The sequence below is a fragment of the Mirounga angustirostris genome, unplaced genomic scaffold, assembly GCF_029215605.1.
Source record: "Mirounga angustirostris isolate CCGP_5_RB_7025 unplaced genomic scaffold, mMirAng1.0.hap1 SCAF_13, whole genome shotgun sequence".
Lineage (NCBI taxonomy): Eukaryota > Metazoa > Chordata > Mammalia > Carnivora > Phocidae > Mirounga > Mirounga angustirostris.
Genome location: NW_026991721.1, coordinates 72696399 through 72970866, shown reverse-complemented (window position 1 = coordinate 72970866; position 274468 = coordinate 72696399). Strand labels below are relative to the sequence as shown.

At 46.4% G+C, this 274468-nt stretch overlaps 1 protein-coding gene and 1 long non-coding RNA gene across 10 annotated transcripts; both read right to left on the bottom strand.

Moving 5' to 3' along the window:
• Positions 1 to 8922: 8922 nt before the first annotated feature.
• Positions 8923 to 25345, bottom strand: LOC123857622 (uncharacterized). Of its 3 annotated transcripts, none has more exons than XR_006793921.3 (4): positions 25311 to 25345; positions 23523 to 23562; positions 9879 to 10032; positions 8923 to 9438 (listed from the first exon to the last, which is right to left on the bottom strand). It is a non-coding gene; the product is annotated as an uncharacterized LOC123857622 (long non-coding RNA). The 3 variants fall into 3 exon arrangements; XR_006793922.3 differs by lacking the exon at positions 25311 to 25345 and adding an exon at positions 25194 to 25295; XR_006793923.3 differs by lacking the exon at positions 25311 to 25345 and having other exon boundaries at positions 23523 to 23622.
• Positions 25346 to 73453: 48108 nt separating this feature from the next.
• AMOTL1 (angiomotin like 1) lies at positions 73454 to 216076 on the bottom strand. Of its 7 annotated transcripts, XM_064577165.1 has the most exons (17): positions 215943 to 216076; positions 212010 to 212507; positions 196696 to 196831; positions 193561 to 193652; positions 185036 to 185086; positions 137824 to 137976; positions 132347 to 133259; positions 118654 to 118945; positions 112626 to 112770; positions 111028 to 111117; positions 91868 to 92013; positions 88336 to 88485; positions 84342 to 84532; positions 79215 to 79340; positions 78311 to 78537; positions 75276 to 75536; positions 73454 to 73939 (listed from the first exon to the last, which is right to left on the bottom strand). In XM_064577165.1, the coding sequence occupies exons 3-17, from the start codon at positions 196761 to 196763 to the stop codon at positions 73833 to 73835; spliced, it is 3012 nt and encodes a 1003-aa protein (XP_064433235.1). In that variant the 5' UTR covers positions 196764 to 196831; positions 212010 to 212507; positions 215943 to 216076; the 3' UTR covers positions 73454 to 73832. The 7 variants fall into 7 exon arrangements, with proteins under 7 accessions (XP_064433235.1, XP_064433237.1, XP_064433234.1 ...); XM_064577167.1 differs by lacking the exon at positions 193561 to 193652; XM_064577164.1 differs by lacking the exon at positions 212010 to 212507.
• Between the last annotated feature and the right edge of the window lie 58392 nt (positions 216077 to 274468).

Sequence of the window (274468 nt, the reverse complement as noted above, 5' to 3'; positions counted from 1 at the left end):
AATACACCCTGCAGTAAATTTCCTAGGGAAGGATGAATGAGAGGTAACACAGGTGAGTCCTTGTATGTCTACATCTAGCTTTAGTTTACCCAGCCCCACACTGACCCAACCCTCCCATCCCCACCTACTGACCCAAACCCACCCCCACCCCACTCACTGACCCAGCCCCACCCCCACCCACTGACCCAACCCTCCCATCCCCACCTACTGACCCAAACCCACCCCAACCCCACTCACTGACCCAGCCCCACCCTCACCCACTGACCCAACCACACCCCACCCCCCCACTGACCCAACCCTCCCACCCCCACCCACTGACCCAACCCTCCCATCCCCACCTACTGACCCAAACCCACCCCCACCCCACTCACTGACCCAGCCCCACCCCCACCCACTGACCCAACCCTCCCATCCCCACCTACTGACCCAAACCCACCCCAACCCCACTCACTGACCCAGCCCCACCCCCACCCACTGACCCAACCACCCCCCACCCCCCCACTGACCCAACCCTCCCACCCCCACCCACTGACCCAACCCTCCCATCCCCACCCACTGATCCAAACCCACCCAACCCCACCCACTGACCCAACCCCGCTCCACCCCCACCTGCCCCCTCCACACACTCTGCCCCTACTGCCAACCCCCCAACACCACTGATGGTTTTCCTGAGTATGGGTTTATTATTTTTTTTAAGATTTTATTTATTTGTTTGACAGAGAGAGAGGGAGAGAGAGAGCACGACCAGGGGGAGCGGCAGGCAGAGGAAGAGGGAGAAGCAGGCTCCCTGAGGAAGGAGCCCGATGCGGGGCTTGATCCCAGGACCCTGGGATCCTGACCTGAGCTGAAGGCAGACCCTTAACCGACTGAGCCACCCAGGTGCCCTGTGAGTATGGGTTTAAAATAAATTTCTCTTAGAATCTAAAAGCTTTGGTCCATTTTTTTCTAAATTTAGTATTGCTCCTGAAAACTCTGATGCCAATCTCCTTTATATTCCTTTATATATATCCTAGTATTTTGTTTTTAATGTCTGAGATCTTTTGGGATGTTTTCTCTCACTCACTCTGGCTGTCTTAAAATTTCATAATGATACACGTAGCTATGAGTCTATTACCATTTTATTTTGTTTGATTCTCAGTGAGTCTTTGGTGATTCACGGCCCTCAGTTCTGGTAAAAATTTCTCCCCTCTATTTCTTCTGTTCTCTCTGTTCAGAACTCCAACTGGTTGGTAGATTACCCTTCCATCTTTTATTTTTCTTCTTCATGTTTTGGTCTCTTTTTGTTCTACTTTCTAGGGCATTATTTATCCCCTTTCGTTTCAATTATTTTGCCGATTTTTTGTTTAATTTTGACTATCATACTTAAAATTTTCAAAATCTCTCTTTTATTCTCATAACCTCTCTCCTGCTCTCGTGATTTTCAACCTTGACTGCACATTAGAACTACCTGGAAACTTTTAAAGACCTTGACACCCAGGTCATACCCCAACCAGTTAAATCAGAATCTTTGGGACATCCATATTTTCTCAAGCTCTCTAATTGATACCAATCTTTATCCTAGTTTGAGAACCACTGCATTATCCTGTCTCTGTTTTAGACCCACAGTATTCTTTTCTTCAATATTATACTAATATTGAATATTCTTCATTATATTAATATCTAATATTATGTATATATTATACATACACACATATAAGATATTATATAAAATACCTAATATTATGTAGATATTACACACACACACACACACACATATATATATACACTAGTTGGCTAGATAGGTAGATAGACTATCTCCTTAAACTTAACTCCTGCCATATATATAGAAAGTATAATTCTCAGGCTACAGACTCAGATATATATAAATGTATATATTTTTGTCTTACCATATCTCAATTTAATTTCTGTTTCCAGCCCCTATTCTCACAGATAGGAGAAACAATCTTAGTCGATGCAATTTTATTTCAGTTCTGGGTTTATATATGCAATACCCTTTGAATCTCTCTTAGGCTACTTATTAAGGAGAGGAGAGAAATGTGCTTGGTCATTATTTTTAAATCGAGGCACCTCTTAATAAATTACTGGGTGTCAAAATGAAATGGGGTCCCCACCATCTTGTTTTTCCTCTTAGCTTTCTTTATGCTTAGAAGTGAGATGTCACTGGCTCAGATACGACATGTATATTAACACATGTATTCTGTCTTTTATAAAAGTTGATTTGTGCCTCTGTCTCATCCCTGCAGTAGGCTGCATTTTCCCCTCTGGAAAGAACTGCATGGTAGGCATTCCGAGTTCCCAGCATGGTACGTTACACAGCCCTTTTTTTCCAAACAGAATTCTGTATGTTTGTGTCTAGGTATCAGAGCTGGTGTTAATGGGCAAAGTGGTTATAATAAAATGTTGTACAGTCCAGCACACACACACACACGCTCTCTCTCTCACACACACACACCTGTGTGTACGCCCACCCACATACGCGTGTCTGCGCACGCAGGTCCACATCATCTTTTTTCCTCAACCTATTCCACGTTGCCACCGTGCGTGCAGCTTTTACCACCCCAGCTGCTTCTTTGTGATCCGGGCGGGGGGTGGGGGGCGGCACGCGTCCCGACTGCACTAACTGCTCCCTAAGAAAGGACAGTGAGAGGGCGCCTGGGTGGCTCAGCTGGTTAGGCGACTGCCTTCGGCTCAGGTCATGATCCTGGAGTCCCGGGATCGAGTCCCGCATCGGGCTCCCTGCTCAGCGGGGGGTCTGCTTCTCCCTCTGATCCCCTTCCCTCTCGTGCTCTCTGTCTCTCATTCTCTCTCTCTCAAAGAAATAAAAAAAAAAAAGAAAGAAAGAAAGGACAGTGAGCAGGGGCTTCCCAGATCCCGGGGCAGACGATGAGGTCGCCCTTGGCCCGGCTGAAGCCAAACTCAGCTCCCGGCCCTTCCTTCCTGCAATTCAGGCGGCTCCAGCATTTGCAGCCCATTTTCAGAACGGTGAGGATGAGATGCCCTATCACGTTAGGAAACTCTATAGGCTCCGAAGGAATTTTTAAGCCATACCGAGGCATCCTTCAAGCTGATTTATGGCCTAAACCCCTGTGTAAGTTGGCCAGAGCTAGACCTATTACATCTGGTATGGAATTCTAGATCCACAGAGAAGCCCATAGGTGTTGGGAATTCTATGCTTTTGACCTTGGGAGAATGTTCTAATATCAGGGGAAAATTCTTGCTGCTGCCTTCTCTCATTCAGACTGTAATTAAGAGATTTAAATTCCAAGTTCGGCTCTTGAACTTAGTGATTCTCTGACTATGTGGATTGATTTTTCATATCCCCAAATGTATGTTTAAATAATGTGATAGCCCATTTAAAAGTGTTGTAAAAATTATTTCCTGGTAAGTTGGCTAGCCTGGGTGGTAGGACTCCACCTCTCTGTCCCAGGGTTGACTCTTTGGCCACACTTGGGGCAGAGAAAGTCAGCGTTTTTCTTACTGTTTCTCCAGGACAGCAACCATCTGTATGCGTATCCCCTTTCTGCCTGGTGGTCCACTGTGAACCCAAGGTCAACATCCATCAGATGACAGGGTTACCCCCTCCATACTTCCCTGCTTACTTTCCCTTTATTTCCCAAACAGAACACACATTTTTGCCTAATGAGAAAAAAATTAATTTAATGTACTATTTTATTAATGCATTATTTATTTATTCTTCCTTTTTAATAATTATCATGTAAAAGTTTCAGCATATGTCAGTTAATACATATTGTTCACCACTGGCCACGTTTACATTCCTTTTGCTTCACTTTGACTCTGTTTTTTTTTTTTTTTTTAATTTTGACATATATATGTACTTCATGTAAAATGAATTTAATTGTATTTCATATATTATGTGTGCTTTTTAAAAACTAAGATAAAAAAGACCCAGTATTTTTCTACTTTGTTTCTTGCTTTCCCTTTTCCCTCCTTTCCCACTCCTTCCACATTAGCTCCCACAAGATAACCCATGTCAACAGCCTAATGTGTATCATCCATGTTTTCCTCCTTGCTCGTATGATCACACAGTTGCTTGCCCATGTCCACACACACTTGCTTTACAAATACGGGATCACATGACATAATTCCCTACCTTTCTTATTCTTATTCAACAAAATTTTATAGAAATATTTCCAAGTTTACTAGCATAGTTCTAACTCATTCTTCATGGCAATGTGCAAGATTCAGTGGTATTCTGGAACCATCTAGTATTTAGTACTCACCTCTTGCAAGAGCAAGTTAGTCAATATTCAAGAATTTTGTGAGCTAGTTATGAATCACAAGTAGCTTCAAATAGTCCACGGTGGGAGAATTTACACCCTGGAAACTGGCAAACACTACAGTTCGGGGCCTTCTGGTGAAAGTTTACAATAATTTATTCCAGCAATCACCTTTTGACTGGCTGTTCATTTTATTTCCCTCTTCTGTTTATTTTCTGTTTCCTCTCCACTATGAGCAATGCTATAATCAACTCGCAGGATGTGAGCAGAGCTGAACAGGCTTGGGCAACTGCCCCACAGTAGTTCTGAGTCCGGCCTGGGCAGGGGCACAGGGGAGGGCCGGGCCTCAGACCCCGACTGCAGCTGCCGTACTCTTCCCTTGCTGCCTCAGTTTTCCAGACGTTCTATGTGGACACTTCTTGGGAGGGTCTTCCATGGTGTTGACCTCTCATCCTTCCTTCCATGTCCGTGTCTCCTCTACTTAAGCCCTCCCTGTCTGTTGTCCTTACTGCCTCCTCTACCCTCTACATTCTGACGGAGACCCACATAGAATAACCAAGGCACAGTCCCTTGGGTTTTGAAAATTCTGCAATTTTGGAGTCTCATTGACCAAGCCTTAAGTGGGAAAGAGATGAGATGGGTGCTGAGCAGGGGGCAGCCTGGGCTCAGCATCGCTTTCCTGGCATGAGCCACAAAGGGGCTCTAGTCCTGAGACTTAGACGCCGTAGGACCCTGGCTGGGCTGAGGCAGAGGGCATGATTTAGCGGAGGGCATCCAAGTCAGAGAAAAAAAAAAAATGTTTCTCTTGAGTCTGTTTCCCTTCTACTTGAAAATTGCCCAAGGCAGGCCATCCATCAGCCCTGGACCAACACTGCTACATCCATCCTCCTGTTATCTCCTGAGTGGGTCCTTGGAAAAGGCTCATAAAACATGTGAAGACAGACATCATTATTTAATAGGCTGTCAGAAGCCTGAGCACTACGGCCCAGCAGCATATCAGGAAAAATGAAAGATCTCTCATGTGGAAAAGTTTGTGGTTTTGAAGCCAGAAAAGAAATTGGAGGAAATACAGCTAGAATGTGTTTTGCTTATAACAGTAAGTCAGTGCTTTCAGAGGGTGGGTATAAACATGTGCTTAACATTGAGCACCTACTGTATGCAAGACACTGTTCTAAATGTGGAGGTTCAGGGGTGCCTGGGTGGCTCAGTCAGTCGTCTGCCTTCAGCTCAGGTCATGATATCAGGGTCCTGGGATGGAGCCTGCGTTGGGCTCTCTGCCCATCGGGAGTCTGCTTCACCCTCTGTGATCTCTCTTGCTCTCACTCTCTCTCAAATAAATAAAATCTTTAAATATGGAGCTCAAAGATGCTCAAGACACAGTGCTAGTCTTGTGACATATCAGTCTGCCTGTCTGGGGTCACACAGAGAGGGGTGCAAATCACAGCTCCACCACTTACTTGACTTTGCTTGACTCCTTTCAGCTCCCTGAGCCTCATTTTGCTGATCTGCAAAATGGGGATAATGATCCCAGTTTATAAGAAATAGCCATAACATGTGTAAAGCTTTTGGCATAATGCCTAGTGTATAGTGAATAATAAACCTTAGTTCTCCCCTGCCCCCACCCCTACCTTCTCCCACCTCTCATATGGACGAGCTGTTTTCTTCGCTGCTGTGTTCCCAGTCCCCAGCGGAGTGCACACGGGCACATGGTGGTGGGAGGGGCGGGGGGCTGCCAGAATTCAGAGAGCAAACCTGCCCTTGAGGAGAAATAAATACACGTGTTCAGAGCAGAACAAGTAAACCCAAAATGATGAATGGGAACTGCTGAAAGCACCCCACATTTAGTCCAGTTAAGAGAAGATTTGGTGTTTGGCTAGGAAGGGTGGGAAGTCTGTGTTCATCTGTGTGGAAGGTTCTTGTGTGGATGGGGAATGAGCCTCGGTGAGTCTGGACCGAGACGGATTCCAGCTGGGTGGGAGGGAGCGTCTTCTGCTGGCAGAGCCGTCCAGGGCGGTGGGGGCGGAGGGGAGGCGGACCCTGAGTGGTTGCAGAGGGAGTTCCGAGAAGGGACCTCAAGGGCCACACGCTGGCAAGCGGGAGAGACAGGCTCTCCTGGCTTCCAACCCTGAAGGCTCTGATTCTGAGAACTCTGCTCTATTAGGAACCGTCACTGAAGGAGGCCAGTGGCTGTCACTTGGGGCCATTCCAAACCTCCGTTGCAGTCTTCCCTCCCTAAGTAATGGTGCAAACTTAGTTGTTCAAGATCATAATAAACACCACCAACCTTGGCCCCTGTGCTTGGTCCGCCTGTAGTTTCTCAAATGTCCCTGCTTCTCCCTCACTCACACTGTCCCTTTACCCTCGAGGGCCATCTGCCCTTCCAAGTGATGCCCATCCCTCGTGGTCTAGCTTCAGTCTGTCAGGAGCCTTCCCGGATCCTCACAGGTGCAGTCGCCGCCTCCTCTTCATCTTCTCACCGTGTCTTCTTTCGAGGGGTGCGAGAGATCTCACGGGATTAACGCCCCCGCAAGAGATGGGAGCTTCTGGCCTCTCACAGAGGCTTCACGTTATTCATTTGCACTTCCTCCCAACCTCAGAAAAAATAATGGGTGCTTAGTATTTGATTTTTAATTGCTTGACTAGGGCAGGTTACTACATATTATCCTCTCCCCCACAAGAACAAACAAGCGAAAACAGAAGAAAACAAGCAAGCAAATCCCAAGTTCAACTGGTATCCATTTCCGTTTGTCTACCAAGGCCTCTGCATACTCTGGGCCCACGGGAAAAGAGCCCTGCCAGCGTCACTGTGTCACGACTGACCGTGGCCACGCTGAATCACAGTCTGAGCGCCCCAAATCTCTCTCCTGCTCATTTGTTCGCTCTGGCCCCCAAACATCTCCAGTAGTGAGGAACACGATTCTGCGTATTTGGACTCAAATTCTGGACCCAACACACACTAACACGGCGACCTTCAGCAAGATGAGAGGCCACGGGTACCGGGCTCAGTCTCCTCAGCTGTCACAGGGGGTGGATGACGACTCGCTCTCAGGATGGTGTGCGAATCCAATAAAATGCAAAGTACTTCACAAGCATGGTGGCTGATAGTGGCATTTGGTGCCCTAACATCTTCCCCGTGAAGCGCTCGGTGCCCAGCATGAGCTCTGAGACGGGCAGGAGTCCACCTGGCCCACTGCCCCGGGTCCACCTACGTGGGACCCAGGAAGGACACCGGGGATGCTGGCCACTCAGCCCCCGGTGCCTGCCATTTCTACAAAGCACATTTCCTCTCCTGAGCCTCTGGCTCAGAGAAAGAGAGAAAAGCATGGGTCCCGCAAAGCCAGGGCATCATTTCAACTCGCCTTTCATCTGTCAGTGTCCCATTGCTAACACATGAAAAGGGAGTAATGGCAGTCCCAGTCCATGTAGAGATAATGTTCCCTGAGAAACACCTTCCATTCGAATTCTCTCAGTTCAGAGAAAAGGGGGCCTCAGAGGTGGTAGAATGGATCTGATGAGGAGTCACAGGTTTCAGGAGATACAGCAATAGCTCAGTTACCCCGGGACATCACTGCTTCCCTTACCTGCGTTCTCCACTAAACACAATATGCTCTTCTCAAGTCAAGCCACATTTTTAGTGGTGACTTTAGCTGGGCTTGAGATGTGAGCCCACAGCATAACCAGAAGTGGTCCGTGCCCGAGCCGATCATTCAGGTTAAAGCGGTGGGAAGCGCACTGGCCCCTGTGTGTCTGGGTGACCCAGCCAGCGACCTTCGCTGTGCCATCCCGAGAACAGTGGCGTAAGCCTGAGACCAAGGTGGTCGGAGGCAGTGCCCGTGGGTGACGTGGGGGGTTCAGGTTTTCTTTCTTCCCATTTTCTTTTTTTCACATTCCCCATAATCGTAAATTTCATGCTTCTTTGGAGATCATCTCCCTTGCACCACTTCCAGCCCTTGTCTTGATTCAGCCCTTTAATTTGCCAAGGAGAAGTTGAACCCTGTCTCTGAGAGATCGTGATTATGGATGGATGAAGGAAGAACACCTCATTCCTTCCTCCATGTGCATGTTCCGAGTTTTATGGCCAGATCAGGCAGATGGTGCAAGGGCTGTGCACTGATGAGGTTGAGCCCCAGGGACTCGCTGTCACAGAACAGCTGCTCTGAATGGGCCATTCCCCAGGCAGAGCTGCCAGGAGAAACAGCCCTGGGCAACATCTGATCGTAGCTTTTAGGGGTGTTGTTTGGGACCACCATCCGAGTGTCATTACAATGAGCCGCCCTGACCAGGAACCCCAGGAGCATTCCTCAAGGCACCAGGTCTTGGCAACTAGAAAAGCAGGGCATGTTTGGAGGAACTGCATTGGTTTTATGTCATTCTTGGTAAGTCCTGTGGATACCAGGAGCTCCTCTGTGCTGGGCCACTGGGGAGTTCTGAGGTAGATCTGTGCATGCGTCTTGCATGTCCCCGTCTCCACATTTCCTTCACTAGTCACTCTCCAGACCTGTTTTCCCTTTGCCTGGATCCCCTCCACCCTTTCTTTTTAGCTTTTGGGTCCTGTGTATTTATGTAAGCACTCTGTGACGTTTCTCGAAAAAAAGAGGGAATTATAAATTCAAAACATTTCAGAAATTGTAGGATGCCTTGAATTTTTCCTTTTTTTTTTAAGATTTTATTTATTTATTTGAGAGAGAGAGAGAGCATGAGAGAGAGAAAGAGATCACAAGTACGAGTGAGGGGTAGAGGGAGAAGAAGACTCTCTGCTGAGCAGGGAGCCCACCGTGGGGCTCAATGCCAGGACCCTAAGATCATGACCTGAGCCGAAGGCAGACGCTTACCCAACTGAGCCACCCAGGCGCCCACCTTGAATGGTTTCTTAGCCATTTCTTGTCTGTAAATTTAATCTTCTTAAGTAGATTATAGTCAAAACAGGAGAAGGGTGGTGTGGCTGGATGTTCACATGCCTCCAAAGAACAAATGTCTGTCATGCCAGTCTCTGGGTATTTTGTTATAGCAGCCCAGGCAGACTAAGGGTCATTTTTTCTCACTTCTTCTCTCAGTGAGTCAGTTCGGGTCCTCTGAGAAGCAAACGCCAAGACGGTATTAGACACGCCAGAGATGTACTGGGGAAGCACCTGTGAAGGATCAAGGGGCAAGGGAGCAGCTGAGAGGCGGAAGGCCCCACTCCCTGCTTCGGGTCGGACCCCTGTGAGAGGAGAGAGGGAAGGAAGGACCCTGGGTAAGAGGAGCCTCTGATGGCAGTGAGCTCCCAGGAAGTCTCAACCAGGCCAACGGGGAGCCCCAAGGCAAACATTCCCCTCCCACCAGAGGAGCCTGCCCTGGACAGAGCCGACCAGGCTGTCCTACTCCTGCCGAGCCTCGTCATGGGCTGGGAAGAGGCCGGGAGGCCATGGCCTCAGCAAGCATGAATGGGGAGATCTAAATCTGGAGCAGCTTGAGGCGGTTCCCTGGCTCCCCTCCTCACCGCACGCCCTCCTGGAGGGAGACGGGGACGGCACACCTGAGTCCGCACCCACAGCGCCAGCTAACCACGCACTGGGTACCCCATACACTGCAGTTCAGAGGTCTCTTTAAGCAGTACGCCTGTCTCACACCTTCTAGTTTTTCCTCATGGCCAAAACTTACCCGTTGTGCCTGCTATTCTCTTAAGATACCGTGTCCCATTTTCTTAGGACCTCGATCCCCGATCCGGGAAATGACAGCAACAGGAGATTGGTTAGGAGCTCAGGTGCTGAGGCCAGACTGCCTGGGTCCAGAGCCTGAATCCACCAGTTACTAGCTGTGGGAACAGGGAAACAAACCGCTTTATGGCTCTGTTTCTTCATTTATGAAAGTATGATCATGAGACCTAGCTCATGGGGTTGTTGTAAAAATGGTCCAAGCAAAGCACCGAGAAGAGAGCTTTGGCAATACTAAGTTCTTAGGCAATATTCTTTAGCAATCGCTTTGGTCTGAATGTGTTCCCTCCAGAACTCCTGTGTTGAAATCTGCCCCTCGAGGTGCTGGTATTAGGAGGTGTGGGCCTTTGGGAGGTGATTAGGTCATGAAGGTGAAGCCCTCCTAAGGAGAATTAGAGCCCTTACACAAGAGACCCCAGAGAGCTCCCTCACTCCTTTCTGCCTTGTTCCACAAGGCCAAGTTTGCAACCCCCGCAGAGCGTGCTCACCTGGCCACCCTGGCACCCTGGTCTTGGACTTTTAGTCTCTAGGAGTATTAAGAAATAAACTGCTGGTGTTTATAAGCTACCCAGCCTATCGTACTTTGTTCTAGCAGCCCAAATGAACTAAGACAACAATTAAGTAATTAATTAAAAATTAGTAAGTTCTCAGTCAAAATTAACATATTAATACTAAGATGCTGTGTCTCCCGTCACCACTTCCATCTTTGAAATTTTGCCCTTCAATTGATCCTATGCAAAGATGTCTTGTAGGCATTTCAAACAGACAGGCTGGAGGCTTCAGGGAATGCTTCATACCATTCCCTGTGGGGTGGTATCTATTCTGTCTGGCGCTGGAATCAGACACAGAGTTGTGTCTCAACCTTCATTCAGCATCTGTGGGTGTCAGGCACTGTGGAGAACGCCAGAGAATCAAAGATGAATGAGCCTTAGCTCGTGCCCTCTACAAGACCAAACTCTAAGAGCCTCCACAAGACCAAACTCTAAGAGCCTCCACAAGACCAAACTCTAAAAGGAACGCATGTACAGACACATGAAGTAACTATCATGAAGAGTAGAAGATCATGAGAACTTTCTTTTATTTTTTTTAAGCAGGCTTCACACCCAGCGCAAGCCCAACTGGGGACCTGAACTCACGACCCTAACATGGAGACCTGAACCAAGATCAGGAATCAGAGCCCTAACCGACTGAGCCACCCAGGCACCCCAATCACGAGAACTGTAGTAGAGGGCTGGATAAAGTGTGAAGAGAGCTGAGAAGAGGGAGAACTTCCTTCCAGCCGGGCGTGAGAGAAGACATTCAGGAAAGATAGAACTTTCACCTGGTTCCTAAATGCCAAGATCTAGAGCCACCGGGGTTGAGGCCACCCAGAAGCAGCTCTTTGGAACAGGAAGGATGTCAGGCATCATGTCGATCATCTGCCACAGCCCAGCCTGGAGGATAATCTGTGTGTCTCCAGGGAGGTATTGCTGCCTCTTGAATTGTATTATAAATATGCATGGCAGAACTACAGAGCAAATCAGAAACAATAATAGCTTCTAGCCTGTCATCTGGTCCTTTGAAGCATTTTATAAACAATGTTCATCTCAGTGTTTTGCTGGGACTCAGGGAGAAGCACGTCAGGGCCTTTTTCTTTGGTGGCCGTTCATTATCAGAATAATCGCATGAGGGGCCAGTGCCCCATTAAAGAGCTGACTCCATCCCTCGGGGGAACTGCCTTCTGTCTCCCATTCAGCCTTAATTTGCTTCAAATTGTGTTGCTCCTTTGATTTGTTCATATTCTACCTTCAAAACCTCCACTTCGTGCATGCTCCACCCGCCCCCCAAATAGGCTTCCCCTTAAAAAAAAAAAATGCAACCTGAAGGCTCACATCCCCTGTGTTTCTGTTCCTCAAAGCCTCCTCTGCAAGGCTGCCATGATTGAGGTTTCCATTAAGATGGGCTGGTCCTTGGCCACATGTCAATTGGGGTCCATTTTGTGGAAGAGCAGGAAACTCTGGGGGTTTCTGTCTACCTCGAATACCCATGGGAGGTGCTGGCTGGACTGGCTTGGCGATCTCCATTAGGCTTCCTGATTTGATCGTGGCTGTCCTGATTCTAAAGTAGGAAAAATTCAGGGCAGCATGTGGTGCTGAGAGGTAAGAGAGGGCTCTCCTCCAGAGGTCCTTGGGGTCCCATTCGCTGAGGGAGGAATTGGTTGGGGGAGGGCGAGGGCAGGGGAAAGACAGAAGAGTTAAGTCTTGGAAAGTTTAAGACTCCTTTTAAATCATCCAAGTGGAAACGTAAAATAGGCAGTTAAATATCTAAGTATGGAGTTCTGAAAAAAAGGTGAAGGTCAGTTGTATTATAAAGAGAGATAAATTTGGAAACCTTCAGGATATAGATGTTGTTTAAATCCATGGGACTAGACAATATCACCAAGGAAGTCAATGTCTATGGAGGAGTCCTAGGACCTTCCAAAGTTTAGAAGTCAGGGCGAAGATGAGGACCCAGCAAAGGGGATTTAGAGGGAGTAGCCAATGAGGCAGGGAAAAACCTAGGGAAAGTTGGAGTTCTGGAGGCCAAATGAAGGAAGTGTTTCAAGGAGGAGGAATGTTCATTCGGGGTAAGTGGCTTGTAGATCAAGTGAGGTGGGGGCTTAGAACTGACCACTGGATTCGGCAACACGGAAGTTATTGGTGACCTTAACAAGAGCAGTTTCAGGGAGGTTTGCTCTGACTTCTGGGCTCACATTGGCACTGTGCCGACCCCTTGCCAAGTCTGGCCTCTGGTCTCTTCCTGGGCATCCCTCCCAGCTTTCCCCTGCAACAAATGCCCTTGAAATCTCGTTGTCACCACCCTGATTTTCTGTATCTGGAAGTTCTGGAAGACATTACAGAAATTTTTAACTTTTTGGGGTCAAGGACTGTTGAAAAAACCTGTATAAATATATATTCATTCTCACATGCATAACACATGCACAGAATTATAAGTTATAATTTCAGGGGATCACAGAATCCCTCAGCCTTGATCCTAGGTGAATGAAGCCCTTACTCTAGGCTCATCTAATGAGTTTCCTTCACCTCTGGCAACACAGAGGTCCTGATACCCCAGTTGTTTACCCCAGACCCAAAGCCCTCCTTAGATATTTGTTCAAATCAAAGACAATTAGGGCTAAGAACAAATAATGTTTTCATTACAATCTCTTAGGCAAACTTAGGACAAACACAAGCAGACATAGTAACCAATTAAAATGTACACTGAATGGAATGATTTCACTTATATTTCTATCTTCTTAGCTCAAGTGGAGATCTGATCTCTTCGCTAATTACCATTAGGTGGTTAGACGAGGGGCAGCCAAATCCTCTATGCTAAGGATCAGAAACTCAGTATCTGTGGGGGCCAGGCACTTAACGAAATAGGCTGAAATTCATGGAAAACACCCAAGTGATAAGGTCTCGAGTGAACAGGTCAAGTGGAGAGTATATACTTGGTTTAGAGAGAGCAGCTGATACTCTGCTCTGGCAAATGTTGGCATGCAAGAATTTCAGCTCATATTGGTAGAATTTCTAATTTTTGAAGATAATCTGCAATCTTGATTCTCATGCAGCCTAAATAAAATACGTAAGCAGGAGTCAGAATATATATATATATGTATATATACACACACACACATATATATATGTTGTCTATAGGATACCAAGTCATGACCCCACAGCGAGGCTGAGTCAGAGAGAAGACTAAAGTATGTTTATAGATTAATATTGGTGTAGAGTCTACTTGTTTTGTTCATTGTGACAGATTGCATTTTCCAAAAGTCACCAAAGCAATATTTCCAGTCCCACATATTTTCCAGAATCTGACCATTTGCACCAAGTAAACTTGGAACTTGAGCTGGCCTTTGTGTTTGACAGATACACATGATGCCAAGGGACTTCCAAGACCAAATCATACAAAGCAATATGATTTCTACTCGGTGCTCTCTCTTAGAAAGTTCACCCTCAGAACCCAGCCCCTAGCTGTGAGGAGGTCCAAACTAGTGCTGAGGGGGCCCCATGGACACACACATATGGAGAGGAACTGAGGCCCCCAAGCCAGCATCCACCACCCAACACATATAAGGAAGAACCTTCAAGGGATGGTAAGCCCTGAGCCTTGGAGTCATCCAGCTGAGGCCATCAGGAAGCACAGCCAAGCTGTCTCTGTCATGCCTTGTCCAAATTCCTGACCCACAGACTCTGTGAGCATAATAAATAGTTGTTTGATGTCACTAGGTTGGAGCAACTCCTTAGGTGGCCATAGTCACAGGAGTTCCATTTGCAAATATGAAAGGGCTTCAGCAAATCCATCTGTGGAATCCACCTTTTAGAAACAGCTTCTCTCTCTGGAGTCTTTTCAAATTATGATCTTCTTTGGCTGATGCCCCACCGACTCTCCTATGACTCTGAATTCCGGCCTTTTCCAAGACTGCAGCGTGTATGTTGATGGATGCTCTGGTTGTTCTTCATGTGAGCACAGCTGGCCTCTGGCCAACTTCGTGCTCCTCACCACTTCCCCAGGAACTCCCTTGTCATGAGCTGAAGCCGACTCCCGGCCGGCTCTGGAAAGAAGTCTGTCCTGCATAGCCAAGCCACCTTTGCATTCCTTAACCTTCTTGCTCTCTAAAAAGAGCAGTTTTCATCCTGTGGACTCAAGTCTCAAACTCGAAATGCTGCTTTTTTTGTTGGAGGGCCTTCCTCAACCTTCTCCGTCATGGCTGTGGCTCAAGCGAAAGTCCATCCTCTGGGAGACTGGACCTAAGCGCGAAGTTTCCCCGAGACAGAATCCGAGGTCCTGCACCCGGGGCAAGCGTCTGTCATGGCACAGAGGCTGTGGCCGAGTCAGGAGGGTAAAGGGCTAGGAGTTTGCAGTCAGACAGAGCTGGGTGTGAATTTTGCTTTGCTCCTTAGTTGTGAGCTGAGGACTGTGGACAAGTTGGGCTCTCCATCTATAAAATAGGCATAATCATACCTGTCTCCTAGTGTTGTTGGGGAGTAAATAAGAGAAGTTTGGAAAGTGCTTATGCCTATGGCTGGAACACATGTAGATCCTGGTAGACAGACCACCCCACCACCACCACTGAAAACAATGCCGCTTACACCGCAGACATCACCACCCCCCCACCCCACCCCCATACCGCCCTGTACAAGTTCATTCATCTTGCTCGCCTACTACTAAGCACAACTGAAAGGCAGGGAAGGCAAGCCTGTGTCTTTGTATCCACAGTGTCCCCATCAGGTGCTCTGGAACTAGTAGACACAGATATATTTTTTCAAGATTTTCTTTATTTATTTACTTGAGAGAGAGGGAGTGAGAACGAGCGGGAGCAGGGGGAGAAGCAGAGGGAGAGGGACAAGCAGACCCTGCGCTGAGCACAGAGCCCAGTGCGGGGCTCAATCCCCCTGAGATCATGACCTGAGCCTAAATCAAGAGTCGGATGCTCAACCAATGGCGCCCTGGCAGACACAAATATTTTATGGGATGAGTGAATGCATGAACATACATGATAATATTTTAACACCACCTTTAGTGCTAAATAGCTTTCTGACGAGGATGTGAGACCTAACACAATTTGAGTTCCTACAGTGTGAAAAGTACCAAGCAGGCACTCTCTCTGTGATGTCACATGTAATCTTTACCCACGCCTCCCACCCCAACAGTCCTTACCTCTATTGACCCCCTCTTCTTACTCAACCACTTACTTTTTAAAGCCCACCTCCAGCTGAGCAAAGTTACTATCCACTGGTCAGTGTCACTTTTTCCTTGTGTTCTTAAGTTCATCTGTGTTTTCAATACCTCAGGAATGATTTGTGTTTGGAATATGATCCACCAATGAGAATAAACCATTTATGGCTTCACGCAACAGCATGAGTGAATCTCATAGTCATTCTGCTGAAAAAAGAGGTAAGATACCAAAGTATGCCGGCTATATGAGTCCATTTATATAAAGTTCAAGAACAGGTCAGGTGATCTATGCTGGGAGAAGTCAGGGTGCTGCTGATCCTTGTTAAGGAGAGCGGGGAGGTTTGGAAGAGGGCAGGAAGGGAGTTTCTGGGTACATGGAAGTTTCCATTGCTTGCTCAGGTGATGGGTCAGTTGAAAAATAGTTGAGCAGAATACTTGGATATGTGTACTTTGCTGCATGTATGTGCACTTTAATAAAGTTTTAATTAAAAAAGAATGATTTGTGCTAATTTTAGATTGTATCCCTATAAACTAGTGGGTCTCCACGTGTGGTTCCCTGGACCAGCAGCAGCAGAATCAGCTGGGAACGTGATAGAAATGAAAATTCTTGAGCCGCCACCTTGGACCCAGTGAGTCAGGAATTCCAGGGGCGGGGCCCAGCAATCTGTGTTGTAACAAGCCTTCCAGATGATCCCGATGCTCACTCAAGAGACCCACTGATATAAACCACACAGACGTAGGTATGAAATAGTAACAGGGAAATGGTGAAATGGTGAAGGGACAGTTTTCCACCTTAGCCATTGTCGTGAGGCTGAGAGGCTATGTGGTATTCCTAAAATAAAGTGTTGGCAGATAATAAGGAATTGGCAGGGGTGAGGACAGCACGAGCAGGGGGGTGAACAGGAAAGGGCCAGCAGGACGGGAGTGGAGATGAGAGTGAATCTTCCAGACAGCCGTCAGCTCAGAAGTGCTTATTCCTCTGGCTAGCATCAGGGAGGCTGGTAAAATCCTTCTAGCTCCACAGCAGAACTGTGACCTTCCAATGACATCGTCCGTGGAGTCATGTACCACAGAAAAGACCGAGCAGTTGTGGCTGAGGGGGCCGGGCGCCCAGGGCCTCCTGCTCAGACCTGTGGTAGCCCCTCAGTTACTTGGAGAAACCATACACTTGGCTTCCTTGTGGTTCTCTAGAGCCATGAACAGAGCCACTGGTCCTCAGTAACATGGGGACAGTGTTGACAAACAGCAGGGCAGCCCAGGGGGCATGGGCCCTGCCCCGTGTGCCTGCAGGGGGCGCCATCACACAGGGTACAGGAGGAAGCCAGGGCCACGACCAAGTTCCAGGCTGACCCTGTCTCACTAGGATGCCCAGGCCAGCCTGGCAAGTGGGAGCACAGAGACTGGGGGCGAGTGCAGCCCCCAGGAGGCAGGAGCTGACGAGGAGACCAACAGGATGACTGTGGGCACTCGGTCAGCTCAGATGATCGCTCCTGGACAGCCTTCCATTAGGGAGGGCACTGGGGGAACATTTCTTAGTCTGCGGTTATGTCCACACACACATTGTACAGAAAACTAGCTGTGGTTCTTGTTCCTCAGGCTCAGTGGCTCTCAACAAGTCATTTTGTTGTATTTAAAAGATGCACCGCAGTTACACACCGCGATGTTATTTACCCCCTCCCTTAGCTCTTTCTGGAAATCCCTCCCTGAAGACAACTATCAGGCATTGCCTCCTCCCGGAAGTCTTCTTAGGCTGCTTGCTCCTTGCTTCCCTTTGCTCCTGCTGCGTCTATCTCTGCACTGTGTTAAATTGCTTATGGATGTGCCGCCCTCTCTAGACTACGAGCCCTTGATGACAGGCTCTGTGCATTCAGCTAATGCCAGCCCGGTGCCCCCGCATAACAAATGTTCAAGAAATCCTTACAGAATGACCACATCCATCACGGTGGCAGGAGAGCATCTCCCCCGGGGGAAGCCCGGCTGACAGTGGCAGTCAGTCCGGTTCCTTGGGCTCAGCACAGCAGCTCCCTGGGACATCACACCTGCTGGAGGTGGGGGTGCCCTTCGCAGTCCTGGCGAGCCCCTGGTTTTCCCTCCCTCCTGCTCTGAGAGAGGAGCCGCAGAGGCCACGGAGGCCAGATCGCAGAGCCCAGGAAGGTGCAGCCTCCTGCGGGTGATGAATCTCACCGCTAACACCCCCGGCAGAATGGGACTGAGGTAGGTCTCACTGGCCCCCAGACTCAGAATATCAAATCTCTTTGGCTAAAAGTTTGCCACTGATTCTGGAGTTTCCTGCCCTCTGCCCAGTTGCTTCCCGCCCCCCCCGCCCCCACTGTGGCTAATTTAAGCTGCCTCCCACCACCAGGACTCTTAGAAGGAAGGAGGTCGAGGTGAAAATCAGCTGCATTCAATTAATCTGACCAGGTGGGCTGCTTCCCTCTTTCCCTTCATATCCTGTGAGAGTTTCCTTCCGTAGGGAGGATGTGCATCTGACCTAAGTGAGAATACTTTCTCTTTCATCCGGATTCATATCAAGGGCTTTGCTATGCATTTAAAAACAAATCAATGACTACAATCAGGTTTTATTTTTAAAGCCGGCATTTTTAACATTTACTAAAATGTTCTCAAAGAAGTCTAAGTCTAACTTGTAAAGTTGGGATGATAGAAGATGAGTCTCCCCACCCACATTGCACCCCTTAACCTGGAAGGACTAGGGCAGTCAAGGGCTGTTACAGGCTGAATGTTGTGTCCCCTGAAATGCACATGCTGGATTTCTTTCTCTGTATTCCCAAGCACATTCACAGAGGAAAGACCACCTGAGGACACAGTGAGGCCTTTTACAAGCCAGGACGATGGTCCGCACCAGGAACTGAATTGGCCAGCACCATGGTCTTCCCAGCCTCCAGAACTGTGGGGAAAGAAATTTCTGTTTAAGCCACGCCGCTTGTTACAGCAGCCTGAGCTGACTGAGACAGAGACAAAGTTCAGAGTGAAACAGAGAAGGTTGGAGCCAGGGCCCTGCTCTGAAGCTGCCATCCTTCTGGCCTGCGTAGAAGCAGGCCTGGGTTTTCCTAGCAGCGTAGGGACTGGTGTGGCAGTTGGCCATGCAGGCCCCTGCTGAGGCCTGGGCAGACTCCCCCATCCCGGCCACAGGACTGACCGCTAGCCAGGAGTGTCATGGAGCAGCCAGACCACGGCATTCAGGCTGGAACCGATCTCAGGTGTCCCCGCAGCCCTCCACCAACCTACGTCAGTCCCTCACTATAGAACAACCTGAAGCCGGGCTTTTTGAGCCAAAAAGCAAATGCTGGGTGTGTATTTGGGAGAAGCAGGAGACTGAAGAGGTTGCACATGCCACCAGCAACCTCAGTTCCTCCCTTTCCTTCCCACAGTCTGACTAGTGGGTTGTAAGGAGGAACCTTGAATGTGGCTTTGGTCTGTTGCTGGATGCCAACATCTGTTCCAAAGAAAAGAGAGCGTCCCTCTCTGTCACCACCAGGCCAAAACCCACCCCCAGCCCCGCCACCCAGCCAGATCCCCACATCAAGGCAGGGATGAGGGCAGGCCAGAAGGATAATTACTAAATTTTCTTGAGGAGAAAATGATTGTGGAAGCCCAGTAAAAACAGGTTCCTATCCATAGTAGATGTTGAGTTCACACAGAAATATCAGAGAGGGACCCTTGCAAAACAGCCAGAAGCTTCTCGTTTAGCCCCATCTCCCGTGGTTGGCCCAACCCATCCTAAGCTCTCCAGGGAGCCAAGGGCCATGGGGTCAGGGGAGCAGATGGTGACCCAGACGCCAGGAGCAGGGAAGGAATTTCGTATTTTCTTGTCCCAAGGGCTTCTTCTCCTCAATGGAGACCTGAACCAGAGAAAATTAGGTCACATAGCAGCAAGAGACATGATTTCCTGCAGAGAAAATGGAATTTCAGATAAGAACGTAGGCTTTCTGGACCTCAAGTCACCTGGTTTGGAGGAGCTTTTGTGTCCATTTTAGGAAAAGCCATTGGTGTGTTTGAAGGCGCACTGGACCAGAAGTCAGGACAAGTGGGTTATAGCGCTGGTAGGACGGCTTACTGGCTGGGCCACCTCAGATCGGACAAGTCTCTTAGCCTTCCAAGGACTCCATGTCTCACCTCTCAATCAGAGAACACACGTCCTGTGACAGAATCGTCAAGCACTCTGAATCCCTCGAGAACGTGTTGTGAAAAGCAGATGGTAGCACCTTGGGTGGCAGGAAGCAAATGCCGCCCCGAGCAGGCCGCAGTCCGATCGCCCCGGACGCACATGATCTGGCCTTGCTGTTCCACTCGGGCTGGTTACCGTGTCTGCAGTCACACCTCTGGCTTGCAACCCTGCGGAGAACGCGAGCCAGTCTATCCGCCCAACCAGTTTATCTCACCAGGTCAGGCCGACAGCTCTCCGCTCTGTGGACAGATTCGGGCAGCTGCGTGTAGGCAGAATTGCACGTGACGCCGAGCATCAGCCAGGAAGCCTGGTCTGCCACAGCCCCAGGGGTAGAGAAGACCCTGGGGGCTGAAGCCACAGATTTAAAGGGGGGCCGTTCCAAGCACACCGTGTGGAAGAGCCCACTGGCCACCACAGGCCTCAGAATAATAGCTGCTTGTCGTTATTATTATTTCTTGGGCCTGATACTTTACCGAGCTCTTCACAAATATTTCCTCTTTCAGTTCTCTGAAAACTTAAGAAGCACTTGCCATTCTACCTACGGGAAAGCCAGAGCTCAGAGAATTTAGGTAACGTGTCCAGAGTCACGCAGGTGAGAGAGCTGAAATTCGAATCCAGGCATATGCGATCTGTGAGACTGAGCTCCACAGCACCGTTCAGTGAGTCCCACTCTGTAGCCGGCATCAGATTCACCTATGAGGCTTGTTGAGACAAGGACTTCTGGGCCACAGCCTCAGAGAGTCTGACTGGGGAGGGCCTGAGAATCTGTATTTCTCACAGGTTCCCGGGTCCCACTGCCAGCCCTGGGGAGCAGCACGGAGAGCCCATGCGCTGTGCCTCGCGCCTCTCCCACCACAGAGGAGCCCAGCAGCAGGGCCGTGCTGGCCAGCAAAGGAGACCCACTGGCTGCTGAAAGGTCCTGCCTGTCCTCAATGTCTTTCCCAGAAGTGATTTCCTTCTTCGGAAGCCTCAGCTACTCGAGACACGGCAAGCACAGGGGCTGTCATCTTTCCGGAGAATGGTTTGCCGGCTTTCTCTCAGCTCCTCATTCACCCGATGCGTGATGCGTGCGGTCATTAGCCATAGAAGAGCCAGACTCTGGAAGGACGCTCTTGCAGAATCTCAGAACGCAAGGGACCTCAGGGACTCTCCTGCTGCAGCCTCTGTAGGGCTGTCGACAGAGCCTGCAGGGTAGGTTGTCAGTGATTCCCGGGGTAAGGTGTGCGTCCTGTGATAGGAGACAGTCTTGCTAGCCTGGCCCAAGGGTCTTCAAAGGCTCTGTCCCCACCTTGTTCTGTAGACTAGCTCGCTGCTCTCTGGCTGTTCACATCAAGTTCAGCCCTCCCCACTCGCAAATGCTTGCATTTCTGTCTTAGCCTCCTGTAGCGGGTTCAATGTAGTGAAATAAAAAAGATGTCCACATTCTAACTTCTGTGTAAAGGTCTCAGATACAGGACTATAGCCAAAATGCAGTCTGCACAGGGAACAGCAGACTGTTCCAAAGACAAGCTTTTCCTACTTGGCACTGTTCTGAAATACCAGCTGACATTAAGTAACAGAAGTTTGTCAGGAGAAGGACAAGAAACACCTTCAATATTTTTATGGACTTCAGACAGACAGACAGACACAGAGTCACTGAGGACTCCGCACCTGAGCCCACGTGTCCTCATCATTCCCATCAGGCCACCACCAGAGAGGCTCAGTGTCACTGCCGGGGCAGGGGCAGACCCCCACTCATACCCCTAACAGGGTCATCTCCGCTCACCTCCACCCCACGTGAGCCCTTTCCTCCACGGCCACGCCTGGACCTTGTCATGACCTGGAGCTCTTTGAGCAGAAGGACATGGCCACTCCTAGCTCTTAGAGACCAACCGTAACCTCGTATCTCAATCTTCCTCCTTCCTGAACGTTCACTTTCATGCGTGCACCTCACCTGTTCAGCACCTCCTCCAAGGCTCCCACTTCCTGTGTTCTCCCCACCTCCCACCTTGGAGCTTGCCTTCACATCCTCCCCGCCGCAATGTGGATCCCATGGACCACCACTAGCTTTCTGGTTATGCTTCCAACTCTTATCCTGTTGCCATTATTTTGGCCCTCGCCTGGCAGAACCCCGACTCTGGATGATTTCGGTCCATCTGATTTCTCCCTTCTTATTCTTGAACTTCAAAACATGGCAAGAGACCATCATTACTCAAAGGCAGACTGAGGTCACTGCAAATGAATACAAGGTCTCCCAATTCAGAAGGGCGTCCGTGCTATCCCGCAAGCCTTTTACAGGCCCCTAGTGAGCAGCTCAGTCCCAGGCCATGGCTATCACACTCAGAACATTGGTGCCAGTGACAAGGTCGTCCCTTCTTCTGAGCTAGGCAGAACGCAGAGCTGGGAGTGGGGCTGGCACTGTCTTTGCCAAATTCGAAACTGCTCACCTGTATTTGTTCTGCCTTTTCTCTTCCCTCCAGTAGCAGTTTGAGAACTTTCTTCTGGTCACCGTTTTCACTGACAACCTTGCCTTTACTTGATAGAGAGGGTAGAGACCACCGAGGGGCTCTCCATCAACTTCCCTTCCCCATTCTTAACAGACGTTCATCCATCTCCTCTTTCTTCTATTCTCAAAAGAAGTGTCCCTCCTGCTCCTTAAGACAAATCCCGTCCCCCCTTCCTCTTCCCTTAATCACCCTTCTAGTCCTTTCTCTACCCATCCCACCACCTCACCAAGATTTAAATATGTTTAAGCCTCTCTCATTAAAACAAGCCTTCTGCGCAACCTTACACAGAACCCAGCCCCTGCCCTATTGCTCTTCTTTCCTTCGGCCAATACAACAACATTAGTATTATAAATCTTTTCAAATAAGAATAGAATAGCTCATGTACCATATTATTACCAGCCAGATTTCTGGAAAGAGCGATGGGTCTTACTTCCCCCTCCATCCATAACCCCGGACATCCGGGGTTCCCTTCACTACTCCAGTGAAATTTCTCCCTTGAGTGTTTCCATCGACCTGATAGCCAAATCTAGCCAACACATTTCAGTTTGCAGCTCCCTACTGACTCCTTCCCCCTTCAATTCTCTCCTTCCTTGCTTATATGTCCTAGTTGCTCCTGGTTTTACTGCTACCACTCAGGTTCCTCTGTGGCTCCTCTTAGTTCTGTTTGTCCCTTAAATGTTCTAGCGGATCATATCTTTACCTTCTTCCCTCCCACTCTTCACCCAAGCATATCCTGAACTCCTTCCCTGCAAATTGAGTAAAACACCTCTCTCATGTTTCTAGAACCCGTAACCCACCAAATTATACTTGCCTGGCTAATTATTGGCCTTCTGGAACAAACTATGAATTCCTTAAGGTCAGGGACCCTATTTTTACTGAACCAGAGCCCTACCTAGTTTTTAGCTCACAGTAAGGCCTGATAAATAAGTGTTGAATGAATGTTCTCCAGTCCTCCAATACTAAGGTCAAGAGAACAGGCCCATTATCCCCCCACACACACAAAATCACATCACTGGAGCTTGTTAATGGCTGCCTCCAGCTTGGCTCTGAGGAGGAGCAAAGAGAAACAACTCTTGATTGTCCCTGCTAATTGGGGCATGAATAGGGAAAAGTCTAGAGAGTTCCCAAGCCTCATTTAAGCACAGAATTTAAGAGCCTCCCCAAATGGCAAAAGCCATTCATGGCAGAGGGATAGATTTGTGTCTCAGATACTCACCCTGATCCTGCTTCCCAAGTCACAGAGGCCACAATAAGACCTGTAGAAGGGAAAGAAGACGAAGAACTGAGCACAGAGATTTTTCATAAATCCCAAGGCACGGACTGATGTTATTTCACCATATGAATTCCCTCTGAGTCCAGTTGACCCGGTCTCAGGTCAGCTAGTTTCTTTATAAGGTCTGGGTGTGGATCGCTACTCCACTGGCCTGGTTAATTTATCAATTTTTCTGTGGAGTTCAGCCGTGAGATCCAGGCCAAGCTGTCCTCCAACTGACGCTAGGGCATCCTGGATCAGTTCTGGGGGCCATAAAACTGGAGGCCAACTGGGAAGTGACTAAGCTGCCGCACAGAATGAAAGTAACTGCCACCAACAGAGGGCCTACTATGTGCCAGGCACCGACCCAGGCTCCCTGCATAATCTCAGTCTTCCAGCGAGCCAGCGAAGCAGCTTATTATTGATAATAAGGGCACCCAGGACACCCATACCATCCTCATCCCTCCATATGGCTGCTTGAACGTATGCAGAAAGCGCTCTCATCAGCCTCATCTTTGGTTTGTATAAAATTCCATGAGCTAGGCTCAGGGTGTCATTCCCACTTTACAAAGAGAAAACAGCCGCAGAGAGCATCTGTCTAGGATCACACAGGTGATGGGGGCAGATGTGGGCCTGCCTGCATTGTGTGCCTCCCGGGTCAGGGCTCCCTTTGCACCGAAGCTGTCCAGAGAGTGTTTGGCCCCCACTCCCCATGGCTGCAGGGGCCAGGTCCTGCCCAAACGGAGGGCAAGAGCCCCGAAATGATCTCATTTCTGCCACTGATAATCTCTGTAAGACACAAACTCTCCAAGCTGTGGTTTCTTCATTGGGAAGCTGGCCTTGGTAATACCAGCCCCAGCTTCTCTGTGGAGTTTTCGAGAATCAGATGTGATTAGGTCAGTGAAGACATTTTGAAAAGTACAACCTGGAGACAAGTGTTATTATTATTGTCCCCACAAGTGTTATTATTAGGGGCATGGTGTTCAGAGGAAAGCTGAATTTCTTTGCTTGTAAGCATTTTAAGGTGACCTTTTAAACAAGGAGCCAGCTGGGTTCTTAGTTCACAGTAGTTTAGAATGTTTTAATGCAGAGGTTTTGAAAGCATAGATGAATCCAGAGAGAAATATTTGCAGGCACTGTTCCCAGAAACAGCCAGAGGAGAAACCGGAGCTCCCGTGGGGAGCGGGGTTGGGGTCAGGAAGCTGGCCCAGATTTCTGCTGCCACCAGCTTCTCATCCCCAGAGGCAGGAAATCCTTGCAGCTCCTGGCCCTTTCCCACACTGACTTCCTGCTTCCCCCTGCCGGAGCGCACGCTCTCCGCAGGCCTTTGGATCTTGAACTAGGGGGTGGGGAGGAAGAGGGAGGAGGGTCTGTGTGCGGAAATGCTCCGCCCAGGGGGAGAAGGAGCCGGTGTGGGAGAGGGCTGCGGGGCTCTTCGGCTAGAGTGGGCGGGGCGTCTTGTATGTTTCCTATCCCGCGCTGTATACAAGGGACTGCCAGGGAGCCCTACCTGTGTCTGTTTCAGAATGAGGGCACCCGGGCTCAGGGCTGGGCAGGGTGTCACGGCGGGACTATGGCACAGCTCCTAAGTGGTGGTGCTAGATTTAGGACGCGTCTAGTCAGCTCTATACTCACGGCAAACCTCTTCTTCCTGAGGATCTCTGGGTGTTTGGTGAAGGATAGGCAGACCCAACACGGTGCGTGGTGCTTGACACCCCCTCCCCTGGCAATATTCTGAACACGAATGCTTACTCTCCATGCCCCAAGCTCTGGATTTGCCTCTTCCCTCTGGCCTTCTGTCTTGCTCTTCTTGAACATTCAGCACAGTTACACAATTCCCAAACATACCAAACATGTCTCCCTGCCCTGGTTCCCACCCAGCCTCCCTCCCAGTGCTCACCACTCTGCCCCGCCCCCACACCCCAGTGGGCTGGCAACTATCTACCGTTAAATCATAAACTGAGGCATATAAAAAATTTTGAGTTTATTTGAGCAGTATTGATTTGAATAGGATAGTGCCAAACTAGACGTGGTTACGAGTGCTCCAATGACAGGAGTTCAGGGAAAGACTTTTCTAGAGAAAAGGCAGACACGAAGCAAGGAGATTATTGATCGGCTCTAGCTTAAAGCCCAGTTGGCTGTTTGTGATTGCTGGCCCTTGGGTTTTGATTCCGTAACCTTGAGGCCTTGACGGGCTTCGATTTTGGTTTGTTTATGCGGGTACCACACCAGTCTAATGGCCTCCTAATGGCCTCCTGGTTTGATTAACTTAACACGACTCATCTTTTAAGGCTCAGACGAAGGGTTGTTACTTCTGTGATGCCCTTCCTCATTCCACCATCCGCGCAAAGGTAGAATTGCTTCTTTCTTCCTTTAAGCTCCCACCGTGATAGGTACAATTGTCCACCATAATATGTATAATATTTTATTGTTCTTGTATTTACAGGTCTACCTCTCCCAAGAGATTATAAACCCTTTAGGACAGGAACCATAGATTATAGATTTTGGAATTTCCACAACTTGTCACAGGGGACTTACTAAGTGTTATTTTAATTTGAAAACGTGTTAGTGCACAGATGCTATATTACCACATTTTCACTGTAAACATTTCAAGCAATAAAGGTAGTAAGAAATTCCTTCTTGCCCCCAATTCAATCTCATTACCCTTCCCAGAGTAATCAATATGGCATACATCTTTCCAGACCTTTCTTTATGCCTTTACATACCTCATCTACAAACACAGAGAAATATATAAGGTAGTTAAGTAAAAATAGAATTATACTATTAATTGTTTTACAATTAATTACAATGCCTTTTTTCACTTAAAAATACCTTCCAGACATCTTAGCGAGTCAACATGTTTAAGCCTGCTCAATTCACTTTATTTATTTATTTTTTTAATTTTTAAGTCGATTCCACGCCCAACATGGAGCTTGAACTCAAAACCCTGAGATCAAAAGTCACATGCTCTGCCAACTGAGCCAGCTAGGTGCCCCTTCCCAATCCTTTTTAAATGCCAGTATTCCACAGTATGAGGAGACCATAGTTTGATTTAGCTAGTTCTCTACTAATGGACATTTATGTGGTTTCTAATATTTTGCTATTATAAACAATACTGCAGTGAATATCCCAGGACATGCCTCTCAGAACACAAGGCTGAGTATTTCTCTCTGTCAGCATCTCTCAACCAAACTGTATACTGGACTCACCAGGGGAGCCTTTAAAAAAATGAACATACATGCAAAAATCCTCAACAGAGGATTAATAAATCAAATCCAACAATATATAAAGGGAATTATACACTACAACCCAGTAGATGCAAAGCTGGTTCAACATTCCAAATCAATTAGTAGAACACATCACATCAACAAGCTAAAGAAGAAAAATCATAGGAGCATAGCAATTGATACAGAAAAGTGTTTGACAAAATCCAACACCCAATCATGATAAGAAGTCTCAGAAAACTAAGTATAGAGGGAAGCTTCCTTGGCTTGATAAAGAATATCTAAAAACACATAGCTGCAGCTAACATCAGACTTAACAGTGAGAAACTAGATGCTTTTCCCCTACAGTCAAGAGTAGGCAAGGATGTCTTCAATCACCCCTCCTTTCAACATCACACTGCAAGTCTGAGCTAATGTCATAAAGCAGGAAAATGAAATAAAAGGAATACAGAAAGAAATAAAGAAATAAAACTTTCTTTGTTTGCAGATGACATGATTGTCTGTGTAAAATCCCAAAGACTCCCCCAAAAAACTCCTGAAACTAATAAATGACTCTAGTAAACTTGTGAGATACAAAGTCAACTGCTTCTGTATATACCAACAATCAATGATTGGAATTTATGTAAAGGAACACTATTTACATTAGCACCAAAAAAAAAAAGAAAGAAAGAAAAAAGAAAATACTTAGCTGTAAAATCTAACCAAGTTTATAAAAGGTATATACGAGGAAAACCACCAAATGCTGATGATAAAGATGTAAGAAGAACTATATAAATAGAGAAATACTCTGTGTTTACGGGTAAGAAGCCTTAATAATGTTAAAATGTCAGTTCTTCCTGGCTTGATCTATAGATTCGATGCAATCTCAATCAAAATCCCAGCAACTTATTTGTGCATATCAAGAAACTGGTTCTAAACTTTATATGGGAAGGGAAAACACAGAAGAGCTCACACAATACTGAGAAAGAACAAAGTGGGTGAACGAACTCTACCCAACCTGAAGCCTCACTGTAAAACTACAGCCATCAAGACAGTGTGGTGTTGGTAAAAGAACAGATGAATAGATCAATGGGACAGAATAGAGAGGCCAAAAATAGACCCAGGCAAATACAGTCCACTGATCTTTGACAAAGGAGCCAGGCAATTCAATGGAGAAAGGAAAGTCCTGGAATAAATGGTGCTGAACGACAGGACATCCACATGCAAAAAATAAATAAATAAATAAAATTAAAAAAAAAAAAAAAAAAGAATCCAAACCTAGGCTTTACATCTTTCACAAAAATGAGCTCAAAATATGTCATAGACCTCAACGTAAAGTGCAAAACTATAAAATTTCTAGAAGATAGCATGGGAGAAAATCTGGGTGAGCTTGGATACAACTCCGAAAGTACAATTGTGTAAATACAACACCAAAAGCACAATTCCAGAAAGGAAATGTTGACAAGCTGGGTGTCATTAAAATAAAAAACTTCGGCTCCTCGAGAGACACCGTTAATAGAATGAAAAGAGAAGCACAGATGGGGAGGTAACTCTCTGCAAAACACGTATCCGTTACCTGAAATACACAAAGAACTCCTAAAACTCAACAATAAGAAAACAATCTGATATTTAAGTGGCCAAAAATCTACACAGGCACCTCACTGCGGAGGACATACAGATGAGAAATAAACAGATGAAAACACACCCGACATCAAATGTCATTGGGGAACTGCAAATCAAAACAAGGGAGCACTACAGACCTATTAGGATGGCTGAAATCCAAAACACTGACAGCAGCAGATGCCTGCGAGGATGTGGCACAACAGAAACTCTCGTTTATTGCTGTTGGGAATGCAAAATGGCACAGCCACTCTCAAAGACAATTTGGCAGTTTCTTGCAAAGCTCAACATAAGCTTGCCATATGATCCAGCAATCATCCTGCTTCTAGATATTTACCCAAAGGAGTTGAAAACCTATGTCCACACAAAACCTGCACATGAATGTTTATAGCAGCTTTAAACTTGGAAGCAACAAAGATGTCCTTCAATAGGTGAAGGAGTAGATGAAATCCACCCAAATGGAATATAACTCAGCCAGAAAGAGAAATGAGCTATCAAGCAGTGAAAAGACATGGAGGAGGGACACCTGGGTGGCTCAGTCCGTTAAACAGTTGCCTTGGGCTCAGGTCATGATGCCAGGGTCCTGGGATCGAGCCCCGTGTCGGGCTCCCTGTTTAGCGTGGAGTCTGCTTCTCCCTCTCTCTCTGCCCCTCGCCCTGCTTATGTTCTGTCTCTCTCTCTCTCAAATAAATAAAATCTTAAAAAAACAAAAACAAAAAACATGGAGGGACCTTGAGAGCTAAGTGGCAGAAATCAGTCTGAAAAGGCTACATACTGTATGATTCCAGTTTTATGACATCATTATCATCATCATCATCATCATCATCATCATCATCATGTTTGCAGTCCCAAACCGAGTTCAGAAAGCACCATCACAGCAGTGATCTGATCTGATCCTCACAAGAATCCCACAGATCAGGCAGGGCAGAGATCTGGATCCCAGTAACAGATGGGGAAGCTGTGATTGGGAGACTGCCCTGCCCGCCATCCCATAGCCCTCTTTCCATCCCAGATCTTAATTATACCTCACTGCCTCCAGTCTGGCCTCCAAGGCCTTGACTGGACCGCAGACAATGGTGGGGCTGACCATGGGACTTGATGTGTCATCCTGGAGAGGAGTGCAGAACACAGTGTCTAACAGTTGGATTCAGTCGTTCCCGTTCTCTCTGGGCTCTGGATCAGCGCAGCTCTCCCTCGATCCCTCCCTGTGGCAGGCATTAACACTCACCGCACGCAGAGACAAGGCAGCAGGACGCTTATTATTTATGCACTGAGAGCACATCAGCAGACTTCTTCTTCTCCATCTGCCTGGAAGAGTCGGGTCAAGATATGCCAACCTCTGCCCCATCAGCCCTGGGGGCTGATTCACTGACCACACACATGCCTGCTTGCAGAAAGCAGAAAGCAGATTTTCTGTAGGTAGGAGAGTTCCCCTGAGGTATCCATAGATGCACACAATGGAGATCTGCTAAAGAAATGTACAGACGGGCAGGAAATGGGAAAGAGGAGAGAGAGTCTCTTTCGCTAGCCTCTGGTCGCCATGGCAACAATGTCATCTTAAAAGAAGCACAAATGATCATTTTAAGTCAGAGGGGTTTTGTTTGTATGTTTGTTGCTTTTTTAAATAACTATGAACACATACTGGATTCCAGCCTCTTCCATAGATGGAATTTAGGAATAGATGAGCGGAAGGATGAGTCTGCACCCCAGCTCCACACCCAGGCATAGAGTCTTGGGGACAAATATGTCTCTGAGACTGGAAGCCCCTAATTTAGTCCCCTGGCTCAGAACATACTTTTGAAAATAGTTGAGCATGTTGGTGGGAATGGAAAGAGCCATATCTTGAAAGCCCATACAGGGAATGACTGTGGAGGGTGGGATTGGCCTTTGCAGAAGGGCTCACCCCCCTCAGTGATGGGGGCTGTCCTCACGGCAATGAACAAGGATGCAAGGATACAGCAGCTGTGTGGGACCTGTGGTAGGCTGAACAGTGCCCCCACCCCGAGATGTCCACATCCTAAACCCTGAATTTATGAATACGTTACCTTGGTCAAAGGCACTTTGCAATTGTGATTCAGGATCTTGCAATGGGGAGCTCATCCTAGATGATCTTGGGGCCCAATGCAATCACAAGAGTCCTTCTGAGAGGGAGGCAGGAGGATCAGGGTCAGAGAAGATTATGTGACAACAGAAGCAGAGGAAAATTGAGACATGGGAGAGGGGAAGCCGGAGCTGAATGCCGAGCAAAACAAGCATCCTCTCGTGGCTGCAAAAGGCACGAAAACAGTCTTCCCCAGAGCCCGCGAAGGAATGCAGCCCTGTCAGTACCTCGACTGTGGGCTTCTGACCCCCAGCACTCTAAGAGGGCAAACGTGTGCCGTTCGGAGCCACCAAGTTTGCGGTGATTTGCTACAGCAGCATTAGGAGACCCACAAAGAACCAATTTTCAGGAGTAGCACAAGCCATCGTCACAGAAGCCAAGGGACCAGGACGCAAGGGCCCATCAGTGAATGATGAGATCTGACAGCAAGACGGGCCCCTTGGAACGAGCGGGGCCGTGTTGGCCCAGGGGAAGGATACTGGCTACCGCCTTCCGGTGAAGCACGCAGTGTTCAAGAGCACTGTCCCATGGAGTCCTCTCTTCCTTTCCACAGATTGGCAGCGGGGAGGGCCGGGAGGAAAGGGGAACCTGACCTTCAGGTGTTTTAGAATGTCCACCATGGTCAGAAGTCTCCAGTAGCTTTCCTCATCCATGCAAACCATTGGGGAAGACACTAGAACTGTGGTCAGCCCTCCCCAACGAAACCGATCAGCTATCTACTTTGCACATTCAGGGTGGCCATGAAGTTTGGACAGAGTTCTAGTCTTGTAGTTTAAGGTCGTTTGAAGCCAGTTGTTATGCCCATGCCTTTATGTGTATATACCTCATATCTCTGGAATCTTTCCTCCACATACAGGCATCTCTCGTCGTTCAGGTCACCTTCATTTGTCACCTCGATTATGGCAACAACCTCTGACTGGTCCTCCTGCTTCCACTCCTTCCTCAAATCCGACCCCTGCATGCTTTCCAGAATGCTCATCCTCTGTCACCTCCTGGATGAAAACCTTCCCCCCACTTCCTACTGCCCTTAGGATAAAAGTCAGAATCCTTCACTTCTCCAGACTAGAAGCTCATCAAGGGCAGCAGTATTCGTTGGTTCTGCTAGAACTCGCCAGCACAAGAACAGGGCAAGGCGCTGGGAGATCCCTACTGCCTGTTACTGGGATGTCTTGCGGGAACCTTCATGCCTCACCTTTTGTGACTTCACTTTCAGACCACTCCAGCCATATTAACTACCTCTCGATCCTTCCTCAGAGCTGTTTCTCCTCCCTGCCTTTGTACCCCTTCTCCCTCAGCTTCTGTCCTGCCAGGGACTTTTCCTGAATACTGCCTGAAAGGGCTCTTTTAATTCAGGATGGCATAAGAACTGCAAACGGGCCCATGGGGCAGGAACAAGCCCATATTGTAGAGTCAGTATGGCCCGGCTCATGGAATCTGGGTTGGCGATCGCAGGGCGGCTCAGAGCACAGGCCTGGGCGTCAGGGGGGCTGGGCCGAGCATCCTTAGGCCCCGCTCTGCCATCACAGCTCCTTAGGGAGATGACCCATCTGCCGAGGTCACAGTCTCCTGTTCTCTGAAATGGGAATACTGCGGGGACCCACTTCAGAGGGTTTCTGTGAGCAGGAAATGTGATGGTGTTCTCGAACTTCTTAGCAGGGTCGACATCGTCGGTCACTGTTGGGATGCACGGCCATCAGCATGCACGGTGCACAAGCAGCAGGCCACGTTCGAAGCCTTCGAAACCAGCCTCCCCCGGTGGGACAAGTGGCTCGGGTAGAGCACGTCCAGCTCCGCACTCTGTCCTTCCATTACCCTGTGTCTGCATCCCTCACCGGTCCAGATCCTGTTCTGGAACGTATCCATCCACAGCGGAGAGGACTCCCTTGGGTCACGGTGGATAAGCCGCCACGGACAGTTTGAGTGTCCACACCCTCAAAGATTTGCTGCCCCGGCTGTGCTGAGGCTTTCCATTGCAGACACTGGATTGCTCTGGCTCCTTCAGCTCCGTTTGCAACGGCGGAGTCAGGCATTACGAGGGAATGTTGGAGATGCCTTTAATCACCCTAGTGCCTTGACCAGCGCCTGGAACCAAAGAGAGCCTCCATAAATACTTACTGAACGAATGAATAACACCTCTGAAGGCTACTCCTACAAAATGCTTACAAATGCCCTCACCAAGGGTCCACTGGACAGTGGAAGAAGTTTCCCGCCCTTCTTGGTACTGCCCCGTCTCGGGAGACTTTCTCTTTCCTTGGCATCGAATGTACTTACACGCAGCAGCTGGAGCTAAAAAGAACTTGTTCCCTTTCAATAACACGTAGCTTTGTCCTCATTGTTTCAGCTTAACTGTTTCCTCTTCAGTAGGAGTGGATTTCAAATGTACTTGGAAAACTGGGCGGACCTATAAAAGCATAATTGCTACGGTTTCATGCAACAAACTATCAGAGGTTTAAAGCAAAAGGAGCCTGGGTCCCTCTCTAGCCCTGATTTTCCAGAGATAGAGCGATTTTTACATGGGTTTGGTGGAGAAAAGTTGCATTTGAAAGAAGCGAGGAGAGAGACACACAAGATCAAGAATTCTTTTGAGTGATTCACTAACCAGTAGTTTGATTGCTGAGAGTCTGTCACTCCTGCAGGTGGCAGACCTCAGTTACATCAGTGAAACCGTGAACCAGAAGGGCTCCCTGGGCTGGGGCTACTTATTTGCTGTGCCTGAAGTCAGTATTTAGAATATACAAAGCACACTTCCCCCATCTCCCTGCCTCTAATCACCCACCATACACTGGCCACATGGATCCTTCTACAACAGATCCAATAGTGACTCCTGGGATACCACTCTTCTGGTTTCCTTCTACCATTTTGATTTTCCCTTCTCTGTCTCCACGGAAGGCTCGCCTTTGCCATCAGTCCTTCCCATGGAGTTCATCGGGGCTTTGGCCTAAGCTCTCCCTGTGCTCTCCTCCAGCAGTGTCAGGCATACCTAGAGACTTTATTTCCACCTCCAAACAGATGATCCATATATTTCTATCTCCAGCCCAGATATCTCCTCTGACCTCTATTTATTTATTTATTTATTTTTAAGATTTTATTCATTTATTTGTTAGAGAGAGAGAGAGCACAAGCAGGGGGAGCGGCAGGCAGAGGGAGAAGCAGGCTCTCCGCCAAGCAAGGAGCCCGACGTGAGACTCGATCCCAGGACCCTGGGATCATGACCGGAGCCGAAGGCAGACACCCAACCAACTGAGCCACCCAGGCGTCCCTCCTCTGACCTCTAGATACATTCATTCAGTCACTTGCTTGAAGTCTTCACTTAAATATTTCAGTGGCATCTGGGTGCCTGGGTGGTGCAGTCGGTTGAGCATCCGCTTTGGGTTTTGGCTCAGGTGCCGATCTCACGGTAGTGAGATCAGCCCTGCGTGGGGCTCCGCACTCAGCGCTGAGTCTGCTTGAGATTCTTTCTCCCTCTGCCCTTCCCGCTCCTGCTCTCTCTCTCTCTCTCTAAAATAAATAAATAAATTCTTAAAAAAAATATTTTGGTGGCATCTCAAACTCCACTTATTCAAAATTTTTGCAGTGTTGCCTGTTTTAGCCAATGACCCTGCCAACAGTCCAGCTGCGCGAGCCAGACCAAACTGTCCTCTCCAGCACAGTCCTCTCCAGCCCCATGTCTGTCGATCGCCAAGCCTCCTCTCCAGCTCCATCACTACTACTCTGGAGCAAGCGTCCACCGTCTGTCATTTGGGCTATTACAACAAGCTTTCAGCAGACTTCCATGGACCCTCTGGATCTTCTACCAAATCCATTGTCCCCCCTGAATTGCAGATCGGATCAGGTCACCCACTCCCAACAGTTATTAAAAAAAAAATTGATAGCTCTCCTCAGGATTTCCAAACTCTTCTGAAGATAAAGATCACCTGGAAAATCTTTTAAAACAGTTTCTAGGGGCCCAATACAGATCTATGGAATGAGAATTTCAGGATGGATGTCCATCAATCTGTTAACTAAATAAGCACTCCAATAATTCTCACTATGAGGCAAGTAGGAGGCTCGAAAGTCCCCCACGTGACCTGCAGTGTGTCCACAGCCCTGTGTCCTGCCTTCCTTTTGGGTCTCACCTCCCCTGCACAAGCTTTATCCCTGAGCTCCAGCCTTCCTCGCCTTCTTTCATTTATCAAATGCAACATGCTGTCTTGTACCCCCATGGCCTTTGAGAACAGAATATTTTACTCTTGCCTGAAGAGTCTGAGCTCTGACACAGAAATCCCACAGCTTAGATTTCTTGCTAAGTCTGTTTGGGCTGCAATAACAAAATACTATGGCCTGGGTGATTTATAAACAACACAAATTTATTTCTCACCGTTCTGGCGGCTGGTGGGGCCTAAATTTCTGGTCCACAGATGGCACCTTCTTGCTGTGTCCTCACATGGTGGAACAGGCAAACAAACTTTTATAAAGTCTCTTTTATAAGAGGCACTAAATCTCACTCATGAGGCCTCCACCTTCATGACCTAATCACCTCCCAAAGGCCCCACATCTTAATACCAGCACATCAGGCATTAGGTTTCAACATATAATTCTGAGGGAAGCACAAACATTCAGACCATAGCACCTCCCAGTCTTTTGTCAGATCAGGTACCCCCAGGGCCTGTAAGCTCCCTGTTAGAGGGCCATGGAAAGGGTTTCACTAACAACCAGCAAATACGACATCCCACATTTACCTTAACTCTGTTTTTTCCAAGAAAACAAAACCCCAAAGTCATTTTCTTGTTGATCAATCTCTTAAAGAAAATTCACTCTGCACCAGTCAAAATGCTGCTTTATTTAAATGTAGCCTGAACACCACACTTCTACCAAACCAATAGCATCCTGCTCCTTTCTTTGTTTGGAGAGAGATTACATTAATGCCTTTAGTTCCCCCTTGCTTCAGCAAAAAGTAAATTCAGTATTGTTTTCCAAATTTTAACAGTTGGACTAGGCTTCCCACCTTCCCTTCCTCCCCTTCAGAGTCTCCCCCTGTGGCCTCGCCTAGTCGCTCCCTACTTACCCTTGACCTCAGCTTGCTGTCATTTCTCCCGAGAAGGATCCCAGAGCCTCTGCAATGCCCCCTCTTTCCCAGTGCCCTTCAAGGTGGGAGTTTTACAGTCCTTTGTCAGTTTGTTTAGAAGTTGCCCCTCACTAGACTGTAAGCTCCAGGAGGGCAGAATCCTGCTCGTTCTCACTCCCTGCTGCTGGTTCAGCACCAGGCCAGGTGGGATCCCCCTACACAGTTGAGAAGACTCCATATTCCTTGAACGAACGAAAGAATGAATGAATGAAGTTCTTCTTTTGTTTTAAAATATCCGGTTGATTCACACTATTGCCTGGGGATAAAGGATGAACCCCTTCCTACTCCAGAATGGACATAAAGACATCCTGGATGCTGCTTCCATCGACCTCCAGCAGGGTTGCCTCCTCCATGCATGCCCCAGCACGCCCACCACTACTCTCCTCTCCTTCCCTTCTCGAATGCCACCCTCCATCTTCTCATATTCAAGAACTCCTCATTCCTGACTTAGAGAAAATACAGAGGAATATGTGAGAACACACACTCTGGGGATGCAGTCAGTGAAATCCGGACTCCGAGGAAATCCCATAGAACGAATGACTTCGTTTCTTCAAAAAATAAGTTGCAGGAGTGGGGGTGGCTGGCAGGTGGGGTGAGAAGTGATGGGGAGGGAACATGGCGATTAAGAGACAAGAATACATCAGTTGGGGCACCTGGGTGGCTCAGTCTGTTAAACGACCGAGTCTTGGTTCGGCTCAGGTCATGATCTCTGGATCATGGGATCGAGCTCTGTGGCTGGCTCTGTGCTGAGCATGGAGCTTGCTTGGGATTCGCTCTCTCTCTCTGCCCCTCCCACGCCTGCCCCCAAAACAAAAACAGAAACAAAAACAAAACATACCAGCCAATCACAGTGAGTGCACCTTGTTTAGATTCTGATTCAAACCCAACTGTAAAAAATAAACATTTATTACATTTCTGAGACAAGTGGTATCAAGAAACCACGAAGTATCTTTAGGTGATATTGGTATTGTGGTCTTATTTTTTAAAAAGTATCCTTATCTTTTAGGGAGACATCATGAAATATTTATGGATCAAATGACCTAATGTCTGGGAGTTGCTTCAAAATGACAGGAGAAGGGGGAAGTTGATGGGATGCGGATGAAGCGCCATGGGCCATGAGTCGACGAACGCGGAGCAGCAGGCCTTGGTCCAGGGCTGCAAGGGCGGACACGGCCAGGCCTTCCTTCCCCGGGGTCCCGGGGTCCCGGGCCTCTGCCTCCTCCCTCACGGGGAGCCCCCGGGGCCAGCCCGCCCTCCAAGTGGAGGGGAGGCGCCCTGGAGACCCAGCTCGCCAAAGGGCCCCTGCCAGCCTCCCTCGGAGCCCCGCCCGGACTCAGCTCCCAAGCCTGCCCTCGGGCAGAGAGAGGGGCAAAAGCAGACGGTCTCCAGCTCCTCTCTAAGTGCACCTTCACGGCTTCAGGAGGAAGGCCAGACCCATGAGTGTGGCCCACAAAGCCCCGTCCTACTTTCCCCATCTCCTCTCTCCCACTGCACCCCCAGCCCTCACTTGGCTCCACCCGCTTCTGTCCCTGGAACTTGTCTGGTCGCTCCAGGCTTTCCTGAGGGCTCTTTCCCCCTCCAGTCCCCGCCCCCACCCATCCCGCCATTTCTCCTGGCGCTTTGCCCTTCAAATCTTGCTTTAGGTGTTACCTCTTCTAGGAGGCTCCCTCCCAGGCAGACTTGTTGCTGCGTGAGCCAGATCCCCCTTCGGGGAAGGCCTGGCCGCCCGTGCGGGGACGCACTAGCAGGCACCAGGGGCTGTCAGCTCTTCCCAGCCTCCATATCCAGTGGCTGAGCAAGATGGTGGCGGGGCCGGCCCAGCAGTGTCAGCTGATGGGGGCCTGGGGCAGGCAGTCTCCTCTCTGCAGCCCGGGCCTCCTTGGCCGAGGCTTCGCTGGGATTGCATCGCCTCGGCCCCATCTAGCCTCTCCTGCCTCCCTTACACACGTGTGAGCCCACTAAACGTCTTGCACCCCAAACTCCACCTCAGCATCTTCGGGACCAAGAACCCAACCCGCAATCCTGTCTTAATGAAACTGCCTGAAAGCATGAAGTTGAACAAAAATCAAAATGGCTACATTAATGCTTCCTGAAGCTCGATTTTAAACTAAGTAACCTTTTCCTCTCTTCCCCAAACCTCCCCTCCTCCCTTCTTAGCTTTTTGTTTCAGGAACCCGGCACCACGTGGAAAACGACTAACTAAGGAGGTTGGCAGCAGGTACCCAACTCCTGCTGAAACCTGCTAGATCCTGCATTTCTCTGTAAAAACCCCCCAGGCCCTTCTTCTGGGCGGGCTTGCAGTTTTTGAAGACCTTAGCCTGCTGCAGCCTCCTTTGCCCGGCAAAGCAATAAAGCTATTGTTCCTCTTTATCCCAAACTCTGTCTTCCGGTTATATTTTGGCTCCAAAGGACAGAGGTCAGTTTTCGACAATATCCTACACTTCCTTCTGCCCCCCCCCCCCCCAGTAAATGAACCCAAAGTCCATCCGGCAGGCTCCCCTTGGCATGCTCAGGACCCAGCACAAGTCCAGTGAGCAGGAAACTGGAAATCAGTATCAGAAGCCCACTGTTTATGGTATTCATAAGTGATTTTGAAATCTTCCAATTGTTGGCCTATGATGTCATCGTTAATGAGATGAAAGTGTCAACACTTCTTGTTTTTTTTTAATTTTTTTTTTTTTTTTTTAGAGAAAGAGAGAGAGAGAGAGTGAGCAGGGAGAGGAGCAGAGGGAGAGAGAGAATCTCAAGCAGGCTCCATGCTAAGTGTGGAGCTGGACATGGGGCACGATCTTGCAACCTTGAGATCACGACCCGAGCCGAATCAAGAGTTGGATGCTTAACTGACTGAGGCACCCAAGTGCCCCTGAAAGCATCAACATTTCAAAGACCCAAGGGATTTTGGAGAGGAAGCACCCTTTTTTCCCAAGAGGGGTGTCATTCAGAGAACCTTGCTAAAATGAGGTCTGCAGTGGGTATAGCCAATCTTTGGGTCTATTAATAAATACGTTTGGCCCCTGGAACAGACATCTAGGGACACCATCCTACAGATATGTTCAAAGAAAAGTTTTAAAATCCTCATACAAGCTGAACACAGACTGGAAACAGGCATTCCCTGGGGAAGGGGAGGCCTGGAGAGCAGTATATATATATATATATAGTAAGCTTTCCAGCACTTACTTCCTTTAATAGCCAAGGGACTCTCTGGGGCCATTTTAGGCCCATTTCCCCTGAGTAATCTGCAGGCAGAAAGAGGCGGCCTGGATCCTCTTCCTTAGTAGCTGCAGGGGAATCGGGGCAGAGAGAGAAAAGGCCTCTCTTTCCTATGCCACGCCTCCCCCACAAGCGGTTCTGCCAGATCTCTCCAGCACCAAATCAGTAATAATAACCCCTGACATAGACTCAGCACTCAGTGGCTGCCAGGCTTGTCCTGGGAACTTCTTGTGGGTCGTCTGGGGGAACAGGCTGCAGGTTACTGGCAGCAGCCCTGGGAGACAAACGTCACCCCCACACAGAAACAGGAGCTGAAACTCAAGAGGTTGAGTTGCCCAGAGCATGTAGGAACATCAAAATCAAGGTTTGAATGCAGGTATCTGTGACCGCACAGCCCATCCTCTGGAGCCACAGATAAAATCATCTTGCAAAGATGGCGCCTGTCTTCTCTGCTGAGGCTGCTCTCTGGAGGCCATGAGGCAGCCGCTGCCCTGGGCCTGTGCTCTGCTGTGTCAGCAGAGACCCCGTGAATAGAGGTCCTGGACGCCTGTCTCCTGTGATGCTCTGAAATATGCTAAATGCATTAAAAGTTCTGGGACCGATTCCAATGTGTGTGGGGAGAGGTTTCCACGTTCTCAGGACACAGCTGGGTGTCCTACAATGTAGCCCCATTCTGATGCTCTCTCCCCAGAGATAGCCCCAGATTCCAGTTGGCTCCATCCCACCGGACTGCCCCCAGCCCCACACTTCAGATGCCAATCACAAACCCAGCTTATCACGTGTGGTTCTGGCCACCCAGCTACAGATCAGGGGTTCTAACGAGCCCCTCGTAGGATTCGGTTAATTTCCTAGAGTGACTTCGGATGCCAGTCACAAGTCCAGGTGCCTATCTGTGCTTTTGACCAACTGGCTATAAATCGGAAGTTCTCATGACTTTCTCCGTTGGGGTTGAGTAATTTGCTAGAACATCTCACAGAACTCAGGAACCTTTTACTCATTAGATTACCGATTTACTACAAAGGATATTAGAGGATTCTAATCAGTAGCCAGATGAAGAGATACTTAAGGCAAGATCCTGAGCAAAGGAGCTCTGTCCTCATGGAGTTTGGGACCCAGCATGGGAGCACTTGGAGATGTTCTGGTTCCCAATATGGAAGCTCTCCGAACCTCCTCCTCTGGGGTTTTTATGGAGGCTTGATTAAATCTGGGCCATTGAATCTCTAGCCCCTCATCCCTCCCCAGAGGTCAAAGGGGTGGGACTGAAAGTTCCAACCTTGTATTCATGGCTGGTTCTCCTGGCTACCAGCCCCCATCCTTAGGTGCTTATCGAAAGTCACTTCATTAACATAAACCCAGTTGTGGTGAAAAGGAGCTAGTTATGAATAACAAGACACCCTTTAACCTTTTTTTTTTTTTTTTAAAAGATTTTATTTATTGAGAGTGCATGAGAGAGTGCACAAGGGGGCTGAGGGGCAGGGGGAGAGGGAAAAGCAGACTCCCTGCTGAGCAGGGAGCCTGATGCAGGGCTCGATCCCAGGACCCTGAGATCATGACCTGAGCCAAAGGCAGACGCTTAACCAACTGAGCCATCCAGGCATCCCTGACACCCATTTTTTTTTATGACTCTGTTTCCATGAACCGAGGACAAGAGATCAAATGTTGAAACCAAAAATGCTTCCATCGCTCTTATCACTTAGGAAATTCCAAGGATTTGGGAAGCTGTGAGCCAAGAACAGTGGATGAGGACCAAATTGTATGAGAAATACATTTTGATCATCTGAGGGACCAGGTACATATGTCCTATAAATCGCAATATCGCACGCATCTTCCGGGAGTTAGAGCAGCTGGGCGAGAGCCACAGAGACCTGGCACGGTGCGCAGCAAGACAGCATGGACTCTGGCATCACACCTGGTTCAAATCCCAGGGTGGCTAGTCGCTGGCCGTGTGCCCTGGCACAGGGGACCAAAGTGCTCTGGCCTTGCCTCATTTCCTCATCTGCAAATGGAGGGTGGTTTCTAACCTAAGAAGTTTAAATTAATTAGTAACGCGTGTAAAGTGCACCGTAAATGTTGGTTCTCTTCTCATCAGCATATGCTCTCTCCACAGCCCCAGCGGAAATTCCCAGTGAGTGACCAGTAAAGACTTGAACGGACTTCAGGGCCTCTGGGAGAGGTATTACCATGTTCACCTCCATTTTGCCCTTCAGACATCAGAGGATGACAGCGAGCCCTAAATAATGTGTCCCCTGGCTGCTCTGACTGTATAAAATGTTGGGCAGGTGCCAGGAGGGAGCATTGGCTCAAAGAATTTCCAAGCTCCCATCCTGGGGAGAATGGTGGCCGATCCCATGGTGGGCCACTAGAGGGCGCAGTGCCGGGGCAGCCAGCCTTGTTGCCAGGTCCCTTCCCTCAGTTCTGTGCCTTTTTTTTCCTTTTTTTTTATTATTATGTTATGTTAATCACCATATATTACATCATTAGTTTTTGATGTAGTGTTCCATGATTCATTGTTTGCGTATAACACCCAGTGCTCCATGCAGAATGTGCCTTTAATAACCATCACCAGGCTAACCCATCCCCCACCTCCCTCCCCTCTAGAACCCTCAGTTTCTTTCTCAGAGTCCATAGTCTCTCATGGTTCGTCTCCCCCTCTGATTCCCCCCCCCTTCATTTTTCCCTTCCTACTATCTTCTTTTTTTTTTTTTAACATATAATGTATTATTTGTTTCAGAGGTACAGGTTTGTGATTCAACAGTCTTACACAGTTCACAGCGCTCACCATAGCACATACCCTCCCCAATGTCTATCACCCAGCCACCCCATCCCTCCCACCCCCCACCACTCCAGCGACCCTCAGTTTGTTTCCTGAGATTAAGAATTCCTCATATCAGTGAGATCATATGATACATGTCTTTCTCTGATTGACTTATTTCGCTCAACGTAACACCCTCTAGTTCTATCCACGTTGTTGCAATGGCAAGATCTCATTCCTTTTGATGGCTGCATAATATTCCATTGTCTATATATACCACATCTTCTTTATCCATTCATCTGTCGATGCACATCTTGGCTCTTTCCACAGTTTGGCTATTGTGGACATTGCTGCTATAAACATTGGGATGCATGTACCTCTTCGGATCACTACATTTGTATCTTTGGGGTAAATACCCAGTAATGCCATTGCTGGGTCATATGATAGCTCTATTTTCAACTTTTTGAGGAACCTCCATATTGTTTTCCAGACTGCCTACACCAGCTTGCATTCCCACCAACAGTGGAGGAGGGTTCCCCTTTCTCCTCATCCCTGCCAACATCTGTCGTTTCCTGACTTGTTCATTTTAGCCATTCTGACTGGTATGAGGTGGTATCTCATTGAGATTTTGATTTGGATTTCCCTGATGGTGAGTGATGTTGAGCACTTTTTTGTGTGTCTGTTGGCCATTTGGATGTCTTCTTTGGAAAAACGTCTGTTCATGTCTTCTGCCCATTTCTTGATTGGATTCTTTTTTCTTTGGGTGTTGAGTCTGGTAAGTTCTTTATAGATTTTGGATACTAGCCCTTTATCTGACATGTCATTTGCAAATATCTTCTCCCATTCTGTCGGTTGTCTTTTGGTTTTGTTGACTGTTTCCTTTGCTGTGCAAAAGCTTTTTATCTTGATGAAGTCCCAATAGTTCATTTTTGCCCTTGCTTCCCTTGCCTTTGGCGATGTTTCTAGGAAGAAGTTGTTGTGGCTGAGGTTGAAGAGGTTGCTGCCTGTGTTCTCCTTTAGGATTTGATGGACTCCTGTCTCACAATGAGGTCTTTCAACCATTTTGAGTCTATTTTTGTGTGTGGTGTAAGGAAATGGTCCAGTTTCATTCTTCTGCATGTGGCTGTCCAATTTTCCCAACACCATTTGTTGAAGAGACTGTCTTTTTTCCACTGGACATTCTTTCCTGCTTTGTCGAAGATGAGTTGACCATAGAGTTGAGGGTCCATTTCTGGGCTCTCTATTCTGTTCCATTGATCTATGTGTCTGTTTTTGTGCCAGTACCATGCTGTCTTGATGATGACAGCTTTGTAATGGAGCTGGAAGTCCGGAATTGTGATGCCACCAGCTTTGCTTTTCTTTTTCAACATTCCTCTGGCTATTCGGGGTCTTTTCTGGTTCCACACAAATTTTAGGATTATTTGTTCCATTTCTTTGAAAAAAGTGGATGGTATTTTGATAGGGATTGCACTGAATGTGTAGATTCCTCTAGGTAGCATTGACATCTTCACAATATTTGTTCTTCCAATCCATGAGCATGGAACGTTTTTCCATTTCTTTGTGTCTTCCTCAATTTCTTTCATGAGTATTTTATAGTTTTCTGAGTACAGATCCTTTGTCTCTTTGGTTAGATTTATTCCTAGGTATCTTATGGTTTTGGGTGCAATTGTAAATGGGATCGACTCCTTAATTTCTCTTTCTTCTGTCTTGTTGTTGGTGTATAGGAATGCCACTGACTTCTGTGCATTGATTTTATATCCTGCCACTTTACTGAATTCCTGTATGAGTTCTAGCAGTTTTGGGGTGGAGTCTTTGGGTTTTCCACATAAAGTATCATATCATCTGCAAAGAGTGAGAGTTTGACTTCTTCTTTGCCAGTTCGGATGCCTTTTATTTCTTTTTGTTGTCTGATTGCTGTGGCCAGGACTTCTAGTACTATGTTGAGGAGCAGTGGTGATAGTGGACATTCCTGCCATGTTCCTGACCTTAGGGGAAAGCTCTCAGTTTTTCCCCATTGAGAATGATATTTGCTGTGGGTTTTTCATAGATGGCTTTTATGATATTGAGGTATGTACCCTCGATCCGTATACTCTGAAGAGTTTTGATCAAGAAAGGATGCTGTACTTTGTCAAGTGCTTTTTCTGCATCTATTGTGAGGGTCATATGGTTCTTGTTCTTTCTTTTATTAATGTATTGTATCACATTGATTGATTTGTGGATGTTGAACCAATCTTGCAGCCCAGGGATAAATCCCACTTAGTCGTGGTGAATAATCCTTTTAATGTACTGTTGGATCCTATTGGCTAGTATTTTGGTGAGAATTTTTGCATCCATGTCCATCAAGGATATTGGTCTGTAATTCTCCTTTTTGATGGGGTCTTTGTCTGGTTTGGGGATCAAGGTAATGGTGGTCTCATAAAACGAGTTTGGAAGTTTTCCTTCCATTTCTATTTTTTTGGAACAATTTCAGAAGAATAGGTATTAATTCTTCTTTAAATGATTGGTAGAATTCCCCTGGAAAGCCATCTGGCCCTGGGCTTCTGTTTTTTTAGGAGATTTTTGATTACTACTTCAATTTCCTTAGTGGTTATAGGTCTGTTCAGGTTTTCTATTTCTTCCTGGTTCAGTTTTGGTAGTTGATACATCTCTAGGAATGCATCCATTTCTTCCAGATTATCTAATTTGCTGGCATAGAGTTGCTCATAATATGTTCTTATAATTGTTTGTATTTCTTTGGTGTTGGTTGTGATCTCTCCTCTTTCATTCATGATTTTATTTATTTGGGTCATTTCTCTTTTCTTTTTGATAAATCTGGCCAGGGGTTTATCAGTCTTGTTAAATCTTTCCGAGAACCAGCTCCTAGTTTCGTTGATCTGTTCTACTGTTCTTTTGGTTTCTATTTCATTGATTTCTGCTCTGATCTTTATTATTTCTCTTCTCCTGCTGGGTTTAGGCTTTATTTGCTGTTCTTTCTCCAGCTCCTTTAGGCGTAGGGTTAGGTTGTGTATTTGAGACCTTTCTTGTTTCTTGAGAGAGGCTTCTATTGCTATATACTTCCCTCTTAGGACTGCCTTTGCTGCATCCCAAAGATTTTGAGCAGTTGTGTTTCATTTTCATTGGTTTCCATGATTTTTTTTTAATTCTTCTTTAATTTCCTGGTTGACCCATTCATTCTTTAGAAGGATGCTCTTTAGCCTCCTTGTATTTGAGTTCTTTCTGACTTTCCTCTTGTGATTGAGTTCTAGTTTCAAAGCATTGTGGTCTGAAAATAGGCAGGGAATGATCCCAATCTTTTGGTACTGGTTGAGACCTGATTTGTGACCTAGGATGTGATCTATTCTGGAGAATGTTCCATGGGCACAAGAGAAGAATGTGTATTCTGTTTCTTTGGGATGGAATGTTCTGAATATATCTGTGAAGTCCATTTGGTCCAGTATGTCATTTAAAGTCTTTATTTCCTTGTTGATCTTTTGCTTAGATGATTTGTCCATTTCAGTGAGGGGGGTTTTAAAGTCCCCCACTATTATTGTATTGTTGTTGATGTGTTTCTTTGCTTTTGTTACTAATTGGCTTATATAATTGGCTGCTCCCATGTTAGGGGCATAGATATTTACAATTGTTAGACCTTCTTGTTGGATAGACCCTTTAAGTATGATATAGTGTCCTTCCTCATCTCTTATTATAGTCTTTGGTTTAAAATCTAACTTGTCTGATAGAAGGATTGCCACCCCAGCTTTCTTTTGGTGTCCATTAGCATGGTAAATGGTTTTCCACCCCCTCACTGTCAATCTGGGGTTGTCTTTGAGTCTAAAATGAGTCTCTTGCAGACAGCATATCGGTGGGTCTTGTTTTTTTTTTTTTTTAATTTTTTTTTAAATTTTTTTATTCTTATGTTAATCCCCTTACATTACAACATTAGTTTTAGATGAAGTGTTCCATGATTCATTGTTTGTGCTCAACACCCAGTGCTCCATGCAGAATGTGCCCTCCTAAATACCCACCACCAGGCTAACCCATCCTCCCACCCCCCTCCCCTCTAGAACCCTGTTTGTTTTTCAGAGTCCATCGTCTCTCATGGTTCGTCTACCCCTCCGATCTCCCCCGCTTCATTCTTCCCCTCCCGCTACCTTCTTCTTCTTCTTCTTTTTTTTTTTCTTAACATATATTGCATTATTTGTTTCAGAGGTACAGATCTGAGATTCAACAGTCTTGCACAATTCACAGCGCTTACCAGAGCACATACACTCCCCAGTGTCTATCACCCAGTCCCCCCATCCCTCCGACCCCACCCCCCACTCCAACAACACTCAGTTTGTTTCCTGCGATTAAGAATTCCTCATATCAGTGAGATCATATGATACATGTCTTTCTCTGTTTGACTTATTTCACTCAACATAATACCCTCCAGTTCCATCCACGTCATTGCAAATGGCAAGATCTCATTCCTTTTGATGGCTGCATAATATTCCATTGTATATATATACCACATCTTCTTTATCCATTCATCTATCGATGGACATCTTGGCTCTTTCCACAGTTTGGCTATTGTGGACATTGCTGCTATAAACATCGGGGTGCACGTACCCCTTCGGATCCCTACTTTTGTATCTTTGGGGTAAATACCCAGTAGTGCAATTGCTGGATCATATGGTAGCTCTATTTTCAACTTTTTGAGGAACCTCCATACAGTTTTCCAGAGTGGCTGCACCAGTTTGCATTCCCACCAACAGTGTAGGAGGGTTCCCCTTTCTCCGCATCCCCGCCAACATCTGTCGTTTCCTGACTTGTTAATTTTAGCCATTCTGACTGGTGTGAGGTGATATCTCATTGAGGTTTGATTTGGATTTCCCTGATGCCGAGCGATATTGAGCACTTTTTCATGTGTCTGTTGGCCATTTGGATGTCTTCTTTGGAAAAATGTCTGTTCATGTCTTCTGCCCACTTCTTAACTGGATTCTTTGTTCTTTGGGTGTTGAGTTTGATGAGTTCTTTATAGATTTTGGATACTAGCCCTTTATCTGATATGTCATTTGCAAATATCTTCTCCCATTCTGTCGGTTGTCTTTTGGTTTTGTTGACTGTTTCCTTTGCTTTGCAAAAGCTTTTTATCTTGATGAAGTCCCAATAGTTCATTTTTGCCCTTGCTTCCCTTGCCTTTGGCGATGTTTCTAGGAAGAAGTTGCTTCGGCTGAGGTCAAAGAGGTTGTTGACTGTGTTCTCCTTTAGGATTTTGATGGACTCCTGTCTCACATTGAGGTCTTTCAGCCATTTGGAGTCTATTTTTGTGTGTGGTGTAAGGAAGTTGTCCAGTTTCATTCTTCTGCATGTGTCTATCCAATTTTCCCAACACCATTTGTTGAAGAGACTGTCTTTGTTCCACTGGACATTCTTTCCTGCTTTGTCGAAGATTAGTTGACCGTAGAGTTGAGGGTCCATTTCTGGGCTCTCTATTCTGTTCCATTGATCTATGTGTCTGTTTTTGTGCCAGTACCATGCTGTCTTGATGATGACAGCTTTGTAATAGAGCTTGAAGTCCGGAATTGTGATGCCACCGGCTTTGCTTTTCTTTTTCAATATTCCTCTGGCTATGCGGGGTCTTTTCTGGTTCCATACAAATTTTAGGATTATTTGTTCCATTTCTTTGAAAAAAGTGGATGGTATTTTGATAGGGATTGCACTGAATGTGTAGATTCCTCTAGGTAGCATTGACATCTTCACAATATTTGTTCTTCCAATCCATGAGCATGGAACGTTTTTCCATTTCTTTGTGTCTTCCTCAATTTCTTTCATGAGTATTTTATAGTTTTCTGAGTACAGATCCTTTGTCTCTTTGGTTAGATTTATTCCTAGGTATCTTATGGTTTTGGGTGCAATTGTAAATGGGATCGACTCCTTAATTTCTCTTTCTTCTGTCTTGTTGTTGGTGTATAGGAATGCCACTGACTTCTGTGCATTGATTTTATATCCTGCCACTTTACTGAATTCCTGTATGAGTTCTAGCAGTTTTGGGGTGGAGTCTTTTGGGTTTTCCACATAAAGTATCATATCATCTGCAAAGAGTGAGAGTTTGACTTCTTCTTTGCCAATTTGGATGCCTTTGATTTCTTTTTGTTGTCTGATTGCTGTGGCTAGGACTTCCAATACTATGTTGAATAGCAGTGGTGATAGTGGACATCCCTGCCGCGTTCCTGACCTTAGGGGGAAAGCTCTCAGTTTTTCCCATTGAGAATAATATTTGCTGTAGGTTTTTCATAGATGGCTTTTATGATATTGAGGTAGGTACCCTCTATCCCTATACTCTGAAGAGTTTTGATCAAGAAAGGATGCTGTACTTTATCAAAAGCTTTTTCTGCATCTATTGAGAGGATCATATGATTCTTGTTCTTTCCTTTGTTAATGTACTGTATCACATTGATTGATTTGCGGATGTTGAACCAACCTTGCAGCCCAGGGATAAATCCCACTTGGTCATGGTGAATAATCCTTTTAATGGACTGTTGGATCCTATTGGCTAGTATTTTGGTGAGAATTTTTGCATCCATGTTCATCAGGGATATTGGTCTGTAATTCTCCTTTTTGATGGGGTCTTTGTCTGGTTTGGGGATCAAGGTAATGCTGGCCTCATAAAATGAGTTTGGAAGTTTTCCTTCCGTTTCTATTTTTTGGAACAGTTTCAGAAGAATAGGTATTAATTCTTCTTGAAATGTTTGGTAGAATTCCCCTGGGAAGCCATCTGGCCCTGGGCTTTTGTTTTTTGGGAGATTTTTGATGACTGCTTCAATTTCCTTAGTGGTTATAGGTCTGTTCAGGTTTTCTATTTCATCCTGGTTCAGTTTTGGTAGTTGATACATCTCTAGGAATGCATCCATCTCTTCCAGGTTATCTAATTTGCTGGCATAGAGTTGCTCATAATATGTTCTTATAATTGTTTGTATTTCTTTGGTGTTGGTTGTGATCTCTCCTCTTTCATTCATGATTTTGTTGATTTGGGTCATTTCTCTTCTCTTTTTGATAAGTCTGGCCAGGGGTTTATCAATCTTGTTAATTCTTTCAAAGAACCAGCTCCTAGTTTCGTTGATCTGTTCTACTGTTCTTTTAGTTTCTATTTCATTGATTTCTGCTCTGATCTTTATGATTTCTCTTCTCCTGCTGGGTTTAGGCTTTATTTGCTGTTCTTTCTCCAGCTCCTTTAGGTGTAGGGTTAGGTTGTGTACTTGAGACCTTTCTTGTTTCTTGAGAAAGGCTTGTATTGCTATATACTTTCCTCTTAGGACTGCCTTTGCTGCATCCCAAAGATTTTGAACAGTTGTGTTTTCATTTTCATTGGTTTCCATGTATTTTTTTAATTCTTCTTTAATTTCCTGGTTGACCCATTCATTCTTCAGTAGGATGCTCTTTAGCCTCCATGTATTTGAATTCTTTCCGACTTTCCTCTTGGGATTGAGTTCTAGTTTCAAAGCATTGTGGTCTGAAAATAGGCAGGGAATGATCCCAATCTTTTGGTACCGGTTGAGACCTGATTTGTGACCTAGGATGTGATCGATTCTGGAGAATGTTCCATGGGCACTAGAGAAGAATGTGTATTCCGTTGCTTTGGGGTGGAATGTTCTGAATATGTCTGTGAAGTCCATTTGGTCCAGTGTGTCATTTAAAGTCTTTATTTCCTTGTTGATCTTTTGCTTAGATGATCTGTCCATTTCAGTGAGGGGGATGTTAAAGTCCCCCACTATTATTGTATTGTTGTTGATGTGTTTCTTTGCTTTTGTTATTAATTGCCTTATATAATTGGCTGCTCCCATGTTAGGGGCATAGATATTTACAATTGTTAGATCTTCTTGTTGGATAGATCCTTTAAGTATGATATAGTGTCCTTCCTCATCTCTTATTACAGTCTTTGGTTTAAAATCTAATTTGTCTGATATAAGGATTGCCACCCCAGCTTTCTTTTGGTGTCCATTAGCATGGTAAATGGTTTTCCACCCCCTCACTTTCAATCTGGGGGTGTTTTTGGTTCTAAAATGAGTCTCTTGCAGACAGCATATCGATGGCTCTTGTTTTTTAATCCAGTCTGTTAGCCTGTGTCTTTTGATTGGGGCATTTAGCCCATTTACATTCAAGGTAACTATTGAAAGATAGGAATTTAGTGCCATTGTATTGCCTGTAAGGTGACTGTTACCGTATATTGTCTGTGTTCCTTTCTGGTCTATGTTGCTTTTAGGGTCTCTCTTTGCTTAGAGGACCCCTTTCAAGATTTCCTGTAGGGCTGGTTTTGTGTTTGCAAATTCCTTTAGTTTTTGTTTGTCCTGGAAGCTTTTTATCTCTCCTTCAATTTTCAATGACAGCCTAGCTGGATAGAGTATTCTTGGCTGCATATTTTTCTCATTTAGTGCTCTGAATATATCCTGCCAGGTCTCTGTGGATAGGTCTGTTGCCAATCTAATGTTTCTACCATTGTAGGTTACATATCTCTTCTCCCGAGCTGCTTTCAGGATTTTCTCTTTGTCTCTGAGACTCGTAAGTTTTACTATTAGATGTCGGGGAGTTGACCTATTTTTATTGATTTTGAGAGGGGTTCTCTGTGCTTCCTGGATTTTCATGCCTGTTTCTTTCCCCAAATTAGGGAAGTTCTCTGCTATAATTTGCTCCAGTATACCTTCTGCCCCTCTCTCTCTTTCTTCTTCTTCTGGGATCCCAATTATTCTAATGTTGTTTCGTCTTATGGTATCGCTTATCTCTCGAATTCTGCCCTCATGATCCAGTAGTTGTTTATCTCTCTTTTTCTCAGCTTCTTTATTTTCCAGCATTTCATCTTCTATATTACTGATTCTCTCTTCTGCCTCATTTATTCTAGCAGTTAGCGCCCCCATTTTTGATTGCACCTCATTAATAGCCTTTTTGATTTCTACTTGGTTGGATTTTAGCTCTTTTACTTCTCCAGAAAGAGTTTCTCTAATAACTTCCATATTTTTTTCAAGCCCAGCTAGTATCTTTAAAGTGATGATTCTGAACTCTAGATCTGACATCGTACTAATGTCCGTATTGAGTAGGTCCCTGGCAGTCGGTACTGCCTCTTGTTCTTTTTGTTGAGGTGATTTTTTCCGTCTCGTCATTTTGTGCAGAGGAGAATAGATTAATGAGAGAACAAAATGCTAGCAGAGTAACCACGTCCCCAGAAAATATACTCTAAACAAATCAGAAAAGACCTGAAGCAGAGGGATAAGAAGGGGAAAGAGAGAAAAAAGAAAAAGAAAAAAAAAGAAAAAGATAAAGATAAAAACAAAAACAAAAACAAACAAAACAAAACAACAACAACAAAAGAAAAACCAGAATGTGATCAAATATGATCTATATGGTATATAGATCAGTGCCACACACTAGATTTGGGGTGTGTTTTGGTCTTTTAGGAGAAAGTGTCTCCCAAAATTTTAAAGAAAGAAAAACATATATGTACAAAAATAAGGGTTGATATGATGAAGGGATGGAAAATGACTGTAAAAATGGAAATTATAAAAAATTTTATAAAAGCAATTGATAAGAAGTTGTTTGAAAAAAGAAAGAGGATTTAAAAAAAGAAAAAAGAAAAAGAAAAAAAAAGGGAGAGGATGTGATCAGGCAGGGGAATAGAAAACACCATATACTAGAGATTTAGGGTATATTTTAATCTGTTAGAAGAAACTATCTCAAAATTTTAAAGAGAGAACAACTTATATATATAAGCCAAAAATATGGGTAACTACTATGAAGGGATAGAATATGACTCTAAAAATGAAAAATAAAAATGTTTTTTTTAAAAAAAGGGATTGATAAGATGTTGTTTGAAAAAGGGAAAAAGAAAAATTCAAAAAGAAATAAAAAGACAAAAAGACAGTTAAAAAAAAAATTAACTTTAAAAGACTAAGGAATCATGGTAAAAAAGCCATGAATTCTATGTGCAGTAGTCCCTTAGCGCTGGAGTTCTGCCGTTCTCATTGATCGGTAAACTTGGTCTTGGCTGGCTGTTCTCGCCGATCTTCTGGGGAGGGGCCTGTTGCCGTGGTTTCCAAAAGTCTCTGCCGGAGGCGGAATTGCTCCGCCCTTGCCCCTCCCGGCTAAGTAATCTGCTCGGGTTTGCTCTCTGGGGCTTTTGTTCCCTGCGAGCTTTCCGTACAGCTTTGGAGGCGGAGAGTGAAAATGGCGGCCTCCCAATCTCCGCCCCGGAGGAGCCGAGAACTCGGGGCCCCGCTCCTCAGTGAGCCCCCAGAGAAAAGCCGTCAGTCACTCCCGTCTCCCCGGTCTCCGGCTGCACTCCGTGCTCAACCGGCCTGTGACCGCGCGCCTCTGTCTCTGGCACCCGAACCCGGGTGGAGTCTCCAAACCCAGCAGATCCCTGCGGTGCACTCCTGCGCGGCTCCTCCCGGGGGAGGAAGGTGAGTCTCCCCGGATCTGCCGCTTGTTGGGTCCCTGCTGGAGGAGCCGCGGATCACGGTTTATGGCCACCCCGAGCTGAGAGCCCGCGCCTGGGCTCCGCCTCTGCAGCCGGCTTCCCTGCTCCGATACCTGGGAGCTCTGCCGCACTCAGGCACCCCCGGTCTTTCTGTGACCCCGAGGGTCCTGAGACCACACTGTCCCGGAGGGTTCCACCCCCCGCTTAGCCACCAGAGTGACGTCCCTCAGCGGAGCAGACTTTTAAAAGTTCCGATTTTGTGCTCCGCGCCTCTATCACTTGCCAGAAGCGGCCGACGGAGGCCCCTCCCCCGCCGTCTATCCTCCCGAATATCGCCTCGGATTCACTTCTCCGCACGTCCTACCTTCCAGAAAGTGGTCGCTTTTCTGTTCAGAGAGTTGTTGCTCTTCTTTTCTTTGATCTCCTGTTGGGTTTGTAGGTGTTCAGAATGGTTTGATCCCTATCCAGCTGAATTCCTGAGAGGAGACGAAATCCAGGTCTCCTACTCCTCCGCCATCTTGCTCCGCCCCCGGGTCTTGTTTTTTTATCCACTCTGATAGCCTATGTCTTTTGATTGGGGCATTTAGCCCATTTACATTCAGGGTAACTATTGAAAGATATGAATTTAGTGCCATTGTATTGCCTGTAAGGTGACTGTTACCGTATATTGTCTATGTTCCTTTCTGGTCTATGTTACTTTTAGGCTCTCTCTTTGCTTAGAGGACCCCTTTCAATATTTTTTTTAGGGCTGGTTTTGTGTTTGCAAATTCCTTTAGTTTTTGTTTGTCCTGGAAGCTTTTTATCTCTCCTTCTATTTTCAATGATAGCCAGCTGGATATAGTATTCTTGGCTGCATATTTTTCTTTTTGTGCCTGAATATATCATGCCAGTCCTTTCTGGCCTGCCAGTTCTCTTTGGATAGGTCTGTTACCAATCTAATGTTTCTACCATTGTAGGTTACAGATCTCTTCTCCCGAGCTGCTTTCAGGATTTTCTCTTTGTCTCTGAGACTCATAAGTTTTACTATTAGATGTCGGTGTGTTGACCTATTTTTATTGATTTTGAGAGGGGCTCTCTGTGCCTCCTGGATTTTGATGCCTGTTTCCTTCCCCAAATTAGGGAAGTTCTCTGCTATAATTTGCTCCAATATACCTTCTGCCCCTCTCTCTCTTTCTTCTTCTTCTGGAATCCCAATTATTCTGATATTGTTTTGTCTTATGGTATCACTTATCTCTCGAATTCTGCCCTCGTGATCCAGTAGTTGTTTAGCTCTTTTTCTCAGCTTCTTTATTTTCCATCATTTGGTCTTCTATTTCACTAATTCTCTCTTCTGCCTCATTTATCCTAGCAGTTAGAGCCTCCATTTTTTATTACACCTCATTAATAGCCTTTTTGATTTTGACTTGGCTAGATTTTAGTTCTTTTATTTCTCCAGAAAGGGTTTCTCTAATATCTTCCATGCTTTTTTCAAGCCCAGCTAGTATCTTTAAAATCATCATTCTGAACTGTAGTTCCGACATCTTACTATTGTCCATATTGATTAGGTCCCTGGCAGTTGGTACTGCCTCTTGTTCTTTTTTTTGAGGTGATTTTTTCCATCTTGTCATTTTGTCCAGAGGAGAATGGATGAATGAGAGAACAAAATGCTAACAGGGTAACAATGACCCCAGAAAAATATACACTAAAAAAATCAGAAGAGACCTGAAACCAGGGGAAAAGAAAGGGAAAGAAAGAAAAAAGAAAAAGAAAGAAAAAGATAAAAACAAACAAACAAAAAAAAACCAAAATATGATCAAATATGATCAGGCTGGTGCATAGATCATGCCACACTAGATTTTGGGCGTGTTTTGGTCTGTTAGAAGAAAGGGCCTCCCAAAATTTTGAAGAAAGAAAAACATATATGTACAAAAATAAGGGTAAATACAATGAAGGGATGGAATATGACTGTAAAGATGAAAATTATAAAAGATTTTATAAAGGGAATTGATATAAGAAGTTGGGTGAAAAAAGAAAGAAGAGGATTAAAAAAAAAAAGGAGAGAATGTGATCAAGCAGGAACCCAGAACAAAGCCATACACTAAAGATTTAGGGTATATTTTGGTCTGTTAGAAGAAACTGTATCCCAAAATTTTAAAGAGAGAACAACTTATATATATATACCCAAAATAAGGTTAACTACTATGAAGAGATAGAATATGACTCTAAAAATGAAAAATAAAGAAGATTTTTTTTAAAAAGGGATTGATAAGATGTTGGTTGAAAAAAGGAAAAAGAAAAATTCAAAAAAAAAAAAATAACTTTGAAAGACTAAAGAATCATGTAAAAAAGCCATGAATTCTATGTGCAGTATTCCTCTAGCGCTGGAGTTCTGCCGTTCTCATTGATAGGTAAACTTGGTCTTGGCTGGCTGTTCTCGCTGATCTTCTGGGGGAGGGGCCTGTTGCCGTGGTTCCCAAATGTCTTTGCCGGAGGCAGAATTGCTCCGCCCTTGCCCGGTCCGGGCTAAGTAATCTGCTCGGGTTTGCTCTCGGGAGCTTTTGTTCCCTGCAAGCTTTCTGTACAGCTTTGGAGGCTGAGAGTGAGATGGTGGCCTCCCAATCTCCGCCCCGGAGGAGCCGAGACCTCGGGGCCCCGCTCCTCAGTCAGCCTCCAGAGAAAAGCAGTCAATCACTCCTGTCTCCCCGGTCTCCAGCTGCACTCCGTGCTCACCCGGCCTGTGACTGAGCGTTTTTATCTCTGGCACCCGACCCCGTGTGGAGTCTCCAAACCCAGCAGATCCCTGCGGTGCGCTCCCACACCACTCCTCCCGGGGGAGGAAGGGGAATCTCCCCGGATCTGCCGCTTGTTGGGTCCCTGCTGGAGGAGCAGTGGCCCGACTGTGCCGCGGGTCACAGTTGATGACAACCCCAAGCTCAGAGCCTGCGCCTGGGCTCTGCCTCTGCAGCGGGCTTCCCTGCTCTGTTACCTGGGAGCTCTGCTGCACTCAGGCACCCCTGGTTTTTCTGTGACCCCGAGGGTCCTGAGACCATACTGTCCCACGAGGTTTCCATCCCCCGCTTAGCCACCGGAGTGACGTCCCTCAGCAGAACCGACTTCTAAAAGTTCCAATTTTGTCCTCCGCGGCTCTATCACTTGCCAGAAGCTGCGATGGAGATCCCTCCCCTGCCGTCTATCCTCCCGAATAATGCCTCGGATTCACTTTTCCGCACGTCCTACCTTCCAGAAAGAGGTCGCTTTTCTGTTCAGAGAGTTGTTGCTATTCTTTTCTTCGATCTCCTGTTGAGTTCGTAGGTGTTCAGAATGGTTTGATCCCTATCCAGCTGAATTCCTGGGACCAGATGAAATCTAGGTCTCCTACTCCTCCACCATCTTGCTCTTCCCTCTCCCCCCCAGTTCTGTGCTTTTTAAAGGTGGAACGGATGGCCAACTTCATGGTGACATTTCCATGTCATATGCAGGCAGAATACCTTTCCAAAATATCTTTCCCCTAGGTCCGAAGGCACTGATTAGTTTCCATTTTTTGACCTAGTTGTTTAGAGGCAAATTTCCAAAGTATCATTAAAGCTTATCAACCATTCTCTGATTGGAAGAGAAGAGGAAGGACTAGGAGAGTGATGGGAAGAGGAGCAGGGTGGGGGAGGGGTAAGATTCACTGAGGAATGGGTCACTGGAAAGGGAAGAGCAGATGGAACTGAAGACAAGCCTCAGTACTAGTCCAACTCTTCCTCCGCAGTGATAAGAAAACCACAGAGGACTTCAAAGGAGTCCCATTATCCCACCTGTGGCTGGGCGGGGCATGTCCTTCCAGGACAAGGTCCCAGTCTCTGATTTTTAATATCTCCATCTTATCCCAAGAAGAAAAGCCCTCCCCCTGGGTCTTAAGCAAGAGTTCTTTCCTATTTCTCTGTTCAAACCTGTGAGGTCCATGGAAACGGAGCTTCAGAGAGCCCAGTGACCTCCTCAAGATCACTCAGCTAGTAAATGACGGAATCGGTATAGACCCAGGTCTGTGTGACTCAGCCTAGGCAGTATGGTTGCACAGGTTATGCGCTATTCAGTTGCAGGAAGGGATATGCACTTAGGCGTCTCCCTAGATGTGTATATGTATAGTCATAATTTTCCAGAAAGTGGCAATCAAGTATCTTGAGGGAAGGTGCCCTTTTTCTAATTCATAAAAGGTACCATTTGAGCCCTCAGCAGCCTTCCAGTCACTCCTCTATCTACATAGAAATGGAGTCAATAGGCTGTTTCAGAAACTCAGAGATCGCCTTGAGGACTGTCCCTGCTCAGCTGGCCTCCTCATGCACTTTTTTTTTAAAGATTTTATTTATTTATTTGACAGAGAGAGAGAGAGAGTGCACGAGTACAAACGGGGGTGGGCAGAGAAAGAGGGAGAAGCAGACTCCCCGCTGAGCAGGGAGTCTGACGTGGGGTTCAATCCCAAGACCCCAGGATCATGACCTGAGCTGAAGGCAGATGCTCAACCGACTCAGCCACCCAGGTGCACCTGCTCATGCACTTTTCTCAGGCTAGTTCCAAAGTCTACTGAGAATCTTCTGAATCCCAGCCAGGACTTTGGGTAGGGATAGAGACAGGAGGTCAGAGGAAGATGCCTTCAGTGAAGAAGAATTTGCTAATAATAATAATAATAATAATAATAATAATAATAATAATAATAGAAAAAGAATCCATTCTCTGTTGACCAAGAAAGGAGTCCATCTTTATTATGGGGTATGGGCACCAGTGGGGTAATAAGGAACGTGGATTCTGGAGCCAGCTTGTGGACCACATCTGGGCTCCACCACTTACTAGCCAGCTGAGCCTCAGTTTCCTCCTGTGCAGATTGGGGTATAAAGAGGGGCTGCATGAAATGAAATAATGCACAAGGAGGGCGTGGCATGGTGTCAGGCAAAGTCGGGGCCCCGCAGATGTCAGCCAGCATCATTGCTATGGGATGTCAGATCAGCAGTCAGAGATGTGGACCCACAGAGGGGGCCGGGAATGCGGAAGTCACCGAGCTAGCACTGAGAAACCCTCTGCAGCCCTGGCTGCAGCCCAACTCATTCCACCAAGGCCCATCCAGACATCCTGCCCCTGATCAGAATGGGGAAAGGTGTTGAGAGAGACGAGCCATCCTGGGTGCCGAGCACCCCTGCCCGGTCTTACTAAGTATGGCAAGAATGCCAGGACCTGACTGCTCTTTGCCCAGACCATTTTTCAGGGCTGTATTTGCAACAAGCAGCAATCACCCTAGAGGAACGAGGTGATGTCTTCCTCTGGGCGGAGAGCAGGCATGCTTACTGCTCTCTGTAAGAGCAGGGCTTCCTTGAGTTTAGTCGTCCTCGGCTTTGACACAAACCCGCTTCGAGGACAGCATCAATCTAAGGGGCATGCGAAACTGATGCTCATGCTGCTTTCTGTGCCATGAAGAACCAAGTTCTCTGTCTCTGACCCATGACCGTCCTGTCTCCGGCGTCCATGAAACAGTACCAGGCTAGCTTATTACCTCGGAAGTCGGGGAAAATCCCAAACCCAGAAGGGGCTTTGGGAGCCTTCTGGTTGGGAGGAGGGGCTAGGGGATTTATCATTTAGATACTGTTTTTATTTTTGAAGCTGCATCTAACTCTCAAACACAGTCAGGGCAGGGTAAGAGGAGGAGAACACATTGAAATCCACCCACGCATCTGCCCCGCCCCACAGAGGTCCCCTTTGGCACCAGCACACCGTGGACGGGGCTTTCCGAGGCAGGCGGGCAGGTGCATTCTGTGGTGAGGCCTGGCAGCCCTGGCCACGCCGCTGGCTGTGTCCCAGAGGGTAGCCTCGCCTCGGGGAAGCGGCGGGGAGGGACGCCGGCCCTGCTGATCGGCAGTGTGCAGCCTCTCTTGCCTCCCAGGAAAGGGGCTGAGGCTGCGTGGCTTGAATTTCAAGGGATTGAAAAATTATCCTATGTCACGGATCTTCAGCATTATTAAAGAATAGATGAAGGTAGGGATTTGAAATCACAAATATCAAGGGTCTCCTGTTTTTCTTTTATTAACCATTCTGTGTGTGTGTGTGTGTGTGTGTGCTTTGCTGTTAGCCACCTGGAATCCTTGTGGGAAAGACGAAAGATAAAAAACAAGCTGACCAGCAAATGTCAGAAAGACAAAAACCCCACCTTCAGATCTCCTGAGTGATGCTGGTGAAGTTCAAAGGAGGAGAGAAAAGGGATTGACACAGATTTTCAGAACATGAAATTGACCTGCTCTTCGTGAGCTCCGTGTAAACAGAAGTTCTGTAGAGCTCCCACTTGAGATGCACGCGGGAAGTAAGGGATCGGTCCTCATCGTGGGACTCCAGGGAGGGGACATGGCCTCCCATTAGGAAGCCAGGCATACCTGTAGCCTTTCATGTTGATTTTTGTTTTTCAAAAAGGAAAGGACCAAAAACCAAATTTTGCTCCAAGAAAGCTGGTGGAGTTGATAACATAGGAAGAGGGGAGGGGTGTTCTCACACTTGGAACCACTGTCGCCTCCGCAGGTCTTCAGCGATGGGGGTCCACAGTGACGACACACAATCGTCTGGTTTTGAAGTGTTTGGAAGGAAGGTTCTACAGAAGCCTGAGGGGTGAGGCTGTGATTGTATTCTCTAAACATCCTTATTGTGAGGCGTGGGCGGCAAGCTGCCGAGGCTGGGCCAGGAGCCCTGCGGCGCGTACGTCACTCAGGCTCTGAGTGATCCGTTACTCTGGTGACCAGACCAGCTTGCCAGCTTGGGCAGGAGGAGAGATGTTTTGGCTCACATAGCCAAATCACCAAAACACCAGAAAGACGGGAATGCGCCTGGGTGGGGGACCATGAGCAGGAACTCTGCTGGGGTGCTCCCAGGGGCTCATCCCTCTCGATTCTCTCTCAGTTCCTGCTCCGTGATGCTGGGCACCCACCCCCCAGAGCCCAGCTCCACCTCCAGAGGAGGGTCTTGCTAACCTAAATCCAGAGCCTCCCAGCCTCCCTGGGACCCAGCTGTGTGAGCTCTGAGTCAGGGCATCGATGACACTCCTGGGTACGGGGGCCAGTGTCCATGAAGCTGCCCAGTGTCTGCAAATTCCTCCCTCTACACCCTCACCTCACTCCCCATTTCATTAGTTCCTTTATCCCTTGCGAGTGGCTGGACAGATTAACCCACCTCCACCCCGTCCCAAGGGGAGCATAAACAAGCCGCTTCCTGGCCCTCTGCAGAAAGCAATGCTGACCCCCGGACCATGAGAACCCCCGATGCCTGAGTCAGCCCCACAGAGCTGCTGGCCCCCAGCCTCCGGCCACTAACTGTAGCTGACATCTACCCATCGGGCGCTTCTTCTGTGCCGAGGTCTGCCCTGAAACTGCCGTTTGTCTTACGCTCCTGCTGAGGAGCTCGTGTTACAGATGGGGACACTGAGGCATTGCAAGCTTCAGTGACGGGCTTAAGCCCACACAGCTGGTAGATAGTGGGGCTGGCTCCCAGCTCGGCCAGTGTGACTCGAGGGGGCCTTCATAAGCGCCGGGTGGCCAGCCAGTGTTTCCCCCGAGTGTGGGGGCCATCAATTCCTCGATTCCTGTTATCATGGTGGATGGGGAGCGGATGCACGGCAGGGAGGCGGGGGCCCCAGGGTGACGTCCCCTCTGCGACATTATTTCGCTCCTTGAAGCTTGACAGCAATGATAATAATACCTGTCCCACAGGGCTATTGTGAAATGCAATTAGATAGTGCACAGGACCTGCTTCGCACAGGGCCTGGCGCTCGGCAAGTGGCACCTGGGAGTTCCGACTCCCTGGTATTCGCGTGGCCGCCACGGGAAATGCTTGTCACGTGCCACCCATGATGCAGATACAGTAAGAATTCAACTGGTCTTCAAGATCTGTTGAACAGCCTCCTGTTGAGCTCAGAAATCGCCCTCCCTCTTTAGTGGTGACAACATTGTGGGGCAGAACACTGACCTTTGAATTAGTCCCTGCTTTCCTTCCCCCGAGGGAGGCAGGAGCAGGGAGAGGGATGGGGCCTGGGGCCATTGGCCTTGCACATGGAATCCAGCCCCATCTCTTGGGGTGTGATTTTAGGCAGACCTCTCCAAGCCTCCTGTGATTTCCTATATATAAAATGGGCAGAATACCCACCTCTTATGTAGAGGGGGAGAATCCACTTAGATCATGTATTTAAAACTTTGGATGGCAGACTTTATCTTCCAAAGTGATTACACAATAGCAAGATTTCTGATCCCTCATGCTTTTCTAGAACCTGCCGTTTCCACCGGAAGGGATTAAAGCTGCCCTGCCCTGCCCCCTCCCGCTTGAACCCCACCCGGCAGGTCCTTGTAACTGCCTCGAAGACCTGTGGTGGAAGAGGCTCTTTGTGACTTCCAAGCCCAGGTCATAAAAGGCAATCCATCTTCTGCCTGGCTCACTACCCGCCCAACATGGGTCTTTGACCCGCTGGGCCACCACGTCCGAAGTCCAGCCACCCTGCAGCTGCCCCGCTGGAGACACCACAAAAAGGGAGACGTCCCAGGACTCCCCACTGCTGTCACCCCGCCTTTGAGCCCCAACTAGGCCAAGCAGAGATGAACTGCTCCCACCAAGCCCTGCCCAAATTGCACTTTTGAGCACACTAAATGGTGGGTTTTACCCTGCTAAATTTGGGGGTGATTGTTACGTCCATAGAGACTGCAACACCCAGTACCATTCATTCTGTCCCTTCCTACTAGCGTGGACTCTGCAATCCTCCTTCTCTTTCTGTAAAACAGCATTGATTGGATCACATTCCTGCCTAAGTATACCTTTGCTGGCTCCCAAAATCCTGCGGCCGCAGGACAAAGGCCAGATTCCTGGACATAGCAGCTCAGGGACTGAGAAGACCACCCGGCCTCATCTCCACCTGCCGCTGCGGAACAGAGCCTTATGTCATGAGCGTGCCCGGCCTCTGCACCTGCTGTTCCCTTTGCCCCAGCCTCAGGCCTCCGTCTCTCAGCCATCCAAGTTCAATTCACAACTCTTCTGCTTTCCTATTTCCCTCTCCTTCAGACCCCAGAACAGCCTGTACGACCCATGGGGTTGACACTGTACTGTGGTCCCTCCTGTTCTTCTCACCCAGACTGTGAGCTGGGGGTGGGGCTGGCAGGTGTAGCACCTTATTCATCTTTGCTGCTTTCCTTTAATGCAATAAGAGTGTGCCGAACTGATGTGTGTGTGTGTGTCACATTCCAGCATGTTGCTCAGTGTGAGTTACTTATATCACGAGTTATTTGTGATGCTGTGGATGTTCTTCACATGCTGAGAAGGCTGAAAAACCAGCTGCTCTGTGTGGTCTCCACCACACCGTGATGGGTGGCATCTCTCCAACCCTGGATCTCAGAGGCAGAAGGGAGCCAAATTCGCCATCCGCTCCGTTATCCCTGGGGAGGTGTCCCTGCTTATTGCCATCCGCCGTCTTGCGGCCATGGCCGTTCTCCTCTCAACCCTGCTATAAGGTCATAGGTTTGGAAGCTGGCAGAGAAGTCTCCACGCATTTCCCACTGTGATCTCAGCCCTGGCTCCAGCCCTCCTGGCTCTGCCCCTGGGATAAATGCCAGCTCCCGAGTCTGGGGTAACGCCTTGGCTCTTTAGCACACACGTCAGACATGGAGCTCTGCTTGGGTGACCGCCGGGCTGACCCACACCAAGCCCATCGCTTCTCAGTTTCCTGATACCCAGGCGGGGAAGGGGGCAGAGCTCTGAAAGGACCCGATGCCCACACAGCATCACAGATGGTCCGCTCTGCCCAACACGAGCCGAGAGGGCTTCAGGGGAGCCTGGCTCTAAGCTGGCTCCATTGGCATTTCCCCACGACCTTGGGAAAGTGCCCCCTCTTTTCTGCCCGGTTTCTCCCCGCTGTGTAAAAAGAATGCCAGGACCTGACTGCTCTTTGCCCAGACCATTTTTCAGGGCTGTATTTGCAACAAGCAGCAATCACCCTAGAGGAACGAGGTGATGTCTTCCTCTGGGCGGAGAGCAGGCATGCTTACTGCTCTCTGTAAGAGCAGGGCTTCCTTGAGTTTAGTCGTCCTCGGCTTTGACACAAACCCGCTTCGAGGACAGCATCAATCTAAGGGGCATGCGAAACTGATGCTCATGCTGCTTTCTGTGCCATGAAGAACCAAGTTCTCTGTCTCTGACCCATGCTAGCTGTCCCTAGGCAGTGTTACTGGCATAAAAGACATACTTAGGCTCTTTAGAAGGAGGGCATCATGCACAGGGGGCGGGATGCTATTCCGTAGAGACTTCACATTTATCGGCTGCTCACTGAATGCTCAGCATTACTGTACAGAAAACAAATGTAGGTGGTGGTGGGCTTTGTTTGGTCATTTCCAGAAACCCTGACACCGTGCGTGGGCTTTCATCTTCCCCTCCAGAACACTATGCTGGTCTCCACCGAGAGGCACAGAGGCCTTGAGAAGTGGCTGGCTTGGCATTTCTGTGTGTTACTTGTTTGTTCCTGACAGACGCTAGTTGCACATGCTTGGCAAGCTGTCACATATGCCCGAGCCTGAGGCCCCGGACGCAGAGGGGCAGCGATGTGACAGAGGGAAGAAATGGGAAAGGGGGTTCGGTTTGTCCAGATATAAACTGTTGACATCTAATTAAAACAACTTTTTAAAAAATAAGTAAAGCTACTTGGAGTTACTGCCTCCAACAACTTCCCTTCCAAGTAAAATTAGATGGAGAAGATAGATAAATGGGAGAGAAAGGGGGGCAGAGACCAGCACGGGCTCTTGTGGGACCCCTCTCGGGGGCTCCCAGCGGGACAGGACAGCAGGTGGCCCTCTGGTGCTGGCGGGGCTCTCAGAGCTCATACGAGGGGGCTAGGTTTGGTCTGGGCTCTCTGAATGTGTCCCAACCATGAGACTACGGCACGCAAACTTTGGTGGTGCCTCAGACTGCTCCCATCTTGGGGCTGGGGGCTCCAGCCAAATTCTCTCCAAATGTCAAGGGTGGCGGGGTCTTAATAGGGCTGTCCAGGGACTCTGGTGTCCATGCCCTGACACAGATGGGCCAGGAGCACATTGTTTCCTGTACTTGTCTTCCGATCTTAGACCTAAACAGGGGGGCTGCATGATGTAGTGGGAAAATCATGACTTGTCATCGCCCGAACCTCAGCTCAGATGCCATGCTGGTACTTACATGGGTTAAGTGTGGACCATGGGTCATTTGCTCACTTGTCCTGATCTGCCTGCACACCCTGTCCTGAGCAAGAGGGTAGCGAAGGCTGTAAAATGCTTGGCACACCGTAGGTGGCCCGTTCTCCTCAGGGCAGGGATCTCCAGAGCAATTTGGACCCTCTGGCGTCCCCTCCCCAGGCTCTGAAATGTGCCAGGTACATTATGAATTTTCCGTAGTAAACTGACAAGTGAGTCATGAATCGGGGTTCTGTTTACAGGCTGTCCAAAAGCTAAATATTTGTAAAAATCTGATCGACACTGTGCAAAATGAAAGTGCCAGGGACAAGGGAGGAATCAATACCATCAACGTCACTGAACAAAGTCAGACCGGGGCCAGCTCTGCGCTGATGGTGCCAGGAAAATGTGCTCTTCTCCAGGTCAGAAGGTAGGACATTGGGTGGAAAATCAGCCCCTCAGTTAGAGCCCGAGGATTTCTGGATAGAAAACAGGGTAGGCCAGGCCAGGCTGGGGCCTGGGCCATCAGCTGGGGCCATGGCACGGTCAAGTCCTTGTGATCCCAACGTCATCATGACATTACTCACCAATTTGTGCTTGGACAGGCAAGTGGAAAGGCTTTGAAGCCCTGGGTGGGGGTGGGGGGTGGATCAGAGACAGCCTTTGGTCAAGCCTGACATATAGTGCAAGTTTTGGCCTCTTTCTTAGAAGAAAATCTGGACCTCTCCCTAGTGTCCCCACATTCTCTGCTCTCCCTTAACTGCTGGGGGAATGCCGTGGGGAAGCCGGGGGGCGGCAAAGGAGCACAACCCAGATTTCAATCAATCTCTCCTCTTCCACACAAAGACATAGCCACCAAAGATAACAAGAAAGATCTATACAAGTTGGTAGAGAAATCTCCTATGATCGCTTATTGAGTGAGAAAAGCAAGTGGGATAAAATAGAATGATCTTCTTTTTAAAATTAATATTCATACAGATCTATAAACCTCTCTCTATAGCTGTATACAGCTGTTAACAATGGTTACTCACGGGGGGTTAGAAGAGGGAGTGATTTCTATTTCGTACACTTCGGTATCATTTGTTTTTATAACAAATGTGCATTACTTGCATAATTTTTAAGTAAAATCTTACTTTAGTTTCCTCTTCCAGTTTCCCTGAAAATAGTCACTGAACACATGCAATAAGCAGCTTGGGATAACTCACATTTGGCTCCAATTTTAATGAGCATCTGCTCTGGATCCCAGACAGAGGAGCTGATAGACACCCACGCCGGAGGCCGGGGCTGGACCAGAGGCCAGGATGCTCGGCACTCTCCTCTGTGGAGAGCCTCCTGTGTGCAGACACATTACAACTCTTCTCTCACTAAATCTGTAGCATTGACTCAGTCAGTCAGCAAATACCCGAGCACCTACTATGTGTCACGGCACATGCTAGGACCCTGATTCACATGAGTGAAGAAACAGACATGGTACGTGCTCCAAGTCATCTTACAAACAGGAGGTTTGGAGAACTTAAGCAACTTTCCTAAGATGACTCAGCTAATAATGGAAGAGGGGCGATTATTTTTGACCCTGGTGATCTGGAACGCCTCCCCTAGGAAACACAGCATTTGAGCCCCACCTGAAAGAAGGAGGAAGACTTGGGCAGACAAGATGGTACTCCGAGCCAAAGGACCTGAGGGGCAGGGGCCAAACGGAAATGCAGAGCACAGATTTGGGCCACAGTGATGATTCCAGAGTGACTGGAGACCAGGATGGAAGGAGACGTGGAGAGAGACCAGCCTGGGGAGCGGGCCAAGGTCATGGTGTAGGGCGTGAATGCCCTATCAGCAGCTTCAACTTTATCCTGGAGGTCACAGGGAGTTAAGAATTTTGTTGTTTCCCTCGCGGGGGTGATGCGATCAGACAAGCTTTAGGAAGCTGGAAGGAACAGTGTGGCCCAGAGTCTCTGGAGCCCGTCTGCATGGCTTTGGACCCCAGCCCTACCACTCACAAGTTCTAGAATTTGGGGCAAGAGACTTGGGTTCTCCCACAGTACCATGGGGATGTGCTAAGGGTGCCGGCCTCAGAGTGACTGGAAGAATTCGATGTCCTAATTTAGGCGAGGTTCACAGGCGTGCCAGGTGCATGGTGACGGTAAGCCGATGTCAGCCATTAACTCTCATTTCTCCAGTGTCTGTGCCAAGGATGGAGTGGGTGAGACGGGAGGCAGGCGTCACTGCAACCGTCTGAGTGAGAGGTGAGGTCTCGCACAAAGCCTGTGAGGACGGAGAAGCGAAGTGTGGAGACAAGATTGGAGGCGAGTGGACAGGACAGGTGAATGACTGGCCAAGGGGGAGGGGTGGGGGGGGAGCCCAGGGTGACTTGGGCTCCTAGCGGAGGGGACAGACGGGATGGGGCTGCCAGGAGGGCAGAGACTGTGGCAGGGAAAGCCCCAGGTGGGGGCTGCGGCCATGTTTCAGGTGACTGGGAAGCCACACATGGAGGTCATTCAGTACAGTCAAGGACTTTATTTGACCAGAAAACCAAGGCCCTGTTGTTGACACTCAGCATCTCTGGACCATGAATTCTGAGGCCTCGGGACGTGGCTGAGGAGGAACAAGTTGGGGGCCCCGGCCCCAGAGCAGGCCACGTGACGGCGTGCACCTCAGGGTGTCCACCCCGGCCCTGTGTGGCCCGCCGGGCGCCCCCCGTGTGAACCGGGACACGTCGCTCTAGCTGAAGTCTGTGTCTCACAAACAGACCAGAGGCTTTGATCCAGCCTCTCTGTCGGCCACAGGCCTTCGGCTGGAAATACCACATTGCCAAAAAGAGCCTCAAAAATGTTTTATTTTCAATGAGCCATTTGCCTACCAATTCTCCTCAGAACTATGAAAAACAAAAATAAGCAAACAAACCATTAAAAACAAAAACGCCCGGAAGTCGAAGGCCACAGGGCGGTGGGTGGAGAGAACGGGGAGCAGGGACGAGCAGGCCCGTTTCCTCGTCTGAAACTCGGGTGGCGACGTCGGTTCCCATCCACCCTGACGGTTGTGAAGGCCACGGCGTTCAAAAGCCTGCTCGGGAATGTTCGGTCCGCTGTCCCTCACACAGTCAGGGGGGCGAGACCAGTCGGGATGGGAGGTTATGTGCTCTGATTTCCCCACAGTGGGATGAGGATTCACATTCTTTTACTCCAAACTACCCGACACCGCTGTCTGGGAGCTTATATCTTCTGTTTGCACATTGACACCTTGGAAGTCACCCCTGGACAGATGGGGAGGGCCTGGTCTGGACGCCACAAGGGAAGAGTTAGGAGGGCGACAGGCTGGTCAAGAGAGCTCAGCTGAGCCACCTGGACACCGTGTCGGATGTCTGCCTCCTGGGAGACACGGCCATGCTCCGTAAAAGGGTGACAGAAACAATCAAACAGTAGCATCATTTGGGGATAGAAAGCTCTTTTTATTCCATCATCACAGACCTTTTTTAAGAAAGGGATTTCAGGGCTCCTGATTCATCTCTCATGTCTAGAAATCTAAAAGGCATTGTTACCCCTGTCATGGGTGGAGGCCCCCCCAGCTCAGGATCTCGGGAGAGAGGAGGCATTCCTTCAGGGTACCACAATGCCAGGGGCAGCCACACAGAACTGGGGGTGCAGGGGCTTCTCTCCTGTGGTGTCTAAGAGCCCGAGAAAGGTCAGAGCTCGGGGGCGCCTCACACAAGCTCCAAGCACCAGGTCAGGGCAGGGAGATGGCCGAGCTGGATCCCGGCTCGAGAGGGTCCCCATCTGAGCCCCAGATCAAGTGCAGTCCTCAGGCTGTCTTCCCAGAGTGGTCCTGACAGGCGAGGCTGGGGAGCTGCAGTGTGTCCTTTAGGCTGCACGACTTACATCCACGTGGGCAGAGATGTGGGGTCCCTGCAGAGAGCCCCATTCGAGTGGAAGGCAGGACAGGTAAGAACCCAAGCAGGTGGGAGCTTGGGCTCTCCCGCCAGCCAGCCCCTACCCCTTTTACTGCAAGTGCAGGGGCTCTGGGTCAGGGAGACCTGGGTTCACATCCTGCCCTGCCACCTTCTGCACGTTACTTGCTCGAGGTTGTTTCTGTCTGTTTCCTTGCCTGTAAAGCGGGGATGATTAGGTTGTGGTGAGGACTGAGGAGGTGATGCGTGTAAATCACACCAGCCATTCCTGGGGGACTAGAGGCACGTCCCTTGGCCTCCCCGAGCTCGCTTCGGGGCAGCTCCCCCCATGCTAGGACCCACCAGGGGTGGGTGAGAAGTGAGGCGTCCCTTTGAGAGGCACGAGCAGAGGATGAGCAGAGGGCACCTCCTCCTCCCCCACAGTGTCCCCCGGGTCGCTGTCTCCTTGGGAGGGGACTGCCGGTGGGGACTCTCGGCATTTCTTCTGTTTTCCTGTTTAGCGGCTGAGGCTCCCATATAGTTTTCACCAGCTCATCACGTGACTCTTTTCTCCCACAGCGCCTCGCTTTTCCTGCGACCCCAAGACACGAACAAGGCAGATCCATCTCCCATGTCCACCGTGGGGTGCAGAGATACATCTGACTCCAGCCCAGACTCAGATGTTTGGCTTAATTCCCCCGAGGCACAGTGGTCTCTGGCAGGCCCTGAAGCCAGGAACCCCAGCAGAGGACACTCAGATGTGACCAAAGTAACACTGTCCCCCCAGGCCCGGACCCCCTGCATTTCCCCTTTCCTTATTTGTCTGTAGGAGCTGGGAGTGGGTGGATGGCAAGCTCCAGTGGCCTGGATGACTCATTTCCTTCTGAGAATCAAGAGTGGGTATTGGTGGAAGCTCGAGGCCCACGAAGGGGGGCACTGGATGCTTCTGGAAGCAGAACGGTGAGCGAGGCTGCCTCCAAGCAGTGAGAGGACATTAAACTCAACGAGTATGTAAATTTGGGGGGATAGAAAAGAGCAAGCATGAGAGAAAGAAGAGCCGTTTTATCCCTTTATTATATACAATATTAAGGCACAAGTTTAAGCAGCAAAGAATAGGAAAATCTTTGGCTGACCAACAGGATCAACATTTGCCATGGGGGGCTCCCCCCGACTGGCACACACACCCACCTGGCTGTGCAGCTCTGCAGACACCCCTTCGATACGGACCAGCAGGACGAAGATGCCGAAAGGGCACACCAGAGTCCACTGGAGGGAACAGAGCATGCTGCCACCAAGCATGGTGACGACACATGGCAGGCGGAGAGAGCGGGTGCCCGAGGGCTGTCCGAGTGTTGGCTGAGGTGGTTGCACGCACCTGCCCGTGGTTCACAGACTTTCACACAGATTCTGTAGGTGCCCCGTGAAGAAGGAGGCTCCACGGTCCCTCCACAGAACCGGGAAAACACCTCTGTTCCAAGAAAACCACTGTGGATAAACTTGCTTACATTCTGTTTTGTAATAAATACTTGCAGGTGTCTCCACGCGACCAGAATCCGAGGCAAAATCACATGTAAACACACCACTGGGCATCGTCGACGCTTTGAGAGCTGATACGAGAAAATGTGGTGTATGTACCTCATTATATTGAGAAGAGTATTTTAATTCTGTGAAGAAGCAGAGTTTTATGACAAAGAAACACTTCAGTCATCGCATTACACGACAATAACATGCACTTAAGTATTACAGGGCTTTCCGGAGCACCTACTGGAGGTCTCTACTAAGGAATACGCACCTCCATCTGCGTATGCAGAGAGGAGAACACATACAAGGCATGGCAAGGGAAGAGATTTTTAAAAGCGAACCCACTAGAAGTTACATGTACTGATGACTATAGTCCTCCTTGGAAGGGGTCACTTTGAGAGGCTCCAGGAGTCCAAAGACCCATTCCAAGGAACATTTTCGGGATTTTTCTTTTTTGAAACGTAAAATGGTATGACCTTCATCACCCATCGTTATTTATTCAACTGGGATGATTTCCAAACTTAAATCCATCCTCAAAGGATGAAGATTTCTCATCTGTGAGGATAATCAAAGGAACGGGCCAGGTCCCAGAGGCCATTCTAACAGAGGCGTTTGCAAACTGTTTCTCCTGGGGACAGCAATCAGCACAGAGTCTCCCAAAGGGTCACCGTTTAAGGAAGGGGTGAGATGAAATACTTGGATCTTCCGGATATTAGCAAGACAACCCGACACACAACCTTGTAGTCATACCTCATACATATGCAGACATAGACACACATCTTTATATATCATTAAATTACTAAACAAGAAAAGGATATACTACTTAAAAGGAAGAGAGAAAAATCGACTCCTTAGTTCCAGAAGAAATCCATTTACTGAAATGCTGACCTTTACGTGCTCCCAGTTGGTCAACTTCTGGAAGCTCCTTAATTACTCTGCCCATCTTCTTAATTACTCTGCCCAACTGAGCCATACATCAGAGGCAAGCTGATTAAACCGTCCTCACATTGGAGGAAGACATTTTAAACACATCCATTAATTAGCAAGAAAGAAGAGAAGAGAAGCCACATTAATAAAGCATCTACCCTGCCGCGGGCCTGGGGATGTGAAGAAGCCAGCCGTGGGCTGGATACCCTCTGGCTACCTGAGGGCTTTATCGGTTAAGAATATCCGCGGGCTCCCACTCACCATGGCCTCAGGACCCTTTTGCTCAGGAGGCCAAGTTCACTCACAGCTCAGAGCACACTCCCCCGACTCCAGCGCCGACTGGAGCAGGACTTTGGTTTTGGAAAACGGGTGGAGCTCCACGCAGTCACGCATGAGCTCCCTGCCCCGACACCTTTTAAAAGCCCGATCTATTCTTCACTGCCTCCTGGGACCGCAGCCTCCCCTGACGTCTGCGCTCGCAGCGGTCTCTGCAACTCGCGAGGCTGCAGGGGAGCCGGCTCGTCTTCCCATCAGGGGAACCCAGGCATCAGGAGGTCACAGGGGGCTGAGGGCGACCGCCGGGGAGAACGGGAGTGATGGCCAGCTCCTCCGCAGCGGCCATTCCAACAGCCTCTCCCCTGAGGTCTCTGTTCCAAGATCAGAATTTGTTAAGGAGCCGCTATCTGGCTATCGGACCCCAACCCCGGGCAGTCAAATGCACGACGCGTTCCCAAGAGCTAGCCCCGCGGGACGGAGGAGGGAAGGGCCCCGCTGCTCTGTGCGCTCCAGCCAAAGCCCTGCGACGGACGCGGCAGCCCTGGCCTGCAGGCCTGCCTGGAAGGGGCCCAATTCCACACCGGCACTGGCCACCGGCCTCCGGCAGGTAGCACAGAAGCCAAGAGAAGGTTCTGCGCATGCTCTGGAAGGGGTTGCTGGAACCCAGCGGCATCTATTCCGTAGGATACCCCGGCCAGCGTGCAGACACTGCCAGGCGACCCATTCCGGGAGGAGGCCCGAATTACCCCGGCAGGTCTTCACGCGAAGCCAAAGCCTTTACCCTTCACCCCGAGACGGGACTCGCGAGGGCCACAGTCCGACTCCACGGAGTCCCGCCGTCCAGGCCTCCGGACAGCGCACGAGGGTGTTTTAGATGGGTTTTGTGGCCCTGCGTATGATGGAACGTGGAGCCTTCCGTCTGTACCTCGTGTTTAGGGCCAGTTGTAGGAGTCCTGGGCTCTGGTCCTCTTCCTTAGTCCCCGAGCGGTGCGGCAGCTATGCGTGTGCGTGCGCGTGTGCGTACCTGTGCACACGCACACATCACAGACGGGCCGAAGGCGGCCAAGACGTGGCCTGAAAGATGGCTGTGACCCATGCTGGTGGCAGTCCAGCCTGTGACGGGGGCACAGCTACCCTCTTCTCAGGCCCTTGGTTCAGATGCCACTGCTGTGAGCCTTTGGGGAGGGACTGAACCTCCCTGAGCCCGTGTTCTCCTCTCTGAAATAAGGCTAAAACTAGCCCTTGCTCTCCAGGTGGCTCGAGGACTCATTAAAAGGTGCTCACCGCCCTGCTTGCCCACAGCCAGCACCAAAAAACAGAGCTGGTATTTCTTTTTCTGAACATCAAATGAGATCAAGGATTGTAAATGGCCCAGAACGCAGAGCAGGTGCTCAGTGTTTGTGATCTCTTGCTCTGCCCATCTTCTTAATTACTCTGCCCAACTGAGCCATACATCAGAAGCAAGCTGATTAAACCGTCCTCACATTGGAGGGAGACATTTACTTTAATCTTGAAAGTAAGGTTCTTCTTAAAAAATTAAAAAAACAAAAACAAATGTGCAAGCAAGGCTTCCAGAAAGCTGTGAACATGAAAAGCACTGGGGCGGTGGGGTGGGGGTGGGGGGTGGTGGGGGGGGGGGGCAGGGCTGGCATAGCAGGAAATCTCCCAGAAAAGAATGCATCTGAAAGCTAGAGATCCCTTTTCTTATAGCAGAGTCTTAGCAAGTTAGAAGAAAAGAGACTGCCAAAGATCACAGCACAACTGAAAAACGGTGATGTTTGTGTTTGCATTCTGACAATACCCTGGCGGTCTGGGTGACCAAGGGCAGCACCCGAGCCTGGCACCTTGTGCCGAAGGGTGTGCTGGAGCAGAGAGACGAGGCTTGGGGGACACTGGGCTGTGGCTCCCACTTTCCCCCACTTCTAGGAGAGACAGCTCAAGTTTGAGGTGGCCCAGATGTGGGTTGCGGGGACTGGCAGAGGAGATTGCCCTCCTATCTCCAGACACTTGCATTCATTCATTCCTGGTCCATTCCCAACATTAATTAAGGGGTCAAAACATCCTTATGAGAAAGAGTCGCCATCGCCTAAACTTCACCACCTGTAAAACGTGATGGGGAACCGAGACTGGGGCGGGCCCTCCTGCCCCATCCCCACCCGCATCCACACTCGCACGGCCCCGGCACGAGGCAGGCTGCCTGGCCCCCAGAACCGCTCTGGCTTCCTGGGCCTGAGGGGACCAGAGAAGGCCAAGAGCGTGCGGCACAGAGGTCAGTGCCCACTGCAGAGCAGGGCTGGGGAAGAGGTGATTCCTGCTCACTGTCACACTGGCTACGTCCGCTCTGGCCGAGGCCACTGTCATCCTCCTTCCTCCTCTGCAGTTTACACTGCAGTCTTCCCTCCACCACTACTATCTGGGGAGGCTACAACTCCACCCACCTTACACCCCAAAGACCAACTCTAAAAGAAGCCACCCAAGCAAAATTCCAGGAGGAGTCTTGTGTTCAGGGCTCTATGTAGGTGGCACTTGAGAACGTCTCAGACGGAGGCCGTTTTTCTTCCTTCCCTAAGTAAGCACGAGAAAAGGGCCCTGGGCTCAGAAGCGTCCAGGTGACCTGGACGGAGGAAAGTATCAGGACCCCGCAAGAACATCTGCCAGCCTGATTAGCTTCTCCTCTTCCCTGATCCAGCACCTCTCAGATTCGTAAAGAAAGCCAGTGTCTGAGGAGTTAGAGGCCCACGACCCCACTCACTCCTGGCTCTTCGACATGGTGCCTCTGGCTTACTTTGGTCAACTTGTCCCACAGCGAAACCTCGACACACGTGACCGCACTGTATATATACTGGCCCGTTAGGTCACAGAGCAAATTCATGACAAACACTGATGTGCTAACATGGAAACCTGTGTGCTTGTCCACAGCGACCAGAGGAGTGCGAGGGGGTGGGGAGACGAATATGCTCATGAGCCACAGACTCTAGAAAGTGGTACAAGCTGTCGGGTGAATCTCTGGATGCCACCAAGTCAAGTGTCATTCATTTGCTGGAGGGCAGTCCTGAAAGTCTTACTAACCCAACAGAGGGTAGAAACCAGGCTCTGTGCAAGAGAGCAGCTGTGAGACAGAAGAGCCAGGGCCAGTGACCGTGGAATCTTCCGCCTCATCAGAACTTCCCTAGTTCCCAGTCACAATGAGCCTAATGACTCCAAGGTCGGGGAGGCAGCCAGGCAGCCAGCATATGGCTCCGTCCCACTGGTCACTACTAAACAGAGATCAGACTCTGCTCTAATAAATCCCAGACCTGAGGAATTCCGCCATGTTGTAGTAACAAGGAAAAGAAGTGAAAGAAAAGAAGAGTAAAATGAAAGAGAATAAAGCAGAGGAAGAGATGAAACTCAGAGCAGTTAGGGAGTTTGAGCACCAAGATCATAATGCTCCCTTCCTGTTCTGTATTTTTATGGCTGAACCCAGAAGCTAAGAAGCCCCGCCATCTCCTGAAAATCCAAACCAAGCAGGGAGTTTGGTGAGAACCGCCTGCTAAATTCCCATCACCCGCAGACACATCTTCTCACTGCCAACCCCACACACATTCACAGGAAACCCCGATGGCACAGGTGACATTACATGACGCCGAGATGGGCTCTCGGAGATTTCTAGAAGGTTCTTCTTAAAAAATAAAAAAACCAAAAACAAACATGCTAAGAGGCAAGGAGAATGGGGATATTTCAAGGAAGATCCATGTTCAGGTTTATGTGTTTATAGCCAGAGAGTGGGTATACACAGACCCTCCCCAAGAGATACACTTTCTATACAGTGAAAATCCCACTTCCTGTGACCGTCTTGGTTTCCAAACCTACATGTGTCTTCTCTCTTCCACCATATGAGGTACGAATCCATAGCATTCTCCTCATCTTCAGTCATGTAGGTCTCCGGATTATTTTTTTAAACGTTTATAAAAAGTGTTCTTACTAATTTAAGATCTTATCAGTTCACATCGTTCCTGATTTCCCATCCACAACTTTCTCGATCTTTCTTCTCCCTCTCGGCCACGCTCCTCGTTTGTCAAGATCCCCTCACAGAAAGCAGCAGGGACACCAGTGTTAGATGAGAACTTCCATCATCTCTCCATCAGGGAACTCGGGCTTGTGGAGCAAGCTGCTGACGCGGCCTTTGTGGTCAGGGGACTTCCCGTGGCCCGGAGGGTTCTCTGCCAAACAGAAGGGGACATCAGCAGCCTGTCCCGCAGAGGGGCGCGGGCCTGACTGGCTCTCTCTAAAATGGAACCATTTCTAGTCCCAGCGCTCAGCACCAGCGTCTGTGGGGGAGGCCGCAGAACCCAGCCCCCAGTGCAGAAGAGCGAAAATGATAGGACCTGGGATTCAGACACAAATAACAGAACCAGGGTGGTGCTGGGAAAGGTTAAGTGGGTGAAGAGGGCCTTGGGGATGTGTGTGAGGACCCCCTCGAGGCCACTGTCCCTCTCCCCAAAACCATGCACTGTTGGGCCTACAAGCCACATCCTTTTCACATGTTCCCTGCATTGGAAAAGTGTGTCTCAAGAATTCAATATTCAAGGGACACCTGGGTGGTTCAGTGGGTTAAATGTCTGCCTTCAGCTCAGGTCATGATCCCAGGGTCCTGGGATCTAGCCCCACATCGGGCTCCTTGCTCAGTGGGGAGCCTGCTTCTCCCTTTGCCTGCCGCTCCCCCTGCTTGTGCTCTCTCTCTCTCTCTGACAAATAAATAAATAAAATCTTAAAAAAAAAAGAATTAAATGTTGAAAAAATGACAGACAATGCTGTGTTTCCTTGTCTGTTTTGGGAGGATGAAACTAAAGCAGCCCCTTGGAGGAAATGGTTAATTTATGCCCCCGAGAGCCCCACCTCCTCCAAAGAACTCAAGAGGGCTATCCCCATGACTCAGATTGATCCAAAGGCACGTCTGGTCTTTCCCTAGACGCTTCTGGACTCATGGCAAGCCCACCCCGCCCAGGCTGTCCTCTCTTAGATATTTTAAAGCACCTCATTCTTACTGGCCTGAGGGATGCGCCCGAAGTCTACCTGCCCTGCAGTGAAATCTGCCTTCCCCTTCACTCAGGAGGGTACCCCAACCTTGAATCCCCGAAGGGCGAACCCCTCCAAGGCAATATCTACATACCTGGTGCCTCTGATGTGTATGGTATCTGGCACTAGCTCCCAAGACACTGGGGGTGCAGGGGGAACCTAATTCCCTAACACCCCGCAGGGGGTCGATTCTCACCCCCTGGGAAAGGGCTGATTACAAAAGCATTCATTAAAAGGGTACCTTCAAGTTATGTACTCTTTAAATGGCAGTCAATTAGAAGTGTCTACACGTATTTCATTCCCATAAGAATAAAGTGCATTAGGGTAAGCATAATTATAAAGAACCCCATGAAGTGGGAGCTGATTGGGGCCCCTGGTACCCACCTCCCCTTACCCCACCCCCAGGTCCCAAGCAAAGGCTCCCTCCCTGGCCAGAGTTCTGTGGTTTTCTCTGGGTAAAGGGAGGGAAGAAGCTCATACCCGGTTTCTCTGCAGCCCCTTTGGCCACTGGGTGTTTCAGGACGGGGCTGTTGGAAGGGGTCATGCTCAGCCGGCCGCGGCTGGGCAGGGAGGCCATGCTGGGCCAGAAGAGCTCAGCGCTCTTGTCCGTCTGGGTGCTGTTGTCCTTGCTGCCCGTCTTAGCGTGGGCGCTGCCGGCCAAGGTGGTGGAGGCGCTGGGGGACAGCGCGGCGGCCAGGGTGGTCGAAGCGTGCTCGTGGTGCTCCTTCCCCAGCAGCAACCCTGAGGGCACAAGGACAGCGGCTTCAATGCCATTCTTTGAACAAAAACAAACCAAAAAAACCCCCCGAGTCTTGGAGATCATTTCCTTCTCGACGGAGGACTGCTTTATTCATTCATTGGCTCATTTACCACGTGCATTTATAAGCGCTTATCATGTGCCTGATAGGAGAATAACCACTGAGGGACCTAACAAAAAAAAAGAAAGGCCTAGTCCCCTCTCTAAAACTATGTGGGTTTTTTTTCTTCTGTGGAGGAGAAAAGTTGTTACGTAAACTGGTGATGATGAGTTATGATGAACAGCGGGATAAAATCATGCCCAGGGTAGTGAGAGATGCCTAACAGCCCGTGTCGAGGGGAGGGGGCATTCCTGCCAGGCTTTCTAGAGACGATGCCATCCTACGGCCCAGGGGGGCTAGCCTTGAGCAGCGCGTGTGTGCTTACGCACAGAAGGCTTCGTGGATCTGCGACACAGAGCCAGTGGCCTGCAGCTCTTCTGAGCAGCCCACAAGACCGCCCCACTCTTGGTCATGGAGAGGCTCCCGCAGGCCCAGGTTCCAAACCAAACACGCTTCCCGGTCAAGGCAACCCCGAGTTGTGCACATTATTCCCCAAAGCGGATCCCTTGCAGCGGAGAGCCATAGCCCCCAGGAAGCAGGGAGCCAGCCGGGTCATTTAGCCCTGCTCCCCCCTGCTGCCCCAAGCGGAGGTTGCCGTGGAAAGGGGGTGTGCCGGCCAGGAGAACAGCGTCTGTATTTCTAAACAGTGACACAGGGCATGCCCGCCGGAAAGCGCCAGCGCCCCAGAACACTAGCCCACAGAAAAGGTGGTAGTAAGCACAATCAAGTATCCGTTCACCTAAGCAGCCAGCAATCCACAGAGGATCCTGGCCAGGGCTATTTCAAGGTGCCCATTCATAAACCACCACAGAGCGGTTCAGTCTGTCCACAGTAGTACTTCTCCACGTGTAACGTGTGTGTCCATTACTTGGATATATTGTGAAAATGACGGTTTGGCTCAGTGGGCGGGCCGGGGGTTCTGCTTCTCTAAGGAGCTCCACTTCTCTAAGGATGCTGGGGTCCTCCCACTGCACTGTGAGGAACAAGGGTCTCAGGCGAGGTGCTTCACTCACACCAGCTCACTTTCTACTTTACAACACTCCTCTGACACAGGGCCTGTCCTGTGTCTTGTTTTACAGCAAAGGAAAGGGGAGCTCAGAGAAATGAACCTCTCGCAGCTAAGAAGTCGCAGAAATGGGATTCAAAGGCGTCTGTACCCGACTCTGAGGCCAGCCTGTGTTCCGGCCCCCTTATCACCCTGCCTGTCGAACCTCCACGGTCTGACAAGGATGCTCTGGTGGAATGAAGTCACCAGCCGATCATCCCACCGGGGAGCCCTGGGCCATCAGGGATGTATACTCGGCCACCTCTACCTCCTTCCAGAGCCCATGAAGCAAGAGATGGTGGGAACTGTTTGGGAATTGTGAATGTGTGCCTCTGCTCAGGCCCCCAGAGAGTCAGTCCCCTTTGGTTTTTTGTGACGTGTGGACAGTCGCAATCATGAGGAGGAACACCAGTGCAGAGAACACAGCAACTCGTCCTGCGATCCGGGTCCCCGGGCTCCCAGGCCTGGTTCCGACACGCCAAATGCTACGGGGGACAGACCCAGACCCAGGGGGATTGCCTGCCTGGCTGGACGTCACAAGCCGCCTCTGCCAGGGAGCGATCCGTCCCGGCCGGGCACATTCCCCACCCCCTCACCAGACCTGCCTGAGCACTGCCCGTGAGGCTCTCTGACCCAGGGAGGGAGCTACGGGTCCTTGGGAGGGTCTCAGATGATCCCAGCTGCTCTCCACACACGTCCTCTTTGAAGTACATTCCCTTGGTGGGCAGGCGCTGCTGAAGGGACTGGCTGCGCGCCTTTGATCCCCCAGCTCTGTCAGGGCCACTCTGGAAGCCCTTCTCCCCTTTGACACAAAGCAGCCAGGCTCCTCTGGGGTTCTGTGCTGAGGCAGACTGGCTCTCAGCTCCACAGATAAACAAAACACACTCTGACCCGAGGAGAGGCATCAAAGAAGGGCCAGACCCTTCGAGCTATCGGAGTGCAGGGGAAGAGCGAAGATGGGTGTCTGGGAGGCCCACCTGCTTCCGCTCGGGACTCAGCCAGCCCTCCAAGGGGGCCGCCCGCACCCTAGGAAACCCACCACGGCAAAGGAGGACCACATTGGCAGAATTCGCCTCAAAATTCTGCCCATGCAACAACCACCCAACAAAAACCACCACCCACCAACCCCTTATGCTCGAGAGCACTGCTTCTGAAGTACTTTCTCCCCATTCTCTCGTTCTGCCTTCACCTCAGCTGCACGGCAGAAAGCAGGGCAGACATGGCCTTGCTTTTCTAGACACAGAAGTGGAAGTGGAGCCAAGTTCAGAGGCCTGATGGCTCTGGGCTTTTCCCATGAGCACATTTTATGTTGTGAGGGTCACTTTAACTTTCAGCAATAATGACAATAATTATGATGTGAATCAACCCATGGCCAGTAGCTACTCTTGTAATCTAGCTTGGCTTCTACATATCTCATCTAATTTCCGCGACTGAAGCATGACTGATTATCCTCCCCATTTTACAGATGGATAAACAGACTCGGAGATGTTCAGCGACATTTCTGCATCTCATGAGTGGCAGAGCCAGAACCCTTTCCACCAGGTGAGGTCGCCTCTCCACGTTTGTGTAGCTCTTGCTTTTCAGATCCTGGCCCAAGGAGGCCTGGGGCTCACCTATGCTCCCCTTCCAGGTCTTCTCCTCCTTCTTCTCCTCGGCTAACTGGCTGCTGGTAAGCGAGGTCTGGCGGGAGTGGGTCCCAGTGGCCGCAGCAATGGACGGGACGGAGCGGGCGGGACGCAGGCTCGAGGAGTCCGTCTTCCCGGCGTCTTTACGGGACCGCTGCTGAAGGACCTTAATCATGGCGTCCTTCTCTATGATTTTGGCATGGAGATTCTTAATACTGTGTAACAAAATAAAACCAAATAGTCACAATCAAAAACTATTTGGCTAAAAAAACTCGAACCATTTCTCTCGGGCTGCCCCAGGGACTTGAAATATAACTCAGGGATGATGAGTTGAGTGCAGCCTAAGTCTAATAATCTGCAAATTAGACTGCAAATTGTAATCTGCAAATTGTACAAAATGGAACTTTTGTAGCAGATCAGAAGGGCACGCTTTCTCTGGCCTCTCCAGAGACTCTGGGACCTCCTGGGACCCCAAGGACATAAAGACAGAATGGCTGTGGCCTCCCAGCAGGGACCTCCTGGACCAAGGTGTGCTCAGGGACCAATTCAGAGGGTCTCGGGTCCCTGGGGGCGGGGGCGGGAGGGGCAGTAGGGAAACTCGAAAACTCTGAAGCCTCACACAGGGTTGGCTTTCCACTAAAGTCAATGTCCCCATTTTCTGAGAAAAGAAAAATAAAAGATGGACAGGTTTTCTGGGAAAAAAGGATTTTATCCCCCTGATGGCCCAAAATGAGAATCAGAAAGCACTTAGTTTCTCTTCTTGACTTGGGTATAACTGGCTGAGACCGTCAGCTGTTCAGAGCAGGAAGGGACTGGCGGGTCCCGTGGGGGAGTTGAGGAGAGTGGCCACAGCGGAGCCCGGTGGTGCGGCCACAACATGGCAGTCCCTTACGTGTACTCCATGTCCTGACACCTCCTGGTGGCCTGCACCACCTCCTCCTCCTCCTGCCAGATGTGGGCCTCCAGTGAGCTCTCGCCGTAGCTGCCATTCCTCGAGTGGTTGATGATCGTGGTGTCCCTGGGAACACAGGACACACAGACAATGATGTGGATGCTCCTGGGGAGGCGTCCATGGGCACCACGTGACAGTATCTTTCCACAAACTCCTTCCCCCCTCCCCCTCTCCTAAATCCTGGCCAAATCTCCCCCTAAACTTGACAGAATGAAGATAGTGTCTAGGGAAAACAGAATAAAATCCAGAGATCAAAATTCCCTGCCCCTGCTGCTAAGGACATCGGGTATTAAGCTGTGGACCCCTCCTGTACCCCTACTGATAGAGAGGTGCTGTTGTTATTGTATCTGTGTTTCCATGCTTATACTCCTTCATACTTACTCTTTCTCAATCACAAAGTTCTATTTCCATTTCTCACCCACCTAGCAGCGATTTCAGTATTTTGCAGTAAAATGGAGACTCAGCAAATACTTGGAAACACACACTGGTCCTCTCGGACGGTGAGGCTCAGCCGAAATCTTCCTTTGTGCCTGCACATTAGCTCACTTCTAGCTTTATGAGCCCCTGTGTGACAGCCACGCTGGGCGGCAGGGCAGAAAGATGAAGACACACCCTGTCCTTGAAAAGTCCAGTCAAGGAGGTGAAGTGAAGGGAGGGACAGACATGGTGGACTAAAATGCAGGGTAGCTGGAAGCAGGTGTCTGGTCAAAGTCAACTACTCCTCCATTGTTTTTGGTAATTTAATTACTCCTAATTAAGGACGACTGGGAAAAGGAAGATAACGGAGGCATCTAAGTGATCTAAGTATATCTCAGACTGCAAGGCACACTAGCGTCTCAGACCAGTGAACGCCAAATTGATAAAAGGCCTAGCCAAATATCTCACATCTCTTTAACTTCATATTCCAATGTCGCAATCATATTTAAAATCTTAATAGCTCTTTTCTGGAACACTCAAGAATAGCAAAGAGAACCCCTTCTTTCATCTCTCTACTGACAGCTATCAATGAATGAGCTTTTCCTTTATGCCGGGGACGGGGTAAAGCCCGCTACACAGGGCATCTCACACAGTCCTCACAGCAACCTGGGTAGCTGGTGTTATTATCCTCATTTTACAGGTGAACAAACAGGCTAGGTGGCTTTGTGACAACACTCAGTGAAGGTGGAGACAAATTCAAATCCAGATATTTCTTTTTTTTTTTTTTTTAAGATTTTATTTATTTATTTGACAGAGAGAGACATAGCGAGAGAGGGAACACAAGCAGGGGGAGTGGGAGAGGGAGAAGCAGGCTTCCCGCCGAGCAGGGAGCCCGATGAGGGGCTCGATCCCAGGACCCTAGGATCACGACCTGAGCCGAAAGCAGACGCTTAACCACTGAGCCACCCAGGCGCCCCAAATCCAGATATTTTTGTCCATGCCCTGAGCCATCACTCTACACTGCTGAAGCTTCCTGTGTCTTTTTAAAAAATATTTTATTTATTTGAGAGAGAGAGAGAGAGAGCACGAGCAGGGCGAGGGGCAGAGGGAGACGCAGACCCCTCACTAAGCAGGGAGCCCGATGTGGGGTTCAATTCTAGGACCCTGGGATCATGACCTGAGCTGAAGGCAGGCGCCCCACTTCCTGTGTCTTTATGAAGAAGGCCTCAGCAAAAGGCATGAAGATAAAATAAACCAACAAAGTGGGCGCATGTGAGAGTGTGGTATTTGTGTGAAATGCAACTGAAAATAAACTACAAGGCCAACTAACATAGAAAACAAGCAAAAGCTTTAAATGTCCGGACAGCCAAAAAAGCATTTTGGAAGAAGTGCTCTTGAGCATCAGGGGCTGTTGGTGGTGGTTTTTGTTGTATTGTTGTGCAGGCAGAATTTTGAGGAAAATTCTGCCGATTATGAATTCACCTTATAGTGCACAAAAATCATCACCACAGAAATTAGTGGCTAGAGAAAACATTTTCAACCAATTTACTTTTGGAAAATTCACACAAGGCCAGACACCAATTAAAAAATTCATGTTTATGCTGCCAAGTAAGGATAGCAGGAAGAATTAGATGAAAACATCTCACAAGGTAAACACACATAAGACTCTAAAACATTAGCTACATTGCATTGAAATTTGTAAAAAGGTTCAAAACCATAAAAAAGGCCCAACCCCTCAAAATTCTGATCAATGGTTCCGAAATACACCAAGATGGCGAAAGCACTTGGTAAACAAAAATCATTTCTTTAAAAATCATTGCTTATAAATGCGAAGCATGGGTCAGTGGCTGGAAAGTTACAAGACGAATGGCTGGTCATTTTTACCAGTTCATATGTGGCCACGTAGCATCTAGACAAGAGCTCAGAATTTTGACCTTTCTCAAAAATTCATTTCCCCTTTCTCCCTTTCTATCAAAAGAAAAGCAGTGCAAAATCACAGAGGTTTTCTTTGAAAGGAACATGAAGATTGGAGCTAACCACCTGACCTCCTCTGAACTGACTTTCCCCCCGATGACGGTGGGAAGGAGTGGTCAGGAAGGGGAAGGTAGCTTCCCACAGAATTATTAGATGCCCAATAAACACATGTGGAAGCAAAGAAGGGGGGGCAGGGGGACTGGTGGAAGGGCCTTGATCCACCTGTGCATCTGAGACTCCAAACGGGGCAGAGGAGAGCTGCTGGCCGGACTCCCATTCTTTGCGGGCAATAGACCAGTGTCCCTTGCCTGGAGGGTGACGAGCAAGGCAGGGCCTAGCACAAGTGAGTGGCCGAAGGTGGGGTCTGTCCGGTGCCCACCACAGGGGTCTTATGCTTCAGACCTGTTCATCCCCTGACTTCTGATCTGACATCCCAGTCCCATTTGTCCTCTCGGGGCCCAGGCTCCCAAACATGCATCTAACCTGATAAAGCACGGGGAGCGGAGACGACAATGATACACAAAGGCCCCCGTGTCACGCTTCCAAAGTAGCACATTTACACAGCTACTGGGGCTCTACTGTCCTCAGCCAGTGGACTCCGGTGGTTCTCTGCTCCTAACCAGCCAAGAATTACCATTTCTGTTTCAGAAATTAGGTAATTTGTGAAGGAAGTCAGTGACGCTCGGAAAGGCTTATGCGTAATCACATGCCCACAGCCGGCAGCAGAGGAAGAAGCCCTGAATGGGGGTGCCCCGCCTGCCCGGACAGTGTTCCCGCCATTAAAAACCCCACAGAGCGAGACAACTCCCAGGGCCATCGTCAACAGCTGGGCGTTAGACCCAATCTGGCAAAGAAGGCCAAATTCCTCAGTAACGGTCTGGGCAGTTATTGCCTTAGAGAACAAAAAGATGAAAAGAAACATCTCTCAGCTCTGTAAAACTCCAGGCTTCGCTGTTCTCACCCTGGGCAGGAGGACTGATCAGAGGTTGCAATTCCCTCCAGCTCTCCCACCATCACTCTGAGGTTCCGCCACACAACACACCTCTCGAAGGTCTGCTCCGGCTCCCAGGTCTCGCTCAGAGGGGCTACCGTGGGCTGTTTTCCCTCACGCAGACATATGTAACCAAGCGCTAGAAATCGATCCCCGGTGGTCATTTTCCGCACGAGTCTGGTGCGAGCACCTGTGGCCTCGTGGATCGCACCGCTCTCTCTCCAAGTTTCCGGGGGGGAACCACTGGAGGTACCATTCCTGGGGGTTCTTTTCTACATGAGTAATGAATGTGAGAGCCACGAGACCTTATAGAGTACCCCCACGCCCTCCAGCCCAACAGGCCTTCTCTTCCTCATTGAAGAAAAAAATAACAGGGCCCCCAAAACGTGGGACTGACTATATGATGGGGCTGCATCCAGTGTTTACTCCTCACCTGGTTCAGGTCCCACACTCCCAAAGGGTTCAACACGGCCTGTATTTTTTTTTTTTAAAGATTTTATTTATTTATTTGAGAGAGAGAGAATGAGAGACAGAGAGCATGAGAGGGAGGAGGGTCAGAGGGAGAAGCAGACTCCCTGCAGAGCAGGGAGCCCGATGCGGAACTCGATCCCGGGACTCCAGGATCATGACCTGAGCCGAAGGCAGTCGCTTAACCAACTGAGCCACCCAGGCGCCCCAACACGGCCCGTATTAAGTCCAGTTTCGTGGATGTTCCTCTGAGATTTGAGGATCTCCTCTACCTATATTGACCCCGAACTTTGATAAATCTCAAACAACTGTGAATGAAATGCCCAGGGCATCTATGGGCCCACAGCCAAGTGGTAGGGCAGGGAGGCAGCGGGAGCCCTGACTGTGAGATGCACGGCCCCTCAAGTCGGGGGTGGGGGTCGGGGGGACAAGACTGTGTGCAGGTGAGCCCCAGCAGTCAGGGAAAAGCACCTGCTCATTTAGACAAGAGGATGCTTTAACAGAATTCCTTTGTCAATTATCAAGCATTCTGAGCTCATTTTTATTTTTTTTTTTAAAGATTTTATTTATTGGAGAGAGGGAGATTGTGAGAGAAAGATCACGAGCAGGGGGTAGGGGCAGAGGGAGAAGCAGACTCCGTGTGGAGCAGGGAGCCCGGCGTAGGACTCAATCCCAGACCCCGGGATCATGGCCTGAGCCAAAGGCAGATGCTCAACCAATTGAGCCACCCAGGCGCCCTAAGCTCATTTTTAAAGGGAGGATAAGGCTGTGTGCCCACAAAAAGGAAGTAAAGCAGCAGAGGTAATAACTGACAACAGCAACAACTTCAAACCTAAAGAAACCAGGCTTCGGGTCACATACAGCTCCAGGGAACACGAGGCCCCAGCGATCACGGCCAGCATGACTGGGAATACACCAGCACACTGCTCTGAGCCTCATTTCTTCACCTGCAAAACGAGGCTACTAACAGTTCGTGTTGGGCCCTTTGGGAAGGTGGGACCTGAACCAGGTGAGGAGCGGACGCAGCCCCACCTTCTGGTCAGGCCCACGTTTAACGAGGATTAAATCTCATCTGGCCCATGACACATACATGCTGTTAAGAGAGAGCGTGACATACTTGCACGATGTAACTCTTGAGGACCACGTAGTATCCCACTGCGTGGGGGTGCTCTCAGCGACTGAACGCATCCTCTGGATGCACCGCAGGCGGGCCTCACCTCTCAGCAGCTGCCGTGGCCGCAGCGTTCATGGCAAAGTGTCGGATGGTACTCTCCTCCAGGTACTTCTGCTCCCACTTGGTCATGTCGGCCTCCAGGGCCAGGATCCGCTCCTCCTTCTCCCTCACAAGTTCCATGAGGGCTGGGGCATTATACTCTGGCATGCCGGTTGGCTGGCCGTTTCCATGTTTCTGAGAAGCAAGAGAAATATGCATCTTGAGGTGGGAAAGGGGCAGACCGTAGAAACAGGGTGTGCGGACCCCACAGCCCACTCCCACACTGTCTTCATGTCCCTGCTCCCTCTCCTATGGGCACGATGCAAACCCTTCAGGTCCTACCGCCAAGGGTCACCGTCCAAATTCCTCCACCCCGAATTCTCATGCAACTCTGTAAGACGACCTTATCCCGATGTTAGAGGTGAGAAAACTCAGCTTCTGGGAGGCAGAATGAGCTGTTCACTCCCTCAGCTACTCAGTGGTAGCATCGGACCAGGGTCCATCCGGCCACACAGCCCTGCAGGACTAGAAGCAGCTTGTCCCGTCCTGCGCTTCACTTAGACCAAAATCAACAGCAGGAATGAAGTCTTGGCCTGCTGGAATAGGGCATTTTCTGCAGAGCTCAAGGAGTTGATTCCCACTGTTTGTTGCCCCTGAGCCTGGGAAATTAGAATGGAAAGGCAAAGGAAGGGGAGCGAGATGCCCCGAAGTACATGCTCCCCTGGGTGCAAGGCTGTCATCTGGGACACAGGGGAAGGACTGTCTGCCCCACTGAGGGGCCTCAGGAGCAAATTAGCTACTGCCTATGAAAGCCTTTAATTAACTTTAAAGGGCTAACCAAAATAAAGTGCTACCGGAAATCCGCGAATGCAAGTCAAGCTAATTTTTCAGCCCTTTCTTTTCGTCTGGGTCTGGGAGATAGGAAATAAAGCGGTTGTGTTATTCGGACCGCTCGCAAGTGAGGATATTGACGTTTCAGGTTTCTTTCCTCCTTTTAACTCAGGTATGTTATCTCCTCTAAACTGCATGACTTGCAGGACGGCGGGGTTTTGAGGAGGTTCTGCCTTCAGAAAAGAATGACTTCTCCCCGTTATTCCTTGTGTTTTCTGGTGATCACAAACTGTAAACGCAGGGCTGGGTGCAAGGTGAGGGGTCCCTGAACACTTAACCGGGAACCACACTCATTACCCAGAGCAACAGCTTGGCGAGTGAGCTGCACGCACAGAATCTAATCCTACCAGGGAGACCAGAGCAAATGGGCCCAGGGGCTTTCTATAACCCACATGTTTCTATTCAGTTTTTTAAAGCTATAATTACCAATATTCTAGAATCTGGTGGTTGCTTGCCAGTAACCAACATTTAGGCAAGAATAGAGCAGAAAGCTCGTAACTGTCCTCATCAACCTGTACAAAAAGCCACTGACCCCGTCTGGCCAGGCACTGACCTCAGGCAGGGGGACAAATGAACCAGTCCATTGAGATGAGAAGCTCCCTTGCTGTCAGAAACCGTCCAAGAAAAAGACCCCACAGCTTGGCTAAGCTGTCATCTATGCCTGTCATTTTCTGTCTCACTCCCTTGTGATGGCATCTCAGCTGGCTGATTTCTGCAAAATCCTCTTGGCCTCACATGAGGTCATGGCACCTCTTCACAGGGCCCCCGATGCAGGTCATTAAGAGTTATTTAAATAGGGCGCCTGGGTGGCTCAGTTGGTTAAGCGACTGCCTTCGGCTCAGGTCATGATCCTGGAGTCCCGGGATCGAGTCCCGCATCGGGCTCCCTGCTCAGCAGGGAGTCTGCTTCTCCCTCTCCCGCTCCCCCCTCTTGTGCTCTTTCCCTCTCTCTCTCAAATAAATAAATAAAATCTTAAAAAAAAAAAAGAGTTATTTAAATAAAAGCATGAATTTCAACATTCAAGAACACGAACACAGCATGGTCGAATGGATAAGCATGCCGGCCAGAAAAACGGGCTGAGGGTCAGGCAGGCCGGCTTTTGCTGCGCACTCAGCTAGTGCACAGATATTCACTGAACACGTACCTGGTGCTAGGGATAGCACAGGGAGCGATACAGATACGATCTCTGTCCCTCAGGTTTTCACCTTGGAGGAATGTCCTAATTAGCTAATGACCTTGGGCTGGTCTCTCAACTGCCTTGTGCCTCATTTCCCTCTTCGAGAACATTCTCCCCCTTCTCTCTTCCACCTCATGGGGCTACCATGGTAGTGAGATGTGACAATTATCTTGAGCTCTTTGCAAGAAAGAGAAGATGGTGAATTCTTAAACGTGTTCATTTCCCTTCCACTTACCTTCATCTTTCTTCTACCTCCTCTCAGCTTCTAATGATGCTAAGTACGATTTCGCTTCCTACGGTGGAGGGAGATTCCTTATAATAACAAGGATGATGGAGTTGAGTCTGGTTTCGCAGCACCCAAAATAGAAGATCCAAGGAGAAGTAATCTGATTGTAGGGTGTGGGTGGCACATTAACTGGAAAAGAATATTCCCTTTTGCTCTAAGTATTGAGATGTGCTCTTTTTGTCAGCCACAGACTCGTAAGTATCCCTCAGATGCCAGCATGGTACCAGGCACCAGAGAAGCCTACCTTCAAGTTGGGGAGGTCAAGATCTCAGTAACTGAGAAGAACTCAAGGGTGGGCCTTAAATACCAGGGCATATGGCACAGGCCAGATGGATCGGAAGTCCAGAGACAGACTCACCCTTCCTACGAGCTAGCAACTAAGCCAAGATGGTGGGAGGCCGGGTGGGATCCTTAATTTTCTGGGCAATCTCACTAACACCTCCTTCCCTAGCCAAGTACACACACCCAGAGCAAAATGTGTGTGCCTGCCATGAGAAAGAGCTGAGTTGGCCTGACCAGATGCTTTCAAGTGTTTTCAAGTATTCCAACCACAACCACTATGCTCTATCCAGTAGATAATTCCGTGAAGCCCTGCCTTGCATTTCCCTGGTTCCCAGCTTAGAGCACAGCCTCCAGCAGCTGCACAGAGGGCTTTGCCCACTGCACTGGCTGATGACACACAAGCCCCAGGCTCTCTCTGGAGCCAGGAGCCTTTGACCAGTGGATAATGGAGCCCAGCCCAGCTGCAGAGCTTTCCTTGCTGAGGCACACATGGACCCGGGCTGGGGTGTGTAGCTCTAAGCTTTTAGCAGCTAGGTTATATCGACAGCTGTTACTGACAGAAAGAAGGAAAGGCGTAAGAGCTAGGAGCTTATGGCCAGTATTATATCCTAGGGATAGTCCTGAACTCCTTCCTCTCCTCTATCTCTGAAAACTCACTCATGATCACACCTGACTCATTTCACCCTCTTACTAGCTCCCACATGGAATCCCACTTCATGACACCCTCGATGGCACCAAGAGCCTTCAGGCTGGCCCCCCGGACTTCCACATTCACCCCTCCAGGTCCTCCTGACACCATGAGATGGCTCTTTCTCTGATCCACTGTACCATGTTCCTCTCCAGCTTAAAGAGCTCCCAGTCATTGGCTCTCTGCTGACCACAGAAACAAGAACAATCTCTCAACTTGACCACATGCCTTCCACCAGCTGGCCTCTGCCTCCTCAGCAGCGACCTCGCTGTGCATTCCTCACCAGCTAGCGGCAGCCGGAACACCTGGAACGTGCCATGCTGTTCCATGCCATGCTGTTCCGCACCTCTCTCCCCTACGCAAAATCCTCTGCTACCTCTGATGTTCGTCCCCCAGAATGTCCAACAAACTCATCTTTCAAAGTCTGACTCAAATGTCCTCCCTTGTGAAGTTGTCTACAGTCGCATTCCCCTGTGCCAAGCCCCCGGCAGTCAGCACTTTCTTTCTTTAGGACCTTTGTCACTGCAATGAGTGGACTGCCTGGTTCCTCCACTGGCCGCAATGTTGGTTCGCTGGGGACAGGGAGAGTTCTCATCCCCCTCTGAGTCTGCAATGCGCAGTACACAGCCTGAACCACAGCAGGGTGCTGGAGGAATGTGTGGCCCTGGCCTCACCTGCTGGGTCCTCAGCGCATCCAGCTCTCTCTCCAGCCAGGTCCGCAGTCTCCGCTCCATCTGCTCTCGCTTCTCACACGCAGACTGCAGCTGGCTCAGGGCCTGCTGGAGCTTCTCCACCTTCTCCACATAGGCTTGCTTCTCTCGTAACTGAGCAGGGGACAGTGAAGACGAGCAGAGAACTTAGACTGGCAATTCCCAAAGCTGAGGTGGAGGTGGGTGGGTCGGGGGTCAGATTACCTGGGGATCCTGTTTGAACTACGAGTGCATGGACCTTCCCTAATGCCATCCCTCTGCTGTGCTGGGACAGAAAGGATTGACACAAAGGCCACCAGTTACACCTAGAACGTATGGGATGCTTGGAATGAGAGACCCCTACCAGGGCACCTGCTTTCGGCCACGGGTCCAGCTCTGAGCTCCATCCTCGGTGACTGCTTAATCATGACAGCATTTGCAGACATTGGAAATGAAGTTAGTAAAGAGTTTTTAAGGCCACAAGGAAAAGCTTATTCTGTAATGTTAAGTAAAAAACCCAGAATCAAAAATTCTATACATGCTCACAGCTCCGCCTGCCTGCCTATCATCAACGCACGGAAAAAGACTGGAAGGAAAGACTTAAAAGCATCCCCCATGCTTATCTGTATGGCACAACAGGAATTTCTCATCTTCCTTATTCTCTTCTGAAGTTTTCAAATCTTCTATAATAACTGTAACTTTCTATCACAAAGAAATTGTAGGTGTATGTACACATTTGTGTGTGAATAAAGATAAAATGTCCTATTGTAGATATTTGCGGAGTAACTTTCTTCTAAAGAGCTCTGAGCCCTTTATAGAGGGGTAGTGGACAGCCCTGGAGAGACAGGAAGGGCACAATGAACCCTCAACCACCACCATAACCGAGGAGATGGAAATTGAGGTAAAAAGGATTTATGGAAATGTCACATCAGGCACGGAATTTAGAATCAAGATTGACAACTTCAACTCTCACTCCCGGACTTTGTTTTCCTCCAATTAGGAGCCTGGCTCATGCCCATAAATCCCAGGCCCCTTTCTAACTTTCTGGGAATCAGCTCATGCCAAACGCCAGGCTGAGGCGTTGACTTGATCCGGTCATGGGTGAGAAGATACCAGATGGTAGCTCCTGTCTGCACCTGGGTGTGCTGATGCCGTGCCGGTGATTCAGATCCTGAGCTCGGCCCGCGATTGCACTGGCAAGTGGGAACATGCTAGTGGTTGAAGAGCCTGCTGCAAACAGCCGTTTGTTACTTCGCAGGCAGCACCGTGGGGAGCTCTGCCTATACCCTGGCCACAGTCACTGGATAAGATGGAGGTGCTTCTGACCTTTGGGGGGCGGGTGGGCAGCAACCCCACGGCCTTTTCTAAACCTGCTCGTGGCATCATTTTCCATTGGGCCCTTTCATTCACTGTGCTTTTGATGACTTGATTCAGTTGGATAGACATTTGAGGACTTACTAACTGCAGGCTTCTGTGCTAGAAGCTGATTCAGCTGAGAAAACATTTTGAGTCCTGTTCATACACTACTTACCCTACACAGTACATGCAGTTTTCTGGGCATGCGTGCAGCCACTAGAACAGAAGGGCCATGAGATCTGTGCATTTCGGTCCCTGCTGGGCCGAGGTACACGGTGTGTCCCCAGGGCCTGCAACAGTACCTGCCATCCAGTACGTACTCAAGAAATATTTGTTGAATGGAGAGCTCTTATTCCTAATCAACTACAAGATCCTTGAAGGCATGGATCTGTCTCATTCACCTTTGTCTCAGCCTTTAGTTTAGCAAGGAGTATATTAGAATGGGGATGATTAAGAATAAGAGTTCACATCAACCAATGTTGTTGAAGTTTCTCCATGCCAAGCATTGTGTTTTATATGCAATGATCTCATCAAATCCTCCCGATATCAGTAAAGGGACAGCTCCTCTGTTATCTCCATCTAAGAGAGAGAACTGAAGAGCTTACATGACTTAAAGTCACACACTGACACATGCCAGGATCAGGATTCTAATTCACTGGAGTCTGGCCCTGGAGTCAGCGTAAGCACTCGGTATGAGCTATCTGAACTGAATTAAGACCCCTCAAAAGAAACTTTAATAAGAACGGGGAGTGATACTAGAAAGCAGACAAAAGAGAGATTCTGGAGAAGCTACACACAATCAAAGATCTTCTAGAATGACAAGAACATCCACAGTAGTGATTAAAAAAAAAACACCTATCTTTAAGGAGTTCGCAATTAACTTGTACTTTGTTAGAAATAATAAAATTAAAAGATTTTTATAAAATTATGATTTTTCCTTGGCTCCACACGTGGAGATGGCACCTGACTAATTTCATGATGAGGAATCCTGGCCTCCCGTCCTCAAAGCAGACCTTGTGTCCTTTAGGGATTAAGGTCGCTTTCTCTGCCAAACGTACGTCCTAGCTGATGAGTTCCACAGCGGTAAACGAGAATCCTCTGGGGCTGCTGCTTGGGTCCTCGCGCTAGTCTTAAAACTGCAGTTCCTCTATAGGGCTTGTGGGTTTCAAAGGCTTCTAGCAAACAAGTCCTTTGTTGACTTAACAACCTTCCCGTTAAGCTGCTTGAACGGCGATGCTGAATTTGCTGGGACACTTGAGTTACCCAGCGTCAGGAGAGGTCTTCTGAAGGGGTCGCTTTTCATTCTCGACAACAGTTGGATTAGTAACAACCCTGTTTGCTGTGAGCCAACCACCAAAGTCAGTACTTTGTGTGGAATATCTTACTTAGGCCTCTTTCAGACTTTGAGTCTCCACTTTCGGCAGTGGCTCTGCGCAGGTCAGGCCCCATGACCTGGGGGGCTTGCTGCCATGGGGGGCTGGCAGATGCGGGGCAGCAGGCTCCTGTCCTCCTGCCTAGGCCACTCCTCCTTCTGTGTCTGTAGTCTGAATCCCCTAGCCCAAACCTCAGAAATGGTCGATCCACGTCCACAGTCAGGCTTCATGGCATAGTCTGCCTCACAAAATGCCATCTAAATGGTTGATTTAATCAGAAACCACTAAATCCATAATGCTTGAGAGGGATCAAACTTTCCTGGACGAGGGGAGTCATTGTCCAGCTGAGCCAACTTCTGGAAACTGGAGACCGGTTTGCTGAATGCATGCCAACCGCACCCTATCAGAAGACTTTTGCCTTTTTTTTTTTTTAAAGCAATCAAGAGCCCAAAGACAGAGCAGATAAATTATTTAAAAAACAAAAAACTGTTAGCCTCTTTTCTCTACAGGCACCAGTGGTTTCCAGTCCTTCCGTTTGTTTCCAGCCCTGGACATTTGCCAACCAATGGGCTGCAGGCTGGGTTTCGGGCAGAACGTGAGCTCTTTCACGGCTGCGTTTCAGACTTTGCCTGGCTCTGGGCTGGATAAACTCTGTCGGTATTCATTTTTATCTGGGAGGCCTCCTGTCCTTCCCCCTGACTCAAAGCTTTGGAGCTGGCTCCAGTGAGGGGTGCTGGTTGGGAAAAGGAAGTGGAGGCCCTTTGGGCTCTGCCCCCACACCGTCTCACCTCCTCCTCCAGCTTGATGACTCTGGCCTGGGCGTTGCTCAGAGCCTGGTCCAGGATCTCAATGTGTCTCCGGTGGTCCTCGCTCGCGGTCCGCATGGCTGCTAACTCCATTTCCAACTTCTCCTTCTCCTTCAAGAACTCTTTGTCTAGAAGGGAGACAAGAACAAAACTACCTCTATCAGAAAGCACTCCCCTCTGGGCTCATGGCCAGTCTACATCTGGCAAGGATTAGAAATAAAAAAGCATGCAGAGAGTGGAGAGTTGAATTACTGCTTTGCTCCCTCTTAATAGCAGTGATGTGTGAGGTAAGGATTTGCTCAAAAACCACTGTTAACTCTAGACACATTCCAGGTCACAGTACCAGAGACAAACAGGACACCAAGAACTAGTGACCCCGTATTCTCCATAACTCACTGCTGTACAACATTTACTTTCGTGCTTCTTGTTAACCTTGTACCTATGATTTCATTTTATGCTCATGCTCACAACCTCCCCTGCTTCTGTCTTCCGAACCCATGATGAAAGGGCAGGCAGGACTAACAATACTAATATTCTCATTCACAGAAAAATAAACCAAGGTCTAGAGGGTTCAGCTCTTTGCTGAGGCCAGACAGCAGAGGGGACTCCAACCCAGGCCTCCAATCCTGTGCTGGATCCTCTTCCCATGACCTGGCCCCCCACATCTTCTCCAAGTTCTGTTCAAGAGGGGAAAGGGTTATGGCTTTGGATTTAGGGACATTGCTCTGGGTTTAGGAAATGGCTTTCCTCTCATTCAATGACAGTGTAACTGATGGTGATCACAGGGTGTGGAGTTTAACAGCTGCCCTGCATTCAGTAGCCTCCACACGGCCTTCCTGGAGACTAACTACCACCTTAGCTTAAGCAGGGACGGCCAATGGCGTCAAGGCGTCAGTACTGTTTATCGAAGATATTTTTCCTGTTAACAGAAGCAACACATTTTATTTTAAATATAAATTAGAATATTTAGTCATGTTGTTCATAACACGGAAAAACTTGAATGGATGCAAGGTGCAAGACTACACTCTACAAGAGACTGCGTTGCAGCCATTAAATTAAATAAGAGAATAGGGGCGCCTGAGTGGCTCAGTCGGCTAAGGGTCTGACCCTTGGTTTCGGCTCAGGTCACGATCTCAGGGTCATGGGATCGAGCCCTGCGTTGGGCTCCGGCCTCGGCACAGGGTCTACTTGAACTTCTTTCTCTCCCTCTCCATCTGCCCCTCCCAAATAAGTAAATAAAATCTTAAAAATAAATAAATAAAGACAATTAGTGACATGGAAAAAAAATACTTTGTTACCGAAAAAAATTGGTTACGTAAACCGTGCGCACACTATTCCACAGTTGTCAAAAAGAAGGTGTATAATTACAGCGGCAGCAGCAAGAGCTGGAGGTTGATTTCTACGGACCCACACCACCCGAGCGCCTCCGATGGGTTATGTGGATCCTTCTGTGACCCACACTGCAACACAGAGAACTACCATCCAGAAGCTCCACCAGTGCGTGCCAGTGGTTTCATTCATTCATATTTCCTCGTACAGTCACCCATGAACTTCACAAAGAGTTATCAAACTTTAAGGACCAGCCCCATGGGCACTGAGGCAATGGAAAGAATGCTGTGTTTTAGGAGCAGGAAACGTGCTTTTGAATACAGGGCCTGAGAATAAAAAAGGCCTTCAAGCCTTCAAATAGACGCACTAACAAACTCACAATTTTCCAGCCGGAAGGGATCATAGGAAATGTCCCCCTCCAGACCCAGCCCTGGTGCTTTATGAGTGAGAAGCGGAAAGCCCAGGGGCGACGGCACCAGTCCACGATCCCCCTGCCGTCTGGTGCAGAGCCGGGGCCAGAATCCGGGTCCCTGATGTCCCGCTATGATGTCCTTCCCCCTGGACAGCACTGCCCCTGCACTGAGGTCACGTGCACGGGATGGTTCAGAACTGGCAAACTCAGGAGCAGATGTAAGGCCTGGAAGCAATGGCCTCCCCTGGAAACAAAATGAAGCCACCAAGATCCTGACCCTGAGCACGGAATTACTTTTGGGCTATTCGTGTGCCTCACTGCAATCACCTACTGTCCTCCTACTTCTCCCTTTCAGTGGCATTTGAGACGCTGCCTCTGAAATTTCTTTCCTAATCCATGGAGAATGGCCACATGAAAGACCTCATCAAACGGGTCAGGAGCAGCTCATGGCTCTGTGCCCCACCATCCACAGCCCTGAGTGACCCAGAGCATTTCACAGTGCAGAGTCAATGACATCTGGACACTAGCCCCATGGGTTTGGACAACATCTCAACAGGCCTGGTGCCCAGGGGCCTTGTCCGGGCTCTGGAGGGCACCCAGGAGTTACTCAGCATGCTCGGGAATGAACCACTGGGCTTCAGAGCTTCTGCCTGCTTATCAAACTAAGCGTAAAAGTAATTCTCTTTGTTGAGGGCAGCCAAGGCCACACTGATTTTGACCAGAAAGAGTAAAATGATAGACCAAGCTCAAGACCAGAGGCACAGTCAGGACTTCTTGAGTTTTGCAAATTGATGATTGCAATTCTTTCTGTGTCACAACGACAGCTATTTAGATTTTTGAATTAAATATCCCTCCCCTCCAACATGCGCCTGCCGTGCGTGCACACACACACCCACACCCTGGATTCCGGCGTTTGCTATTTCCTTAATATCATACTGTGGCTAAAGCATGCACCTCAACATCAGAAAGAACTGGATTCAAATCCCAAGTTCACCACTTTCCAGCTATGAGGTCTCGGGCATGGTTCACCTCTCTGAGACTCAGCTCCCTCATCTAATCAAATCTCATCTAATCTCACTACCAAATTAGAAAGAGAACATCTACATCACAGTGCTCTTTGATGACTCTGTTGATGGAGAGGAGACATATAAAGCACAAAGACCTGAATATCCTAGATATCTGTTTTGGTCATTATTGATTCCCTGAGCCTAGCTCAATACTGTTGAACCAATGCATGACTCTCTACTGTGCCAAGTTCATTGCCAACTGTACAACACATGGTAGTTCTTGTTAGCTGCTAGCTATTTCCTGACATCCTCTGTTACACAGCTGTCCCCTCTGCCCCTGAAGCCACCACTCATCAGATGGCTGGGACTGACCACGGATGCCCCCGGTTCCCTCCTCTGCTCAGGCTCCCTGGACCTCACAGGTGTACACCATGGGGCAAAGACATGGATGCCATCCTCTGAAATTCATGGGTGGAAATATCTCTGTTATGAGTTTGGAAATGACCTTGGACTTCAGGCTGCAGCAACATCACTTAGTATCACTCGCATTGGCTCAGAACTTCGCGTCCACTGACAGGAAGTAGTGTTCTCCATGGCAAAGTTGTAAAGATAATGTTCACGACAGTAGCAACAGTAACAAAACCTGCTTATGTTTGTCGAGCGAGTACCATGTTCCAAGAATGGTGTCTTTATTCCTTTTAATTACTCCCTTTCTTCTGTTTACTGGGTGAGGTAGGCACACTATTATTTCCACTTTCCCGCCGAGGAAAATGACCCTGGGGTTAAGTCACACACGCACAGAAGTGGGAGGGCTCAATCAGTGCAGAGCCAGAATGTGCCTCTGGGCCTCTCTGACTCACGTTCCTGAGTGCGGCACTCTGTGCTTCCCCTGTGCAAGCAGGCGGGGTGCAGAACCGCAGAATGAGAGAAGCAGAAAGTGAACGAGAGCTCGGGCATGCTCATTATTGCAGAGGTTTAAGCATGCCACAAGCCATATCATGTTTCTCCAGACACAGCAATCACATCCACATGTGTATCCATGTACGAATATTAATTAACGAAGCATCTACTACATGGAGGCATTAGACAGTATTGTGAAAAGCGCGGTTCTAGAAGCAAACTGCCTGGCTTCATGTCCAGCGCCACCTCTTACAGTTCTGGGACTCTGGAAGCAAACGAGCCTCTTCGTGCTTCAGCTTCCTTGCCTTTAAAGTGAGGATCACAACAGTCCCTACTTGAAAGATGCATGTGGGAAGTGCCCAGGTAATGTCAACTATGATAATGCGGTGGTTCTTGTTGGCGTTCCTAAAAGCATGATCAATTCTGGGGCTGCAAGATGAGTAGGTCGTGGCGTTCGGCTCTCAGTCGGGCAGGAAGAGAGCAAGGACACACGCAGAGGCAGTGTGACAAGTCGCTCCACCATGCTTGTGCAGGTGCTGTGAGAACAGAGAGAGGACATCGAATTGAGGCCAGCGTGTGAGGGGGGCGGCCGTCAGGGCGGTGAGCCTGTGGACAGGGGGCTGTGGCCCCAGAGACACAGGATCGAGGTATGTCAGAGCCATTCTTAAAGGGCATCTCTTGGGAGTTGCCCAGGGAGAGTCGCAGGGGTAAAATCACGGCATAAGAAGGTCCCTTCAGCTTATTATTAGCTAAGCCCCTTGGCACAGCTCAAGAGAGACCAGCCTCATGCTGAATTTTTGGTTGGGCTCCAACATATATACTGAGAATTCCTAGAACAGGCAAGTTGACACAAGAGAACTCTTGCCCAGAATGGTCTGTTTACTCAGTGGATATGAATTACCCTGAACTGCGTGGAGCAGGGGGTGGTGTAGCCGATGGCTCCAGTCCCATTTACACAGAGGACGTCTGCTCATACACTGTTGACTCTGGAAACCACAGCAGCAGCATGGTTTTGTAGCCAGGCCGACCTGGCTTGCTTCTGGCACCTTCGTACAGCGGTTCACCGTGGGCACGTGAGATGTGCCGGACTCCATCTCCTCAGACGGAGCTCACGAGATCTGCTCTGCATGACTGATGGGAGGTTTAGAGTGACCAGCAGTAAAATACCTCAACAGAGAACAGCAAGAGCGGACATATTACTGGGGGCCTACCTTGTCTCGGGCATCGTGTCTTGAGCCTTATAACAGAACCTCATAATGACTCCGTGTGACTACTGAGAAAACCGAAATGAAGTGAGCTCTGACCCTCGTGCAGGTCAGACAGTAGTCTGCTTCCTGAGGAAAGAGCAAGAGTGGGTGGAAAGAGAACTGGCCCAGTAATTCAAGGATGCTCCCTTTCCATCTTACCTTCTCGGAGGGTCCAGAGTGGCCAGTCTGTGGAAACGGTTTTTGCACGTATGCTCTGAGCACCAAGCCTGACTGCTGGCTGAACCACGGGATGGTGGGCCCTAGCCACCTCTGTTGAGGAATCCCCGGGACGGAGGCTGTGTGGGGGGTCACGCCAGGGGGTGACGGGGCCCCATACTGCTAGTTTTTAATGCAGTGCTCCAACTTACGGCTGGAGTTCTTGAGGGAGCAAAGTTGTGACCGGGCTCTTCTCAAGTTAAGTATCAATTTCTAGGTTGTTCCTGAGATAATGGGTTTTTGAGGAGTTTTTCCCTGAGCCCCATGTAACTGAAGGGATGGGGAGTCCAGCTGCCAGCTTGACCAAGGGCTGACGAATTTACTGGAATGCATGGAAGGTAAAAGATAGGTCTTCTTTTCCCTCTTCTCTCCTTTCAGCCAGAACCAAGGTTTAACCCATTAACTGGCTGGTTCTTTGGGGATTTAGATCTCTCCCGGATTGTGGCTCTACATATGTGTGTAGACATAAACACAGACCAGGCAAACTCTGTTCAAGTTCCGAATCCCATATGCTCACATAGCAATGCCCAGCTAGCCCATTTTGGCACCTGGTTCTGCACGGTTATTTCCTCGGCACTTCTCAAGGAATGTTCTCGCTGCCTTGGATGTGGCAAGAGGGAGTGAGGGTGACAGAGTTAAGGGAAGAGGAGGCAGGCACAATCCAACACACCTCCTCTGAAACGCCAGTGGCTAGAAGTCTCGTTCTGACCGCTGAGACTGATTTTAGGAGTCCAGTCTCTGGGCCGCTCTGAGCAAAGAGAATGTAAAGGACGTTACCAGAGAACAGGCCGTAGACTGTGGGAGTCAGAGGAGATGGACTGACAGTGGCCAGGCCCTCCATGTACCCCAGCAGAGGCCCCACGTCCAGCACCGGTGGGAGACGGCCTGCGTGAGGCAAGTGCTTCCTGACTGGATCTCCACGGAGCAGACAACTTCCACGGAGTTGGCTAACACTCAATTTAGAAGAGCCATTACTGGGCGCCTGGGTGGCTCAGCCGTTAAGCGTCTGCCTTCGGCTCAGGTCATGATCTCAGGGTCCTGGGATCGAGCCCCGCATCGGGCTCCCTGCTCGGCGGGAAGCCTGCTTCTCCCTCCCCCACTCCCCCTGCTTGTGTTCCCTCTCTTGCTGTGTCTCTCTCTGTCAAATAAATGAATAAAATCTTAAAAAAAAAAAAAAAAAAAAGAGCCATTACTACAGTCCTCCATCCACGGGGCTAATGTGACAAGTAGCCATGAGTGTACTACAAAGTCCCCCTCATCTGCCCCTGCCCAGCACTTCCCATTTGAGGGGGTCCAACCTGAGGGGCCATGTGCCCAAGCGAGGCCAGTCAGAGTCTCTCGTCTGGGAACGTGCAAGTGGGAGCCAGGGAGAGGTGTGATGCTGACACGGACAGGTAACCTAGCTCCTCGGCTAGCAGCCGTATTCTAGCATGTGCTTTGGAGAAGCAGAGAAAGCCATACTGTAGACAATGAAGAATCAAGCAGGTGGACGTAGAAGGGTGGATGAGAGTCCATGTTGTATTACAAGGAGGGAGGAAAACAGCCATCCAGACAGACACAGACCCCTAAACACAAACCACGAGTTGATTCTCATAGACATGCTAGCCCGGGCCCCTAGACCTCTCGAGGCCTGCCTGCACTCCCAGCCTAGGACTCCCTCACACCCTTATGTTCTCACGAAACAGTCCTCTTCTCTGGGCTTAAGCTAGCTCAGGCAGATTTTTCTTCTCATAATGAAAGATCACTAAGACACTCTTCTTTCTTTATATGTCTACTCCCTTCTCCACCAAGAAAGGGCTTGGCAGTTTGGTAACACCTCAGGAGGACGCTGACCAACACTTACACTATCAGTTCTGGTAACCAGAACCTTCTCTGCGCTGCTAATGAAATAGACTCCCTCTTGTGAAAAGTTGTCCAAATAATTATCTGCCCTCTTCTCTCCCTAAATTCTTCTCCTGTCTCTTTTCCCTCAGGGATGCTTCGGCTCTGAGCTCCCTGGCACCGTATCTTATAACACTGGACGGATGTTGGGCAGGACTCTGTTCCAAGGGCCAGCCACAAGCTATGAGGTAAGTGAAGAGTCAGATCCTTTTGGAAGTCCCGTTGACACTAAGAGAAATTCCTTTTCTTTCTGAGCTTGTGCGACTACAGAGACAATAGAAGGGATCTCATGTAGTTCATTATCTGCAAGTTATTCAGGTTCATCCTGCCTCAAAGATATTCTTACGCTGGAGCACGTTATTGAAAATTGCCCTCACCCGCTCACCGATGAACCCAGAAAGAGACCCACCCCCCCAAATATAATCCAAACAGGGCATTGTTTACATTAGAGAAGAGTGAGCTACTGACATGAGGCTTATTTGATGTAAAAGAGGAAAGATGATCTACCTTTAAAAGCCACACTAATTAATTCAGACACGAAAAAGTAATATACTACAACGCCGACCCCATACACCACTTGTTTGGCTTTTCGCTGTCTTTTAAAAACTGGCTGCTCCGGTTTCTCAGGTAAGGCAACTTGTGATTTCAGGAAAGGGTCGAGGATGCAAGAGCAGGTTGCCATGGTTTCACCAGGCGACTGGAGACAGAGGTTGTGCGGGGGCGGCTAAGCAGGCCTATTCACAAACACGGGAACACTCCAGTGGGGGCTTGTTCCACACGGCTCAGAGAGTGAACTGCTGTAAATGAATTCTCAGTGAGGGAAATTAAGAACAGGAGTTCAAACCCAACTGTTCTGCAGAGCCTTGGCAGAGCGAGAAGGGGAGGGGAAAGAAGGGATGTGAGGGGGCGGTTGAGCAGGAAGGAGGGGTTCAGAAGAAAGCACACCACCACCCCCCTGCCCGGTCTCAACCAGAAATCTTTTCAGCTTAAATTTAGAATTTCCTTTCAATTTAAAAGGAAAATAGAGTGTCCCTTTTACACAGTACTATGACAGCAAGATGACTCTAAAATAGGAATCAGTTTTCAAGGCCCACCCTGAAGGTGACTCGCTGCGTGAAGCTTTTCTGATTCCTTCGATAAAACAGATTTCTCCTGCACGGGAGAGCCTGAACTCACACACTTTGTTGAGGCGGCGGCAGGTGGGGGAAGTCGTCCAGTGAGTCCTTACCATCTTCTGCCTTGTAATATGCCACGTAATATGCCCATGTCCGCCTGTCTGAATCTTCCTACTGAGCGTACTTCATACTACCTTTGTAGGATGTTAAGAATCTAAGACAACAGAAGTGTTTCACAGGGGAAGAGCTATGGCAGGTTTAGGCAACAGCTTATTGAGGAAGATAAGTAGCAACTGACACATGATCAAATTCTAACCCGGTCTTTAAAATAAAACTTGAAAATGATAGTTTCAGGGGCGCCTGGGTGGCTTAGTCGGTTAAGTGTCTGCCTTCGGCTAGGTCATGATCCCGGAGTCCTGGGATCGAGCCCCGCGTCGGGCTCCCCGCTCATCGGGGAGTCTGCTTCTCCCTCTGCCCTTCACCCCGCTCGTGCTCTCTCTCTCAAATAAATAAATAAAAATCTTTTAAAAAAATTTTAAAAAGCGATAGCTTCAGGTCCTTATCATTAGAAAGCTAAAAAACCTAACCAGAAAATATTCTATTCATCTAATGAATGAAAATAATACATTTTGGTCTTAACATACTTATATTTTTGTTATATAACAAAACATATAACTTATATTTTATATAAGTTATCGATTGTAGCACCAAAAGTAAGCTGCCTTAGCTATGATGTGGTAGAAATATTTGAATACCAGTAGTTCTCCTCAATATAATTTTCCATAAATATAGTTCCCTTGAATATAATATAATCTCTTAAAATATAATTTTCTCTAATTTGGTCTTCATGTTGCATTTTAGTGTTGGAAACTGTACTTACACATTCAGGTATAATTCACAGGGGTTGGGTTTTTTTTAGCCTACCTCAATTTATTACCTCCACAGCTTGCTAACTTGCTTGACTGAGTAGACACCCATGCATCCACTTAGCCTCCAAAGGTACGGCTCAACCTTCCACTTTATTATTATTTTTTTACTTGAAATAAAAATGTACTGCTACTTCTCTCTCACTGCTGACAGCAAACTAACAAATTAGGCAATGAATAGTGCCACATAAATATATGAGGTAGAGGGCATTTGGTTTTGACTGCACACATATTCGTGAATCGATTCTGAACTGAATTTTCTATAACCATCGGAGAACGGCTCACCGTTTTTCTATTTTTGTCTTTTCTTTTTTTTTTTTAAAGATTTTATTTATTTATTTGAGACAGAATGAGAGAGAGAGAGAGAGTACATGAGAGGGGGGAGGGTCAGAGGGAGAAGCGGGCTCCCTGCTCGATGCGGGACTCGATCCAGGGACTCCAGGATCATGACCTGAGCCGAAGGCAGTCGCTTAACCAACTGAGCCACCCAGGCGCCCCTATTTTTGTCTTTTCTTAACATAAAAAGATGAACCACAGACGCTTCCATTTCCAGGTATGACCTAGCAGACAGTGTGGTTCCCAGTGTAGAAAACCACCATAAGACCCAGGCATGATACAGAGAGCAGGGATGTGAAGACGTGGAGAGTGATGTTGCTACATTGCTTCACACCATACACCTGAAATGCCTAACTTTTATTATATATCTATATAGGTACACACTATATAAAACAAACAAACAAAAAAAGAATATGTATATAGAGAAAGCTGTGACTTTCAAATGGGCTCTTTGGATGGCGGATAAGGTTTAACACCAGCACCTGGCCCAGACCAACGTTTACGCTGGGGAAGCTGTTTGACCTGGGGAAGCAAGTGGTTCCTTCTAGGACTGATCGAGGACAAAGAAATGTGTGGCCTGCAGTTACATTTTCTGTCTCCTTCAACTTCTGCAACACCTCCCTCCCATTGTCATTTTTGTAACTTGCTTTGAACTGATCCTTTTCTTTCTCTTCTTTCTACCAAACCACAGTCCTTGTAAGCAAAAAGAAAATTAGTAACAGATGCAAGCTTATTTTTAATGGTCTAAGACCAAATTTTCTGGACTTAAAACAAACACTTTGTCCCCTCAAAGTTCTCTGATTCCAGTAAGATCCAGCTGTATGCTCTCACTACAATTCGTGAACCAAAAACAGTTTCAAAAATGAATTGTAAAGGAACCGCACACAGAATTACTCATTGTATTCTGCTTATTTTTTATTTTTCATCATCTCAAGAACAAAAAGTTTAATTCCATAGATATTTTGAGAAAACATTTTTTTTTAGATTCTGAGCTCTATTCTGGTCTCAACAATTTTTTGTTTTTGTATTTGAAGAGATACTGGATTATCCAACAAGGCCTTCTGTTACAACTGGCCAGGGTTCAAAGATAGATGTAGAAGTCGGAAGCACAGAATATTAATTCCAGTAGTTAGAAGTCACTTGAGAAGACCCAAAGACATTATTATTATTAAGTCAAATAATTTGCAACCAAATAACACTTCTAGGAAGGAATTATTTACACCCACCCTACTATCCCGGATTCTTCTTGAGATAAAAATGTGAAATCTTTCATCAAAAGAGATGACCTTTGGACAAGGGGAAGGAAAAAAAGTAAGAAAAAGGAAGTTCAAATTCTGGTCATGGTTTAGCCATTAAACACCTATGGGGCCTTGGGGAAACCACTGGATCATTCTTGGCTGCGGTTTTGCTTCCATTATAACCTCTCTCCACCCCCGGGGTACATAAGAAGAGCCTCCCCACACCAGCTCAGTACAAGTTTGGGCTCCAGACTCAGAATGACCTGGGCTCAAAACCTGTCTGCTCCACTCGCCACCTTGTATGACCATGGACAAGTTACTTGGCCTTCCTGTGCCTCAGGGTCCTTGTCTGTAAAATACCTGTAATACCGACCTCATAGGTTGTCTGAAGGACTAAAAGACACCATGTATCTAGAGAGGCTAGCAGAGTGCTTGGCGCATAGTAAGCGCTCAATTAATGTTGGCCGCTGTTGACTGTTCATCGATGACCACAGCCAGGCTGGCCTGAACCACGACCTGAGGGACAGACCCAAGGGAACAAAGTGCAGCTCCACCTGAGGATAAACTTTCAACCATCAGCTCAACAGCCTCTGTCGACACTGTTGCTCACAGTGGCAACCTTTTAAATGAGCTCCGGTTCAGAGCACATACGCATTGCTGGTGACCACACTTGTGACCGTCAAGGTCCTCTCCAAGATCTGCAGACCTCACTTCACAGAAGGCTGCCTAGGGCAGGAATTTCTGGCACTAAGACCCCACTATCCAGATGGTTCCCCACCATTCACCACAAGCTGATCCTGCGAGGCCCTATCTCCCTCATGAGCAAATTCTGGATCCTCGCTGGGAGCTAAGTCTGGGGACTGCATTTCTACGTGTCTCAGTTTATCTAAAATGATGACAATCATACTCCCTCGATTAGGGATGAAGTAAAAGAGGACTCCCAGGAAAGACAATGATAATTACATCTTGGTTCATAAATTAGGGCAATTCACAAAATAAGATATAGGGACGACTTCAGGAGTTCTTTCTTTTCCATCCTCCTTCTATTGAGGTTCCTGCTTTTTCTCTCCTTCCATGACTGGTACATGGTACAGAGGTCAGCACGCGAGGGCCTCCAGACCAAGTCCCACAGCCTGATTCTGTCATTCAAGTTTCACTGGCACTCAGCCACGCCCAGTTGCTTATGGAGCATCTATGGCAGCTTTCAGGCTAGAGGGACAGAGTGGAGTAGGAACGGCCCCCAAGCCTAAAATTATTTACCATCTGGCCCTTTATAGAAAGCGTTTGCTGACCTGTGGCCTAAAACTCAGCTAGCTCAGAGTAGACAGCCAATAACTTTGGTTAAATGACAACCATCATCATTGTATTCAATATCCAATAAATATTTATTAAATGACTCTAAGGGCCAGGCACTGTACCAGGTTCTGGAAATACAAAGACCTGGGACTGCAATGGTGAGGAGGACAGATGGGGCCCTAAGCCTCATGGTATAATAAGGGAAGACAGAACATGCCATCCAAACAGTTATTTATGTACAACTGTGATGAGCCTTTACAAGGGGAAAAGTACCCGGTGTCGGGAGACGATATAAAAGGAAGACTTCTCTAGCAATTGCCATTTAATGTGAGCTGAGACCTGGAATCCTGGATTTCCTGGTTCTGAACGGTCAGGGAAAGTAGGGTTTCCTGACGGCACATGAAATGCATAAAGACTTCAGCATGTTTTTCATTTTGTGCTCCATCCATCCATCCATCCATCCATCCATCCATCCAGGTCTTAGTCCAAGAAAATGGGAATCCTAATAAAGTCACAGACATTTGCTTTTTCAATCCCTTCACCGGAACGCCAAGCAACAGGTTTAAAACCAACCATGTGAAGATCATAACCCATGTTCAGTTGTTAGAGACCAGTGTCAACACATGATCAAGAGGCAGTTCTTCAATCAGCTCTTGTTCCTGAAGCACAGAAAATCAGCCTACATTGAATGATGTTAATTTTCACACTTGGGGACATTTGAATGAACCCAAACAGATGCCCCACAGTCTGGATGCACTCTGGTTATTGTGTAGGTTTGAAGTTTCTCAGCATGGCCTGTCAAGGTTGATCAAGTGGCTTAAGCACGCACATGCTCCGTTTTCCAAGTTCAGCAAGGCTCAGTGAGCTACGTGGGCATTCTTTGGGAACATGGCCCATTTCTCTACCACGCAAACTGGTAGGTCCTGCCAGAGAAGATGAGTGCTGAAGCAGATGGAGGAAGGATGCAAGGAGGCAGGAAGAAATATTGAAGAATAAATGCATTTGATCGAGTCTTTGCCTTTCCTATCTCTGGTTATCCCTCAGAGGCCTGTTGGTTGAATCAGATTTATTCCATTTCTTTAGAAGAAAAGGAGGTACAGGGAGATGAAGCATCTATCTTCACATCACTGAGTACATTGGTGAGAGACCAGGATTTAGAAGATGTAGCAACTGATCGGAGATTATGTGCTTGAGCCTGTGCCTATAAAACCTTTGATATTTAGGACTGCACAGTCCTATTAAACTTAGGGGTCATCTTTATGAAAATCAGTTAACTTAGGGCAAGAAAATTTTCTTGACTTAAATGATACTGCCTTGGCAGTCTTCATGGTCCTTTCCTTTGCCCAGGCACTCATCTGTGGTGTCTGAAATGGTCTATGGATTGGTCAGTGTGAGCATCTGGCCAGTTGCTACAAAAACCTTCATATTCCAAGGCCAACTCTCATCTCCAACACAACCACAGCAGAGTAAAAGAGAAGGAGTCAAGGGAACCAAAGTCAACTCTATTAATACCAACTTTCAGGAAAAATACTATTAAATACACTGTCCTTACTAGTAAAAGATTTCCCTTACTTTGATATCTTCCTACTTAAAAAAAAAAAAAAAAGGATGGATGAAGTCAAAAAGGGAATTTGAGCATTTTTTTAAAAGATTTTATTTATTTATTTAAGAGAGAGAGCATGCATGCAGGAGCAGGGAGAAGAGCAGAGGGAGAGGTGAAGAAGGAGAATCTCAAGCAGACTCCCCGCTGAGTGTGGAGCCTGATGCAGGGCTCGATCTTCACAACCTTGACATCACCACCTGGGCCAAAACCAAGCATCTCACATGCAACTGACTGAGCCACCCTGGTGCCCCCTGAGCATTTTTAAGTTGCTTCTATTCTGACAGTTCTTTTATTAATTTGCCTAATGTCTTAAAGTAACTGAAGATGACACAGGTTATCTCTAAATATGACTGGGAGATACTGAGCGAAAGAGTACATTTTGACACCAATGCCGCAGGAGAATTTCCAGCCTATTGGTACAAGGATTTTTCCACTTTTATTCACTCCCTCCCTCAATACACATTTATTGAGTGCCAAGTACATAAGAAGGTTCAAGGGCTTGGGGGTGGGCACTGTGTGATATCGGTAAAAAATGTCTACCTTTCTCCCACCTCGAGGAGGGGATCCATGCAAATAAGTCACATCCATACGGAATGCAATTGGAGTAAGCGCTACAGTGGGCTCCTCTCCAAGTCAGGAGAAGCTGCAAGTATGGGCAGGCCCCGAGGAGAGGTAAACCAGGGCACCCATACGTGACAATATCTCACCTATCCTTCCTAATGAAACCTGATGGAAACCCACCACATGATGCAATGAAACCCAATGAGGATTCAGAACAATTTCCTTGTGCTCTATGTGGGTCAACGGAACCAATGTTCATATCATTGTAACTTCTGTTTTGTGTTTCACAAAAGCCCTTTCTGGAACCACAAACACCAGAGGAAGGGTCTTACAGGAAATTATATTAGTCTCTTTTATATTCTATAAGAGACGGAAAATCAAAGTACCTCAAAGAGGATTCAAGAGTAAAAGGATGATTACAAGACACATGGAAAATGGCAAATCACTGTAATCTTTAAAATAAGTTGGTCACAGACATGTTTCTGTGTTAATTTCCAAACCCACTGAGAATTACAAGAGAAATCAAATCCATATGGTTCTGACTTATTTACACCCATTGCTCAATAACTTAGACAAATAATTGAATGTCCAAAACACTTTTTTTTTTTAAGAGAGGGACACCATTTAACAGCCAGAATCTAACTTAAACAGACTTAAGTTTAACCAAATATGCTAAACCTGGAGGGCCTAAAGAACCCCAAAGGGCTGGAGACAAGTTCTTGCAAACCGTGGAACATGGCTGGTTTTATCCTGGAACAACACACATATGCCACAGCTAATCAGCTCCCATTCAATCCAAGAACATAATAAGATCATCTCTACCAGTCTAGTTTCCCTGCATCTAATATATTTCATTTTTGTCTTTCTGGCCTAATGTCATGGGAATTCTGCAGAGTAATCAGTTTTCAGAAAGAAACAGATAAACGGTTGTACTTACTGAGAAGACAGAGTTAAGAATGACGATAGGCATTCCCGGGGTACTGCCTTTAGTGGACAGTGGCCCACCTCTGCTCCGTGCGTATGTGTGCGTGAGCATGCTCACAAGCGCACGTGCGTGAGTGACAAATGCATGGGAAAACCAGGAATCTCAGTAAGTTAAAGAAGTTAAAGGACAAAGGAGCCCCAGTTTCACATAGACAGACAAAACAGGGATTGGCTCCATGCCCCATTTTTCAGGAGCAATTTGGTTGCAAAAATATTCAGAACAATAAACAAACCCAGAAAACAAACAAATAAAACTGAATTCCTCTTAAGTGAGTGATGCAACACCGAGAGGTAATAGAGAGAAAAAAAAATTCCTCAGTCATCAAACTCCTAAGCACTTAATTCAGCATGATTTTTATTTTTTTTAAGATTTTATTTATTTATTTGAGAGACAGCGTGTGCGCATAAGCGGGGGGAGGGGCAGTGGGCAGAGGGAGAAGCAGGCTCCACACTGAGCGGGGAACCAGATGCAGGGCTCCATCCCAGGACCCTGGGATCACAACCGGAGCTGAAAGCAGACACTTAACCGACTGAGCCACCCAGGTGCCCCCAGTGCGATTTTTAATACAGACAAATTTCATGACCAGGGAGACACAACAATCACTGTGTTTAATGTTCATTTCAATCTGCAGAGCTAAGTAGTAACCACCCCCAGAGTCTACCAAGGTCTTCATCAGGCACCAACTTCAGAGCAGAGTTGAGTCTTCAAAGGCAAACTACCCTGGGCAACAGAGATATTTACTGATCAGGCCAGGAAGGAGCTTCTCCCTCCATTACCTGAGAGAGCTTTACAGAAGTCCTACTGACCACCTGTACTGCAAGAGTTCCATGGGTCTTCTTGGCCCTGGACTCCTAGATTCAACACAAACACCTAGCAAAAAGTCAATCACGCCCGTCTCTACTTTCCCCTTCCCTCCAACTTCTCCATCGGCCAAGGTGTCTGTCGGGGGCTTCACGACTTAGCCTTAGCTCCTTGGCTTGTTGTTATCCAGAGAAGTCACTTCTCTGACCCAAGGGCTAGAATCTCAAAAGATCCACTTGAAAAGGATGACTCCTTTTGAGTGCGACGTTTATAATTATGATTACCAAGCATTTAAAAACTATTCTAATTACAGAATTTCTAAAAGAATACACAGATAATGGAACACATTAATAACTATGAAGAGAGGTGGTAATTCATGCCTGCCGTTCTATGCCCACATGCTAAAGCCTGACAGAGGGCCCTGCCCATCACCAGCCTTCTGGGTATATCTGCACCGACTATTACCTTACTCAGCTATGGGTCGCAGCGTGAGAGGACCCAACACGCTCAAACCTTTACTCATTATCTAATCCCAGCCTGCTTTTCCTGCTTTTTATTGGTAAAGGGTGACCATGCATCCAGTTGCTCAGTCACACCCCTTTCTCGGGCTCTCTCACTGCCATTATTCAACTGAGTCACTGAGTTGTGTCTGAGTCCTACTAATTTTGTCATACTTCTCTCTCCCCTACTCTCCACCACTACTTCTGTCTTACTTCAGGACTTCTACCTCTCTTGTCTAGATACCAAAATCTCTGTTAATTAGTCTCCATACCTCCAGCTTAGTCCCTCCTGAGTTTCTCTTCTACTGTGCCTCCCAAACTAGCTTCTAAAATATAAGCCTTGAAAACAGTGAAATCATAAACACATTTGAAGAAAACATAGGTGAATAGTTTTATAATCTTGGAGAGTAATAAGCATTTCTAAGCATGATATAAAGCCTGGAAGGCATAAATATGGTTACTTAAAAAACATCTCCTATAACATAAAGAACACTGTAATAAAAGATTAAAAAACAACTGAGGAAAATATCTGCAACATATACAGTAGAGGACATGCTAATTTCTTTAATATACAAAAAGCTCTTACAATTCACTAAGAAGAAAACCTATCTGCAAATTTGAAATAACATCTCAAGTCCATCTCTTGCCACACCAGGAGAGGAAAAGCTAATGCAAATAATTACAAAGTTGTGATAAAGGCACAAATGTCCTGTAAAGACTAGGTACTGAAAAATTTGTTAACTATCATTGGTAGCAAACCTGCTTCAAACGCCCTGCCTAGATTCAATTACATTACACATCGACCCTGAGATACCTGTAAGCAGTTGAAAAATGCCTCTGGACTGTCTTGTTTATGCCTTTGGAACACAGCGAAGCATGTTTGCACAGAACAAATCATTCCCTGTAAAGCTGGAAGGCCCTCTTTGCCAGCATTATTGATGTGTTAGCTTTCAGCCAGAAGGTTAACGTTTTCAGGAACATTTCTCAACTCACACAACCCCAAACCTTATCACTCCATCAGCATAGTCTGGGCTGGGAGGATGGAGTGATGCCTCTCAGATGAAACTAACTGGCTTTACCATTCTGACCTGAGCTAAGTGACAAAATAATATCCCCCAACAAGAGGCAGAGTCCCAGCCGGGTGACATTGCTGATGTAACTGCCAAGACACCTCCTCTTACCCAGGCATACGGGCATCCAAAAGCCAGGTGTTAAAATCCTAAAGACCAAGAGTACAGATGACTCCTCTTTTGAATGAAAGCTCGGATGAGACGGTGGGTCGACTGCACCCATAAGAAGAGATAAAATTTGTTAGGAAAGTGAATCATTCAAGACGCTGACACAGCTGTTTATGTAAATCTGGAACAAAGGCCAAGTCACCTACTGCAAGACATCCAAAGATTCTGCGGCAAAATCCCTTGACCGTATTAGTGTCCATTTGCCGAAACAGAATTTAAAACCTAAAACTGAGACTAATAACTGAGTGCTACCACGAATAAATTTGGGGGAAACAAAGGAGCTTGAACCCAACCAAGCAGTATTGGAAATCAGAAAATTGAACCAATTGTTTCCCAGCCTTGAGAATGTAAGGCTGTAGTCAGGGGCCAAGCATCAGAATACCACCATCGTACAAGGGATGTGAACACATGACTTTCTGTTGTTGGAACCAACTCTCCGGAGTTTGTGAGCACTTGATTCACAATGTTGTTGAGAATTATGAAACAGAAATAAATCCAATTTTCTAAACAGCTTCCAAAAAAAAAAGAGTTGGATTTTTACATTTGTAATATACAATGAATGGATTTGCAGAGATTCAAACCCTGATGGATGGTTTCTCAAAACCCATTTGTTTCTAGCATTTGCCTCTGGTAAAAAGCATAAAATATTCTCCCAATAAATCTAGAGGCCCAGGGTGCCACTGATCATTTTATTCTGGGCTGCCGTGGGCTCAGTGACTTCTGGAAACAAGCGCCACACATGGAGATGCACGATGGGACCATTCGGTGACTTGACGCTGCAAGGGGCAGCCAGGAGCCGCTCACCCTAAGGAGCACAAAAAACATGCCAGGAGGACCAGATTCCACTCTGGGCCTCCTTCCCTCTCTGTGGAGGAAAAGAGTTGTGCCTTATTTAAAGGATTGAGTGCCGGGAAAGGCTGTGACCTTGCTATTTCTTGAAGGATATTCTAGAGAAACAGAGAAAAACAGTAGGTCAGAAGGACAGAATAAACATTGCTGAGATAATAGAAATCCAACCTTGGTTTTGTGTCTGGCAGACCTAGGAGGACCTCCTCCTGAGGCCCAACAGCCTCTATGCTACCTGAACACACAAGAGGCAAACAGCCTACTTAGAAACCTACTTAAAACTGTTGAATCACAGATCTGAACCTCTGAAACAAGTAATACAATATATGTTAAAAAAAAAAAGAAGAAGAAGAAGAAGATAGCAGGAGGGGAAGAATGAAGGGGGGGAATCGGAGGGGGAGACGAACCATGAGAGACTATGGACTCTGAGAAACAAACTGAGGGTTCTCTCTAGAGAGGGGGGTGGGAGGATGGGTTAGCCTGGTGGTGGGTATTGAGGAGGGCACATTCTGCATGGAGCACTGGGTGTTATGCACAAACAATGAATCACGGAACACTACATCAAAAACTAATGATGTAATGTATGGTGATTAACATAACAATAAAAAATTAAAAAGAAAGCTACTTAAAATGAACAAGATTCCTTCCTCAGGCCCCCAGTTTTTAAGAATAACAATGTGAGGACAGAGAAACGTGGGGACTCACTCTGGGAAGCGTAGAGCCCCTCTGCAGCTCTGTCTTCGTGCCCGTTGTATTCCCTGCTAGACAGCTGCCTGTTGGCCGTCTCTAGGCGATCTGCACAGAGAAGACATGGTCACAAAGAAGTGCATGTAGATCGAAGTCACCATCCCAGCAAGAAACGTAATGGGTGCCAGGAGCCCCAAACTGGATCCCTCTTGGGGAGAGACAACAGGTTCCAAAATACCCAAAGAAAAAGTCTTCAGATGCCACATTGTGTGGCTGCATGCAATCTGGTGTCAGCAGAGGGAGGCAGCTGAGCGAGCACAGGTTCTGAGAACTGCATCGCCCCCTGCAAGGCCCGCAAACCTCTGTTTGGAAGTCCTCGAAAAGGGGCTAAGTGTCCTTGGCCTCAGACCCAGCCCTAGTCTACCCCCGACCGCCAACCCTACGGTTAGCCCGTGCTGCCAAGTGTAGCTGGGAAGCAAAAAATAGAAAAACAACGAACTAAAAATCAAAATTAAAAAAAAAAAAAAAAACGACCAAATGGATGAAGATTCTACCTAGTGAGTTCTACGTTTGTTCAAACCACTTGGTAAATCTTCATTTATTCAATTCAGTAATTCGGTTTAGTAAGTCTTTATTGAATGTCCGTGATTCCCAAGACAAAAGGATTTGTGGTAATGGGCAAGGCAGGCTCTAGCTACTAGAGACCACCAGGACATTATTTTCACCGACAAGGCAACTGAAAAGTGGCTTAGCTCACTAAAAAAAAGTAAAATGTTACGGGTTAAGTCATTCTGTGTTGGAGAGTGCCAACATTCTACAGCAGTTGGCTTCCAGCTTTCGGGGAGTTTATAGATATCTACTCTTTTCACAACTGGGGGCTTTTTCTTTTTCCTCCAAGAGGATGCTGTCTGGGTCTGTCTTCTATACTGTATCTAGCAAGTGCTGAGTGTTAGCTTTCTAAGAATGCTACCAAATGACAGCCTGATGTGGGAAGGGCTGGGCGTCCAACATTGGTCTTTTCAAACAGTCTCCCTCACATAGTCACAAATCACTGCTAAGTACTTTTATTATTATTTCTTTAATTTTGAAGTTATGTTTTTATTTTTATTTTATAGAGTCAATTTGACACAGACCGTCAGTACTTTTAAAGGAGGGAAGGAGGGGCACCTGACTGGCTCAGTCGTTAAGCGTCTGCCTTCGGCTCAGGTCATGATCCCAGGGTCCTGGGATCGAGCCCCGCATCGGGCTCCCTGCTCGGCAGGAGGCCTGCTTCTTCTCCCACTTCCCCTGCTTGTGTTCCCTCTCTCGCTGTGTCTCTCTCTGTCAAATAAATAAAATCTTAAAATAAAATTAAATTAAAATTAAAATAAAGGAGGGAAGGAGCTGCACACACACTCCCTCCCTTTCATGGACTCGTGCATAGAGGCTGCCACTTCTCGGGCCCAGGGCAGCCACCCACAACCTACACAGGAGAAAAGAACAATCCTGCTCTTTGAGCACCCCTGCCCCAGGTGGTTGGACTTCCCAAGATTACTGGACACAGTGTGGCCCGGAAGGCAGGCCGCCAGCTCCATGGGAGTCTAGGGCAGGGAGCATGCGGATGGGGCTGGACGTGCCTCGGAGGTCTCTGTTGAAATCGTGAAGCCTTCGGATCTCGCCTTCCAGTTTGTTTCTCATTGCCTTGTCCAGTGATTCCCGCTTGGTCGTGGACTTGACCAGGCTCTCATAGGCTTCTGAAATTCTCTGAAGTTCTTTTTCAAACTGCAAGAAAGAAGCGGCATGAAAGTGGGATTCCTGCCATACCCACTGGTGCCTCCGTTAGACTGAATTCTCTGACACGTGTGAAGGCGGTGTCTTCCTTCTGCATTTCCTTAAGTTTGTAGACGGCTGCACCGTCTACAGATGCTGCCATCGATCCCACGCACCCTCTTCCCTCCAAGGGCCACACTAGGATCCTGTAAACAGCAGCCTCTCAAGTCTGCCTGCACCGCCCGATGCCACCTTGCGGAAACCTCTCTGCACAATTACCAGGAAGGGGTGAATTTAAACATAACTTCAACCTCTTATATTTTGTATGGCAATTTATAACTATTATTATTCTTCTCACTTTAGAAAAGGGAAAAAGATATACTGTACAGAAAAACTCAAGGACCACAGCTAGAACCCAAGTGCGGTTCTCTTCCAGAGACCCTCCTACCCATCCCCCAAGGAACGTAAAACCCACACGAGGAGAGGCATCGTTACGCAGCATTTTTACCCCTTTGTCTATGAACTTGTCTACATAAGGACAAAAGACTTGTATCTAATTATAGACAAATGCACCACAGGAAACCTCTTTATATGAAGAAATTGAAAGATATGGGGTGAAGATCGGCCTTCCTTCGTTTTTCACTAAGTCAAGGGCTGTGCCTTTAATCTCTGGCATATTTAAATCGGTAACAAGTAGCTGTAACTGTTCTAGCAGGAGTCTCCTATAATAGTACGTTGTTTGATGCAGATCTCAACAACTCCCATTTTACTGCTGCATAGCATAAATGCAGGACAAAGGGGGATGGAACTTCGATGAACGGCTGCTCTGAGTTGGGACTGGAGGCCAAGTGGGGCGGGCTGGAGCACTAGCGCCCCTCACTGGGCACCAAGAGGCCTGCACCGTGTTTTCAGTCCGTCCGCAGGAGAGCTATGTCACCAGGAGCCAGGCACCCACTACCTGTACCCCAACCGCTCAGATCAGAAAGCCCCTGCTGAAACCCTGCTGAAACTATAAGTAATACATGTCCTGAGAGAGCAGATATCTATCGTACATTTTCTATGTGTCTGGGTGCCAAGGATACAGAAAGAAGTAAGATAATTTCTGGTCTTGAGGCGCTCACAGTCTAGTGTTGGCCTCCCCCCAGACACATGTGCTTTTCCAATGCATGTGATAAGGGGTGTAGTGGTTCTGGATGCTCTCACAGCCAAGAGACAAAGTCACTTTGCAGGGGTAAGAACAGGCTTCTTTAAAAAAGATTTCAGAGAAAATGCTACTTAAAATAAGTCTCAGAGGATGAACAGGACTTTGCCAAGCAGAAAAGATCAAGGGGCTTTGCGTTCTAGTTGGAAGACAGGGCGGGAGCCACGGCACCGGGCCACGAAATCAAGTGCGTGTCTCTGACATGACAGGTAGTCCAGGGATGAGAGCAAGACGTGAGGGCGGGAGCTAGGCCCGAGGGAAGGACTTTCGGAGTGGGGCGGGGGGGGGTCAAGACTCCACAGGTACAACAGAGGAGTCAGTGAGTAAGATAGGAAGCCGGGGGTGCCACAAACTTAAGGAAAGAGAATGTGGTCAACGCCCCAGGGGTTACAACGGAGCTGGGAAGACACGCCTAGAAAGAGGCCAGTGAAGAGGCTGGACAGTGTGGGGGCTTCTGCAAAGTGGCAGCCCACCAGAGTGGAGCTGAACATCAAGGCTCCCCTCGGTACCAGGTTATTTTCCCAAAGGCCTCCTAATACCAGAGCTGATCCTTTCCTGGTCCCCTCATTTCGACAGACCTGCTTCTTTCAAAGATATGAATTGTTGGTACTGTGGCAGCAGAGAGAACAGCACATCCTGACTCCTGTTCATAGCCCTCCTGCAAATCATGTTCCTTCCTTATAATTTTGTTTTCAAAAGAGAGGGCTCCAGAACATATCACGGTTTCTATGCTAATTTCATCAATAAAAGGTGGCCTTTGTTTTCGGACAGATGGGCATGCCTCGGGGACAGGCCCCTTCCAGGCCAGGGGGCATCACCTGGTGCTAGGGAAGCCCAGCAGAGGTGCTGAGACAGCCCCCAGGAGACTGGTGCTCCTGCCTCAAGCCCAGGACGACCCGGGAGCCTTCCTCAAGGACACCAAACACGGGAACTTTCCTCAAGCTGATTTCACAGTACTTTCATCTGGCTGGAATTCTGTCCTGCGTACGTATTTTACATCTCTGATCCGATCTGTCAACTCCGTGAACGCAGGAACAGCCCTTATAGCCCTAACACTGCGCCCCACCCCCGACACAAATACAGGCTGATGAATGAATCTTTAACCGTGTAACTCCTAAAGACAGACTCAGGCACTGATCAACTGCACCTGATCATGGCTTCTTTCCTTCGCTGGAAGAACTTCCCTCTGCACACTTTATAAAAGGAAACTGCAGGATCCCTGGGGCAGCATGGTTTACTATCTTAAATCCTAAAACAATCGGGAACCGGGATATGGTTACGTGCTGGTAGCTACCCAGTGAGAAAGGGCAAGGGTCTCCGTTCGGGACAAGGTACTTCCTGTGGGAAACGGCAGTTTCCTGTCGTCAGGATGGAGACCTTCGTCCCCTTCAGTGTGTTAGGGAGGACAGAGCTATGACTAAATGGAGCAAGTCCAAGGGATGCAGATTTTGATTCAAAAGAAGAGAGAATTTCCGAGCTATGTTTTCCAGAAGTAGGCCCAGTAGGAGGGAGCTTCTCTCCTCTGGAAGCATTCAAGTAAAAAATGAATGATCTCCTTTCAGGGACATGAGAACCTGGCCTAGAACCATTTTCAGAATTTTCAGTCCAACGCTCTACGATTTGACTGCACACTCCTTCAGAATGAGAACCACTTATCCCCCACGTCCAGAACACCAGTCCCCCTGATGTTTGTTAAAGATGAGGGGCAGGCTGGCCAGGCTGGCTTTGAGATGAAAACACCCCGGCCAGTTCAGAGTCCCAGTAGGATCCTATGAAGACAGCACCGGGTCTGCCTCCACAGCTCCCACCTTCCCTTCCAGCCTATGTCAGGCCAAGCTGCACAGCCCCTGTGATCCCACAGACAAGCACTCCTTGTCCCAGAAACAGAACTAGGAGCAGAGAAAGAGAAAACCTCAGCCACTCCAAGCTCTAGATACTGGTGTCTTCCCTGAGCCCCTTCACGAGCACAGCCCAGAGACCCGCAGGACCAAGACTGGCCTGCTGTCCCAGCCACAGAGGGCCCAGTCAGAGCCACCACTGTTACGCTGACAAAAGACCAGGGTCTTCACTCAGGCAAGCCTGGGGGAACCGTAAATACCTAGCTGTTCCCCTTCAAATGCCCACCTAGGCTCTGACAGCTTCTGAGGCCAAACCTCGCAACAGCCCACAGTCTGGTCCCGCTGCAAACTCTGTCCATTAATTAGGTTTCAGGGAAACCAGGAGGAAAGAGAAGCAAAACAAGTGGCCAAAAGGAAAAACTACAAACAGCTACTCTTTCTGGGGGTCCTCAGCCATCATCCCAACACTAACAGTGATAATCACCACCTTGTGCCTCTCTGGAAACAGGGTCTTCCTAACTAGGCTGCGCTCGGGCAGGCTCCACGTTTAGTCATTCTTTCCCGCTGTGTTCCTGGCACAGGATGCATAGGCTAAGGCCTGTCATTAAAAATTCATCTATTTCTGGTGTTGCCCTTACAATGAATCCTGCAAGGGCTCCCAACACTGCGAGGATCCTGGATTGGATGTTATTGCTGGCACATGGTGGCCCCATCCTTCGGCGCCGTATGTGTCTCCACCCAAAGCAGGGTCATCCTTGCTGAGAAGTGAGGTTGTCACCTCATCCGACAGTCCTCTCCCCAGACCTGCTGACAGACGGCCAAGCAGGGCTGCCCATGAGCAGGGAGGACTTGGGACAAGGCCCACCTTGGGGACACAAGCCTCGAAATGTTAAGTCACAGCCTTCAGGCAGCCCTTGTGTCTCTCGCTCCTAGTTGCTGACAACAGCTAGGGGACTAGTGATGAACACAGCAGTCTCCATCAAAATCTGCGTGTTTGAACTGACAATTCCAGTTGGACATATGACTGATTAATGACATGGAATAACCATAGAACCATTTATAATATTCAAGGGACTAAAGGAGTTTTGAGTTCCAGAAGGGTAACAGCTTTTGATTTTTCCTTTTTCAATCATCAGAATCCTTTTGGCCACTAAGTTTAAGAATCATCCCCTGTGCCAGGAAGCTGAGTCACTGGGAGACTGATTTGGTTTTTCAAAACAGAAACGTGCACCGAAATCAAGAATGAGATGCTTGTGACAGGTCAGTAAAAAGTGTATGTTAATAAAACAAGTCAATGAAGAATAACAAGACCTCCCAATTTCTGTGCCTTCCATGTTACCATTCAAAGACATCCATGTGGAAAGACCCAGAACCAAACTGCCCTCAGGTGGGTCTGCATAACTCCTGAACCTGTCTGCCACAGGGCTTCATTAGGGAGAAGAAAGAACGACTTCTTTCCCAGGAGGGGCTGGGGAGCTCCTTCCCAATGTGCAGACTGCTTCTAGAAGGAAGCTGCCCCCAGAGGTGTCAGAGGCAAGCTTGGGCCTGAGCAGTGACTTACAGCCAAGGCCACGAGACAGCGAGCTTGTTTCCCAGCTTCGGGGGTCCGACCAGGGTGGAAGTGAGGCCGCAAACTTCAGGCAGCCCATTTCTCTCTGGCTCTCATTTTTTCCCCTCCAGGAAAGGCATCCAGAGCTCTCTGAGCCAAGTCTGGTCTTGACTCCAGGGAGCTCCAGACCCTTTCGGTGGAAGCTCTGCACGAACGTGCTGGGGCAGATTCTGCCTGTGAACATTTGCACCATCAAACCCACTGCTCCCAGCTGTGTACTTCCAGGAAATCAGAGACACTCACTACTCTGAAACGCCGACCAGCAAAAAGACCACGCCTCACCTGAGAGAGGAACGCTATGCGGGCCAGCCAGCCAGGAGCATTAACTGTCACCTGGGACCAAATGGCAATGCTCCTGTAGTCAGGCGGGGTTTATATTCCTACCTTTTCTCTTTATAAAAGCCCCCGAGTGTCCAGGACAGAGCCAGGTACTTAGGCTCTTATAAGATCACTCCCACCACGCAGGCCTCCAGGTCTCCAGAAAGGAAACTCTAGGGCCCTGTGGCTCTCCTGCTCTCAAACAGCCTAGTGCCTCTGCCCCCCTCACCTCTTCTGTGCGACCGGAAGCATTTCAGGTGCTGACACGTGGGGCATCGTGAAATCACTGCCTACGACAGTTCATCTTGCTGGAAGTTCTCCCACTGACTGTGGCTCTCGGCATAAAGCCCTAAGCATGAAGGCTGCCGCACACTCGGATATTCCCGTGATGACAACACGGGCTGGAATCGAGCGGCATCTCCCCACCTGACAAACGCCAAACAGAAGGATGGACGGCAGGCAGTCGCTCGGACTCTACCTGAGGTCTTGAGGCCATGCTGCTTTCTGCAGAGACCAGCTAATGAAACCCACATGGCGATCACCTGGCTCCTGTCTGAGAACCCTGGATGTAAAGACAGACCTGTCTCTCTCAACCCATTCCTCTGTGTTCCTCTGGGTGTTCCCTCTTCCACGCCGTCCACCCGGGGGGATACTACTGAACTCAGGCCATCCCCCTCCCCCCGTACCTGTACCTCCTGCAACCCGCCTGACATTCCACTGCAGGGATGAGCTCAGGGGACGCTCCCTCTTTTGGACTGTAAGCTCCTCCTATTTATTTGTCTCCCTAAAGCTTTGCACGGCACCTGGCATAAAAAGGGGTCACTGAGGGCCCGTGGGTCAGGGCATCCCCCCCTTGATGAGTGGGTAAAAAATTCTGACCCTCCCAGAGAACCTTCTTCTCCCTCTCCTTCCCTCGGGAAGTCACATACCTTGTGGAGCTTGTCGGCATTGTCATAGTAACCCTGAAGCTCCTGGTGAAGCACCCGGTTCTCCTCGGTTAGGATCTCCACCATCTGCTGGGCTCGCTCCACGATGGCGAAGGCATCAGGCCCCAGCTGCTGGCTGGGCGAGGCGGCCGGCGGGGGCTGCGGAGCCGCCAGGGTCACGGGCAGCGGAAGTGGCAAGGACACGGAGTGCAGCGGCCCGCTGACCGGGGGGTTCTGGGAGGACATGGGGCTGTGCTGCTGCATGGTCGACGGGAAAGGGAGCTGGCAGGGGCGGCTGCAAGGGAAGCGGAGACCAGGCATCAGACCCCAGGAAAGCGGCGGGAGGACAAAGTCCCAGCAAGAGCCGGCCTATCGCTGCCGCAGGCCGCCGCGCACGTCTCCGTGTCCAGGCCCTCACCCACAGACAGGTAATGTGTTCTCCCTCTGGATCAGCACTGTTGGGGTGGCTGGGGGGGGGGGGTGCCAGGGCCCTGCTCTCACGAAGCTTACATTCTCGGGGACGGACACAGGTGATCCATCCAACAAAACCAGGTAATGTGACAGCGAGGGACCAAGTGGCTAGTTCATTCTGAGAGGGGAAGGGGATGTGGGTGCCTGAGTTGAAGTCTGAATGACAGACAAGAAGGAGCCAGTGGCTGGGGCAAGGGGGTCAAGGAGGAGGCAGAGGAGCGTTCCAGGTAGGGGAATCGCCTAGTGTATGGGGCCTAAGTCAGGACTTAGCACAGGCAGACTTGTGGATATGAAGCACGGCCAGCAAAAGCGGAACAAGGTAAGACCAGAGAGAACGATGGGCAAGGGCCTTTGTAAGCCAAGGCCAACCCTGCCCTCGGGGTGTAGCCCTTGGCCTTGGAGGAGCTGCCCCACGGAGTGGTGCGGAGATGAGATGCACAGGGGCAGGAAGGGACGCAGGGCGCCCCACAGGGAGGCCGAGCTGTGGTCTCGGTGAGAACTGATGGGAGTCTCACGAGGCCGTAGCAGAAGGACAATTAGGGATGGATTTGGGATACATCCGGATAGATCATGGACAGCGAGAGAGAAGGGAAGGAAAATTTAGAAATCACTCCTACATTTGGGGCTTCGCACAAATGGACAGGGGGTACCATCCAATGAAATGGGCAAGTCTTTAGGAAGAGACAAGTCTTTTGTTTTGATCTGCTGGGATGAGGAGGTCTGGGGATCTTAGCCACGCTATAAAGATGGTTCAAAGCCCGGGCTCTAGCTCCCCTATCTGAAACCGTGAGCTGCCATCTCGAGTTCCACTCCCCAACAATCCCCACCTCACTATTCTGTTACCTGTTCCATAAGAATCATCATATTTTCTCCCAGCCTACGCCAAGGGCTCCTACCAACAACTCTTGTAGGTATAAGCAGCAAAGACGGTCATGGTGGCTAGTTCTCCAACCACAGCTGCCTTTCTTCTGCAGACTTGGGACTTCTTGACCTCCCTAACCTTTTAGGTCTCAGTCTGGGAACTGGAGTGTGAAGAATTATCAGCACCCCTGAATCACCCACATTCTGTATCACAGGGCAGAGTCCTCTGGAGATCCAGCTAACTGGTACTTCCAGTCTTTGATGCTTACTTGTGTCGCCTCCCGTTCCTCGTGGCTAGCTAGCTGTAGCCAAAGCTCTCAGAGCTCCCCCTGCTTTGCCCAGGAGGCCGTCTGGCCTTCTATTTTCCTTTTAAGTATACTTGCTGGAATATTCTGGGACCCTGTCGGCCTCTGTATCACTCATTTTGTAAGCATCTCTTGTAGCCAGGATTCCTCCTGGCAGCTACATGTCGCACTCTAGAAGGAAATTTGACAGGGGTCACTTTAGGCCTCCCTACATGGATATGCAGACATTCAAAGACGACCTCAGAAGCAATCCAGCAGATCCTAACAACGAGACCTCCCACAGGCCTTGCTATGGTAACGAATACCAGGTCTCTCAACCTCAGCTTGGAAGATATTTCCCAACTAGATTTCCTTATGCCTTCAATCAGAAAGCCCCTTCCATTTCCCATTCAAACAGCTAGGTTCTAAGTTCCCCGAGGCAAGGTGGAGAACCGTGGAGCTCAATTCGGTTCTTGATTCCTTAGTGGGCTCCCAGATCTGTTACTGAGCAAGTGCATTCCTACAGGCTGGCTAAATCCTACAGGGTATTTTTCATGGAAAAAGGTTGCCTTGGCAAGAGGCAAAACACCACACCTTACACGGCCTCCATTCAAAGGCAGATGTCCATTCCCAGCCCCAGATATTCCCTTCACACTTTATCCAAGGCAAAGGACAAATGTAGCATGTCTCCTTGGGGCCGAGGTGGGCACAGATGACCCTGCATCCCTACTGTCTGAAGCATGGGGCCTCCCTTGGGCCCAGGCAACTATGGGTTGGGGCTTCTATCTTTTAACATTCATTAAACTCTGGGATTTGGGACTCACTTATGGTCAACTGTGGGCTTATCTTCTCATCTTTTTCCGATCTAGAACAAAAAGGAAGTGTTTCCTGAATGCCAGCCTAAGTCATCCATGATGGGGACTAGTCACCCGAGTGGCAATGCAGGAAAAGGGTGTTTGCGAAGGTTAGGGGACAGAAAAGAACTACTTTTTCAAAATGGGAACTCTTCTACTAAAGAGAACACTGGCCTCATAAATAACTGAGTTACACATTGAATAAACAGCACAATGGATGATGTGCAGGTAGGACAGCAAACTTCTATTCCTTGGCTCCACTACTCTGCCAATGGGTTGGTGAGATCAAAGATCTGGACCAGGTAGATTTGGGCTTAGGGTAAATGAGGGCGGCAGGAGTGTTGGGACAGAACAGGACAATTTCTCATGAGATCATACCAGAAACAACCTATCTTCAGCTTCCAAAGATAATGCTCTTGATTGGCCACATCCCAAGCAATGGGGATACAAAGAAAAGGGAAAAAGATGGGATGGGAACCAATATGCATTGAGAAATACCTGCAAGTAGAATTCTTTGCTATAATTATCTACTTGTGAGCCTGACTTCCTTCTGTGAAGTCACAGAGCTAGCTTATTTGATACCACGTGTCTTGACTTCCTGAGACTATGTACTACTTAGCTCAATGCTAAAGGACTTAAGGGGTTAATAATATGTATAAAGGCCAGCACAAAGTAAGCACTGGACAAATGTGAGCTATAATCACCATTACTATTATCATCTGAATCCCACAGCCCCTAATGAAAAGTCTAGCACCGAGCATGGCATGCATAAGTCCAATACATTTTTTCTGTTACGGCTAACAATTATTGAGCACTTTTTGCATTCAGCATCTCATTTTAACCTTTATAATTGCCTTCTAAAATCGGTCTCATTATCAGCCCGTTTAGATGAGAAAAACAAAGCACAGGACGGTGACTTACAAAATAGAACAGAGAGAACAGGAACATAAAGGAGATCCACACCCAGGCTTTTTGATTCGAGAGTCCACAGGGTTCACTATTGCCCTATCCTGGTGAGAGCGGGGAGGGAAGGCAACCACTCTTTGGTCTTTTGCTCCTGGGTTTCTGGGGCCCACTAGGAGCAACTACACCACAGTGAGGTGTCCACAATTACACCCCAACACAAAAGCACCACCCCTTCTGCAGGCTTGAGCAGCCTCAGGGGAAGCACGGAGGCTGGAAATTTACCTCTGAGTTCTTCTTGTGGACTGTTCCTTACATTTCACATTATTGTCTTTCACAGGCTAGTGTCTTGTCTCCAGCGAGCATTCAGCTAGCACTTATCGTGGGTCCCTGCTATCTGTGAGGCACCACATTCCACTTACTTAATGCTCACAAAAACCAGGGCAGGTACCCCGCGCAGGTCCTGCTCCTTTCTCAAGGACCTCAGCGAGCCTCAGAACAGCGCAGAGAGTGACCTTTTCCCAAGTGCCACCCAACTGACCAGTAACTGACCAGTTACTTAAATATGTCTGAGCAAAGCTAAGTCCACAGTGATGCATTTAAAAAACAGCATTTAAAGAGTCACATCTATGAGAAATTATGGGGGTCATGGAGGGAAGTCTTACAGACTGGCCCGTCATTGTCAATGACCTGGGCCATGCTGCACATAGCCCGACCCCAGAATTGGTACCCATTTCTTTCCTCCAAACTTACAAGCGGCCTAAATCACAATCCTGACAACCTACTACCACTGGCCTTTATCAAGTCTTTTGTTCTCCTGAATTTTTATTTAAATGTAATATTATGTAATTTTTCATACATTTGTCTTTTCTCCCAAATTTTTAGCATGCATGTTTTTTGAGGGTAGAAAATGATGACTTAAACTAGGTTGGTACCCAATACATTTGTGTCAGCTGATTTGGCCCCTAAGCCCAAGAGCAGGTTGGGAGACCACATATGCTTAATGTGCTTTCAAGTAATGGCCAAACCCTCAACATTGTATTATTAAAGAAGGGACCTCTGGTGTTTAGATTGGTTCTGGATAATTGGTTCTAGGTAGAATCTCAAATCATGATGTTGCCAATATAATAACATAACTCCTTGTCACTGCCCTTCTTTTTTTTTTTACAGATTTTATTTATTTATTTATTTATTTATTTATTTATTTATTTATTTGCAAGAGGGTGAGAGAGAGAGTGTGCATGCATGCACACATGAGCGTGGGAGGAGGGTCTGCAAGGGGCAGAGGGAGAGACAGATCCCCAGCTGAGCGTGGAGCTCAATGCGGGGCTCATCCCAGGACCCTGAGATCACGACCTGAGCCGAAATCAGGAGTCGGACACTTAACCAACTGAGACACCCAGGAGCCCCATCACTGCCCTTCTTATGTATTTGGGACCACAAAATGCAGCTCAAAATGGGAGTGACAGTGTTATTTGGATTGGAGAAACAGGGTCATTGGTGACATCTAAGCACCAGCCCATTTGTTCCTCTGTGCATACCGCAAGCCTTCACACACAAGCTCGTTCATAATCTTACGTATTTACTTGACACTTGGACATAATGTGCCACATTAGCATGTCACATCCACTAGGTCACTGATTTCTCATAAACATGGGGCATTCACTGCTCTCATGCATACACTATCTTATTTGTAAAGTATGCAAACTTTAGGTTTCACAAAGCTGAGATCTCACTACAAGGCAAAAAAAAGGGCTTTGAACTGGGCAGTCTAGAACCCGCCATACTCCCACCACATAGGGGCTAGCTACCTCCTATGTTAGTGCAGGAGAGCACTGTTCCTCAGTATGGGGTCTCTTCTCTGCCTCCGCTTCTTTCTAACCATGGACCCACGGGCGAGTCTCTAACTTCTTCACCTTTAAATGAGATGATCACACCTACCTCACGGGGTTGTTGCGAGAATTAAATGAGATAAGGCATATAAAGCATGGCATACCGTGTCTATCCTGAGGGAAGTACTTAATACCTGTTACAGTCTCTGTCGTTACCACACAGTGATAATCGGTGTTAGGAGAAAGGCAAGAAGAACCACCCCTGAGTGTCCCTTCCTCTTCAAACACCATGGGATGAGAACTGCAGTCCCTAATCCTCGACCTCAGTAAGGGATCAAAGCTCACGCTAGCGCCACAGAACCTCTGGCTTCTGAAGAGGCTTCCTGGCGTACAACACAGAACAAGAGCTCGTTTCAAGATGATGTCTGGACATGTCAGGGCACTCTCTCTCGACACAGACACAGTCTTACCTCCTTTGGGACCTGTGCGGTCCCAAAGAGTAGCCATGAGCTAGCTCCACGAGCTACATGTGCTACCGAACACCTAAAATGCGGCTAGTCTGCATTGAAATGTGCAGGAAGTGTAGAATATATACATCAAAATCGGAAGACTTAGTACCAAAAATGTAAAATATCTCATTAATAGTTTTTTATAGTGATTACCTGTTGAAATGATAATGGTTTTAGCTAACTAAAACATGTTTTTTTTAAATTTTTTGAAGATTTATTTATTTGAGAGAGAGCAAGAGAGAGCATGAGCTGGAGGGGAGGGGCAGAGAGAGGAGGAGGCAAGCAGACTCCCCACTGAGCAGGGAGCCTCATGCGGGACTCAATCCCAAGACCCTGGGATCATGACCTGAGCTAAAGGCAGACGCTTGACCTTTGGGGCCACCCAGGTGCCCCTAAAACATGTTTTTAAAAATATGTTTTTAACGGGTTAACTCAACTATGTTTGGGGTTTTTTTTAAGATTTTATTTATTTATTTGAGAGAGAGAGAATGAGAGACAGAGAGCATGAGAGGGAGGAGAGTCAGAGGGAGAAGCAGACTCCCCGCTGAGCAGGGAGCGTGATGTGGGACTCGATCCTGGGACTCTAGGATCATGACCTGAGCCGAAGGCAGTCGCTTAACCAACTGAGCCACCCAGGTGCCCTGAAGATTTTATTTATTTATTTGAGAGACTGAGAGAGAGAGAGAGCATGAAAGGGGGGAGGGTCAGGAGGGTCAGAGGGAGAAGCAGACTCCCTGCCAAGCAGGGAGCCCGATGTGGGACTCGATCCAGGGACTCCAGGATCATGACCTGAGCCGAAGGCAGTCGCTTAACCAACTGAGCCACCCAGGCGCCCTCAACTATGTTTTAAAATTAATTTCACTTGTTTTCTTTTAACTTTTAAAAAATGTGGCTACTAGAACATTTTTAAGTAGACACGTGTGGCTCATAACTATACTTCTGTTGGACAGCACTGCTGTAGACCATACTGAATGTACACCAAAAGGCCTCGTTTTGGGAGATAATTCCAGAATTCAGTGACCATCAGAGTAATTCATGCAAAGAGACCAGCAGTCAGTTCCCTCTCTGCTCTCCCCACACCCCCAAGCATCAAGGGGGATCAGCAAGTTACGTTCAATATATGAAACTATATGTTCATCTGCAATTAGGCCATCATGCTAACATTTAATAAATTTGGCTCGTGTGATTAACAATCAACAATTAAAAATTTTTCAAACCGTGGCAGGAAAATAAACATCAATGGATAAATAGATGGAGGATGTGATCAAAGAATTCAAAAGAGAAAATGCAGGCAGCTAAATACATTGTCCAAAGCAAACTTATTAATAGAGACATAAAATCAAAACAACTTTTTCCAGTTTATTGACATTAACAATTCAGTTCAACAAGTTTTCGCTTAGTCCCTAAGAAAGGATTTTTTTAAAAAAATCATACCTATACATATTAGGATTTCACCTAGTATGTGTGAAACACAATGCACAGAAAAATGACTAGAAGGAAATATGACAATAGGTTGGAGTGGCTAATGCTAGGTGATGGGACTATGGATTTTTCTTCCTTGTCCTTTTTTTCTTTATAAAATTTCTACAATGAACACATCTGGCTACTTTTTAAAAAATTCATTATCTAAGATTACTTAGATACATGTACACTGTAGAAAAATTAGAAACTAAAGATAAGCCAAAAAATCCTCATCGTTATTTTGATAATCAGAGAAAGTAAACGAAATGAGATAAAAGAATTTAAAAACAAGATGAAATAATAAAGGGCTTCTTGGTCCGTGGTGAAGAGGTTCAAGTGTTAAGACCTGTCCTTCAGCAAAAATACCTCCTATTTACATAGAGTTTTCCCACTTAGAATATTCTCTTCTGATTTTCTGATCCTCAAAACAACACAGTGAACAGAGTACTTAACTCTGGCTATCTCTGGATAATGGAACTACAGATAATTTCTCCTTTCCTTCTTTTTCTTTGTTGGGGGGAGAAAATGGGTGTTAGGAAAAATGAGCTGTAACAATTTGTAGATAGGGAAACTGAGGCTCAGAGAACCTACACAACTCACTATAAAATGGAAGAGCCAGAACTCAAAACCCCTCAAATCTTCACCCGAACCCAGATCCTCCCCCCCCGGATCCCATTGGGTGTGCAGACACCGGTAAGACTTGTAAATGCCCAAAGTAAGACTCAAGTCTTGTGTAAACTAAGATCAGATTTATTTCTATGCAGGACGGATAGAGGCAATCCTCTTGTTTGAAAAAGTCATTGGTTTCATGCATTATACCTGGAACTGTGGTAGGTTTCCTAAGAAAGTAACCTGAACTTGACCCTAGCCTTTGAAATTCCCATACTGCAGAGCTGTTTCTCAGAATAAACAGCATGTAGTTACTTGGCTCATCCAGCCATAATCCAGCTTAAAAGCTGTAGAAACTCCGGAGTTCTAATGCTGGTATTCAAAACACATGTTTAGCTGGTGGAATTTAAATAAGGCTCCATAGCCTTATTTTTGTTAAGAGCAACACATAGTTTTTAATCCAACAAGCTTGGATCTGGCTTATCTTTTGTCCTACATAGCAATTCATATTCATAACTGTATAAACTGCAAATTACCACTCTGGAAACATACTCTGAAAATTCTCTCCCCTCCTCCAGACATTTCCAATCCGAAGTAAGATGGGACCACCAAACATTCTTTCTTGTAATACAGCACATTCCAAACCCCAAGCCCACCAAGTAAGCCCTGCTCTTGGGCACCTATCTCTGTGCTTGTTCATGGTTTAAACTGCACTCTGGTTGCACAGTTGGATCAACATGAGTTTCTTGGGGAGAGGTGTTCTCTCTCTTTAATTTGTCACAGCACTCCTTGGCTGTGTCCCCTTCTGATCCCTCCCTCCTCACTGTACCCTCATTTGGCATGTTCCCAGAGGATGTCATCTATCCTAAATAAAACCAACCCTGGAGGTTTCTCTGGGGAAAAATGCACAGTGCATTTTTGAAGGAAAATATGAGTGATTTAGGACATTAGTCACACCACACATTCCCTCTCTGAATGCAGGAAACCGTTAGCCCCTGCCCTGTTGGGAAGAAGAGTGGCGGAGATGGCTGCTCCCCAGAGGTGGGGCGGGAGGAATCGAGCAAGCTTCTCCGTGCAAGGAAGTCCACAGCACCTCGTGCTTGACATCATCTTGTAAGATGCTTTTATCAGCCCCGGACAAAGGGCTGGGTCAAACATCATCATTTCGTGCCTTTATAAGGTATCCATTTACATACTAAGAATCCAATTAGTACATTCATAGATGGATAAAATGTTAATAAACGGTTACCACTCTTTGCTCCTGGAAAGCTGGTAAATCTAACTCCCTACACTTACGTCTAAGCCTGAGTGCTTACCATGAACATCATGGATCCCCCTAACATCCAGCAGGGACTGTGACAGCACGCCCCCTGGGAAGTGCTGTGACGACTGAGGAAGGTCACCCGCACAGAGTGCCCGGCACAGGCAGGCAACGAAGCTTTAGTCCCAGTGTTGCCTCACCACCCCTACTCCACTGCCACCTGCTAAGGGTACAGATGGAGTTCTAGAAGCTGGAAGATCAGGGCAGGCGTTAGAGAACACAAGTTTAAGTTTGTTCTGAATGCATTGTAATATATAGATCATACAAACAGAAGACACAAACAGCTCATTTGCAAGGTCAAATCTAACCATTAAATTAACCCCCGCAAATAACCTAGCTAATAATTGCAAAGTAAAATAAAGAATTAACACTACCTGCCCATTAAATTAGCAAAGGTTTTGTAATTACAATGACTAATGTTGGTCAAAGGGCAGGGACACATGCACTGTAATATTTTTTACCAAGTTATCTGGTATCACGAGTCATTAAATGTTTGTTACAATGGACCCAATAATTTCAACTCTAAATAATGATTCCTAAAGAAGTGAAGCAAAAGTCCAGAGACCCCTCCAGAGAACAGAGCCACCGACTTCTGCTGGGGCGAGAACAGACATGGCAGCCGTTCACAAGCTGAGGCAAGAAGGGGACCTGGAACTCCAAGCACCCTTTAAATAGACATTCAGTTGGTCCTTCTGTTTTTATCTCCACCTTCACACCAATTTTCAGAAATATTACCAAGTCTTAAATGTTTGGGGTCTTCTCTAGGACAACCAGGCTGCCTCTCAGGCCCTCCCATCATGCATTCAGCAAGCCAGCCTCCCAGAGCCAGGGTCAGGGCTAAGACCAGGGTCAGAGTTAGGGTTAGGGTCGGAGGCAGGTTAGGGGCCAGAGGTCAGGGGTCTGGGCATGGAAAATTTGATATGCATGATGATATTTCCTACATTATTTGTAGACAAGATAATGTAAATTATATACTTTATAAAATATTACGCAGCAATAGAAAGGATGGTGAGGAAAACAAGTGCAAACTGTCGAAAGAAAACAAGCTAAGATACTATACCAAATATAATCTATGATGATAACATGGGAAAAAAAATCAACACGTAGAGGAAAATGTTAAAGTAGTTGTATTAAGAAAGAAGGCTATTTTAAGTAATTTTTTGGCATCTTCGGTTTCCACTTTTGGAAATATGGGCCGATTTCTTTGCAAAGCAAACATGCACTTGACAATGTCTTCCCAGTTACTCTGATAGCAATCAGCTCAGCCTCGGGCATTCACTTCCACTCATGGTACAGCCTCGTAAGCCAAGTCACTGCTTCTATAATGCTCCTTCCACAAAGTGCATCAGAATTAACATCCAAATACTGGCTTTTTTTTTTTTTTTTCTTTTTTTTTTTAAGCACAATTCTACATAGAACAACCTGTCCAATTCTCACCTTGTCCTCCTTTATATCCATTACCACTTTCAGGTTGAAGAAAAAGGAAGACAGAGCAGGAATAAAACCAGAGCCTTTCTCAATGGCCAGCTCCCGTTCCCTGGAGGTCCCCACCAGCCACTTCAGCAGGGCCTTAGTCTCCACATCTCTGCCAGCCTCACTAGCTCACCCACGACAAGGGCCAAGCTGGTCAAGTCAACGAGGCTGTGACTGATAGCCTCTCCCTGGGTTTCCCACCAAAGGAGACTAAAGTGCTTTACAATAAACTCACCACACATCTTCATCTTTAGCAGCTCAGGGCGGGTGAATTTATAAGCTATGGTGAGTCAGTAATGAAGGCAAGAACTCTGAGTTCTTCCTCCTTCTGTCATTTGCTTGTCTTTTGGACCTTTCCATCGGTAGGCAAAAAGCAGTGAAGTCTGAGCAATGTAAAGGGCCAGGAGATTGGACTCCATGATCTCACTCAGTGGCCTTTCCTTCGTGGCCAGGAGTCTGTGATGTATGGACCCCACAGCCTGCAGCTTCCGAAACCATCGCCATGAATGACAAATAGATAACCCTTTAGGCACAGGGGAACGTATCCATGAAATTAAAAGGAGCCCTACTCATCTCCTGGGTCAAAGGAAACTTGAACATCACACACTGTGAGTTTCAGATCCGACCCGTGGAGTTCAGACCACGCTGGATGTGTCCGCAGCAGGGCTGATGTGGATACAACTTTGTTGACTCTGCCAGCCCAGGGCTGCGCCGTTGGAACCATGCTGGCTAGCCATGGCCCGGCTCACAAAGGGGCCTTTTAGCTCTGGGGCCAAGCCTCAATGGCCTGCCTGTTACGTCTCCTGGGCCATGCTGATGTTCCATGTCAATCTGGCTGCCAAGCCCAGCAATTAGCTTGGATCCCTCATACATTTCTTCTTTTTGACGTCAAAACTTTGAGACAAATGACACTTTCCACAAATAACTGGGTAGCTCTCCTATTGGTGCTTCCTTTCCCCCTCACCCTGTCTCCCACCTCATATCACACCTACTGCCAGATGACAAACAGCAAAATGATCCACGTTACGCAATGCTGTAAAGCCAAAGAGAACAAGTAGACTTCCTTCGGGGATGTCCCCACTTTCTATCAATCTCTAGAGGCTGAGTCAAATGTTCAGGAAAAAATGTGAAAAAATATGATCCTGTGATAAACATCGTAGACGACTTTAAACAAAGTCTCTTGAATCAATGTGGCAGATGACAGAGATATGAAGACTTTTCCCCTCCTTCTTCAAACCCGATAGTTTTAAAGTTTAAATGTCTCCTGTGGCTTAAGGAACTATAAAAGGTAAGAAACAAGAGCCCTGTAGGCCCCACCTTGGACTCCTCAGTGGGGTCAGACTATGGCGCCTTTAGGAAGAATGAGGTCTGCAGCCTGTCAGAGGTCTCAAAGGTGCTGCCCTGCTTCCAAGCTGGCATTCCCAGTCTGATATGCGGGGAAATGTGTCAGCAGTTGCGAAGTAAAGGGCAGGTCAGCCAGCTCTCTCCCTCTGCCAAGGCCCAATCACTGCCTTTTCAGAAGATGTACAGCCAAGGTATGCCCTGCACGCAGTTGCCGGGGTCACCCAGGGAAAACGCAACTCATCTGATTTAGAAACGGACAAATAAGGCCCTTTGTGAGAATGAAGACACAGCCAATAATAGGCAGTGGTCACCTGCCTTCTCTTCTCCTGCTCCACGCTCTCCCCAAGAAGCTCAGCAACATCGAGATGCTGGTAACTCCCAGATTTGTACCTTCAGACCCAATTTCTCTCTTGAGAGCTTGATTTCCAACTGCCCTATTATTTCTCACCTTCTGTGTCTAATCGGCCATCAAAGCCTGCCAATGTTACTTCTCTGCCTCTCACAGCGCATAATGCTCCGCTACACGTCCGTCCTCCAACTTAGGCCGTGCTCACCAATTCTTAGCTGGACTACTGAAATTGCCCCTGAAGGTCCTCATGGCCTCTGGTCCCGTTCCTCTGTTCCATCCTTCACTGCCACCAAAGTCAGCCTAATAAACACCAACGGAGTCTCTCCGTGAAAATACTGGCTCTCCCAATTGCTTATGGCTAAATTCCAAACTCCACGGTAGGACTCCCAAAGACCTTCACCAGCCGGTCACAGCTCCCTGTCCGCTGGCCACTCCCTCCTAACCCACCTGTGGTACCTCGGCGCGTTCCAGACCAAACCAGTGGCATTCCCCCTTGCATAGTGCGTCCCGCTACCCCATCTCTTCGCACGCTTTCCCCCACTACTGGTCCTTCGAGACCCAACTTGGCTATCACCTCCCCTGCGGGGCTCTCTCCAGTGCCTCCGGTTGTGAGTTATAGGATCTCTCTGGTTCTGAGCACTCTGCATACTGTCTTCAAACAGCCCACTACAGAGCAGTGATGGGCTCAGGTGCTGGTCCGCCCAGGACAGTGCCTTAAGGTCCTTGAGGGGGCGGGGAGCCCTTCTTTATCTCTGAACCTGGTACAGGGCCGCACAAAGGAGACACTCGGGAAGTGTTGCTGAATCCAGCCATCATTGGAAGAGGGATTAGAATAAGGGCAGTGGAGGGAAGAGATGTGGACGGTCAGGACACTGGAACGTAGCTCCAACAGCCTCAGAGTAGCAGATTATGGAAATGTAGGAGTCTCTCCAGGCTTTAGTGTCTCATCTGCTCAATATAGAGGTGAGACTCTAAGATTTCTATGGCCCCTTTAAGTCCTCTGTTCTAGCATTCAGACTACATTTTCCTTTCAAATCTACAATGAAGAAAAGCTCCATATAAACCCCACGGTAATAATATGCTCCAGGAGTCTGGACGCTGTCCACAGAGCCAGCCAGGAAAATTACTGTTTTGCCTGGCCACTAGGCAGAGCTCCCAAGGACAGCCAACAGCTGAGGCTCCTCCCCTAAATTCATAAAGCCCCAATTGCCTTCTGTTACATTTGGAGAAAATCCTCCATTGATCTCTGTTCTGTTTCACTCTATGTAATCTGGCCCAAAAGTGGCTTATTAAGTATCATGCGCAACAACAACAAAAAAAACCCAGTGGCTAAAACCCAACACGCCTTGAAAATAACAAGTGCTGAGAACATGATCACTGAATTTCCAAAAGCCAGGGTAAACCCGTGGCTTGATAGCTAATCACCTCGTTACCCCGTACTCTGGGGGCGGCTGGTACCGTAGGACAGCCACTTCCGTTCTCGCAGGCTGAGGAGCAGGATAAGGCTTGACCATCTCATGGAGCATCCCTGGGTGCTGGTCACTGTAGAAAAGTCCATGCTCCTGGGTCTTGCTGACGGGGGACATCATCTGCTTGGTCTTGTAGGGGTACTCAGGTGGAGGACCCCGGGGGTCCAGCACTTTACCTGCAGGCTGGGCTGGGGAGGGTCCCCCTCCTGCCTTGAACCCCTTTCCATTCCCTGAGCCAGGGAGGTGCTGCTTAGCACCATTCCTCTCCAACGACAGCTGCATGATCCTCTCACTGAGAGAGCGGACGTGGCCCTGCTTGAGTTCTTTCAGCGCCTCGTCCTTATGCGCCTGTCCACTGTTGGCACGGTTCACCGTGGGCCTCCCCTCAGTCCGGGCCTTCTGACTGCTGCTCCCCGCCATGTAGTAACCATGGCCGGCAGCCCCCTGCTGCTGCTGCTGGCCCCGAAAGAACTGGGACTGCGCCTTGGCCTCCTCGTAAGTGGGCAGCTCCTCGTTGTTCTGCTGAGGCTGCGTGGACCGCACCTGTTTCTCCATCACCGTATTGTCCACCTGGTGTTCTTGACCCTGCGGTTCCTGGCGTGCCGACTGGTAGACCATTGGTGGGTCTTCTTGAGCGAGGTTTTCCGTGGAAGAAAAGCTGTTGGTGGGGTGGGCGGGTCCTGCGCTCCCTGTGGCCTGGTGCTGAATGGCCAGCAAGTTCATGTTCTCGGTCGGGGTGCCATACCGCAGTTGTTCCTGGATCAGCCGCTGTAACACTGTCCCAGCTGCCGCATCCTCGGAACCTCTCATTTCCACCTCTGAGTTCCTCAGGAGGCTCGGGGGCTGGAAGTGACACAGGGAGTCCTCAACTGGAAGGCAAACAGAGGGAAAAGGGTATCAGGAAGCACCACAGGCATACAGGTCTGTATCTACATGCTGAGTAATTAACATGGTAGCTACAGTAGCCTTTATTCTTTTTATTTTTCTTTCTTACAGATTATGTATTTATTTATTTATTTGAGAGAGAGAGAGAGCGCATGCACACGAGGGCAGGGGAGGAGCAGAGGGAGAGGGAGAAGCAGGCTCCCCACTGAGCAGAGAGCCCGATGCGGGGCTCAACCCCAGGACCCTGAGATCATGACCTGAGCTGAAGGCAGAAGCTTAATTGACAGAGCCGCCCAGACGCCCGCTACATAGCCTTTAAAGACAGCATTTCAAATACACCACTGCCTCTGTTTACCCTGTGGTTTCTCAGGGAAGTGTTTCTCCCAATCACAGCGTGTCTACTACTCTCCATTCCCTCACCTCCTGCTTCCTCCTAGACCTTGCTCTGTCCTTCACGCCCTCCCTTTCCTTCAAACTCCCTGCTGGCTCCTTCCCTTCCTCATATAAACATGCCAAGTCTTTCCCATCTTAAAAAAAAAAAAAAAATGGAAGCAAAAAAACCAAGATCAAACAAAAAGGAATTGCCTTTTCTTGGCCCTACCCGTGTACCTCTAACTGCCACTGTGTATCTGTCCTCCCCTTCTCTTCTGATTGTCCCTCAGTAAGCAGTCTATACTCCCTGTCTCCACTTCCCAAACGCCCCATTCACCGCTCTCCCTAAGCTCTGATTAGCAAACAAGCCCAATGAGAATATTCCATCTCCCGTATTACACACCTCACCTCTCTGAAGCATTTGGCATGGTGATCATCTACTTCCTGAAATGCATCCAGGTCTCCCACCCCAACCCCTGCCCTGGTTCCGGCTCCTGCCTCTCTGTGCACATCTCTGGCTCCCTTTTCTCCACCTGCCCCTTAAATTCTGGTGTTTCCCACAGCTCTGAAAGCTCTCCCACCCTCACTCAACAGAATCTCCTGGGGCATCACATTGGCCACCTGTCTTCAACTACTGACTCATGACCCACATCTACCACCACCAGCAGATGGCCCATTGGCTCTCCACACTCAACATGTCTTCCTCATCCCCAACTTACCCACCCACCAAACCCCATATCCCTGCCTCATCTACGCCTTGCCAAGCCAGAAACCTGGGAGTTTTCCAAAGTTCTTTCTGTTCCCTTACCCCCAACATCTAGTATCAGCCTGCCAACTTTACCTCCTAAACACCTCTCCTAACCCTCTTCATTCCCTCCCAATCTCCAAGTTTATTATTGATAACCACAATATAACTGCAAGAACCATTTTAAGAGTGCATATGATGTATCAGGTATTGTGCTAAATTCTCTCCATATGTTATTTCGTTTATCCCGCATATAATCGTATGAGGCACATGCAATCATGAGACAGATATTAATTTCCCCTATCTCACGGATGAGGAGAGAGGTTCAGAGAAGGCAAATGACAGAGGTTACAGAGATAGGAAGAGCCAGAGTCAGGATCTGACTCATTCTACAAAAAAAAATCTGTGTTTATTCCACAACACTGCAAAGCCCTTGGTGTCTTCTACCCAGACAATTCCAGCAGCCTCCTTATCTATTTTTCTGACACTAGTCTTGTTCCCAACTCCAAACCCACCCCGTAGACCTCAACCTATCTTCCACTTTACCCTGAAAGATTGTTCACATAGGAAAACCTAACTATATCACTCCTCTGCACAAAATTCCTCAATAGTTAATTACAAGATGAAACTGACATTCTACCCTAGGATGCAGCAGGTACTGCATTACCTGATCCAGCAACATTTCAGGCCACCACCACCATCTCCCCTTCCCGGCCACCCCTCGGTGTGTAAGTCCAGGAGCACCTAAGACCACATAGCTCCCACACAGGCCAGTTCTCTTCCGTCTCTAGGGCCTTTGCTCACGTTCTCTCATCTCTGCTAAGAGAGATGCATCTCACCACATCTTCTTGGGAGATTCCTAGACATGCATCAAGTGAGAACTCCACAGCTACTCCTGAGTACAACCTGTCCCACTGCAGCCCAGCAGGCTTGAGCCCTCCTCCTGAGCCCCCGCTCCATTTGTACGGATCACCATTAGGGCTATTACCACAGTAGATAGCAGCGATTTATTTACACAAGACTCTTAACTTCTTAAAAGGCAAGGATCACGCCAACTCACCTGGGTCTCTCTAGTGCACAGCTCAGTGTCTGCATGTAATGGGGGATCAAACATTTAACCAAAGAATTCCTACATGAGTGCCATGAAATATAAAATTTATTCATTCCACAACAATATTAGTAAACAGTGTGTTGAGGAAATTATAGAGCATTAGGATAGTAAAAATTCTAGCACTTACTATGGGTGTGACCTCGAGCAAATCACTTACTCTCTCTGAGCTCCATCTCCTCAGGGGTAGAGTGAGGGAACGAAAATAGATCATAGCCCAGCAGCCTCACTTCTACAATTCCAGGCAACGATGACTCTGTGTTTCTATATATACATAGAATACCTCGTCTCCCCGCAAACCAGCGTTCTTTCCCAAGGTTGCCTTTTTGTTTGTCTGTGTTTTCTATAATTGGCATCCTAATCATGTGAGCCATCCAGATAGAAATTTCAGACATACTTTTGGCCCTTTGTCTCTTTTTCTCCCCATTTTTGATCAACTGCCAAGCTAGTTTTTCTCAGTCCAGTGAAATGAGAAAAAACAAAGGTGGTAGAATATGCTTACAAGATATATATGTATATTGCCCACATACACGTGTATATACACAGACACTTGTCATTAGGTTTATGCCTATCTTTTTTTTGGCAATGGCTGTGAAGGGTCACATCCCTCTTACTCTTTTTGGTATTAAAATATGAGAAAAGGTGACACTAGATGACATTTTTAGTGTCTTTGCGATAGCAAAAGACTGCAACCCTAACTTCCAGGCCCTCAGCCGCTTCCCAGGTTCTGGCTCTCCCTACCACTTGCCCAGAGGTCCCGAATAGCCTCCTAACATCTCTTGCCTCTGGCCTCTTCTTTCAATCCACACTGCATCTATGATCTGTCCTCTTCTACTAGAATTCAAGAACCAGATGGCAGAGTTTTATCTGCTGTCTTCACTTGCTATCTCCAGTGCCTAAAACACAACCCTGATACCTAGAAGGCATTCAGAAAGTAATTGTCCAGCAAATTCAAGAACTTTACAGATTGGGTCCTGAAGCTCAACTCTGATCATACCACTCTGCCTCTTCCTCCCCCCCAGCCCCACCCCCCAAATCACACCTCCAAGACCTGAGGCAAGTTATTTGGCTTCTCTGAACCTCTCTCCTCTGTAAAATTGGCAGACTTCATATCTGCTCCGTAAGACTGCATGTGTAGTAAATTCGAACTTATTCCCTACTTTCCGAGAATGTATACTGTAACTAAGATATAAACCCAAAACTCAACAATAAAAAATTTCAAACACGAAAAACAGGTTATTGGAAGTCCACGTAAGATGAATTGCCAAAGAACTGTAATAAGCGATGAAGAACCCAAGGAAAGAGAGATCAGTGTGGGCTGAAGTGGGCCACACCCTCACTGTGCAAATCTTCCCCGCCAACCGGTTACATCCGGGCATTCAGACAGGTGCTGGGGGTAGAAGGTAAAGAGAACACAGTCCCTACCCTCAGAATAACTGCTCTGAAAGGCTTGTGGCACAAGCAAATTCAAATTATTGTGAACAACTTAAGTAAAAATTCAAATAAAAAGACAAATATATTTCCAAAAGGTAATCATTTTGGGGGGAAGGAATGGGGTCTCATCAAGCATGAAAACTACTGAATTCCCTTTTCATAAGCATGTTTGCCAAGAACCAGGAGATCCTTCTGGTTCTTTTTTTTTTTTTTTTAAGATTTTATTTATTTATTTGACAGAGAGCAGGAGAGAAAGTGAGAGAAAGCACAAGCAGGGGGAGCAAGCAGAGGGAGAGGGAGAAGCAGACTCCCCATTGAGCAGGGAGCCCGATGCGGGGCTCGATCCCAGGACCCCGGGATCATGACCTGAGCCAAAGGCAGATGCCCAACCGACTGAGCCACCCAGGCACCCCTCCTTCAGTGGTTTTAAAGATTCCCTTCCATTTTTACCAATCTCAAAAGCCCGCAAAAATAGGCAAGAAGTTTTCACAAAGGAGGCAGCTCCCTGCCTACTATAGTTCTGAATTTCTTCCGCACTTCTCAATTATTTGCAAAAAGAGATAAAAGTGAAAGCAGAGAAGGAGAAAAAGTTCCGGGAAAGAGTACAAAAAAGTATTTAGGACTTAGAGAAAAATTAGGAATAAATGGTACACTCTCAAGTTCCTACATAAGAACTCTGTCTGTTGAGAGAGTCACATATTATTGTAAAATAGTCTATTGACACCATAGCCCAAACATTAAAAATAAGGCACCTACCAAGAAAGAGACAATCAACAATACAACTGGCTGATTTTTACAAGGCTAGAGAAAAAAGTACGCAAAAAGGCTAAAAATCAGAAACATATGATCCTCTTGTTTTTCCAACCCACATGCCAGTAAAAGCACTTACCAACTTTTTCCCTGATGCCACCACCGTTTGCCTCCACCGTCAAAGCAGATGGTTCACGCCTCCCAGAATAGAGCTGGAAGTCTGGGAAAAAGTAGCTGGGGTCTTCTAGAATCGGGGCAGGACTACCAGGGCTGTAACCAATAGGAGGGGGACCTGGGGAAGAAGCAAAGTGCCTATTAGTGTCCACGAAGTCCTTCCCTCGCTCCTTCTTGTGTGACTCATGAGAGCCCACGAGGCATTCTCCCACATTCAACTCAGAGCTGTCTTTTTGATTCATAAAATTCCGAAGTTACCATTCATAATTATCACAAGTCCAGCCACCCACCAAAATGGCCCATGAGGTCAAAATAACAACCTTTAAGACACACTGAGTGAAGTCATGATGCTTTCACACCAACCAGTTCCCCGGGTGCCCCGCAGCAGAAATCAAGCCCCCTGCGGAACTGGACAAGTCCCCGAGTTCGGGATGGTCAAGGTGGGGGACGGAAAGGACAGGGGTGGGGAGGCCAGGAAAGGATACTAAAACGGGAAGAGCAGCTGGGTCACCGAAGACATAAAAGACACAGAGAGGGGTTGGCCGTGTTGCCATACCACGCGGGAGCAGAGGCCCGTCCGGGCCCTGGACAGAGCGCACAGCCCCACTCAAGGATGCTGGAGCCCCGTGCAGCAGTGGGAGCCGGGGACATGGGCTCTGGCTCTCTGCCGAGCACTGGCCTTTTGGCCCCGGTTTATCTGGTTCACACACAAACCAGAGTGTGCTTCCTGTTCCAATCAAACGTGACACAGTAGTCAGCCCTACAGGCACTGAACATGAGCTACCACTACAATAACACTGACATGCACATACAACATCGTGGGAACGCTCGGCAGCGCGGGCCCGGGCCCTCTGCCCTCTCTGCACGGACTTCTCTGCTTGGGCACCACATGGAAGGCTCTTTTGGGGCCAAAGCAGCTTCGTTTACTCCAGGGGAAGAATCATGCTTTTTTTTTTTTTTAAGTAAAATCCTTGACCAAATGATAATTCCATTAGAACAAAAATGTTTCTCAGCTCTAAAATTTTATTTATTTATCTGAGAGAGAGGGCACGAGTGGGGGGCGGGGGAGCAGCAGAGGGAGAGGGAGAAACAGACTTCCCGCTGAGCAGGGAGCCCAACCACGACACGGGGCTTGATCTCAGGACCCTGGGATCATGACCCAAGCCGAAGGCAGACACTTAACCGACTGAGCCACCCAGGTGCCCCAAATATTTCTCAGCTCTAACTTCAAATTAATTTGAAAGTAATATGAAATTTCTTGCTAGGTTTTTTTATCTGCTCCTTTCCCACAAGGCCAAAGCTAGCAGTACCTAATTATTCTGAGGCCATAGATGGGGGTTTACTCATCAGCCTCCTCAGTTTCTTTACTTCAAAACACGAAGCAATATTTGCATGTTTGCTCACATCTATCATTGGCACGTGTGGACTAGAGAGAAAAAATATAATATTTATCTTATAAAGTTAAACTAAATAATGTAGTAGTGACTCTTATCTTAAAGATGAATATAAACCAAATCTGAATGACATATTATACGGAGATCAGTCTAAAATTGCAGTTCCAATGCCTATGACGTTATCTGTCAGGGTGCTCTTTTTGGCCCACCTGCCAGGAGTGTCTTGGAAGAAACTCACTCCTTTCTGGGCCTCACCTTCTACATCTATAAATCTAAAAGTCTCAGGCTAAAATTAGGAATCACGGATGGCCTGGATCCTAAGGCAAATCCTGACCTGGCTTCTACTTCAGCAGGTGGAAATGTTGGTGGGAAATTAGAGAAGTGCAAGGTGCAACGTTGGCAGCACATTACGGTCACCAGGGAACTTTTAAAATCCTAATACCCGGGGCGCCTGGGTGGCTCCGTCAGTTAAGCGTCTGCCTTCAGCTCAGGTCATGATCCCAAGGTCCTGGGAGCGAGCCCCGTGTCAGGGCTCCCTGCTCAGCGGGGAGCCTGCTTCTCCCTCTCCCTCTGCCCTCCCCCCTGCTGGTGCTCTCTCAAGCTCTCTCTGTGTCAAATAAACAAATAAAATCTTTAAAAAATAAATAAATAAAAAACAAAATCCTAATACCCAAGCTTCTTCCAGACCACTTCAGTTGGAATCTCCGGGGACAGGGCCCAGGCATTTGTATTTTAAAGAGCCCCTCAAATGATTCCAGCGTGCAGCCGAAGCTGGAAAGCCCTAAGCTGGAGGGAGAACAGTGCACCCAGGCAAAAATCCCCAAACATAAAAACACCTTTCTGTACCCTCAGCCCTACCCCCACCAAATCAGCGTGAGAGAGGACTTGAGGACCCATACATTTCAATAAAAGAGAGAGTGGTGTTTTCTCATAGTGGATCTGGCTCAGGAATGGCATGTGCAAGCATATGACAACTTTGGGTGACGCCATCTAGTCACGTGACTCAAAATTTTAAGTGAGAACGGAGAGCAATCTGCTAATGAAACGGAGGCCTAATTAAGGGTATATATGTACATGTGTATATGCATATAAACGAATGTGTAGGGTGTGTGTGTATGTATAGATACATGCTTTCAATATAGAACCTATTAAGAACCTCTGCACTAGCCATTCTCATCACTACAATGAGACAGTTAGGGACCATGGTAACAAGCCTCAAGTGAAAAACATTATGTACCTGAGGCGCTTTCTGTTGGGTGTAGAGTTAAAGCGCTTCTCCTGGAGAGCAGAACCAAGATGCAGCCTCACCTACAAGCTGGACTTAAAACAGAGGACCCTGGCTCCAAAAAGCACCAATGAGCTGCCTGAATTGCCGGCCAACATCAACCAATCAGGACGAGGCCTTTCCAACCAATCAAGATGAAACCTTCTTCCCCCCGCCCCTTCATTAGCATATTAAACCAGCGTGGGAACCTGAGGGGGATTTTTATAGTAGCCGGGCCTCCCTTCCGCTCTGGCGGGCCAGTCTAACTCCTCTCTGTTAGTGCTGAGTCTCCCTTAGGCTCCAGCTGTAGCCCCGGTAAAGCCTTGCCTGTGTCTTTGATTTTGGGGTCCAGCCTCGTTTCTATCCTTGCCCAGCCCAAGAACCAGTAACAACAACCCTGGTGGAAATTGATTTTCCACACCTTATCCAATGGCCCGGCAAACGAGAGCAGGTTCAAGGGCTCCAGGCCACAGAACATACGGAGAGCAATCCTTGAAAGCGCCGCTCTGTTCCCCCGTCAGCAGAGAGGGCACCAGAGATACGCCGCCTTTCACCATTTTGTCTACAGGCCTCGATATTATGAAAGCGAGAAAGCACATCTCACACATCCGCAGACGGAGCGACAGGATGTCCAACCACATATCAACAATCGTTTAAGACTTTTTTTGTACACTCGGGTGTCCCACGCATTCCCGGAGTCATGTTCCCACTGCTGCCCCACTCCTTGGAGCTGAAGAAAGAGCCCAGCAGATGACCAGACGGACCTTGCAGAAAGGCAGGCCTGGTATCATCGCTCCACTAAGCCAAGTGAACCAAGTGAACTCTCCCAGCCTGACACGCCCTACAGGAATCATGCTATTTGGAGCTTCCTCACAGGCCAGGCAAGGTAAAATGACAAGAATCTGTGTCACGGGTCTGCTGCAGCAGATTCCTGGGCTATATGGCAAAAAAGAAAGAGAGGCCTTGCCCTTAATCCCACAGATACATAATCCTTCCCTTCCTACTCTAGTTCACGATCTTCACTAGGAACTCCTATAGCACAGATTGAGTCTCTTACCTTATGCGAATGCAGGGTACACGATCTACCCCACGGTCAACGCTATCTGACATGAGAAACTGGAAGTAAACACGTGACTTATGACAACACATGAGGGGGAATGCTGTGGGCTTTGTTAGCGTTCTCCATACCCAGGAGCGAAGCTGGGAGAACCCAGGGGACACTCCCAGATACCACTCCCACCCAGTAAGCCCCTGCCAGGCCTGGCTCCCACCCAGGGGCTCAGGCACAGTAGTGGTTTTATTTTATTTTATTTTATTTTAAAGATTTTATTTATTTATTTGACAGAGAGAGCGACAGAGCACAAGCAGGGGGAGCAGGAGAAGGAGAGGGAGAAGCAGGCTCCCCGCCAAGCAGGGAGCCCGATGCGGGACTCAATCCCAGGACCCTGGGATCATGACCTGAGCCGAAGGCAGACGCTTAACCATCTGAGCCACCCAGGCGCCCCACAGTAGTGGTTTTAGGGCAGTGCACAGCCAATCAAGGATTCTGCAGGCTCAACGGTGTGGTCTGTGTCCATGTAGTTGCCCCAGGGGCTTCATAAAGACTATTTCCACATAAGGTCCTCCTGACTTACTAACTTGCAGTCACCTGCTTCTTTCAAACCAATCCTTGTCCCAGAATGACAGCTGACACAGCTTTAGTCTACAGGGGAAAGTGGCAAAGGCAATGGAAAACAAGCCAAGGCCAGCATAAAGGAGTCAGCTCTGTACAGGGTCTCCCTCTGGGAAGGGGTGCGTGCAGTTCCCAAGGCTCCTGAGGGAAAGCCAGGGATCTGTTCATGCTGCGCTCCACAAAAGGAGAAGTTCTGGGATTCTGGTTGGGGGGGTCAACATTTCTGCCTCATCTTGACTCTGATCCATCTCACCAAGAATGGTCCCCTTCTTCTTTACCAAATCGGCATGTCTGTGTCAACAAGAAGAATTGTTTGCTGCTCTCTATGAGCGTGACTGCTTCTGGCTTAGTTCTAAAGCCCTGAAAGCTCCCTTCCCATTATGGTTATATGCTGTTACTTTCTTTGTAACTGTCCCGAGGCTTTTAGGTAATGTGACCCTGAACAAGACTTTTTTTTTTCCCCTTACTCAAAATAGCAATAACAAAGGGTCTCACTGTTGAAGGGAAAATGAATGAAGGTAAAATGAAGTGAGTTTCCTGGGACAGGCAAGAGGCAGAAGAACCCTGGTGGCCTCATCTGCTTCACCTCTACCATAACTAGTTACTTCCCTAAGATCAGATCCCAAATCTGTAAAGAGGCTAATAGAACAGGCTCACAAGTGCCCTTTACGTTTAGACACCGGAGGACATTCCAACTGCCACCCGAGTGTCACCCAACACTCACAGAGCTGGAAAATCTCCCATCCTTAAATCCCACTTCTAAGCATGCCACTTGTTTGCACATAACTGTTTTAGCTATAGCTTCAAGTCCAAATTCTGTTTGGTTTTCAAGGCTGCCTGCTACCAGGCCCCTCCTCTGCTGTCAACAGCCTTGGTGGTCCACTTGGCCTCCGTGCGTCCCGTAAACATGTCACCCCATTTTCCAAGTTCCAGCTGGGAATGCCATCCCCTGGCTTCACATTCCTCTCCCCAAGTCCTTCACAGTTCACCCCAACAAAACTCACTCGACCTTCTGTCGAACACCCCCCCACACACAAAATGGCCTTCCTTCCCTCAACTATGGCAGCGATTATGATGTGAAGCGCACAACTTAGCATTTAAACATCAACTACCTAGTATTTTAGAGCAGTCATTTAATATAGGCTGGTGCTACTGTCCTGGGGAAGCTGGAAGGCAGGTGCCATACCCGTACTTGCTACTTTCTGCAAGGAGGATGTAAAGGATATGCTCTCCTATTTACTTGCTGACTGATGCAAAACATGCCATCATCCTCAGGGATGGTCTCACTACCAGGTAAGAGTTTAAAGAAAAGGTCAAAGATCCCTCCAAAGCCAGTCTCTTCCCTAAGACAAGGGAGCATTGGCACACCACCACCCCCTGGCCTGACCGTGGTGCTTTGAGAAGCAGGCCAGAGGCCCATTCCTCAAACCCTCCAGGAACTGCAAAACAACTCCCAGGTGTTACTCCGCCAAGGCCCAAAACTTTCTGCCAGCCACAGATAATCCAAAACCTCTTAATGCATTTAAAAACAATTTCACCATCTAGATTAGAATAACCTCCTATAACTGTAACAGAGATTTTAAACACAGCAACAAACAATTCTGTGGGCTTCTACCTTCCCTTTCAAAGAGCTAAGGAATTTGCTGAGTGTGCCCCTGGCCTCAAAGTTAAATGTAAGCAACCACGCCTGATTCGGGCAGATCTGGAGGCTTTTCCGGAGGAGTGGAATACTCTGCTCAGGGAGACAGATGCCCTAGAAACAAGAAGCGGCCTCCAGAACCCATGACTAGGGCCTGAAAAATAAAGGCAAGTCTGTTCACAGGCCCTCATGCGAGACCAAGCTAGCTCATCTGAGTTAGCCAACTTGCACTCCAGGAGCCTGAGATCTAAGTGAAGCATAGACAGGTGACAGCGCCCTGCTCCAGAACACTTGCATGAAACACACATGGTTTTAACCAGGAAACAGAATCTCTATGCACTGGAAGAGCTCTTTGCCCAAGGAACCATTAGCTGAAACCCAGGAGGGGATGGAGAGGGGTGGGAGGGAGGAAGGTTTCCAAGATTTCCAACCCCTGTATAATACCGTCTTTCTCGGCACCAAATGTGGATCCTAATCCCTGGACCCATCTGTCTGTTGTACAATACAAGGAAAAGCATAAATACGCCAATAGTTATTTAATTTAGACTTTCTCAAAGTGGAATTTGTGATTAATAACTTTAAAGCCGTGCGAAGTTTAACTTTGTAATGCTTATTGTGAAATATCTGAGAAGTTGTCAGTGTGAGCCAAAATGCAGAATGTATGCTTAACCTTTAAAGTAAAAATTGAGTTCAACAGGGCACCGTGCTAGGAGCTATAAACACCAAGAAATGAGTAAGAACATCCTTGGTCTCAGGATATTATGACCTAGCTCTGGAGACCAACATGCACAAAACTAGCCAAATTTCACTGCAGATTAAGCACTCTATTAAAGGGACACAAAGTGTTGGAGGCCCAGAAGTAATTCATCACTATCTGTTGACTAGGGAGGTGAGACTGAGCTGAAATGACAGGGAGAAAAAGACAGGTGAGCAGAATGGGGAAAAATGAGGAAGATATTAATCCGCCTGCCGCCTTGGGGTGAGGAGAGGGTGCTAAGGAGGAGCGATCAACACAGCGTGGTTCAAGGAGAAGCACAGGGACTGAATCACAAAAGCCTTTCATCTCTTTAAGGAATGGAGAGTTCAGTATCACTCGGGTATGGGTAGGGAGGAGGATGACTCAGAATCCGGTATTTAAGGGACATTTTAAAAGCTTTTTAAATTTTAGTACATTATTTTCATAACACTACAGAAATGCAAAATAATTTTGAGATTAGGTGATTCAACTGCCAACTGCTACCTACCTTATTCCTGAGAGTCAATCACCTCTAATTAAATACTTCTAGTGTTCAGAAACCCTGAACTCACTGTGTAAACCCTGGGGGTAGGTTCTCTCTTCCATTACAGAAGCCAGAAGGTCCCCTCTCTGTTCTAGCAGCTAGGACAACCTGGGCTCAGTTAACTGGATATTCCATCCAAAGACTTTGAATCTTGACGAAATGACACAAAGACAAAGGGTGTTGATAAAATACCTGCGGTAAACTTACCACAGGAGTCCAGGGGCAGCAGGGGTGGCTATGGTGGCCCATCCTCATAAGACAAATGGCATATCCCTGGCTGGGTTCCCGGTGAATTTTCACCTCGGTTCCTGCCCATTTTCTGGGCCTTCCTGTCAACTTGTGAGCTGCCTAATATACTTCCAATAAATTCCTCTTTTGCTTACATTAGCCAAAATCACTTTGTGCTTACAATCAAGAACTTCTGAGAGAGACTTACATTTAAAAAAATGAATTGTTCTGACCCCGCTCATAATAACTGAGCATTGTTTGTATCCTACGTCCTACATGATTTAGCACGATCTGCCTTGATTTATAGTAACTCGCCTCTATTGCCCCAAATACCCTTTGCACAAACCCTAAAGAAATTTGAGTTCCCCCCAAAAATCCTTCATCTGGAGGGCCTTACTTTCCGAGTAAGTCAGAAAACTCTTACTTGGGCACATACTAAATGCCCAGATATATATGCTGACTATCCAGAAGTCTTCCGGAGCTCTACTCTAGGGCCACTTCCTCTGGGAAATCATCTACCCCATCCCCCCAAATGTTTATAGGCTGTTCATCTGTGCTCCCATCACGTTCCATGCATATTTATGCCACTATTAAACTACCTGCATATTTGGCTTATATTTTTCTCCCCCTTGTTAACTCATAAGCTGATTAAAAGCAGGGATGATGTCTTATTCGCCTTTTTATCTCCAGTTTCTAGCAAAAACAAAATCATAGTAAATGCTCAATACGCCATCTATTGAATCAATGAATCACCTGCGTATGTTTACAGTACCTGGTAGTTTCTAGCACATAGGGAGCACTCGATAAATATATATTAATGGAATTAGGGTACATTTTAAAATAACCAGTTATAAACATATTCTTAATTCTATAGACTTTAGCTCAAAGATGATTTTGTCTTTTTCAAACTAATCAGGAGACCAAAGCTTAGTAAAAGCTACTGGGGAACAAAAAATGAGAGAAAGCCATCTAGTGCTACAACAGGTTAATTACAAGTATACATGGATACAAGTATCCAGTTCCTGCAGGGGCTCTGTACAGGATTTTGGAAGTAACAGCACCAAGGGGGTTCTGCAGCTGGAACACAAACCCGCACTCAGAGGAAGGTGCTCCTTCATCCCACTCACCCTTGCAGGTTAGCCCTGTGTCCTGGGACGGTGCCCCAAATGCAGCCTTTGGCTTGTGTTTCTTCCACAGGTCTGGGAGCACGAACAGAATCAGGAGGCCCCTGAGGGTGCCCGGTCCCTCCCCATAAGAAAAAGGAATCAGCCCAGTCCTACCTATCCCACAGAGTCACCACAGGTACATGAGAGCAGCCCATAATAAAAAGATTGTAACTACAAAGAAAAAATCATTTTTAAATTTTGGACTTTAACAGAAAATCCAAAGGCTATTTAAATACCTTGACTCAAACTGTACATAATATCATAATGCGTATTTCATGTTGATATATTTGGTGTTTAATCTATCTAAAACTACAAGTACCTGGAGTCCAGAAATTCTTTTCTTCAGATAAGTTAAAAAAAAACAACACTTTATTAAGGTATGATTGACACTTAAAAAGATGTACATATCTAACGTATACAACTTGACAAGTTTGGGGATAAGTATACATCCACAAAGCCATCACCATCATCAAGGCCACAGACATATCCATCACCTAAGTCCCCTCCTACCCCCTTTATTAATTTGTGTGTGTGTTAAGAACATTTCACGTATGATCTCCTAGCAAGTGTTAAGTATAAAATACAGTATTGTGAGCTATAAGCACTGCGCTGTACAGGAGATCTCTAGAACTATGTACTCTGATTAGTTTTAATAAATAAGCCCTGTATTTAATTAAATAACTGAAATTTAAATAATCTCTCATCAATCTCAGGACGATAATAAAGGTATTCTTGTGGGTGGTCCTGGCACACATTATGTTTCCACTGAGGAAAAAAAATCACTAGCATGTGAGCACCATTGCTTCCGTGTGTTTCTACCACTAAGGAGAGGAGCAGCTCAGACACCTCTGGCCTGCCCCCAGGTTTATCCAGCTCTCGGGGTCCTATTCGAGAAGCCACTGAAGCTGTGGGACACGATGTGTCCATTGGGCAGCATCTCTCCTGGTGACTGGGACTTCTTACACTCACTCCCCTCAAAAGTCAATATTGGTTCATAAATGGACTTCATAATTTAAAGCAACCAATGTTCCCCAAGAAACAAAACATCCCTCCAGTATTAAGAGTATAATCAACAGTAGCAGGAGCTCCCACTTATTGAGGGCCTAGTGAGTATAGGGGTGATACAAAAATCATCATGTTTAATTATCACTGCCCTATTCCCATTTTGTAGCTAGGGAGACCAGGCTCATGGTGGCTAAGTAATGCCCAGGGTCACAGAGCTAGCTAGCAGCACGGACAAAATCAGAGCTCTTTTTGCAAGGAATGCCATTCTGCCTCCCCAAATCCCTGAACAAGGCACGCTTAATTCTGAGTCCTTTACTCCTGACTAATTTCTTACATTAAAATGAGCAGAGTTTTTGTGGAAAGAGCCAAGATGTCCATCGACAGATGAATGGATAAAGAAGATGTGGTATATATATACAATGGAATATTATGCAGCCATCAAAAGGAATGAGATCTTGCCATCTGTAACAACGTGGATGGAACTGGAGGGTATTATGTTGAGGGAAATAAGTCAAACAGAGAAATACATGTATCATATGACCTCACTGATATGTCCTCATATTCTTAATCCCAGGATTAAGAATTCTTAATCGCAGGAAACAACCTGAGGGTTGCTGGAGTGGGCGGTGGGGTGGTAGGGATGGGGTGACTGGGTGATAGACACTGGGGAGGGTATGTGCTCTGGTAAGTGCTGTGAATTGTGCAAGACTGTTGAATCTCAGATCTGTACCTCTGAAACAAATAATGCAATATATGTTAAGAAAAAAAAAAAGAAGAAGAAGGTAGCAGGAGGGGAAGAATGAAGCGGGGGAAATCGGAGGGGTAGACGAACCATGAGAGACAATGGACTCTGAAAAACAAACTGAGGGTTCTAGAGGGGAGGGGGGTGGGAGGATGGGTTAGCCTGGTGGTGGGTATTGAGGAGGGCACATTCTGCATGGAGCACTGGGTGTTATGCACAAACAATGAATCATGGAACACTACATCTAAAACTAATGATGTAATGTATGAGGATTAACATAAGAATTAAAAAAAATTAAAAAATAAAAATAAAATGAGCAGAGTTTTAATGATATGCTCTTGCTTGTGGATAATGGGGAAAGGTACTGGGAAAGTTGCTTTCCCTGAATATATGAGGCAGAGAAGGAACCAGAGCTATTTTATTTGTGCTATTTTTCATAAAAGCTTAGAATAGTAATAGCAACCTCCCTGCCAATCACCAGAACACCGAGGCAATTCATGAAGCCACCGTCCTCAGTCCTTCCACTTGGCCTCATACTATTTTCACCATGGTGTCTCCACTTTAACGATGAATCCCAAACCTGTGCTGTGTCCACATCAGCCGTGGTACATGTTAAGAATGTCACTTCCAAGCCCCCATGTCACACCTGTAAATCAAGATCTCCACAAGTGCAGACCAGAAATGAATTCTTCGCAGAGTCAGGTTTAGGAAGCTGATACTTCTCGGCCATACATGTGCTGATATAAGACATGCACTCTGGAAAAGCGGTGATAAACTGAAATTTCGTAATCGATCACATGTGAAGCCAAAACATGATGGATCTGATGAACCCAAATGAGTAAGTAAAGGCAGCGACTCTTTCTAAAACAAGCCAACCAATCAACCTGCACTGACTCCTTTGGTAAAGAATTCTGTGTGTAAATTTGTGACTTTTTAATAAGTTCAGATTTGAAGTCAACAATTTTAGTGCCCCTGTATTTCATAACTGCTAACCTGAAAGACTGGGTATGACTATGTCAGTTACATCTAAACTGCTGTTATAAAAGATACAATAAAGTGACTGTGACCAAAAATATAAGGCCTGTGAAAATGCCTACCATATTATATGACAAATGCTTGCTAAATCTGAAACTCAAAAATCACACAGCCAACTACCCCATGGAGTCATGTGATGTAAGCAGCTGCCTAATTTTATATGGAAGGAAGGCACAGAACATAACATTATGGAGCAGGCCACGATACACACATTATCTCAGGTAATTATCACATCTCTGAGAATCAGGTCTCGTTATCTCCTCTTGACCTAAACAAAAACATAAATGACATGCTCTGGGTCACAGAGCTCACAGCCCCAGGGCTGAGATGCAAATTGAAACCGTGACTGTTCCAAAGCATTCCACAGAACTTAATGGTATTTTAAAGCACGTAGATATCTGTGATAGTATTTGGTTTCCTTATAATTCCTATCCATTACAAAAGACTGTGGGTCTGTGGACTTTATGAGCAGCAAAATGCAGAATTCACTCACTCACTCACTCACTCACTCATTCATTCATTCATTCATTCCACAAGATCTGTGACACTGAGCATCTGCCACGGGTGAGACAGTGCCCGGTATGGGGACCCAGCTATGGCAGGCTAGTGAGAGAGGCAGACAGAAGGCAGTAACACAGGCAGGCTCAAGGTAGCACAGAGTGGTAAGCAGATACCAGTGTCCAGGTCCATCTCAGGGCACACACGCTGGATTCTAGAACTGTCCTTAGGAGCTACACTTATCTCTTTCTTCTCGTTGGCCTGGTGGTTTGGGATCATGGACACCCCTCTAAAACAATCTGTCAAGAGCCACGGTTTCTCTCTAGGTCTACAAGAATGCACACACACACTAATTTCACAGACTCCACAACTCCTTGAGGATTATCCTTATTTCTCAGATGCAGAGACTAAAGCACTGGGAATAACTTGCCTAAAGACACAGTAAAGGGCAAAACCAGGATTCAGGCCCAGGTGGTCTGGCTCAGAATGTATACTGTGTTTACTCCTATACCAACAGTGCTCAAACTTTTTGGTTTTAGGATCTCTTTTATACTCTTAAAAATTATTGAGGACCCAATAAGCTAAAAAACAATAATAATAAACCCATTCTAAGTTACACGAAGTATTTTTCATGAAAACTCATTTCAAAAAAAACCCAATTCATTTCTAAAACAAAAAGCAGTGAGAGCGGTATTATTTTATAATTTTGCAAACTTCTTTAATGTTAGGCTTAATAGACTGCTGGATTCTCATATCTGCTTCTGCTGTCACTCTATTGTTGTGTGATTTTTAGTTGAAGCAGATGAAGGAAATCTGGCCTCATTCAAATATGTAATTGGAAAAAGAAGGAGTATTATGATAATCTTTCCAGATAATTGTGACTATTCTTTGAAACAATGCCAAAACTCAACAAGTGCTAATTTATTAAAGGTGGTTGCAATATGAAGTATAAAACTGTATCAGTGACCTCGTCTTGGATATTCCTCTAACTTCTGTTACATTAAAATCCATTGGTCACTTTGGAGGGAGATTTCTTTATCGATAATTTCATAATTTCATACATTAGTCATTTGGAAAATAATGGTTCACTGAACCATGCAAATATTCCATATATGGAAATATTTCAAGAATGTAACATCAACAAAATCACATTTGTTAATATACCATGGATTGTGATCATCAGAAAAGTCTTTTGTGTACAGGAAGCTGTCAAGCTCATAGTGGCAAATCCAAATTTTCCAAAATTCTAATTTTCACTTGAAAGCTTGAGTTTTATCATTGACAACAAAGAGTGTCCACTGATTTTCTTGAAGCAACAGGCTCCCTTCATTCATTTTTGGGAAAACATCTACCAAATACCCAATAAACCAAGAAATCAGAATTACCATAGTTCGTCAGCTGTTCTCTCAACTATAAATGGCGTCCCATGAGAAGAGCCTCTAGTTAAGCTCCCCACCTAGTCACATGAGAGCTCTCCCCCGTTTGCAGCATTAGTACTTTATGCATACTTTCCATTTCACCACATAAGGCATTAAAAAGATATAGCTGAGGTCGGAGAGTTAATAAAATTAATATTTGTACTGCTTCTACAAGAACGGTCTTAAGTGAAGTGGGCTTTTTACAGTGTGTGCTGGTCAGGGACAGGCAGACTACGTAATCAGTGCCACAGCCTTGAGCCATGCAAAGGCCCTCGGAGTTTCACCCAGCATTTCTTCTATACCATCAGTACGAATGCCCCTACAGTGAAAGAAGCACATGTGTGTAACTGTTACTATGAAGGTGGTTTTTAGGTCTCAGGAACCCCCCAGGGTTCCACAGAGCACACTCTGAGAAACATGGCTCTGCGTGCTATAGCCTCTTCTATGCGGAAGGGACCAAAAGACGTAAAACTTATAGAGACCTTTAAGATGAAAATGGCTGCAAACCAGTTATAACTGGGAGTGAATTACCTCCCTGCCCAAGCCAAGAAAGGTGCCCACAGCCCCCGAAAGTGGTAAAGCTTGAAGACACACAGAGGACCTTTGATGTAAAGCACTGCTTGAACTCTACTTGTCACTCTACTTGTCAGACGAACAGCCTCTAATGACTAAAGAAAGTGTATCTGAGGAGAGGTAGCAGCCTCTCTAGAAAACACCTGCATGTGAATGCATCTTCTTGCCCTTGAGGGATTTTCATAAAAGGGACTACAAATCAACAATGATTCACTAGAAAAAAAGGCTCCATGAGAATTATTTTAGGAGGTGGGGAGAAAAGAAACTGTAATAACTTGCCCAACAGGAAGTCAGGCAGTCCTGGGACAAAGGGAAGGATGTTAAGACATGATGAGTGAAGAGAAAAGAGAATGATGCTGTCAAGCCAGAAGACCGGAGTATTAAAAGATTTAAAGAATAACAGAGATAGAGGAGAAAATATCCACCAAAATGGAAAGAAAAGAAAAAGGGGCCATTTTTTTTTTGGTTTTGTTTTGGCAAATCTGCTCCTAAAGCAGTGTAAGAATCCAGGCTCTATGATTATTACCTTCGTGAACTGAGCAAATGAGTTAACTTCTTGGGGCCCATTACCTTATCAGTGAATGGAGACAGCACCTGGACCTACTACACGGGGCCGTCACACAGATTAAATAAGACAGTGCAATGAACAGTGTTCTAGCACATGATAAGTGCTCAGCACATTTTAGCTTCCTTTTATGAGAATGGGGAAATGGAACAGGAATCAATGATAGAAATTTCACTTTCAAGAAATGATCAAATCAGGGAACTTTTTAAAAACAGCAAGATGCTCAAGCAGATCAAAGATGAAGACATTTAGGGCAGCCCTCTTGGGGGACGTCCCTCCCTCTTTGGGAGCTTTGTACTATCACTTTACTATTGCTCAATAAACTTTGCTTTGCTGCCCACCAAAAAACAAACAAACAAACAAAAAACAACACACACACACACACACAAAGATGAAGACATTTAAAGTTTTAGGTCAGACTGTTCAGCAAATTGACAAACTAGACTAAAATTACATTTTCACTTTTCCAAGCACTTGGGTTGAAAGATCTTAAAATATACAATTTCTCTGAAAATAAGCTTAATGGTGCAGTCCTACTATCAGAGACTGAAATGAAAGAATACATGGTGTCATCCAAAGGCTCTTCAAAACTCCTCTAACTTGTCTGTCACCTTGGCATGCCAGTCAAGGGCTAGTTGGACCTGGAGAAGGTATCAGGAACCAGGCTCTAACTTGAACACCCTCAGCTGCCTAGGAAACTCCTCTTCAGACAGAAGGACAATAGGATAGGTAGGGGGGCAGGATTTGTCCTCTCTCCTAAGCATTACAAATAAGAAGGAAAAAAAACTCTCATTCCACAGTGAAGGTCCATAATGAACATTTCTGGAAATTGTGAATCTCAGGTCTGAATCAAACACAAAGGTCATCAATGTGAGCATCGATTTCACTGCTGCATCGATGAGCTTTAAGCTTTGTTTAAAGGAGATGTATAGTTAATTTTTTGGAGATATAGTTATTGATAAACACATCATACTCAATGGTGAAAAACTGACAGCTTCTCTTCTAAGATCAGGAAAAAGACAAGGATGTCCTCTCTTACCACTTTTATTCAACACAGTACTGGAAGTCCTAGTCGCAGCAATCAGACAAGGAAAAGAAATAAAAGGCATCCAAATGGGTAAGTAAGAAGTAAAACTGTTACTGTGTGCAGGTGACATGATACTATGTAGAGAAAACCCTAAAGACTCCACCAAAAAACTATTATTACTGGTAAGTGAATTCAGTAAAGTTGCAGGCTAAACAGAATTAAGAGTGCGGGGGCTGTTTTCTGTTGTTTCTTTTTTAACTTCTTAAACTATAAGAGTAAACAACACATCATAGATTCTTAAATGCTTTTTCAACACGATTAAACAAACTTTGCAAACAAATCATGATGCATAATTAGCACTAATTTTCCACTCTTCTTCCCAGATTGTACAACTCACTCAAATCAAAGAGGAAGCTGAAAGGCCAATGTAGACACAATCCATGCTGCTGCCATAGAACAATACATGTCTCATAGGACCCCCTGACACAGCCCCACCTGATGGTTTTCCAAGGGCTCCCCTCCGTCATCTGGGAGGACGTACTGAATCTGATCTGGTCTTGCTGTGCACATCAGTCACAATTCCAGCCACACGAGCTTCCTCAAGTTCCTCAAAAGCTCCACAGATGAACACATCAAAACCAGCCATTAGACCCACCTCCCACATTCATACAGGACATTCAGTCACACTCAATCTAAAGAGACTTCTAGAATGAGACAGCCCGACACTTCTAGTAATTCTTTGGCTGCATCTGTAACCTCCATTTCCTCCCAAGCTCCTTGGCACAGAACTCTTCCCGTGCTTCTAGAAGTCGTGATATCTGTAACTGAAACCCATTCCCTCTTAATCAGTTCACAGGGAAGATAAAATACTTGAAAGGCAGTTCTAAATTGTCCCTCGTCCTCTTCTCAGAACAGAATAAACCCAGTTTGTTTGCCTTCTATTTTCTAATGACTTCCTCCATTACATCCCTTTTAGAATCTAAATTCCACGGGAGCAAAGGACATATTTCCCACACTTAGTCCAGTTCCACGCATGTGACAGACCCTACGATGTTGGACGGAGGACTGCATCCTTTTATCGTGTCCTTATCAAATCCTCCACCTCAGTATTGACTTGCACAGTCCAGAGTTCCTCACTCAACAGATATTCACTGAGCGGTGAATGCTTCTGTATCCCAGTTGTTGCCTAATTTATAGCCTGTCCAAAAAATGAGAAATGTCATGCTTCCTAATGTTCAACATGTTCCTTCCTGAAGAGGAGTTGAAAATATTTCGAAGTAAATTCAATTAGGATATTTGTGATTACTGCCTAACTACTAAATTTAATACTACAAAATCTGTCCACTTTTTGAGCAAGTTTAATTACACATAACACATGTTATGTCCTAAACTAATAAGGTGATTTTAGTCACTTAATAACTGCCATTAAAATATAAATATTCGTATTCATTTCAATTTGTTTCTCCAAATTCCTGGAATCTATTTTGGGGAAAGTTGAAGGTAAAAAACTTCAGAATTTCAGAAAATTTTATTTCGAAACTCAGGACTAAGATAATCCGTATCTCAGACATTTTTAGATCTTACATTCTTGGGTTTTTTTGGATGAATACTTTACAGGATCAAATCTCAAAGTTAGAGAGAAAGACATGTATCATATGATCTCACTGATATGAGGAATTCTTAATCGCAGGAAACAAACTGAGTGTTGTTGGAGTGGGGGGTGGGGTGGGAGGGATGGGGTGACTGGGTGATAGACACTGGGGAGGGTGTGTGCTCTGGTAAGCGCTGTGAATTGTGCAAGACTGTTGAATCTCAGATCTGTACCTCTGAAACAAATAATGCAATATATGTTAAGAAAAAAAAAAAAAGAAGAAGGTAGCGGGAGGGGAAGAATGAAGCAGGGGAAATCGGAGGGGTAGACGAACCATGAGAGACGATGGACTCTGAAAAACAAACTGAGGGTTCTAGAGGGGAGGGGGGTGGGAGGATGGGTTAGCCTGGTGGTGGGTATTGAGGAGGGCACATTCTGCATGGAGCACTGGGTGTTATGCACAAACAATGAATCATGGAACACTTCATCTAAAACTAATGATGTAATGTATGGGGATTGACATAAGAATAAAAAATAAAAAAAAAATCTCAAAGTTAGCTAAAGTAAATGTATCCCCACTTTTCACGCCACGACTGCTCGCTTATCATCTGTCAGGCCAGTCATGACCACAGGAAGGAAGTCTGTCGGGATTATGCCCTTTCGCAAACCACCTGCTTATTATCTGACAGCCCCAGAATATTTAAGGTTTGTGTAAGTGGTTTTGTGGTGCTGTTTACATTACTTTCCCAGGTGTCTTAATTTAAGCTATTTTGATTTCAGAAGACGTTTTCTTTCACTCTTCTGGATACACGAACTAAACTGGTGTTACACGTGTTCTGCAGTGAATTAACGCTGTCCCCTCAGTACCGCATCTACTGGTCTCCGTAATTCTGAAACAGCATACTCCCTAGCCACTTTTTCCATTTTTCCTCCTCTTTGACCCCCCATTGCTCAAAAAGATCCCAGACAGGCAATCTCAACCGCCCTTATATCTTTCAACCTTTTCCCACATTAGCCGGGATGAGCAATCAACCTAGCTGCCGTGATATTTAGAGACTGGTCCCTCAGGAAACAGGGCCTTGCCAGAGAATTTCATATTTACCCCTTTCCCCCCAGCCCCGTAGAGAGAGGGGGCTTACTTTTCAGAAACTTGGTTCTCAGAGTCCTTCAGAGCACAGCTCATGTCAGGAAGGGAAAGGCCTGCCTCACAGCTGTCTTTGGGGGTCACACTACCCAGAGCAGCCCTTCCACCTGAGAAGCAGCAGCTAAATGTGAGGTGCCTCCTTCCTCCCTGGCGCAGGGCCACAGGGCGCAGGCAAAGCCTCACCTAATGCAGGAAGCAAAGCGAGCCTGGAAGACAAGATACCTATCATCCTTGTCTTGCTCGGCCTGTTCTGAGAAGGGTGGAGGAAAGAAGGAAGGACAGAGCAGATCAGAAGACATGCGGAAGAACAGAAGTGGGAAGACCTGTCGTGTGCCTAGTGTGGACGCCGGAGCCAGGTAATGCGTGCCTAACCACCTGGCGGGTGTACATGCAAAGGGAGGAGAAGTATGCAAGAAGTATTGGGGAAGTCAGTGCAAGGAGCTGGATGTGGGGAAGGGAAAGGAACCTTACAGTTTACAGAACACTTTCAAAGGAGGCAACCGTCAGGATGATGCAGTGTGGAACAGTATCTGAGCAAGTCCAGACACCGGCCAAAGGCCCACCCCCTGCCTCGCACTGACAAAGGCTGGTTCAACAGTGGAACAGACCCAAGGTGGAGGAGTCCAGGCTGGCCCTAGATCTTCCCGGGGAGAAGGACCTCTCGGTGCTAACTCCACACTAGCATTTCTATTTGCTTCTCTCAGGGACCACAGCCCCCGGGAGAACCCCGGGAACGGAACCAAAGCCACAAACATCCCTAGGAACAGCAGATTCCTCTTGATAACAGCCTGCTAACCTGGTAAGAGCTGCTCCCAGCATAACCCAAATGCCTTGCTGACCCACCTTCCAAATGAGATGAGTCTCCAAAAACGAGGTTCATGTTGACAGAGGAGGGGCCTGTGGTATTTTCTCCCAATCGGTCCACACAGGACTTCAAGGGAGAAGTGATTCATGTCAGTCAAAAATGTGTCCCTGTCCCATCTTACGAAGCCCGACAATGGTGCCATCCATCAAACTGGGCTAACATCTCTCTAGAAGAGCATTAGCCAATGGAACTTGCTGCACCGATGCACATGGCTATTAGGCATTTGAACTGCGGCTCGTATGACTTGAATTTTTAGTTCATTGACTTCGGACTGATGTAGATAGCCACATGTGGCTAGTGGTTGCTGTGGACAGTGTAGATCGAGACCTCAAAGTAAAAATAGATGGAGGCCAGAAATAAATTCAGTTCCAAAGAGTTAGGCACTCAGTCCAGAGCCAGTTAAAGGGAGATTATGCTCTCAAATAGTGGTTCTCAAAGTGTGATCCCTGGACCAGCAGGGCCAGCATCATTTGGAAACTTGTTAGAAATGCAAATTCTCAGGCCCCTCCAGGAGCTAACTGAAACTAAACTGGGGTTGGGGGGGTTGCTCACGGTCTGTTTTGTTAGAACATAGGACCTCTTGGTGACTCTGATGTCCACCCGCATTTGAGAACCACTGTTCTAACCACTGCTCTAGAACTGAACGTCTGGAGTTCATTCCACTTCCTCTGGGAAACAAACACCTTTAGTCAGCGAGGGAAAGGAAAGGGAGCTGCTGGTTGTGAAGTTTGGGACACATCCTGGTGACATCAGCCCTGACTTACTGTACCTAGGGTGACAAGCACTGTAAACTCCGAACTAGCTTTGAGAACACACAGACCTCCTGCAGTTGGGGCAGAGAGGAAACTGTTCTTTACTCAGAAAACCTTGGCTGATAGGTGGGGAAAACGTCTATTTTATAGCCAGTACTAGCTTGTGAATAGAGTGTCCTAACTTCTAACTTCATGCAATAAATAACATTTGGTACACGATACAGTGTCCCCAACTGTCAAAAGCTCAGTTTCTATAAGAACTGGAATTCCAGTTTCTCAGAGACAGGACATACATGAGAATACACATAACATTCTAAAACCATTGGTCTCTCTGTTATTTTAATAATAATAATAATAATAATAGCAGCAGGTATTTACTGAGTGCTTTCAATGTGTCCAGCACTGTACATATGCACTATTTTTTTTTACCCTCATGCAATTCCAAGACGTAAAGAACTATTACTGTCTTCGTTTTTATCCATGATGCTTCGGCAGGTCAAATTCCCTGAGATTATACAGCAAGGAGGCAGCAGGGCCAGGAAGCAAACCAGGTCCACTGTTCTTAAACAACCTAGAGTATTACCTCCTTTTTCCCTTTAACACACATTCTCATCTTAAGGCTATCTAACTTTCTTCATACTCTGTATGTTATTGAGTTTTTATTATTATACTGCATTTTTATTATTTTTTTAAGCTATTACGCCATGTGCAGTTCCAAAAAAGCCCTCAACCACACTCAGTTTACCCCAAGTCCCTCAGCATGTGCTCAAGAACCAGGATAACCCACACTGAAGAATTCATGGCAATACAGATATCCAAAACCTGCATCAAAGGCAAGAACTGATTTTATTCCCACCATGCATGGGCAGCCTGCCCAGGGAAGCCCCAACTGCCTCCATCAAAGTGAGCCCTCTCTGCTCAGTGTTCCCACAGCACATCATGTTTGTCTCTTTTACTCTTCTTCACACACCAAAACGTCCATACAACACTCCCACTAAGGGGTGAGCTCTTGAGAGTGGGAACATGCCTGGGTCAACAGTGTGCTTCCAAAGCACTAAAAACATAATAAACACCTAAGAGATGGTTTTTAAGATCGGTAGCCAGACATACAAATTCTTAAAAGAGGGCAAAAATGAACTAATTTCAACATAAAATGTAAAACTATGGGGGTCCTGGGTGGCACAGTCGGTTGAGCGTCCAACTCTTGGTTTCGGGTCAGGTCGTGATCTCAGGGTCACGAGACAGCATCCCACATTGGACTCCTCACTCGGCACAAGGTCTCCTTAAGTTTCCCTCACCTTCTGCCCCTCCCTGCCTCTCTCTCTCTAAAATAGATAAATAAATAAATAAATCTTTTTTAAAAAATGTAAAACTATGAAACTTTAAAAAGAAAACATAGGAGAAAATCTTTGGGATGTAGGCCTAGGTAAAGCACTCTTAGATGTGACACCAAAAACACAATCCATAAAAGGGGAAAATAATCAATAAATTGGACTTCATCAAAATTAAAAACTTTTGCCCTGCAAAAGATCCAGTAAAAAAGATAAAAAGGCAAACTACATACTGGAAAAATATATATGCAAGCCATATATCTGACAAAGGACTCATATTTAGAATATATGAAGAACTCTCAAAGCTTAAGAGTAATAAAAAACCCAATCCAGGGGGCGCCTGGGTGGCTCAGTTGGTTAAGCAACTGCCTTCAGCTCAGGTTGTGATCCTGGAATCCCGGGATCGAGTCCCACATCAGGCTCCCTGCTCAGTGGGGAGTCTGCTTCTCCCTCTGACCCTCTCCCCTCTCATGCTCTCTCTCACTCTCTCTCTCTCAAATAAATAAATAAATAAATCTTAAAAAAAAAAAAAAAAAAAAAACAATCCAGTTAGAACATGAGCAGGCCATGAGCAGACATTTCACCAAAGAGGATATATGGATGGCAAACATGAAAAGATGCTCAACATCATCATCAACAACACCATTAAGGAATGCAAATTAAAATCAGGCTGAGACTAGAACACTTATTGGGACAGCTAAAATAATAAACAAGTGCAGGGGAGGATGCAGAGAAAAACCAGATCTCTCATACGTGGCTGGTGGGAATGCAAAATTGTACAGCCACTCTAGAAAGCAGTTTGGCAATTTCTTAAAAAAACAAAACGTACCCCTACCATTCAAAACCCAGCAATCACACTCCTGCACATTCATCCTGGAGAAATGAAAACATGTCTGTACAAAACCCCGTGCACAAATGTTCACAGCAACTTAAATTATAAGAGCCAAAAACTGGAAACAATCCAAGTGTTCTTCAGTAGGGGAATGGTTAAACAAGCTGTGGTATATCCATACCATGGACTACTACTCAGCAATAAAAAAGACCAAACTGTTGATAATGTGACAGCCTGGGTGGATCTCAAGGGTATCATGAAAAAGTGAATCTGAAAAGGTTACATACCACATGATTTTATTTTTGTAACATTCTCAAAATGACAGAGGGATAAGAGATTAGTGGTTACTAGGGTTTACAGCTGGGTGCGGGAAAGGGAGAGAGTGGATGTGACTGTGAGGGGTGGCATAAGGGACATCCTTGACCTGATGGAATAGTTCTATATCTTGGCTGTGCTGGTGGTTACCAGAATCCACAAGTGTGAAAAAAATGCAAAGTATATATACACACAAACACAGATGTGTGCATGCAGAACCAGTGAAATCTGACTATGCTCTATGGACTGCACCCATGTCAGTTTCCTGGTTCTATTGTACTTTGGTTACGTAAGATGTTACCAATGGGGGGAAATGGGTGAAGAGTACACAGGACCTCTCTACTATTTTTGCAACTTTCCATAAAGCTATAATCATTTCAAAATAAAAAGTTTTTTAAAAAGTGAACTACAGGCCTTTTACTTAAAAGCAAAACAAAATGAACAAAAAAGAGGTATATATAGCTGCACTACTGGTCAGTGAGGTCCCAAACACAGATTTAAAGTCACACAGTAGGTCTATGTGACTTCATTTTTTTTAAAAGTTAAATCCAATTCTCCACAGTCTTAATAGGGATACATTTCCTAACATCTTAGAGCTACTTCCCCATCCCCCTCATAAAATGGAAAAAAAAAAGGCCTGATGTGTAAACCCCTTTGGGAATCCAGGAGTCCTATCCTCAGTGCCTGGAATGAATAGATCCTGTTTCACAAGAACAGAGGCCAAGGGCCTCACAATTTAGAGAACGGGGAATGTGCCAACGCACAAGCCCAGGCGTGGCTTCCTTTGGCAAAAGTAGTGTATTGACCTACCCACAATGGCCAAGACTTAAATTTTGCCTTTCTCCCAAAACAAAACAAAGTCAAACCAACAAAATAAAAATTCAAAAAAATCGATAAGCAAACAAACAAAAACTTCAACAACCTCTGATTATTTCCAACAAACCTTATAATCAAATATGTCCTCTTAGTTGACCTCCAAGTTACCCCTTGGCTTTTCAAGTATTCCATTGCCTAGTGAATTCTGGGACACAAGAGCCTACCAAAATTAATGAAAAAATAGGAGGAGAAAAATTATTCAAAACGCTAGAGGATTTCCTGACCTGAGCTGCTTCCACATGCATTTGAAATGCAGATAGCCACATGGGGGTTGGGGGGGGGGGGGGCGGTGCGGGATGCTACTTTGGGAGAATTTTGCATATCAGAACTACTAACAGGTCTTACAAAGTTACTTCCTTTTATTTCACTGGCCTGGAAAATCAGATTTTTACAGTTTTCACTAGCAATTCCCTTGTTTCAGAAGTCATTAATTATTTTTTTTTTAAAAAGCCTTACGTTATACAGTACTTAATCATTTTCAAAGCAGTTTCACAAATTACTATGAAGAAAAACAGCCCTGGTACCTAGGGGCTGCACTTTTCCCTGCAACTCTCACCAGCCAGGCTGCCTTCTTATTTCAATTAGTTCAGCCATTTCTCCCCCAAGCCCTGGGTCCGCTCTTCTCCATAGAGGTAGACTTCAAAAAAAAAAAAAAGCACAGCTCTACCCACAGAAGCCTCCAGACTCACTGGCCAAGGGCAGACACTCTCAAGTCTAATCAGCAGAGTGCCTTCCCATAAAATTACTCACTCACATTTCTGCATTCATGTGCTTTTCTTAAGGACAGCACTTTTAAATCCCATTTAAACTGAAAGTCCTCCATTAGCTTCCATGAAAAGATGTATTTTTAAATGCTTTGATCTCCACATGCCCTTTGGTACATTAGTATTCTTCACCCTCCACCATCAGCACAGAACCTTAAAAAAACAAACTTCTGTGCATTTCAAAAAGAAGAGGGAGGGTGAATTAAAAGTGTGGCACCTTCTCTCCCTCCTAACCATTTGCAGAGTTTACCAGGGTTTCCTTATTTATCTTGAGAAATGTATCTCACAAAAGTCAAACTAAACCTATCCAAAAACTAAATATTCCCCCAGACCCCATGAGGAGACTAGAGGCATCTCTAAAACTTTTACTCTGTATCTTCCTCCTTTTCATTCGGTCAAATAAGTGGTTTCCAACCCTTTACTCCTCTGCAAAACAGTTCAAAGTGTATTCAAATATTGTTCCCACACAATTCCCATAAAGAATGGTCATAGTAGATGCACTATGAACAGGCTCAGAACACCATCCTGGGAAATAAATTTCAAATTGGTCTAGATTCTTCAAGAACTTGCAATCTAGAGAGTCCCCTTAACGCTTACCCTGGGTCTGCCACCTACAGGGTCCAGCAGTGGTGGGCAGCCAGGAGCAGTGGGTAGTCAGCAATGTGGGCAGCCAGGGGAAATCTTAAGTCAGTTTGGCAGGGACCCACAGGCCCTGCAGAGAGCCATAATTGTTCAACATTTCAAGGCTTGACTTTTCACTTCCCGAAAAGGAAGGAAGTTTTTTGGGATAGCAGCTATTAATATCTCTCTATTCTGGTTTTACTCGCTTATGGCAAGTAACGTCATTGTCTGGGGTAGTCCAGAGCATCTTTGGGGATGATAATTGGCCCTCTTGACCCCCTACCTACGCTACCAACCAACGACTTTGTAAGGAGTACAAAAACTCGCCTCTCATAACATGCCTTGAAAGAAGGAAATGGGCAACCATGTCCGCACTTTCTCAGGACAGAGCAAAGGAGTTGAGGGACCAAGGGCACAAAATGTTCGGTCCCAACCGCAAAAGCCACAGGATCAGGGCGCCCCTCTACTGAAGCCCCAGTCCAGGTGGTCCATGCAGTAGCTGGGCACTTTCCAAAGCACTGCCATTTGAAGACAGTAAACCAACACCCAAGCCAAAATAGCAAAACCTTCAAACAAAAATGGAAAGGGAAAGTCTCCCCAGCCACCAATCAAGACCCTACGGAGTAGGGCGTGGCGCGGCGCGGGAGCTGCGGGTAGGGAGCCGGGATTCACAGCCTGGGCTCCTAAGGGGGAAACTTGGAAACGTCGCCGCGAGCTCAGGGCAGGAGGCAGAGGCCCTCGAGGTGGGTGCGCGCGCGGCGTCGTGGGTTCGCCGCCTCTTCCTCCAGCCCTGCAGCCTCCGGGGCACGTTCGGCCCCTGCCCCGGCGCAGGGCCCCCGGCTCCGCAGGGCTGTCAGGGGCCGACGTGCCAATCTCCCTCCTGCCACAAATGTCACATTCCAAGAAAAACCAGTTCCACTTGGAAAGTTTAATTTTCCCCCCTTGAAACCAGATTCTTTTAAAGGCAGCACTAACAGCAAGGGAGAGCTAAGTCTAACTCCCCAGTTTCTGTCTAAGAAACTTGTCTGGGCAGAACAAAGGAGCAGCAGCTAACGCGATCCGAGCCCCCGGGTCTGGAGCGCGACCCCCTGGCCGGCCCCGCCCGCCACAGCCGAGACTCCCCCGCGCGGCAGGAAGGGTCCGGCCGGGGCGCCGCATCCCGTCGGGCGGGCCCGTGTGCGCGCCTTTGTCTCGCGCGGAGGGCAGTGGCCACCGGCCACTCGCTTCCGCCCCCTCCCTCGGCCCCCGGGAGACCCGCGCGCGGGCGCGTCTCGGAGAGTGCAGCCATATGGCAGCGCCCCTCCGGAAAGGCCAGCCCCGCGTCGGGGGCGCGCCCGCACCCCGGGGCCCTAGCCCCGCCGGCCCACACGACGTCCCAGGCTCGGATGGGGCGCGGGGCGGCGCGGCGATCCAACCCGCCGGCACCGGGGGGCCTGCAGGGTGGCGCGGGAACAGAGTTCTGCTTTTTTTTTTTTTTTTTTTTAACCAATCTGGGTAAGGGAGGGCAAGATTGCGGTGGCTGACACTCCCGGCCACCCGCGCCGAATCGGCTGCCCAAGTCGCTGGGGAGCCCGGCCGATCTCAGCCCCGGGTCCCCCGAGGAGGAGCTCCGTGCCGGGAGCAGCAAGGGGTGGAGGAGCAGCGGTCGGCTGGGTCCCTCGCGTGGGAGACTCGGAGGCGCCCTCCCCGCACCCTGAGCGGGGACTGGTTACCTTTCACCGCAGACTCGCAAGTTCCCCGGCGCAACTTTGCCCGCCACATGAGGCGACCATGGCTAGCTCAGTGGCGCGGCTGGGGAAGGCGGCCGCCGGGCAGCGTGCAGGGCATGGCGTGGGGCAGCGCGGGGAAGCGGCGCCCGACAGTCAGCCCCATTCACACAGGAAGGAGAGAAACGCCAGGGCTTCACCTCCAGCCCCGAAGCCGTCCGCCGCTGCTGGGTCCTAGAGCGTCCCGCGCGCCCCGCCGCCGCCCGCACTCCCCGCCCCGGGCTCCCCGCTCCCCGCGCTCGGGCCGGGGAGGGTCGTCGGGCTCGTCACTGTAACCCTACACTCCACCCCCGCCCCAGCGCCGGGCCGCTGGGCCCTAGAGCCCGCCTGCAGCCGCCCGCCACCCCTCCCGGGCCGGGACGTCGCCCGCTGAAATTGCCCCGAGCTCCGGCTGACGTGTCTCCCTGAGAGTTTAGGAGGGCGACAGCCTCCGCCGTTTGCTTCCCTGCCGCGGCTTAATTAACGTCAGACTCAACAGTTCTCCCTCCTTTGAGTTTCTCTTCCTTCCCACCGGGCCAACTCGGGCAGAAATCGGTTTCCCGGTCTGCCCTCAAAGTCCAGATTAGGTTATGTTTCGGATCTTTTCTTCTTAAGTGGAATTTCCAGGTGAAAAGCGGCTACACTGCTCTTTGCATTCCTCAGGCCCTGGTACGTCTATCACACACTGGGATTGGGCGCTGAGCTGCTACGTTTGACTCCGTTGACAAGCAGAAGGGCCCAAACAGGTCTTATAGCCTTAGGTAGTAAATGTGTTGGCAGAACCGTACATCCTGTGGTCACAACCCCACAGGCTGTTATCTGCCCTGGTGGAAGCACAGAAAGTGACTCTGGAAAAATGTTGCCTATTCTGCCCCACCTCTTAAATCGGGCTGTATTAAGAAACACTATTCACCCATCCCATTATACGCAATTATACTGGGCAGACCTCTGGAGCCTTGATCTGGGACCTGGAACCATGCAACCATAACATTTCTCCCTAGCTTTCAGAGGCCTGCTCTGCTGCTGCCAGGTGGACAGACCAGGGAATAGAATAGTTGCTGTGGAAGACGTTACCAGGAGTCAGTGCATACCACACCTCTTATCTGGTGCTCCTCTCCTCTCTTTGCCTTCTCACGAGATCAGGATTTCTTCTGGGATTCCTGCCTGGACTGGGGCAATTCCCCCAAGTAGTCCGCCAGCGGTTGTACCCTTCTTGTCAATTCTGGTGGATTGTGTATCCTGATTCCAGTCTATTCTTCTGATTCCTCTGATGGCTCAGTAACCTCGGCTCTCAAGATAAAACCCAAAGGCAGTAATTTACCAATCATTTACCAAATACCTAACTCCATTTAAAGTCAGCTACCCTAGGACTTGATAATACATAAAAGAAACAAAAGAAACAGCAGCTAACCAGCCTTTCTAGGATTTAAGTAGAAAAGATATGCAACCAGAAAACAGGAAAGCGCTGGTGGTGCCTGAAAAATGTGGAGTAAAGGACTGACTCTGTGCAGAAGAAAGGGGAGCCTTGAAGGGTGGTGGGCTCAGATGCAGGTAGCATTTGTAGGAAATTAGTCTAGAGTGGGGAAAAGATAATGGATAGAAAAAGGAGGGAAAGAAGGAAGGAAACCAACATTTATTAATTGCCCCCATTAGATAACACACTATATCCTAGGAGGCAGCAAAATTTAATAGTTACAAGCAAGCATCCACTGGAACAAAACAGGTATGGGTTGAGTGACAGCTCACCCACTCACTCACTGTGTGACCTTGGGCAAGTCACCTAACTTTTCTAAACTGCTGTTTCATTTGCAAGGTGATGGAAATAGCCATGGCAAGGTGGTTGTAAGGATGGAATGAAGTAACAAATAAAATACTTAGCATAATGCATGTAAGTGCTGAATGTATACTTGCTATTATTATTTCAATCAACCCTTCAATAGCCTTGTGAGGTAGGGAGCTGATCTGGGAAACAGTCTCAGGAAGCAATGACATGTGAAGTCCAGGCAAAGGAGATGGGAAAGAAAGAGCGAGAGACCATACAAATACCAAATCTTTGAAGATACCAAATACAGTGAAGATACCAACTCTTTGAGGCAAGATTTTACTTTTCCCAGTGACTTAGCTAGGAGGACGAACAAGGTAATCAAGTCAAGCCAGTTTGGAACCTGGGTCATAGGCAGAATGGACCATTCCTGTAAGTATGTGTCATGGGACCAATGCTGGGAGAAGCTGAGTGAAGAGGGGGAACTGGTTTGAGGAAGTTGCTGAAAGACTTTACTGTCCTCTGGGCAAGAGGAAAGAAGGAACAAGAACCTGGGTGAGAAGTGGAGAACAGACATGTAGAGAAAAATAGAAATGAAGCTATGAAGGTCGGTTTACTTGGAGAAGGCCCAGGACAAAAAAATTAGGGAAAGGAGGAGGAAGAAGAGCGAAGGTTGGAGAAGTAGAAGAGTGGGGAGGTTTAAAGGCATGGAGGCCAGAGGAAGTTTTGAGAAGGTCCCTCCAGCAAGGGCTCCGGATTCCTAGACTTCCCATGATGTGGTACTGCTTGTGGGCTCCACAGTCAGCTGACCCCAGCAGGTGGACCTAGCCTGAGCTCTTCAAATTGGATACCAAGTAATAATACAAGGGTCACGTACATGGCAGGCCAATTTTTCCCCTCCATGCACCTGAATTTCTTCAACTATTAATAATCACCACATCAAATATAGAAAATGAATAATCTTGCACATCAAATATATCTGAAAAAAAATATATATATATATGAGAATTTATTGTTCAGGAACACAGGCTTGAGAAAAAGACATCAGATTTGACTAGCAACAGGTCATCAGTAATGTTTTACAGTATATTTGGTTCCAGATTCCAACATGTGGTTGGGGCCAAATAGAAACAAGGTATGTCGACAACATAAACTGAAATCTGCTTTACTAGCAGGAAGGTAGCTCACCAGTCAGCATCTGTGTTTTCTTTGGATCTAGATACTCTAAATGTCAGCATTCTTTCTAAAGTGACCCAGTTGTCTTTTACTCACTCCCAGGAAGGTTAAGAAGGTGATGGAACAATTTCAGCACTCTTAGGGACAACTCAAAGAACAGTCTTTAACTCCAAACAAGGCACGTACTAGGATGTTCCAGACCAGATGACAGAGGCATCCAGGTGGAGGAGAATGAATGTGGTCTTTAGAGCTAGTCCTGAGTTCTAATCCTGGGTCCACTTATTTCCTGCTATGAAGAGTAACATAACATGAACCTCAGCCTCCTCCTCTGTAAAATGGGAATAATTACACTCACCTCATTGGCTTATCAAGTGCTGGACACACAATAGAAATCCAGTAAAAGAAACCCTGTTTCTCCTCTAGTGATTTGAAATACCAAGGAATTGAAATTCCCTAATAAAATGCAAACCTCCTTTCCCCTCACTCTTCTTCTCTGCACCCTCCAAACACATCCCTTAAAGTCCTTATCAACTACTACTTTGACTAGGATGGGCCTGGACTTACTAGGAGGGAAACAACTGATGGCAAGAAGAGAGTGGTCATGATTCTAAATCAAAAGATTCAGAATCTCTAAGGGTGACGTCCTAGAATCCATTCTGACTCCTGGCACATTGCAGTTTGAGGGGCACAAACTAAGGTCTCTGACTGGCTCCTTGGGGTCACGGAGCTCTTGTGATTCTCTTTCAGAAGCATTCACTACATCAGAGCTTAGTATGATGGATGACATATTAGGATGATGGGTGACATATTAGAAGTTAAAAATAAAGCATTATGGGAGCAGACTGGAGTGACTGATGCTGTACGGCAGGCAAACGGCACGTTCCAAGAAATCCGAGTGCTGAGAGGAGGAGGATACTACTAGCAAAGACATGGACACAGGAAGAGAAAGCACACACTGTCGTGCTTCTCAGCACTTTTCCTTTGAGCCCCTTTTCATAAATATACAACGGTCACGCCCACTGTAGATATGATCATTGCCATATTATTGCCAGGCAAGACAGTTTCTCCCAAGCTTTTCTTTCAGTTCTTGGTTTTACAATGATGATAGTTGTGATTTTTTCCTGCTTGTTTCCAAATACAAAATCATGTTCTCAAATAAGCTTTCTCACATGGCACATGCTTCCTCTGACACATGCCCTGCCCCCATCTTGCAAGCTGTTGACAGGAGCAAAATTCAGGGAATACTGGGAGAGCCTTGAGTAGATGGGGGGCCAGGGAATATAGTGTGCAGAGAGGGAGGAGCAAGGGGTGAGCCTTTGCCAGGCCAGACTGACTAAGAATGGAACAGTAAAAAACAAGAGAAAGCTGTCAAGAGCAAGTGGAAATACACAAGGTGAGGCACCTCTGAACTTCTGGAAATACCAGGTGCTGCTTTTAGGAGGAACTCAATGTTATATAACAGAATAGGACATTTGAAAACCCTGCTCCATTTGAAGCTTACCAAGGACTTTGTTGATTATGAAAAAATTTCCCAACAAATATTTATTAAGTACCTACTAAAGGCTACTTTAGTAGATACTTAATACGCTACCATCCTACATAGGCGTTAGACTCATCTAGTAAGTTATAGATCTGAGGCCTGTTTGTCTGGATGTTTTAGCTTCACCACCCATAGCGACACACCGGTCTCTTCTTGCCCGTGGCTTTCTCCTGTGAGTGTATTACCTAGGATGCACTCAACACCTAACTTGATCTATAGAAAACACAATCAGCAGAGGGTAGACACGATCATGTCCAGGGAAAATGCACACATACAAAAATGCTAAGGAAGGAGAATACAGACAATGTCCCCGAACAAACCTGGGGTCAGATCCTGACTCAGTAGCTAGGAATTCTTTACAAAGAGGCTGGCAAGTAGCAGGTATTTAATAAGTAATAATCATTTCAATTATTAATTGCTACTGTTACTATAGAAATCTTGGGAGTATTGAAAGCTCATACTTTTTGATTGATTGGTTTTCTCAAGGTTTCTCAGTAGCAGCACTACTAACATTTTGGACCAAATGAGTCTCCATTATGAAGGACTGTCCTGGGCATTGGAGGGAGGTTTTAGCAGCACCCCATAGATGCCAGGAGCAACTCCATCCCAAGTGGTGGCAACTAATAATGTCTCCAGATGTTGCCAAATGTCTCCTATGGGGTAAAATTGCCCCCCCGCTGAGAACCACTGGGTTAGCTAAGTAATTAATGGTGCCCGTTTACAGGCTCCCAAGCTTCTGACCATATTGATCATTCCGTTGAGTTGCTGGGTGAATCCAATTGCAAACTAGCAGGAGGCAGCCTCAGTTTTGCTCATCCTACAGTATATCATGATATGGTTATTTCTTCCTTTTCCTTTTTTCATGAACAAAAAACTAATTATGTTTTTCTCTATTTCCAAGGATGATGTAGACAAATTTGGGTTTTTTTCCCCCTAAAGCTGGAATCATACTGAGTTTCTAAAACAATAGCAACATAAAATCACTATTAAAAACAAGGATTGTCACAGTAACTGGCGATAACTCAGGTCAAAATGTTCGTACTTAAGAGCCCTTGTCGCCGCCATTCTGAAAAGGACGCTCGGGTATTTTATTCTGAAAACGTGTCCTTTCTTTTCTTAGCTACAAACAACAGTGAGAAGGAAGACCCCTCCACAACCTGTATAGCAGTTCTGGTTCCTTCTGGAATATGCACTAAAGATGACATGTCTTGTAATTTAGATGCCAAAGACAGAGAAGTGGGGAAACTCTCACCATTCTTAATGGCTCTAGCCACTCCGGGTGGTTCAATTCAGGAGAAAAGAAATTCTTTTACAGCATAGAGTCGGGGGGGGGGGGGAAGAGTTCAAATTCACATCTTAACTGATAAGTTATCCATCCAGAAATCAGAAAGTATTTATTGTGTGTCAGCGACAAAGCCAGGATCACGCTAAGCAGAACAAGAGCCTTCAGAAAAGTTCGAGGTAGAGGGGGGAATAATTAGAAATAACTAGAAAAAATTAAGACCAAAAAACAGAAGGACTAACTGAAAGGATTAACTGAAAGCACAATAGAGTTTGAAAGCAAGCAGAACCATAGGAGAGCTACAATGACGCATGCATTCATTCGTTCCTTCAAAACGTATTATTGGTTACATTGACTAATAAGCCACACACTCTGCCAGGTGCGTGAGTACTGTCGTATGGGCTCTAACTAACATGTATATAAATAAGCCTATAATTCGTTGGTCTATGTGTGATGAAGAACAGGAGCAGGGCGCAGTAACAGAGACTAAGGAGGGAGAAAGGGGCTGGAAAGGGAAGGTGTCTCCAAGATGGTGCTGGAGAGGGCCAGAGTGTTCCAGCTGGGCAAACAGCATGTGCAAAGATTCTGAAGCAGAGAAGAGCCCAATGAGAGGGGAGAACTTAAAGGAGACAAAGGGAGGAGAGGGCTTGCAGGGATGGGCCCTGGAAGAGTTCCACAGGAATGTTACCAGTCTCCTCTACCCAGTGTCTGTGAATGGTCCCTTTTCAGTCTACCTTTGTGATAAAGGGTACATAGAAGATGAGTTTCAAATTAAGTGGGAGAGAGATAAGGAACGTCAGAAAATGAACAACTTGGGATAAACAATAACAAGAGGACCAAATGGAAACAACCTGAAAGTGAACTCTACAGTCTATGTATTTGGTCACAGTCTCTACACGAATGATGCAGTCTCTCCAGAGGCTTCAACTGAGTCCTCCTGAAAACGGGGAAAGACCCCAGATCCTCAGTGCCAGTAGGGCAGTGGTTCTGAAACTTTACCTGCATCATAGTCACCTGAAGAGCTTGTTAGAAGAGACAGCAGTTGGGGGAGGAGGGGGGTTACCCTCCCACCCCAGATTTTCTGATTCAGGAGGTCAGGGTGGTACCCCAGAATTGCATTTCTAACAAGTTTCCAGACGATGCTGATGCTGCTGGTCCATGGACCACACTTTGAGAACCACTGGTATAAGACATTTGGGGACCTACGTTTCCATGTACTCCGAATCTCAGTCTAAATGAAGGAATAGGTCTCTTGCTTGTTGTAGAAGAATGATCAGAACGCAGTGTTCTGTCTTGAACCAGCATGCACAGAGTGGTATCTCTTCTGTGCCAGGTGATTTCGTACATGATCCCATTTTATCCGTACCCAACGCCCTGCACAGTAGGTGCTATTATCCATGTTTTACACATGTGGAAAAGGGGCGAGGTGAGATTAGGTGAATTTCCAGAGATCACATGGTGTGTCAGTGAGAGTCAGGATTCCAGCCTATGTTCAGAGCAGAGCTGTGTTGTTTCCCAAGCACTCAATTCTTCCTCCCAGGTCTCCTGGACAGGAGAGATGCCTCCCCATCCTCCAGGCAGCACCGCACCACTAGAAAGCACCATGAGGCCTGACCCTAGTGCCGTTAGTGATGAATCTAGACGGTCTCCATAGACTCCTGGGGGCTGCTAGGAACCTCAACTTGCTACTAAGTTCTTCCGTTTCCTTATGGGAGGGAGCAAGATCTATGAAGCCCCCCCAAAAAAGCACCATGCTAGATATGTGACATACCAAAGGTAGCTTCCCATATGTGGACTCAATATTGAGTTAAGTGTTCTAGAGCACAGGCTGAGGAGTCAGATGGGCCTGGGACCAGCTTCCCCTCTGCCACTTATTGATTACATGACTGGTTAAAGGACCTGACTTTATTAAAGTTCAGTTTTTCTTCTTTCAGTAAGTGGTAATTACAGTAGCATCCACCTCAAAGTGTTGTGAGAAATGCATGAGTCAGTTGCATGTAAAGTATAAAGCTCTCAGCTCTGTGCTTAGCAAGCAGCACACACTCCGTAATTATTAGCTGTTATTACTAACCTGTTATCCATTTTCTTTCAAAATATGGTCATTGTAAGAGGAGATTTAATTGTTGTTGTGCTAGATACACAGTTTCTTTTTGTTTACATTTCTTGAGTCTGGGAATATTTCATTGGTAGATCCAGGATACATGAATGATGGGCATCGTGATTTGAGCCCCTCCCCTCCCCAATTAGGAAAAATATCTCCAGATACCCGTATAGACAAAACAGGAAAAAAACGGGTTAGGTATTTTAGGTAAATTTAAAATATTAAGTAACCATTCCCAATGAGTATTGATTGATGGAGTGATAGTAATTTGGATGGGAGGTTGAGATCAAGGGGTCTGATGATCCCACTATGCCAAGTATTGGTCAAGCTGTATGTGAGGCCATGTGCTCAGTTCTCTGAGTTCTTCCTCACCTAGACAGCACTCTGCAGATGTTGAGCATGATGGAATGGAGAAAGCAGAGCGTATTAGCTCTGGTCCATTGTGTGGAGAAGATTAAGATACAATTTGATAGCTATCTTCAAATATTTTGGCAGCTTTCAGAAAGAAAGGAAGAACAGACTGATTCTCCATTTGCCATATAACACTCTAGAGCATTGTTTTTTAAATGGCAGTTGGCAACCCATTAGTAGAAATCAACTGAACAGGCTAAGCAGCATTTTAAATAAGTAAAAGAAAACATAATGGAAAATACCAGATGCAGCCAATCTAATAAGGGTAATTACTATCCCATACAACTTCTGTCTTAGTTATATTTATATTAAAATTTGTATGTGTGAGTGTCGATGTAAAGTGTATCCTGATACTGGATCGCAGTAAGAAAAAATGTTGAAAGCTCTAGAAGACACAAACACGGACGACTGGGAGCAAGAAACAGGAAGTCAGGTTTTCGTTCCCTCCCTATAAAGAAACTGTTATAATAATGATCACCACTTAGCAAAACCAGGTTTACTCAGGTAGGGGGACCCCCACACATATGTCACCCCTCTGGTGATGATCTAGCTACAGGCTGAGTGCTGATGCATTACAGAAGGAGGGCACTGGTTATCCACTCCTAGGAGGATGTGAAGATGTTCTGACTCCCCAAAAGAGAAAAGACTGGACCTGCGCTTCTGTTACAAGAGAGAATGGAAAAGAACAAAACCTTAATATCCGGACTCCAGAAGCCATGCGGCCTATCCAGGAGAAGGAGTTGCTCTGTGTTTATATGTTATACAAATGGAGCATGCATCAAATCCCTGAAGTTGTTTAGGATTTCTACTCTAGGAAGGATTAACTTCCAACATCCTTTTCTAATTGAGGTGATAAAAGAACTCAGACATCAGCAATCAGGTCTCATTGATAGAAGCACCTAAATGGAGTCCCATGCAGATTGAATACCTGGTGATAGGGACAGAGCTGTGTTTTATCACGCCTCCTAACAGAGCAAACTAAAATCCGGTGCAAAGAACAGAGCATCCCCAGACGCTGCTCCTACACCTAGGGCTGCCAGGTAAAACACATGACACCAGCTGCATTTGAATTTCAGAAAAGCAACAATATTTCTTTAGTATAGTATGTTTCAAATATTGCAGAGGACATGCATATACTAAAAAAAAAAAATCATCTGCTGTTCATCTAAAATTAAACTTACTGGGTATCCTGTATTTTTGTTTGCTAATTCTGACAAATACCTGCCCACCCAGGGTTATGTCCCTATACCCACCTTAGAGGATTCCTCAGTCTCTCATTTAGCAAACAATGTGGAATGTCAGCACCAAGGAGATGATAGTCCTAAAAAGCAACAATGATGCTAATAATGGAAAAAAGGAGTAAAATTCGAATGAACATGGTGTTAACAGCTTTGTCCCACTGAACCCCCCCCCCCCCCCAAGCCAAATGTTAAGGACCTTCTGAGAGCAGGACAGACTCCATGAGGTATCAGGCCTGGCCCAGCATTTAAGGAAGGAGTTAATGGGGTTACATTCCCACTTTGTAGAGTTTCCATGCTAAACCCCAGGCGCGGATGCGGGAGAAGATTCAGCTTCATCCACCTGTTCTCTGTTATTCAGCACTCAGTGACGCGACCCCTTGAGGAGGAGCTCACTGTGGTTCTGGGACTGCCACAGCTATTCTAAGACAGATATGATGCTGTTCCTGCCTGGTACCCTTGCTCTCTTGCAGGTCATGCTGGGAAGAATGGATCTCCTCCAGAAAGGCTGCCTGGCCTCCCCTTGACCTCCATGATTGAGTCAGGTTCCTTTTCTCTGGGGTCCCAGGCCCTTCTTAAGTACTTCCCTGATTGCGCTTGCCATGATAATAATGATTACAACCACACATGGAATGCCAACTATGTGCTAAGTACTTTGTATGTATTATCTTATTTAATCCCTCCCAATTACCCTATGAAGTAGGTATTTGCATTCCCATATCACAGATGAGTAAACTGAGGTCTAGAAAATTTAGATAACCCACTCAAGGTCCCCGGTCAGTAAGTACCCATCAGCTTGGAGGAGCCAGAGCTCCACCTTGTAAATTTTCTGTTACTGGGTCTTTCTCCCTGCCTTAGGTCAACGCTTCTTTGAGGAAAGGATTGTGTCTCTTCACCCTTGTGCCCCCAAGCCTAGCCTGCAGTGCGTGGCAAGTTGTATGCAGGATTGTAAACGGTCAGCCCATATTTTTACGGTCAGATAGACCTGATTGCAAATCGCGGTTCTGCCAAGAATCTGCCACTGAGGATCTGGAGTTTGCGTTCTCATAACTTACCCTGGAATTGGGATGGTGGGTTAAGAACCCTCGCAGTGAAGAACAGAGCTGGGCTCAAGCCCTGGCTCTACCACCCACCAGGTGGGACTTGGCAAGTTATTTAACTTGTTCAAGCTTCAGTTCCCCATCCGTAAAATGAGGGAAATAATAGTATCTGCCTCACAGGATTGTTTCAAGATGACTGACATAAATTTCTTAGCAAGATACTTAATACATGGAAAGCACTCAACAAATATCAGCTCTTTTTATTACAGTGCATTTAAAACTGCCATTTGAACTGGAGTAAATAAATTTTGGTTAACTACTGGCATATGTACGGCAAGTTTTAAACATAGTTTTATTCAGGGGATCAGAACTTGGGGAAAATAAACCCCATCAGGTAAATAATTTAGGGGAAACTTATTTTAAAAGAATTAATCAAAGGAGAATTTAGTCTTTTTATTATGTACACAACACTGAAAGAGTTCCCAGAAAAGGAAAGAAATATCCATGAGAATGTCACCCAGGGAGTGTGGGATCAGGGTTACCATGTTCAGTTGTGTAAGCTGTTCACTGCACAAGAGTGCCAGGCTGAGGGAGTGAACGAGGCAGAGGTGGGGGGCTGAAATCTAGCTTGCACTCCACCCAATAAACTGGCAACCCTGTCTCTGCTCTTCATCCACTTGGAGAGGATGATTTTTTCCAATTTGTTCAAAGGTACTGTTTGAGCTTGTGGTGGCTCTGGCTTTATACTTTTGTGGTTAATCTTTTTTCCCTATTCTCTTCTTTCAGTGTCACTAGATGACCAGAAAAGGAGAGGAGAAATGGGATGGAGTTCAAGGAAGGAAGACATACCTGAAAATGATGAGGGAGGTGGGGGGCAGGGAAGAGGCAGCAAAAAATGGACAGCATTTACTAAACCCTGGCCATTTGTCAGGCACTGTCCTAAGTGCTTTAGATGCGCTAACTCATTTGATCCTATACGACATGGGGAGCCACTGGAGGTGAAGGCAGCGGGTGGTCACATGAGCTTAACCCACACGAGGGTCACACAGGACAGAAAACAGCCTGGCAAACCCTAGTCCATAGCAAATGTTCAGAATCTGGAATCTCTCTTCTGAGTTTGGGGGGAAAATGGCTTTTCGAGCCAAAAGGGAAATATGTTGCGTTAAGGACACAGTCTTAAGTTGCTGGCTGGACAACCACCAAAGCTACAATAACGGACTTTTCTTTTTGGTCAACAGCCAGTGAATAGCAAACCTCTGGGAGACAGAAAGCCAATGCCCCGGCAGGTTACACATCCCAGCAGTAGACCTTCATCATTCAGCTCCCCTTCAGCCCCGAACTTTCTGTAGGGTTCATTTCAGACCAGATTCTGCATCCACAGGTCCCTTCTCTATTCTCTTAAAAACCTGAAGTCTCCATAAAATATTTACTGTTAAACAGTGCCCGGAAAGCAGCTATGGTGCCCACTGTTCAAAAAAAAAAAAAAACCACACACACACACACAAAAAACCTCTGAGTTTGAAAATAAATCTTGCTACCAGGTGGTCAGTAATGTTGCCAACTCTGGATTTGGGGGTACAAAGGTCACGGGGAGAGGCGAATTAGGCAGAGATAAATATATATACATATTTGACATTAAAATAACCACACATGTGTGCCATGATGATGAATGTCTGTAACTAGCGAGCCTGTAAGAAGAGCGTTTCAGCAGCCAGCACATAGCGCGAGACAGCAAAACCACCCCTGAACATCTGTTTCCCCCATTTTGCCAAAGAGCAGTCTTTTTTTATCCTTTTTTATAATTTGACCTGTTCCATTTTCTGGCAGAGGGCCCTAGGAAGGCAAGCACTGCTTTTTCTGTCCATATTCCAACTTAAGATGGGAAAAGGGAGGAGGGAACCAGAGCAGGAAGGGGGAGGACACAGACATAGAGAAACAGAGGCACAGAGGAGGCCAAGGAGGGAGACAGAGAGCAAGGGGGGAGGGGGGGAAGAGAAGAGGAGGAACAGAGGGAGAGCACACAAGAGATACCAAATCATTTTAATGTGCCCACCCTGAGCAAAACTGATTTGAGAAAAATACAAACAAAGAAGACATATTCCAGAATGATCATCCAGTAAGAACGTGACCCAGAAATCATAACCACAGTACTCCTGAACAGATCAAGCTGGTGACTTAACGCTCTCTAGATTCCAGTAGTTCTCAAAACCGACGAAATATTATTGTTCATAGGTAGTCACATTGTGTTTAATAGTCAGGAGTAATTGGACACGGCCTATGTAAAAACATCTCTCTGGCGAGGAAAATGCCCTTCCCATTTTCCTGTGTAGTGTGTGTGTGTGTGTGTGTGTGTGTTTTATCCCATTATTCCGTATCTGCTTCCTTGCTCTTTCTTTTGTTTAGCCAAGATAAATAACCATTTATCCCCCAGAATTTATTGTCATTTCCCTTTCCTGCTCCCTTCTCTCTCCCAACCAGAACACCCTGAAATAAAGCTTCATCTCCTGGGCCACGCACGGCATCATTTCGCAAACAAACATCAGGAGCATGGCGGTGAATTTTATACCTGAGCCTGAGCCCACCTGTCCTTAGTTACGTTTTCAGATTCCTCTCTGAGCTCCTACCACTCTGCTCCAAATCACGCTGCTGCCACGGTTTCATTTCCTTTAGAAATAGCACAAGCACCATCACCACCGGGAAACCATCAGAGGTCTCCTGTCGCAGGGACTCTAGGCTGTAACACGGGGCAGGGAGAGCTGGAAGTGAATGAAGGAAGAAGCTAGAAGGAGTTTTTCTGGTTGTTGCTTCAGATCCCATTATGAAAAATTCCTTTGGAGCCTATTGGTCATTATTTGTTGGTCTAAAAACAAACAAAAATACATATATATAGCTTTGAGCACCCACCTTTCATGCATATATGCAGCAAATATGTATAGAACCGTCATGTACTGTACCGTCAGGCCCTGTGCTAGTTCCTTCTACATAACTTATTGCATTCAATCCGCAACCAAATCCCCCTGGGAGGAGGGCAACTTGTATAGTCTCCTCCCCAGGAAACAGATTGGCTCTGGAGACAGAGATTATATTTTTTAAAATTTACTTACTTATTTATTTACTTGAGAGACAGTATAGAGGGAGAGGGAGAAGCAGACTCCCCGCTGAGCAGGCGGCCCAACCCTGGGATCGTGACTCCAGCCGAAGGCAGCCACTTAACCGACTGAGCCACCCAGGTGCCCTGGAGATTATATTTTTAATCAAGGTTTGCCTCTAACTAGCTGTGTGATTTGAGAACAATCATTTTAACCAGTGTGAGCCTCTGTTTCCTCCTCCATAATGTGAAAATAATTCCTTCTGCTCCCCGGAGTTGTTCTGAGGCTGAAATGAGCTGATATCCCCAATCAGATCCATCATGGAAGAGACTGAGTTGCCCAGATTTAGGCAACGACACCAATGGTGGACTCTTCTGTGGCTGTTCTGTGGGAGCCCAGGAGGCCGGCCCACACCCTGCGGCAGGGTGAGGTTTCCTGTGCAGGGAATTGAATTTCCCGCTGTCAGTCATCCTGAGAGAAAGCTAAAGGGGGGTGAACACTCCCTCCCTCTCAGAAGCTATGCTTGGGGTTGGGGGAGGAGGAAGGCAGATAGACAGGTTTCCAAGGGTGGAGCGATCTGGGGCAGGTCCCATGCAGGGGTGACTGGCCCTGGCTGTTGGGAGGCCAGCCAGCACAGAGCAGGTAGCCAGCCTGATCCCAGACCCTTGGTGGGTCTGGGCTTGTGTAGTAATGAGAAGGCCCCGGACCCACTCTGAGGCTGAAAGAGCACAGAGAAGAGTGGTATCCTCACCCCTGCAGCCAGCAGAGGGTAGGACACTGGGAAGCCAGCCAGGCTTGCAAGTGAATGTCAAGCCTCCAGGTTCTGGTATGAGCAGGGACAGCAGCAGCCATGGCCAGCATTGTGTGGCCACCCGTTTCTAAAGAACAGAGGACACGGAGCAGTTAACACGGTGTCCACGGGTCTGGATTCTAGCTCCCCTGGCAAAAAGCTTAGAGCATCCAGAACTGACTGTGGATGCAAATAAGCACTCCTGAGAATTCTTGGACATAACACTGGAGGGTAGCCTTTGAGAAAGACTTGATCTGGACACGCAAATCCTCAGAAGTTGATATATTTGAGGCCATCAATGTGGGTGACATGATTCAAACTCCAAGGCGGGAAGCTGAGTAGACAGTTTATACATGTAAAGTGCTCAGCACAGAAGAGGTGAACGATAAGCCCAGCATCTTTCTCCTTATTCATCCCCATATAATGGAAAGGAAACTTTGGTTGGAGGATACATTTGACTTGGAACAGATTTGTTCGCAAGTCTTGAGCCTTGCCGTGTCCTCCTAACATAGGGTAGGGGAGGGCAGATGAGCGACAATATTATTTAATTTATAGGCCAAAAATTACAACTCTCAGAAGGTTTTGACCATGCTTGAAGGTATCAGAGCCCTTGCCTAGGGGCATGAAAACAGTAAATGTTTAATGATGGTCGCTGAAGTCGCGCATTAGTCCTTCAGTGCATTCACTTCTCACCCCCGTGGTCTGAGGCCTGTACTATTATCCTCCCCATCATGTCAGCCAGGGCCCTAGCAGGAAATGGACCGTGTGCCCGGATTATTACTGAAGAGGGTCTAATGAAGGCCCTGCTGACAACACTGTGCCGAGCAGGGTGAAGGGAAAAGAAGCCATGAAGAAGCCCCCTAGGGACAGCCATAGTGGGGAGCTGCTGCCACCCGAGGTCAGGAGAGGAGATTCCAGAATCCAGCAAGGTCTGATGCTATGAGGGTGACTCTGGAGGAGCCGTGGCCTAGGACAACACAGCCTGCCAGGAAGGGAATAAGCCCCCTGACATCTCTTTCTTTCCACTGCCCCCCCCACCACTGTGCCCCCATGTCCTGCCAGTGCCTCCCACTGGCCCAGTCCAACTGGAAGCCAGATGATACATTCCAAAAGGTATGTTTTTCAAGGCAGAGCAGAATGGCAAAGGATGGCAAGTGGGTCTGGCAGAGCATCAGAAAGTAGCTGACGCATGGTTTTAGAGATTAGGAAATGGAGACCTAGATTAAGTCATTCACTCAAGGTCATGAAGCAAGTAAAAGGTAGAGTAAAATTTAAGCCCACACAGTATGACTCCAGGTCCATGTTCTTAACCACTAAGACAGGCTTCCTTTAAAAGCTTACTAAGTATCCAGCACCTCTTTCTGCCTGCACCCTACCCAATCATTCTTCTGTTAACAGACTCCACCTTATTCCCACCCAAATTTCCCAGTCCTCTTGGAGCTAGGTGTGGCCACCTGACTAAAGTTTAGGCCAAAGAATGTAAGTGAAATGATGTGCCCAGCTTTCAGGTTGTGCCCTCCATTTTCCTTCTGTCTTTCCTATGGACTGGAATGCGGACGTGATGGTAGGGGCTGAAGCAGCCACCCTAAACTGTGTGGACGCAACACTTCAGGACATTAGAGCACAATGAAGCCACCATAGCAGCACGGGTTTATGCTCTAAGTGAAAGAGGAACTAACTTGTTTCTTGTTTAAGTCACTGTCATTTTAGCCTTTGTTATAGCAGCCAAGCCTGTATCCTCAATAATACAGAGACCGAGCACCTCCATGGCCAGGATGTGGCTCCGTCATTGTGCTTTGAGCAATACGACTGATAGACACTGCTGGTGATCACCAATATAATTGTTCTTCCTGGCACATTACTAGACTACATTTCCCATCCTCCTTCATCTAGGTGAGGCTGAGGGACTAGTTCTCACTTTTTGGAATATGAGAAGTGAGTATGTTACCTCCAGGTTGAGACAGTTCAACAGTAGACTATAACGCAAGCAAGAAACACCACCTTGATCATGCTGAGCTGCAAACTCATCTCATATCTAAGAAGGGCAAGGGGTAGGCTGGTAAACATTTAAGTTATTATTTTAAAGAAGTTACACAAATGTTATCATTTATTCTAATAGAGCCCATATACATCCTGCTTGAATAAGGAAGATAAGAGTTACATAACTAAACTCCTTCTCACGGTGTACCGGCCCTCAGTGGAGTTAGCCCTGGTGGCTCCCAAGAATGCTATGTTCAAGAGCACTCCTTTCAGGACTCGCGGGGAAGTTCACAGGGTCTGAGCACAGACAGCAGCAACTGAGCTTACTGAGGCATGCCAGAGGGTCAAGCAAGCCCAGAGGACAACAGATTAGGAAAAGTGAAGGGAACATGGGACCTGTCTGCTTTGGGATGGTGGGAGGGGATTTGCCTCCCATTCTTGCTAACGTCCAAATTTTCTAAAATAAGCTATGTGTTACTTTTATACTGAAAAATGGTTTTAAAACTTTGACTTTTAAGAAAGGTAGAAAATAAACTGGATAAGCTAAAGAAGGAACAAAGGAGAGAGCTATAGGGCACAAGTCAAAGGATTCAGTCCCCAAGGCACGGTTATAACAAGCAGAGGGGCCAGTCTTAGAGATATGTACCTGAGAAGACAAAGCATCCCAAGGATGACCCTCATTCACTCATTCAACAAGCATTTACTGAAACCAGGCCCTATGTGGCAGCTAGATTTACAAAGAAAGAAGTGGCCACCATTTAGTGCAGTAGCTCACAACCTTGGCTACACACTGGAATAACTTGAAATTTTTATTTTTTTATTTTATTTATTTTTTAAGTAGGCTCCATGCCCAGTGACACAACCCCGAGATCAAGACCTAAGCTGAAATCAAGAGTCAGACGCTAAACCACCTAAGCTACCCAGGCACACTGGAAATGTGATTTTGAAAAAGCACACTGCTAAAACACTGATGTTTGGGGCCACTGCAGAAATTCTGGTGTAATCGGTCACGGTGAAGGCTTGGTCTCAGGACTTTTAATGTGCAGGGTGGACAACCACCAGGAGGATGTGACACATGGGCTTAGTGTTGAAAGAGGGGTAGGAGAAAAGGAGAAGAGGGAAGGAGAGCATGCAGGCACAGGAAACAGAGCTGAATTTGGAGGACTGCCCCTGGCTCAAATATAACTAGAAAGTTAGAGCGGGTGGGGGTGATGCAGGTCATGTAGGTCCTCCCTTGCCTAATCAAGTACCTATCCTCCAGGTTGGGGGGTGCTGTTAATCAAAGCTACTAGACAGGGGCAGACATGGTCACATCTGGCTTCATCTCAACTCTCCAGGCATTCCTTCTTACCCGCTCAGATGGCTAGCACTTCTGCCCATGGATGGAACTACAGAAAGGCAACGAAGAGGTGGGGGCTTTGCCTCCTCAGAAAATGGCACTGCGACAGAGAGAGGGCTTATTTCTGGATTCTCCATCATAGGCAGCCTTCAATACGGCACTCATCTAGAGAGAGACTCTTGTCTCTATTGCCTTTCCAAAACCCCCTTTTTTTGTAACTTAAATTTCATTACACGATCTTGCTGCAACACTGAGAATAAACCCACTAAGGGGCCAGTGTAGTTCATTTGGAGACTTAGATGAAAATTTGGAGATGAAACTGACCACCATTCATGCCACAGGAAAGTAGTAGGGTTGCCACCAAAGCCCTCAGATGGAAAATCATTCCACGTGCTGCTTCAGGGACAAATTACTAAATAATTCAATTGACCTGATCACCATCCCTGAGCATCTGGTTTTGTAGACCAGGTAAGTTGCAGAGAAATTTCTAGAAATAAAAATGGTATTGGTTAATTGGTGGGACAATTGTTAAGAGCCATTCTATCCTTCATGCATAGGAAATTAGTACTTTTCAAATTAATAATAATAATAATAACAACAACAGCAGCAAGCACTTCCTGAAGACCTGCACCTGGTACTAGGGCTTCACAGACACCATCTACAACATCCATGCAAGGTCTCCATTTGGGTTGAGGAGATAACTGAGGCTCAGAGCAGTTTAGTCGCCTACCCAAGGTCACAAGGAAGTGCAATGATAGAATTCAAACTAAGTTTTTGTTTGTTTGTTTTGGGGGGGGGGGGGCGCAGAGGGAGAGCGAATCCCAAGCAGATTCCACACCCAGCAGGGAGCCCAACTCAGACTCGATCTTACTACCCTGAGACCATGACCTGAGCTGAAATCAAGAGCTGGATGCTTTAACTGACTGAGCCACACAGGCGCCCCTCAAACTAAGTTTTTATGGTGTCCCTCTACCTCTTCTTCAGGTCCCTAATGTTCTGGCCAGGGGTTAATTCTGTGTTCTTCTGTGTTCCAGAAAGAATGGCTGCTTGACAAGCTCATCAACTGCTGTAAGAGGCATTTTTCCCACTGTGCTTCTAAGAAAAGCACCAAAAACTATCATGACTCTTTCCAAGGGAGAAATGCCAGCTTCCTCTTTGATCCGAGCAGCATGGAAACAATGCAGTCCCATCCAGCGAGCGGCTCTGTCAGGGAGAGAATACCCCTTTGGAGACAGCATGCATGCGAACAGCATGGCACATGAATATAAATAATAAATACCCATAGCTATGGGCCTCCTCCAGCTTATGGCTCCTCGCAGCATCTGGATGACACCTGAGAGGTCACCTGGCACAACCCCAGCTTCTCAAAGATGAGAAAACAGGCTAGTTACCAAATCTATTAAGGATGATGAAGCAGTGAGAACCCTGGTGTCAGGCTGCCAGACTTGTGTTTTCAGAGCCCAAGAGGGAACCCCACGGTTCCTGTAATGCTCTCATCTCCTCATGAGAAACTGGGCATGTCCCACAGGGGTACTGAAGAGAAAGAAGATTGCTTGCTTATTCTCTACCATTAATTGGAAGGGCTGCCCCTATTTATCAGTGCCTCGGCACTGAGGGCAGCCCAGTCTGTTGCTCCCGGAAGTAGTTATGGAAATCAAAGAAGGTCAAACACCTGGGCCTCTCTGGTACATAAACCATTCTGTGAATGCAAACCAAATTTAGGAGTTACACAGGCAGCTTCTCAGAGCAAGGAATGCTCAGCCTGCCACTGCTTATGCTTATCTCTAATTTAAGAGAACCAAATCGCTTCTGTCACAGTGTGGAGAGCCAACGGTGGCGTCACCAATGCACAATTATGCACGAGTGGAGCAGATCACCAAGAATCTGGCCTCTTAATAAATCGCTTCCTGCAAAGCTATGGTTTAGATGGCATTTTCATTTCATAAAAGGATTCACTATAGTGAGCCTTTAAAAGCTAGTTTGGGTTATGCATTTAACCTATGATTCCATTTACAGCGACTGGGTTGCCTCACAACTTGTCAGAAACACAGCTTCTGAACAAAACACGTACTGTCTCCTGCCTCAGACTGCCATCCTTGATCCAGACCTATTTTGAGTGCCGGGCTCAGGGAAATGAATGGAAGTCATTGCTGAGGTGGGATTTTACTTCAGGTGGAGTGGGGATGTGGTAAGGACATACAACCCAGGAGGAGAGGCTGACCAGAAACAAGGCTGAGAATGCTACTGTGGAGCAACATTTTTCAACAGCTATCATTCCAGGCTAGGAAGGCAAGATTTTCAAGCTGGTGATAAGAGAACAGCAAGGACAGATTTGACAGCCCAGATCGTTAGCCCCTAAACTAAACCGGAAAGTGGGGGGGAGGGGGGGAGAAAGAAAAAGAAACCAACCAGTGAGCCACCGAAGTGAGACTGGGTGGCAGGAATATTCAGAGGGATCCTGACAATGCAAATTTCCTCCCCTCTGCACAAGGAAGTCTGTCTGTGGCAGGAGTGTGGCAGTTCACCCACCACAAATCTACACTTAGAGGGACAGGCTCCACATAGGCGGATGAAATGCCCTATTCCCAGACACCTATAGGCTGGATGAGGAGCAGAAACCAGGGAGGAACGCAGCTCCCAGGTGGTGACCAGACCACCGTTTGGGGCCCTCGACTTGGTTAAATGCAGGTACGGACGACCCTCACGATGTCCTTCTCGGGCAAGGCACTTAGCTAGGCAGGGCCAGCCACCGGCGCGTCCTTCCAGGCAGGATGAGTCCGGCTGCTTCCAGAGGCCCCAGGCCGGGAAGTTTGCTGTCCCTTGCTCCTCAGAGCAGCACCACCGACCTGGACACACACACACACGCACACACACACACACACACACGCCACATCTGACACTTTCCCCGCCACCCCAAAGCACACGCACTGAGAAAAGGCCGGTTCCCGCCGCGAAAGGAACATGACCCCGGGGAAATGTCCCCTGCCCCCTTCCCTCCTCCCCTGCGGCGGATTGTGTCTCGGCGCCCCCAGACTCGAGACCCTCAGGCGGAATTCCGAGAAGAAAAGGCAAAAGGGCTCGACTTACCTAACTCCTCCGGGCTGTAGGGCGCGGGCGAGGCTTCCACGAACTCACTGTCTGGAGGAAGAAAAAAAGCAGAAAACAACAGAATCGCGATCATTCAGGGCAAATCGATCAAGCGTCTGTTACCGCGCAGGTCCCTTAGAAAAGCGCGGGTTTCTCTCTCCCAGAGATGGGAGTCCGTGAACCCGGGGGCCGGGCGGGGTTCGGGACACCCGATCCAAGGCGGGTAAGAAATTGCCAAAGAAACTTGCGCGGACAATTCGGGCCGGGGGCCGAGCGTCTCCCAGGCTCCGGGCAGGTGCGCGCCAACTTTCCGCGGCTACGACCCCGCGGGTCCCGGGGCCGGGCGCAGCCGGGCCGCGACCTCATCGTCCGCCCTCAGCCCGCGGGGCGCATCGCTGCGCCCGCCCGGCCTCGCGTCGACGCCCCAGCGCGCGGAAGCCCCAAAGTTTCGCGGCGGCTCCCGGAGGCCCGCGGGCGCGCGGCAGTGGCGGCGGCGAGCTCCCCGCGCCCACCAGGCCGGGGCCCCGCGCGCATCCCCGCCGCCGGTTGCTAGGCGACCGCGGCCGTCACGCTCGGCCGCGGCGCGCGCGCTGCCGCCCAACTCCCTGTTAGGGGGTGTCCTCCCCCGCCCCCGCCCCCCTGGCCATTTATTAAAAACTGGAGCGTAACCAGTTCTAAAGCGATTCCTGCCTTCTTGTATGACGTCTGCCCTACTCCGATGCTTGGAAAATCGTTTGTTCCGGGCTCCTCCTGGGGAGATGCAGGATTTTCAGAGATTCCATCGGTCTTGCACCAGGCGAGCGGGAGCTTCGAGTGCCCCCAACCCCCTCCTTCTTTTTGAACCTGAATTCTAACTGCAGCCCAAGCAGTATTTCCTCCCCTTAAGAGACCACCTGGTTCAAACAGCGAAGGTAGTATGTCTCCATTTCACGGGTAGGAAAACTGAGCCTCCGAAGTTAAATAACTTAGGGATAGGACTGCCCAGCACTGTGATTGTGTGTGTGTGTGTGTGTGTGTGTTAGAGAGAGAGAGAGAGAGACTGTCTGAGGAGAGCAGAGCAGTGCTCCTCCTACTACATAAAGCGTTGAGTAGTTTCAAATACAGGATGTAGATAACAGAAGTTATGATCCAGGTCCTGAAGTAATTCATAGTAGATTGCGGGAACTTCCCTTTCTGGGCCCTCGGCCTGAGTAACTTGGGCAGATGCAGTTTGTGTTTTCCCCCAGGACTGACTGACTGCTCTGCCTGGGACAGCTCTGGGCTTTAGGGATGTGCTTGGAAGCCAGGAGGAGTCAAGAGGAAGGAAGGAGTAAACCTGGGAAATGGTTGTCCCTTCTCCGTCCTTGTCCTTGGAGACTGACAGTGGGAGTCGACAGTCTGGGCAACCTCTGGGGAGCCGTCTGGTCTCAGAGCGACCAGATCACCAGCTGCAGCAGCCTGAGGGCCCCTGGATCTGTGCCAGTGAGCTCCAATTCTGTAAACACTCAGCCATCTCTGGGTTTTCCACTGTCAGCTTTGGGTTTACAAATTACCTGGGAGGACAGAATGAAGCCACTGTGGCCAGCCATTGCTCAAGGAGGCATACCGGGAAGGCAGGGCGGGGCTTCATCCCTGAGCCGCCTAGCCTATCTGTCCTTTTCTTTTTTCCCCGCTCCTGACAATCGGAGCTCCCAAATCCAAGAGGTGAATGTGCTGGGTGAATGTTTGCAGGTGTCACTCCATCCTCTCCCACGTCCTAGGATCCTCCCATTTGCCCTCAGGAATTCATGGTTCATCACCAGAACAATCCCCCATATCTTCAGCCTCTTCTCTGTTTCATTCAATTTCTTACTCTGATCCAAACCTGACTCTCCCTGAATACAACAGACCGTGTTACCCACCACCTCTACTTACTGCAGCCATCTCCAGACTCTTGGGTTATTCCACCTCATTCCTCGAAGATATGGGCACTTGGATTACTGTCACTTTCCCCAATACTATTTCTGTGTATTTCTTATTTCTGCATCTACATAGTGGATTCTTCTCATACTCTGGTCTCTCACCTCTTCAACATTGTCTCCTTTCCTTGCCCTCCTCCAACTATCCCAGCTCCCTGCTCTCACAGTGACACCATCTATAATCTCAATGTCAAGTATTCTACTCTCCACCCAGCTCCTACCTTTCCAGTCTACTGTTACCTTAATCCAATGTCTCTTTGACCATTGCAGCACCTATGATTTGCTTATGCCATGACCTTTTCTCTGTCCCTTATTCTCCTCAGGACCTCTCTTCCTCCTTTATGCACCTTAGTTTCTGGGTTCGTTATTATCTTTTCTCTTTTACATACACCTTCAGATTCATCTTCCCCCACCCCCTCTCTCCATACTACTTACACCTCAGATTCATCTCCTCCCACCCCCTCTCTCCATACCACCTACCTGGAAAAGCCACAACACTGATAAAATCTGATTCTCCGCTTTCTATCTGTCAGCACCCGGCTAAACACGATTGGAGAAGCACAGCATCATGCCTTATTTCCAGTTCATGATTGCTGACCTCAAGTGGGCCTGTGTACAGCCCAGCCGTCCCTCTCCATTTGCCTGCACTACTCCTTCTCCTCTCCTGTTACTCTGGGTGAACCATCTCTGCTCCATCTAAGGACACATCCTCCTTTGTGGATCAGATCCTGTCCCTTCTCATGTGGCTTTTCCCCCTTCCTACCTAAATTACTGTTCTCCTCCGTCCTAGAGCATTCCCATCACTATACAGACATCCTACTATGTTCACTCTTCCTTGACGCCACTTCCCTCCCCAACTACCACCCCCAATTCTCAGCTGCCCTCTACAACAAAACTCATCAAAAGAATTGTCTACGCTCCTTATATCCACTTCTTTCTTTTGCTCTTAAAGGCAAACAAGTTTCTAGTTCACCACTCTTCCAAAGTAGCTCTTGCCATGGTCAAGACTGCCTTTGCCATTGCCACTTCCAATGGTGAGTTCTTGGTCCCAATAGTAGCTTTTGATCCACTGATCGCATGTGTGGATGCACTCAGGTGACTCCATCCCCATCTTAATGAGAAGCAATTAGTCTTTGTGTTCTAAGAGAGATGATCTATGGAGGACCTTGGTTCTGATGTCAGTTCTGCTACTGGTTAGTAATTTAATTTCTGCAAGGTTTAGTTCCTCTAATAATGGAAATAATAATCACACCCAACTCATAAGGTTATGTGGTCAGAGTGCAATAAATTAATGCACTTAGAGCCCCCAGAAGAGACAGTGTCACATTGTGAAAATTAGGTAATATATTAGTCATCTTTGGATGGCAAGCTCTTTTACAGCTGAGAAAAATGGGCTCTTTTCTTACTTTCAACAACTTTGAGTTGCTACAGAGTATGCTTCAAATTAAGGGCAAGGTCACATTGCCCTGACTTTTAGTTGTGTTCTGAGTTGGCTTGTAGCTTGGTTAGATGGAGGTGGGAGAAGGTTTTCCCCAGGGAAAGAGCAAAATAAATGTTCTACTTGGCGGTTAGGTTCTGGAACCTGCCAAACTCTTCTGCCTCACCATGGCATCCCCTTCAATTTGTTCCTATAGATGGATGCCTTATAAGCCAAGAAATTTCCTTACAGCACTTCAGTTATTTGAATTTCCTAATCACTCGAAGGTTAATGAGAAAATATGTTTCTCGTTTCGGTATTTGCCGTTGAAAAAAAAAATAAACATATGATTCCAATTTCCTATCTTAGGAAGCAGAGCAGAGCAGACAATAATATTTCCTGTTACTCCAACAAACATTTATGGGGAATTGACCATGCTTCCAGGACTGTGCTAAGCGCTGCGGTTGCAAAGGCTCCTGCCTTCCCATCGCTTCCCATCTAATAAGGGATCGGATCCATGACAGAGGATCTTACGGAACCTCAGGCAGTGTCCAAAGTGCCTATGTCTGCTTGACTTTCATAGGCCTCTTATAAAGAAATGATTCTGCCAAATGGTCACTGATCTATAAAGGACAGTTGCCCAAGCTTACAGGTTGGAAGCTCAGCTCTGTCAATTTTTAGAAGGCACTCTCAGGGATGTTACTAAACCTCTGAGAACCTTGGTGTCCTGACATTCCACTGGATAGTCAGAAGCAAACCGGTAAAGTCTGGGACAGGTGCATAGTAAATGTGCCTTTCTCTCCAACTTAGAGGGCCCAACCATGCTGGGTCCCCTCTTTTGACTGTTCTAGTAGGAGAGCGATCCTCATGAACCATGGTTATCTGCAGACAGGAAGACAAAGTTCCTCCTCCTATTTCTAGGGCAGCACTTATTAGAGAGAGGGACATGTGGGGAGAAATTGGCAAGGAGGAAATATTTCTGGGACTCAGGTTTTCCATAGAAACAGATTACAGAAGGGGCTAAGATCTAATGTCCACTCTTACTATTGCTTGCTACATCATGAGTTGAATGGGTTTTGGGAGCTAGCCTGGGAACCCAGCCCCTAGCTTTAATATTCATATGAATATATATTCATATATATATAAATTATACTAATAATACTAAATTATACTAATAATATATGTCCAAGTAAAGGAAAAACTACTCAGTACAGATGAGTATAAACTAAAAAACGAATTCCTCTTTCCCATCCTATCCCGGTCTCCATCCCCAGACTGACATACCATCCACAGCTTCTTGTGTGTCCTGGGAGAGAATTTTTTAGGCATATTCAAATGTATATATGAATTGTTTAAACAAGTTACATATCATACTACAGATTCCAAATTCAAGGCAATAAATTTCTAAGTGAAGTTTCAGTCCAACTCCAATCATAAGCTGGGATGTGACTCTTCTCTGCTTAGTAGGGAAAGAGAGTATACAAAAACCAGAGGAAAAAAAGGTCTTGTCCACCAGCAGAAAACAGTAAAATTTTGAACAAAATGTAGACATTGGAAGGATGCTAGTTCAGTTATCTGGAAAGCTCCATTAGAACCCTCATTCTTTGGCGAATGAAGTATGGTCATTTAGCAACATGGGCTCTAACTCTAGGATCTAAGGAATTCTTAGCTCCATCTCTCAAGCCAAGAGCACACTGCAGATGCTTTTGGGGTGGCTAGAATAGTGCTCTGAGCACAATGCCCATCACTAATACCCTGCTGAGTGGGCAGGAGCTGCACCGTGGCCAGGCTATGCCCGCTGCAGTCTGGGAATGCCATCATCCTCTGGCTAACTCTGCCCACAAGTGGCAGGGCCTGCTTTGACCGTAGGCTCTGCTTGGGAGGAAAGGCCACAGACTGCACCCCTGTTGTTTTCTCCGGCTGCTCTGATTCTGGGGTCCCAGGGGCTATACAACTCCTGGGTCATTGGAGAAGGGGAGGAGATGAGAGTCTCATACAGGTACAGCTTTTTCCTCCAAGAAATGGGCAAGGGGCTAAATGCCACATGGGGAGACTTATTTGCAGCTAAAGTATGTTATCAATTCCCTTTGCAAGAAAGAGCTGCACAAATTCCATAATAACAAGTTTGAACAATAGCCAGAGACCACTCAGATCTGTCCACAGCCTTCCCAACCCCAGCCCCTGGAAGGACACCAATTTCAAGAACGAAAGACAGAAAGAAGTGGGTTGAGCCCTCCCTCTGCCTTCTCCTCACTGGCATTGCCCTTTGCTCGTCTTCTCGGCAGGAGCCTTCTGTCTCTTGGAAGCCCTCTGCTAGTTAACAGCAGAGCAGCCAAGAAGCAATGCCCGCCCTCCTCCCCCCCTTCTCCCTGGGGAGCGTGGGCAGGACTGATTTAGGAGGGAAGAGTGGGGCCGTGGCTGCCTGAGCACAGCATGACTCTCTTCTGTTATCCAGTCTCTTATCTGTGTCCTCTTAGGACCGACCAACCAAGGACAAATGTATGCCCACCCATAAGGTTTCGTCAGAAAGAAATTTGCACTTAATTGGTCACGGCATTAACTCCAGGGCTGAATCGGCCCAAAAGACATCTCCCCTCCTCCTAGGATTTAATACATGTATATATATTTAATATATGTATATGTATATAAATATATATGCATTTTTAGCACAACCCAACTTCTTTATAATTCTTAATGAGACGGAGGAAGAAAACATAGTTGTTTTATTTCCCTTAAATGAAAATAAAAACCTCAGGTAACTGTGTTAAGTGTTTTATAGCTTCTAGAAGAAAGAAACGGGTTCTACGGGAAGAGTAGTTAACTATCTTGCACCTGAGAAAAAGTCATTATCTCTAGCAGAAACAATAGAAGCCAAGAGGTGGTAGGATACCAAGTCTGCCAGGAAGTCAAGGATTCATTTTGGTAAAGATGTTAAATTAGTTCTCCGAGAAAGCCGAATGCCAATGCAGTAGGCGCTACTAAACAAATCGTATCCCTCCAGCCCTCCAGGATTCCTATTGCTAAGTATGGAACAGAGATGGAGACTTAAAAGACTCCTCACTCAACATCATATCAAAGGAAATAAACTCTGGCTGAGCCAAGAAGCTACTGGGAGGTGTATGTGGATATGAATCAGAATAAAGAACCATTCCAAAAATACACACAGAAAAAGGTCCCTGCAGAGGAAAATCCTACACTTCCAGCTCGCACTCAGTCGGATCTATTGAGTGAAATCAGACAAAATACCCTGTGTTAAGATTAAGGGTGGTGGGGGGGAAACATTTGCTGCAATTGAAGTCTCTGACCAAACCGTTAAGAAAGAAACCCATCGGATGCATGTGAGTCTCTGCTGAGACGTGGAGACCCGCCCCATCTCGAATTTTCCACCTGAGTTTCCTGGACTGAAGCCTGAGAGGAACTCTCTTCTTTCGAAGACATGCAAATAGCCCGCTTGGCCTGTGCGGGGCCTGTCTTCTTTCACCTTGGAATGGTTTTTCCCAGAAGCTATAGCCCTAGCAATGACATATCATAGGTGCTAGACGGAGGAGCGGAAGCCAGGGCCCTCATTTTGCCACTAGTCTTTGGTAAGTCTCCAAACCTGCCAGACTGTGAGCTCCTCTGGGAAATGTAAAATGAAACAACATTGATGGAACTTGTTAAAACAAACGCCAATAGAGAGGATTGTGGGTAACAGATTCCATTGTATTAGTCACCATATGCAAGGGGAATAGGCAAAAAAGAATCAAGGCTCACAGAAAGGTTGAGATGCCAGATGGTGTTATCCTTTGAAACCGACAGACAGGGGGCGCCTGGGCGGCCCCATCAGTTAGGGGACCGACTCTTGGTTTCGGCTCAGATCCCGATTCAGGGTTGTGGGATCGAGCCCCACGGCGGGCTCTGCAGACAGTCTGCTTGCAGATTCTCTCCCTCTGCCCCTCCCCCCACTGTCTCTCTCTCTCAAATAAATAAATCGTGAAAGAAAAGAAACCAACAGACAAGGAAGTAGAATGGACACGGCATAGCCTGGCAATAGAAAGACCTGAGTTCGAATGCGAGCTGGGCCGGCATTTGCTGTATGAGCTTGCCTCCCCAAGGCTCAGTGTCCTCATCTGCAAAATGGGGATATGTAATAACGCCTTGATGGGATTTCAGTGAGAATTTACATGAAATCAAATAACATCGGTGGCAGTGCTGGACACACACGCCATCCCCAGAAAAAGTTCCTCCTTTCCTTCCTGACTGATGTTAACACTGTCCCTGACCTTGAGGGAGACCAGAAGGCAAATCTGCTCCTTCCTGTTTTTGTACCCGTGACAGGGGGCAGCGCCATGGCATTTCTACCACGCTCCTGACCTCTCCTCCTGCCAGGTGTGGGTTCTCGAACTTCCTGCCTCTCTCCGTAAGCAGATTGAGTCCCCTGGGAAGAATGGAGGACAACAGGATTCCCAGAGAGCTGCTGTGAGCACATCTGGAACAGGAAGAAGTGGTGGGGGGGTTCGCTAAGAAAGGCAGCAGGGGCTGCCTCTCCTGCACCAAACCCCCACACGTGTGATGAGGCAGCTGGCTAATCAAATGAGCTGCCGGATCGGCTGGTGACATCACAGAAACAGAGCTCTGGCCAAACCCTGGCCCCCCTTCTGTTGGATGTGTCAGGCACTGTGGACAATTCCACTTGGAAAATATGTTCCAGACTTTTACAATAAATTTGAAAAACCACCCGCCCAGGTCCTGGAGGGTGTCTTTAGGAGTGTAGGAAGTAAGAGTGGCAGAGGGACTTTCCTCCAGAAACTCCATTTAACCCCCAGACATCCTGGGCTCTCCTTGCCAGCTTCCTGGAGGCTGTCCCTCTCTAATGGCAGCCTGAGATGCCCCGAGGATAACACAGAGGCAGATGTGGTGTGGATCTGGCCCTGCCTCCAGGGCGATGACTCACCAGGATGACGGAGCCTCCCTGGCAGATAGCACAGTTCTCAGAGGACTCCATGAAGCCAAGAACAAAACCCCAAGGCTCGGACACCTCCAGGACTTTCCCTGGGACTTCACTAGAAATGGAAACTCTCTTAGCCCACGCTGGGTCTCAGAAATGGAGCTGCCGGTACCAGCCAGTGGTGGGAGAGCTGGGACAGGGCTCGGGGCATGGAGGAAAGATGCTCAGAAGCAGGTGGCATTACCTCGGGTGGCAGTAGGAGGGTCTTGGATGATAATCCACACATTGCAACAGCACTGTTGATTTTCTGGCCCTGCTCCCGGCCAGGGCTCTTTTCTACTATGACAAAGAAATAACCAGCAATAAAAATCTGTAATTGGCCCACTGGAGTCTTAAAACCGAGAAAGCAGAGTGGGGAGTGTTGGAGGGTAAAGTGAGGGGCAATAGCCTATTGTGCCTTGGGGTGAAGCAGATCTAAGTTCAAATACCCACTCTGCCATTCAGCAGCTAAATGACCTTGTGCAAGCCTCGTGTCAGCCTCTTGGTGCTCAGTTTCATTTATAAAATGAGAATAAGGCTGTAAGAATGAATTGAGATCATCTATACAAAAAAGGCTCAGCATAAGGTCTGGTACAATGTATAAATGACTGGTTTGTTTTGTTTTTTGGGTTTTTTTGTTTTTGTTTTTGGGTTTTTTTGACCATTACTCCAAATCTGACTTAGCTTTGGCCCAGCGGGGCTTCTCCATTATTTCTGAGTGCAAGTTCCCATTTTGGTCCCCTCTCTAGTCCTCTTGGGACCTGAGCCCTTTCCCTGAGCCCCAGCCCAGGCTTCTGAGAACCACCCTACTACCAGCCGCCCAAAAGGATTTCCAAGGTTCCGCTACATTGATTCTTTGTCACGGTGCTTCACCCACATACCACTGCGCTACCATGCTGTGTCTCGGACACCTCCATCATCACCTGATTGTCTGGACAGGGACCACATATCGTGGTACCTGTCACCCACTAGAGCTAAGCTCCTCCAGCAGCCCCAGAAGCTTATCCCTTATCTGAGAACAGGGACTCCCCATTAGGCAGATCTAGGACACAGGTCCCCTTCCTACTAGCCAGCCAAGCCCCGAAGACGGTAGATACAAGACAGGGTGAACTCATGGGGGGATGCAGTGGTTTGCGGAGTTGGTCACAGTAAGCAGTTTTTAGCCACCAGTTTGTCACAGCGATACTGAAAGCTTCTAAAATTCTATGATGGGGGCTTCTATCACTTAGGTTATAAAAGCACCAGTAGACAAAGCACACCTGCTTCCTTTCTCTCCTCTGCCTGCAGACTTTGGCAAACCAAACTGGAGCCAGGAAGGAAATGCTAGGGGTGTGCTGAACATCCCGGGAAGTGACGTGCTGGGGCCAAGGGGCCTTTGTGCAGAGTCCAGTTGGGTTAGCACCATTGAAGATGGCTCTCAGGGAAGGTAGAGATACCCAGGGGACGTGGTCCTGCCCACAGTTCACTCATGGAGGCACCCAGCCAGCCCGCCGGTAAATATACATGCATCAACAATTTGCCAGGCTGCTTGTGAAAAGGATGCAGAGGTGAATAAAGCGAGACTCTGCCTCAAGAAGCCCACAGACTGTCCAGGATAGGGACCATCACGACACAGTGGGACAGGCACTATGACCCAGGAATCTGTTAGTTCTGAGGTAGCGCTGGGGTCGGGCCTCTCATTCAGACCCGGGTAGGGTGGGAGGCAGAGCAGGAGGAGACCCTAGAATAGATGATGTCAGCTGAAGCTTCAGGGATGGGTGGGAACCTGCCGAGCAAAAGGCAAGTAGTAGGAACCACCCATGCAGAGCTCCCAGTATGTGCGAGCAGGATGTATCCAAGGTTCCAGAGGCGATCAGTACAGCAATGGAGGGGATTTGTGTTTAGTAGTGAACAGCAGGAGATGGGTCTAGAGAGGCAGGCAGAGGTCTGATCAGGAAGGGCTGTGTGCTGAGCTAAGGAGGTTCCACTATATTCCATGAGTAGTGAGGAAATACTGGCATAAGAACCTCTAAAAAGTGGCAAGGGGGTCGGTGTGACAGGGACAGGGGAGACCAACTGTTGCCTTTTGGCTGAGCTCATCCAAGTTTTCTCAAAGTGCCGACCTTCCCCATGGGCAATTCCCCATTGCGAGCCGTAGCCTTGGCTGGAGATGTACCCTGGTGCAATGCCGTGTAAGTGACCCCACTTTAGAGATGGGGCACAGCAGAGGGTGGCCTAGTGATCTCCATGCCTATCTTGCTGTCTTGTGTTCCCAGTGCTTGGCACATAGTAGGTGCTCAGTATTGGTTGAACGAATGAGTGAATGAATGAGCCACAATGGGAGGCATAAACTTATTAAAACCCTCATGTGATGCATTAACCTCAGTGGCCTTTATCTCCCTAGCCACAGCATGGCTACTGCCACCAAAGTAGATCTCCGTTAGATTTGGGGGATGGTGGAGGGGTGGACTCTTAGACCTGAAAGAGACCCACAGCTCCATATGAGGGTTATGGTTCTTACATTTGTATGAATGTTGTATGAACTATGAAAGTAACAACATCCCTATCACTTCACACTGAGCTGTATTAATCAGATGCTACGCTAGGAAAAGGAAGGGACGGTGAGCTGACCTACTCTGTTTATACCGGTTGTATTCTCAATGCCACTTGAGTGTAAGTGACCCCACTTTAGAGATAGGGCACAGCAGAGGGTGGCCTAAGTGATTGCAGGGCTATTGAGAGAAGATGAGACAAGATAAGCAGGAATACAGGGGTGTCTGAGGGGCTCTGTTGGAAGCATCCCACTCTTGATTTCAGCTCAGGTCATGATCTCAGGTTCCTGACTTCGAGCCCCGCGTTGGGCTCCACGCTCAGCAGGGAGTCTGCTTGAGATTCTCTCTCTCCCTCTGCCTTTGCCCCTCCTCCCACTCACACAAGCTCTCTCTAAATAAATAAATAAATAAATCTTAAAAAAAAAAGATAAATAGGAATACAGTGCCTGACACGTGTTAGGTGCTCAGAGGTGTATGATGAAACTCCTACCCGGCTAGGGTAAGGGCTCCGTAAATGACAGCTTGCATAACTCATGGTCCTTATCAGAGCCCTACAAAATAGGCATTCTTACTCTCGTGTTAGAGCTGAGAAAATGATAAGCTCTCTCCGGCCATGTAGCTTGCAAGGAGGAAATTTAGGATCTGAACCCAGATCTGCCTGACTCCAAAGTCCACTCCTCACCTCTCTACCTGGCTGCTTTTGAAAAGACAAACAGCACGGGGCACGTACTGAGCACAGCTGGGTTGACACAGTGCGTGCAGGAGTTGAAGAGTACCACGTGTATCAGGGACATCAAAAGCAGCCATACCCCCTCTGGTGTTGGCAAAGTGATGAATTCCAGCATGAGACAACCAGGTTCCTTCCTCCAGGGGCCATGTTTCACCAAGGTCCATACTTCCAGTGGACCCTCCTGTCTGTGCAGCTCTCGAATCAAATGGAATCTCCTGAAATAAATAATGAGCACAAAAAAGGGAGATGAATTACCCACTGATGCTCTCCTGGGAAGGAGAAGCTTTCTGGGAGGAAAGTAGTCATTTCCAGTTCATTATGTTTCTTTAGCATGCAAAGATTTTTGTCAAGATTTGTGCACGGCCTGAGTGTGAGATCTTCCAAGACGCTGCCCGAGTCCACAAATCATGGTTCCCTCCCAATTCAGTTAACAGATGTTTGTGGAACAACTACCACATGCCAGGCTTTGAGCAAAGAACTTAGTGTGTTGAGTTCTGCACGGTTTATAGACTTCTAGAATTTTAGGGTAGGATACAGTAGAATCTCAGGTTCATAAAAATAAATAGGTATCTACTTCTATATATGCCTAAAGCACAGATTGGAAAATTTTGGACTAGAAACCTGGAAGTAACTCCTAAGGCATTAGAATTATGAGCGCTTTTTCTTTTCTTTGGAATTTTCTACATTTTCCACAATAAACATGCATTACTCTTACAGTCTGAAAAAGGTATACAATAAATATTATTTGAAGGAAAAACAGCAGTGCCAAGAAGGACCATGGAGGCCGATTTTCCATTTCCCCCTTGAACACCGTGATAGAAAGTCACATATCATGAGGGCTCTGGGCTTTCATAAAAAGATCTCTTCACCAGCTGCCTCAGAGAAGTCCAGCCTGGGCAAGCTCTACCTATATCTGGGAAGGTTACAGCTCCCGGCCAATCTCTGGCTTACATTTCAAAGAGATTTTCATAAAAGCTCTGCATGCAGCAGGTTCTCAAATGGACACGGCTGAATAATTGAACATGACTGATTGACTTAATCTAGGAATGCAGCAAGTGGGATATCTACCACGTCAGAAATCCAGTCAGCCTAATTAGGATGGGCACCGATTATCATCTGTTGCAATCAGACCAGCTGACTTGATTTGGTCTCTAGAACGCTGTGGAAAGTTGCCCTGCAGGTTCCCGCACTGCCTACCCGACTGCAGACATTGCCTTGTTTGACTTTTGGCTGTCTGCCTAGAAAAGTCTGGTACTCCTGGGAATTGCAGCGAAGACCCAAAAATCTCTCCTAAAACACCAGGAGGTACCAAAGATTGTACTATACTTTATTGGGCACTGGCTCACTAGGGATTGGTTTTCCATCCAAGCACCCAAAAGTCTTAGAAGGGAATCCTAGATCAGAGGGGATTAGCACAATGCCAGAGTAAAAACATTGGACTTATTAATAAATCTGGATTTTAGCCCCCTGGCTCGGGCACTACTGGGTGATTCTCGGCAAACCACTTACTCTCTCTGACTTAATTTCCTCAACTGTAAGTGAAGGAATTAGTACCAGATGTTGTCAAAGGCTTGTTCAGTCTTCCAAGACTTGCAGCCTATAATAATATGCTTTACATACAAAGGCAACCTATCCACCCACATCAGTGGGTGGAGAAAGCTGTGTTATTTATCCATTAGCAAACTGAGACATCAGCCTGAACACGTGAGAGGTGGCTGATCAAGGCTAGAGATAGTCTGCCATCGGAACAAGACATGCTCTCTGTGCAAAACTAAAAACATATCTGGAATGGAAATCCAATCCTGAGCCATGATCACATGGGCATCGCCATTTAATCAAACGACCTAAGTATTCTACATCTTGTATCTTAGTATTACTAGCAATAATACTACATTCTTAAAAAGCAACATTTATTTCATTAATCCTTGCAGTATCTTTGAGAAGTGAGTTGGAGATTCTATTAGCTTTCTTTGACAAAAAATAGAGCTGTACTGATTAATTGGACAGTGGTTTTCCCCATCCTTCTTGGCCCAGTGGCCTAGGCATCCCCTGGCCCCCAGGAACCAGATTTGTAAGATGATCTCTTCTGGATGTGTGAGGCTAGATTCTGAACAAACCTGAAATACATAGGTTCCCATTGTTTCATTAACTTCAACCTACAAACCCTGCTGATTTCTCTGATGCTTGAATTTCACACCCCAGCTTGGGAAAGCCACACACAAAATGTGAAATGAAATTGCATCAAACACCAGTATTTCGAGGAAGACTTTGATCAATCACATCTGTTACTGACACTCTAACACCATCATTTCGGTCACGGGAAGCCCCAGAGTTGCTCGTCAAAGTGCGGGGCCTAGAAAACATTTTCCAGGCCTCTGGCCATAACTTATTCAGGGTTTTCTAGAAAGCATTGAACCTCCATCCAAGACTAAACTCTCTCAAAGACTAAGTCCATGAAGAAGAAACTAAAAAGACAAACTGGGGTGTGAGGAAATACCTTCTCTAAAGGATAAAGTGGGGTGGTGTGAGTAGGAAAGCCTGTTGAAATCCTACAGTTGTAACTCTGACTTTGAGTAGCACCTTTTCAAAGAACCATCTGTATTCCCATGTTCACTGAAGCATTATTTCCAAAAGCCAACATATGGAAGCAATGTGTCTTATTAAAGAATGAATGCATTAATATGTTTTTTTAAGATTTATTTATTTATCTGAGAGAAAGAGAGAGAGAGTGCAGGGGAGGAAGGGCAGAGAGAGAGGGAGAGAGAAACTCTAGCAGACTTCTGCATTGAGTGCTGAGCCCGACACAAGGCTCGATCCCAGGACCCTAAGGTCATGACCTGAGCCGAAATGAAGAGTCAGACACTTAACCAGGTGCCCCTGGATTAATATGTTTTATTTACATACACACACACGTAGTAAATCTGGAGGGCATTATGCTAAGTGAAATAAGCCAAAGAGAGAGACAAATTCTGCATGCTATCACTTATATGTGAATCTAAAAAGAAAAAAAAGTAGAACTCCTAGAAAAAGAGAATAGAAAAGTGGTTGCCAGGGCCAGGGAGGTGAAGAAAATAGGGAGAGGTTGGTAAAAGGATACAAACTTTCAGCTGTAAGATGAATAAGTTCTGGGGGTCGAATGCACAGCATAGTGACTCTCATTGATATCACCGTATTGTATAAGTGAAATTTGTTAAAAGAGTAGAACGTAAATGTTCTCACTATAAGGAAAAAAGGTAAATATGTGAGTGATGGATAAGCTACCTAGATGGGAAGAATCATTTTACAATGTACACATGAATCACCATTGTACACTTAAAATATCTTACAATATTATTTGTCAATTAAATGTCAATAAAGCTGAAAAAAATACATAGAAAAAGTAAAGAGAAGAACTAAACCACCTGCATCACTGGACATTGGGGTCTATGGAATACCAGGATACTGTGAATACATAATCGATCTTTCATGAATATCGGTTGATTGAATGGATGTGTAAATGATAATGACCAGTGTAGGCAAGGACCCTCGTCAGATATCAGACACTTGTTAAGCTGGCAAAGGAGACCTCCCTGCCCTGAAAGAGTGGTGTGGGGCTTTACAGACCTTTGGACCCAAGGAGGTTAGCTCTCTGACTCCCCGATGACCTTAAATGGACACGTCCTCTTCTCTTTTCAGAGCTGCCTCTACAGCAAGCCATCTGCCCGGCTCCCTGAGCTAGAAACAGACCACCCTTGATTGACTGATCACATCACCCATCGGATCAGTCACCCCGCTTTATCCATCCTCTCAGATGTCTCAAGAAGACATTTGCTTCTCTCTGTTCTCAGTTCAGCCACTATCATCCGCTGAGTGACTGCAACAACGTCAGTGGGTCCCTGGGCTACCTTTCCTCTGACCTGGTCTCCACACTTTGTTGTAGTGATATTTCTAAAACACACCTCTGATCGTTCCACTCCTTGATTAAAATACTCCAATGATTCATTATTCCCAGGAAAAAATCCTGACCACTTCATATAGAAGGCTCAACTATAGCAAAGTATTTACAGTCTCTGTGTAAGCTGCCTTCTTTGGTCTTGTGTATGTTCATTCAGCCATTCTAGAGCTCTAGCAAGGTTGTTCCTCCTGGCTCACCTTGCTAGCTACAGATTGTCCTTTACATCTCGTCTTAGAGTTGCCATGTTCCCCACAGACGTCCCTGTCCTTACCTCCTTCCAGCAGGTATCATGCTGTACTGTACTTGTCTGTTAATCTGTAGAGGTGAGTTCATAGCTTACGTACCTGAGAGCAGAGACCCTACTCATTTGTATCCCTAGCCTTTGTACAGTGGCCGTCCCAACGTAAGCACTCAATATCTATTTGTCGAACATATCTCAGTGTAACACGTTCCTTTGCAAAGTATTCTCTTTGCAACCGCACCCACCTCCTCTGCTTCTTTGGCAATTTCTCCACCTAAAAACCACACCTTCTCTGCCTCTGCTTCCTGGCCCCATTCTGACCTTCTCATCCAGTCTAACTTGCTGAGAGTCTCCCACTTACACTCCCACTTGGGTTTGCATTCCTGCTCTTTTGCCCAACGTGCCACAAGAGCCCCTGCCCTTCGAACACCTGCCTCCCTCCGCACGCTTGGGATGAAACCACACTTCTGATAACCCCCAGGAGATGCCTGCCCACTTAATGCAGCCGAGTCACACACAAGACCTCTAACCAACATCTCTAGGGTCATGGCCGGCAGTGGGGCTAGATCTGGAAATACGAATTCAGAAAAACCCTGGCCATACCTTGACTCTGCCCAAACTGCCATACTACAGCTCCAACTGTAGAGAAGGAATAAATTACACAGAAGTGCCGTATGTGGGGGATCACATGGCATATCACATCATCCAGGTATTCAGGCAACCAGGGGTTGTAAGGAATATGAACACCCTCACAGCAAGCAAGTCCACTTGCTGGTAACTTACACTACCAATCAAGATATATGTAACTATACTATAAATCGAGATGTATATATAGATATTAATACAGATATACACAGTTAGTTCATTTATTCATTTGATATCTATTTACTTGGTATCTCTTATGTTCTAGTCACTGTGCTAAATGCTTGGGATAGAACAGGGTAGATTTCATTCTTCCTTCAAGGAGTTTCCACCTTGCCGGGGGGACAGATATCTAGCCATATCATTAGAGAATAATGTACGAAGTGCAAGCATAGAGATTTGCACAAAGATTGACAAATAATAGAATCTAGAATTTGCTAGGGATCTTAGGACCTTTAGTCCAACCCTTGCCTTATGCACAACTCCCCAGCATGTGACTACCCAGCTTGTACTTAAGTACTAGCAGTAGGAAGGACCTCCTTTTCTCTCCAGGCAGCCCATTGTATTTGTGAACGCTTTTGTCAAGCACTTCATTTTTAGATTCTTAAAATATTAGTATTCATCAACAATCCTCAGTACTGCTGAGCTGTTTTAGGACTTCTACCCCTTCTTCTGTTCTTCAAAGTCTGCTTAAAAATGAGATACTCTTCAAGGAATATCAAGATTTTACCCCAGTTCTGATGTTCTCCCAAGTCTTGCAGATCTGGACCTTGTTCTTCAACAAGTCAGGAATCAGAAGGAGCATTCCATCTTGGTTATGAGTGGAAGGTGTAAGTCTATCTTGTCACACCCAGAAAACAAACCAAACAACTAAATTGAAACGCAAGAGGGAAGAGGTCCCATGGTGGGATTTTCCTTCTCAACTAGCAATTTCTAGCTAACGTCTCCATTATCTAAGGTCTTGGTGTCTTAGTCAGTTTGGGTTGCTATAACAAAGTGCCATAGACTTCGTGGCTTATAAAACTCAGAAATTTATTTCTTATAGTTCTTGAGGCTGACAGTCTAAGAATAGGGTGCCTGCACAGTCAGGTTCTGGGAGGACTCCCTTTGGTTGCAGACTGCTGACTTTTCATTGCATCTTCACATGGCAGAAGGGGCTAGAGAGCTCCAGCCTCATGACCCAATTACATCCCAAGGGCTCCACCTCCTGATACCATCACATTGGGGATTAAGACTTCACCTTGACAATTTGGAGGGACACAAATATTCAATCTATTGTACTAGTATCATCTATCAGAAAAATCCAATCATCAGCAACCTTATGGACCACAGTAGCATAGAGGACAGTCTCCTCTTGGGCAGCCCCAAGAGTTTGGCTCTGATGAGTTTCAATTTCTAAATTTGGAAAGTTCTTTTCTTTTCATCTCCAAATAAACCAAAACATATCAGAGTCTACATTTGGGCTCTTAATATCCAAGTGATAAAATTCAGCAGCACATACAATATAAGCCTCTTACGATTGGAAGAGAAGAGTAGAATGTTCTTAAGTATCCACTGTGTAAGAAAATACCTCTTTACATGAATAAAAGGACATGAAGTGCTAGAGACACAGAGTTTTCCTCTGTCTGAAATGGCTGATGTTTAGAGAGTTGACACGTTCCTTCAGGGATTCTTATTTGTTTCCAGGTATTCATACTGGCTTTGTAGAATTGGAAAGTTTGAGTAACTTAAAAACCATTATTCCCAGTTGGCTCATCCAACTAGGCAGAGTATTTGTGAAGGTACTGTGGAAGTTATTGATGTTAATATTTTAAGTACTCAAATAATGTATGCTACTACTCTCTAAGGAGCTATGGCAACAAGCATATTGTTAGGAAACCTAATGAAGTTATAAACTTCTGAGGCTCTTTTCAGAACTCTCAGTGACTCAGGCTTTTCATCTCTAAAGTCAGTCCATTGAGACCAAGCTCAGAAGTCCCTTCTGCCATGAAACCTTCCCAGGCAGAGTTATTTCTTCTGCCTTTTGCGCTTTGCAGAACTTTTTATTTTCCATTAGGACAGTGCTTTTCCGCTGGATGATAATACTCTCTTTACAAGATGATTGCCATGCCCAGCAGGAGATGGTTTCCTTAGGACAAAGTCATGTCTTATCCCCCTTCCATTGCTACTGTCCACCCAGTAGCCCCATGCCTGGCCAGACGTGGCGTCAGGCAATGCTTGCCGAGTGAATGACGTAGGCGTACCTAGAGCTGGGAGACTCCAATGAGTCTGTGCCTGCAAACTCTTCACACAACTCACAACAGCCCATTCACAACAAAAGATTTGTCCCCATATTCTGCCATCCAGCCAGCGCAATGCCTAAGTACACACTGATGGAGTAGGAAAATGGAAAGTAAATATTTCCAGAAAATTGGGTTCTCACGTGGCTTGGGTTTGTTTCTTAACTTAGTGACCCTGGACAAATCACTTCATCTCCCTGGAGCTCAGTTTCTCTGGTGTGTGAAATAGGGTTCACAGAGTCCATTATTCTAGCTTTCACAGAGTTTTGTGCAAATCATATGTCAACTGGACAATCATCAAAACAGCGTGCAAACACATAGCACTGTCATCATTCAGCAGATTTGCTTAGAGATATCTCCTGCTAGCAGCATAGAATTCCAACCTGTAGTTGCCCGACCTGGGAGGTGGCATAGTTTGTGGGAGGTACTATGTCTTCACAGTTTAAACTGGGGTAAGAGCAAAGACTTGGAGACTGCTGTAGATTTAAATCCCAGGTCCCCCATTTCCTAGCAGTGATCGGAGAGCAAGGTATATAACTTCGCTGAGCCTCATTTTCCCCATCTCTAATAGGGGATCACAGCACACACTCTGTGGGGTTGTTGTAGGGATTAAATGAAACATATCTGTAGTATACCCAGTATAGATCCTGGCCGGTAATACAACTCAGTAAGTGGTGCTAGTAGTTGGTTTTATTAAAATCATTATTAACTCCTGAAGTAGATACACTTCCAGAGGTGACTCAGTCCCATCTGCAAACTTCATTCCTGGGGCGAAACAGGATGAACTGTGACGGGGCATTAGGAAGCAGTCATCTGTCCCCAGAGCAAGGCAGTGGCTGGCTGGAACACACCTGCCAGAAGTACCTGAGAGTACACATGTGAAACATCTGCTGTGTGCCAGTCCCAGAAGGAGAACGAGGCAGGAAGGAGCAAGAGAGGTGAAGAAGCAGAGAAAGGTTCCATAAGGACTTGCCCAGGCAGAGCCATAAACAATGCCACCTGGGTGTGGGGTATTGGGAAACCACAGGAGAGGATTAAGTGGTTCTATTTGAGAACAGGAATTGGGCTGCAGTCCTTGGGACAGAGACAAGGAGCCAGAAGAAGACAAATTACCTCCGCTCTGATGATGATCAAACTGCCACAGCTCTGACTGAGAGCCAGGTATTGAAGGGGGCCCCACCGCAAAGGGCTGTCGTTCATATACAGATCCTTACAAACCTGTGCAGGGGGAAATGTCAGAGTCCCCATCTTTTTATTTTTATTTATTTTTTAAGATACAGTGTTGCCTAATTGAACATAATTAAAAAAAGATTTTATTTATTTATTTAAGAGAGAGAGCACAGCAGGGGGAACAGCAGAGGGAGAGGGAGAAGAAGGTTCCCTGCTGGGCAAGGAGCCCAATGCGGGGCTCAATCCCGGGACCCTGCCATCATGACCTGAGCCAAAGGCAGCCACTTAGCCAGCTGAGCCACCCAGGCTCCCCTCAGAGTCACCATCCAATCAAACTGCCCGTTAGAAAGAAAACGTGAGCCACATGTATAATTAAAATTTTTTTTCTAATAGCCACATTTAAAACAAAGTAGTAATACAGGTGAAATTAATGTTAATAATACATATTTATATAATCCACTATATTCAAAATAGTATTTCAACAAGTAATCCATAGGGGTGCCTGGGTGGCTCAGTCATTAAGCGTCTGCCTTCGGCCCAGGTCATGATCCCAGGGTCCTGGGATCGAGTCCCGCATCGGGCTCCCTGCTCAGCAGGGAGCCTGCTTCTCCCTCTCCTCCCCACTCGTGCTCTCTCTCCCTATCTCTGTCTCTCTCTCAAATAAATAAATAAAATCTTAAAAAAAAAAAACCCATGTAATCCATATAAAAAAGTACTAAAGACAACATTAGATTTCTTTTTTTCATACCAAGGCTTCAAACTCGGGTATGTATTCTCACTTAGAGCACCTGTCAATTTGCACAAGCCACACCTGGAGGGCTCCACCGTCACCTCAGGCACAGACCTAATTCCAAGGGAAAATGAATTCCATTCTCCTGAATTCCTAGGCTGTTAAGACCTTTTTTTAAAAGCCCAAATTAGTAGAGCTAAAAAGGACCGTTAGAGATACTTGGAACGCAAGGGCCAGCGACCCATTCCTGACAGATTGCTCCTCAGTACTTTGGCTTGAATTAAGCAGCTTCAAAACCCCATGGAAACCATCCTCCGATTCAACCTTCCCTGAGGACCCACTTAGTGCTTGGCCCGCCCAGGTGAATCGCGATCCATGTTCTCTCCACTCTCCCACTCTAAGGGAAGCTCTCACATGCTCACTTTTCCTCCCCAGGCCCTCTCTGGCTCGGGTGAGCACCTGACGCCATGAACCATTCCATCCATCTCTGTAGTTACCTGGTGTGAAAAAGCCCGCCCAACCAGGGACAGACAGCGGGGGACGAGCTGGGTCAGTCAGCTCCTCCGTCAAGAACACAGAGGCAGAATCGGCCAACTGATGGGGAGCAGCATCAGAGGGAGGCACACGTCAGCCGCAGAGCTACAATGATATGGGCTTTCCAGTCAATCCCTAGGCTTCTTTGATTTCCTCCTTGATCTGTTTCCCAGATTAGGCTTCCAAAAGCCATTTCATTTTAACAAAGCAATTCTCCAGATGAGAGAATTTTGGAAGTCTCCTATGGGAGGGTCTCCAGGTAACCCTGGGTCCTGGAGCTCCCTTGGAACCTTCTAAAAGCAACCACAGTTCTGGGCTCTTGAGGCACAGCTGTTGTGCTGTGTTCGGTTTTCCATGAGATTCCTGTATCTTTTATGGTCATGATGATTTTAAAAGAATCTCTTATGTGTCGAGGAAGCCTGAACAAGTCTAAACCTTTCAACAAAAAGGCCTACCGCAGAGATGGATGCTTTCACACGCATTCAGGCAAAGCTCTTTTCCACCACTCCCCTCCACACTTTTTCGCACTCAGTCTCACGCCAACACTTAGCCTGACAGAGAAGTGATGGATTACTTTGGGTTGCATTCCCAAGTAATTATATTCTGAAAAAGACCTCATCACAGTGGCCTTCTGGGGACCCTTTTAGGCCTCGTATCATCTACAGCGATGGTTCTCAACTGTGACTGCGTATTGGCATCACCTGGGGCCCTTTTAAAATATGCTGATGCCCAGGCTCTCTCCCAGAGCTATGAAAACAGAGCCTCTGGGGGCAGGTCCCTGGACATCTGTACTTTTTAAAAAAACTCCCCAGGTCATTCTAATGTCTAGCTCTGATTGAGAAACACTGATATAGAGAATATGCCCTTATTCGGGCTTGGATTTCTGGCAGAGAAAAATCACATACTGTTCTTAATTATAAAAGAAATGCAAATTTTTTCAAGGATACATAAAAAGTGGGGAATGATGCAAAGTGAAAAATAAATGTCACTCATCTGTAGAATTCCCAACAGTCCCACTCCCTAGAGGTAATTATTATAGGGTCTGGTGTGCCCCACCAAGAATTATCTGTGCCTATGCAAACATCTACATGTATATATGTACACACATGTATATATGCACGTATGCTTTCATATATTTTTATATGTGTATACATATATTTTTATGAATATGTTAATATATATACATATACACATATGCATGCATACACAAATGCACACATATCTTTTCTTCCTGTGGCTGGCTTTTTCCCTTACAAACGCATCTTGCTTATTAACCTAGAAACTGTTGATAAGGAAAAATAATGACAGGATTTGAGAGGGTAACTACTTTCCGTAATACAACAAATTATAAAGCTTAAGTAATTAAAACAACGTGATTTTGTTGGCAGAATAGATAAATTATTTATTCGCATAGATTAAAAAATTTAAGAAATAGTCAATGAAATTGACTTGGCATATGGGAAAATTGACATTTCAAGTCAGCGGGGAAAAGATAGACTATCCAACAAGGAGTACTAGGTTAATTGGCTATTTTTAAAGGTGGACTCCTATATCACAGGATATACAAATTCAAGACAAATAAAAGATCTAAACAATAAAAGCAAATCCCTGAGCATATTAGAAGAAATAATTTTCTCCTGGAGTGGGAAAACTTTGCTAATATGTGAAATCTAGAAGCCATAAAATAAAGGATAGACAGATTGCACTACATAAAATTAAAACTTCTCTAAAAAGAAAGACACAATAAAGAAAAGTAAAATAAAAACGAGTGAAGGAAGACAATATTTACAGCATGTATAAGAAGATTAATATCCAGACTATAAAAGAGTTTCACATAGCAATAAGAAAATGACAATCAACAGAGAGGCAAGCAAAGCTATAAACTGACAATTAACAGAGTAACAGACATGAACTATAAACGTATAAAAACACATTCAATCTCAATACTCAGAAAATGCAGATTAAAACAATGCTGACTCTTTTCACTCATCACGTCAGAGTGTTCTAAAGCATTGGTTAATATCAGGGGCTGGTGACTTTTTAAAATTAACATATAATGTATTATTTTTATCAGGGGTACAGGTCTGTGATTCATCAGTCTTACACAATTCACAGCGTCAAGAGATGGTGACTTTTTGAAGAAATAGGTATCCTCACATTTTGGTAGAGGAATAAATGGAGAGAGCTTTTGAAATGGCAATTCGGCATATTCTCTAATATAAAATTCATGTGTCCGTTGAGCCAGCAATTTCACTTCTGAGTATCTATCCTACAGAATACAGCTGTAAAACAAGTGAACACAAAGATGTATATAATGGGTGCCTGGGTGGCTCAGTTGGTTAAGCAACTGCCTTCGGCTCAGGTCATGATCCTGGAGTCCCGGGATCGAGTCCCGCATCGGGCTCCCTGCTCAGTGAGGAGCCTGCTTCTCCCTCTGACCCTCCCCCCTCTCATGTACTCTCTCTCATTCTCGCTCTCTCAAATAAATAAATCTTTAAAAAAAAAAAAGGTTATTAAAAAAAAAGATGGGGGCGCCTGGGTGGCTCAGTCGTTAAGCATCTGCCTTCGGCTCAGGTCATGATCCCGGAGTCCTGGGATCGAGCCCCGCATCGGGCTCCCTGCTCACCGGGAAGCCTGCTTCTCCCTCTCCCACTCCTCCTGCTTGTGTCCCTCTCTCGCTGTCTCTCTCTGTCAAATAAATAAATAAAATCTTAAAAAAAAAAAAAAAGATGTATATAATGCAGCATTCCTTGTAATGAAAGAAAAAAAGAAACATTTGAGTGCCTCTCAATAGTTAAATAAAATAAGGTGCAGTTACACTGTAAATCCTATGCAGCCATTTAAACAAATAAGGTGACTCGAACAGTCGATATGAAAAGTCATGATGATGATGTCAATTGTAGAAAGCCAGGTGCAAAACAATTTGTAAAGAGGATCCAATTTGTATAAGAAGGAAATACACACACGCACACTTCTAATCACACAGAGAAAGAGCTGGAAGGAATAGAAAGGTTTTCAGAGAGATTGTTTCTAGGGAAAGAAGAAAGATTTCAGGCTTGGGAGGGTATGATGAGGCTTTGAAGGAAACATTCATTTAACATTATACATTTTTATGTTTTTTACATTTTTTACGATGCATGTTAATTTTGTAATTCTTTTGTAATACAAAGAAGCAAGTTTTCTCACTTTTAATTTGTGCTCCTTAAATTGGGGGCTTATCATCCCTTCTTAAGTTTATTGTCCATTTGCATTTCTTTTCTTCTGAGCAGCCTATTCATGTACTTGGTCCAAGTTTACTTTTTTTTCTTATTGGATATACTACTTAAATTTTAGGAAATTTATATTTAGGAAAATATGTTCTGCTATGTTACACAGGTACTGCAAATACCTTTTCTGCCTGTCATTTGTATTTTGATGTCATTTATACTGTTTTCATCTACATGTTGCACATTTTCTGTATTTAAGTGTATAGTGTTTGGGTTTGGTACCATGCTTCAACCCAAACCTGACACCTTATACAAAAATTATCTTAAAACAGATTACGGGCTTAAATGTAAAACTATGAAGTTTTTAGAAAAAGAAAGGATAAAGTCTTTGAGCACTAGGAACAAGCAAAAGTTCTTATACTTTGCACTAAAAGAATAATCCACAAAAGGAAAAATCGATAAGTTCGATTTCATCAAAATTAAAAACTTTTGCTCTGTGAAAAATCCTATTTACAGAGAAGGAGGAAATATTTGTAAACTGCACATCTGAAAAAGGACATGTCTCTGGAATATATAAAGAACTCACAAAACTCAGCAGTAAAAAAAACAATCCAATTAGAAGATGAACAAAAAACATTGATAGACATTTCACTGACGAAGATACACAGATGGCAAATAAGCCCATGAAAAGATGTTCAACACCATTACCCATTAGAGAATGCAAATTAAAATCACAATGAGATATCATTACCAACCTATTAGAGTGGCTTAAACATAGTGCTAACCCCAAATGCTGATGGAGATGCAGAAAAACTCCATTACTCATACATTGCCGGTGGTAATGCAAAAGGTTATGGCCACTCTAGAAAATAATTTGGCAGTTAATTTTCACACTAGAAATGGACTTACTCATAAGACCCCAGGTACTACACTCTCAGGCATTTATCCCAGAGAAATGACAATTTACATTCACCCAGAAACTTGCACACAAATGCTCACAGCAGCTTATGTGTTAATAGCCCCAAGCTGGAAACTACCCTAATGTCCTCCGGTGGGTGAATAATTCAACAAACCGTGGTACATCCGTACTGTGGAATACTACTCAGCAATAAAAAAGAACCAACTATTGATACATGCAACAACCTGGATGGGTCTCAGGGACATTATGCTGAGTGGAAAAAGTCAATCTCATGCATGTAAATACTGCATGATTCCAGGGCGCCTGGGTGGCTCAGTTGGCTAAGCGGCCGCCTTCAGCTCAGCTCATGATCCTAGGGTCCTGGGATGGAGCGTCCGATTTTCTGCTCAGTGGGGAGCCTGCTCCTCCCTCTCCCTTTGCCCCTCCCCCACTCGTGCTCACACACTCTCTCTCTCTCAAATACATAAATAAAAAATCTTTAAATACTGCATGGTTCAATTTATATAATGCTCCTGAAATAAAATTACAGAGATGGACAACAGACTAATGGTTTCAAAGGGCTAGGGATTGGAGGTGGATTCAAAGGGGTTGTAGAAGAGAGCTTTGTGGTAATGGTACAGATCTTTGATCGCGGTGGTAGTTACATGAAGTTAACGTGACAAAAATTACATTTAATTATATACATGCACACAAATGAGTACATGCATAACTGATAAAATCTATGATAAAATCTAACTGATAAAGTCTCTGGATTGTGCTGATATCAGTTACCTAGTTTTGATATTATGCTATAGTTATGCAAAACGTTAACACTGGCTGGGGGCAGGGGGGTGGGGGGGAGGAGGGGATGGGCAGGGTGGCGGGCTGGGCCAAACAGGCACACACTCACAAATCAATAAATATTTCATAATCCAAGTTTTTAAAAAACACACAATTCAACTATTCTTTAACAGAATGTTTGCATTATTCTTTCTTTAAAAAATCCACATGACTGGACTAACCATAAATTTCATGAGACAAGTCTGCCTAATGTCAGTGCATTAGGTTAAAGTTTTAGTAACTCTTATTCACAAAGTATAAATTAAAAAAGAGAACCTAACACTCAGATTTTGCTCTCAAGAATCATGTTATCCCTCACCCTGACTGTCCTACCAAAGTTGTGGCATCTATAAATGGGTAACCTTAAGATTTCTGGAGCATGCTCGGTTCAGGATCCCAGCATAAGTCATCCAACTTAAATTTGTCCTTAAATAGAATTTTAAAAATGATAATAGTTAAAATGTATTGAACACTGTGAGCACTGAACAACTCAACTACCTATTACACAGTAGAAGGTATGAAGAGGACTCACAAGAAATGAGAAAATGTGGTCTTGGTTCATAATGCACACTTAAAGGAGAAAAAAATGCATACTTATGCTTTTTAAGTCCTTGGAAGTTTATCTGGGGGACAATAAGGATAAAATGGTCGGGGTGCCTGGGTGGCTCAGTCGGTTAAGTGTCTTGCCTTGGGGTCAGGTCATGATCTCAGGGTCCTGGGATAGAGTCCCATGTCAAGCTCCCTGCTCAGTGGGGAGTCTGCTTCTCCCTCTGCCCCTCCCCCTACTTGTTCTCTCTCTTTCTTTCTCTCTCTCTCAAATAGATAAATAAAATCTTTTTTTAAAAAAACAAGAAGAATGGTGGTAGAATATTCCAAATATAGATACTCAGTCTGATTTGAGTATTTACTGAATACTTACCCTGGGCGCCTGTTGTGCGACTGACGGACAGACGCTCGGGGCTTACCAAGGCTTGTGGGACTTGTCACCTGCTGCTAACTCAGCACACCGTTAGGTACCACGCTAAGCATTCTGTAGACATCATCGCATTTAATCTTCATGAGAACTTTGTGAGATGGTATTATTATCCAGGTTTTAGATGGAGAAACTGAGAACAGAGTGTCAAGATGCTTTCCGAGGTCAGCCAACTAGAAAATGTCAGAATCCAGATTGGAATCCAGGTCATCTGATATCAAAATCCATGCTTTAACCACTCATCCATGTGTCTTCCCCAAGCCTTCTGTTTTAATTCCTTTTTGCTGGTCTTTTCTAGGGGTCTCAGTGGCTTTCCACCAGACGTCAGGATTGGGCATTTCCTTGACTTCTTATTGTTCTCTTCTGTCCCCTTCCCCGCACTCCCAGAGCCCACGTGGAGGATGAAGAGGAGCGCAAAGAGCAGGTAGTGATCTTCCAGCAGAGCTTTGGACAGTGATGGAAGGAGAAGGTGAGAGAAGTGTGTGTGGGCACATGCCCGTGTGTGTGTGTGTGTGTGTGTCTAAGAGAATTGTTTTTCACTGATTTAGTTACAACAGTACAACTAGTTGGTAAAGTAGAGTCTCTTCCTCAGGCCTTTAACTAAGACATTTTCTCCTTTGTGATCTGAGGTCAGAGACTATGCGCAAAGAGTTGTCTGGATAGACTCCTCTACTCCTCCACACTCCCTTGGGGGCTCCATCCAGGCTGGCTTCTGCAGAAGCAAGATCGCCAGCTTGTTCCAGTTACCTTTTGCTGCGAGACAACCACCTCTGAACTTAGATGATATAAATTTGTATTTCTTCAGGTTCTGTAGTTTGACGAGCTGAGCTGAGCAGTTCCCAGTCAGGGTCCTTCCTAAGCTGCACTTCGCTAGTGGCCAGGTCTGGACTCATCTGAAAGGCTTCATTCCTGGAGCCTCAATTCAAATGGCTGGAAAATCTGGGGCTGGTTGGCCTTCTCTCCGTGTAGCCTATCCACCTAGCTGGCTTTCTCGAAGCATGGTAGTCTCCGAGGAATTAGCAGGCAATCACTGGGGCTGGCTCGTACCCACTTGTAAGAGCCAATTCTGTGTCTTTCTTTCCAACCCTGCATTCAGTGCTATCACTTTGGTAGCCTGAAATCAGCCATGGTGGGAGTACTTATTCCATGAAAACTGCCAAATGCTACATATCAGACATCCCCCCACCCCCACCCCCCAGGAGCCAGGTGGCCAGCACGTGACTTTACACAATGTTGGCTTCCCCCAGAGTGAGTAAGCCAAGAACCCCCAGCAGGAAGCTGCAAAGCTTCTTAGAACCTAGCCATGGATATCCCCAATGTCACTTTCTTCTTATTTTATTCGCCTAACAATTCCAAGAGGCTAGCTGTGATTCAACAGGAGAATTACCCTCCATGTCCCATGGAAGGGTTGCAAAGCAATTGTACAGCGTAGGACCTGGCACAGAGTTGGTGTTCAATAAATGCTCAATGAATAAATGAATGAGTAAAGTCACTTACACACTGCATGGCACTTAATCTGCATGTCCTTAAGTCACCATAAAAGGACAAAGTCTTCCAGGAAGTTTTGCTTCAACAGCAGAGAGGCCGATGATTCTGAAGTCCCCAACAAACCGAAATTGGAAATTTTCTAGATACAGATCTACTTACACTCTGTCTACAGGTATTCACAAACCTGTTTGCACAAGCCCTCGCTGCTATGTGCTCAACTGGTACTAGACACATGACAACTGCAGAATGCTTGTTTTATAGAGGTTTTTATGCTACTGAGGTTTGCTTTGCCTCCCTAAGTAAACTGCAAATTCTTTTAAGAGAGTTCTCGTGTATTTCTTTGCCATTCCTTCTTTCTACTGTGCCCAAAGTGGACAATTACAGACACACACACACACGGATACTTCCAAGATACATGATAGTTAGAGATTATAAGCCTTAAAAGGAACGGAAAGAAGGAAAGAACTAAAAATTCTTAATTGCTAGGTTTCAGAGTCTGCTGTGTTTCACAGCCTTCCCATTTAACTGTTCCGTTCACCTAGAGACGCTGGATTATTACCTCCATTCCATTTTACAGGTGAGGAAAATGAGTCTCAAGAAGCCTTACCTATTTGGTCAAGGCCACATTAAGAAGAGGAGCTGGGATTCAACTGTAGACCTGCATAGTTCCAAGGCGTGAGCTTGACGTATTCCTCGGGCCCTCTTCCCACTGCGATATACATCCCCCAACTTCCCCCATTCCCTCTGCCTCCCTCCTTGAAGTATCTACAAAAGTCACAAAAATGCTGATACTTCTAAACCCCAGATAGAGGAATAAGTGTTTCAAGTTCTGCTCTTGTACAACATGTCCCTTAAAAGCTTGGAAACATAAGAAGTTTAAAGTGTCTTCTACTGGGCCAGAGTGAGCCTGGTAGCAGGGAGGTCAGCTAAGAAGCTACCATAATAACTCAGGGAAAGGGTGTTGGGGGGTTGGACCAAGGTAGTGGTAGTTAGAGGAAGAGATGTGAACATTTTCGAGGGATAGTAAGGAGGCCGAATCACCAGATTAGTGATGGATTGGATTGTGCGGGTGCTGATCGACTACAGCAGAATCATGCTGGCTGCACTGGAAAGGTGAGGAGAGAGGGAAAGCCTGGATGGGAGGCTTCCATATTCCCCGAAGGAGGTGATCCTGGCTTAAACGAGGAAAATAGCCATGGAGGTGGAAGAATGGATGGCTCTGAGAGGTAGCATGGAAGCAGAATCTGCCGGATGTGTTGGCAAACTAGATGTGGGCATGCGAGGATGAAGGAGGGGTCAAAGATGAAGTTCAGAAATCTGTCATGGAAAACCAGGTGCTTTTTGCTGAGCTAGGGGAGCAGATTTCAGGTAAGGATAATTCTAGACATGCCAAGTTGGAGGTGAACATGCAAGCCAGAGCTGACAGCCAGTAGGCAATTGTATTTAAAACAAAACAAGCATCTCTTATTGAAATGAGATCCTTTGCTCCCTTCAAAGGTTATGGACGAACACACTCAATACCCTGTGTGGCAGGGTTCCGTGTCAAGGAATAAAGGGGCTCCGTAATTCTCAATGTCTTCCCTCCATAGTGGTTCAACCCTCTCTCCAAAAGCCATCTATCACCCTGCAGGTGCCTCCATCATAACCAAGATGTCTTTATTGAGACTTCCAGAGCTAATAAGAGCTGTATGATTCAATCAGTGACAGAGCCTCCTATCACTCACTCATCGAAAGTGTTGCAGGGAGCTTCGAAGAAGTCCCTAGGACCACAGGTCTACCTGCACATGCACACCCCAATGCTCATGCTCCGTCCCTGCAACCTCGTCTGGCCAGGCGCTGAGACGTGTTCGGATAGCTCTGCCCCCCACCGCAGTGCAGCCGTTGTTTACACAAGGTCCCTGCCTGTTACGACAGGGAGCCGGGCCCCTTCGTCTCCTGCTGTACTCTGGCAACTGAAGGCTCTCCAGACAGCTGCCGCTTTCCGGCACATCAGCTTTTATCACAGGACCCTAGGAGGGTTCTACCCCAAACACAAAGCCAGTTGTCAGGATGGCAAAGCAGCCAGGCCGGCCCCCACCCAGAGGAGACCACCCGTTGCTGCTTCACCAACGTGCTGGTTATGCAACAGGAACCCGAAACCAATCCCGGATTCGATTTCCATGCCCACCGTGAGAACCTGCTACTGCAGCTCGGAGCTGAGTGGGGTTCTGCTCGCCCAGCTCAGAGCCTACCAGCCCCCCAGGTGGACACTGGGCTGGCCGGGACCCAGCCCTCCTCCTCACCCGCTGTGTCCCTTGCCCTGACTCCCACTCTACCCAGAGGTGCCCCTCCAAGGTCCCCCTCAAATCAAGCTTTCCTGCGTGGAAACCCACAAAATCAGAGCTTCCTTACCTGAGAGAAGGTCCTGGGGACCAGCAGGAGAAAAAAACACCAAGTTCTAACAGAAGTGGCAGGGACTTACGGGGCCAATCTGTTGGTTTTAAAAGAAGAAAGGTGACTTCATCCCCTGGTGCCGTGGAGTTTAAAAGAGCAACGAGTGCTCCCTGGCTGAGCCAACTCTGTCTCATCAGGGATGACTCCATCCAAATTATGCAGCCACTGCCCAGACATGCTCAGCCTTCAGAAGGTAAATTGCTGGAATCCGGCCAGCCCTGTCGTTTTCAAAGAGCTTCTGAAAGTCCTGAACACCAATCACCTTAACTGGCACCAGAGATAGGGAAACAAGCATTTATTTTCCCCGAGTCATATCATTACCTCCCGAGACTCCAGCTGTCTGAAAAATAGCATTCTAGGGAAGGAAAACAGATATTTAAACTTCTGAGAGTCAAAATTCTTGGGGAAGGAGAAGAGACAAAGGACAGGGAAGAAACAAAGAGATTTCAGCCGGGAGGAGGGGTGGTGAGCAGCTGGGACGATGACCTTGCTAAGAGGTTTTCAGACCTGGTGGATTTGTAAGCACATAAAGGTGACAAAGAGGTGACAGTCTGGACGTTGCAGAGGAGAAAGTATGCAGTTAAGCAGAGGGATGAGTCACTGTATGGAAAGAAAGCGTGGCAGCCTTTCTAAAGAAGGCAACCAGTTTCTATTTACTTTTTATTGAGTATGGTACCGCTCAACCAATTTCGGGGCAATTGTAACACAAATAGCTCAAAATATGCCCACATTCCACCAAGAATGTTGGGGAAAACAGACGTTTAAGGAAGGAATTTTCTCTTTTGTATGCTAAACGTGAGGCTGGAGCAATTGGATTTGTAATGTGGGATTCAAGGTCACGTCCAGCTACCGAGTAGGCCAGCCACCGCTCCTGATGCCACGTCCCCAAGCTAAACTTTGGGCAGGATTTCTGGCTGTGGTGCCAGGGCAAGGAATGGTCATGGCTGTGACCTGTGTTGGAAGTGGGGCAGAGGGTCGCGCTTAGCAGCCTACTACACTTTCTCTCTCACGCCTCTACTTCAGAGGAGCGTAAGGTGACTTTGGGTCACTAGGCATGTGTCCAATATCTTGCTGAGCTATTCTGAGGCTTTGGGGATCTTCTTGTGTTAAGTTCCACTCCCAGGAGGGTAAAACAAGAAAAAAATCTCTTTCTGTTTAGATAGAGGTATTCAGGTCCAATATTAGCAAGGGGTTTTTGAACTCAGAGATTGGAGAAATGTCAACAAAGCTTGTAAAAGGACCTTGCAAGTCTTCTAGTCAGAGCGTCAATAACGACAGAGTAGAAGAGCGGATTTTATCAATGGTAAGATCAAAAAGGGGCAGGAGCCGTTTTTATTCAGTTCATCATAGTATCCTCCAAGCCTAGCACACAGAATAGCACACAGTAGGTATTCAGTTGATTGAGTAAATGGTATCAGACAGCCCCTCTCTGTTCCAGATTTCTAGAACTCTTAAAGTCACCAACTGCAGAGAGCATGAGCCAGTGGGTCTTAAGAAATGCCTCAGCCCCTAGGTTCATTGCCAAAGTTAGAATAGAGCAAAGAAAGCCAACCTCTGGACCCAGTAGTCTCTTTTGTCTGTTCCCCTGTACATCAGCTAGATTCTAGAGTCTTTTTCCAGGGCCAGGACTCCATCTTACAGGTGATCTGCCAATTAGCCTCAATTGTCTTTTGTTCTCAACATTCTATCATAAAATTTCCAAACATAGTTTCTTCAGTTGACATTTTCCTATATTTGCTTTATCATATATTGATTCTCTATCCATCCAGCAACTCATATAATTTGTATGGCATTCTCAAGTAAGTTGTAGATATTGATACATGCCCTCCAAATACTTCAATATTATTAACAAAATTTCACTATTTCTTTACAATTCCAATATTCGCTTACAATTTCTTTTCAGATAAAATTCACATACAATGAAATGAAAAAATCACCAGCATACCATTTGATGAGTTCCTATAAATACATACACCTGTGCAATGCAAACCCCTATCAAGGTACAGAACATAATCATCACCCTAGAAAGTTTCCCCATATCCCTTCCCAGCAAATTCCTGGTTCAACATTCCTATTGAGCTAGAGGGCTTCCCTTCTGCTCAGCATATTTATAGATAGGGCTCTGTTCTTAAGCTAAAAGCTATAAATCAGGAAACTCATCCCATGTCTGTCTCTTTGTCAGTGGTTCAGTCTCCTCTGGTTTCTGCCAGGTTTTGTTCTCTCTCCAGTACCTTCTACTGATTGTTCTTATATTTCGTCCAGAGTTTATAGTTATTATCTCCAATAGGAACTACTTGGCCATACCAGAAGGCTTCAGTTATCTTTTGAGTCATCTAGTTTACCCTCAACATGATAATTCATAGCTCTTTCTTGGGATACTAAATATGTTTCATTTCAAGCACCACCTCAGATTGATTGGTAATGTTGAAAAGTTCTGCTGAGCTTCAGCAGAAAAGCATGACGTAATCAACAAGCAATGTCTGCCTTCGACATAGGAGGGAAAGTGTAAGCCCAATCTTTGTCATTTCCGATACAGTTATTTACAAAACAATGCATGATACTCAGCAGTTTGCGCCTACTAGAACATTTCCCTGAAGTCAGAGTACCGTATTTGTCTGTCTGATGGTTAACCTTCTTTGTTAAATGTAAACTTCATGAGCGCAGGAATTGTGTTTGTGAAAGTCACTCTCCTATGCCCAGTGTCTATCATGTGAGATGGCAGGCTCTCAATAAATATTTGGTGAGCGAATGAGAATCCAGTTTAATGTTTGTTTTAGTTTTACTTTTCAAAATTATATAATCAATGTGAAGAAGGGAATAGAGAACACAGATTAGCAGAAATAAAATAAATCAAATCACCTCATTTCCCCCCCCAGACATAATCATTATTACAATTTTTTTTTCACATAGCTTTTTGTTACTCTTTAAATTTTTATTCTCAACCTTGGGTGCATATTAGAATTATCTGAGCATATTTGAAAAGTCTGTTCATGCCACACCCCAGGCCAATTTATTCACACTCTCAGGGACTGACCTTGGCATAAGCATTTTTTTTTAATTCCAGAGATGATGCCAATGTACAGTCAGAGGACCTAAAGATGTCCCAGCCAGTGCTATCAGAGGTCTTGCAGATGTTATTTTCTGTCTCCTAGATGACACGGTCCTTGCCTTCCAGTAGAGTTCAGAGAAGGCAGGACTTGAAGCCATTCAACACGAAACCGTTAGAAATCAAAAGGACACCAAACGCACCCAGCCAAGAGCCAAGCTGCCGAGAAACTCAAGTTAAGTATGCCAGGAGCGACACACCTGAGTGCAACCAAAGGTGGAGTCATCTGTACTTGTTGCTGCCGGTTACACTGAGGGAGCCTTCTCCTTCTAGAAAGGTTTGGGGAAAGGGGCACAGTGACATGTTAGAATGATAGGGGAGGCTGATGCCGCCCCTCCCTTCTTTGAAAATTTCTGCTTTATAGAATCCTAAGTCCCCAGGCTCCTGGCCTCTGCCCTCTCTTTTGGGAATGCTATTTTAATTCTTTACCTGACTTCAGAATTCGAGAAGACCGCCTCCCACCAGAAGATCTTCTATAGCAATGTGTATCACTGGTCCAGTTGTCCTATCTGTCCAGTGTGGAACCCAGGTGAGCTGGGGATTAACATCTCTCACCACCCTATTTCTCCAGCTACCCAGGGGAACTGATCAGAAACAAAGCATAGAGCCTCGTTTTTGACCAAGGCGGCAGACAGAAGTGCCCAGGAGATTGTGAAGTACCTATTCTTAGGCCCCACCCAAGAACGATTAACACAGAACATCTAGGTGCCCTGGCATGGGTATTTTTGTCAAGGCATCCCAGGAAATTGGGATATGACTCAGGGTGACCAATACCAGGGAAGCAACTTGGTGGTCCTTTCCTGTGGGTTGGGAGTAAGTTTGAAATCTCCCTTCCTACTACTCTGGAAGCAGCCGAGAGGAAAGTGCCAGAAACTTAGGTTAAATAGGCTAGGGTTTGACTCCCTGCTTTGCCATTTACTAGCTATGTGACACGGACTAAGTTACTGAACATGTCTGACATTGCGTTTAGTTAAACGGTAAAAGAGGTGAAGTGATAGAGTCTACCAGTGAGACTCTATGAGACACCATATATAAAGTATCTGTACCTAATAAACATCCACTCCCTTCCCTCCCTACACCCCTCACCATCACCCTACCTTAGCATTGCAATAGGAGCCACGGGCAAGCTCTGGCTTAGTTTCGTGCTATTTCTCCTTGATTTGACCGTGACCATGATGTCAGTCTGGATTTGCAGCCCTGGTCCCTGGCTCTGGCATTCTGATCCCAGCTTCTGAACTTGATCTGGCTCTTCTTTCCTGCCTTGCAGGTTCCGGGCCCAGTTTCCATCACCTGTTTCTGTTGCTCAGCAATAAGCCCCAAAGGGATGGTTTCTAAAAGTAACTGGCCCCATGTTGCTCCAGCTGAGTTTTAGCACCAGGAGGGGGTGGGGCTAATTTTAGACTTGTCCTGGATTAACATCTGAGAAAAGGCGAGGCCAGGCAAGTCCAACCTGCCCCTTAGTATCTGGGTTGGACTTTACAGAGAAAGGTTGGGGAGATTTTGCCCCAGACTTTGTGTACCTGTATCATCCCAGGCACCTTATTTGGAAGTATCTTAAACTATTTGCCTCAAAATCTATTTGGATTTGTGCCTCAGGTGCTGTGCTGAGTGGGAGTAACCACAATGTAAACCAGGGTTTTTCATATGTTAATATTTGTGTGGAGGGGCGCCTACGTGGCTCAGTCGTTAAGCGCCTGCCTTTGGCTCAGGTCATGATCCCAGGGTCCTGGGATGGAGCCCCGCATCGGGCTCCCTGCTCAGCGGGAAGCCTGCTTCTCCCTCTCCCACTCCCCCTGCTTGTGTTCCTGCTCTCGCTGTGTCTTTCTCTGTCAACTAAATAAATAAAATCTTTATTTTTTTTTTAAAGATTTTATTTATTTATTTGAGAGAGAGAAAGAGAGAGAGCATGAGAGGGGGGAGGGTCAGAAGCAGAAGCAGACTCCCCGCCGAGCAGGGAGCCCGACGCGGGACTCGATCCCGGGACTCCAGGATCATGACCTGAGCCGAAGGCAGTCGCCCAACTGACTGAGCCACCCAGGCGCCCCTAAATAAAATCTTTAAAAATATATATTTGTACTGAGCTAGGATGGATTATTAGCTCGGTTTACCTCAGGGACAGGATCAGACAGATGTGAGCAGGGCCCCAGGCCTGAGATCCTGCAGGAAAGAGGCTCATGAAAAAAATAGAAAAGGTTATTGATGTATTTGTGTTTTAGAGAAACTGAGAGAGAAATGAGATGGAGCAGTGCAGTGATAGCCTGGTTGAGAAAAGGAGGGATGGCATGGAAGCTTCCAGAACAGGCCTGGCCCACAGTAGACGCTTAATGACCGCTTGTTGCCTGAGTGTGGAATGAGAGGCTTCTAAGGTCGGGAAGAGATGCTTTGAGGAGGACCCATGAGTATCTTGTGCTTTGTAAGGAAGGGCAATTAACTTTGGGTGTACAAGTGTTGTCCAGGGGACCCACAGCATCTGGAGGGATGGGTATCCTCTGGGTCAAGGAAAAGCGAGAGGGAAATGAGCTCTTCTGTGATCAGGACTATAGACTAACAACAAAGAAGGGTTGACACCACACCCCCCTCCCCATGAAGAGATACCCACCATTCTCCCACTTAATGCTGTATGATCTCGCGCAAGTTACTTCATTACTCTGAGCCAGTTTCCCCACCTGTTTATTCAACATTCACCAACAGTTTATTGAGCATCTACCACATGTGCCAGCCCCTTGGATACTGTAGCAAACAGACAAGCTTCTTGCTCTTAACAATTCGGTGGGGAGGCCGACTGGAGAAAAGTACACTCATGAAGACAGATGGTGCTACGGGCTATAAAGCACGCCCACAGGATGACGTCATGGAGGATAATCTGGATAGGGAAAGCTTCTGCAAGGAGGTGTCATTGGAACTAAAGAGGGAGCCAGTTCTGAAGAACATTCTCAGCAGAGGGAACAGCAAGGGCAAAGAGCCCCAAACAGCAAAGAGCTTGATCAGTCTGAAGAACAGAAAGGAAGCCAGTATGGACAGAGGACCGTGAACTGAGGAGAGGGGTGAGGGAAGGTGAGAGAGGGGGGCAGGGACACGCCAGGCCTGCAGGAAGAGGGATTCCCATCTCTTGGGGTTGAGCAGGAGCCACGGCCTTGGAGGACGTAACTGTGGGTCAGACTCTGAGGGCAGAGGAGGTGAAGTGTCTGAGATTAGGAGAGGGACCTGGATCCTTAGAAAGCATCCCAGATGCCAACTGGGACCCGATAGGTTGGAGCCCTTGTAAGAGAAAAAACACTTTAAATCTGGTCTAGGACAGAACCTTTTTGAATGATGTAATTCCAAATCGACTTCTGGGAAGAAGTGGGAGCATTCCTGATAAAATGATTAACCAATCCATTTTTTTATCAGCTTGAAAGAGATTAAGCTTTGTTCTGGGCATCTAATCACCCAAACCCATACCTGCTGACTGTCAGTCAATTGTCTTAGTGTTTAATCAATTGTTTAAAAAATGATCTCTTTTCTTCTTGTATCTTAGACTAGTTATGAACTAACTGATCTCTTTTCCTACCAGATGTCCCTACCAGAAGTGAATCTTTGACTTAACCTACTGAAGCCCTTTTCACTTGTAGCAAGACTGTAATAAAACATTGAAATGTGGGGGGTGCCTGGGTGGCTTAGTCGGTTAAGCGTCTGACTCTTGATTTTGGCTCAGGTCTTGGGATTGAGCCCCACATTGGGCTCCTTGCTCAGCAGGGGAGTCTGCTGGAGATTTCTCTCTCCCACTGCCCCTCCCCTGCTCACACTCTCTCTCTCTTAAAAAAAAAAAAAAAAAAAAAAAAAAAAAAACCCTGAAACAAATAAAACATTGACATGTGCCTTCAACTGAATTTCCCAAAAAGCCTGCAACCCCACAGAGTGCGTGGCCAGTAGGCATGGGAACCTTCCTCGTTTTCTGTGAGTGGGTCCACGGCCCCCTTGCCCCCGAGCTCCTGCTATGCCCTTCTTGTCTCCAGCGGCACATGGCCTTAGCCATGGGGCTTCCACCCAAATCCAGTTCTTACAGCCCTTGTAACTTGATGAGGAATGAGAGGAAGGCTGCGTGGGTTGACTCGTGTCTCCTGTCCACCAAAAGCTATGCTGAAGTCTGAGCCCCTAGTGCCTCATAATGTGATGTCATTTGGAGACAGGTTCTTTCCAGACGTAATAAGTTAAAATGAGGTCAGTAGAGTGGGCCCTAATCCAGCATGACTAGTGTCCTAATAAAAAGGGGAAATTCAGAGGCAAACCTACACCCAGGGAGGATGCCACATGAAGATGAAGGCAGAGATGAGGGTGATGCTTCTACAAGCCAAGGAATGCCAAAGATTCCCAGCACATCAGTGGAAGCTAGAGGAGAAACATACAGTCTTCCCCACAATCTTCAGAAAGAACCAACCCTGCCGACACCTTGGTCTCGGACTTCTAGCCTCCGGAACAGAGAGAGAACATGTTTCTGTGGGTTAAGCCATCCAGTTTGTGGTCCTTTGTTACGGCAGCCCTAGCAAACTAATACAAGGGTTTTAAAGGGAACATTACCAAGCTTCCTTCAGCATGCCCAGCATCGGGCAGTCCAGAATCTTCCACCTACCCAGTCCCCACCTCCCTCCACTTTGCTGACTCTTTCCCCCTGCTTCCCCTATCCCACCTCCCTCTGAGAAAAGCAAACGTATCTTCTTGTAGGATGTATAAGGGTCTCACTCCCATCTGAAACAGCTTATCAAATTTTTTTAAGTAAACTTTTACAGAATTATAACATAGAGCCCCAAATCTTCAGGAAAAACTAGAGGAAGCCCGGATTTCCTGCCGAGGCTTCCTTCCGCTCCCTCCCTGTCACAGTGGATCCTAGACACTCAGCGTGTCGCCCACACTCATCAGTGCTGCCACTTCCCAACCTTGAGGTTCTCCTTTCATCCAGAGAGACCCTTTTAATTTTAATCACCCAAGGAAAACAAGTTGAAGGTGTGTGTGTATATATATATAAAGAGAGAAATGTGGGGGATTAACAAAGATGAAGGTATCTTTCAGTTGGTTTTTTCCAGCTCCTGACATCAAGTTGACAGAAGAGAAAGTGCCTCTGGATTTTTGTCTTCTCCTTTTAGTCCCGAGGGTGGCTCACACCTCCCAGACTTCTAAAAAGGCATTTGACCCTTCTCTCATAAAGTTTCTTTTCCCCAGCACAGGGCCCGTGAAGCAATTAGAGTAGAAAAATGGGTGCCCCATGGGTTGAGTTAAATTTGACAGAGATAGACCTTGAGAGTTAGTGTGCAATGTGAAAATTGCATGGAACTCAAAATAGCATAGAAAATCTCTTAAAAAGGTATCATCTTGAAGACTGAGATACTATTTTTCAATAAGCCAAACACAACAGTTGCAACCTGGACCACCGTTTCTTCAGCTTAGGCAGACGGCTTCTCGGGGCCATGTTGCACGCACATTGTCTGTTGTTATTCCAGAATCCCATTCAGTGGCAAATAGGTCTCCCTGAAGCTGACCAAGGGAACATGAGGTTCATGTCCCCCATCTCACATTCCTTCTGGAGTACAGCTTTATTAAGCAGAATGGTTTATTAAACAAAATTGCCCACAGTATTTAAATGGTTGTTTTCTTTCTCTAACCTGAAGTGATTATGGTTGGATCTGCTTCATAATGAACTTTTACTACATAATAATTCAAGTTAATTTTTATCATCGTGAAACTTCTTTTGGTGAAAACCACCTTGAAGTGGAATTTAAAAAGAACACACAGAATAATTTTCAGCAGGCCAAACCTCCCACTGACAGACAAACAAACAAATGACAAAAAAGCTGGATTTCAAAACCAGTAGAAGGCATTAGAGTGTTTTCTGAGGAGCTAGACTTGAGGTGCCAAGGTCTCTGAGAGAAGAGGAAACTCCTTGAGGGGAGCCTGGCCCTCTAGGCTACTTTTCTCCTCAAGGAATTTGCCAGCTCATAAGCATTTTAGTCAGTCCGATCCCTGACTAGACTGCCCTGGAGAAGTCACTTGGGCTGTAAACTCACAGTAGGTCACTGCTGCCCACTGATTTCTGGTTACAAAAATAAGAAGAGGCTCTAAGTCACTTCAAGAAGGCAGCCCTTGGCAGGAATTCTAGAACTGTTGTGCTCTTCCTCAAGCTTGGTGGTCTCATGAGACATGGTTGGCAACACCTGTCCCTGCGTCAGGCATCACCCTGAATGTGGTTAATTTGATGTATCCCTGTCCTCAACAGGCTCACCATCTATAGCGGGAGACCAACAGGCAAAGAGCTGATGGCCACCCAGTGTGACAAGTGCTATGAAAGATTTAAAAGGATGTCCTGGTAGCTGAGGAGAGGGGCTCCTAATCTATCCTTGAAGTGGGGGTGGAGGATAGGTGAAGCCAGAGGGGGCTTCCCAAGAGGAAGTGTCACCTCAGCTGAGTCCTAAAGGACTAGTAGGATTTTCCCAGGTGAAGAAGGTGAAATACTAAAAGCCGAGGGAACAACAGGTGTGAAGAGAGAGAGAGCATGGCTTGTCCAGCAGAGAGAAAATAATTCTGTTTGGTGACCATGTATCACTTTGGGAGACTCAAGAGGGAAAGCTCGAGAGACAGGCAGGAACCAGACCCTAAAGAGCCTCTTGTCCCAGAAGTTAAGGAGATCCTCAAGCCATGCTCAGCAATTTCAACAAGTCTACTTGAGGCAGAACATTGACCTAGGGCATTGCTGCCCAGGAGCACAGCGTTTCGTTCCCTCTGAGAACTCTGCTTATCCTCCTATCTTGAGCTCTCATTGTCAAAGGCACATGCCTTTGATGAATAAACTAATCTTCAAAGAGGCTAATCTTGCAATGTAGGTGGCACAGTAATGGCTTGAATTGGTTTGAGGTCTTGGAAAGGGAAAAGATAGGAAAGATATTTGGGAGCTGGACCCGACTGAGTGGCCTCAGTGGATGAGGACGAGGGAAAGGAGTCAAGGATGGCGCCGGGGAGTCTAGCTTGGGCAACTGGACGAATTTTCTTCTGAGAAATAATTGTAGTCTTGGGCCTGATTTAATCTCCTTTCTAGAGTGAAAGCATCAAGGAATTTGGAGCCAAGAATTTGTAGAATACCAGCTACTTATCAGGCACCTCCATCTTCTCGTTCATTCTTCACGACAACGCAAAGAGGTGAATATTATTACTTTTACCATTTGGCAGATAGAAAAATGGCTCTAGATCCCCCAGACTGTGAATAGGTGACTTAGAATTTGAGTCCAGGTGCATGTTACCCTAGAACCTGAACTCTTTAATACTAAGCTTTTCTAGGAGATCAGACTTATATCTGAACATAAGGCTGCTCTGAGTTGGTTCCAGTTTGGTGTGGCTCATAAAGCTGGCCCCGCCATCTATGGGGTGAGTTGGTATTCCTAGGTCCTCTGACACTGGGAGCCTTAGATGCTGCATAGATGGAAACTGTTCCAATGGTTAAGGTGGGCCCAGCCCTGGAAATGGAAATCCAGGGGCCCGGGACTGTTCCTCGCCTCCTGCCCTCTGTGGGTCCCATCCTGGGAGGCTCAGACACATGAGCTCTTCCCAGCCGTTGAGTGCTTCTGCGGAGCTGCCAGACTTGTGCGGAGAACAATTAGTGTCAGCTGGGAGTGCAGGTGCTGTGCCTGGGAACGTGGCCTGCACCCAGCAGCAGGGGGTGGGCAGGGAGCTAGTTACCACAGAGCCTGTGACATCTCTCTTCCTCCAGAAAGAGCAGATGGAAATGCTCTATTGCATACCTCTCTGAGAGGCCAGTGGCCCCCCCTTCTCTCTCTCCCTAAAATGGCAGCCAGGGACATTTTAATCAGTGCCTCCCGATGACCCTATGGCTTATTTCCTGCAAATTGTCTCCAGACTCTACCTGGCTTTATTCCCTGGGTCTCCTGGCCCAAACCAGGGAGGGAGCATAATAATACTGATAATCAGCAGCAGCATAATCACAGTTCAGAATTTGCAAAACACTTCCACTTGGGTGATCTCATTTTATCGTTGCCACAGGCTTGTGAGATGGGCAGGGTAGGTTTATCCTTCCCATTAGTTTACAGCTGGGGAAACTGAGGCCAGAGCAGTGCAGCAAAGCCGGCGTGTGGCTGGTCCAGGGCTAATGCGGCTCTCCCTGGATCCTTTCAGAACCAAGTGTAGACGGAGGCAGGGAACACTGGTTCAGGCTAAGGGCTCCAAGCCAGCCAGCCAGCCAGGTAGGGGGGCTTCTCAAAGGCTGTAGAAGGTGAGCGTGTGGGAGGGGGCCGGGGCTGAGGTGGTGCTGGGGTGATTCGTTGGGAAAAAGGAAAACTTCTGGGCTGTTCCCTCCTTTGGTGGGTGCCTGGAGGAGCTTGTTTTAGGAGCTGCCTGGAGCCAGCCCGAATGTATCCGTACAAGCCTACCCCAGGCTCTTGTGCAGCTTAGAGGGCCAAGAATCTTCACCCACAGCTGTTGGGACAGGTCTAGACACCGCCCCCAACCCAGTTAGCCTAGGAGAGGGATGTCAGTCATCCTCCAATGCTATGCTGACGGGCCTGAAGAGAAAGGACTGGAAGTGGCGCCTGCCATCTTTCTCACTCCCAGGAGCTTTGCACATTGAGTTTGAATGGCGTCTAGTGCAAGACAGGCAAATTGAAGCACGTTCTCCTTTAGACCTGATGACTGCTCCCCTCCCCATGCACATTTGTTGTTTATTTGGACAAAGTTTACGTGTCTATTTGAAAGATGCACATTTCTGTCTCCAGAGACAGCAGAATGCCAACTCCCTGCCCCGGGCCCCCGAAGCTCTTTGCGAGGTCCTCGTCTCCATCGATGAGAGCTCTCCTCACCTTGGATTAAGCCCCATGCCTCCAAGCCAGCCGCTTTGTATTCCCAGCCTTCCAATATGAGGAAGGAAGGAAGGCAAAGAGTGAAGGGGTGAGGGCCCCTGGTCAGTTACATGGTCAGTGACATCACCTTCTTCTACCAGGGACAGCAATAAGGTTGTAATTTCAAGAAACCGGGAGTCGGATCCTGATTCTGCCACTCAGTTTCGCAACCATGACCAAGTACTTCCACGTTTCAGAGCTGGCTTTGCCCAGCTGTGGAATGGGGATATTAACACGCGCTCTGCCTGACTCAGACGTTTCAAGGATCGCATCAGCTAGATCAAGGCAGAGGCCTTGGTGTCAGCCTAGGACAGCCTTGCTGCTGGCTGGCACCTTCTCTGTTAGGCAGTTCTGATGGGGAAGGCTACGTTATAAATCCCAGTGTGGGCATGGGGATTGAGAAAAGTAGAAAAGAAGCAGTGGGTCGTGGTCATCAGTTAGGAAGGCATCAGGATAGAGGAAAGCTTTGCTCAGAAATGCCATCTCCCACAAGTTCAGCCTCCCTCTGGGCCTCCAGTTTTTACACGAAGGGCTGCTCTGTTTATGATCTCACCGAGCCTCACACAGCCCTGGAATGGGGAAACCATTAACTGAGGAGCTGCAACGAGTTAAGAGATGGGGTTAAGAGATATTAAGAGATGACCAAACTCTATGCCTCCTGAGGCTCGTGCTTGTACCTTTCTCCATGGTGGCTGCCCTGATGGGGAGGAAAATTTTGACCTGGGGATAGAGAAAGGAAGGCTGAGATTGTTTCAGAGAATGGGCCACTTCACGGAGATGAGGCCTGGGGTAAGGGAAAGTGCATCGGGACCTGTCTAAGAACCACACAGCATAGAGTGAGGGCCCTGGGGATCTGAGCAGAAAGTAGAAGAAGTAGTGCAGAAATTCACTCACTGATTGATTCATTCATTCATTCTGATAGCCCTTCCAGACCAGTGAGCGGCAGCTGAAATGATCAGACCCAGACTGGCAACTTGGGGGCCAGTGGGGTGGGATGAAGGTAGGGATGGGGATGGGGATGCTATTGGACCACCCATGGGGGTTTTCAGAGGCATCGGGGTGAGTCTGAAATGATAACCAGAGCCACGTGTGCAGCCAACTCGAAGGGACTGGTCAAAGATCTAGTTGCAAGGCCTCAGGACTGAAACTTGGGACTCCAGAGCAGAGTGACAGGGTTTTCAAGGCTGCAGCTGGGCACGAAAAAGGTAGCCTGAGAGCAGGAGTGAGTGGTGGGAAGGGGCTGGAGAGGTGAGGAGTCAGATGAGAAAGATGCAGATTTATTCCTGGGACATGGGGAACCATGGGAAGATTTCAGTAATGGAAGGGGCCTGACTGAGTGTGCATTCTAGAAAGAGCAGTCTGGCTGCTGTATGGGGGATAAAAGGCAGGAGTCATTAGGTGGGAGGACGAGTACTTCGAAGGCTGCAGAGGGCCTGAACTGATTCAGTGACGATGGCAATCAGGAGAAATGCAAGGTATTAAGGAGGCAGAATCCTTTGGATTTAGTAATAATTTGCCTGTGGGATGGCTTGTCAAGGGGAAGGAGATGTCAAGAGCGCCTTCAGTTCTGCCGACCTGGAGGCTAGAGAACTCAGTTCAGGCTGCACTTTGCCATTACTTTCAAACTTTCAGAGCACAGGGTCACTGTCCCCTGGAGGTCTCTGCTTCTACTTCTGGGAATAGGAAAGTTGATCTAGAGTAGTGGTTTTCTAATTATAGTCCTCAGGGCCATTCTGCTGGGTGTGGCTGGGCCTCAGGGCAGAGCCTGGGGCTGGAATCAGAAGGTCTGGCTGTGTCCTCCCTCAGCCTGTGACAGTAGGCAAGACGCATTTATTTCTGAACCTGGGTCTCCCTTTGTATAAATGGAGATAATTTATTCATTTGCTCAAGAAACAAACATTTGAGGCAAAAGGTAAAAAGAAGGAGACTTGCTCACAGCTCAGGAGAAGACATCTAAGCAATTACAAAGGAGCTTGCTAAGTGCCCTAGTGATATAAACTGTATGCAGAGGAAGGTGGCGCAAAGGAGGGAGGTGACTAACAAGTGCTTCTTCTACTAGAGATAGGACAAGGGGTACCCAGTAGATCAAGGGAAAGTATGATCTGGATTGAGAAAGATAGGTGGCTCTCCTTCTCCCCCTTCCTGTTTTGGCCCTTCCTTGACCCTTACCTCCTCCTTCTCTCCCTTTTCAGTAACAATCCTCTTCCTTACCTGCAGGTGAGCCCCCTGAAGGATTCTTCCAAAAGCAAGACACTGATCAACACCAAGTATAACACTGAGCCTGCAGAGAGGTGGACTAAGCCCAATATTGAGGGTGGAGGCCCCAAGGATGGACTTCCAGGCATCAAAGACAAGCCTTATTCCAAATTCTACAAGCTTGTACCCACATATGTAGACTATTCCTTGCAGGTTCTGGAAAGCAGATACCGCACTTAGCTCATAGTTGTATCCCCAGGGCCTTATGCCATGCCTGGCACGTGATAGGTGACGAATAGTTGTGTATGGAATAAATCGAGCTCCACAGAATTTTTCCATTTCGAAAGGTCATTGCCTCATGCATTTCTCAGCCTCCAGGTGAGACTGTATCCAGACCACCACACCTGGAGCCTGTTGAGACTCTTGAACAGATGAGATAAAGAACTCTCCCAGCACTGCCTCTTTCAGTGAGGAAGTCTTTCTGTGAACAAACTGTCCTCTGACCTAAATCGTGTGTTTAGTGACCATTGATTTACATTCTGGCACAAGCTTCTCCGTGGAATCAGTAACAAATCGTTTGTAGACAGGCAGCTGGTCTACCAACCACACCACTGCTTTGCAGCTTACCAAGGGCTTTCACACAAACTCAAGGGTTTTTTGGCCCTCAGAAAAATCCTAAGAAGTCAGCAGGGCAAGTATCTTAATATTCATTTTACTGGATGGAAATGGAAACTCAGAGAGGTTAGGATTCACGCCACACAGCAGGTGAGCAGTGAGGCTAGGATTCGAAGCCTGGAGTCCTCTCTCAGCCCCCTAGGTTGTGGGGGAAAGCACCACTACTTGGGAGACGGCTCATGGCCAGCAAGTCCCTAGGAAGAGATGCCGGAGAGGCTGGTATAGATGGGTCATGCGTGCGACCTCACATGGCATTTCTTCTGTTCCTCTGTCTCATATTGCTGTCATATCATAAATAGAGTCAAGATGACTCTTCCTTTCCATCCACCCACCCTGGAGCCACCCCCACCTGCCACCCCAGGAGAGCTTCCTCCAGCTCAGCCCTCTGGTTGACATTTCACTACCTGAAAGGGCTTGGCATTGGCTCCATGGGGTAAGATTATCTCATGGATTCAGCAGGCATCTACTCAAAATAGGCTTAGCTTTCCACAAATGCCACTCTGGGGCATGTTGTTCTTACCCTGGCCAGTGAGCCATGGTGCCATAGTGAGCTGTCCTGTCCTCACTTGGAGCACATTTCCCTGGGGATAGCCTTTCTTTTTTTTTTTTCTTTCCAGGTAAAGAAGCCAAGGGCGTGTAGAGACAGATATGGGAAAGGTCACATGGCCAGGAAGAAGAGAGCCTCCGGGCCTCAGGAACCATAAATTGGCAGCTACAGTTCCTCCAAGCAACAAACTAGTGGGGAAAGATCCAGAGGCCCGGGTCTGTGTTCCAATAGCCATCTGACTATGGGAACATTCTATGAAATTGGAGCAAGCGTCAAAGGGTCAATGGCTCTAACACCTGGCCTTCTGGAACACAGCCATGTGTCCTGTCTGAGAGAGGTTCCTGCTTGGAAGGGCATTCAGGCAGGGCTCCTCACATCTGCAGACCCTCAGCTGGGTAGCAGTCTGGGTCTCTAGCCTTCTAGTTGCTGAGCCTGGGATGCCTGACGGGGGTGGGGGGTGGGGGGGGAGGGTAAAGGAGGAAACAATTGGAGATATTCTTGCTACATGTGTCTTTCCTTCACTTTGGCCTGAGTCCCACATTCTGCAATAGTACTGTAATGGAGAAGGGAACAGAGCACTGGATGGCACTCAGGAGACTATTGTTTACTTTTTCTTTTTTTCAAATTTTAATTTAAATTCTAGTTAGTTAACAGACAGCGCAATATTAGTTTCAGGAGTAGAATTCAGTGGTTCATCACCTACATACAATACCCAGTGCTCATCATAACAAGTGCTCTCCTCAATACCCGTCACCATCTAGCCCACACCCCGCCCACCTCCCTCCATCAACCCTCAATTTGTTCTCTATCGTTAAGAGTCTCTTATGGTTTCTCTCTCTCTCTCTCTGCCTCCCATATGTTCATGTGTTTTGTTTCTTAAATCCACATATGAGTGAAATCATATGGTTTTTGTCCTTCTCTGACTTACTTCGCTTAGCGTAATACACTCTAGCTCTATCCACATTGTTGCAAATGGCAAGATTTCATTCTTTTTGATGGCTGAGTAATATTCCATTGCATATATATATATATATATATACCACATCTTCTTTATCCATTCATCAGTCAGTGGACATTTGGGCTCTTTCCATAGTTTGGCTATTGTTGATAGTGCTGCTATAAACATTGGGGTGCATGTACCGCCTTTGAATCTGTATTTTTGTGTCTTTTGCATAAATACCTACTACTGTAATTGGTAGATCATAGGGTAGCTCTATTTTTAACTTTTTGAGGAACCTCCATACCGTTTTCCAGAGTGGCTGCACCAGTTTGCATTCCCACCAACAGTGTAAGAGGGTTCCCCATTCTCCACACCATCACCAACACCTGTTGTTTCCTGTGTTGTTGTATCTCATTGTGCCTTTGATTTGTATTTCCCTGATGATGAGTGATATTGAGCATCTTTTCATGTGTCTGTTAGCCATCTGGATGTCTTCTTTGGAAAAGTATCTGTCCATGTCTTCTGCCCATTTCTTAACTGGATTATTTGGTTTTTGGTTGTTGAGTTTGATAAGTTCTTTGTAAATTTTGGATTTGAAACTACCCCTTTACCAGATATGTCATCTGCAAATATCTTCTCCCATTCCGTAAGCTGCCCTTTTAGTTTTGTTGATTGTTTCCTTTGCTGGGTGGAAGCTTTTTATCTTGATGAAGTCCCAATAGTTCATTTTTGCTTTTGTTTCCCTTGCCTCTGGTGACGTGTCTAGTAAGAAGTTGCTATGGCTGAGATCGAAGAGGTCACTGCCTGTCTTCTCCTCTAGGATTTTGATGGTTTCCTGTCTCAAGAGGCTATCCTGATCCCAATACCAGCTCTTCTTTGACCCAGGGCGGATCCCTTAACCTCTCTGGGCCTCTGTTTTCTACTATATAAACTGGGGGTGCTGTTAATGGTCATAGCTGCCTCAAGAATGGTAGATAATGGCCAAAGTCATTAGGGGAGGCATCACACTGCAGCTGGCCATTTCCCTGGCCACAGCGTCATAGTATTTATCTCCCTATTCTGTTTACTTAGATCCATTGGTCCCATATACTATGATTTTTCTTTTCCCTCTTTCCATTAGAACAACCTTATAAGATCCTCCCATGCTGAGAAATTTCTATTTTCACCTAACTGTGAGCATCTTGTAGTCAGGGTCTTCACCTTATCTGTATTCACAGGACCTAGCACAGTGCTTACCTGACCTAATACGTGTCTATTGAATGGATGCCTGGTATTTTCCCCCAACAGAACCCCCATGACTCCAAAATATTTTTTTATATTTAACAAGCAGGTATATTAAGCTTACAATGCACCAGGCATTATTCTGAACATTAAACACGTACGAACTCATTTAGTAGGTACTACTGTTACACTCTCATTTTATATATCAAAGTCCATGTCTGATAAATCCAATAACTGGGTGTCCTACTGGTTTGTTTCTCTTGTCAATTTTTCTCTTGGTTTTGATCCTTTTTGTTCTTTTTCTCTTGATCTGTCTGATGATTTCAGATTGAATGCTAGTAATTGTTCATGGACAATGAATTGTAGAGACATTTCAAGGTTCTGGAGGATGTTACTGTTCTCCAGAGTGGACTTGCTTCTGCTTCTGAAGTCAGTTAGGAGAGAAGCAGATGAGGTTAATCAATTTTGATATTAAGCTGATCCGAAGTGTGCCTCAGTCTGTGATGACTGGCATTTCAGGTTCATCTTTGCTCCTAGCATGTTGCCTTTCAGGGCCTTCCACTCTGATGGGCCCTTAATCCAATTTTTAACTTTCCAAATCAAAGTGACTACCGCAGCTCTGCTCGGCTTCTTAGCTTCTCAGCTCCCATGTCACCATTTCCTGCTCAGATTCTTGGTCTCTTGGCTGCTGTTCAGAAATCAGCAAATATCTGGAGGGGAAAATTGACTTCAAATATCAAACCAACTTCTCATTTTCTTCTCTTCGGGATTTTGACCATTCAAGTTCTCACTTCCTTGTTCCTGTCAATACCTTTTAAAAATTATATATGTAATATATATGTACATACACATTATACATAATTATATATACTTTAAAAGTATATACTATATTGTATATATAATTTTTATATATTTATAAAAATATGTATTCGTTATAATATATATATTACAGCTATCATAATATATATTTTATAGTATATATTTACATATTTATGTATATATACACATATAAACTCTTAAATAGACATATTTATTATATTTAAATATATGTATTTCTGTTTTTATAGCTCTGCTTTTATGGTTGTTCTTAGTGAAAAGTTATTCTAATATAGTAGTCAGTCCCTTCTGATCCACTGGGGATATGTTCCAAGACCCATAGTGGATGCCTGAAACCACAGATAGTTGATGCACCCTATATATACTGATTTTTCTTATACATACATACCTATGATAAAATGTAATCTATAAATTGGGCACAGTAAGAGATTAACAACAGCTAGTAATAAAATAGAACAATTATAACAATATGCTGTAATAACAGTTATGTGAATGTGGTCTCTCTCTCTCAGTATTGCACTGTATTCACCTTTCTTCTTGTGGTGATTTGAGATGAGAGCATGCCTACGTGAGGAGATGAAGTGAGGAGAATGATGTAGGCGCTGTGACCTAGTGGCAGGCTACTATTGACCTTCTCACTACCGTCAGAAGGAGGATCATCTGCTTCTGGACCATGGCTGACCATGGGTAACTGACCCTCATGGAAAGTGAAACAGCAGATAAGGGGGGACAACTGTACAAGCTTGTCTGCCAGAGTTGGAAAATACAGTGCTTATCCCTATTTTATACATGAGGAAACTGAGGCATAGGAATAACTTGTCAAATTACTATGTTTAAGTGAGACATTCACTCATTTATTTTATTTTATTTTTTAATTTAAATTCCATTAATTAACATATAATGTATTATTTGTTTCAGGGGTACAGGTCTGTGATTTTATTTTATTTTTATTAGAGAGAGAGAACATGAGTGAGCGGAGGGGAGGGGCAGCGGGGGGTGGAGCATAGAGCCTGACACAGGGATCGATCTCACAACCCTGAAATCATGACCTGAGTTGAAATTGAGAGTCAGACTCTTAACCGACTCAGCCACCCAGGTGCCTCACATTTACTCATTTATGTTTTAAAAATATTTACTAAGCACTCACCATGTATTAGACACTGTCCTGGGCACCTGGGACACAAAATTAACGAGCCAGTCCTTGTCCTTCAAGATCTCCCTATCGAGTAGACATCACTTATACTTTGGTGTAGCCAGGGACGCTACTGAGGCAGGTAAGGTGCTCCAGGAGCTCAGGTAAGGTGATAGCATGCTGACCTGTACCTCCTTCCCCGCAGAAATTTCTCTCCTAGTATGCAGTGAACGTCGTCAGGTGGCTCACTTCACTTCTCTATCTCCAGTGCCTAACAGTGCCTGGAACAAGGCAGGTGTTCTGTAAACACCTGCTAGATTGTGTTGAATTAATTTTCAAACAGGAAAGAAGAAAACTTGATGGGAGGAAAGCCACAAGATGCTGGAGCCTCGTTCAGCCTGGTGGTCAGAAGTCCCTGGTCCCCCAGCTCTTCCAGCGGCTCTCTGTGTGAACGTGGCAGGTCACCTCCCCTGTCTGACCGTGTTCTCTCATCTGCAGATTGAACACGCTGGACTAGATAACACCTAAGGTCCCTTCCAGGGCTATGTCCCTGTAGCCGAGTATGACCCCACGGAGGTGGAATGCCACAGCTCACCCCCAAGGTCCCCATGTCCCCTTTCAGTCCTGCAGCACAGACAGTCGGTCAGACAAAACCAGGGTGGCTATCCCTAGGTCTGTCTCCCTGTTTTCTCCTGTGGAAAGATGCAGCATCGTAAAAGTTTCCCAAGCTCACCTGGCCAATGCCAGGAGTCTTCCAGAGCCGGGAGCGTGAGGAAACGCTTTTTAGGTCCTTCGGCTGGGTGTGCTGTGGCCAGCCTACTCTCCCTCCCACTTTCGAAGCACAAAATCTGCTTTCCTGTTTGAGAAAATAGCTCTGTCTCTGTGGCAAGCACAATGCTTGTCCCAGCTCAAGCGTGGGAAGGACTCCAGTGACCTCGCCTCAGTGGCTGAGCGGGGATTCTCTCTGCAGACACCCATCTCCCCATCTCCCTGGGATCTGGACATGCTCACAAAGGCTTCCAGAGAAACAAATGGACACAGATGTGCACTTGGACCTGCAGCCCCTGAGAGAGCGCCTGCATCCACAAGGCTCTGCGGAAACCCCTAGGCCCTAGCACCAGAGCATCAAGGGGTGGTGTAGACGTCCAGCCGGCTCACCTCCTTTTATGGATGAAACGCTGGACCCCGAGAGCCCATGGCTCTCTGATTTTCAGGGTAGGGCATGGAATCTGATGTCACCATGAGACAGCCCAGCGGGGCCCCGGGGCTGGCAGCCCAGCTTGACTTCACTCTCGAACCTCACGATCAACCTTCTGGTCTTTTCTCATCACGCGTCCTGTGAGCCACAGAGCCAGCAGCCCCCCAGCCTCCCGGCCCAGTCCTCACCCCACACACTGAAGTCAGCCGGGGGAAGCATGTGGGCCCAATTAGGTATTTCCAAACAGACAACTCCAGAAGGGGTGGGGGGAGGCAGGGGAGGCAGCCAGGGTTGTTTTCGTGGATTATGCAGTTACTGACCTAAATTTCAGGCTGGGGGAGAAAAAAAAAAGGGAGAACTGCCTCAGGTAACACTGACATGTTGGAGGAAGTGCGGAGGAGATGAAATGCCTGCCTGGGGTCTTTGAAAATGTTGTCTGTTTTAATTGGATGTGTCTCTTCAGACCCGGCTGGTGCCGGGCCCATCACAGGCTCCTTTTAATCAGTGCCTTTCACATTTCCCCGCTGAGGCTTCACACAGAATAAAGAGCAACGGGGCAGGGGCCGAGGAGGGGAGGATGGGATTCCAAACTGAAATATGATAATTTAGGAGCGGGACTTTATTTAAAACGGAATTGCTGGGCTCCTTCTGCTTTGTGCCTCCATGAGTACATTTTTTTCTAAGGAGAAAGAAACCATTCTTCTCTTGGAGTCAGAGCCTGGAGTGAGCTCCTGGCCCATTTTCTTCTCTTTTTCTAGAATATGCATGTGTGGGGGGGTGTTCTTTTCCAAGGTTTCCTACAGCAGAATTCACTGCTGCCCAGCCCAGTGGGCAGTGGAGAAAGAAAGATGGGCGCTTGTGGCTAAGGGTGGAGAGGATTTGACGCAGGAGGGGCCGGGCTTTGTCGTTGCAAGGGCCGGGCAGGAGCAGAGGGACCATTGACAGAATTACTGACATAGCTAAGAAAATAGCCGATCAATCTTTGTGGTGGGACAAGTATGAGAAAGGAAGCTATGAGAACTCAGAGCAGTCTGGTGGTCAGTCTGCGCATCCAGACAGGCTTCCTGGAAGAGGCAACCTGCTGCTGTAAAGGAAGTAGTCAGGGGGAAGAGCTGGAAGAATTAGTTCCATACCAGCAGAGCAGAGAAGCAGCTCCCAATGGCTACGCTTTGGGGAGTCAGGAGTGCCGGAAATAAGATGCAACAGAGGGTAAAGACTCTGGAGAGTGGGGCAGGGGCCATGCCCTGTAAGATTAAAATGGACCAGACTGCTGAGAGTCACCTGTCCTCTTCCTGGGCATCTTCCCGACTATTCTTCCCAACGGACATCTTCCCATGGTTCTGAAGCTTTTCCCTACAAAGGGAGCTCCGATTCGTCATCAGGAGCCCTGGCTTCGTGCAGAGGTCAAGTCCCGCTTATGGCACTTGATAGATACGGGCTGGATCATAGGTCTCTCTGAGCCTCGGTTTCCTCTTTAGTCAAATGGTGATGACAATGACCTCTCAGGGCAGCCATGAGGACCAAATGGGAAAACGCATATGAAAATGCTCAGAAATGCCCCAGAAATGCCAGGGTTTGTTGGCTGGCAACGCTCTTACTCCAAGAGAAGAATGGTTTCTTCTGCGCCCTGCATCTCTTACAGGTTTCTGTCCTTGTGTCTGCTCCCACCACCCGTACCTTTCCTCTTCCTGGTTTTTCTGAGCTGTGGGGTAGCCCCAGATCTCTTGTCCTGAGGTTCAATGGGGCCACGGCCACCCCTTCTCTGCCGAGAAGAAAGCCGCGTCCACTTTGCTCACTTCCCCGAGATGCCCAGGAAGCAGCGTGGACGTTTCTGGAGCTGCCCCTCGACGTGGCCTTGCAGGACCTGCAGCAAGCGATCTGACCAGGGAGCAGTCCCCGCTGCGCTTTCTCGGTCCCGCCTTGGAGTCCGCCTCCTGCGGCTGGCCTGCCACCAAGTCCCACTTTGCTCTCCTAGAAAGCGCTTCTCCCTGAGATAAGTGAACACGGCCTCTGACTGGCGCTGCAGAGCCCATACGGGGCAGCCCTCTTCCTCTTGCCCTGTTCTACTGAGGGCGGTCCAGAGAACATCTCGGAAGGCCTGTGGGAGTGAGGCATTTCAGTGCTGTGGCTCAGTGTGCAACGTGGCTTGACCACCCACTCCACCCCTGCAGAGGCTCCAAGCTCGGCCCAGGGGCACAGGCCTGGGTGCAGTGCAGACCCTAACCCCTGAGTACACGTCACCACACGATGCCTGGAACATCTGTTCACGCGGACTGGAAAGTGAATGACACCTCCTGGGTTGACAGTGCGTAACCTGTGCAGCTGTCCGTGATGGCCCTGCTTACACATTCTTAACAGTGTGTTTTTACGGTAACTAGTAGAGCTCAGAATTTCACTGCTAGCTCGAACTGATCAGGCATTTAGAGCTTAGCGATTGAACAGTTCTAATAGAGGAGAAAGCACGGACTGCGAGTCAGCCTGACCTAGGTGCTAATCCCAGGCCTGGTGCTTACAAACTAAGAAATGTAGAAAATCTCTTTAAGCTTCAATTTGTTCATTTGGGAACATAATACTTAATTTCTGGAACTGTTGTGAGAACAAACATTTTACAGGTAAAGCACATTGTACAAAAAAAGAGACGACACAGAGGTTGAGGGCTGGCTTGAACCTAAGTGTCCTGGCACCAAATTACATATAAGAGGTATCAATAAATGCTTGATTGACTGAGAAATCATATCCACGACAGGCCTTCAGGGGATGGTTCTGTGGGAATTTTATTTAATCAAAGTAATTGTGAATACTTTCCAAATTTCTAACCATCAGTATGATGAGGCCTGAAAGAGAAGTTACTACTGAGCTAAGCCTTGGTAAGTGACCAGGAATGATCCAAGTGAAGGAGGGACAGCATGCTCTGGGGACAGAGATGGCATGCACAGAGACAAAGCCCTTGGCTCTTTGATCCTGGGCAAGTCACTGACCTCTCTTGGTCTCAACGCTCTCTTCTGTAAAATGAGAAGGTCGGACCAGCTCTCTGGTTCTCAATCCTGGCTACAGGTCACGATCATCCGGGGCACATAAGAAGCCACCAAAGCTTAAGCCCCACCTCGTATTAATTCGATCAGAATTACTAGGGGTGGAACTCAAAAGATGCTACTCTTGAAGGCCCCAGGTCAGCATGAGGGGCAGCCAGGACTGGGGACCACTGGGCCAGGAGGTCACTGAGCTGCTTTCTGAGTTTTTCTCTGACAGTCTATCTTACAGATTGAGATAAGTCTGATACAGCTTTCCCTTTAATTTTGTTTTCGCTAATAAAAATTTAATAGCATACAAAAAATTTTTTTAAAAAAACAGCAGTTGCTTTAAAAAAAAAAAAAAGCACAACTGAACAGAAAGAAAGTTTTGGGAGAAAAAAACAAAGCAGAGGTTTGTTTGCATACCAGTTAACTGCTGCCTGTTCCTTCAGGAACGAACGTGGATGGAATCGTCCCTCCCGACCACTCACTTCAAGGCTTTTGGATGGGTGGCAGTTCATTTGCCAAATGTAGAGAAATAAGTCACGGTCCTCATCACTGTGACCAGGCGTACCTCAAATGCGCCTGAGGGATGACTGGCTGTCATGAGTTTGCTAATCAACCGCCACAGCAAAGTACCATAAGGTGGGAGGCTTTGAAAGAACAGAAATTTGCTCCCGCACAGGTCTGGACCTGAGAAGTCCCAACTCTGAGTGTCATAGGACGAGGCTTTCTCTGAAGTCTCCAGGAGACTCTCTGCCCCAGGCCCTTCTCTTAGCTTCTGCTGCTGCTGGCAAGCCTTGACATTCCTTGGCTCGTAAACCCGTAACCCCAGTCTTTGTGATCACCTGCTGTTCCCTCTGTGAGCGTCTGCGACTGTGTCTCTCCTCTTGTAAGGACAGGAGTCACGTTGCATTAGGGCCCACCTGACATTCTTCTTCTAACCGGATTACACCTGCAAAGACCTTATTTTCAAATAAAGTCACACTCACAGGGACTGTGGGTTAGGGCCTCAACATACCTTTTTTTGGGGGGGAGTGGACACAATTCAACCTATAAAACTGGCCAAGATGAGCAATTTGGTGAAACCCTTGGGCAGCTCAGAAAGCTGACCTAAAACACTTCGTTCTTTGAATAAACTGATTGAGCCAAATGATGAACCGACTAGACACAACTTCAATGTTCACTACTGAGGTGGCAATAAAAGAATAAAAATGCAACAAGAACATCTAACCCAGGTTAGTATGTGAAATCCAAACTTACAAGGTAGGCAAATTATGAGAGGATTATGGGAGGGCATTTTGATTTGTGAAAATGTTTTACTGCTTCTCCAGAGACCAACATTTAGACATCACGTTATACTTTACAAATCCCTTTCATATATACTAACTTTCTCAGATACTCTCAACAATCTGTGACAGAGATGTTATGAACCCATTTTACTGATAGGATGAAGAGACTCTCCTAGAAATGGGAGACCCAAGGCTCCTCATGGTCCCACAGACACCGGGCTCTCCCCCCACCCCCAACACGCCTTCTCTTCAGGGTCTTGAGAGTAAGCTCTCCCCATCTTACATAACTGAATTTCTGGAATGTTGATTTGCAGCTTAGTGGGAGCATAAAATTCCTGTGTGAGACTGTGTAAAATAAAACTTATCTCTGCTTGTGGTCAACCCTAAAGCACTGAAAAGAAGAATCAGATTTTCTTGAGGAAGCAAAAAGAGCTTGGAAAACTTCATGCAGAGCTTGGTGAATTTTGCCCACTCTCAGTGACAGACAGGCAAGATCTGTCCTCCCCACCACCTAACTCCAGTCCCTTGGGTGCTCAGCACTTACCGACTCCTTGTACTATTTAAAACAGCAGGCTGGTGATTTTCTGTTGACATTTAACAGTAAAATTGGCATTGGGCTGGTATGTTTTCTCTGGTTAATTTAGAAAGAGGTCTTATTTGAAAAAAGGATTTCATTAAGAATGAGGTTTCCACTTGGGAAAACAGTATCACAAACAAGTGCCTCTAACAATTATACCACTCTTAATTTAGTTCCCATATTAACTTGTGTCTTACTCGCCTCCTCTGAGAGAGGCCCAGAATCACATACACTCTCTAAGGACTGACCTTAGGCAAAATCCCATTGAAGTATTTGGCAAACACTTTCTGGGCACCCAACGTCTCTCAGCGTATACGTAGTAAATAAAACAGCAAAATCCCCATTCTCTGCTGGAAAGGAAGAGAGATGACAAGCCCACTAAGTAAAGAAGTCCTATACAGTAGCTTAGTAGGACAATGGGGTGAGGGGGAGAAGGGCCTTATAAGCCAACGTGAGGACTTCAGCTTCTACTCTGAGAAATACGGAGGTCTTTGCATAAAGGAGGCTGTAAGAGAGGTTTTTAAACAAAGTGACATGATCTGATTTATGTTTTAAAAGGATCATTCTGGCTGCCATTTTGAGAATAGACAGTGTGGGTTGTAGATGTGTGACAAGAGTAGACAAAACAAAACAACGAAGAATCTTGTATACCCAGGAGGCAAGTGAGGATGACTTGGGCCGGCGTAGCGGTGATGGGGGCCGCGAGAAGTGGTCAAGGTCTGTGTTGAAGTTAAAGCTAATAGAAGTTTCTTGATAGACTGGATGTGAGGCATAGGGAAAAGAAAGGAATCAGTGATGTCTCCAAGATTTTTGTCCTAAATAACTAGAAAGGTAAGAGTTGTCATCAACCAAGATGTGAAAGACTGAAAATGAATCAGGTTTGAAGGAGAATATGAACATTTGGAGAGTTTTCATATTTGAGATGTCTATTAGGTATCCTCGTGGAGATGTCTGAAGTTCCAGGGAAGTTGGCAGCATATAGGGGAGAATTAACCTCCCAAGACTGGACACAGTCATCAGGAGGATATAGGGACAGAGAAGAATAGACCCAAGGGACCCCAGGCACTCGGACATTTGGAGGCTGGAGAGATGAGGAGGAACCAGCAGAGAAGACTGAGAAGGAGTTGCCAGTGAGGGGGAAGGAGAACCAGGTGAGCCTGTGGCCCAGGAGCCATGAAAAAAGGAGGAAATGTGATCGACTCTGCCAAATGTTTGTGCAAGTCTGTGGATTGACTTTTGTTTTTGTTGTTTTGTTTTTAAGATTTTATTTATTTATCTGAGAGAGAAAATGTGTAAGCATGAGCAAGGGGAGGGGCAGAAGGAGAAGTAGATTCGCGCTGAGTCAAGAGCCCAATGTGGGACTTGATCCCAGGAGCCCGGGGAATCATGACCTGAACTGGAGGCAGACGCTTAACCGACTGAGCCACCCAGGTGCCTCAGGCTGACTTTTGGAGTTAGCAATGCAGAGGCCATCTTTAATACTAAGGGCTATGCCTAAAGATTTGTGTCCAGAAAATTTGTCGTGATACCATCAAGAATCCTGGAATTTGCAAATTCTTCTCTAAAATGATTTTCCCCACTGTTTAATTCGTTCAAACTTTTTTAAAGCCAAGAATAATCACATCCTTAAATTTCTCCAGAGTCTGTTCATCCTTTTTCACCATCTTCAGAAATCACTGGTGCTAGCTATATGTTCTGTGTTCCATTCTGTTAGTTTTGACCCTGAGATTGACTCCTGACTTCACTTGCTAGCAGTGTCAATGTGGGAAAATTACTTCAATTTCCTTACCTATAAAATGGGAATTTTAATAAGAGCTCATGGAAGTTTTGTAAGGGATGAATGAGAAGATGTTTGTATAACACTGAAAAGGTCATGTTGTTGGTAGAGATAAGCAAAGTTTCTCATCCTTCCATGAGATTACTGCCTACATGACCAAAGGCAGGCAGGACAAGTCACTTTGAGAGGTAAATGCTGGGTGGTTCACTAAATTCCCTCACTAGCTAGGAACTCCTTTCTAGACACATGCCTCCCAGCATACAAACTGGAGCCTCAGCAAAATCAGAAAATTCGTGTATGTCGTGGATGTTCCAATTGCTTGAGGACATTCAAAACCCATGCAATTTAAATCTGCAATTACTAATAAGGATCAATTACACTGGTGGTACAGTCGTTGCAAGAAGGAGCAAGTAGGGCGAGGGGTGGAGTAATTAATACCCCTTGAGTGGGTTTTCCCAGAAGACTCTTGCACGTAGTATTGATGGCTTAAAAAAAAAAAAAAGATATTCCAGGCCAAGGGAACAGCATGTGCAAGTGAACAGTCTTTAAAGAGCATGGCTTTTGTGGGTAAATAGTTCTGTAAGGACAAAGAAGACGGTAAAAGGGTCAGGGTAGGGGTGGGGCAGTGGGTAATGAGAAAGGAGTTCAAGCAAGAACGCAGAGACATGTCAGTGAGGTCCTGTGGGTTATGCCAAGGAGTGAGCTTTCCCAAAGGAAGTAACTAGAACCACTGAAGAGCTTTATGTAGGAAGTGGCATGGCCAGATTTGTATTTTAGGGCTACAACTTGGATGGCAGAGTGTAAGATGGTCTAGAGGGGAGGACAGTGGAAACTAAGTCTGCTGACACCATTTCCAGTTCTCTCTATATGACATATTCCGTTCTTCTTCAATCTCCATGGATGTCATGCGAATTTTCTTCTAGCATATACTTGAAGAGATCTCCCAGTTTCAAATGTCGTCACTCTATTCTCTTCCAACTCTGTTGTTCTTGCTCGTCCCAGATACTCTGAGACCACTGGAATTATCCTGAGAGATTTCCTTGATCTTATTCATTAGTATTCCAATGATTGCCCCCCCACTGCCAAATTCCAAATAATGGTGGCAGTTTCTCCAAAGTCAGCGACACCAGCTCTAGTAACAGATGACATGATGGATGCCTTCTCCTCACCAACCCCCCATCTTCTAGGCATGTTGTACCTGTCACTAGGGACTCCTGGGTCAGGATCAAGGCCCCCAAAAGGACTCTTCTTAGGGTTCAAAGTGTATAATCATCTTGAGATAATTCCTCCCTGAATGAGGTTTTCTGGGATGCAAAGAACAGCAGCTTTGGAGTCAAGTGTGTGTCTTCTCAGAGGCCCTGCCCCTCTATATGTGCATTCTGGTACCTTCTTTAGTCCCAGAGAGAGACAAAGCTGCTTCTCCCAGGCTGCTCTTGCTGCCCTTTCCTCAGCAGGCAATGTTGAAAATAAAGATGCACTGTCATTGGCCTCATAAGTAGCTTTAGACCCTCTGTATCTTCTGTTGAAGGTCACTTCCCTTCCATCTTGCCCCTGTCCTCTTCCTGCCAAATCTCACGCCATCCGCCATGTCCTAGACATGGTCACGCTTGCTGAGATTTTGGCTTCCCAAGACTCCTATCTCCCAAGAACTTCAATATTTGGTTTCCACCAAACATCTTGTGGAAGTGCTATTTTGATTACATGCTTTTCCTACTCCTAGAAACTTCCACAATTACATGGAGTAATAGAATTGCAAGTTGGCCTCTCGAGGCCCTTCTGTCCTCCCTGCCTCTGGGCAGGAAAATAACAGAATAAAATATTTTGCCAAGGAAAATATTGCGGAATATCTGGCAAGTCACAAAATGTGTATTCGCATGGCTGGGAGAATGGCTTGGGAACTCACCTAGTCACTTGAGCCATTCATAGAGACAGACAGAATCTCCTCTGAGGATCTGGGCCTGGGCCGCAGGAGGAATCAGAGCACGGTTTGTGCACTTCCAGGTAGGTTTAATTAAAAGGGAAAAAAAAGGAAGAAAGGGGTCTTTTTTTTTTTTCATCTTTCTCAGAATGCTGTATCTGAATGGAAGGAACAGATTGTAGCTAAAGGCCAACTTCCGGCTAATATTATGATGGGGCAACTCATCTTGATATTTGTCAGAAGTTTTTACTAATGTATCCTAGAAGAATAAAATGTAACTGACAACAAGCAGAGAAAAGTTAGCATCATTGAGGCTTTGAAGCTAATGGGGGTGAAGGCGAGGGAGGAGCTGAACCCAACCAGGTTTCTACTTGGGGACTCAGACATATTGCTCTTTCAATATTTTAAACCATCTCTCAATAAAAGACACAGAATCATCCTCACTCAAGCATAAATGAATAACAACAACCTACAATATGTCTGTTTTTTGAGCAAGGATCAAAACTTGAAGCTAAAAGTAGATGCACTGAACAATGGCAAGGAGGTATCTGGGACAGAGTTGGCTCAATGTTCTGCAAACCAGAAAGCATGAAAGGTTGGCCATGGCTTTCTTCACATGTCAGCCGGGTCCACCCTGAGGTGAGACCTGTTTAGAGCTCCCAGCTGCTTATTATACCCGAAAAGCCATTTCACACCTCCATGTTCCCTTACCCTTCCCTTGAATCCTACTGTTCTGCCTTCAAACCCAACTCAGACATCCCCTTTCCCCTCCTCAGACATCGCCCCTCCTCCAGCTGACCTCTGAACCCAGAACACATCTCTATCACCATATTCTGGATGCTGTTTCATAATGTATTTGTTCACATGTCTGCCTCCTCCACTGGCCCGTGAGATGGCCAACAGAGCACTGTGGCCCACAGGATTGGCACAGAGTAGATGTTCAGAAAATACCGGTGACTTTGAATTGAATTGAAAAGTGGTTGGATCCCTTCAATCTCTCACGGTGGGGACTGTTCAGGCTGAGTTTCTCTGGCAGCAATTTCTAAAGCAGACTTTTTTATTATTATTGTTGTTGTTGAAGGCTCATTGGGTTATCGATTTTGGGTATAGGACAAATGACTCCAGCTTTGCAGATGAATGTCAGGGCAGTAATCTCACACATCATGAAGCTGCCATGTTTTATCTGGACCCATTCCAAACCAACTCTTAATTGTTTGGGAAAAAAAAAAACAGTTCTTCCTTACTTTTTCTGAACAAGCAGTTAGGGATTGCATTCTGACATGGGGAAAGTGGGTCTTATCATTTAGACCCCACCAGCCATGGTCCCAACCCTGCCACCCCTGCCAGGTAGGAAGTCTCGGTTATGAGAACACGCCCCCCTCCATCCTCACCTGTAGCTCAACTGACCTAAACCTGACCAGCTTCCTTTCTAGATCTTTACTGTGTCTCACCCTCTAGTCTGTACATTTGTGTCTTATGCCTCTTTAGGTCTCTCCCATCACCTTGCAAAATGACTAGTAGTAGTAGTACTGCTACAGAGTACTACTAGTACTGAGTACTGCTAGTACTGAGTACTACTAGTACTAAGAACTCAGTAAATATTTCTTTTTTTGAAATTCAAGTTACTTTTTTCATGAGCCCTCAATTTCAAATTCAAATTACCTTTTCCATTATTGCTAATGAGAGTGAAGAATTTTTCATTCAGCACCAGCGTCAAAACATACCAAAAACTGTTTTTTGAGTATATGCATGCTGACAACATGGTCACTAACATTTACTGAACGTCTCCTCTATGCTGGGTACCATGTTAATTTTGAATGCATTGTCTTACTTTTGTAATAACATGTGAAGTAGAGGTTTTGGTCATTTGTGATACGGAAGGGGTGACTAAGATCCCCAACATCACACAACTAGCAAATGCAAGAAGCAGGATCTGACCCCATCTTAGATTGCAGCCCTGTGTTTTTCTACTACCTTGCTCTTCAAGACGTGGCAAGACACCAAGCATGAACTGAATGCCACCAAATTCTTTTCTTTCCAGTCTGTCACTCTGCATACATTTATAAACCCTTCCACCCCCAGGATTTTGAGGAGAAAATTTAAGAACCATTTTTTCTAAAATTCTGAGTCATTCTCTTGTCATTGTCCAGAGCAGCAGTCTTGGGTTTCAGAAACTGTGGTAAACCAATGGGCTTAATTTCAATACGGTATTTTGAAGATTTTATGGAACAAGACATTCCCCCATTCGTGTTACCTAACAAGCTATTTGTTTTTTCCTACCTGGGGAGAAGTTCAATGTCTTCTTCAAAGAGTCTGATCAAACAAGTGAATATCAAGTGGAAACATTTTGCCTGCTTTCCTGATCCTTTGGGAATCCTTAACAATGGGATATTTGAAGAGCTTTTCTAAGTTGGGTTATTTTTAAGAGCTTTTGACAAAGTTGAGGCCTGGTTGGCCTTCCTTTGTGATCCAGCTGCTGTGGGGAAGAGCCTGGTTTTGTCTTTGTTCTGTAAGAAGGAAGCAAACACAAGAAGCCTAAAAGAGAATGAACACCACGGAAAGAGGGAAATCTTTGATCCCTGTTTCTCCCTCCCCACCACCGTATCCCATCCGCATCCCTGCAGCCCCACTGCCATGGCACATACCATAGCCTTTGCTTGGACTATAGCTCCTCTTTTGTCTCCCTGTTTTCACTCTTGCCTTCTTCAACCTCCAGTCAGTTCCCTACATGTATTTAAAAATACAAATCTGAATGTGTGACTGCCTAGATTGAACACTGTCAAGGCTTCCTCTTGCTCTTTGAATCACCACAAAAATCTTTAACCAGAACTCTAAGGCACTTCGTGGTCTGGTCCCTGCCAGTCTGCCCAGCCCCATCTTGCCCTACTCTTCCCTTATTTTACCCTGCAGCCATATGAACATACTTTCCTCTTCCCTGAAGATGCTAGGCTATTCCCTCTGTCTGAAATCCTATCCCACTGCCAGTCTTCTGGTTAACAACTTTTGGCTTTTAGATGTTAGCTTAAATGCTATTCCCTCAGAAGAAAAGTTCCCAACTCTCCAAGCTAGGTTAGAGACCCCTCTAATAAACTCTCACAGAACCTTGCACGTCTCCTTCGTTATCACATTTTTAAAGAAGATTTTATTTATTTATTTGAGAGAGAGACAGAGAGCACGGTTGGGGAGGGGGGTGGTGGGAGGTGGAGAGGAACAAGCAGATTACCCTCTGAGCACAAAGCCTGCTGTGGGGCTTGATCCCAGGACCTGGAGATCAAGAACTGAACCCAAGCTGGATGCTTAACCGACTGAGCCACCCTGGTTATCACATTTTAACTAGTTTCTGTGGTTGTTGTTGATGGCTCAGGATCACACTTACCTGTTCACTGCCACATTGCCAGGACACAGCACAGTGCCTGGCACCTGGAAGACCCTGGGCACATCTTTGTGGAAGGAACGAATGAGCAAGGGACTCGCTGAGAGGAAGGACTGCTACTACCAGGCCTGGTTCTGCCACTCGCTGAGCTGTGTGATCTTGGACATTTAATCTCTCTGAACCTGTTTCCTCCTCTGTGTTAACCTTAAAAACAAAACTGCCTGTTATTTTGCCAGCAAAAGATGGGTTTATTCGGGAATAATGGAAAATGCAATCCAGGACAAGCAAAACAACAGCAAAACCCCACACAAGTCCCAAGAGCAGAGGAGAGCCATACTCTTTTACAGAGGAAAAGAGGGAGTTGGGAGGGCTGTTATAAACAAGAAGTCCATTGGACTAAACTGGGCGTTGGAAGTATAGTGGCTTCTCATTGGCTGAGCTGTGGCAATCTCTCATTGGCTGGGCTGTTGCCAGGGGAAAGTTGTGACTATCTGTCATTAGCTGAGCTGTTGCCAGGGGAGGAGGTAAGCCTTTCTTCCTCCGGCGGGGATAGTAAGTAAAGTAGTATCCACATGCAAGGTCTGTCTCTTCCTGTTGGATTTGCAATTGACCTCAAGTAGTAGGGCATGAGAACTCCCCCTGCCAAACCTTTCCACTCCACCTTAGTGAGACTTCCCTGTACTAATTTGCACAACTGTAAAACAGGGATGATGACAAATGCTTTGCTTCCAGGGCTATTGAGAAAACCAAGTGATAAATGGAGCTTAGAGTAATTTGGAACCTGTAAAATGTTATATGGATGCCATATATTATTACTCTTTTACAATTGGGTTGGTTACTAGAGGATTCAACAGCCCCAACACCCAAATCTCAAGCATCTTAGCCTTCAAGTTTTCCAGAAAAGTTCTGAGTGGCCAGGGGCCTTCTGGTGCCTATAACTTGTGGACTCTAGCCAATGGCGGAATGAGATGGGTGCTTCCTGCCAGTGCGGAAGCTCTGCCTAATTTCCTCCTGAGAGCCCTAAGTCCATGAAGAGATGAGGAAAGTTCTATTAGTAAGCCTTGTGCTCACATTTTATGTCAGAGCCAATGCAGTCTCACACGTGCTTTGTCCTTGGGACGAGGCATTCCTAAAAATCTCCCTCTCCCACCTCTGCCCTCACCGTGGCAGTGGCCGAGCTATTCTTTATGACAAGCCACCAATTCCACAGAAATCAGAGCCGAGTGACGATTTTCACAAGATTTCATGGAGGTAAAAGGCCAAAGGATAAAAAGTGAGAGGTAGGAATATAGCTAACTGACCTCTTAGAATCCATCTAGATGCTGGGACTGGAGTCATTACAGATCAGACCTGAAGGAGAATGCTGGTTATTGTTTAAAGGAGAGAGAGGTAGGGCGGGGGCTTGAATAATAGCATAGCTAGTCATGAACTTTCTATTGCTGTGTAACAAATTACCACAAAACTAATAGGTTAAAACTGAAAAGTTTCCATACGTGAAGTCCGGTGAAGCACGGTGTAATTAAGTCCCTGGCTCAGGGTGTCATGAGGATAGAATCAATGTGTCAGCCCACCTGGGGTCAAGTCTGAGGCTCCGGGTAGTTGTCCAAGCTAATGGAGTTGTTAGCAAAATTCAGTTCTTTGCAGGTGTAGAGCTCATGCCTCTTATGCCTTCAAGAGCAGCAGAAAAGACTGAATCTCTGACCTCTAGACCCTCTTTCAAGGGCTCATCTGATTAGGTTGGATCAGCCCAAGATAATCTCTTGTTTGGTTAACTTACAGTCAAGTGATTAATGACTGAAAATTCCCTTCATTTTACTATATTCTATGGATCAGAAGCAAGTTACTGTCCCTCCCTCCAGCCCCACAACCTAAGGGGAAAGGGTTATATAAAAGCATGGATACTAGAGATAGGAATCACAAAGGCCATCTTAAAATTCTACCTGCCACACTTGCATTTGCTGAGCCTCTACTCTGTGTGTGTGTGTGCATGTGTGTGTAAGCAGAAATCAACTTGCTCGAACTCACCTAAGCAAACAGGAAAATTTGTTTTAAGGAAATAAGGATGTCTTGGAGACCAAGGCACTTGCCTCATCACGGTCTCTGTGGACCAACTTTATCTGATCTACAATTTATGCTTTACAGGTCCAGCCAATGAGAATTAGTCTCTCTCTCTGTGTGTCTCTCTTCTTCTTTCTGCCTCTCAGTCTCTGTCTCTCTCTCCCCCACACAGCTCTAAACTCTAAGAGAGGGAATCATGGACCAGATGCTCATCTCTAGCACAGTCATCTCTGGCAGAATGGGAGAGACTGATGCTACAAACACAGTCGTCACTCATGATGACCATGGAGAGGGGGAGGTTGGGAGTTACTCGCCATAGAAAGAGGCTGAAGTCCCAAAAGACGTCCACCGCTCAGTGTAAGGCATTGTCATCAGCGGCCAGAATGTGCATACTCCACACCATCTTGCATGTGATTTAGCAACAAAGCCCTTCACGGAGCAGTGGAGGGAGAGAATGAGACCTTTTTAATGGTGTCCCACAGGTGGTGCCATGTGCTATATGATCAGGGACCTGTTTCCAGCCAGAAGTGACTTTTCCCATCAAAATGAGTTTAAAACTATGCTCCCATTAGCACAGCACTTAGAAGAAAGGCCATCCCCCAGAAAGAATGTAGCGGCTGCAGAGAAGGCAGGTATAGGAGCACAGGGCCCAATTTAGATATGAGCTACAGTAGCATCTTACAAAACCCTTCCTAGTAATGGCTGAGGAAGAGCATGCTTTGAGGAAGTGCATAAAGCAAAGGAGGTCTGGGTAACCAAAAGCCCTGAAGGAGGGAGGGAATGTTCCAGCACAGACTATACTGCCCATGTTCTGATAAGAACAAAGTGAAACACATCAAAAATAATCCAGACAGCACCAGTAGCTGCTTAAAGCCTCTTACCAAATTGTATTTATAAGGAATTGGTATCAGAATCCCCCGTGTGTCCTACAGCTGCCTTATATAGATGTATATAGTGATGTGTAAACTCAGTGTGGGTTCTCACTCTAGGACGTGGGTGAATTACCATCAGATTCTTCTGTGGTCTTACTATAGTTCAAAGTTAAAGGGTCATTTCCAATGTTGTCAGATGTGTGTAAATGTGTACACCTGGACCAGATGGTCTCTACTGATGATCATAGTCAAGATTCTGATGCTCAGAGTAGGTCAAATCAGAGTAGGTAAATACTCCCCAGCCCCATGCCCTTAAAAGACCTTGGTTTGGTGAGGTTTATTTCAGTGAGGCTTTCCCTGAGATGTTCTACATGCTACCATAAAATTCTCACAAGTGGGGATTTGACCTGGCTGGTGTTGGAGTCCCATTAGATTGGGCACATCTTGGTGACAGGGTCAAGGCTTGGGCATCTTCATATTGTGATGCTAGCATACATTAGGTTCTTAAAAATTGTTTCTTGAATGAAGAAAAAGATTACTTATAATTGCCATGTCATATAATAACTATAATTATCATCTCCTATCTGTCCTAATAGATTGTGATCTAGAAATGCACTGTCCAATATGATTGCCACTAGCCACATATAGCTTTTCTTTTCTTTTTTTTTCACATTTAGCTTTTCAAATTTAAATTTAAATTAATTCAAATTAAATAAAATTTAAAATTTGGTTCCTTCACCATGAGAGCTACATTTCAAGTGCTTAATAAGCACATGTGGCTAATGATACCAAGTAAAATGTTCCCATCATCACAGAAAGTTCTACAGGACAGCGCTGCTCTGGAAGGTGGTGGAAACTCCTCAGTACCCTTCAGAGAACCTGTATTAGGATCATACAGCATTGCGTTCGACAACTATTTCTTGTACTAACGACAATTATACTCTTCTGGTAAATCTCAGCCTCATCTTCATTTCTGCATGGAAGCCTTCACTGAGTTCACTTTAGGCTCCCCGAGACTGGGGCAAAACTCTGTTTTATCAAATTCTACATCAAAATAAACTAAACCAAACTAAACATCAAACTACATCAAGCTAAAACTTCTACACAGCAAAGGAAACAATCAACAGAGTGAAAAAGCAACCTATGGAACGGAAAAAAAAATCTGCAAATGGTATACCTGGATTGCAACCACATATAATCTGATAAGGGATTAATCTCCAAAATATATAAGGAACTCCTACAATTCAATAGTAAGAAAAACACAAATAACCCAATTAAAAAATGGGCAAGGCTTGAACAGATATTTCTCCAAATAAGACATACAAATGGCCAATAGTATACATGAAAAAGTGCTCAACATCACCAATCATCAGGGAAATGCAAATCAAACTCACAGTGAAATGTCACCTCACGCTGGTCAAAATGCTCATTATCAAGAAAACAAAGATAAGACTGCTGGGACGATGGGGAGGGGGGGTAGGAAGACCCTAAGCTCACCTTGTCCCACAGATACAACTAGGTAACGCTCACATCAGTGTAGATAACCCAGAAAATAACCCAAATCCTGGCAGAACAGACTCCAGAACTAAATGTAGAAAAGAGGCCACACTGAAGAGGATAGGAAGGGCAGAGATGTGGTTGGGAACTACACTGACCTGTGGGGTTGTCCGAGGGAGGCAGGGACCTGAAGGCAGGGAGAGGGCATAGAAACAGACTATCACACTGGGATCCACTACAGGGAAGATGAATCCCCATAACTTTTGGCTTTGAGAACCAGAGGGGCTGAATTCTATGAGTTCTTACAACCTGGAAGTTTAAAAATCAGTGAAGTCTGTTCTGGGAGAGTTGGGAGGGCAAGAGGAAACTGAGTCCCTGCCCTTAAAGAGACAGCACAACAGATAGCCTGCAGAGACACAGCCTAGAAACAGCAGTTTGGAAAACACCTAGGGCATATGGGAAGGAAAGTTGTTTACCCAGCTCCGAGTGTGTCCTGGAGGGACAGAGATCTCTGGGGGACTTATCCAGGAACAAAGGAGTTGGCAGGTGCCATCTCCCTCCCCCACCTCCCAGCATAAACACACAACCACCTGCAGGAACCAGTGAAGCACCAACACTCACTACCTAACTTGCTAACACCAAGCATCTGGCCCGTCAAGCTTCAGCAGATCCACTTCTTCCAGCCAGGTCTAGCTCAGTCCTCTCTCCCAGAGGACCAGTGCACAAGCCTTGCAAACACTCTGCCTCCCGCTGCTGCACACATTGCAGATCTGACCTCTGCAATATGCTCTGGGTCTGAGACCTTCCAAGGTGGTACCACGAGCCTGGCAGTGTGCAAGCAGCTCCGACAGGAGCCAGCACCACTCCAAAGAGACTGCTGCCCTGGAGAGAGGGGAAGATAACCAGACACACCAGTCATACTGCAGCCCCAGCAGTGGGCTGGGGCCAGACAGCTGGTCTGACTATAGGTCCCACCCACCAACAAAAGCTGCTCAGGGGACATCACAGGGAAGGCGCCCTTAGTTCGGTGCTACTGCATCTCATAAACATTTGGTCTGACTCAACTCAAGCCCCAAGTCCCCCCAGACTGGCCCATTAACATCACAGGGATGAAACACTGCCCACAAGAGGCAAAGAGAGCCACTGCGGGTGACTGGACTGAAGGAAAAAGTGGCTTAGCCACAGTAGCAGGGTGCATGCAACACACAAAGGAAACACCCCTGAAGCATCAGTTTCCAGTGAACAGAGGGCATGACAGGACCTCTTCTTCACAAGGCCACTGCTTTCAAGAACAGGAGACATAGCCAGCTTTCTTGACATATAGAAAAAGACACAGAGTGTTAGACAAAATGAGGAGACAGAGGGATATATCCCAAATGAAAGAACAGGACAAAAATCACAGCAAGAGACCTAAGTGAAACAGAAATAAGTCGTATGCCTAACAGGGAAATTAAAGTAGTTATCATAAAGACACTCACTGGACTTGAGAAAAGAATGGAGGACATAAACACAACTTATCTTTGACAAAGAAACAAAAAAAATCAGAGATGAAGAACACAATAAATGAAATTAAAAATATACTAGATAGAATAAATAGTAGACTAGAGGAAGTAGAAGAACAAATCAGTGACCTGGAGGACAGAGTAATGGGAAGTAATCAAGCTGAGCAGGTGAGAAAAAAAATTATAAAAATGAGAATAGATTAAGGGAACTCAGTGACATCATCAAATATAATAACATTTGCAGTATAGGGGTCCTAGAAGGAGAAGAGAGAGAAAAGGGTGCAGAAAATTTATTCAATGAAGAAAATAACTGAAAAATTCCCAAATCTGGTGAAGGAAACCAAAATCTAGATCCAGAAGGCACAGAAATCCCCCAACAAATTCAACCCAAGAAGATCCACACGAGGACACCTCATAATTAAGGCAAAAAGTAGTGGTAAAGAGAAAATTTTAAAGCAGCAAGAGAAAATAAAACAGTCACATATAAGGGGAGCCCCATAAAGCTGACTTCTCAGCAGAAACTTTCCAAGCCAAAAGAGAGTGGCATGATATATTCAAAGTGCTGAAAGGAAAAAGTTCTGCAGCCAAGGATACTCTATCCAGCAAAGCTGTCATTCAGAATAGAAGGAGAGCTAAATAGTCTCTCAGGCAAAAAAAAAAGTTAAAGGAATTCATGACCATTAAACCAGCCCTACAAGAAATGTTAAAGACGACTCTGAGTGGAAAGGAAAAACCACAACTAAGAGTAAGAAAAGTAGGAAACACAAAAGCAGTAAAAATAAGGGTATCTCTAAAAATCAGTCAAGGGACTCATAAAATAAAAGGATGGAAAGTATGACACCATATACCTAAAACGTGTGTATGGTGGGGAAGGAGTAAAGAAGTGAAGAATGGGTTCAAACTTAAATGACCATCAACTTAACACAGACTGCTATGTGCAGATGTTACACACAAACTGAATGGTAATCACAAATCAAAAACCAGGAAAGGATATGCAAAAAAATCAAGGAATCCAATCCTATCACTAAAGAAAGCCAACTAATCATGACAGAAGAGAGCAAGGGAAGAAGGGAATAGAGAAGAACTACAAAAACCACCATAAAACAAGTAACAAAATGGCAATAAATATACATCTATCAATAATTACTTTGGGGCACCTGGGTGGCTCAGTCATTAAGTGTCTGCCTTCGGCTCAGGGTCCTGGGATCGAGCCCTGCATCAGACTCCCTGCTCTGCAGGAAGCCTGCTTCTCCCTCTCCCACTCCCCCTGCTTGTGGTCCTTCTCTCGCTGTGTCTCTCTCTGTCAAATAAATAAAATATTTTTTAAAAAAATAATTACTTTGAATGTAAATGGACTAAACACTCCAATCAAAAGACATAGGGTGATGGAATGGGTAAAACACCAAGACCCATCTATATGCTGCCTACAAGAGACTCATTTCAGATCTAAAGACACATACAGATTGAAAGTGAAGGAATGGAGAAGCATCTATTATACAAATGGGAGTGAAAAGAAAGCCAGGGTAGGAATACTTGTATCAGACAAATAGACTTTAAAACAAAGACTGTAACAAGAGACAAAGAAGGACACTATTATCATAAAGGGAACAATCCAACAAGAAGAAGTAACAATTGGGGCACCTGAGTGGCTCAGTAGGTTAAGCGTCTGACTCATGATTTTGGCTCAGGTCGTAATCTCAGGGTTGTGACATCAAGCCCTATGTTGGGCTCTGCACTGGGCATGGAGCCTGCTTAAGATTCTCTCTCTCGGGGCGCCTGGGTGGCTCAGTTGTTAAGCATCTGCCTTCAGCTCAGGTCATGATCCCAGGGTCCTGCAATCGAACCCCGCATCGGGCTCCCTGCTCCTCAGAAAGCCTGCTTCTCCCTCTCCCACTCCCCCTGCTTGAGTTCCCTCTCTTGCTGTGTCTCTCTCTGTCAAATGAATAAATAAAATCTTAAAAAAAAAAAAAAGAGTCTCTCTCTCCCTTTCCCTCTGCCCCTCCCCACCTGCTCGCATACTCTCTCTCTCTCTCTCTCTAAAAAAAAGAAGATATAACAATTGTAAATATTTATGCACCCAACATGGGAGCACCCAAATACATAAAACAGTTAATAACAAACAAAAAGAACGAATTGATAGTGATACATTAATAATAGGGGACTTTAACACCCCGCTGACATCAATGGACAGATCAACCAAACAGAAAATCAACAAGGAGACAGTGGCTTTGAATGACACACTGGACCAGAAGGATTTAACAGATATATTCATAACATTCCATCCTAAAGCAGCAGAATACACATTCTTTTCAAGTGCACATGGAGTGTTCTCCAGAATAGATCACATACTAAGCTGCAAATCAAGTCTCAACAAATTCAAAAAGATGAAAGTCATTCCATACATCTTTTCTGACCACACTGCTATGAAGCTCAAAATCAACCACAAGAAAAAATACTGGAAAGAGCACAAATACATAGAAGTTAAATAACACGCTAGTAAACAATGAATGGGTTAACCAGGAAATCAAAGAGGAAACCAAAACACACATGGAGACAAATTAAAATGAAAATGCAATGGTCCAAAATCTTTGGGATGCAGCAGAAATGGTTCTAAGAGGGGAGTTTATAGCAATACAGGCCGACCTCAAGACTAAAGGAAAATCTCAAACAAACAACTTAACTTTATACCTAAGTGTTAGAAAATAAGAGCAAACAAAACCCAAAACCAGGGAGCCTGGGTGGCTCAGTTGGTTAAGCGAGTGCCTACAGCTCAGGTCATGATCCTGGAGTCCCAGGATAGAGTCCCACATTGGGCTCCCCGCTCAGTGGGGAGTCTGCTTCTCTCTCTGACCCTCTCCCCTCTCATGCTCTCTCTCACGCTCTCTCTCACTCTCTCTCTCTCAAATAAATAAATAAAATCTTTAAAAAAAAAAAACAACCAAAACCAGTAGAAGGAGGGAAATAATAAAGATTAGAGCCAAAATAAATGCTATAGAAACTAAAAATACAATAGAACAGATCATGAAACCAGGAGCTGGTCTGTGAAGAGATCAACAAAGGGGTGCTTGGGTGGCTCAGTTGGTAAATGTCTGACTCTTGATCTGGACTCAGGTCTTGATCTCAGGGTGGTGAGTTCAAGCCCCATGCTGGGTTCTAAGCTCGGTGTAGAGCCTGCTTAATAAAAAAAGAAAAGAAAAGATTAACAAAATTGATAAAAGCCAGACTTTAGCCAGACTCACCAAAAAAGAGAGAAAGAGGACTCAAATAAACAAAATCGCAAATGAAAGAGGAGAAATAGCAACTGACATCACAGAAATACAAAAGATTGTTAAGAGAATATTATGAAAAATTATATGCCAACACATTAGACAATGTAGAAGAAATCAATAAATTCCTAGAAACGTATAACCTCCCAATACTGAATCAGGAAAAATAATTTGAATAGACCAATTAATAGCAATGAAATTGAATGAGTAATCAAAAAATTCCTAACAAACAGAAGTCTAGGACCAGACACCTTAACAGGTGAATGCTACCAAACATTTAAAGAAGAGTTAATACCTAATCTTCTCAAACTATTTCAAAAAACAGAAGAGGAAGGAAAACTTCCGAATTAATTCTATGAAGCCAGCATTGGAAAGAGGAAACCAAAACCAGGTAAAGACACTGCAAAAGAGAGAGACAGACCTGTAGGGCAATATCGCTGATGAACATGGATGCAAAAATCCTCAACAAAATACTAGTAAACTGAATCTAACAATACATTTTAAAAAATCATTCAACACAATCAAGTGGGATTTATTCCCAGAATGCAAGAGTGGTTCAATATTTGCAAATCCATCAATGTGATACATCACATCAATAAGAGAAAGGATAAAAACCACATGACCATTTTTTCAATAGGTGCAGAAAACACATTTGAAAAAGTACAACATCCATTCATGATAAAAACCCTCAAGGGGGGGGGGGGGCAGCAAGATGGCGGAGGAGTAGGAGACCTGGATTTCGTCTCCTCTCAGGAATTCAGCTGGATAGGGATCAAACCATTCTGAACTCCTACAAACTCAACAGGAGATCGAAGAAAAGAAGAGCAACAACTCTCTCATCAGAAAAGCGACCACTTTCTGGAAGGTAGGACGTGCGGAGAAGTGAATCTGAGGCGATATTTGGGAGGATAGACGGCGGGGGTGGGGCCTCCATCGGCCGCTTCTGGCAAGTGATAGAACCACGGAGCACAAATTCGGAACTTTTAGAAGTCTGCTCCGCCGAGGGACGTCACTCCGGTGGCTAAGCGGGGGGTGGAACCCTCCGGGACAGTGTGGTCTCAGGACCCTTGGGGTCACAGAAAGACCGGGGGTGCTTGAGTGTGGCAGAGCTCCCAGGTATTGGAGCAGGGAAGCCGGCTGCAGAGATGGAGCCGAGGCGCGGGCTCTCAGCTCGGGGTTGCCATAAACCGTGATCCGCGGCACAGTCGGGCCCCTGCTCCTCCAGCAGGGACCCAACAAGCGGCAGATCCGGGGAGACTCACCTTCCTCCCCCGGGAGGAGCCGCACAGGAGTGCACCGCAGGGATCTGCTGGGTTTGGAGACTCCACCCGGGGTCGGGTGCCGGAGATAGAAACGCGCGGTCACAGGCTGGGTGAGCACAGAGTGCGGCCGGAGACCGGGGAGACGGGAGTGACTGACGGCTTTTCTCTGGGGGCGCACTGAGGAGCGGGGCCCCGAGTTCTCGGCTCCTCCGGGGCAGAGATTGGGAGGCCGCCATTTTCACTCTCTGCCTCCAAAGCTGTACGGAAAGCTCCAGAAAGCCCCGGAGAGCAAACCCGAGCCCGTTACTTAGCCGGGAGGGGGCAAGGGCGGGGCACTTCCGCCTCCGGCAGAGACATTTGGAAACCACGGCAACAGGCCCCTCCCCAGAAGATCAGCGAGAACAGCCAGCCAAGACCAAGTTTACCGATCAATGAGAACGGCAGAACTCCAGCGCTAGGGGAATACTGCACATAGAATTCATGGCTTTTTTACCATGATTCTTTAGTCTTTCAAAGTTAATTTTTTTTTAACTGTCTTTTTTTTTTTTTTGAATTTTTCTTTTTCCCTTTTTCAACCAACATTTTATCAATCCCTTTTTTAAAAAAAACATTTTTATTTTTCATTTTTAGAGTCATATTCTATCCCTTCATAGTAGTTACCCATATTTTTGGCTTATATATATAAGTTGTTCTCTCTTTAAAATTTTGAGATAGTTTCTTCTAACAGATTAAAATATACCCTAAAACTCTAGTATATGGTGTTTTCTATTCCCCTGCCTGATCACATCCTCTCCCTTTTTTTTTCTTCTTTTTCTTTTTTCTTTTTTTAAATCCTCTTCTTTCTTTTTTCAAACAACTTCTTATCAATTCCTGTTATAAAATTTTTTATAATTTCCATTTTTACAGTCATATTCCATCCCTTCATCATATCAACCCTTGTTTTTGTACATATATGTTTTTCTTTCTTTAAAATTTTGGGAGGCACTTTCTTCTAAAAGACCAAAATACACCCCAAATCCAGTGAGTGGCACTGATCTATATACCAGCCTGATCATATTTGATCACATTCTGTTTTTTTTTTATTGTTGTTGTTTTGTTTTGTTTGTTTTTGTTTTTATCTTTATCTTTTTCTTTTTTCTCTTTTTCCCTTTCTTATCCCACTGCTTCAGGTATTTTCTGATTTGTTTAGAGTATATTTTCTGGGGACGTGGTTACTCTGCTAGCATTTTGTTCTCTCATTAATCTATTCTCCTCTGCACAAAATGACAAGACGGAAAAAATCACCTCAACAAAAAGAACAAGAGGTAGTACCGACTGCCAGGGACCTACTCAATACGGACATTAGTACGATGTCAGATCTAGAGTTCAGAATCATCACTTTAAAGATACTAGCTGGGCTTGAAAAAAATATGGAAGTTATTAGAGAAACCCTTTCTGGAGAAGTAAAAGAGCTAAAATCCAACCAAGTAGAAATCAAAAAGGCTATTAATGAGGTGCAATCAAAAATGGGGGCGCTAACTGCTAGAATAAATGAGGCAGAAGAGAGAATCAGTAATATAGAAGATGAAATGATGTAAAATAAGGAAGCTGAGAAAAAGATAAACAACTACTGGATCACGAGGGCAGAATTCGAGAGATAAGCGATACCATAAGACGAAACAACATTAGAATAATTGGGATCCCAGAAGAAGAAGAAAGAGAGAGAGGGGCAGAAGGTATAATGGAGCAAATTATAGCAGAGAACTTCCCTAATTTGGGGAAAGAGGCATGAAAATCCAGGAAGCACAGAGAACCCCTCTCAAAATCAATAAAAATAGGTCAACACCCCGACATCTAATAGTAAAACTTACGAGTCTCATAGACAAAGAGAAAATCCTGAAAGCAGCTCGGGAGAAGAGAGATGTAACCTACAAGGGTAGAAACATTAGATTGGCAACAGACCTATCCACAGAGACCTGGCAGGCCAGAAAGGACTGGCAGGATATATTCAGAGCATTAAATGAGAAAAATATGCAGCCAAGAATACTCTATCCAGTTAGGCTGTCATTGAAAATTGAAGGAGAGATAAAAAGCTTCCAGGAAAAACAAAAACTAAAGGAATTTGCAAACACAAAACCAGCCCTACAGGAAATCTTGAAAGGGGTCCTCTAAGCAAAGAGAGAGCCTAAAAGCAACATAGACCAGAAAGGAACACAGACAATATATGGTAACAGTCACCTTACAGGCAATACAATGGCACTAAATTCCTATCTTTCAATAGTTACCCTGAATGTAAATGGGCTAAATGCCCCAATCAAAAGACACAGGCTAACAGACTGGATTAAAAAACAAGATCCATCGATATGCTGTCTGCAAGAGACTCATTTTAGAACCAAAGACACCCCCAGATTGAAAGTGAAGGGGTGGAAAACCAGTTACCATGCTAATGGACACCAAAAGAAAGCTGGGGTGGCAATCCTTATATCAGACAAATTAGATTTTAAACCAAAGACTGTAATAAGAGATGAGGAAGGACACTATATCATACTTAAAGGATCTATCCAACAAGAAGATCTAACAATTGTAAATATCTATGCCCCTAACATGGGAGCAGCCAATTATATAAGGCAATTAATAACAAAAGCAAAGAAACACATTGACAACAATACAATAATAGTGGGGGACTTTAACATCCCCCTCACTGAAATGGACAGATCATCTAAGCAAAAGATCAACAAGGAAATAAAGACTTTAAATGACACACTGGACCAAATGGACTTCACAGATATATTCAGAACATTCCACCCCAAAGCAACGGAATACACATTCTTCTCTAGTGCCCATGGAACATTCTCCAGAATCAATCATATCCTAGGTCATAAATCAGGTCTCAACCGGTACCAAAAGATTGGGATCATTCCCTGCCTATTTTCAGACCACAATGCTTTGAAAGTAGAACTTAATCACAAGAGTAAAGTCGGAAAGAACTCAAATACATGGAGGCTAAAGAGCATCCTACTGAAGAATGAATGGGTCAACCAGGAAATTAAAGAAGAATTAAAAAAAATACATGGAAACCAATGAAAATGAAAACACAACTGTTCAAAATCTTTGGGATGCAGCAAAGGCAGTCCTAAGAGGAAAGTATATAGCAATACAAGCCTTTCTCAAGAAACTAGAAAGGTCTCAAGTACACAACCTAACCCTACACCTAAAGGAGCTGGAGAAAGAACAGCAAATAAAGCCTAAACCCAGCAGGAGAAGAGAAATAATAAAGATCAGAGCAGAAATCAATGAAATAGGAACTAAAAGAACAGTAGAACAGATCAACGAAACTAGGAGCTGGTTCTTTGAAAGAATTAACAAGATGGATAAACCCCTGGCCAGACTTATCAAAAAGAGAAGAGAAATGACCCAAATCAACAAAATCATGAATGAAAGAGGAGAGATCACAACCAACACCAAAGAAATACAAACAATTATAAGAACATATTATGAGCAACTCTATGCCAGCAAATTAGATAACCTGGAAGAGATGGATGCATTCCTAGAGATGTATCAACTACCAAAATTGAACCAGAATGAAATAGAAAACCTGAACAGACCTATAACCACTAAGGAAATTGAAGCAGTCATCAAAAATCTCCCAAAAAACAAAAGCCCAGGGCCAGATGGCTTCCCAGGGGAATTCTACCAAACATTTCAAGAAGAATTAATACCTATTCTTCTGAAACTGTTCCAAAAAATAGAAACGGAAGGAAAACTTCCAAACTCATTTTATGAGGCCAGCATTACCTTGATCCCAAAACCAGACAAAGACCCCATCAAAAAGGAGAATGACAGACCAATATCCCTGATGAACATGGATGCAAAAATTCTCAGCAACATACTAACCAATAGGATCCAACAGTCCATTAAAAGGATTATTCACCATGACCAAGTGGGATTTATCCCTGGGCTGCAAGGTTGGTTCAACATCTGCAAATCAATCAATGTGATACAATACATTAACAAAAGAAAGAACAAGAATCATATGATCCTCTCAATAGATGCAGAAAAAGCTTTTGACAAAGTACAGCATCCTTTCTTGATCAAAACTCTTCAGAGTATAGGGATAGAGGGTACCTACCTCAATATCATAAAAGCCATCTATGAAAAACCTACAGCAAATATTATTCTCAATGGGGAAAAACTGAGAGCTTTCCCCCTAAGGTCAGGAATGCGGCAGGGATGTCCACTATCACCACTGCTATTCAACATAGTATTGGAAGTCCTAGCCACAGCAATCAGACAACAAAAAGAAATCAAAGGCATCCAAATTGGCAAAGAAGAAGTCAAACTCTCACTCTTTGCAGATGATATGATACTTTATGTGGAAAACCCAAAAGACTCCACCCCAAAACTGCTAGAACTCATACAGGAATTCAGTAAAGTGGCAGGATATAAAATCAATGCACAGAAGTCAGTGGCATTCCTATACACCAACAACAAGACAGAAGAAAGAGAAATTAAGGAGTCGATCCCATTTACAATTGCACCCCAAACCATAAGATACCTAGGAATAAATCTAACCAAAGAGACAAAGGATCTGTACTCAGAAAACTATAAAGTACTCATGAAAGAAATCGAGGAAGACACAAAGAAATGGAAAAACGTTCCATGCTCATGGATTGGAAGAATAAATATTGTGAAGATGTCAATGCTACCTAGAGCAATCTACACATTCAATGCAATCCCTATCAAAATACCATCCACTTTTTTCAAAGAAATGGAACAAATCATCCTAAAATTTGTATGGAACCAGAAAAGACCCCGCATAGCCAGAGGAATGTTGAAAAAGAAAAGCAAAGCCGGCGGCATCACAATTCCGGACTTCAAGCTCTATTACAAAGCTGTCATCATCAAGACAGCATGGTACTGGCACAAAAACAGACACATAAATCAATGGAACAGAATAGAGAGCCCAGAAATGGACCCTCAACTCTATGGTCAACTAATCTTCGACAAAGCAGGAAAGAATATCCAATGGAACAAAGACAGTCTCTTCAACAAATGGTGTTGGGAAAATTGGATAGCCACATGCAGAAGAATGAAACTGGACCATTTCCTTACACCACACACAAAAATAGACTCCAAATGGTTGAAAGACCTCAATGTGAGACAGGAGTCCATCAACATCCTAAAGGAGAACACAGGCAGCAACCTCTTTGACCTTAGCCACAGCAACTTCTTCCTAGAAACATCACCAAAGGCAAGGGAAGCAAGGGCAAAAATGAACTATTGGGACTTCATCAAGATAAAAAGCTTTTGCAAAGCAAAGGAAACAGTCAACAAAACCAAAAGACAACCGACAGAATGGGAGAAGATATTTGCAAATGACATATCAGACAAAGGGCTAGTATCCAAAATCTATAAAGAACTCATCAAACTCAACACCCAAAGAACAAAGAATCCAATCAAGAAATGGGCAGAAGACATGAACAGACATTTTTCCAAAGAAGACATCCAAATGGCCAACAGACACATGAAAAAGTGCTCAATATCGCTCGGCATCAGGGAAATCCAAATCAAAACCTCCATGAGATACCACCTCACACCAGTCAGAATGGCTATAATTAACAAGTCAGGAAATGACAGATGTTGGCGGGGATGCGGAGAAAGGGGAACCCTCCTACACTGTTGGTGGGAATGCAAACTGGTGCAGCCACTCTGGAAAACTGTATGGAGGTTCCTCAAAAAGTTGAAAATAGAGCTACCATATGATCCAGCAATTGCACTACTGAGTATTTACCCCAAAGATACAAAAGTAGGGATCCGAAGGGGTACATGTACCCCGATGTTTATAGCAGCAATGTCCACAATAGCCAAACTGTGGAAAGAGCCAAGATGTCCATCGACAGATAAATGGATAAAGAAGATGTGGTATATATATACAATGGAATATTATGCAGCCATCAAAAGGAATGAGATCTTGCCATTTGCAACAACGTGGATGGAACTGGAGGGTATTATGTTGAGTGAAATAAGTCAAAAAGAGAAAGACATGTATCATATGATCTCACTGATATGAGGAATTCTTAATCGCAGGAAACAAACTGAGGGTTGCTGGAGTGGGGGGTGGGGTGGGAGGGATGGGGTGACTGGGTGATAGACACTGGGGAGGGTATGTGCTCTGGTAAGCGCTGTGAATTGTGCAAGACTGTTGAATCTCAGATCTGTACCTCTGAAAAAAATAATGCAATATATGTTAAGAAAAAAAAAGAAGAAGAAGAAGGTAGTGGGAGGGGAAGAATGAAGCAGGGGAAATCGGAGGGGTAGACGAACCATGAGAGACGATGGACTCTGAAAAACAAACAGGGTTCTAGAGGGGAGGGGGTGGGAGGATGGGTTAGCCTGGTGGTGGGTATTGAGGAGGGCACATTCTGCATGGAGCACTGGGTGTTATGCACAAACAATGAATCATGGAACCCTTCATCTAAAACTAATGATGTAATGTATGGGGATTAACATAAGAATAAAAAAAAAAAAAACCTCAACAAAGTAGAATTAGAGGGAACATATCTCAACGTACTAAAGGCCATCGATGAAGAACCAACAGCTAACATAATACTCCCTGGAAAAAACAGAGCTTTTCCCCTAAGGTCAGGAATGATACAAGGATGTCCACTCTCATCACTTTTATTCAATATAATATTGGAAGTCCTAGCCACAGCAATCAGATAAGAAAAGGGGATAAAGGGCATCCAAACGGGTAAGAAAGAGGTAAAACTTTCACTATTTGCAGATAACATGATACTCTATATAGAAAACCCTAAAGATTCTGCTGAAAAGCTACTAGGAATGATAAATGAATTCAGTAAGGTCACAGGATAGAAAATCAATGTACAGAAATCCATTACATTTCTTTTTTTTTTCTTTTTTTTTTTTTTTAAAGATTTTATTTATTTATTTGAGACAGAGAGAATGAGAGAGAGAGAGCACATGAGAGGGGGGAGTGTCAGAGGGAGAAGCAGGCACCCTGCCGAGCAGGGAGCCCGATGCAGGACTCGATCCAGGGACTCCAGGATCATGACCTGAGCTGAAGGCAGTCGCTTAACCAACTGAGCCACCCAGGTGCCCTCCATTACATTTCTATACACTAATAATGAAACAGCAGAAAGAGAAATTAAGAAAACAATCCCATTTACAATAGCACCAAAAAAGAATAACATACCTAGGAATAAACTTAACCAAGGAAGTAAAAGACCTGTACTCTGAAAACTATAAAACATCGATGAAAGAAATTGAAGATGACACAAACAAATGGAAAGATATTCCATGCTCATGGATTGGAAGAACAAATATTGTTAAAATGTCCATACTACCCAAAGCAATCTACAGGTTTAATGCAATCCCTATCAAAATACCAACAACATTTTTTTCACAGAACTAGAACAAACAATCCTAAAATTTGTATGGGACCACAAAAGATCCTGAATAGCCAAAGCAACCTTGAAAAAGAACAAAGCTAGAAGTATCACAATTTCAGACGTCAGGTTATATTAAAAAGCTGTAGTAATCAAAACAGTATAAAAAAAACAGTATGGTACTGGCATAAAAAAAAAAAGACACATGGATCAATAGAACAGAATAGAAAGCCCAGAAACAAGCCCACAATTATATGATCAATCAATCTTTGACAAAGGAGGCAAGAATATGCAATGGGAAAAAGACAGTCTCTTCAACAAATGGTGCTGGCAAAACTGGACAACTACATGCAAAAGAATGAAACTGGACCATTTTCTTACACCATACACAAAAATGAACTCCAAATGGACTAAGGACATAAATGTGAGACCTGGAACCATAAATATCCCAGAGGAGAGCACAGGCAGTGATTTCTCTCACATTGGCCATAGCAAAATTTTTCTAGATATGTTTCTTGAGGCAAGGGAAACAAAAGCAGAAATAACTCCTGAGACTACATCAAAATAAAAAGCTTTTGCACAGCAAAGGAAACAACCAACAAAACTAAAAGGTAACCTACAGAATGGGAGAAGGTATTTGCAAATGGCATATCCAATAAAGGGTTCATATCCAAAAGATATAAAGAACTTATACAACTCAACACCCCCAAAAAACAAATAATCCAATTAAAAAATGAAAACATTATGGAGGATCCTCATAAAATTAAAAATAGGACTGCCATATGATCCATCAATCCCACCTGTGGGTATTTATCCAAAAGAATTAAAATCAGGGTCTTGAAGAGATCATTAGCTCTCCTATGTTCATTGAAGCCCTATTCACTGATACCGTGATGAAACAATCTAAATGTCCATCAGCAGGTGAGTAGATTTTGTAAAATGTGATACATGCATACAATGGAATACTATTGAGTCTGTTTAAGAAAAGGAAATTCTCTGGGGTGCCTGGGTGGCTCAGTGGGTTAAGCGTCTGCCTTCGGCTCAGGTTGTGATCCCAGAGTCCAGGTATCAAGCCCTGCATCGGGCTCCCTGCTCAGCGGGGAGCCTGCTTCTCCCCTCCCTCTGCTGCTCCCCTTGCTTGTGCTCTCTCTCCCCCACCCCTCGCAAAAATAAATAAATAAAATCTGAAAAAAAGAAAAAAGGAAAAGGAAATTCTGCCACATAAGCCAATAGGGTGAACCTTGAGGACACTATGTTAATTGAAATAAGTCACAGAAAGACAAATACAGCATGATTTCACTTACATGTGGGATCTAAAATAGTCCCATTTACAGAGTCAAAGAATGGAATGGTGGTTGCTGGGCCTGTGGGGAAGAGGAAAAAAGAGGAGTTCCTAATCAATGTGCAGAAAGTTTCAACTAAGCAAAGTGAACAAGCTCTAGGGAGCTGCTAGTAACTATATCGATATAGTATCTATATAAAAAATTGTATCTATACTAAAAAATAGTGCATTGTGCACTTAAAAATTTTTTGAGGGTAGGGCTCACGTTAAGTGTTCTCACCACAATAAAAGTAAAATAAAGTAAGTTTCTGCTTCAATGCTGAAAAGGCTGGTGTTTCAGGGCAAGGTTCTGCCGCCAGGCAGCAAAGTCTGGAGAGTAGGTTAACTCGGCCCCTGCAGCAGCTGGCTCCGTGGCTGACGGAATCGAGATGCTCTGTCACGTGTGCTGAACAAAACCTAACAGGGAGAGTAAACTGCTGGCTTATCGCACTATCTCTGTTCCGTGTCAAGTTGATGACAGGGTAGGAGCAAATGTCCCAGGCTGTGTCTCTGAAAGAGGAAAGGACTCCTGTACGGCACATCTGGGCGGGCTGGGGAGGGGACACGACACACAGAAAATACAGCCGTGAGGGTCTTTATTTTCACTCATACCTAGTTTTTCAAGGCATCCCGGTTTCTTGGGGAGCTTTTCATACTCTTGAGCTTCTTCCCTCTTGATTCCTTACTTCTCTACGACTTCTTTTCTTTTTTGCATAGTTTAAAAATGCAGAAATTGCAGAGAAATAGCCACCCCTTTAAACCCTGTATCAGGAAGAGTCCCAACAGGAAATATATACCAAAGGAATGAGCAAGGTGTAGGAAAGCCCCAAGAGATAGTGCTGTACCCCCAGCCTCAGGAGCCTTAGCATCTTTAAGGGGCGAGGTTGGGAGCTTTCAAGAACTTGACAAGATAAGGCTTACTGAAAGGAGCCTGCGTTGCCACTGAGTGGGAGGGGGCTGGGTGAATAAATACCCAGAGCCCCGCTCCCCTCTCCCCCCCATCCCTGCCCTGTTCCCAACTGGATGAACTGGGTGGGAGCCGCAGGGCGGGGCAGCTGAGCAGAGAGGCCAGCCTCCTGGGCCACAGCGGGGGCTGGAGAGTAAGTGCTTCTAGAGGGTGAGAGGGAGTGACCCGCAAAACCCTTCATCAGGAGTTAAGAAATGGTAACATCTTGTTATTTTTGCTTCTCATTTAAAAATGAATAAAAAGAACTCTACAGAGTTAGAAGTCTCTTCCGTTCCACTCCCCTCCCTCATCAGAGACAGCCAATTTCATAGATTTGGTGTATGCCCTTTGTGTCCACGCTCTGTTTTTCTGTTACGTCTATTACACATATATAAATAAACATGGGAGAGCATTATTTTGGCATTTTAAGATTTCTATAAATGTTTTCATGCTGTGCATATATAATTCCGCTTTTTTCAACAGTGTGTTTTAAAGATATTTGCACTTAGTATATATCAATATATTTCATTCATCTTAACTGCTGAATAGTATCCCAATCTATCTGTTCTCTTGCTGATGGATATTTACATTGTTTTCAATATTCACTATCCAGGGGCGCTGGGGTGGCTCAGTCCGTTAAGCGTCTGCCTTCGGCTCAGGTCATGATCCCAGGGTCCTGGGATCAAGCCCCGCATCGGGCTCCTTGCTCAGCGGGAATCTACTTCTCCCTCTCCCTCTGCTGCTCCCCCTGCTTGTGCTCTCTCTCGCTATCTCTGTCTGTCTCAAATAAATAAACAAAATCTTTAAAAAACAAAACAAAACAAAATATTCACTATTCAAACAGTGCTGCGATGAGCAACCTTGCTCCCTGGCTCAAAGGGTTTGAATATTCTCAACTTTACTAGAAATTGCCCAATTATTCTCCAGGATGGTTGTACTAATTTATATTTTTACCAGCAAAATATAGGAGTTACTATTTCTTATCCTCACCAACTGTCAGTGTTTCCGATTTTTAAATTTTTTCCAACAGAATGAGTGTAAGTGGTATCGTACTATTGTTTCAGTTGGCATTTTCCAGATCTCTAATGAAGGCAAGCATCTCTTCCAGATATTTGTTGGCCATTTGAGTTTCCCCTTCTGTGGATTGCCTCTCTCTATCCTTTGCCTACCCTTTGTTGAATTGTTTCTCTTTTCCTTCATGATTTGTGAGCCCGTAGGTTTATTCTGGATGCCAACTTACTGCATAAAATGTGATTTGTAACCGAACTCTCACTAGCTCGGGGTGAGTTTTTATAAATATCTGAATCAGCCTAACAGGTACATCATCCTCAAAGAAAAGGAAAAGACCAACCAACGGCAAGGCTGTATTTGCTCACTTAGGGGATTTTTTTTCCCCACGCAAAGTACTGGAGATTAACAGGAAAGCATATCAAATGCAAAAGGGCTACTTTAAGTGAAGGCTTGCCTTCTCTTCTCCTTGGCGTCGTGGTCCCCTTGTCCCCTGGCTCCAGACGGATTGCACCATGAGATGGAATCGCTGTTTTTGGCTTCGTTGTTCTGACTTGACAAGATACTGCGTGATGAACTGATGCTGTCAGGGAGGCAGAAATGCATAGCATTTTAAGCCACTGAAGTCTGTGAACTAAATCCCCTACCTCGTCTCTCAGGAACAACTGCCTGAGGACAGGGTTCTTTCTGCACACTTAAGCTCTGAAGACAGCTTTGCCTCAACAGAGTGCGCCACACCTTGTTTTAGAAAATGCCTTCACAGGCAGCGCCATGATTTGGGCGAGGACTCGGCAAGACGCACTCGTGCCTGGGGACAGGTGTGGGAGGCCACCTGCACCTACCAGCTGGTCACCTATGCAAGCTGTCCCGTGTTTCTACTCCATGGCCCAGTCACTGACCAGAACCACGGGTACACATCTGAGGATGAGACCCGGGGTCTGCTCTTGAAGAATGCTCAGTGGGACAGCAAGAAGTATGCGTAAACCAGTGGCCAAAATACAGTGCAGGGTTAGGTGCCGTTCAGAGGAACGTGCCAAGTGTTATGCGATCCTGGAAGAAGGATCGACTAACCCTCTAGCTCCTCCCAGATGCAGCTCTGGAATCGTCCTGACCCCACTTCTGGACACCTCCCCTCTCTCTTCCCTTTTCTCATTACTTGGCATTGTCTGCTCCTGGGTCTTTCCCCCCAACAAGGCTTTAAGCCCAACTTCGGCACCATTTACATTTTGCACCAGATACATTTTTGATGGGAGAGGAGCTGTCTTGTGCCTTGCAGAATGTTTAACATCATCCCTGGCCTCTGTGCACTACATGCCAATATCTCACACACACACACACACGCACGCACGCACATGCACACACACACACACATGCACATACAACATGCACCAGTTATGACAACCAAAAGTGTCTCTGGGCACGGCCAGATCTCCCCTGGGCAGCAAAAGTGCCCCAGCTGAGAAGAATTCCCAGTGCCAAGGACATGCCTGGCACTGTGAACCCAGCAGAACTTTGCTTGGAGGGATGATGAAAGGCCTCCGATATGGATTTTGAAGGATAAAGAGGAATATTCTGTCAGCATTCTCCTCTAGAACTTTCTGTGATCCTGGGAATGTTTTATACCTGCCCCTTCCAACACGGCAGCTACACCACAAGTGACATTTGGGCACTAGAAAATATGTGACCGAGGAACTGAAGTTTTAAATTCCACTTCGTTTTAATTACTTTACATATAAATTTCAAAGGCCGTAGCTGGCCAGAAGCTGCCATATTGAATAGCACGGTTCTAAGCGCGGACTAGCCCACCCCCATGTAAGCGAGTTTGGGTTTGGATAATTTCCCAGATACGCAGAAACACATTTACATTTCCCGTTTCTCTGACCATTATCCAAATCTAAAGCGATATAGAATGGAATGAAATGAATATTACCAAGCTTCACTGCACAGGGTGATAGAAGAGGCTGATCCCACCCATTGCAAAGCAACCAGGGATACCAGGGCCTAATGGCAGGTGCTAGTGAAATTCTCAGACCTGCCCAATTCAAAAGCAGCCCATCCATCTACTTATCCTTCCATATATTTATCCAAATGACACATATTGAGAGCCTACCGTATGCTTTCACTGAGATAAAAAAATATGCAGAACAGCCAGAGACTCAATGTGTCCACAACTAACAGCAATACTTTGCCAGCCGAGCAAGAATGAAGCTCTGTACGTGATACGGTGAGTTCAGAGAGAGGGGAGCTCGTAAGTCTCGTAAGCCCCTGAGAGATGGGTAGAGAAAGCTTGTCAGTGGAGCTGGTGCTGAGTCTTACAGTTTGAGAGAGAATTAGCAGAGTCTCTTTCCTAACAGAGAGCTCAGACTTTGCACTTGCAGCAAAAACCTCGGGCAAATCTAGGAAACAGGTGTTAGGAGGATGGGCCCAATAATTCCCGAGTGCGGAGAAGAGCAATGTCAGGTCTTGACGATGAGCCTGATGTCTGGTGTGTGTCCATATATCACGCCTGCAATATAAACATCTGCCTTCAGCTCAGGTCATGATCCCGGGATCCTGGGATCCAGCCCCGCATCGGGCTCCTTGCTCGGCAGGGAGTCTGCTTCTCCCTCTCCCTCTGCCGCTCCCCCTGCTTGTGCTCGCTCGCTCTGTCTGTCAAATAAATAAATAAAATCTTAAAAAAAAATAAAAAGAACAAAAGAGAAAGTGAAAGCCACCCACAGTCTCACCATCCAGACCTAACCATTGTCTGCTATTTCTGCTAAATATTTTGCTTGTCTTTCTGTTTTTTACACACACACACTCACTCACATGCTCACACAAAATTGGAATGATTCTGTACCCGTTCTGTTTAAATAAGCTTTTTTCATTTTTGAGTAATTTTAGATTTAAACAAAAGTTGTGAAGATGGTCAGAAAGTTCTCAGATGCCCTGCGCCCAGTTCACTATTCTGAATAGCTCCCATAAGTACGGTGCATTTGTCACAATGAATGGATCACTATTGATCGTTACTGTTAACAAAATCCATACTTTATCCAGATTTCCTTAGTTAGGTCCCATCATCCTTCTTCTGCTGGAGGATCAGATCCATGACAGCACATTCAGCCATCATGTCTCCTTAGGCCCCTCTTGCCTACCACAGTTTCTCAGACTTTCCTTGTGTTTTACGAGCCTGTCCGCGCTGAGGAGTACTGGCCAGACCTTTCATAGTGTCTTTTAGCTGGGATTTGTTTGATGTTTTTCTCATTATTAGCCTGGAGTTTGAAGGTGCACATATCCTCAAACCCAGAATTGCCATTTGTTACCGTTTTTGTGATATTCGATCCATTTTTTAAAAACGAATGGAAGTTAGATCCCTGTTCCCAAGCATCCCTATCTACAGCCCCCAAAACATCCTGGCTGCAACAGCCTTAAACTCCGGGTGTAATGCTCCATCTCCACTTTCCCCTTTTCCACTGTGGATATGTGCACCTGCACAACCAGGCAAATAGATGCTATGTTATGTGTATTTTAAAACTTTTCCATGAATGGCATCACATGCACCTTGTTCATGTTTCACTCAGCATCGTTTCTGAGAACCATTAGGGGAGATCTCCACAGACCTAGCCAGCCCCCCTGTCTTTTTTTTTTTAGATTATTTATTTATTTATTTATTTATTTATTTATTTATTTATTTATTTGACAGAGAGAGAACAGCAAGAGAGGGAACACAAGCAGGGGGAGCAGAAGAAGCAGGCTCCCCGCAGAGCAGGGAACCCCATGTGGGGCTTGATCCCAGATCATGACCTGAGCCGAAGGCAGATGCTTAATGGACTGAGCCACCCAGGCGACCCCAGCCCCCCTGTCTTTTAACTTTGTATTCTAGAGTGTGACTGCAGTATATGTTACCCATTCCCTTCCTGTGCACACACACCAGAGACTCTCTACGGCGCACGCCTGGAGATAGAACTGCTGGTTTGTAGAGTGTGAACCTTCCGTTACAATCATACCAGTTCACACTCCAGCAGCAACGTTCCCAGCCACAGGTAGTTTAAGCAGACTTTGACATTTTCTCCCAAACCTCCGAATGTGAAATTAAATCTCATCGGTTTTTATTCTTAATTTCCCTGATTATTGGTGAACTTGAGCATCATCTCATATATTCATTAACGTTTGGTTCCCTTGACTGTGAATTGTTTGTTCTCCATCCCCCTCCCCCCACCACTTTACCACTGGGTCTCTTTTTCTTTCTTTTTTTTTTTAATTAACCTGATAGCATTTTTTTTTTACTTATTTTAGAGAATAATCCTTTCCCATTGTATATGTTACAAATACATTGTGCTAGTCTGCTGTTTCTCTTTCAGCATGACTATTCTCATTTGTCATTCAGAATCTGACATTTTGACATAGTCAAAATTATCATTCTTTTCCTGTATAATTTATGCTGTTTTGTATATTGCTTAAGAAGTTGTTTTCCTACCCTAATATCCTAAAAATAGTCCCTGTATTTTCTTCTAGTTGTTGTAAGTTTTTATATGTTTTTAATGTGTAGGTCCTTAATTCACATGAAATTCCCCCCCCCCCTTTTTTTTTCTGCATAAGATGAAGATCTAATTTTCTCTGTGCAAGAAGCCCAGCTGCCCAGGACCTTTTATCAAAGTCATTCATCCTTTTCTCTCTGGTCTGTAATGCCAGGTCCATCAAATGACAGCGTCCAT

Excerpts from the sequence above, each read along its gene's own strand:
- AMOTL1 (XM_064577165.1), bottom strand. The coding sequence starts at position 196,763 with ATGGCCCCTGGAGGAAGGAACCTGGTTGTCTCATGCTGGAATTCATCA. Across the intron at positions 133,260-137,823 it reads TGGCATCAGGGAAAAAGTTG|TTGAGGACTCCCTGTGTCAC; the intron begins GTAAGTGCTTTT and ends TTTGCCTTCCAG. Across the intron at positions 118,946-132,346 it reads CCAGAGTACGGGGTAACGAG|CCGCCCCTGCCAGCTCCCTT; the intron begins GTGATTAGCTAT and ends CTTCCCTTGCAG.